A 217,230-nucleotide genomic window follows, 5' to 3' on the forward strand; every position below is an offset into this window, starting at 1 on the left:
AAGGGGCAGCAAGGCCAGCTCTGGCAGAAAGGCTTTTGAAGACAAATACCCTGTTCAGCACGCGAAACAAAAGAACGTGTTTATATAATGCTGTTGTTTAATTAAATCTACGCAGCTGTTCCATCAAGAGGTCTTTGAAGACAAATGTGGAAGGTGATGGGCAGGGGAATCACAATATGATGATGATTATGTTATACCAGATTACACTGTACATTTACCTCACACCTGCCTAATGAAATTATTTCGTAGCACTGCTGATTATAAACTGCAGACAGACACCTGAGTGTAACCCCGGCACTGAGGACATGGAGATGTTGGCTCCAGTGTTTAACTGAGCCCGTACAAAGCTCCGTCTTGGTGGCCCCTGTGTGACAGCCTGGGACAGACATCCCTGTGTACAGACACGGAGCAGATCGGTGACATCCTCGCTATCCTCATGGATTTGTTTTGGCTCCCTGGTGTAAACTGTAGGGGTGAAACATGGGAAGTGTTTGTGCCTTGTTTTGCTCAAATGGCCTTATTTTTCTTTTTGACGTTCCTTCTTTTCCACCTTCTTAACTTTTTGCCACTTTCTCTGCTGAGGTTGTTTGTTTTACCCTGTAGGTACAACTAGGAATTGCTGTGAGCAAGACGTACCCGGGCAGTGGCCTGTGCTGGACATTTCTTCCCCATGAGGGGTGGATTCCTCCTGACAACTGCAGCACTATGGCCAGGGAGCAGCTGGCAGTGAATCCTGGTGGTCCCATAACGCGCTGCAGAAAAGGGATGGGTGGAACCTCCTAAGTGCTGAAAGCTCCAGGGGCTGGAAACCTTTCTGTTCTCCTTCATGCTGAGCCATTCAGGGAGGTTCTTCCTCTCCCCTGCCCTGATCTTGTGCCAAGAGCGAAAACAATATACTGGGGGGGTTGTCCTTAGCTGAGGGCTCAGAAGCTGTGGTTGGCTAGGTAGGAATAAGTAGCCATGGACAGGAGCCGGAAATCTCTTCAGAATTGTAGAAAATTGATAATTACTCATGCATATGACATTTTAAAACACACTTTTAACCTCCACAATGGAAATACAAATGGAAAATTGGGAAACATGACAGTAGTGTACTGGAAAGACTCAAAAACCACAAGGCAGAGAAAAAATATGCCAGACTTTCACCCTTCCTAAGCATCCCGTGACTTTCTCAATTTTTTCTGGATTTGACTCCATTTACTACAGCTGTTTGGGTCCAGCCATCTGGCCAGTTCTTTACCCAGAGAAGACTTGGACATTTGGACTTCCTTCTTTAATTTGTTCAAACTTAAAAGAATATTTCCTCAAAAGCAGATATGAAAGCTTTTTGCTTAAAAATGAGGAATTAATTTCCAAATTTTAATTTTCCACCCAAATGTATTACAAGCAATTCACCTACTGTGAATCATGTAGCCATTTTTTTCTCACAAAACACGTTATGAGAAACTCACACTATCACGGACTCAAAAAGACCTTTGTCATTCAGTCCTGTTTCAGGATTTCTATAGCCCTTACAAGAGCTGCTGAGCGCTGCTAAAGGCAGAGACCACACTGCATCCCAGAAGACACCACAAGTCATTCCCTCGTGAATATCTTCCTTTAATAGGTCAACAATTTTGATCTGTGCTGGATGGCAACAAGACAGGGAAAGGAGCTTACTAGCTTTAAGCGCTATTTAAAGAATGTTCAACACACTGTTGACAAGACACATTTTATCAGAGATCATCAGGTGTCTTTGTGCTGTTAGAACCCAAATCCTATTTCTCTTGCCATACAACAGCACTTCCAGTCTGAGAGAGTATGTGTGAGCCTTAAATTCAATTGCTTTTCCTCAGCGTGTTGGGCTGCAGAACAGCCGGTATCCTGCAGCCTGTGCTGGGCAGCTGCAGGCGTGATCCTGCTGTCCTTTGTGGCAACAAAGGTGAACTTGTCTAGGATCAGGTCTTGTTTGAGTAAAGCACCGTACCATATCGTATTAAACTGGCACCCCTGACTGCTTCTGTGAGCTTGGCCATGTGGAGTTTTCAATAAAACGCGAGTAATTATTTTATCAGGTGTATAAAGAGCTTATTCAAGGTACATGCTGCTTAAGCTCTTTCAGTCATCATTAACCCCTAAAGGACAACAATGGTAATAATGCAAAAACTGTGGCATTTAATAACAGAGCAGAGTGGAGTGATTGAAAAGCACTAAGCCTCTCTCACAGCCTTCTGCTGGGGCCAGGAGAATGAGAATGCTCACAATTAGTTACTGATTCTTATATTACACTTGGACAAATCTGGATGCTTGGTATTCAACTGGAATGAATCTAGCATTCCAGATTGACATTATGGTGATACACGAGAAGGAGCAGTCAATTCCAGATCAAGAAAAGGCAAGGTGGAAGACGCTCGCTGTTTCAAACAGCAGGATAAGGCACCGTGACGCAAGGGGCCTCGGATGACCCCTCAGCTGCAGAGCAGCTCAGCCTGGCGGATCCAGCAGGGAGCTGGGAGGGTGACCACACATGGAGGCGCGATGTGCTCCCGTTGGATCTTCACCGCAGCAAAGAACAGGTCACATTTAACAGGCTGTTCTAAATTTGCGCTGCAGTAACTGAGACCAGACAGTAAAGGTGGGAAGAAACACCTGATTTCCTGCGCTCTGGCAGTGCTAAGAAACCTTTTCACATGACTGAGAGGTTTGATCCACCGGGGGCTGCTGGAGCCCACGTGGAATAGAGGAGTTATTTCCCCAGATGCCTCATCCCACTCCCCAGCCTCAACTCCCAGCAGAGGCTGCGCACAAGAACCACTAATCCAGTTAACTCAGCCTGCGGTGCCGGCAAGAAATATGTAAAGAAGATTAAATTCAGCAATGGGAAGGGACAAGGAATAAGGGTCAGAAGGTGAACTGATGGGTCTCTACCCATTTGGCTGCTCCAGGGTCAGCTTCTCTTTTTTTGTTTCCTCTGGTGTATCTTTAATATTCTCCTGCCTCTCTGATACAAATCATTGATTCCTGCTCGAGTACTTGGCTCCTATAAGATTTCAGAGCAGAGCTGAAGGCTACAAGGTTACTGAACAACAAGCAGAACCTGCTTTATTGCCAAGCATTTAATATCCTATTTCAAACAGGCTTAGAGGAAAAGTATGGTATGATCCTTCTCCCAACATCTACTGTGCCTCCAGCATAAAGAAGGTGAGGAGGTACATTCAGAGCCATCAAATCAGAAGACATCCTTCTCATATTAGTCCCTTTTGCAAACAAATCTGCACCTGAAAAACTATTCACAGCCAAACAAGGCCCAAACTGTTTTCACAGTTATGTCCATCACCCCCAATTTTACTACTTGCTCATTCCTTGTGTATGTGCTCTATTGGATCATAAGTGCAATGGGACAAAGAACCAGCATCAGAGTAGTCCACAAAATGCCTAAAAACTTAAAAAATATTCATAAAGCTTTTGTGTGAAAGAAGGGTGTTTGTTGGTGGGGTTTGTTTCTTTTTTTTGTGGGTTATTTTCTGACAACTAATGCTGGTTTTCTACCCTTAACTTACATTAAGGTCTTTGCTCAAAGATGGATTTTTTTTATTATAGGAATTAGCTTTCAGGAAAGTCTTCTGCTTGGAACTTTCAAAATGGTTTTGTCCAGAAATTAGTTTAATTCTCTTACTTCTAGGATACATGCAGGTTTGTTATACGGAAAGCTGTGTATATTGCATATTCCCCACACCTCACCAGTAGCTTCACACTGAGTACCATCATTACTACTAAATATATCGTGATCAGAGTGTTTTAGGACAGGAGTTTGTAGGGGTCTGAGTGAAAAGCTGCCTTTAGAGAGCACGTAGCTTGAGGAATAAACATTTAAAGACGACTGTGGAGCAGATTTTGTAATACCATGAACGTGCAGCAGGTCGTGGTCCCTCTAGCTCATTCCGTGGTGAGATGCCTCTCAGGATACTCCCGCTCTGCCGCTTGCCGCTGCCAAAGCAGCACAGATGGACCTTCCAGCCCTCAGACGCTGCATTTCCTCGGGTCCCTCCTCCCCACTACGGGGTCCCCGTCCCCAGCAGCCACGTGTCCCGCCTGGCCCTGTCCCCATCCCGCCGGCACACGGCTCCGGGGCACCTCGCTCCTCTGAAGTCTGCAGCCTTGTGCTTGTCATAATCATTCCCCAAGTTATATCCCCATGCACAGGGATCGGATATGGCTCTGGTTCAACAAGGTATTTAACCATCTGCTGAACTAATCAGCTCCTTCAGCTGGAAGCTGCAGACTGTGATGCAGAGAAAACAGCCTGAGCACTCAGCACACCCCACAACTAACGTCAAACCTTTCCCACGCAGAGAACTCACCGAGTCCAAAGCGAATTTGGTGAGCACTGCCGACCCTGCAGCGCGGCTCCCAGCAGCACCGCCGCTCTCTGGATGGGGCTGGAGGCTGTGCCCTTAGCTCTGGAAAGCTGCAGCTATAGTTCCAGCTAAGATGGTTGTCACTGCACCTGAATCACGACCACCAGATCACAACTTCTCTGCGGACTCCTCTCCAGCCAACTTCTGCTCCATTGGGACTTGTTTCTATACAGCTGAAAAAAAAAAAAAAGGAAGGGTTTATTCTGAGTAGCATCTCAATTGACATTCAAAACAAAGATAAGCATGTAGTTTGTTCTAGATAAAGGCTAAATACTTTCATTATTAAAAATATTTCCAGCTTACCATTTTCCATTCTCAAGGTGCTCATTTATGGGCAGGCCATTATGTGCTATATTTAGCAGTAAAAGTGAATTTGGAAAAAAATTACATTTTAAAGTAAAATGTGGTGAAATTTATTTACATAGAGAAACATTTATGTAGCTATAAATCAACAGGCAAGGGAGATCATAACATCTCGGGGTGCACTTGTGTGTGCGAAAAGGTGTGCACGAGTAAAAAAGATGGTGCTGAATAATATAAATATATATATACACATAGAAATCCAAGGAACAAAGACGTTCAGGCTGAAACCAATACATATATTTTTCTTATATTTAGTTTTTATTTGAAAAAGAACAACAACAAAAAAAAGAGACAACTCGAGAGACACAGGTAAACGTGTACATGCACGCCTGCATGCAGGACTGATGGCAAAATGTCATCAATTGACTTTAGCACTAAAGAAAAATCCTCACATATTTAACGCTGAGTGGTTTTCATTGCCCTTTGTTGAAGGCATCTTTTTCTGGTTATAAAACTACTTCAGCCATCTCAGTCCCTAACAAGTGTCTATAAAATGGGGACAGTGGTTCTCCTGTTAACGCTTTGAAACCCATAAGGGCAGCTGCTGCTGAGAGAGATGTTCTGGAAAAGCTGGATTCAGATGTTGGATATTTTCTTAGATCCTAAGCTCCTCTAAAATCAGAACATAACATATAATAATAAATAAAAACATATAAACCCACACTGACTGCAGAAATATTCATATTTTGCCATACATAAGTGGAACTTAGTCCAGCTGGCCATGGCAGATGAACGGTCCTTAGGGAGCTTTCAGGACTGTTGGGTATTAGAAGGTCAGGTTTCTTTTAGATCTGGACATCCTAATTTAATTCCAGCTAATGCCTGACTTATGAATAATTCCTAGTATTCCTTAGTTTGGAACCAAACTTCTCAGATAATTTAGTAACTGTGAATATTGCTGCAGTAAACATATGCCGATTATTTTTTAGAAGCTAGAAAATGAGGTTACTCCCAAAAAAGTGGGTAAAATAATTAAAATGTAAATTGAAATAAATTATTCACACTACTAAATTTAAATAAATGACTCGAACACCTAAACTCAATTAAGGCATGTTGTTAGTTAGAATACTCAGTATTGTATAGCAGATGTACAAAGCCAAGAACTGGCACCAAAAAAATGTTCAATGTGCATGAATGTTTTATAGGTAACAGAGTGTATACCCTAAGGGCCTTGAATATTACATTAAATTATACATTTCTAATAAAGAAAATATAAATGAATATGGAACAAATGTTGACTTTCAGCTTAAAACACCAAATACTTCTTTCAAGATCAAGCTTTACCATTGCATAACAGTTGCAATATTATCTTGTTTAATGGCTTAAACACTGTTGTCAGCTAAATAGCTGTGTGTATGTACGAGAAGGCATAAGTGCCATTGGCAACTGTTGTGTAGCGTTATGGAAACCATTCTAAAATAAGACCACATTTACTGTCACTTCAAACTCTTTTAAAATTTTAATAGAAATAACATATTCAGCAGAGAAGACTAATTAATTTGCTGTAACTCTTTTTTTTTTTAATGGCTCACTTGCAATCACAAAAGGGAGCTACTGTCAAAACCTAGATATGGGAACGGAGTATTCGCAGCTCTGCAATAGGTGCCTCGTGTCAGCAGCAGGACCAAGGGGGAACAATCTGGCAAACATTCAATAGATTTTCTTTGGCAATGGTTTTATAAAATACGGTACTGCATGTTGAAAGTTTGTGTGTATATATAGTATTCGAGCCTACAGCCTAAGCTCCAAAATAGGAAGAATACTTTGTTTCTTTTCTTTTTTGGACAAAGAGGGGGACGAGCAGCTATGAAGAAGTTTTGCTAACGTATTTGATGTTCGAAAGATTTTTTTCTTCTCTCTAATCAGGTTTGAAGTGAAGATGTAAGCTGGTTTTGGTCCTCTGCAAAGCAACAAACAGATATTGAATTCGCCCTAATTGGATCTGTTAACCACCTAGTGAAGTCGTCGCACATTAACCATTTTCAATTACAGCGGCTGCAAATAAAGATCCAAACACAAGTGCAACCGAGGAAAACAATGTGCAAACATTTCAGTCCAGGGAACCAAACTAGGCAGGGGTATGGTTTTGAGAGTGTAACACTGGGCTTGAAGGAGAGGGAGCAGTGGGGAATATCAGCCCGTCCTCTCCCTCAAACAGCGAACGTGCCGCCTGAACCTGCTCCACGCAGACACAAACACCTGGAGCAGTTTATTCTCTCAGCCAGCAGCTGCGGGAACGGGAGTGCTGCAAAGGAACCTGCAGGATGCAGCGTATGGAGAAGCCGAGCTCTGATCCTTCACCTCCAGCACCAGCACAGGCTCAAAGGAGCTCTGAGCAGAACCCACCGGGCAGAGCCCCGTCTGAACAGCTCCTTCCTCAGCCCTACAGGCCCCATTGGGCAGGGGACAAGAAGAGGGTTAATGCTCTTTGCCTTGGCAGGGAACACCTCACAGCTGCCTGTCCTCATTTCAGACACTGCCGGGGAACCTGACCGGGGCTGAATTTGTGCCCAGGCCCAGCAGGGGTGAGCTGCCATATCCCACAGGGAGCCATAAACCTCCCTGGCCAAGCTGGCATTTCTCCTGGTCTAACTCAGCAGCCAGGTCTTTCCTGCAGGAAAGATGAGGAACCTCTACCAGAAAGGAAGACTCCAGCGGGAGGACTGAATTAATCAGTTTTATGCATTGGTTTTGCTTATCTGTGATGTGCTTTTGAATAAAGAGAAAATACCTACACCAAGGACCAGTCCTGGCTTCATCACTGACATACAAGTGGTAATAATTCAACTAATGTTGCTAAATGCAAGTAAAATGAAGTTTGAACCAGTACAATATACAGTGATGCCTTAAGGAAGTTGGCTTTATAAAGCCAAAAGCCATTGTGAGCAAAATCAACCAGAAGAAGGAAATAAGGCAGAAAATATGAGAGCTTTGTAAGAACCACTTAAGAATATCTTATTTCAACAGAAAAAAGAAGTTTGTATCCATGTAAAAACATACCAAAATAAGTTCAGCATAATCAACCAAAAACTTCCGCAGCAAGTAGGGAGTGAATGCAGGCATACAAGTAAGTCTTACCAATAAAGAGAAAAAAGACAAATTTGACAGTAAAAGAGGAGAGATAATGGACAAGAAAAGCAAAAATATGTCTTTGAGAACATTAATAAGGGCACAGCATTAGTGAAACATTCTGAAGTGGAAAAAAATAAACAAAACCAAACCCTTGAAACAGACCAATAGGTCTGTTCCCAAGGAGAAATAATAGATAATTCTTTTTTATTTAGTAACAATGCAAGAGAATTCAATAAAGATGTCTGTTCTGTACTGGGGAGAGAGGATGATGTATTTGTTATATGATGAGGGTAATATACTTTCTATTCCTGCTGTAACTAAAGAGGATATTAATCAACAGCTACTGTAGTTAGACATACTTAAATCAGAAGTTCTGGGTAATTTGCATCGAGGAATTTTAAAGCAGCTGGCTGAGGAGCTTTTTTGGCAGCTAATGTTGATTTTTCAGTAACCCGTGGTCAGAGGAGAATTCCAGAAAGCTTGAAGAATGCTGGTTCCTTGTTAGTTCACTAAAAGTATGGGCAAGGTGGCTGAGATAACAGAGGTTGTCAGGCTGACATCAGTACGGAAAAACAAAGGAAAAGCTCATATTTAATTCAATTAACAGGGACTGGAAGGTGCGTGCTACTGTTAATGCTGATCAACAAAGTATGGAAAATATATCTTCTCAAAGTAACTTTAATCTTGTTAGAGAGAGCATTAGCCTGGTTGACACTAGGAAAAGTATTTAATAAAAATAGGCTTCAGTAAAACTTTGCTATGCAGCTGACAAAATAAAACTATGAACTTTAAAAAGTTTAAAAGAAAACAAATCAATAGGTATGCTGAAAGGTCAGAATAGAAAGATACACAATAACCTGGCTACTGAGTAAGTAACTTGAAAGGCAGGAGCCATCAGAAAGCAGGAAACTCTGCTGAACAAGGAAATCTATAGCAGAACCCAAACTCCTTCAACTTTAAGCAACTCAAATCGTGGATATTCCAGACATATACTTCGAGTTGCTAACAGCAAAGCTTCCTAAGCAGAGGAAGAATTTAATGAAGGTCACAATAGTTTTCACTACTAGGAATCTTTATATTAAAGGTGGATATTTTTTCCATCTGAGGCTACAGTTCCGCTATCACTACTGGAAGCTAATAAAGCAGATAAAATGTTTCAAGCCCGGCAGGAAACGCAGTTTGCCCCTGTGGCTCTGGATGCTCTGTTGGGCTTCAACATGTATATTATAGTTTGAGATTCTCACCTCTCCTAGATTTCTTTTCTTCTAATTGCTTTTTTTTCCAGCATGTGGCATTGACTCTTGCAACAGCATCCTAAAAAGTTTATTTATAATGTACTAAAAGATGCAATCTTTGTAGCCAAACCAAATTTACAGTAGCAGCATTTTCGGTGATGAAACTGCAGTGCTCCAAGCTTTGTGAGTGATGCTTTACTTGGCTTGGGTTTATTTCGACTTAAATAGAATGATCTTACTTGTTTTACATCGAATAAAGTGGAAGCAGAAGTGACTAATTTGATTGCTCATGCAGAAGCTGCTCACACCAGCTCCTAGAAATTAATATTCTTCAATGTTAGGAGATACAAATTTCAGCCAGGCATTCAAAAATCAAACCTCTTTCCCAGGTGAATTTCGGAGTCTCAATCTGTGGCTCTCAAGTAGTAAACAGATGCTGAGCATGGGAGCTTTAGGGACAAAACAGCTGACCTTCAATGATTCTGTAAGTCCTTCCCTCATTTTCCATCAATAGTATGTTTATTGATCACAGAGCTGGCTGGTACGAAATTCCTCTGGAGAAATTCAGTATCAGAAAGGCTGAGAAAAATCTTTAAAGTGCATAGCTTAATTCTCTTGCTTGTTGTCATCAAAACTGAACCTCTGAAACTGCACTTTACTAACTAAAAAGGAGTCTCTTCCCTTGACTCTAATGCCTTGGAATTGCCACTGTGGCTTTCAAATTAAAATCTTATCTTCTTTTTAAACCTACTTGTAAGCAGGTGACTGAGCGTGACTCCCCCGATGCACATCACTGTTTGGGAGCTAAGGTGCATCAGTTCTTCAGGAAACTTCACTGGAGATTAATCTATGAATTATGTAATCTGAGACGACTTCAGTGAAAATGTCACCTCTGTGATGCCTTACATTTGTATAGGCTTCCTGTGAAGACAGCTGCCAAATGAAATAAGGAATCAGAACAAGGAATGAGAAATATCTTCAGTTTTTCCCTCCAATTACTTGGTTCATCTGCATGCATATCAGGTGTAATATTATACCATTACTGCAGAAGAGTTGGTTGGTACTCACAGAATAGTTTGAGAGCCCTCTGGCAGTAACCACTGCCTTAGAAACAAGCTGGGAAGCAGGCACAAGTTAAACCAAAAGCCTGCTGACCCTGACCTACCAGGCCAAGGCTCTACACGTCATTTTGGTGTGTAAATACTACAAGCAGCAACCACCCAACACACTCACATTGCAACATGGGATGGTGAAAAGCTGGAGAGCTGATTCCCAAGCAGCTCCATCGCTTGATGGTCTGAGGGGTCTTTTCCAACCTAGATGATTCTACGATTCTATTCTATGAGCCTTTGAATAGTCACATACCCTTCAGATTTTAAGTATCCAAATGAGTAAGAAAAACTCATATATGCAGTATACATTGCATATACAGTTATGGCTGAACACACACACACAGTGCATATAGTACATTATGTTGTACACCATGTTCACTGTATGTATATTGAAGTTTGCCTCTTCCACTAATGCTTAAACTCCATTGCCGGATGATGTATGGCAATAGTACATCACTGGAGTGATGACAATCTGATGGTATATTACCATCATTTATTACCAGAATATCATCACTGGCATATTATTGCAATGTATCACCACAGCAGCAGCCAGCAGGAATATAGCTGCAAGAGAGGCATGTTATATGTTTTATTAATTCCTAAGTGATTGTTGTTGAATTAGTATGACACGGAATCAGCATATACCCTGCTTTCCTCTCGCTCACATACTTGCAAAACAAACGCATATATTTTGTTTGATGTGTTCAGCATAGTCTGTTATTTCCCAGGTGTAAATCATTTCCTTGCTGAAATTTCAGGTTGGGACCCTCATTTTGAAAGTTTCGTTAGCAATTATGAAATAACAAGAATCAAAAAAGAAAATGGAAATCTGATCTTAACTGTGTTTTATCATCATATCATCATCTCTATCGTATATTTAAGGAGTATTTTTGTGGCCCTGACCAGCAAATTTTTTCATATTGCACAGGGTATTATACAAAGACTTATAAAATGGACAAGCTGGTATGATACTCATTTACAATGATTTTTTTTGGTTGGTTGGTTTTGTGTCTGCATATGCATTTTAGAATTCAGCATCTCAGTTGTTACCAAAAATAAAGTATAAAACCCAGTATTTCATCCTGCCACTCAACCACTCAAATTGGCAAAACGATATTAGATATTTAAATACCTTCACCAAAACTGAGTGCCCTTTCTCCAATCAATGTTAGTTCTGCCTATCTCACTGCACTTTGCACAAAGTACGAGTTACTTATAGTCTCTGTTCCCCAGTCATTGCCTGAAGGAATTCTGAAAGCTCCTGCCAATGTCCCCTGGACTTATTTCATTGTACCACCAGAAAATAACATTTGCTGCAAGCTTTATATAGAGCAGCTTCTGCAAAGGGATCTCAATATCAGCCTGTCTGATCCAGTCAAGAGGACTCTGGTTTAGTTAGTGATAAGGCTCCTATCTGCATCCCGCTAGGATCAGATGGGGATACTGGATAACTATAGTTAGTTCAAGTTACTCACTGGAGGGTTGCATTAATCATATCTGTGCTACCTCTGGCCATTATCTATTAGTACATCAACATGTTCATCTTTTTTAGCATCATGTATTTTTAGGCTTAAAAGGTCTGATAGACCACTTCAAATATCCATCATTCACCTCTGATATATTGTAGTAGAACTATTAGGAGTGAAATTTAGAGCTGTGACTGCTGTATATTTTTCAAAAATACTGAGCTAGTTTCAAGTTGCTGCACTAGATGAGATACTCAGCTTGCTTGACTGCAATTGTTCCAGACACAGACAGGAACGGGCAGCCTTGGAGAGGAGCCGCTGATATGGTTGATGAGAATAGAATAGAATAGAATAGAATAGAATAGAATAGAATAGAATAGAATAGAATAGAATAGAATAGAATAGAATAGAATAGAATAGAATAGAATAGAATAGAATAGAATAGAATAGAATAGAATAGAATAGAATAGAATAGAATACTAGAGGTAAGCCATAACAGCACAGCACCTTCTCTGGAATTAATTTTTGGCTAAACCTAGCACCATAGTCACACTGGAAGACCCTAAATAGTAGACCAAACTGTGAAAGAAGAGGTGGGAAGATGATTTTTGTGGCCCAGAGGGATCCAGGCTCTCTGGAGAGATGCTGAGAAGCATTGTGGCAGAAATCAGCCCTTGTAGTGGCACTTCTGGCTGTGACCAGCTCTGTAAGAGTACTGCTCAGACTGGCCATCCTCCCTGAGAGCACGGGGCATTCAGTGCTAAAAGTGAAACGTCAAAGGTTATACCAAATCTGTCTGAAAACAATTTCCTAGTGCTGGAGAACTGCCAACATTTTGTTAAAATTTTCCCTTCATCCCTCCCAAGAAATGGATAATGTTCACATAGGAACATGCAGATCAGGAGATTAACCCCAGCACATGCAGTTTATTAGATAGGACAAAAGTGTACAAAACAACAACATCTGTTTCAAATGACTGTTTCTTGTTTAGCTGCACATCCACTGCTGACAAAAATGGACGACACTCAGCAACAACCCTGCCCAAGATGAGTAGTTTGGAAGCCCAAGTCCTCGTGCCTGTTGTCAATGAGCTTGTCCCTTGCTAAACAAAGGGACCTTCCCAGGACCAACTACCATCATAACAGACATTACTCCAATCATGCTGCCTGACATGTTGTAGAGAACTCAGTAAAAACTGGTGAAAGACATACAGAAATAACGGAGATTTAATATCTTGCTTCTTTTTGTATACACTGAATGGAAGTGCTTAAACTCATCCTTAGATGCTGACACCGTTCTCTGACCATCAGTAGCTGCACTCTTCCAAAGCGGTCTGGCTTCTGCCATCGGAAGAAAACACCTGGAGGAGGCACAAATGCTGGCATCCCTCCAGAGGGATGTTCAAAACCTTTTATCTTCCTTCCCCTCAACACCCCAGTACAGGCCTCTGAAAGGATGGGTTGCAAAATGAAGGAATGCGAGTCTGATTAGAATTTTTAAAAAATAAATAAATACATGCGCCACACAGTTTGTACACTGCTACCATCTAGTGAATTAAAAGAAAGCAAAGTTTTTCCTCTGAAGTAAGATGAACCATATCTAAGGGTGTGAACCTCCACCACTGAAATCACTGGGACTTTTGCCATTGACTCAACTTGGAACAGTCCTTAATGGAATAGGCCATATTAAACATGAGGCATTTGAACTTCAAGCACAATTACAGAAAGTATCAAAGACTGTTACATATATTTGTGATCTAGATAATTGCCATAATTTGTCCAGAATAACATTGAACCGAAAGAATCATTAGCAATTACTGCTTTAAGTCAGCGCAAATAGGTTCGACTGAATGAAAAGGCACATTTTAAGACTGCAACAAAGGGAAGCTTTTTCAAGGGTACTGCATCTTCGGTTTTAAATTGACTTAAACCTTGGGAAAGAGGTTTATACAGAAGCTTTGAAAAATCTCGGTTCTGCATTTATGCAAAGAATTTCTCCACAGAGTTCAGCGAACTTGCCTTCTTGCTCTTTTGTGTTTCCCCAAAGCAAGAAGGAATAAGTCACTCCCATTTACTCTTTAACTCTTATTTAGTGGGCATTTTTCTCAATTCAATTGGCACATGCTAACTCATCTCACAAGTCTTTCACACTGAAACATCAGTGTTCATGCCCAGTACAATTAAAATCCACACCAATTTTGACACTTCCTTTTGCAGAGTCAGCACTTTATTTACCCCAAGGCATACATTCACTTGCAATCTGAATTAAGGCACACAGTGTCAGGATCAAATTATCTGTACTAAATTTGCAGCACTTGATCCTTTTTTCCCTATCCTATGCCAGGAGAAATCTCTTCAAAGCTGATTTTTCAGGTTACACATAAAACCAGATGACTTGTGCCACTGCTTGGATGCCCTTGACAATGAGCAACATGTCTGGAGATGCTAAATAGAACCACAGCACACAGTAAAGACTGGTAGAAGAGGGTTTTTGAGCACTTCTGAAAACAAAGGTATCCGTTTCACTGTGATTCCTCTTACCTATCTGTAAGCATAGCTAGGAAGAATGCAAGAACCTTAATTACCTAATATTAGTAATACAAATGCATTTCTGTGCAGTCATGCTTTAATCACTTCCACAATATTTATCATCATTAGTCTCATATCATAGTTCAGTGAAGATCTTAAGTGTATTCATAACTCAAAGCACCAGTATTTTACCCTTTACTTCTCAGCCTTAAAATTAGGGCCATTATTTGAGGCTGAGTCTAAAATCTAATCTCACAACAGCCTTACTTTTTGCTAATTCTGATGTGTTTATCTGGAGCTCAGATACCTTTAGAAGAGAATCTTCTTAACGATGAAGAACACCTGATTAATTTTCTCTTTTTCTGTTTGCAATTTAATTGCTTATATTAAAACTAGTTGTAAAACTGCTCTGCAGGACCTTCTGTCAGTTTTCTGTCACAAAAAATTATTCTTTCAGCAATTAAATCTTCCATAAGTTTGATATTTTAGAAATATTACAATTTATATGTCACCAAAAGTGATGCTTTAGAAGAAAAAATGAACTTCATTTTATCAATGTTAATTTCATTTTGAAAATAGGTTCTTAAATAGCCTATATTAGAGAGCATAATGTCAAAAGCAAAAATCAAACCTTTATTTTTTTTTCTGAATTTTCTGTACTGTAGGTTTTCATAATACAGGGGGTCTCTTCAAAGGATTAATTTTGTAATCTTAAAATATTCTGTGAAATTACAGCGTCTACAGTCCTCCTTGCATTGTCTTCCCAGCTTCCTTAAGAAATCCACCACGTTAATGATCTGTTTTAAACACGTTAAATACAGCCTCACAAGGGCTGATGTAGCATTTCACAGCAGGGCTGGTTACCCCTGAGCCTCCTATTGTGGCTCACCCATATTCACTTTAACTTGTACGTCGTGTTGCTACGTAAAGCATTATTTTTTCTTTCTTCAGGGCAAATGGATGGGATCTGTAAAGCAAGTGATTTTGAAATGCATCTTAACTTCCAGATCAGCCTTTGAGAAATTAATTTCCACTTAGTTTTTGGAGTTGTTCCAACTCATCCTCATGAGTGAAATATGGGCATCAGAAGGTGGAACAGAAAATACAAAGCTAATGATCTGGTTCATGTTAGTTAGTTCTCTCTTAATCCTTTGAAAGATTGCATCCCCTTCTCTGGAATTTCCTCTCACTGACAGTTTTTAGAAGAAACAAGACAATATTTGCCATGCATTATATATTAAGATTAACTCAAGAAGCAAAGATGATCTATTCACCATCCCTATAAGCCTCTCATAATTAGGTGTACCAGCTTTCAAGGACAGGACTCTCTTTGCTTTAAGAATAAGAATTCCCCCTGAAATTTAAACTGTTCCCCAGAGTAAAGTTAGAAAGGACAAAGGGACATAATCCTCAACCCTCATCCACCCCTCATTTCTGCTGGCCTCGGAGTGATGAGTACACGAGTGCCCAGACCTGCGGTCACTCCTCTCCTGACAAAGGGACACTGCTCCTTCCCAGCCAGCCGTGCACCTCAGCTTGCGTCACTTCTGATCTGCCCTACAGCAGGGAACAGTGACATTTCTACGCACATTGAGCTTCCCAAGTGTTGTTGGTTTTTCATCCAGTTTCTTGCAAACCTACATTGCCTTCAGCTGAGCCACCTACAATATTTTTCCTAGAAGGGGGAGGTAGGAGTTTATGCTTGACTCTTCAGCAGTGTCTGGTGGATTTTACATCACAACACTGTGAAAGACAATGAGCTGCTGGATGACCTTGTGCATAGCTGTATCTTGGAAGATCTCTGCATTTCTGTCATCAGCGGTATCAAGAGCAGAAGGTGCAATGTGGTGTGTCTTGGTGGTCCATCAGTTCCATGCAGCCGGCTTCCTGCAGCCAGCGTTTCCCCGGAGAAGACGGGAACAGACCAGTCACTCGGAGAAGCTTGTCCTGACAGGGACCCGAGCTCTTTGTCCCCAGGCTGCTGCCATGGCACAGACAGAGGACAGCAGTCACCCCTGGAAGAGCCAGGGGTCCTGTTGAGGACCTGTAGTCCACCCATACTTGTTGCTCTTTCATCCTCCTGTTTGTGCCAGGCCATGCATGGCCCAGTACGAACCACAGACCCAATTCCTACAGCTGGGAAGTTGGAACCAGCCCTGCAAGCTGGCTGAAGTAGTTTTTGATGGATACCCTGGAAAGATGTTCAATAGAAGTGCAATCTGAATGAGAAATGAGAATTAAAATAGTATCAAGTATGTCTCCTTCTGCTCCCAAATTTCTTCTGTCCAGACAGCTCTCTTGACAGACATACAACAACAATGTACAAATGGAAGTTAATGGCAGTATTACTGATATGCAAAGATAACAAACACTATTTGTTTTATGTTGTGAAATGAACAGCAGATTTACAGAGCTAGCAAGATTTCCTGTTTACTTACAAATACGTATGGGGGGCTGTATTTCCATGAAACTATCCCAGACATTATATTTTTCCTTTCATATTTACAGTCCTGGAGAATGTTTTGAGAGATCCATCCTCTTAAAGAAATAGCATCCTATCACAGTCAGATAAAGAAGGGTAAATTTGAAGAGACAGTCTATTCAATTCTATTTCAATTGAATTGCAAACACTTCACTTTTTTTCTGCTATTATTTCAAACGTTGGGCTGAAAAATTCAGCCCAGCTTCCAGTTCTAGTACTCAGAAGCTGCAAAGAAAATGAATTTGCTCATTTCCAAACAGTACAGAAGTTTTGGGTTTTTAAATGAATGGAAGTTTCTTGGAAAGAGCTAATTTGAGTCTTCATTACTGGAGATCAAGCTTAAACACAGACTTTCATCATTTCTCCTGAAAAAGGTAGCTTGTGTTGAGGTTTTCACGATTCCCCATCTTTCTTCTCCCCTCTCCCCACTCCCCCATTATATTATACAGATGGTGAGGCTCTTAGACTGTAAAATAAGACATTAAATCAGAGAGCCTGTGTTTGTCCTACTTTCTTCACTTTTCTACATTCAATTCCACACTTAATAGCAGGGAAGACAAAAGAAGGAGACATTTTCAATACTCAGACCCTAAGACTATCCCTCTGGGATTACCTGCAGCTCAATACATCATTCAAAAGCAAAGATTAAAAGTAATAGTCACGTTAATATTATTTCACAATCCACAAACAAAAATCCTCATTTGTTATTCATGAGCTTATCACACACACCTCTTAAGGAGCAAAATACTGCAGCATGTGCAGAAAATGGTAACACAAAGTAAACAGTCAAGGAGAGGCAGACAACTTTATAGCTCATTTAAGGCAAAGATATTGCAGGTATGTTTGCTAACAGAGTAGAAGTGTTCCTGCCTGGCTTTGACGATGCAGTATTTATTGTCTGCCTGATCATTACTTAACCAGATCCCAGTCCTCAAGTGCCCACATTCTAAATGTGTTGCTTTTTGTGATGGGCACTCACAGAAATGACTTTTCTGCAAGAAGCTTGAGGTGGTGGAGGGCACCAGCGCCTTGCACCTCCCCTTCACATGAGGTGACAGACCCAAGTATTTACATGCAATGAATGAGCTTCTCAAGGAAGTTCAGAGCTAAACCTAAACTTTTCACCCACCACCTATCAGGATATTTCTGCCTTCTACACAGAAACAAGCTGCTGACCTTGAGCACTGCACGTTTCCTGGGCTTGTAACACGCTGCCTCCGGCACACGAAGCTGTTCACAGAAAGCCTGGAAGCAGAGGAGGCTGCAAGAACCACCTGCAGGCAGGCATGGGCGAGCCCCCACACCCACACACCCCATTTTATTTCACAATTGGGCCCCTGCAGGTGCCAGCTCATCACTGTAACGCCCACTGCCTGACCACTCTGAGCTTGGAGAGCAAACGAGCGGCGCTCAGTAGGTGACACGCACAGGCTGCTCTTGCCCCATGGCTGTGGTTCTGAACCGCAAAGCGCAAACCCAGCTGGAGCGAACACGTGCACAGTCCTCCTGACGGTGGTTACTGTAGAAACAGAAAGGAAACTTTCACCAGTGTTTCTCTCTTATTTCCCAATAAATAGCAGCATCTCCCCTAGAAACTATATCGATCTCTAGTTGTTCAAATAACTACTATTATAGAAGTAGATGAACTCTCCCCTGATAGACCTGTCAGGCTCCCTGCTGATGAGAAGGCTTCCATGCAATCCATACCCACAATTGCTTTGGAAGCAGACAAGCGACGTTCCCTCCCTCTTCCCCCTCCAGCTATATCCCTGTAGCTTTTTTCCATTTCCCCTGTCTATGCTTTTATAAGCTCATACTTGTTTTGAGAAACTGCTCGAATTGTGACAGAAACTTGTGAGCTATCCCAGTAATTGGCCTGCCTACGAGGAACGGAGAGGGTGAGAATGACAGTGTAAGAGAACAGAACCTTGAAAACATCGTGTCTCGGGAAGCTCCTATCATAAATAGGGTCACGTTATGTGAGTTTGCCATGCGTATGCACTGCTCTGTACAACGAGTATTTCCTCTCAGCTCAATGTCTTCTCACGTATTTATAGATACAGGGTTTGATTTTATATATTAATCCTATTATGTCAGTCTTTTATATTTCTATAACTATTGCAAACCATTTTTTCCAGCTCAGAGGAAAAGGCATTAAATACACAACTCATTTAAGTGAAACTGTTGCAAGTTTGCTGATGAAGACTCAAACACTGAAGAGTTAACCCAAGCCATCAGAATCTCATTATTACCTGAAACTACTGAGAAACCTAACATTCATCATGTGCTAGAACATTTTATTGTACAAGCTTTAAGCAAAAATTAGCATAGGCCATATCCTCAGCTGTTAAAAGCCAATAAAGTCACATTGGTATCACTGGAACATCATCACCTTTTGGAGCACAGACTCTGGCCTGCAGTGGAGCTGTCCTAAGCAAAGACAATTTGCATTTCTCCTGAAAATAATTAATTGAAAGCTGCTTGGTAACTTTCTTGACAGATGGGTAACACAGTCTACTGCCCAATTTTCTGATGCATAGGGAGTGACCTGACTGAGCCAGCAAAGTTCTTAATACTTCACCACCTTGGCATCCAGGGAAAGATTCCGGCATCCAGCTTTTAAATGTTGGTTTGTTTTCTTAACTATTTAAGTGAAAGAGAAGGAAAAAAGCACTGCTCACGGCCTGCTTGTGACAAAAGGGATGAAGGAGCACCCTCCTGAGCAGGCGGATGGCACGCAAGCCCAAATGTATTCATTTGTCACCTGTACGTGCAGGTAACAAAACCCAGGGACACTCACCTTGATGCTATTAAGTTTATAGTTGTCCTTAAGAGGTGGAGAAAACTCTGTGAGTGGGGGAAATCTATGTGATTGCAAAGAAGCTGAATACACTGATTATTCAGCTTCAGACTTTATTATGTAGAGCTGGGCAAGGGGGAGGTTATAACCATACTATGACAACAAAGCTTTAAAATTCCTCAGGTGTTAGCCATCTGCTGACAAGCTCCCTACTTAAACTGTCATTTAGCAATGTTTTTGGCATTGGTGTTTTCCTAACTGTATTTCCCTATTCGTCTTCCAGATAAATTCATTATCTGAGTGAGGCTCAAAAAAAGACTTACGGAAAGGTTTCTCATAGATGAACAGATGCCAGTTTGAAGTTCCAGACCTTTCCAGGATTAAAACCAAGTGCTCACTCCCAACCTTTCCTTCTCCCTCAACATAACGGACCTTCCTTTTCCACACTTCTGTTTTCAAATGTAATAAATATTGCTCCTAATCAGATATTGGAGCCTGTCCCCCTCTTAAGAATGCACAATTTCAGTGTAGAAATTAATGCTTGCAGACACCAGTGAGAATCAGCAGATACATCTCCAAGTTTTTTTGGTTTTGTTTAAAGCGACATCTGCTTGAAAATTTTCAGGTGTCTGGAAAACTACAATAGGTCTCTTGGGAATGAATTAATAGGCCACAGACATGTGAGGCAAAGCTTAATGCTAAATAAAATACCTCGCCTAGCACTGCAGTTCATCATGTGGGTTCCCATACCTGCAATAAACCTCTCCCATCTGTCCTTCCTGATACTGCTTTCAACCTTCTCCAAGGAGGGAACACCAGTCACAATAAGGTTGACCCTGGCACAAATACTTTGATATTATAATGCATTCAACCCGTTTAGCAGGAAAATTGCTGATGCTGCCTCTCTAAAGTAAAATGAGCAGGCGAGGATTATTTTTTTTAGTAACTAAATACTCCAGAAAGCCCTCCAAGGCCTGGGGGTGCTAATGCACTCTGGTTTTGCTAAAAGGCTACCAAATTGCCTAGGCTGTAATTTGAAAAATGCTGTCTTAGTATTTGGTACTCAATTACTGTTAAGGGGAGACTGAAAGATATTCTAAGATACTTCTGTAAAGCCTTTGACACAGTCCCCCACAACAACCTTAGAATCATAGAATCATTTCAGTTGGCAGAGACCCTCAGGATCATCGAGTCCAACCATAACCCAACTCAAGCACTAAACCGTGTCCCTAAGAACCTCGCCTAAACACCTTTTAAACCCCTCCAGGGATGGTGACTCCACCACTGCCCTGGGCAGCCTGTTCCAGTGCCTGACAACCCTTCCCATGAATAGCTCTTTTCCTAATATCCAATCTAAACCTCCCTGACGCAACTTGAGGCCATTTCTTCTTGTCTTATCACTTGCTACTCGGGAAAAGAGCCCAACCCCCTCCATGCTCCAACCTCCTTTGAGGCATTTGCAGACAGCAATAAGGTCTCCCCTCAACTTCCTTTTCTCCAGGCTGAACAGCCCCAGTTCCCTCAGCCCCAGTTCCCTCAGCTGCTCCATCACACTTGTGCTCCAGACCCATCTCCATCAGCTTTGTTGCCTGCTCTGCACTCTCTCTAGTATTTCAATGTCCTTCTTATGAAAGAGGGGCCCAAAACTCAACACAGGATTCAAGGTGTGGCCTCACCAGTGCCAAGTACAGTGGCACAATCACTTCTCTAGTCCTGCTGACCACACTGTTCCTGACCCAAGACAGGATGCTGGTGGCCTTCTCACATTTTTTAAACAGGTGGTAAAACACTGGCCCAAGTTGCCCAGAGAGGTGGTGGATGCCCCATCCCTGGAGACATCCCAGGCCAGGCTGGACGGGGCTCTGAGCAACCTGAGCTGGTGAAGATGTGCCTGCTCATGGCAGGGGTGGCACTGGCTGAGCTTTGAAGGTCGCTTCCAAATCAAACCATCCTATAGTTCTATGACATCAGAGTAGCATCCTCCACTGAAAGCACAATGCAGCTGAGCTTAGCCTGCCTCATTCAGACCAAGCCCATAAGCAAATGGAGGGTATTTTTCCTGAAGGATGCTCAGTGCACCTATCCTCAAACCAATAAAATTATTATGCACTGGTTTAACATTAAGTCCAGTGAGCCTATTCACATCCTGAAATTTGAAGTCTGTATATAAGTACTTTTCTAGACTGAGCACAAGAGTGCACATCCCATGTCAAATCAAATCTTTGATACATTATTTGCTGCTCCATTTTGTGCATATTAAAAAAATCCCTTTAACTATCATGTTTAACTATCAACCTGACAGGAAAGTTCTTTACTCAGTCCCTCTCTGCATCAGTGTCTGCCTTAAAAGCCAGCCATTAGCCCACCCTTCTGCTGCATGCATCTAGAGAGTGATGCTACATGGATGCGGCTGTACAGCACCAGTTCACGTGGCAGGAGCCGCCAGCTGACACTGCGAGAAGTCAGCAAGGAGCTCCCTGCCCACTTAATGCTCCAGGAGTTGGTGTGTGGGCAGAATTCAGCAGAGTTGTCCTGTTAAGCCAACCAGCTCTTATAATTTTTCATAGACGCTTGATAATTACAAGGAAAGACATGCTGGCATCTAGGACCACATTTGCCCGATGTTTGATTAGTTCACAGAAGGGTAGCAATTCCAGCTCATGAACAACAGCACTACAATAAAATTTGATTCAATTCACAATTAACACTCCAAGCTTCAAACTTCTTGCACAAAAGCCTGAATGACAGCCAAGCTGGATGCATGAGACCATAAACTCCAGCACTGGGGACCAGCAAGAGCTGGGCTGCTCCAGGGGGGAAGACGAAGCAGCAGACAAGGCACTGCAGTCAGCAACAGAGTCCTGCAGCACTGAGAGCTGATAACAGGGTCCGTGAAGAGTCCCAGAGCAGGGAAGGGCACGAGCCATGGGCAAAGGGTGGAGGCCACGGATGAGGATGCTCAGAGACAATAAGGACCATCAGTGTCCCCAGAGTCCAGACTCCAGGCGGCTGAGGGAGCCACAAATGGTTCTCACTTACCAGGCAGGGTGCCATGAAGCAGAGTTGCTGAGGTGTCAGGAATCAAGGCAGAGATCTATAACTCTAGCCTCTATTTTAGAAAATCAGATTATTTCCATGCCCTGTTTAAATTTTATTGAGTTGGCTAATGGCCACAGAAAACCTCTTTTTCTCTCCAACTAGCTGTATCCATAGTCCAAAGGAAGGGACTGTTAAGAGAATTAAAATTTACTCTCAATACCACCCTCCTTGCAGACATCAGGATGGAGGCTGAATGAGGAGCAGAACCCAAAGTGCCTGCATCCCCCTCAGCCACATCACATTTCCATTTCGCTTGCACCCACATTTCCATAAATAAAAATCATATAACATTACATGCCAGGCACAACTTATCTACTGCTGATTGGCCAATGAAATTACTTCTGGGCTAGAGACATTTTCACAAGATCTGAGGCTATCTATTCAAAGCACCACATCCTTACCTGAACTGAGCTTCTGCTGGCTTAAGACTTGCTCTGTGGTGGGACTGAATGCTGCCTCCTCAGCATCTTCAGAAGTGTGATCTTGGTGAAGGAGCCACAGGCTGAAGAAAAACAGAAAAAGTTCCCTTTTTGTTGTTGTTTTATTTTTCAAATGTTTTTGCTAATTGATTTTTGTTTGAAGCAGATGAAAAAAAATCTTGAATATTATGTGGGAATCTCAGTGCAAAATAAGGGACAGGTAGAGAGAGGGATTTTTAGAAAATCCAGTTTGGAACCCAGCTCTGCAATTTATTTGATGATGGCCATCACATGTTATGCATAACTGAGTGCACTTGTATGTGCATACATATCTTTAGTTTGACAATATTGATTGAGATCCTTTCAGTTTGATGAATGAGTGCATTATGCAGTGAACAGTGAAACCAGCCTTGATGAGTCATTGACAGGATTTTCCCAACTTTCTGAAGGCATCCTGTCCCATGGGCTAGAAGTCAGACGTCCTCCTAGCATGTCTGCTGAGCTCAGTTTTTGACTGTGACAAGACAAGTCCAGGTATTACTTCAAGGCTGTCAGTTCTTCCCACCTCTTCAAATCCCTCTACACATACCCTAATATACACATGGAGGATCAAGGGATGGAAAAATCTCTCAGGGTTCATTTGGACATGCAATGCAGCTCTTTCATGTTAATTTTCTTTTTCCTTTTTCTTCACCTCAATTCACTCTGACGTCTTGCCACAATATTGTCAGTCTCAGAGAAAACAACAAGCCAAAGCAGATGTGCTGAACACATGGTCACCAACAGGAGCAGTTCCCAAGCAAAGTTAGCATGTGAAATCATTCCAAGAGAGGGATGTCTCTTCCAAAACATAATCTGCATCTGCTCCTGTTGTTTGGTGGATTGGAAGAAGAAGAAAAAAAATACCACACCACAAAACACCCACAGAACAAACTTCTACATCTAAGTTTAGAGTTTGAATTTATCCAATTCCCTGAAGTTAGAAGGGTCATGATTTTAGACAGTCCCCTCCAATATCAGTGTAACGAATTTCTCTTTTGTTGAATAACAGACAAAACTTTTCTAGGGTTTTTTTATAAACAGTATAATTTTGCAGAAGGCCCTTATGTTTTAGTGTCTCAGAGATTATGATGGATAACTTCCCATTTCTGCAGGTACTCCAAGAATATGAAATGAAATTGGAAAAGAAAATCTTTCTTTGAAAGAAAGATATGGTTTTCAATTAAAAAGAGAAAAAGGCTACTTTGCTTATCATGTTTCTCTATTCATTTTCTTTGTTCTATAGAATTTAGGTGTCTAATCTTAAACTGGGCTGTTGTCACGGAGGCACCCCGAGGTCAGTTTAAGGGACAACAGAGTCCAAAACAACTTTGATTAAACCGGTGAGAAACAGGGTTTTAGCACTCCAAAAGTGACTTGAATACAGGTTCGGATACCAGTTAAGGAAAATTATTAAGGGGCAGCAACTGATAATTCAGGAGGTCCAGGAGGTGCACATGGCTTCACCAAAACAATGCCGGAGCCGCCTGAGTCTTGGAAGAGTCCACACTTGCCTGAACACGGGGTGGGATTATTTTAAATGGATACACGTACTTGTAGTGAGTACAGAAAGTGTACACTCGCAATTCTGCGAGGGTAAATTTATAATACACTTGCAATCCTGCGAGGAGAAATACACGTGCAAATGTGCACGGAATATTACACGTGCTTATGTGGGAGCACGGGAGGAAAATACACTTGCAATCCTGCGAGGGTTAATTTTACACGTTTGTATTATGCACGGAAAGTACGCATGCAAATCTGCATGGAAAGTTACACGTGCTTATGTAGAAGCACTGGAGGAAAATACAGCCGCGATTACGCAAGGATTAATTTTACACGTGCTCACATGGAGCACGGAAAGTACGCGTGCATATGTGCACAGAAAGTATAAATACACTCGCAAACCTGCGAGGAGCAGTTTTACTCACACGGGTGGCAGCAAGGCAGGCAGAGTCTCAGTCCCGGGGGGGTCTCGGCAGCAGCAACTCGCTCGTGCTCCGAGAGACCCGCAACAATGGCCGGAGTCTCAACAAGAGTCCCATTTTTATTGGCTGATCACATATGACTGTAGGCATTCTAGAAGCTTCTCTGCACCCCCACCCTGGCTGTGGGTGCTCCTGAAGCTTCCAAACATCCCCCACATGGGCACTCCCTTCTCCTAAGGGTCCTGGTGAGGGTGCTCTGGGGCCAAACAAAAGAAGCCGTTAGCCTCAAACAGCAGAGGGAGAGGGAGATGTGTCTACTCCTTCCATATCAAAGGAGGGAGGGGGAGAGAAGGGGGTATGCATTCTGCCACAGTTATGAACTCAAAGGCAATGTATAGAATAGCAAGTATACCTTTTTACTCCTATTTCTGTTCCCTCTGAGATCTGTAGTCACTGAAAATGGGAGAATATGAAGTAAACCCCCTGAAAAGCAAGACACATCTGGCAAGCTCTAAAGATAAGCTCAGCATGCCAAGGAGAGAGCACATAGTGCTGATGTCTGGCTTGGGTCTGAAGAAAGATGAGGAGGCAACTTTCTAGCTGAATCCTGAATTTTTAGCTGGAGTTTTGTACTGGATAAGCCCATTCACTGTTCTCCCTGATAGAGGCTTTCAGTGCCCTGCAATATAAATAGCACAGGTACAGAAAAGCAAACCATAACAGTTCAAGTAATGCAATAGCAAAATCCGTGTCCATGTTCGGGAGAATGAGTGGCCACGAAGCTCCAATACTCAAAACACGCAGCCTCTGAATTTATGAGGACTTGTCCAACTTCAACACAACACCCTGGGAGACTTGCCTATTGCTATGAGTTGATTACCCATACATTCAGATTGAACGTGCACCACCTGTTAACATACAGAACAAAACACTTCCACCAAGAGCATTTGGTGAATAAATGACTTGGAAAATATTATTAAGCTCAAAACCAACATTTTACCGTGTTTGATTTGCCACCAGATGCTGTGGGATCTGGAGATATGGGGGAGGGGGGAAGTCAAACAGTGGCAATGAAAGGCTAAAATACAAGGAAAAGGCAAGTTTGGTTGTGAAATTATAGTCAGAAATGAATGCAAGTTTCTTATTCTACTCTGGACTATGTCACATACAATAAACCCAGCCTGTTCATGGAGAGTAAGCACTCTGGCAGTCTTTGCCACATGCTTTTGAAGAATATTGTGTCTCATTCAAACAGTAAGCACCACATTAACATGATATTATCTTTTGTAGTGCATTGCCCCCCATGCTGGGACAAGTTGATGTACATATTCGTGGCAAAGAGGCAGTCTCTCCTGTTGAAGACAGTTGATAAGCCTTCAAAGACAGTTTCTTGCTGGGAAGATGGATGCCAGCAAGAGCAGCAAGTAATGATGCCAGGTAAACTTTCATCTTTTTACCCTTTTCCTCTTCTCAGGTTGAGGAGGAGGGACTGTTAGTATAAATAAGCAATAACATTCCTCTTAAATACTGTGAGTTTAGCAAACGTGCTCAGCACTTTCAGTCTTCAGGGCTCCTTCCTTTATCTGATAAATATTTGCAGGTTCTCTCTGAGAGTGACAGGTGTGTGTGATTCTTGGAAAATTCAGTTAGAAATGAACATGACAAAGACCACGGTTAGAAATGAGCACTGGCCATTGAAAAGAGACGGTAAGAGCTGTTTGAGCCTTCCCAGATCACTCTGCTTGACACCTGTTATCCCTCAATTGAGTTCACAGTGGGGCCAACAACCTCATCATGGTCCAGACAACACTCCAGGGAAGGCCACCATGCATGGTCCAACTGTCTTGCCACAGCCTGGGAAGAGAGACAGCATTCCCCAACATCTCTACACTTCCAGCAGAATGGCACCCTGCCTGCTCAAGCATGGAAGTGTTTGCATTGGACAGCTTTAGTATCGCTGAGTTCTGTTATTGTTCTTAATCTGGATCCAGGCACCAAATTCAGATATAGCTCTGGACACCTACAGTAGATTGAGCTAAATGTACTAAATGCCTTCAAACTGAAACATGCACGCTTTTCTTTTTTTTAAGCTGCTACGGTTCTCTTACTACTGTGCACAGCGCTATTACATGGTCATACCAGAAGGCAGCAGAGAAGGCTGCCCAGGAGCTCGTGCTTCACAGCCAGCTCAGCTGGCTGCAGAGACAACACCAGCTACCTTGCCAGTTTATTCTCTTCTGATATTTTTTTCCTCTCTTTTTATTATATTTGGACTGAACTTTACTCCAAATCAAACCAACTCCAACACTGACAGGGAGATAAGAGCTCCTGCAAATACAAACTTACGTTACACCAAAACCGAGACCCTCTCTGGAGTCCTTGCTGTTTTCCAGGTCATAGAGTACTGATTTGGTACCTTGGTCCCCAATACAGATGACACCAAAACAAACTATTTCTTCAAGTACCACAGTTTTAAAGATATCTAGCGGCTTGGAGAGAAGAGATTCACCCACTCACACTTTTGCTTTAAAGTGAGTGTGGGATGAGGTTATATGACTAGTTGGCACCAATGCAGGTTCTTAATGACGCATGAAATGAAGTATTGCTGTCCAGTGCACAGTGAATATTCAGTGCTCTGCACGATGATAGATACATCCTGTGCTGATCTGACAGGGGAGAGACACCCCACACAGCAGCTGCAAACTCTGCCCTGCACCCCAGCCCCGCTGTGTGTCAAATGGGTTGCTATCTTCTGCTGCTACACGCTCTTCTCTAGGCTAATACATCTGGCAGCTGACAAAGAGAAAGCATTTTCCACATTATGGTTCCTTCTTTGGGAAAACAAAGAAATCAGGGACCTTATGGAATTTCTAAACAACTACGTTTCTTTATATGGGACCTCTGCAGTCCAGGCCTGGATTATTAGTACATGGTATTCCAGCTTTTTGCCCTTTTAATACTTGTGGAAACATTGCCAGTTGAAGCTGGACCTAGATGGATTAAAGCACTGCTCAGTCAGGACCAGTGTACCTGTAGTTCAAATGCTGACTTTCTGAAAGCTTTCTTACATCAGAGGGGAGAAGCAGCACAGAAAGGGTTGAATTACTGCTTGGAGAAGATGGGAGGAACATAAGTACCTGTAAGAGACATACTAGAGCAAGAATAGGAAAACAGCCTGTGAGTAGAATATAAGCCATCCATAGGCTTTTGTTGTTTTAAAAACTTGTGATGTCCTATTTGAAATAGAGCAAAACACTCACAAACTGCTAAAAGGGTAAACCACTTCAGGGCTTTTTACCCAAGAAAACTGACCACCCAAGATATAGTAAAGTGGAACAGGACTGCAGAGTAATAGTGGCTGCATAGATTCTGAACAACAGTTGTTCTTCCTAAGGGAAAATGTCCTTCTGGATTTGTGTCCACAAGTATTACTCTGAACAGTTTTTTCTGCTTTAATTGTGGTGATTTTCTTATGCAGACAAGTGGCATCATCTTTGTCACTCCTGTGGAGATAAATTTAGTATAAGAGAGAAGAATTAGAGAATAAACAAATGAGAAAAGTGTAGGTTTCCATTCAGTGGAGTCCCATCTCTAGTATAATTTCCTCCTTCTGCTTAAAGAGTGAACACAACTGACCAAGGCAGACAAGCCTTTAAAGACCTAGTACTAAAACCAACCCTCTATCTGATGCAGGCTGCTGTAACATTTTAGATTTGCAACCTGAGCGTGGCCAGATGGCTCTGAAACACCACAGGCAAATCCTGAAATGAGGGGAGTTCAGAGGCAATTTGCATGATTTCAGAAAGAGAAGTGATTGTCCTTTTGCCTGTGGCATAACAAGGCAGACTAGGGCAACTGCAGCAGAGGTCTCTGGCTGCCCAAGGGCCACTCTTTGCTCCGATTTCAGGGGCATCAGCTGGTTCACAGCAGCTGCCAGGCAGGATTGGCTCCGATCGGGAGGAGCACGCGTGGGACAAGCAGTGGCACGGGGCACTGGCAGCTGCTGCCTGCAGCTCCGTCTTGCCCAAATCAGCAGGAGCATTTCATCTGATAAACCCTTTTAATAGTCAATGGTACAGCACTTAATGCAAAAGGAGAGCCTAATTCCTGGTGCGCTTCATATTTAATGGTACACAGAGATTTCCATATTCCTCCTGTTTCTGTTGATAAATAATCTGGATGCTCCTTCTCATCACTCTTATCCAGGTACAAAGGACAGTGCAAGCTACATGCTGTGCCTCATCTTTGCTCCTGATAAGCTCTATTCAAAATGAAAAGCCAGTCAGAGAAAGGACACCAAGGGCTGCTTGTTCAGTACTCCCCCTGTAATTAGATTATTACACCAGGGAAAAGGAGGGACAGCAAAACTAAGTAGTAGGAAGCCAAGACCAAATAATAGGAGAGCAGAAACATTTTTATCCCGCACCTACTGCAGAAAGTCAGACAAGGAGCTGTTACTGAATTGCTGTGTGTCCAGGGAAGACTGTAGTTTTATTGTCTCAGCCTCAAATGGTTCAGCCAGTCTGTGCTAATTCTCCATGCCTTCTTCCCCACCCCCGTCAACTCCTGCTCCTACACACCTGATTTCAGATTTATCTTCATTCTTTAAAGCAGCTTGAATTGCCATTTCAGACCCTCCAGATTTACGGTTAAAATTAAAGTTTTGGCAAGCCTCTGTCACTACATTGCCCATTACTGTGGTACAATATAATGTAATTAATGTTTTTATGTTTAAGGAAGAGGAGGCACATATGTTCCTCAGCTGCTGATGAACAGATTTATAGGTAACACATCTGAGTCAGTGCCCATGTTTAGACATTAGCCTGACAGATCACTAATCATTTTCTAAAAGCTGTGCACCACTGCCCTGCTTCCCTAGATTTGCAAGCAGGACTGTTCTGGGCTACCATAGCGAGATGATAGATTTCAGGTGACACAAGGGGAGGAAGCAAAACATCAGTAAATGTTTCAGCATGTCTAGCTCTTCATAAGCAGATGTTCTTGCTTAACACGTACCATTAAGCTAGAGCACACCACGTGCTTTCTTAAAGAGAAACCCATCCTGCTCAGGGGAGGCACGATGCAAAGGCACCTGAGCACCTCCCGCTGCCTCAGGAAGATGTTCTAGATGTCTCTCAGAGCACTGCCCAATGTCTTTTTTATAAAACAGAAGTGTGCCCGTGTCTAAACACCACTGGGTTTCACAGCATTTCTTCCAACTTGCACTGCTCCAGCCAAGAGCAGGCACAGCCACATGCTCACCAGCCACTCTCACACTCCCCTCCTCAACAGGCCAGGGGGAGAAAACAAGATGGAAAAGACTTCCCTGGGCAGTGATCTAAAACTGCGTATGACAAATGTGTGGTAAATACAGAGATTTAAGTAAGAGAAGTAAACGTTTTGCAACAGAGGAAAATCTGGACCTTCTCCAACAGGCTTCTCCTTTGCAACAGTCAAGTTTTACTTTGTTGTTGTTGCTCTTGGGTTTTGTTTTCATTTTGTTTTCTATGGACTCCAATTAAGGTAACCTGGGAGCTTCCTTTTCTTTTGTTCTCAGTTCTGTCCTTAGGAGAGAGCAGACCGGTAAAAGGAGATTCCAGACCTCAGCCCACTGTCCTGCACACCAGAGAAGGGAACTCCTCTTCTTCCAAAAGGTACAAAACTAAGGTCTCATTGAGGGATTCAATTAGCCTAAAAAATGTGAGTTTTCTCCTGCACTTATAGCTGGGGGCTGCTTATGCATTTCAGTGAGTCATGCCCTACTCTCAAGCACAGGCTCTCTTTCAGAGCCCAGTCTATTCAATCTACTGACTTAATGGCATTAAAAAAAATAACGCAGTTTAAGAAAATCTTTGCACAGAGCAGATTTGTTAACCTATACTAAAGCCCATTCTGGGCACTCTCATTCAGAATTAAAGTGGCTTTAATTCAAGCTAGTGTTTGAGTTAAATCTAAATTAAATTTGAATTTAAATCATTAAATCTGCGCTGGGATTTAGTGCAGTTTACATAATCAATTTTAAGTTCATACCCTTCATTAATTTGGATGACTATCATCCAGTCTTTGCTTACTTAAAAATAGGTCTAATGCATTTATTAATATCATAATACTCAAACTGGGTTATTCGTGAAGAAACAGGGAGTTTGAGCTTGCTTTGAAGTTTCACAAAATGAGAGGATCTTGCTGAAGAAACTCACTTTGTTCTCATGCATTTTAAGGGCAGGAAGGGCTCTTAAAGCCACTTAAAGGTCTCCTCTGTTGTCACAGCCAGGAGGACATGAGGAGCCCAGCTCCTGCGCTAACCTGGCTCCACGTTCACCTCCCCTGGGGACAGGGACCGAACGTGACAGCGTATGGCCAGGCTGGCCAAGAAACATCTCCCACCCCTGCAGCAAACTGCGGGGCTTGGATAAGGGGCTTCTGAGGGCACTGCAGGTCCAGCTCTGCCACAGAGATCCAAGGGCACTTGAAAAACAAAGCCTTCGGCGTAGAGTCCCTGCTTTTTCCCCTTCTCTATGAAACGCCAGCCATTTTTTTATTAAAATCCCACTTGTCACCAGGTTTCAGAGGAATGCAGAGTGGATTCGTTTTACAATATCAGAACCAGCTGCTCAGGAAAATAGCTTTCACTCTCCCAAGGTCTACTAATCATTTCAGGAGACAAGCAGAGAAGAGGATATCTCAGCCGACACTGGAGAGCACAAATGTTGACACAAATATGAATCTGAATTTTCTGACAGTAGCTCATTGTGTTGCTTTAGAAGGTTTAACAGACATGCCACTCAGCCGACAAGACCCTGTTTAATGCTTCACTTTAAGTATTGGTATGATCTTTGGGGCTGTCAGTTCTGGGAATTGCAGTTCTTTGAGAGAAGTTTCGGCAATCTCCCTGTACATTACACCTTGAAGAGCACAGTGCCCGCTTCTTTTTCAGGCTGGCCTGCTGATAACCTGAAATCATGTAATATCTACTTGCAAGAGTGGTTGCTAAATCTTTCTCTTGCTTTCCCTGCTTTATAGCAGCTAGTTGTCATTGGTGTAAAGTGCTCATTATGCCAACCAGCTGTGTGCAAAAGCAGCAGCTGTGTCACAGGAGGATGTGTCCTGGTCATGCTCTCTGGAATGCCACCTCAGATCTCACGTGCTTCAGGCCTCAGACTAGAAATCCAACATTCACCTGGTTTACGTTGCTTCTAATTTTTAGCTGATCAAGAAAATCTAGTTTCAAAGAGTTCAACATTGGAGTGTCTCAATATAGTCTTTTCTCTTTTCTTCAGCCAAAAATATTTGACACGAATTCATAGATAGTCATAAGTCTCCTCAAATTACAGTTTGGGGCAACCAGAATATTCAGATGAAGGCTAACCCATTTCTAGAAGAAGTAAACTGCTGTGTTACACTTGTAAGGCTGCATTTGTATATCGCTTGCTTCTGGGGATCTGAAATTTCATGGGAATGCACTTAAAATGATTAAAAATTAAACTTTGTATCTGCTTTATACGTTCAGCATTAACATTGTCTTTCACTGTTTTCTAATACTGATAATTAGGTGTTGCATTACTCTAGGGTATGCCTTGTAGCACCCCTGGGAAGGCTTTTATGCACAAGATAAATACTATAATACTGTATACATAGAATTACATTTTCTTGAGATAAAGCCTCTGTTGGTTTCATCTTCATAATATTCACTTTCACCTTCTTCCTCCAGACACACAGGATTCTCTTAGAATTTCCCTTTATCAGCTTTTTTAATTCCTTCTACATCTGAGTTGCTGTTTATCTCAGCCGTTTCATTCTGCACCAGCATCATTCTCACCACGTGGGTGGACATAACCAAATGGTTAATGCTATTCCATGTTTGGCTATATGTAATAATAACAATTACGATGATGATAACAATAATGATAAGAAGAATAATAAGAAGGCAGGCCAATAGTGATGGATATCTGCAAGTTTTCAGCAATTTTGGATACCAAAAGATTTTCTTAGCCTAACTTCTGGTTTCCAGTTTAAAATTCCTGGCTGCTACCTGATAATCTGAATTCTTCACATGTCTCTACATGGGCACAGTGTCATTAAATGCTCTGAATGACTATTCAGTTCTTCCCCCCACCCAGACAGAGGGATATAGGCAAGCTAACTAGATCAGTTAACACTTAGTGAAGCTAGCAGAAATGCAGTAAGAATACTGCTGTCATACATGCCTATTTTAGAAATTCTTAGTTATGATTCCTAGATGTTTTAAAGTGGGTCATGTGTTCCTACTTTTAGAGTTTACAAGATTAAAAAAATCACTCTAGACAAAACTTGGTGGAGCAGTCATGTCCAATAAAACAGCACCCTGGAGCTCCAGGAAAGTATCTATCTGATCTGAAGGTCTTGAATACAGGGATACAAATCCTAAATTTCAACAATAGGAAAATGGAGAAAGTGGTGACAAAGCTGCAGGTAATAATTGTCTGAGCATGAATTGTAAAAGTTGATCTTCAGTATTCAAAACCCCCATGAAAAAAACCACATAGATTGCTGAATGTTATTTATTTGGTATTATTACTATAGCTATTATTATGACAATTGGCATGAAAGCCTAGAGAGGAGTGACCACCTGCTGTTTGTGTTGATGCTCAATTTGCAAACAGTCAAGTACCATTTGGTTTGTACCAGCTTGCTGCATTACTTCAGCCATAAAAGATATTGTGTAACCTAACAGCAGCTTTTTAACTAAAAATAGGTGTTCTGCTTATATCCAGTAGGAAACTGGTATTTAATGACTACAATACAATGTATTCTGATTCTTTCAGCTGCTTCAAGCTGAAAGAACAGGTTTTTCAGCTGCAAACAAATGGGGCAAACCTCCTTAGAGAAAAATTTAGTAATGCCGGCAAACTCAGAGACAAGACAATTGGACAAATTTACGGCTGCTATAGCGCAGCAAAGGGCTGCCTGTGTGACCCTGGGCAAGCCTTCAGATGTGGTTTTACACAGGCTGAGCATCCAAAGCTCCTCCTGAAGTTACTGGCAGGCCCAGGGTCTAAGCACCTATGAAAATCAGACCCTTAATCTTCACCATTTGTCATTCTGGTACCACACAAGGGTAAAAGGGATCTTCTGTGTTGACCTCAGAGAGCCAGACCAGGCCCTCACTTACAGGGTCCAGTTTGAATTCAAGGGGTTTTACTTTTCTTATGATGACAGATCACCTGTCCAGAAAGAGGTGAGTTAGTGCAGTTACCTGAGAAAAGAAGCACGATCCTGTGTTTAGAGGGAGAAACTGAGAGTCAGAGCTCTTGCAAGCTGCTGTTATATCACATTGTGGCTTTGGGCGAGATGCTTCACCTCTGTTTTTCAGTTAACCCACCCAAGCATGATGATACTTAATTGTTAGTTATAAAGTGCTTAAGGATTGCTAGAGATGGAATCCTCCAAAAATTTAAACCACAATCATTTGCAGCAAATGTACAGAAGAGGGAATCTGTCTGGCAAGACAGAAGAGCTGTTCTGATCCCCATTCTCACTGATTCTCACTGCTTGGGCAGAGAATGTGTTAAACTGCAGCACGCAAGATGTTTCTTATTCATTAACAGCCTTATTGTGTGATGAAAGGAAAGGCAAACTCTGCGACCATTTTGCTGATGTTAAGGATTTCAAACACATAATAAATTATACGTGAACGTTGTTGCCATGCATCCATCCCAGAACTCAGCCCCTCGGGGACTCAATCACGCTGTTCTCCTGTAGCCTGGAATATCAATGCACTGAAACAACGCGCTAAATCTACGTGTATCTCATCAGCGGATGTTATGAAGATAACATAAAAAGGGAGTGAAGGAATGCGGACCTCGCTCCCTACCCGATCGGGGGAGAAGGTTACTGACCTCATCATCTAATGTAATAAACACCACCCAGGTAGGGAGCTATCACAGAGCCCTGAGCAATATGAAGCCGCACAGAATGAGATACAGCACAGTACATGCAACTTTCATAAAGATTTCCGTGTGGGTAGTTTTTGCTTTTCATAAGAGGAGAGGAGGAGGCTGTGTGCCATGAAATACGGGCCAGCAGCACCGAGCCTTTTCTCACAGCACCCTCGTGTGCTCTCCGCAGAAAACGCTCCGTGTCGCAGGAGGAATGCTGTGTGTTTCAGCAACGCTCTAACTTGCTGAAAGAACTAATTTAAATTAAATAGGACAGCCAGTACATATTAATTAAGTATCAATTGATTCTTAAAAGAGTACTTATTGAGGGTTCTCAAGTTGGGAAGGGATAAATCTGGTTGTCATGTAATTAATTCAGAATGACACAGGCAACAAATGCACATTACATATTTTTCCTCTGAATATTAACTTGTAAAGAATGTTTACATATCCAATTAACATTTAACGAGATAACCTTATACTACGTTAATTAGCTATCTTGCTAATTAAAAATGTACCAAAATTAATATAGACATTAAGCAAGTCAACTGCATAACTGCTTATGCATAAGGGGAAATCATCATGAAATGTTTGGAAAAGCTCTTTGAGGCAAAATATGGGAGGATCTAGACCTATTATGTCCTCTGGAAACCAGCATCTGGCCAAAGTAAACAAGGAGCCGTGGGGTTCACTTTTCCTTACAGATGTGACTAATGAGCTGCTTTCTGGCCACATCTCATCCCACTTTTGCTGGTTTCCATGTTTTGGAAACCTTATGAAACTAGATGGGATGTATCTCTTTGGTTTTGATCTTAAAGTTGATGGATCAGAAAAAAATGGGTGTTTGAGAGCTATATGAAAGACAGATAAATAAATGTGAATAAGAAACTCAATAGTTATTAAACTAAACACTTTGCTTGACCTCTTAAACACATCAATACTGCAAACATGTGAGCAGCCCCTGTGCACACAGTAATGCATCCTCCTGCAGCCCAGCTGCTCGCTGAACAGTGAAAGGAAAATGAGTGGTTGTCCCTGTGTTTTAGAGGATAGAAACAGTTCTCGCCTATTAAAATAAGACATTAGATAATGCTTGTGTGTGTCTATTATTTCACTCATTTTAGTGTTTGAGCACTTGTTTTGGCACCTGTGAAGAATTATACACCTCTGATGGAGGGTGGTTTTCTGAGGCAATCGGCCTTGCCTTTACCAGTATTTGCAGCTAACTGGAACATCAAGCCTGTTTTGATTCTAAAAAGGGCTGTGATATTCTGAAACTTTGTAAATTGGTCCATTTGTGAATGAAGGCATTCTGAAAAGCAAAGCAGAACTAGGAATTCACCAAGGCTTTGTCTCCTCTCTTGCACACAACAGACCTCTTGCTTACCAAGGCCCATGTAGCAGAAGTGCAGCTTCCAGCCAGCGCACGGATGGGAACTCGTCCATGTGGATACTTCAATGGACTGTAAACCCTTGAGAAAGTCCTTTACCCTCATCAGTTTAACAGTTGACTCCGTTATGTCTACTGCATGTGTTTTAATTCATGTATGTACACATACGCACCGCTGAATCTTTTTATGTGACTGCTCTTTCCAAACTGTAGCACTGATTAAAGTACTTTGAGATAACTGATCTTTTTAATACCATTGTCAAGCCATTTACATTCAAACGTTACAATATTCAGTTTTCATCTGAGTTTAATCATAATATGGATATAATTTAATCCCTTTTGTAAGATTTTTAAGACCTATGAAATTCAAAACCTGGCAAGTTATAATAGAAGTGAAGAAGAAGAGCAAATGCAAAGCACAGAGAGAATGAAAATTTTATAAGGAAAAATAAGAACAATTAGATAAACACTGAGATGCAACAGTGAAAGGGAGTGGAGGAAGATGCCACAGAAAGCACAAAGGAAAGCAACTAGGATAGAAACAGGACAGGAGGTGGAAGTTATGTTTCCAAAATAATGGAAAAAGCTGAGAATAGTGATTCTGCAGAAGAGTGAAAGACAAAGAGGACATGGGAGGGAAAGACAGATATCACATTCTTAATGGAACCAACTGTGCTAATACCCTGGCAAAGCCTCTCAGCACACCCCTTGAAAATGAGATGTTTTCAGAAGCCTGAGAAGAATCAGACCAAGTTGACAGCCTGTGTGGTCAGAAAAACACTCTCCGGTTGTCTGTGGCCCCTCTCTGCCTCCTGCTGCTCCCTGAATCTTGCAACAAAGCACCGTCCCCCTCAAAAGCCTCTTCAGCAGACCTAGGTACAGGGACCTGGAAGAAATCTGAAGATTTTCAGTATACATGCACTGCTGAAGAAGGCTGTCAGTCATTCCACTGCCATATTTTCAGCCATGTTAATAAGGCAATGACCAGTTTAATTCCAGCTCAATAAAATTCAAGCAGCAGGGCTAAGCAGCAATGTTGAGCTGCAAAAACTTAACCAGCTGCTAGTAAGGTACAGAAGAGTGCTGAGCCTAGTGAATAAGCAGAGGGTACTAGTCAGTAGCTATAAAAAGACATTATTATTTGCACTTTGAAGTACTTGTCTCCCAGAAGCATCACTCACCACTAAATAGCATGGCCAGGTATGCTTGGCTCATGCTTGTGCAGCACCAACATTTCTTCAGGGTGAAGGAGAAAATCAAGCTGAGCACCAAGCATCATCTAGACTAGATGTTTTCCAACAGTAGAACAAGATTTCTTGGAAGAATGTGAAGAGCTAAAGGACAAGCTGAAATTAGAAACAGACCCCACATGAAAGCACAAGAACACAGTAAGCCATTCGCAACAGGTTAGAGAGAACCGAGTCTGTGGAAAAGAGCCAATGCTGCAGCTGCTGCTGGTGAAGGGCAGAGCGGTTCGAGATGCGGAGTGACAGAGTGGAAGGAAGACCAGGAGTCACAGTGGTGCAGATCGGGAGCCAAAAGCATAGGCTCCGCACGCCACGACAAATACAGAAAGGGGACAGATAGAAAAGGAGTTCTTGGCAGCACTCTGGAATGGAATGATTTTGTGACTGGCTTTTGGCACAAGGTGGATATGCTGGCTGATCACAAGCTCTTAGAAGGTATGATGAAGAAACAAATGCTCGGTGCTTCCCTACAAGCACAGACAAAAGCACTTTCATCAAAAGTAAAGGCTTCATTTGGGAAATCCAGTCCTGGAGGCAATTAGTGGAAAGGATATCCTTTTCAGTGTTCCATGGAGAGGAAGAAGTTATGGTTTATGTGGCTGTCTGATATGAACATGACAGTGGACATGCTAGAATTCTATCCAGAATTAAACCTTTTTTCACTTCACTTATAGAGGAAAGGGAAAAGATACTGCCTAGGCCCTGACCTTTCCACTGAGGAGCTGCTAAATCCTGATTTTAGATATATAAGCATTGCATGTATTATATCAATGAAGTGCACAGCAGTTCTAAGTCCCACACCCCATAGTTTGTGACTTATCTAGGACTGATACATCAGATGTGATTCCAGAGCTCAAGTCTCTAAGAGCAAAAACATTTTATGGAGAAGGAGGATGCAGGTATTTAGCTTAATGTGAGGTGTCTTCAGGCCTTGGAAGGTTTTACCAGCTTCTAGGAGGACCAGCTTTGTCCTTCACCAAACTCATTGCAAAATTCAGCTTTTAACGCTGTGACAGGCTTTTCATGGACCCTTCATACTACACTATAGCTCAGTGATCAGTAATACATACTTTACCAGGAATTAATCTACCAGGTTTTCCCTTTCTGAAAGATTGCTTCAAAACCATGGAAAAGCAGTATGTTCCCATTCAAATTTTAAATCACTGCAACCTTTTGAGGGTTTACACACCTATTTGGAAAATGGCAAGCAGGTAGCAGGTATCTACATTGCCGAATTCTGTTCCCAGATCTAAGAAATAGATCTCTTACATGTGAAAGTAACTGCCAAGTAACTGAGCGTGGGTGTTGCAGTGGGGAAGAATGTTCGCTTTTGGAGAGTTTCTAAATGTTTTATTAGGATTGAACCTGGTCTGAGATTTGTGATCTGCTCAGAAAACCTCTGTGTTCTTTCCAGTTTCTGAACTACTTGTTCTTTGGGGTGTTCTGGTACTGGGTATTTTGGTGCGAAACATGGTCCTGGGGTATTAGTATTCCAATAATTTCAGGCAGTGAACTGAAGTAAGAATATCATTTACTAGTCTATTTTTTTTTTAATCCTGCTAATCTTTTCATGTGTGCTACTTATTTGAGTTTCTTGGTCTCTCTGGATGCCACTTCTCCATCTGAACAAGAGAAATAATGATACTTACCTTACAGATGAGTCATGAAGTACAGTTATGCTCATGTTTGTAAAATACTTTCAAGACACTGAGTGTCTCAGCTTGGCTTATAAAACTCTTTGCTATTAATAGATGTTCTGTTATCCTCTTTTCCAGAAATATACTTCAACATTTTAAAACAAAGAGGACGAGCTGCTACTCACTTTAAAAAGATTATGCGTGTACATAATCTGCTAGATTCCTCACTTCTCAGCTGATCTATCCACTTCCTTATACTCCTAGCAATCACAAAAATGATGCAATGAGGGATTTTCAACTGTATTTCTACTCGGGAGAAAATTTTAAATAAGAATGTCCCTGGAAATAAGGGGTAGAAAGTGGAATGAGAAGACAGACAAATAACATTTTTTGATACTAACGTACAAACATTTCTTACCTATCAGGTGTTTTTAAACCTAAAATAATTGGGAGGAATGGGCTGTTTGGGATTTTTAAAGTGTCAGTATTGCTTTTACACAAAGCTGTGTAAACAGAAGCAATCTAAAATTTCAGGTTAAATTATGTGTGTTTCAGTGTTTTTCCCCAGAACTCACAGTAAATGTATGGTCTCTTACACCTCAACGCAGAGCAGGATGACTCCTATTTGGAAGCACGATAGCTGTAGTCCCAGAGGAGACAATAGTTATTTGCTATTTATTGTTACAGACGGCCGCATTACCAGAGGGACTGAAGGACATTTAGCACAACACATGCACTCTATAACTGAGTGAACATGCCCTTTTGCAAACACATCTTCCCCTCTCAGTGCCGCCTGGAGCACTGAAACTCCCAGGCATTGCCTTATCTGCGATTGCTGACACCTGTTCTGTGGGAACAGATAATTCTGGAGGCCTGTCATTTTCTTCTCCAGCTGCCATCTCACCTTCCAGTCTCCTAAGGGCCCTGTCACCCTTAATCACAGTTTTCTTCGTGATGGAAACCATAGGTGAAGAACCAGACAGGTTCCAGACTTGCCCACAGCAGAATAGTTTTCACTTTATTCCCTGGGAAAAGGATGGGGGAAAAATGGGGAGACAAGGGCAAAAATGCAGATGTACTACAATAGACAGCTACACCAAAAGCAGATGAGCATGAATAACTCCCCTGTTGGATTTTCTTCCTCATTAATTCCTTTCTCCATGCAGAATTCAGGTACACTAATATTCCAGGCAAGCATCATGGTATCATAAGGTTTGGGCTGAATTAAGTACTTGTCTTTGCAAGACTAAGAATGGATTTTCATTCAAAGCTCTCCAAACCTACGTGTGCCAGTTCCACTCAGGTCAACAACCGCAAAACTGATTTACCTTTGTGGAGCTTGAATTACCATTTATTCTTCAGAATTTTTTCAGCCAGATTTTAAGGTGCTCGCCATTCATAAAACCTTGTCTTCCATTTAGGTATCTACATGAAAAGAAAAACAGAAAACAGAAGTGAGTGTTAGGACAGTACTGGCTAGACTCTTCCATATACATTCAATACATTAAATCAATGAAAAATATGGCTATGCTGCTGATGTTAAGGCTTTTGTGAAATCTAGCCCTCAATCATAATAATTCATCGCTTCTAAATTCAGACTTAACGTGATACAGAATTCCTTCAAATTTCACAGAGTGAGGCTTAGACTGGGTAGAAGTTATATTCATCATTTATCGAGTTCACTGTTTTGGCATCACAGGAGAGCTCAAATGTTTCACTCTGATCGGATCCAGCACTCAACGCAGGACTCTGCAGAAACAGCAAACCTCACCCTATCGCTACTCAAAATGATATTCAGTCTGGGTCTGCTCAGCATTCAGCCGTCAGTCACCATGTCCCACACTATGATTTGTGGTGGGAGTTGAATACTCTGCTCATGGTCTAACCCTACATCACAAAGAGCTGTGCAGCTAAGGTAGAAAGTGATACTCCCCTTCGAATGTCACTCTGTGACATTTTTATCTGCTGTCACAATAAAAAAAAAAAAAAGTGAAAGGCATGTTCTGGAGTATAGTACTCCTAATTTAACCAAAACTGTAAGAAAACATACTGTGCTCCTACTGCAGAATTATGTGCATTTGCTGAAACGACACTGTGGTTGTTAACGACTCGGTAAAGACACCTATTGCGTTCAGTGGTCTTTGGATCTGACACTGAGGCAGCATAAATAGATCACGATTTGGAGGAAGGTTTAACTGTGCACCATCAATTTTATAGCACCTTTAAACCAATATTTACAATAGCTAGCATCAAGTGATTCACTATTTAAAACGCTCCCAAACACACTATTGACAAACCTGCAATTTTCCTTCCATCGCCAAACTCTGGATGGGTATTTTTTGCCCTATCTTTTTTTATATATTGACACTTAACTTTTTCAGCGCTGAATGTATATTGACGGAGCCATCAAGACAGCAAACACATTAAGCCTAAAACAACAAGCAAAAGCTCTAAATAATACAAAGCTGGACCTACAAGCATGTATGCTGAAAAGCTTTAAATAACTGGGTCTGCAAATAGATCCTCAAGCTTCCACTTGGGCTCATGTAGCAAACAAAACACAAGCAAATCTTGCAATTATATAGATAATAACAATTTACGGTGTCAGGTCAGAGCCAGATTTAGCTTCTCCAGCTCCAACCATTTGGCAGTATGTTAGTCACACAAAGAACTAGAATCCCTTCAGGGCTGCCTTGCTAAAAACTGCACCAGCAAAGTATCTGCTAAAATTTTTGTCCAGTAAAAAACAGGTATTACTGGTTTAAATGGCAATTCTGAGCTAAGCCAATGGGCAAGGCAAAGCACAGCTCTTAACCCTGCCTGGGGAATGGTCTTGCAGTCAACCAGGCTCCAGAGCCAGCGAGCACCAGGACATTATTACACAGCAGCTGTGACTCCCCAAGGCCCCACTTTCTCTGCCAAGGTTTCTGCTTGAGAGACGACTCTGGCCCATTGTTTTTGTCAGGTTTCTTTCGTCTGTTATCTGTAGGAGAGAAAACAGCCACAGGTCAAGTGTAGTTAGGGCAGTACGGAAGCAGGGATCATCTTGACCAACACATGCTACTGTGAGTGGAGACCAAGACATCTGGAATTACACATCCCTTAGCAGCACAGGAGTGGCAAACAAAATGGAGAACAGAAGTTATAGGCAAAGGTAATGCTATTTTCTCACAAAGTTTGAAGCAGGACAGACATTTTCAGTCTTCTGCTTTCAATTCTAGACTTTGATTCACTTCTGTGTCCCTTCACTTCTTCACTCAGCTCAGCAATCTTGAGGCAATTGTTTTGATCGCAAAGCTGTGTATGTTTTCTCTTTTATAAATCACCCGTCTCAGTAGGATGCAGTATTACAGCCCAGTCATTTGCTTCAGGAAAGGGTTTCCTTCCCTCTGGCAGTATGATCTCTCTCCTCTCATGTTTGTGGATCTGGGCTTATGAAATAAACATTAGTTTTGTAGCCTCAGAAACAAAACTCCTTGTTCTTGTGCTGCATGAAGAATTCTGGACTGATTTTAGGCCCCTCAAAGGATTAAGATCATGGCTGCAGGTTGCAGGATAATTTCTTTCTGGAATTTTCGTCCTTTCTGTGGCCCAGGATCTACAGCAGCGCTCAGGCAGAGGCTCAGCTCCTGCACACAGCCAGAGAGATCCAGGTATTTATTTCTGTGTCTGTGCAAGTTTTCCCGGTGTGGAAAATGCCAGGGCTCAGCCTCACAAAGTTGGCATCTGATTCCTGCTGCCTTTAGCAGGGTACTCGGGAAAAATAGAAGAATGCTTTTCTCAGGTTGAATCTCTTCTGCAGGCTGGAGATGTAGGAAAGCAGATGTGAAATATCTGCAATAATTACAAATCAGGGTAGTATTATCAGGAAAAATGCAGTCACATGGGAGTCATCACGCACCACACAGCCTGGCAGGAACACAGCTGCTCCAGGCTGAAATTTGTCCCTCAGCTTTGTTGCTGAAATTGGACCCAGATGAGTAAACCTGGCTTGAGTATTTGTACATGGCAGCTCAGTGTCACCTGCAGCTGAGGTGTCGCTTCCTCCTGATGATCCCAGCTCCATGGATTGCCAGCCAGGTGATGAATTACTACGCCAACAGCAGCCAAGCTGGGCTGCAACAGTAAGATCTGGTAAGTACGGCTACCATGGATGCATTGCAAGTGCAGCAGGAAAGTCCATGGATGGGGAATTGTTGCTTTCAGTGTGTCAAGTGCTACAGAAGATCCCACAAGGTCCCTACTTGCTAAATCATAAGATATCTCTTATATTGTTAATTCGCCTCAACATCTTCTCATAGTTTTATTTTTTATTTTATCCTTCAGTCTCTTCCTTCATACCCTCTACTAGAATTGTCTTCACTGGCAGTTTCATTCTTCTTGAATTGTTTTGTATGAAATGTTCTCGGAAAAGGAATTAAGCCTCCTCACTGCACTCACATAATGTGAGAATCGCTGAAAACCTGGAAAAAAAGCCATGTGAGGAGCTGGGAATATTTCTATATTTTCAGTGGCAAGTACTGGAAGGAGAAGCTCAGTGCTAGTCAGCTTATGTGACTTGACATAATTGTTGACAAAGCTTTCTTAGGAGTGTTGTGCTTCTAGAAAAACATCATTCAGACCACTGGTTGTACCTGCCTTTTTAGGCTTAACAATCATGCCAAATTCTCAAGCTCTTTATTTCTACAATGACAGCATAATTCTCCAAAATTTCCCCTTCACTTGAAAGGAAAAAATGTTCCACATCTAAGGAGGCATACGTGATGTTGCTCTTACAGCTATATCTGAGTATCTCATATCCTTAATTTCAGCCCTCACAGTAATGCGGTGAGGCAGGGTATGGAGTCAGTGCTGCTGTACTTGAGCATCAAGAGGTTTAGTGATTTGTCACAGTTCACACAGGGCGTGTGAAAAGCAGGCAATTCCCTCCGGATCTTTGTATCCCTGGGTAATGACCATTCTCTTTTTACACCTTTAAAGAGAAAAGACGGATAAAGCCTTTTTGCACAGGCAAATGAAAACCGGGAGTGACAGGTATGACCTCCCTTCAGTCCTGGGGAAAAAAATCCTCCTCGACTTCTGTAAGCTCCGTCCCTTGGTTTGTAGCACATTTTCCTCCCTTGATTGAAAAAGCAGAGAGGCTCTCCAAGTCCTGCTACCTGCTCACACAAATGAGGCTCTTTGGACTCTCCTGTGCGGAACAACAGTGACGTGCAGTGGCTGCTCAGGCAAAGCACAGCAATGTAGAACTGGGAATGCTGTTACCACAGGGACTGCTTCTGTACACTAAAATTGCATCCATATAAATCGCTAACAGTTAGTTGGGTGCTCATGTCATGATAAACATTTATAAATGAGTTTGGTGAGATGGCAAGTTATGATTATGTGTATTGCAAAACCATTTTCAAGCACTAATTTATACTGTATCCCTATTTCACATGTAATAGCACTGTTTAGAGAGTAACAGCATTTTAACCAAATGAGTAGAAAATATTTGTATTGACTTCCAGTGCTTGTATGGGTTTCAACTGATGGTGCCAGCTGAAATCTCCACATATAATGACAGAAAATCTGATGGAAATGATTCAGACTCTAAATGAGCTATTGGGGAGGTTTAGTAAAGTCATTTATTCAACTCGAAGCAATTGAGTAGGAACACTGCCATTAAAGATGATGTGCAGAAACTGATAAAAGTTAGTCCAATGTCACAAAGCTAGTTAGTGGCTAAGTAAGATTCTGGGGATGCATTTGTCCTCTTGGAGGGACATGCTGCTTTCTAAGAGTCTTTCATGTTTTAATGCTTGTCATGTTGTCTAAATTCCAAAGGAATTAGGAGTTACAACGGGATTTGCTATGTGAGCAGTTTGGTCTCTGTGGGATTATTTTCTGAACTCCTTGGGGCCACCGTTCCCACAGGAAAACCCAAGACAATGGAGTTAATCACAGGGTTAGCCGGTCTTTGAAAAGACTAAGGCTTACCTGTATCAAACTCAGTCCTCTTCCCGAATGGGTGAGTATACAGTTCATCAGGCTTGTGAAAATCAAATGGCAGAGAAGCAGCTTTAGAAAGAGTGGGTGTGCGAGTTACTGCTCCAACAAAGAACGTAGAATTGCTCAGGGAAGGATTGATGAGCTCTAGACTGTGTGTAGGAAGAGGCCCTTGAAGTTAGAGAGGGCAGTTTGAATTATAAGACAGATATCCCAGTTGTTATGGTGACAGAGGGTCCTGCTGCACTGCTGTTGCTGCTGAGGAGGAGCACAAGGACTTTCTGGTGAACAGGAGAGCAGGAAAGTGAGCCTGAGACAGACTCTGAAGGGTCGGTCTGGGCATTTTTTTTTATGGATATCTGCATAGAAAGTGGACTTTTTCCTCATTTATGTTGCTGATGTAACAGTCACCTGGCTACCCAAACAGAGAGCCCAAAACCTCCAAGGGAGAATAACAAGTCTCACTTCTGAGAAGCCAACCCAGCAGAGCCCCCTGCACAGAGCTACAGTGACATGTCTCTGCAGCTAATGTGACACACAAGTGACACGCAAGCAGGACAATAAAGACGCCGTACTGTGCCCTTTTGTTAATCAGCCCATTCACCAAAGATGTTGCTATTCAGCTGGATTATTAACACCAACTTTGACTTACAGGTTCATCTGTGGCAAGTCACAAAAGTCAGGCACAACAGTTGTCTTTAAGACACGGTCTTTGGTGGCGATGTCTGACTTGTTTGCACCTGTTATTTCAGTGATGCCTGTAGGACCGTCAGGTCCAGCTGGTTCAAACCCTCCTTGCTGTTGTGTGCTGGGAACTGCAGGACTGACACCAGAGTGTCTGCTTGATGCATACGATCAGGGGGACTGAGTGATTCAAGTAAATGTGGGGTTTTTTGTCACCTGTTCAGCAAAATGAAATTCTCAGTAGTAAGTCCTGTCACTTGGGTTTGCATAAATTATAGCAGCAGTTTAAACAATGAATATCTGAGTATGAGGCGATCTTGTAGGTCTGAATCTAAAAGATATGGTTGTGAGTATCTCTGTTGGCTCAGAAAGCACCCTGTAGCCATTTCTTTCTTCTTTTGTTTTTATTAAATATTGCATTATTCCCAAGTCTTGAGAAAGAAATATTCATACTTTTATGCTGCACACTGTATTGAATAGGTCTCCCATCGGAATGAAACAGGCCCGGTACTCTCAGGTACTTATGCAGAACTTTACCATTTTATCAGAAGTGCCCTGGACCAAATCAAGGTCCTGTCATATGTGACGTTTCCTACAGACAGGAAGGAGATAGAGCTTCCAGGTCTGCTGGCTACAGCTGTTGCCATGCCTGTAATATACTGTTTACAAACAGAAAGGCAGATAACTCCAAAGATGCGTTATTGCAAGTTCTATAAAGTTTGTCCCTTCTATGGATTTTGCCTGACAGTTGAAAAATTCTTTTTATCTGGTTTTTTTTTTTTTGCATAATTAAATGCTTCACTGTATACTACTAGTCAAGCGGGAGCTGTGGCAATAAAAGGTTTATGATGCCAAGGGTTTTCACAGTGCTGATGCAGCCAGTTCCAAAAGGCTGTGGAAACAGACTCCTCCACAGTGCAATTCCGTTCAGCCTCTCTACATGCTGCAGGCACTACAGACAACATTAGCTTATAAATATTTGACAAGGCCAGGTTGGATGGAGAAACGTTCGCTCCTTCAGCAGCCAGATGTGTTGTCCAGAAGCATAAACCATTAGCAAATGTCGTTCAGCTACTGGCAGACAAATTCCTTTCAACACCTGGGGAGCATTATACTGAGAGGGTCTCAGCCTTCCGTGACGAGTGTTTGCTTTGTCCTTGGCAAAAATGAAAACAGGAAAATAATGGGCCAAAAGCTCTGCAGGGAACTTCCTTACATCCCTCCAACCCCAACCAAGGAGTCTTTCAGCCAGCTTTGGCTATCACAAGGACTAAGATGCTACTTTTTAATACTGCACTGTTCATCGGCTCTGGTCTGCTCCAAATGAAATATGAAACCATCATGCGAATGGGACCAGGCTGCAGAGGCAGTGTTCGGAATAAATGCATTTTAATTCTCAAGAGTGGTAGGAGATGACTTGAGGGTATAAATACATTCAGTTGTGAGATCTTGGCTGATAAACTGTAACTCATCAACTGATGGTAATTTGCCTACTTACAGTCTCGTATTCCTCCCTTTCTGACAGTTTTACAAGTAATAACTTTAGTGCCTTGTCCTCAGTGGTGATGGAGTCCGAAAGATCCTGTAAGTTCACAAAGATGGGTTTTCTTAGGTGATAGGCTGAGAAACTAGGTCACACACATGAGATTTCAATCTGTCAGTGCCACTTTAGCTATGGTGGATATAACAGTGCATCCCTCTTCCTTTCCCTCTATTAGCTGACTCCACACACCTGCAGACTGTCAACCAACTACTGCTCAGCTGTTTGGGGACTACAGCAAGTCTAGAAACCTGATCCTACATCACAACTAAAAACATCTTTTTACAGGAGATGTGCTACCCCGGTACTTTGGCTTGGAGGAATTACAGACATGCCTGAGCAGTCTGAGCAGAGGGGTATTTGTAGATCAGGAGCGGGCAGTGCTGCCACAGTTCCCAGGAAAGGAAGATGGAATCTGTTAAACGTGAGAGGTTAGAGCTGGTTTCTTCTACTTTGACAGTTGTTGCATAGTTTCAAAGTCAGCAATGTCTCGGTGAATCTCATACTGTCTTGTTCAGCTCATACTGAGGGCAGAGCTTCCTGACTTTGTTGGAAAAATTATTTTTATTGAGAGAGGGTGAAGAAATTAAGAGACACAGAAATACGTAGCATGCTGTTTCCTGAACAATCCTGAAGTCTGTCCCATTCAATTGTCCAATTCTTAGATACTCTGTCATATTCAGGAAATAATCCATGATATAAAGCATTCTTTTTCTTATTATTTGGATCCTCAGATGCTCCATTTGATTAGTTTCAGCTTAATAGTTTTCACATTTATGCCACAAATGTAAACAAAAAACAATACTAATTGATCTAATCAAAATGTAACTAACAATGGAATGGCTGGAGCATTTATCTCCTAAGAACAGAAGCAGTAAAAACCTTTAAGAAGGTTTTATGATTAATTTCTTAAAAAAAACAGGGAAGGCTAACAGTACATTTCCTATCACCTGCCATTTTAACTTAAGATGGCCAGCAGCTGGGAGATGTTACTGACTGGGATGCAGCGGTTTCTAGATGAGATTCTCTGGGCTATAAAACACAGAGCTAGGGCCTATGACAATATCCTCTGCTTTTCGAACCATACAAAAACTAGTAGGTATGGATCTGAACGCTTTCTTTCCAAATACAGTCAACTGCTTAGTGTAGCCATGAGATGTCAGCAGAGACCATTGTTCCTGTGCAAACCACTGTAAAACAGAAAAGGTCTCTCAAGTCAGAGCATTCAAAATATGATTACTAGCAATACAAACACCAAAATGGGATGTGACTCAGCAGCATATGTTGCTGCTAATGTGCATCCAAAGATTGAATGTAACAGTGATATCACTGCTGAAAGGACTGGGAGAAGTTTGAGGACCAAGTTAGTGTTAAAGCTGACATGTAAAACATAAGAAAAAGCTATTACAGTAGAACAGCAATATAGTGTTTTAGTAAAAGTAGAAAGATCTAATTTTTTGTAACTGAACTAGAATGCAATTCAGTAGTTAAGGTCCTGTAACCTAAGCCAGGGATGGCTAAAATTCTGTGGGTTGAACCTGGCTCCTGGGGTAGTTTTCTCTGGCCTCCCAGAACATCTCACTGAGTTTTTGTGAGCTTGCCATTTCTAGGCCAACAGCTGCGTCTGCTTAGCAAACAAACTGGGAGTACTGAGGCACAGGGGAGTTTCTCTTGAGCATGGTTATGCCAGTTCTGGGAACAGTGTGACCCTACAGTACAAAGCTAGAACATTAATTCTAACCTTTTTTGTCCTGAGCTGGGGCAATGTAGTCTGTCAATATAAAAAAAACAGTCAGGAGGCCAAAGTAGTTGTGTTTCTTGCTGATGTATCTTGGCTGTGAACTGCTTAGTTGTAAGGAATTTACAAAATTAATCACAGAAAAGCATATCTGTATTTATGAAGTAGGCTCAGTTTTCTTCAGATTTTGTTTTTCAGTTCTAAAGAGTTGAGACCATTGGATTTCATTTGCAAAACAATGCCAAAGATGTGATAAAATTGGAAGCCAAGATTGCTTGAGATCCAAGGGGTCAATCAAGCTTGGGAAAATTCTAAGTCTTTGGGATTTAAGTCACGAGCCAGTTCCAGTTTTCCTTACCAGCTTCAGTGGGCAGGCGCTCCATGCCTGCTGCGGTCACCTCAGCGGAGAGGTCCTGGGCAGACTCCGGCTCTCTCGCCCTTGCTGACCAACAGGCATGGACAGAGCATGTCCTGTTTGGTCTCCAACCTGCCGTCCTTTTAAATTTGGAAGGAGGAAACAATTAATCACATGTGTCTGCATAGACTCAATCAGGCCTATTTGCTTTGTATCAGTGATCAACAAATACATGGAGCTACTTTAAATGAAGCTGTGTCTGAATCAATAATGGTCACCAGAGGCAGGTATAGAGACATCCGAGCTGCTCTGCAGCAGCCAGCTCAGGAACAGCACAGACCCAGGCTGAATCATTCTGGTTTCATGTCTATGTTATGTTCACCAGCATCTCTTCTAAATGCCTTGCACATCTGCAGTTTTTTCACCCTCAAGGATTCCTTTGACTCCCTCTATCCCTCTGACATCCCTTGAGGAAGCCTTTCCATTAGTGGCCAGTATTGGCCGGCAGCTCTGTGCACTCTGCCTGCCCAAACAGTGCCACTCTGCTCAGTACATCTGCTTGTCTCCACTTTAAATGTGAGGAATTACCTACAAGTTTGCAATTCACCAGAAAGTAATAGGAAGAGTCATTGTCCTCATCTCAGTAATGCATTTTGGGGAAAATATAGCAAAAAAAAATGGGTATTAAATAAACATTTGTTTCAGTAAAAGGAAGAAGCTGATAAGGTCACTTGTATCAAATTACATCAAGTCCTTTCCAGAATGTTTTCTCTTTCTAGCACAGTTCTCCAAAATGTTCAAGGCTTGTTTGACTGTTTCAAACCATCTTTTTTTCTTTGTATTCAGAAAGAATTTTAGAGAAATTCAGGGGTTCTACAAATATTAAGGAGCAGAAGATACTCTTTATTACCATTGTGCCAGATATTGCAGGAAGCCAGAATGAGAAATTTAGGAAAGACATGGAACTGAGAATTGCTCTAATTCAATAACAGGTTCACTTGCTTGGTCACTTGTGTATTTTCTATTGTAGCTGCGTAAGTACCTTATAAATACCTACCACATGTGACACAGGCACTTCAAAAGCATCATATAAACTGTAGAATAGATCTGCAGAAAAAGTTAAAGAAAAATACACATCTTAGTTCTTCCATGTCTTTATAAATAATTCCCAGCTCTGAGATGTCATTTTATTTGATTTTACAACATTCAAAACCACTGTAAAATAACTTCTGTAATAAATATTCAAAAATAACTCAGATGATATTTTACTGTTACAGCTTACAGTAATGTCTGAGTAACACCACACAAATTGTATTATAAATAGCTTCATGAGCACGAAAACATAGAAATATCACATTTTACATAACTCAATCACATGGAATTTTGGCTACAAAGGACTATTTTCTTATTCTTCTTACAGAGCTTATTTGGTATGCTTTAACTTGTAAAATGACTCAATTACACAGTCCCAATATAAGGCAACACAGAAAATATGTGAAAACCAATGTGGGAGCAAGTGAGAATTACAAAATTGTACTGGCTATTCACAGAATTTCTACAGCTTAGGCTATTCAGGATTTCCAGCCTTACTTCATTCTGATAACAAGCAAGGCTTCACAAGTAATGTCTCAGACTGAGATTCAGAAACTCTGGTTTCATGTGATCTTCGGCATTTTTTCTGCCTCAGTTCTCCATTCACAGCATGGTAGTAATAATATGTTTCCTTATATCTCCAAAGACTGTAAGCTCTGGGAAGCTCCCTGTCACTATTTTTTGTAAAGTAATTGGTACTGTGGGACTGAGATGAGAACTGAGCTCAGTAAACGTGCAATCTCTAACACAAGACACAAAGATAAAAGTGTTTTGCTATTTAACAGAGGTAGGTAGATGATGTCCTTTGTGCTACTGGAGGAAGAACAAGGGACTTGCCCAATGACACAGTGTCCCTGGGTGACACAGCTCCTGAGTCACAGTCTTGAACTGTGATATGCTGAAATCCTCCAGAAATATATGATTTAATAGAAAAGCAGTGGAGCTGTTAACACATTCAAGTCTTTACTCAAAGCCACAGCAACCGGGGGAAAATTTCTTCATTAACCTCAATGGGCACTGAAGAAAAACTTCTCTTAAACCCAGAGGAAAAAGCAATAAACTACACTGCTTGGCACCTAAGAAGAAATTCAGGCATCCTGTGTGTTCAGTTTTACTCAGCGTTTTTTAGCATAAGTTAAACATGTTCTAGCACAAAGTACGTATATAATTTCATGAAAAGGAAGCATCATCAAAATTGCTAAGTAAAAACTGAAAAATGCATCAAATATGTCTTCTGTGTTACAGAACTGAGAAAGCAGCTAGTAACGAGCTGAAAGAGGTAAGTATGTAGCCTGAGCATCTGGTAGATTGCGGCTGGCTATAGTAGTGAGTCAAAGCACTGGAAATGCAGCTGTATCTGTCTCCTGCAGTACGGTCACCATTGCACTGCACTTGAACTTCACCATCATAGTCACTACTGCCTGCCGGATAACTAATATCAAGTCATTCACAGTATCTAGGCCTTATATTCTCTCATTTTATCACAGCATCAAAGCCCATTTTTAGAAAATGACTAATTTATTTGTTTTCACCCTATTGGTAATGATTTTAGGGAAGAGAACTTGACGCTGTGTCTCTCCTTAGACATCACACACCACTGACATGGATTAGGCTTCTGGGGCTCTCTGGTTTCTCAAATCATCCCATTTTTGTGCGTTGTCACAAAGAAATAGTGTGGTTGCAGTACAGGAGAGAAGATAGCCTCCTTGGGGAGACATAAAGGGAAAGAAAGATCCTATAAATATGGAACATGGCCACCAGAGTAAAGATAAATATTCACCTCACCAGATGTCCTGGCCATGCCCTGCTTCTGGAGATTATCACTACAGTTCTCCAAATATTCTGCAGTTCTTTCTATTCTGGAACTTTATTTTCAATTTTACTTTGTGCAACAAACCCGTGTTATGTATGCAATATTAATCGAGGATATTTACATCTCACACTCTCTCCCTGGGTTCCAGTGCATAGATATCATATCCGCCTGTGTGTCCCCAAAGGCGGCGAGAAGGTCACACCACCCACCACCAGGAGGCTGCCAACGTGACCGGAATCCTAGGCACAATTTTTATGAGTCTCGGAGGAGAAACGAAGTGTGAATTAGACTGTGCATGCAAGGTAGTCTGAGGCACTTTGCTGGGACAGCAGGAAGGAAAAAAGAAAGCAAGAAATCTGCCCTGTTCTAAGCAATGAATGGAGATGTCTTGTGAGCTGCCAGATGCAATTATTCTGAAACACTAACACTGCAATGTACTTTCTTCTAAAGTCACAAGGGCTTCCTTATTGACAGCACTTGAAATGTTCTACTGATTTATCAGGATCTTTGTGGTTTACAGCTAACTGTGAGGAAAAGGGTTTACAGCAGCTGACAAGATACTCAGTCACAGCCTTGCCACTTTTATTACTCCCAGTGACCAGACGGACCAAGCAATCTACATTTCTAGGCTCTGCAGGGTTCTGTTGTTGCAATGATACCTGTTGTTCACAACGCCTGCTCACGTCGCCGTTTCAGACCCACAACTCTCGCTGCCAGGAGAAACACAGCCCCAGTGAGCACTTCTGCAACAAAGGAGATCCAGACTAGGGCCAGCGACCAGCCAAACCTGATGTCCACTTCTACCAGGAGATCTTTACTCCTCAGGAGGCAGACAGCTTCTTCAAAGGCAGCAGCTGAATATGCAATATAGACACTGATCCCAGTAAGTGTAACAAGAGCTGGGAAAGAAAAACATATAATTGGATATCTTTTAGGTCTTCTTTGGCACTCCTTCCTATCTACCCAGGACAGCCTCTCTTCACCTTTAAAGTGTAGTTGAGGCTACTTTTAGGGAAGAGTGAGAGCGAAGTAAACAGAGGGTTCTTTCTGTCCATTGAGTTTAATGTGTTCTCATTGTTAAATACTGAATCAAAATGTGTAACAGCAAGCCTCCCACAATCAAAATCTACTCATGCCTTCTACAGATATCTAATGCACGTCCCTCTCTGTTTTCAATACTCTGTTATAATGCATCCTGATTTCTCATTGCTGTCGCCACATACAGTTGTTTACCTCTATGCAAGAAAGCCCACGGAGACGGAGGTTCTTGCATTTCAGGTCAGTGACCTGAGTTCAGGCTGTTTTCTAACTCTGAGTATCATAAGTTTTAAGTGTTCAATGTAAATGTATTGGTCTTTACCATCACCTCTCACCAAGTGTTGTGGAGTCATGAGTATTTGTCACTTCCACATAATTGAGCCAAAGGCATCCTTGGAGCAGACTAAAAATAAATTAATACAGGCACTCAAACAGAATCCAGATGTTTTCAGAATGAAAGGACTGTATAGAAGCCAGCAAATTTAGGGAATGGCACATCTAGCAAGAGCACATGCTACATCCTGGGCGTGGCATCCATGTCACTCAAAAGACATATACTGACCAAAGCCATAACTGTACTGAATCAGTGGCAGGAAAGACATGATAGAAAGGTCCTGGATTAAAGGACAATAGCACAGGGTAAGTAGGTACTGCAACACTTGTAGGACAAGACAGTGTCTCTCTGATTTCTGAGGGAGGAAAATTTTGGCCTGGCTTTCCGATAAATCACAGTTTAAGTCTAGATGAGTCTGCATTTTTGCCAGAGAGACAAATTTGAGTAGAGGCAAACCAAGACAGAAGAGTATTGGGTTATCCAACAGTCAAAATCCATACTCATGAATAATCGTGCTATGACACCTGCGCCTTATTCTAAGTCCTCTGCAAGGGGGAAAAAATGACTTTATACATTTTGTCAGCAGAAATGGAAATGACTGATTTGTTGATATTTTCAACAAGGTACACTGAGTTCTGTGATACCCCATAAATGTGGTGGCATTTCAAAACAACAGGAAGCATATAGGTTGTCCTGGGATGTGGATCATATCAGTTCTGGTGTTTTCCAAAGAACTTCGGTTTCTGGAATTGCATCCAAAAATATTGATATTTTCTGAGACAGAACTGTCTAATCAATACTGAATTTCATGAACCAGAATATCCTATAAAACTATCCATGCCTGTTATATGCATCAAGCCTCAACGCAGCTGAAAGAGCTGACCGATAGCGCCTGAGCAGGAGCAGGGGCTGGTCTCACACCAAAGAACACGCTGCAGCCTGATCCCGCTGTGCTGGGGAACAGAACTAGTTGTATTTTCACAACATATTCCAGCACCCCTCTCCTAATACTGTCCTTGTGTTTCCTTTCCACCTTGGCAAATCCAAGTGTCTTCAAAAGGCACAGTACTCCACTCCTCAGCACGATAATCACCCTTTGTACTTCACGGCTTTTCATCTTTCACCTGCTATTTGGAGTAGTTTTCAAATAGCCTAGGCCTTTTTAGTGAATGCAGCTTTCTGATGTTCTAAGGAAATCGAAGCTTCGTTTGATTTTGTTTTGCTTGTCAGTTTGTTTTCCAAAAGAAAACCGTAATGGGGGATGGTTGGTCTTCGTAAGAGCATTTCAGACTGAAAAGGTCAGTCAAGACTTTGAGACAGCAGCATTTGCTTCCAGCAGTCTCTTAGCTTTCTCTTCTTAGAAACAGGACTGTATGACCAGGTGATGGGGGCCAATAATGAACCCTTTTCTGTTGAGGGAAATTTCTGTTTCAAGTTACACTGTGAAAACAGTACCGAAATCTATTTGGAGAAGAAAACAGAGATGGATTTAAACACAGTTTTACTACTTCAACAGAATGGTTTTAGTTTGAATTCATAAATGATTTTCTAAAACACAGAAGTTTTGGGCACTGTGCTGAGAAAGTATTAAATCTTTTGTGTTAATGGGCACAGCAAACCCGTGTTCAAAGTGTGATTCACTCCACAAGGATGTACGGTTGTGTGTGATTATTTGCCTTTCCTGACTCTAAGTGGCAGTTTTCTATTCCAGAATCTGACCGGGAGCTGAGCAGACACCAAGTGAATAAACACCATCATTATTCTAAAAGAAAACTCTTATTTGTTTTCCCCTGGAAGTCAAAGTGATGTTTCCCAGATACAATCTCTTATTATTTAAAAGAGCTAAGCCAGGAGTTGGATACGATACCTCCAAAAAGAAAAAGCAGTCCCGTCATCAGAAGCAGTAGGTAGGCCCTGGCAAGAATACTGATGAATCCGGTCATTCCTCCAAAAATCATCAATATCAGGCTGAGGGGCATCAGGATGACAAATGTCCCATGCATGTCTGAAGAAAAATGAAGAATGTTAATATTTTAATATTTTATTATAGTGCCATTGGATGTTCTAATAATTATTGAGTGCAGAGTCCCTGATCAGGATCAAAGCCTTATTCTGGGCTGCACAAACAAGGAGCTGGACAATCTCTTGGCTTTTTGGTTTAAGTTGGCAGGACAAAGGTATAGTATGGAGAATAAGGTAACACACAGAGCAAGCCCTTCACAGGATCACAGCCTGTGTTTCAAACAGAGACCACAAATACAAAGGATTTGTCTACATGGATATATTTAAGCAATTAAACTGTTCTCAGATACTAAGCCTAGCTGGATAACAGGTGGTGCGTTGCATATTAGGTAGCCATGACCACCTTAATAAAAAGTAGCCCTGGTTATCCAAATCACACAGATCACAGTGCATGGCAATGCTCCATTCGGTGGTGAGATCCAGCAGGTGCTTTGGTTAAACGCTTGCGTTTCTGTCACATGTGCTCGGCTGAGCTGCTCTGCAAACTGTTGACCTTTTCCTCTGTTGCAGCTGACCACCAACTAGAGGTAAACTTTCCCATCCAGCTCTGAATCTCTGTCTGTCATTGATTTCTACAGTAGCTTCCCTAAGCACATTAACCCATCCTGGTTGCTTCCTCCCATGCTAAATGTTTTACATTAGTCTTTATTGATCCCTGTAACATTTAATAGCTGCGTAAACAGAAGGTTGCTATGTAATTTTTCATATCCACTGTTTGTTCCCCCTTATGCAATCTATCCACAATGTTCAACCCAACCTTTTGTGGAACAATAACAACAACAAAATAAGTAATTCCAGCTTCCAGTATCCATTTATTTCATACCAAAGTGCAGAGTTACTAAGAAAGAAAAACTTAAAATCCACTTTCTGAAGGGCTCAGGGCATAGTGTCTCATTTAATTTCACAAAAGAACAACAATACACCATTAGCTGGTTCCCAAAGAAAAGGAGTCAGCTAAGAGATCCCAGTTTGTGTGTGATTAGATGATCAATTTTTTGAGGGGGGTGGATGTACTCCTCCTGCCCCAGCTAAGGATCCAGCTTATCCCCTTCAGTATCATTACAAAGATAAAACACAATCATGTATGTATCTCTGTTCAGTTCTAGAACCTTGGAAGGTTGGGAAGAGCCTGCATGGGATCAAGGCAGTCACTGTTGATTTGTTTACTTGATTGGAACATGGTTTCAAGACATAATTATTTGTTTTGTGTAGTACAGAACATGCTGACAAATAAAAATGTGGCAAATGACAGAGTTTTAGGAGGTGACCCTATTGTTCTTCCATTTCCATTTATTTACACTGGTATTATATTCTCATATCTAGTCCCACATATTCCCAGATCAGGATCAGTTGATGCTCAGAAGGCACAAATGCAGCGTTCTGCACTGAATGGAGCACCTTCTCTCCTTGCTTCTAAATCTGAGGATACCCCCTGGACTTTCCTTCAGCAAAACTGGCCACAGCTGCTGTTGCTGGCTAAGAAACCCAAACCTACAGCAATTCTCAGATGCTAATGGTCATATCAATCTTCATCTTATTGTGTATAAATCAAAACTGTTCGCATATCTTAGTTGAATACCAAGAGGAGAAACAGCCATGGAACTTGGGTCAAGAGTTTCATACAGTTGAAGTGGCTGTCAGGGATGTGATGTGACAGAGCAGAGACTGGGCACCCTATCTAGTTCTCGTATTCTAGGGAGGCAGGAGGCACAGGCTTGGCTTCTGCCCCATTTGTGCTTCCTGGGGGTATTAGCCCTGATTTTGACTCCCCACCATTCTGACATCCACATGTCCTCTTAGTCTTGCATATAAGAGGTGAAAAGGCCTTGGGGGGGATAAAATCTGATGCAATTAACATTTTTATGCCTTCTTCAGTGAAAATGTAAGTTTTAGGGATAACTCAGCTGAAACCCAAAATCCCACTGTGACAGAGCCTGACTTTTCCTACGCACAGCTGGGATCACATCTCTCATTAATCGCCTGCAGCTTTTTAAAGATCAAATATTTAATGGAATGTATATGGCTAAACAGCACTTCTATGACCTCTAGTGTTTTAGTGAAATACTTATTACCCATTTGTCCTCCTATGAACTCTGCAACTGCCTGGGAAACTTATTCTAAAATGTTGCCATGGAAACCACTCAGGAATCTGAATTCACGCTGTCTGGCATATGATATTATGCCATTATATTCCTGATTAGAGGGACAGAATTAGTTTATAGATGGACATGCCTTAAAATATCTTTACTGTGTTTCTGTCTTCCATAATAATCAGTGAAAGAAGTCAAAACATAAAATTTGCAGTCATTTTAGTGGTTTTAGGTTGTGTTGAAAAACATATTTATTCATTATGTACTGTACATATAACTGTCTTCATTTTGATGAAAGTAATTCGAAAAAAAACCAAACCAACAACCTAAGCATCTTGCACAAGAGGTGTGTGCATTTCCCTGTAAAACAGAATTCAGTTTCCCACATCTGCTTCTCAACGCCAGAGTTCTCTGCAGTCCAACCCGAAAGACTCAATAGTTTAAGCTTGAAAATACTGAAACAAACTGATGAACATTTTTAAAAACTCTTTCTTTTTTTCCTAGCAAAAAATACTTCAATTGCTTGGTGTGAGTTAATGAAGTTTTACATTAGCTAGCCAAAGCTGTTTTACTAGAGGTCTGACCAAACATCTGTAAGAATGACGCCAGCAGTGCGCCCGGCTCTGTGAATTTGGCAGACATTTCTAATTTACCACCCAACACAGTTGTTGCTGAGTTGTTTGTAGGAGAAATCCATGGAATAACCTAGAAAAACTGAATGGCGTCAAAAGTACCAGCTGCAGACCTGGCAGTTTTGTTAATCATCTCCTGCTAACACGCTGGAGCTTCGCTGTTTCAAACTAACTCTGACTTTGTTTGCACAGCTTGTAACAGCGAATAGTCACTAGAAATCTGCTATAGTCACCTCATCAGAAATACTCCAAATGGCAGCAGCTCAGAAGAGCTTAATTAAGGACCTGTTTATCTCCCCCAGCAACAACTAAATAGCCAGTTAGGAAGACCAAAGCTTGTAGCTGAAACAGAATGCTGGCAGCAGCTAAAAGCTGCTGGGAAGACTTGGCAGAGGCAAGAGAAAGCCTGACCTGCTCGCAAGGAAGGAGGGGAAGAAACAACTTAGACCAACAACGAGCAACAGGGAAGACCTGCTATGTGTGGCTAAATGTGAGACTGAAACCCCAGGGACACGAAGACCTGGATTCTCCCCTGTTCAGCAGAGAAAAAATAATGGTGGAGGATCGCTCAGAGGGTGCACATCCTGGCTTTGTGCTCTTCTCATGCAACAAGTGCCTGAGCTAAACTGAAAGACAAACTGCAGAGACTTGATACAAATGGGCACTGATGAACACCTTCAATACCAGGAATGGGTAAAAGGATAAATGTTAAGTGACACACTGTGGTTCACATTCTATTGCTACGATACCAATGAATTTGAAAATGAGAACATTCATCAGAAGTTGTTCATTAGGTCTCAGCTGCAGCGATGCTAAAGTTATTTCAGATTTCTGCATAGATTTATTGCAATATCTGCTCTAAGTACCGAAGTACATGTTCACTGGAACCTCTTTGGAGGACACTGCACTGTTGTCCAGAAACAAAGCAGATCTGTTTAGGTATACAACTACCATAATAAAGTTAGAATGTATAGGTACATCATTTGGGGCTTATTTCCCTCGGCCTCTGAACCGGCTCTTGCCTGGTATTCCAGTTCTAGCTGTTTCTTTCTGGTAATTTAAATCATAAAGGAAAAACTGTGAAGAACTGTAAATCCCCAGGAAAACTGCAATGGCAGCCAAAGAATAAGACATTCTGGGATTAGGAGCAGGAGTATAAACATGCAATTCAGTAAAAATTAAGCAGGCCCATAAAGAGCAGGGAGAAGTGTGAAAAAGCAGCTGGTTAGTGACTGTTACAGGGTCCACATGCTGTGAGGAAATCCCATCTAGCTGAACTGTACTATTAAACTAATTTTGTTGAGGAAGAGACCAAGGCAGCTGTCACATTAAACCGAGGTACCAGTAACTGCTCCTACTGCAAAGATGGTTTCCCTGCAGCAAGCACTGACTTCCCTGCAGGAACCACTAACTTTTCCGCACCTCATGGTTCCTGCTGCAGTGCTGTCTGAAAAAGAAAAACAGAAATACTCTGGGGAGAATAACCCCAGCAGTTGTGCGTGGGCAGCTGCACACTCCACTCTTGGTTTTATAACAAGCTTCATTCTCTAATGAAGGGTTTGTCTCCTGGCAGTGACCTGCACTCCTGTTCCCACTTAGACCCAGCTCTTTGCACTCACGTACAGACTTTGTTCCACCTTTTCGGAACTTGTGTGTAGTTAGGACATGCCAGGAGGAGCATGTGAGCTCTGAAGAACAGTGGATGGGATTACTGATGTTAGTTAAGTGTCTGCACTAGGAGACAGCTCTTCCAAATCTTTTTAGGAATAATGGGCAAGAAACACACTTGATGTTGCCAGAGGTCCTGAAACTGAGTCTGCCAATCAAACAGTGAGAAATATGGGTGTACAGCTACACAGAATGAGATTAATTCCATGTGAATGTGCCTCACACAGACACCGGCACACAGGGAAAAAAATGCAAACTGTGCAATTAGCCTGTGTGCCCCATGCAGCAACACATAAAGACATTACTAATGACACTAGTATCCATCATCCCAGAATTGTCCTCTAAAACTCCAGTTAAATTGTGTTGTAGATGAAGGTTTGCCCTGCTCTGCCTAAACACGATTCAGTGAACACAGTCAGAAAATACTTAAGAAAGAAGTGTAAGGCTGCAGTAGGAGGTAGTATCTCAGAACTTAACAAACCTAGCGTGTCACTTAGATACATCTATATTCCTAGAAGTCAAGAAGAACTGACATGGCATCTCCTATGTTCAGCTGCTATTGCTGTGGGTCTGTAGCCTCACCACACTGGAACAGCAATGAAGCATTGAAGCTCAACATCTAAAATATCAAAAATTTCACTCTGTAGGGCATCCTAATCAAACCTAGTAGGTTCTTTCAATAAAAGTATCTTTGGTTTCTTATCCCATATATTTTAGGCAGACTACATCTGCTTGTAATAAAATCTGCAAGTGTCTTCGCACATCTAACTCTTTGTCCAGGAGCCTAAATATAGTACTTGATATGACAGCAAGAGATAAAAAATTTCCCCGAGGCTCTAAAGAGTCTGTACACATAGGTGTGAATCCAATTTTTACTCATATTCATTAATTTTTACACTTCATGACTATGAAAGAGCTGTCCTTTGTTTACAAGACAGTATCAATTTTACAACAAAAAGAGGTCTGTATAGTGTGTGCTTTTGTTTTTGCAGAATTCAGCTTTCATTGAAGAGCTGTATTCTAAAATCTCCTCACCTGAGAAAAACTACAGCTGTATGTTTCGCAAATGTGAATACAACTTTTGAAATGCTAATAGTTTTGTCCTAAAACTTTGGACTATCCCTAACACAATGGTTGAGGTGCCCACACTTAAAACATGGTCAGTCTGGTTAGGTTCAATTAACTTCGAACTCTTAAAGGATTAAGTGATCCAGCAGACATCGTTTTAACCTATCCTCCCAGCTTTCAACAATACCAGCTAAGGCCTCTGTCTTAAGCAAGGAAGATTAAAGAAATGGCACTTTTCGATTTGAAAGCACAGAAACAACCCGTGCTGTAGTCTCAAACCTGTCGATATGTTTGTACACCTGTTTCAGCGACCCACTGGGACCTTATTCCTTAACTTCCCATTTAGTGGTGCAACATGGCTACGTTAGCATCAATACCTCAGGCTCACTTTGCCATGTTTGCTGCACTTTTAGCCATATCATGAAATGCTGCACCAAGGGACCAAAGACACTCTAAGTCTCCCTGAAGGATCGCTCAGGGAAATGGCTGGTTTTGAGGGAAAGGGTACCATTTTAAGACATTCTTGCCTTTTATTTTTATCAATTCCCGAGCCATTTCAAGCAGATATACCTTGCTCCCATGGAAGAAATTAGCTGAACTTGACATCAACTAGGTGGTGATGTCAACAGTAGTCCCATTTAAAGACCACACGCACCAACAGACATTGTACAGAAGCAGAGTCAAAACACTGTCTCAAAGAGCTCCCCCTCTGAATCAGAAACGAGAGCGTGCAAATGGCAAAGGAGGGAGGGAAGGGTGAATGAGGTATAGAAATAACATAAAAGTTACTCACATAAAAGCTGCCTGTGTGAATCAGTGATGTTTGCATTCTCCTGCCAGAAGGGGTTTATCAAAGGGTAACATTTGCTCCTCACTGATAGAGAAGGGAAAAAACAATGAGAAAATTTAAGCTATAATGTGTTATTGGGATAGATCTTTTTTTTTTTTTTTTTAACATACATATAATTCATAAGAGTATTATCTGCTTTAAAAACAGTCATTTCTAGGCAGGGAAGGAGAGGATTGTCAGTACTCAGGACTGGCCAGTTTTTGCTCCTATGCAGTCCGACCACTGAAGTCAGGAGGGAAACATCTGCTCTTTGCAGCAGGGCTCAGAGTACAGCACAGGGGGCAATTCCTTCAGCCAGCCCCTTCTCCCCTGCCCCACTGCAAGTAACAGCCTCCCTCACCTGTGCTGCACGTTACTTACAACTTGTTTTTAATGGTGGAATCAAGACCAAAGGTAACAGACCTGGCATACAAATTAAACTAAATGGGGAGAATCCCGTATTATCCACATAGGGTTTGTGGGTCTTTCATTAAAATCCATAACAGTGAAACACCAAGTGAGATCGAACGCAGTGCAATTTCTTGGTAAACCTGGTGAGTCTTTAGTCACTTACCTTTAGTTAGCATGGGATTAAGTTAATTTTATTTGTATTTATATTATGTATAGATATACATTTCAGAGTAATCATATGTTTATTTATATTAATATTACTTGTTTATGTATATAAGCTATATATTGTTTAATGTTATTTATATTGTTATTTATCATTTTAATGGCTTGAACCCAAAACATTTTCTCCTTAATTCCCCCGGAGACAATTAAAAGACATCTGTTTCCTTCCAGGTGGTTAATGTTTATTAAATTAGTTTAAATTAAAAGTTGACATATAGTTGGCTTACAGTGGCAGAACACGATTCCTTCAACAAGTAACACACGAGAGATTTGACCAAGAGCTGCCGACGGGTGCGGAGCACCCCAAGGGGCGGGGGAGAGCAGCAGGTGCCGCAGCCGCCGGGGCTGCCCCGCAGCCGGGCCCCCCAGCCCGCTCCCTTCCCCCGGCCACTCACCGCGGCAGGTCCGCCACAGCCCCGAGTGCGAGCTCAGCGCGTCCGTGCCGTTCCGCGACGTCTCCAGCTTGGAGGCATCGATGATGTACCAGAAGTCGGTCGCGATGGCCACCACGAGGAAGACGAAGCTGGAAACTCCCACCAGGGCCAGCAGGAGCGACAGGAGACCCAGGCTCGCCCTCATCTCGCCGGCGCCCCGCCCGAACCCGCCACCGCCCGCGCCCGCCGGCGAGAAGCCCCGGCCCACCGCAGCCCGGCTGCCCCCGCTCCGCCCTGTCAGACAGCGCGGGCAGCTTCGCAACTCCGCGATGGTCCCACCTCAGGGCACAAGCCTCCTTGTTGCAAACCCCGCTGTGATGCGGACGGGAGGGAGCGGTGACAGTGCTGGTGTTCTTACAGCCTTGCTGTTGCTGTCTGTATTCACCAGAGATTTCCCCTTGTTCTTTGCCTTCCAGATGCTGATCTCAAAAGGACGGATTTAACCTAATTTGTGTGAGTGAAGGCAGCAGCGTGGTGGTTGCTGGATGATGCACTGACGTGTGTGCCCTGCCGGGGACCGTCCTCCTGTCCCAGCGCCAGTGACAGCAGGAGCACACGAGCAGCGCACCCCCTGCCAAAAACTTCGGAACCATACGCAGTTCTATAGTTTCCAAGGACACGCATGTTCATGTGTGAGCCCCCACACCACACTTTACCTCCCCTCCTGATTTTCAGCCCAGTGATACTTGTTGGGTAACAAGGTAAGTTGCAGTATCACAACCTTATTTTTAAATCTGCAGAGCATTTACTGTGGGGTTTTACTACGTCACTTCACTGGCATATCGACAAAGTGCAGGGTCAATAGGGCATCTTGTTTACTTATTCAAAATTGTCTTCAGGCCTTCCAGGGAATTGCTAAGTAACTACTAGTCATTTAAAAAAAAAAAATCTCATTTATTTTCTAGCATGGACACAGGGTAGAATGTGTGACATCATTACCCATCCATGGCAACAACCTATTGTAAACCAGTAGGGTCTCAGCGGTAGGGTCAGTTAAAAGGAAAATACTCCTTGAGAGAGAGTGTTTATTTAAACACAGTAATCATCAGCACTGCAGACCACATGTTGCTTTGCAAAAGTACTGAAAGGTGTGTATTGCTGGGATTATAACAGTCTTTCCATTCCGGAATACACTGTTGAGCAGCTAGAGCATTATTATGAGCTTTTGCCACCTCTCTCCAAGTTCTATTTGTGATATGCGAAAGTGCCTGTGTAGTTCTACAAACTAAGCAGCTGTTACCTTGTTGTATTAATAATTGTGATGGTCGGGTGATAGAAGCCATACAAGGTTTACGAAGCAACGTGAAATGTTTTGTTGAACTCACTGATGCAGTTAAGAAAAAACCAGCGAGCTTTAGGGCACATGAGCCTTAACTGGGACCATAGGCTTCTCTGCTTTTTCCAACTATATTTGCAGAGTTACTTTAAAGTTTCACTTAACCTCACGAACACCATGTATTAAGCAGATGTTTTATCATCTCTCTTCTCGTAAATCTTGAACCAGAGGCATTCATAGATCTAAACCATCACACCACTGCAATGACCAGCCATTCTCATCTACCAGTTAAAACCAAGGGAAAGCAAAGGGCGTAAAACTGCGGGAACATTTAACCCAGTTGGGTCCAAGCTATTAAGCAGGTATCATACAAAATGCTTACCACCAACGATCTGTGTCCTGGAGAGTTCCTGTCCTAATGTAGGGGCCCACAAAGTTCTGGACGTGTGCTTATTTTTAGAAACATTATTAAATAAGTTGGTTTAGCCATCAAGGTATGTGGAGGTCCTTGTAGAATCTGTCTAGATTAATTTAACAGTAAACAGAATTTAGAGCCTGCTAGTCCCTGGTCCTTTTATAACCGGACTGTGATGACAGAAAAATTATGTCAAGAATAAATCAACTCCACATGGAGGTTTAATGTCCCCATAAGCATAATCTATTTAGGCATTCATTCTCATACTGAGGAAAAAATAATTCCTACAAAGTTAGAAAACTAAAAAAGTAGAGTTCATCAAAACATCTTAATGCATTCATTAGAAAAGTTTCATAATTAAAGGAAAAGCCAGTAGTACAGATTAGCTTTTCCAGAGATTTAATTTCCTATTTACTGAGGTCTCTAAAAAGAACAAAAGACTCCAAAAGTTAAACCACGATTTAAAGCATAAAAGCTTTAAAATGTTAATCTAGATATATCTTTGTGAAGAATGGGAAATTCACTTGGCACAGACAGACTAGGTGTTGATTAAATCTGCTGCCCAGAATATCAGATAATTCACAAAATGCTTCTAAAGTTGCAGTCAATTATTAGTCCACAGAGTGGGACGCAGCACAATTAGCAGTCTTCCCTCTTGAGCAGAGCTTCCCGGGACTCTTAGCGGGCAAATGCATCTGCAGTACAGCTCCTTCTGCAGCAAAGGCCTCAGCCCCGTTATCTTTAGTGATTGAGAGCTAAGTCCAGATGAAATGCTTGAGGTAAAGTTGCTGTGCAAGTATCACACTAATTGTGCTAATGCTGGAAAGGAGGGAGTGAAAGCCAGAGAAAGTGATTTGGCACTTTGTGGTCAGTCATTCAAAAGGGTTTGCTGAATATCAGCGCCCAGAGTGGGAAACATCGTGTCATTAATCCTATTACAAACACGCTATCGGCAAAACGTCCACATTTGCTCTGGACTCAGCTTCTGTCTTGATTTAGAAAAGCAATTCCTCCCATACGTAGGTTCAGTGTTTGTCTTTTCAAACTATGTAAACTATCCACACGAGTTCAGTAAGCACATATACTTTATACAATGTTCATCAAAACCTTTCTTTTTATAAAAGACTCTTATTGCAAGATAAAGTCCTCAGTTTCCACCAATGTTTATTTTATTTAATTTCCCTGCTGTGTTTGCATTTGTGAAAGAGGTGATTGCGTTACTATAAGTAACTTACATGTAAACTGAGGAAAGGAGGGGTTCCCACAATGTTTACTCAGAAAGAATGGGCACCAATGACTGTAATTAATCGCTGCCACAGAAACAAGTACTATCAACACACCTGATGTCATTCACAGTCTTCTCCTGGGAAATATCTCATTTTTTCTCCTTTTCTTCATTGACTGAAGAATTAAACAGAAAACCAGCTTATCATTCAGCATTCCAGTAAAGCTAATTGGATTCTGAAATTTGTTGTCACTTTAAGCTATTAAAAAGTTACCACAATTACTTCCCCTGTGGCTCAAAAAAGAAAAGCAGAAAGTCATTGTGCAATATTACAATTTTCACATTTGCTGCCCTTTGAAATTAGCAGCTTTTGGCTGGTTGATCTGAGGACGGACCATTCCTTCTCAGATTTAATTTTTTCATCACGCAGTTCATGTCCATTTTCTGAACAGCTACAACCTGCAGTGAATTTAAAGGATGACTGACCGGTCACAATTTATCTCTGATGAGAGAATACAGGGCATATATCACAATGTCCTGGCTCTTGCTCCATATTACCTGATCCACCAAAGAAACTCATGGAGTGTAGATATGTCATATAGAATTGAAAGCGGAATTACAGGAGGGACATGCCTGAAGTACCCAGCACAGCCAACTTTTTTTTTTTGTTTATGTCTTGTTGTAAATTGTTTTGATGGAGAACTACTTGTTGAGGTTATAGTAGGAGGGATACCTCCTTTTGAGCCAACTGAAGAGATTATATTCCTTACTGCAACAAATTCTAGCAATTTTATTCCAGCAAATTACAGCAACAAAAAATCTGTAGTAGGATCTATCATTTTGCTCATAATTTACATGATACTATGGTTTATAATAGGTTACTACTGCTGCTGCAAACAATATAGGATTGTGTTTTGCTGCAAAAAAGGAAAAACACACCAGTGAGTCCTGTAAACTCCATAGTGAAACAGCTAAGAACATCACCTACCAGCTTATGGTGTGCCCCATGGGGTCTCAGGCAGTTGATCAGACTATGCGTACCAAAACTTAGTATTTTGTTGTCTTTAGAGGGTTTGGCTTTCAAACAAGCTATAAGCAATATATAACGAAGGTTCAAGATATGCTGAATAAGCTCCCTTGGCATTCTTTCTTCATGTATTTGTGTGTTTCTGTATTTTGTCACCCAGGCTTCCTCCTTTGGACTGGGGTGAACTGTAAGTCCCAGGTATCGCTATTTTCACAGTGTCAGAATACTGCAAAACTGGTCTGAAGAAAGATCCAGTTAATCCAGTGCTCTGAATGTACAAAGTGTTAGTTCAAGGATGTGAAAGAAAAGCTCCTGGTTTAGGCACTCTACTTCTAATCCTACCTAATGACATCTGAAAATGACCTAGTTGTTGTATTGAATGTAAGATTTCCTAACATTTTCTTCTGGCCTTCATCGCCATCACTGTAAAACACCCAAAGATCAAGGCAGTTCTGATATGTCACTTTTATCAGTAATAAGGCCTTTAAGTCAGCCACTTGGCAATCCCCAGTGATAATGGCACTGTGTTTCACCATAGGGCATCCCAGCTCAAATATTTTATTTAAATATACCCCCCCTAAAAGTAGCATTAGCCTCACATCCCTCAGATACACAAGAAAGATGCCATACAAAAAAAAAAGAAGCAAGTGTTGAAAGTAAAAAGGAACAGCTGGTCTCATTTCTCTTCTCTCGCAAGTTGTGTGCTCTGGAAGTTGATTTATGGAGCACTGGTTTGAATTCTGACATGGCTACATACAAAGAACTGAATAAAACTGAGAAGCATAATCTGATTTACTGGAAATTGCTGTAGGAAACACAAAGTGAAAAAAGGAAGTTTGTGTTATTAAATCTTAGTCAAGCAAGTATTTATGTAGTGTGTCAAGCAGAAGAAGACGTATAGCTGATCAGAGGGTACTGAGCAGGTAGAACAGAGGCTGATAAGCTCAAACGCTGAAAGTGACAGGCCTGACAAGGAGAAATACTGTTCAGGAAGACTAAGGAAAAGAGGGCACAGCACAAAGGCAGTGCAGGAAAAATGGCGAGGAACCAATCCACCCAGAACAGAAAGATTTTCCACTGTTGAAGAAGCATGTGGAAAAAAAAGAGCTCAAAAAAATTGCCTCTTGTGTCTCAGCACCCTGACTTGCAGGATGCGTTAACTTTGGTCTCTAAGACATATCAAGAAAAAGAAAAAGGAGCAAGGCGGCTTTCAAAATAAAGAAAACATGTTAAAATATGGGACTTATTTTCCACTGAGACTTTCCCAGGGTGGGCCTTCTCACTTTGCCTTGCCATGCTGTCTCGAAGTGGTCTCCTGCATTGCAACAGCTTTTCCTAGGTCCTCAGCCATATCTCCCCATCAGCTCTGACACCCAGCCAGCCTCTGTTCTCCATCCATACCCAGACAGGGTCTGTCTTTCCGTTGCGGTTTGTCCAGCCCGTGTAATTCCCAGCTGAGCACGTCTGTTTCGTCTCTGAAAGGCTGTGGTCTCTTGCTTCTTTCACAGGATCTAGTGGTGCAGATGTGGTGGGGGAAAAAAAGAGACAGATAATGTCACAACACAGAAACGTCCCTTCTTGGGTGCTACCCAGACACTATTTATCCAGGTATTTTTGTTAAGAAAATAAAGCCCCAAGCGCTCAGTCTATGGATGAGAATTCTAGGAGTCTTAGAGCATACCCTGGTCTGAATCCTCAAACGGTGAACAAAGGTGATATTAACAGCCTGCCTCTAAAACAGATTGGAGAAGAGATTAATGAGGTGGATGTGATGCAAAAAAAAGTTCATCGTATCAAGGTCAATGGTGATGCTAAAGTGCTTGGTTTAATAAAAGTGTCCCGTTTCCATTGCAGTTATGATTTGTTACAGAGCAAGTGAAATACTGCCCACCTGAGGCAGATGATGAAGGTGACCTCGTGTGTATGATGCTGCTTCAAGGGGATTACGGGACACTCTTACAGCCTTAACACCAGTAGACAAGAAGGTGGATGGCATTAAGCGACAGGAACAGCAGCATTTTTTGGCTAGCCCAGCTGGCTCAAAAGAGGGTGTCTGCCGTGGCGTGTGCTGGGAAATGCACTGGATGCAATGCGAGGGGGTGAGCAGGGCAGGATGGCTGAGAGGAGCAAGTCTAATGAGAATCTAAATTGAGATTAAATGATCCCTGATGATGATGTGAACAGCTTGCAATAAACTGCTGCATTATCTAATTATTACTCTGTCTTCAATAGGCCCTGTTTATCTCTAGCATAGACTTCTTGGGACTCAGTCAATGGATGAAATTGGCCCAATTGATCATTTAAAACACGCAGTTTAACCTCTGTAGAGCTGTCTGGTTTGTGAGGTAAAGTCTTTACCTTCCTCTTTTTCATACACCGCAGGTCTAAGGCTGAGAAATGCCTGAGGCTGATTCACTGCCTTGTTAGGCTGACATGCTTGAAAAAACAATGAAAAGTAGTGCTGAGCAGAATGGATGGATGGCACTTGGTTTTACTTTCTGGAGCACTGATCAATGTTAAAGTCTTTGCTAAAATTTTAAGAAAGCATTTAGTATAGAGTGCATAATTATAAAATACTTTTCTGCAGTTCTTTGCTGTAATCTAGTTTTGAGATACTGATTTAAAAGACGATTCATGATCCCTGATTGCTGCTGAAGAATCAGCGTGGCTTTTGTATTTTGTGCATTTGATGTGCTTGGGATTGAAACAGAGCTTTGCATTTACATTAATTTTGCTTCTTTTCCCCCCAACTGAAGATTTTGTGTTTGCAATCATAGTCACTTGATTGACATTGTTCTAAGAATCACCTGAGACATTACATACATGCCTCTCTCAGTAAACATTCTGTGCAAATCAGCTTGTGTTGGGCGTGAGAAGTCATGATGGGCTGATGTCAAAGGCATGCAAATTATTGTTCTGAATAAGCTCATGGAGAAAAATGCTGTAGTCGAAGAGTGTCAATGTATCTGATAAACCACCACAAAATAGTTAATGAAAAAAGAAATCACTGTGGATTTTAGCTTTGTGCTGCTAATTTTAGTGCTTAGTAATTCAGTTTTCTTGCTGGTGAGGCAGTATGATTCTTAGTTTCCCCTGGGAAGGAGCAACGGATACTCAGGAAGTGAGAGAGACAAAAAGGCTGACAGCTGCAGTTGCCCTTTTTATTTTTCAGTTAATCCTCTCATGCACTTTTCAACTTCAAGCAGTTATTTAGGAATTTTCAACCTGGTGACCAACACTGAGGTGCCATACATGCTTAGAGAGCAGAGCAAAATTCTTCACTGTTTTATCATCTAAACCAACAGTCCTTCTATTTGCTGTGTGACCTGACATTTCTCCATCCTGCCTGATGGCTCAAGGAACTTGTCTCAAATACTTTGGATACCAGTAAACAAGATGAAGTGAAAACTAGTTCAGCATATGCCCTTTCAACAGCCCCAGTACAGTAGGTTGAAATTATGAGGGTTGATACATTTATTCTTCCTGTCAGCCTTCAGGGTGTTTTTTTTGTTTTGTTTTGTTTTTACAAAATGTGCTTCTGTCTGATAGACATTTAATGAAAGAGACAGTACAATACATACTGGAAAGGCATAGTGAGCTGTCAGGGGTATACTACTGCACAGTTAAAGACCAAATATGTGGTGGTGTATTAATTCATCTGGTTATTCCTGTTTTCTTACAATCAGCTCTGTTCTCTTACCTGTTCCTAAGGAATTAGATTTTCCCTGTGATCCATATTTTTCAGGGATGTCTGTATCGTTTTCTTCCCCTCTGAGACTCCTGCAGCAGTGCTGGAATTTTAGAAGGCACACTGTAAGGAATTGTCCTAGCAATATCCTTTGGGCCTTAAAAGGATTGGGCAAAAATCATATGGGAAGAAGTCTTTTAAGTCCCCTAATTCATGGTGTGACATGACTGTGGGATACTCTTGGGTTGCTTGCTTTGAGTGAATTCCTAGCTCATATGGCTGTAAGGAAGACAGGGAATGTAACTGAGGTGCATACTAAAGTCTTTAAAAAAGAGGCAGATCTCAGGAATTTGCTGCCAAAGCCGTCTTGTGTATCATATGGAAACCACATCTCCAGAGCTAGATTGTGCCTAAACATGTCATGAAGTTATCACCCCAATTATGACGTCTGCAGCCACACGGGCTCCTGTAAGACCTAACTGCATTTTTCATAAAAGAAATGGTAGCAGCTCCATTTTTTATATAATATACCCTTGTGTATAAAGATGCCATGTAGTGTGGTGAAACACTTCACTTTTTAGCTACTCCTTCAGTAATACTCAGTCTGCATACCAGTAAGTGTCTCTTGTTGCAAACTGGTAAGATTTTGTGACAAATACAATCTGCTTTGTCTGCATGTTGTTAGCACTTTATAGCAGTGGGGAATATGCCAGCAGAGGGACTGCAGTAATGATTTATGTGGCAGCTTTTCACCACAGGAAGTAAAATAATATTCTGCTCTTTCACGGGAGCCAGATAAAGGAAAACAAATCTCCAAAGCATTTTTGTCAGATGTTCACCCAATAGAATTCCCCACAGAAACTCCAATACGAGATCTGAATGACTCACTGTGTTTTCCATTTCATTACCGCTCAACATTCCAGAGTGTGAAAATAGGGAAAGATTAGTTCATTCTTTTAATAATTCTTAGGTTTTACAGAAAGATGCAGATGATGAGAAACAGATATCTAGAAATAAATACAGACTATGCATTACATTCCAAGGTTTTTTACCAGCACTAATTCTTTATTTTTTCCTCCCCCACAAGCATCCACTCAAGAAAAATATAAACGTCATCTGTAGCACTTGATGTTAGTTTCATGCAAAAAGTAATTAATATGTAAATGCCGCTTTTGAACCGGATCCTCCTGCTGAAAGATACCAACAACTCCAATAGCCCCTGCGGATGAACTTAACTAGAACATAATGGGAGTTTGGAGCGTATCTGTGTCGATGATTTTGCACGCAGACAGGGCTGCAGAGCCATGGTCGGCTGCAGCGGGGCCGGATGCAGGGCGTGCTGTGCCCACACACCCGGAAATTTATACGATTAAAGTTTCCCACAGCCCTCTGCTATGGTGTTCGAGCTTAGCACCTAGCTCAGTCTTCTGTTTATTTCACCTGGGTCACAATACCTAGTTAAAAACTCCGCAGAAGTAAGCAGCTAAAGCCCCTATCCCCAAAGTGAGCAGGTCCTGCTATTGCTTCATCTCATCTCACGGTGGTAGCAGAGTCCTGACTTTATTTGGGCTGAGGAAGAAATGCCCACTTGCCTCCATGGTGTTTCAGTTTTTGTTTTGAAGCTTGGAGGGTTTGCGTGGAATTACACACGAACTGAGGCAGGGTGAGTCACGCTGAACCCGCGGAATGTCAGAACGGCGGTGAGAACCGTGGGCTCAAGCTCTGGGCAGCTGCCGGGGGTATTTACTGACCAGACTGAACTTGGCTGCTGGGGTTTCCTTTTACTGACTCCCCAGATTTATACCCAGGTTTAATGCTGGGTAATCCTAAAATAAAGAAGGGCCTCCACGAGCACAGGGGGAAACCCCACGGCACCATTTGCAGCGTAAGAGCACGATCGTTGTGCCGGCTCTGCCCGAGCGAGCGGCGGCTCACGGCGGCTCACGGCGGCTCACGGCGGCTCACGGCGGCTGGCAGGAACCAGCGCAAGCAGCGCTCCGGAGCCCGGAGGATCCCCGGACTGCCCCGTCTGCCAGGGTGAGCACCGCGATCCGCCCACGCCAAACTCCGCTCCGCTCCGCCCCGCCCCGCCCTGCCCCACCCCACCCCGCCCCGTCCCGCCCCACCCCACCCCGCCCCGCCCCGCCCCGTCCCGCCCCGAACCCGCGGGCAGCGCCGGGGGCCGGCAGGCGCTGCCGGGGCGGGGGCGCTGCGTCAGCTGCGCGCCGGAAGGAGCCGTCGGCTCCCGAATGGCGGCGTGTGGCGGCAGGTGGGGGCAATGGGGGAGGTGCGGTCGCTCCGCCGCGTCGTCTTCGTGCTCCGCGCCCGCAGCCATTCCGTGCCCCGCGGAGCCGCCTGTCCCACCGCCGGCCCCGGGCAAGGGGAGAGGGGCTCCGTTTGGGAACCGCCGGTGCCAGCGCTGGCCGGGCAGAGGCGGTGGCTCCTGGGCGCAGGGGCTGTGGCGGCGGGCGCTGCGCCGGGTGGCCGAGACTCGGGGCTTCGGGCTGTGCCCGGGCCGCGGAGCCGTGCCCGGCGCTTCCCGGTAGCGCTGCCCGGGCTGGTCTGCTCCGCAGGCGGCGGAGAAGCCGCGTTTGGGCTTGGCGTCAACTCCGGGCGCGCATTGTGCTCGGATTTCTGACACAGGGAGCGTTCGGAGGCCGGGTTGGGTTTTGCAAAAGTTGCCCAGAGAGGTGGTGGATGAACCATCCCTGGAGACATCCCAGGCCGGGCTGGACGGGGCTCTGAGCACCCTGAGCTGGTGAAGATGTCCCTGCTCATGGCAGGGTGAGCTTTGGAGAGCCCTTCAATCCAAACTATTCTGTGGTTCTGTGAACGAAAGTTGTGAAGGCTGCCTGTATGACATGAAGCATTTTAAGCCTATATATTCAAGCCCAAGCAGGTAATACAATAATTAGCATAATCTTCCAATATGTTAATGCCAACACAGGAAACGCCAACAGTTTTTACATAAGGGGCACTAGGGTGCTCGTAGCTGGTGAGAGCTGGGTGTCTTTGTTAACATCATTCATATAACACCTGGTGGTTGTGTGTGTGATCTAAGCTCGTCATTTCAGTTTTTAAAGACATAAATTTTGTTTTCAGGTACATGGTTCACCAGTGTTTCACATACCCATCACAAAACATTCCGTTTTGTGGAGCGTAGGAAAATAAATGTCCTCTTTATTTTTCTGTTCACAAAATATTATTAATTTATTTATACCTTAAGGCAGAGATAAAACTCAGCCTTGGACACCAGGCAGTGAGGATGATTTCAGGTGGTGTTTTTTTTTTTTCTGGGGAAAAATAAAGAGCACCAAAGGCAGGAGGCATTAACTGCCCAATTAGTGCAGGCATATAAAAGTAGCTGAATTTTCTCCAGAAAGGGCAGATACTGCTTTTGCAAAACTTCGGGGACTAACCTATGATAATTCATTCAGTAATTGTGTCCAGTTCTGAGAGATTTCTGTGAAGAACAAGATCCCTTAAAGTGGTGAAGTTACACACACAAGGCCTTCTGTTCCTTTGGAGACCTTGACTTAGCATTGTATGTCTGTGCATTCATGACAACACCTTTTTTTCAGGGGGATTGTTTTTGACACAAGCTAATCAGTAGCTCTTCCGAACATACGCGTTGTCTGTAAGCTACTAACAGTTATATATTTGATTATTCTTTGGAGCATTGTAAAGAGCATTGGAGCATTGCAGCCCTATTGGACATTGTAAACTGATTTTTGTCTTGTAAAATATCAGTGAAGCAATGTTAAAACTGTGTCAGGATGTCACTATTTGCGTTTGGTTTTAGGTTGGATATCCTGATGCACAACTGGCTGTCCTATTGGAGCGTGGTGGAACTCGTATGATCACATCTTGCCTGAGGTCTCAGAAACGATGTCATGAGGGTATCTTGCTGAGCAAAACTGTAACTTGATGCCTGCTCATAGAAGAGTTATCATATCACTGTGACAGCACTTTGGGGGGGACTGTTTGGGTACCATAGATGTTCCTCTCAGCACACCGTGGTAGGTGTACCAGAGGAGGACATGGATAACGCCACATTTAGAAGCAACACTGTACTGTCTGATGTTCACTTACACTGTCCAAATAAAAGACATCTCATGGTGCGATTGAACACAGTTGGACAACCAGGTAATGTATGTTTAGACTGATGGAGCTATACCTTCAGCGTCTTCATATATTTGCAATATATGAATCCTGCTTTGAATGGTTAATATGAATGATTACATTTTATTCCAGTGAGAATCACTTCCTACTCAGTCTTTAAGAAGAGATTGCGATTGAGTAGGTGCCGAGTCAGCCAGTAAACTGAAAGTGCTTCATTTATTTCTACTGACAGAACTTAATAACAGAAATATTTCTTCATAGCAAATTTAATTATATTTCAAGTTACCTGTATGATTTTTAATCCTCTAGATTATTGATAGGTGATATGCATACCAAAATTTCATGCAAGCGGAAGCTGCACATAGGCTCTGTCCTTACCTGCTGTTTAACTTCTCTCCCCACTCTGTGTTCTTACAGTATTCCTGTCGTATTTCAAACTCCTTTGGAACACGGAAGATTCGTCATCTGAGAAAGATGTGAGAGAAGCTACAACAGAAAGGGAACACCCGTATGGAGGTGGAGATGTACTGTGTGACAAGGACGGCAATAATCTAAAAAACGAGAGAGAGACAAATATTGAAGGAGTAGAAGCTCTGCTGGATGATGATGGAGACTTGGAAGTGGTCAGAAGACCTCGAAGTGCCTCTGATTTAGAAGCAGAGGATCTTTTGAGGGATAGAGTGTATCCTGTAATTCTGATGAAAGGGGGAGAAGATGCTTTTGAAGAAGAACAAGGCGGCACTTGCAGTGATGTTGTTAAAATAGGTAAACAGTAGGCTTACAGTCCAGGAGAAATGGAATAAATGTGTTTGTGGAAAACAAAAGAAAGCTAGATTTTCTTTAGAAATGTAATAGCAGTTGTTAAGTGGAAGGAGATAACAAACCAAACATAATACTGTGATATTGTAATTATTTTTAAAATTTACCATTTTTCTCCAGAAGTTATTTGAGCAGTAGTATACCATGGGAGACTGAGTGTTCCTTAGTTAGAGTGTGGGTTTTGGCATTATCTAGCGTTATTATATAGAATGAAGAGTGCTTAGTTCTGTATTTGAAAAGGAAGCATGACTTGATGTTCAAATTTGCCACTATGGAACCTGATTTGAACAACATTTGGAGATAACTATTCTATTTTCATTTTCACAGAACATACTATGGCGACCCCCTTAGAAGATGTTGGTAAACAAGTATGTATTCTGCTTTGTAGCATCCTGCTGTAGATTGTACATCTGAATTTGCTCGGTTTTAACTGTTTCCCTTATCCACAGGTGTGGCGTGCAGCCTTTCTTCTTGCCGATTACATTCTGTTTCAACGGGACACGTTCAGGTGCTGCTCGGTGCTAGAGCTCGGAGGCGGCACTGGAATTACAAGCATTATCATGGGAATGGTTGCCAAGAGAGTTTATTGCACAGGTAAGGCAGCTGTTTTCAGTTAAATATTTTAATGAAACTTCATGAAACAGTGCTTTCATCCTGGGATTTTGATCCCCATCCATTCAGTTTTAGTTAATGATCTTTATTAATGTGTATAAAGTTGTGTTGTTTATTGGAAAATAAGAAGTTTCTGAACAGATTGAAAAAGCAGTACTATATTTAAGCTGTGAACTTAAGATGGATTGCCTAGCTCAAAATAGGTAGTAAAGGGATCTAACTTCTTTCTTCAAGGGTGACTCAGAGCTTAGTACGGAAAGACAAAAGCAAGAAGGGTACTAGGGAAGCAATCATCAGCGGATAGAGCTGCTCTGAATTTCCCTTGATCTCAGCTTAAGAGAAATTTCAGTTATTAATCTGAGGGGTCAGTTGCATGCACGACCCATGCAAAATATTATTTTTAATATCATTATGACTTTTTTTTCAGATGTTGGTGAAGATCTCCTGGCCATGTGTGAGCAAAATGTTGCATTAAACAAACACCTGATGGAGCCAGGAAGTAAGTGCTATACAGTCATTGTTGGTCCAATTGCCTGTAAATATATAAATATATTAACTACTGAGGGATTAAGCAGCACAGTCATTGACTACCTGGCATATTCACAAGTAAAATTAAATTTTTGTCTTGGTTTAAAGCAACTAATTTAAAAAGAAAGATGCAAGAGATCTCTCTGTGGTCCATAATGGGACAGCTTTTGAGAAAGTCAGCAGTTAAGACCAGCTGTAGTTCCTATGCAGTTGCTGTGTGAGTTTCACGGAGGTACTTGGGAGGATCACAGATATCCAGGTGCTAGGGGTCACATAATAAGAGTGTAAATTACAGAGATAGAACTCTGGAAAGGAGAAGTGTTTTGCAGGTGGGACATGTAAAAGAGAACGTAGGTTGTTTTTCTGACCCTTAAGTTCATCCTGTTCTCTTGTGAGTAACTGGTTTTGTATAGTAAACAAGTTGATGTTCAACTTTACTTGTTTCTTACATCATCATAATTAATATATCTTCATCACTTGTCTCAGTACAGATTTGGACTCTTTACTTTTGCTTAGGTACTGCCTGGAAGGCTGCTTGTGACTGATGTGATCTTTCTTCACCCACAGGAGGGGAAGTTAAAGTAAAGGAACTGGACTGGCTGAAAGATGAATTCTGCACTGGTAGGTGGCTGTAATGGGTCCTTTCAAATAGGACTTGCTGTTTTGTTTCGTTTTGTTTTTTTTTTCCCTTCAGAGCCATCAAGAAATGCCTATTCCATTGTTTATGAATAAAGCCTTGCAGCACACACGCCTCTGGAAAAAGAGTTGAAAGTACACAATTGTCTGCGGGTGGATCACTGCCCTGTGAATGAGTACAGAAGGGTTCACTGACAGGTTGGGAATAGTCAAGTGGTGGCTGTACTTTACTGAGCTCAAAGTCCAGAGATGCGAACAAAATAGGTCTGTTATGTGGTGATTGTGGAATCCAGGCCCAGTGACGTGGATTTGAGCTGCTGTAATCCAGATGTTGATGTGATGGTATTCTGTGGCGTATGGCTGCACAAATACAAAGCTATAAAAGATGGTGGGGAGGGCAGGTGATGATTTGAAGATGTATAAATACTTGTTCCAAGTGGAATGGTGAATGTGTTACATTTTAAATATTCTTCTGCTTTTTGCAAAATAAAGGCAACTAGCCTGAGTAACATTTAAAGTGCAATTAATGATAATAAAGCAGATCACTAAAATTTCAGTGGTTACAAGGTCAGCACAAAATTGTAGCACTTGGAGCCTACTTTATAGATTTTTATATAATCAGTTGGATTTGTCGTAATGCTTCTAAAAAAACAGAACAGCTGTTCAAGCAAGTGGAAACATCCTTTTTGCATTCCAAAGCCTCTCTTGGACCTAAAAAAATCTGATTAATGAAAATATTTGATACCGCCAGTTGAAGAGGCTTTATGTTTTTTAGACTTTCAGATAAAGTTTCTGTATTTTAACAGTCTAAATTTTTAAAAGCATGATGAAGTAGGAAGCTTAATCAAAACTCTCACAAAGATGCATTAGCTTTTTTACAGAAAGCAGTATTTGTTTTCGTCTAGTTAAATCTGTGGTCTTGCTACAGGATAGTAGTTTTTTGTAAATTCTAAAGTCAAACTTACTTACATACCTACAGCCATGCTTAATATTGCAACTCAGCCTTGGGAGAATTGGAGATAACAGAGAAAGCGAAGGACTGCAGGAACTCCAGAGGATGAATAGAGGGCGGTTTTGATTTCCCTGGGTGGGATGCTCCATCCATGGAGGAGCAGCTGACCCCAGGAGTTAAGGAGGAGTTACTTTTTTCCATGTATCAATCATTTGGGACATTTAATCATGTACAGCAGAGCCATATTCTTTGTTACAGATCCTGAAGCTCCTTATAGCTGGTCTGAAGAGGAGATTGCTGATTTGCATGACCACTGTACTGTGATAATGGCAGCTGATGGTAGGTAAATATAAACAGTAAGCTTTTAAATCAAACACTTAAGCATTATGAGTAATACTTTAAACGTACCTAGTTTGCGTTTGAAATCTAATCGGTCAGATTCTTACCTAATTTGTCAAAGCGTTCCTGTCAAAGTGTCCCTGTTTGTTTGGTTTTTTTTTTAAAAACAATTGTATTTACATTCTAAATTAGCAATAGGAGAACAGATGGTGAAAACTACTAGCTTTTTCTTTCATTTGGTGTGGTAATCATTTGTGGCTAAATAAATTACTCAAAGAATATAACCACAAGCAAGTGATGAATTTGACTTTCAGAAGAGAGTTTTGTGTCCTTCCTTTGTCTTGCATCAGATAAACTCTGAGCAAATAATGAAAAATAGGTGGTTAGACTAATGTATGTTACAATGTGAAAGTGATTCCCATTGATGAGAAATTTTAAAGAAAGCCTGACATAAATAGCAGCCCTGGATTCCGTTACAGGGTCAGTTGTTGCCCTTAAAAATATACTTCAGGATTTAGTTAAAATAGTGACTTGTTTGATTAGAATAATCGAACTAAGGCCTGTTGTTGTTTCATAACCAACACTTAAGTAGATCATACAGTCAAACATATGTATTTTATGTTCTTAATCTTGCTGTTTTCAGTGTTCTATGACGATGACCTGACAGATGCCTTGTTCAGAACACTGTATAGGATCACACACAACTTGAGAAATTCTTGCACAGTTTACATAGCATTAGAAAAAAGGTAAGTGTTACCAAGAACTTAAAATCAAAAGCACCAAAACCTTACACGCTCTATTTATTTGGAAGAGACATCTGATTTGATTGAAGGTCGACTTCTGACTTTCATTGTATTAGTTGACTGCAGGCTGCAGCATATGCTCAGGACAAACAGTTCCACAAGAGTTCAGCTTTTGTTGTCCTACCTTTTGTCTTGGAGCAGATGACTTCTATAAATAGATGGCTATATTGATGTATTCTATAATACCTGGCAACATTTGCCATTTATTTCTGCGATCACAGAATGGAAGAAAGAGGCATAGAATTAGGGTATACAGGAAGCCAAAACAAGATTCTGTTGTGGCAGAGGGCCTTAAAAATCAATGGAAACTTGTATCCCAGAATTATTGGGTATTGACGCTAACATAAGTCACGTCTGCGTTTCAGGAATAGTGGGAGAGTTACTTTTTTTGGTTATCACAGTTAGCTAATTACATTGAGAAGACCCACATTTTCCCTTAGCTGAGGAAGGTTATGTAGCTATTTAAGATGCCAGTATAGGAGAGACATCTTCAATTAAATCTTCTCTTGCCAGGCTGAACTTCACTTTAAGACATATGGATGTTACATGTGAAGCCTACAGTCATTTTAGAAACACTCTAAATGATTTGGAGAACCTCCAAGATGGAAAAATGAAATATACTGTGGAGCCCATCAAGCTTGATTTCTGCCAGTTTCTCGTTTATGAACGAATTGAGCAGTTGGTAAGTGGCATTCATTAAAATAAGTGTAATGTGTTGGGTTAATCATCTCATATCAGTTTTCAGCTGTTTGCTGAACAGGAGAATAAACATGAACTTTTCATGTATTGCCATTTAGCTTTTTGTTGTTTTAAAATGATTTTTGTTTGTGCTTACTGAATCTAGCCTAGATTGACGTAACACACCCTTTTCTGTCACCAGCAGCGTGGTGGCTCAGGCTGTGTCATTTCCTTCAAGGTTAAGAAGCAATCTCCACTACTTTGAAACATACAATTTTTGTGATTGACTAGAAGATGGGACCAATATCTCTTCTCATTTATTTGCATGTAAAAGAGCTTTCATTTCATAGTTTTAGTAATTACTTTCCCAGTTCAGAGTTCAGGAAATAATGCTCTAATATCTGTGAACAAGTCAATTAGCTGTAAACTTCTGTTATTCAGAAATATGTCAGATATAATTTTTGTGGTTATTATCTCCCAAGCACTTATGGTTCTCTTTTATTTTTGTTTTTCAGTTGTCTGCTCTTACGAATGTTGCTCAGGGTGGCTAATAGCTTGCTAGCTTCTAGAACAATACAATCTAACAGAGAACGTGGAAATTTTGTACTGCATTGCAAATCTCTTACTAAGAAAAGATGTTCCTGTAGTCGACAAACTATTACTGGGGCTTCTGCAGTACATACGTGTAGTGATGTTATGAGGGCCACAGTTACTTCATGAGATTGATTTATTCTACTTAATGCTGATACTTTGAGATGTAAAAAATGCAAAATTTTAAAATAAGTTTTGCAAATATTTAAATGTAACCTGGGTTATACCTAAATGTGTAAACTCATTCCCTAACCTTTTCGTGGAAGGCTACTGGTCTTGGAAATACATTCATTTTAAAAACTCCTAGGTTTTTTGTTTATCGTGAAATGTGTTGCCACAATTCAAGATGTCATGGTGAAGAGTATGTGATAGTCTGCTTACTGATCTTTTGTATAGCAAACAAAGCCTATGCTAATTTATTCTACAAAAATAAAGTCTGGTTTTCATCTCCATTGTCCAATGGATAGAGAAGCGTGTGTGTTTGTGTAACACAGGTTTGTGAGACCTTGATTCCTCAGTAAATTGAGTATTTTTTAAGTTATATTTTTACTAGCATTATTGAAAGCTTCCTTAACACAGGTGAAGAAAAAGAGTGAGATTATCAGTCACAATACTGGAGAAGGTCATGCAGTCCAATGAAATTATGTTAAAACAAATTATTTGAATGATACTGATTTTTATTTTTAATTTTAAAAAATCATGCTAGAAGAATGCAAAAGTCAATTCTATTCCTCTGTATCAAAGATAATTTGATGATTGTTCTAGGAGATTACACAGATGGATTTAGTATCCATCCACAGATGGACACTATCTGTAGATGGTGGCATAGGATGTGTCTTAAAACTTATCTTCAAGGGGGCACGTTGAACTTCTTCATAATTGCAATCTACTGATGTGAGAAAGGACCTGTATGTGTTTGTTTCCACTCCTACAGGAATTGTGGAGGATCGTTGCTGAACAACTCACATGACAGCGACATGAGAAAACAGAAGATTTTGTTAAAAATGGATTTTCATCCCAAGAAAAGCATTTTCCTGGTGGAACTGTGTTCTCACAGAGTATCACTGTGCGGATTTGCTTTACTTCAGTAGGTTTTGGTTTGGGTGCTTGAGACATAGTTTCTTTGATGTTTCTTTTACAAAACTGTTTAATATTGGTGTTTGCTGTACGTGCTGGATGCCAAACGGTGGCAGTGACACAGTGACTTGTTCTTTGGGATTGATGGCTTAGGTTTTGGAGTCTGACAAGGAGCTATTTTAACCTTTTCTGTGTGGCTGATCTGCAGATGTCATGCATTTTCCTTTTCATTTTCTGAACATGGACAATATTCTTGGTCTCATCCTAGTTCCACATTATTTATGTTTATGACCATTTGTGAAAGAGTGTTCGGGGCAAGATCTATTTGCCTTTCATGGACTCTTCTTTAAGCAATCTGTTTATGAAACTTAGTCCTTAATTTTCAGTTTGTCCTATCTAAATTGTACTAGTTTAGGGCTACTGTCTGAGCTGAAAGAAGATGAGATACATTTTGCTTGAGCCTCTAAAAATACTCCACAGAGGTCCTGGAGCTATATTGTCCTGCTGAAATTTTAAGTTATTCTGTCCTTACCAGCTTAAGGGTGGAAGACACCATGTGAAGTGATGGATATGCTACTACTCTTGAAATGTTTGGGATCCCACCCTCAATGTGTATATGTGAGACTGGGGAGAAGGAGATGACCGAGAATGTCTTGCCCATGCAAATGGTGCCTTCACTATCTTTGACTTCAGATTAAAGTGCAACATATTGATCAAATCTCTCCTGTGTTATTAATGAAAGCAAAAACGTGTCTATACGTTTTATGAATTTTGTGTGTGCTGGGACGTTTATATCACTTGCCGTATGTACGCTGCCACAGACATTCGTGTGCCTGCTGGATTCTTTAGCATTATGAGGTTTGGGTGATGAAGCTGCTGTGTCCTGGGACTTGTGGGACTGTGCAGATGCTACATTAGAAGCATCTGTCTGACTTTTCAAAAGTCTGTTGTACGTGCGGTTTAGTTCAGTTGTCTTAGGTCAGTTATTTCATAACCTGCACATGTGTACAGAGACATATTTTTTGTGCTCTTTAATGACATGAAAGGTTGTTAGATGATGATGGCCTTTTCCTGTGAGCATAGTCAAAGTAAATATTACATTATGTTAGCATCTGTCTGCCTAGATGAATACAGAACTTCAAAGATACAAAGCTGTATTTTAATCCAAAGATTCCCAAGCTAGTGTTCTTTTGTTTGTTTTGTAATGTTATGAATTTCGGTAGAGTAACTGAAAACAATTGAGTCTGAGTCTATTTAAGTAGTTTATTTAAGTAGTAATTTTTTGAGGGCTTTAGCAAGAATTAATCCGAAGTGGAGTGAAATAGCGTGTGCAGTTGAAGATGATGTTTACTTAGACAGGACTTCTGAGAGTCTGAGGAATTATCAGCAGAAACTTATCCAGATAGAAAGATGCTGTAGATATGTAGATAGAAAGATGCTTTTAAATAGAGAATTTGGCCATTTACTGCAGCTGGCTTAAAGTAATATCTGGGAAAGTTTTTTAAACTTTGAATAAATGCAAACATCATGGCTGCCTGGGGAGCAAGCTGAAGTAGAATTTCCTGCTAAAGAAACAAAGTTAATCTTTCTGCTAAAGGGAAACAACAGCTTTGGGGGTTCCATGACTGAGATCCAGTGTTTTTGGTAGAGGAGTTTCACCGATTTGTTGGGAAGTGTGGTCATGGATGGACACATGATATTCCCAGAGGCATCTTGTTTGAAACAAACTGATTTTCACTTTTGTCGCTGGTGTATGCTGAAATAACACCTGTCCTTTCTCAGTGCCCACACTTCAGATGAAGATGGCAGGCATCCCTGTCCTGCTTTTGTCTTAAGAGGAACATGGATGACATAACTGTAGATATTGGTCAAAAGAACAACTTGAACTTTGTGACATTTGAACGAGCACTGCAAGCTGATCACATTAGTTCTTTTCAGTCTTTGTTGATGTCAGACTTGGAGAGCTGCTTTGTTGTGAACTTCTGTGTGCTATTTTGCAGTAGAAAGAAAAGTTGTTTAAGGTAATAACTTGATGGGATGCATTATGTATATTTATTACCTCTATGTGTTCTCATGTGTAGGTGGCTATTCATAGGCCATGTGTGTGGCTCCATCTGCTGTACAACATTTTGAGTCAAAACATTTTACAGTTTGTTACACGCCCTGTGCCTTTCTGTTTTAACAATATTGTATTTTGGAGTAACAGTTTAGGTTGAATACGTAGTTCTGCATTTCTCAGCTAGACTTGCAGATGTGTGTATTAGAGATAAGGTTACTGTGGAGATCATCTTAAAAAAAAAAAAAAAGTGATGTTGAATTACCTACTTTTTAACGGTAGCTTTGGGAGGCTGCCTCCAGCAGGTCTGGATTTTGAAGAAACATTCTAAGAAGAAGTGGACATAACTTTTTCTGTGTGGTAAGGATCAGGACTTAAATTGGGTCTCAAAGTTTTATAGCAGATAAATCTCAGGAGATTGCCTATTCATTGGCTCGACTGTTCTCATGAACTCGTACATACATCACTAGCTCCTGTCATTGTTTGTTTTCACCAGATAATTAAGGGAGGGTCTAGTCCTAAATGAGGCCTGGCCTAGCTGCTGGAAATAAGCTGTTTCTTTTCAGATTCTTCTGTGTCTAGTTACAAATCCTGTCCCTTCTTCACTTTCCTCTACCCTCTGAAGAGAAGACTCTGCAGTGGCTTTCATAGGACAAAGTATAAATTATTGCTTAATGTGCTCTTACCCAGAGAGTTACACCAGACTGACCCAGCAACCACGGTGTGACGTGTGCAGTTAAACTAAACAATGGAAGAAGACAAAAGAACCCTTTGGAGGTTCAAATCAAGCAGTAGGATTTGAAAATGAGCTGCTTTTGCTGCCAGGCTGTCATACGCCCTGGCACATGACTCGAGTCCAGAGGCTTATATTTTATTACAGACTTCATCCTGCTCTTGTTTCACTCATCCTGACCCTGATTTTCTGTGTGTCTGTGCTGAAGGTTGGTGCATTAACCAAGGGCAAAGGTTCATCTTGAAAAACAATGCCTCTGGAGCAGTCAGGTGTGTTTGGACAGCAGATTTCTTCCAGCAGGTGGCATGTGCAGTTTTCTAACAATGCCAGCACCCAAGTGAAGTTCCATGTATCTGCATATCTGTGTGTGTGTTCACAAACTGCTGGCCTGAGCCACCCAGGAGTGTCAGGAAGAGGAGACGCGAAGGAACATCTTGAGCTCCTTGGGCAAGGTGAGTGTATTCTCTAAGCTTCTGCTTCCTTTGTATGAGGGATTTTCTTTTGTAATAGGGATAGTGACAGCAAATTGTAAAAATTGGTTTTATTCCATTGATTTTGTTCTCTGCAGTTTCTTATAGCTAATAACATCTCTGGAAGAACAAGAATCTCATTTTATGTTTATACTGCTAGGACCTGAGCTTGTCAGGCAATGAAAATAATACACTAGCACAAACTATAGAGAAAATAAGTTATTTGGAAAAGGAAGAAGAGAGTTTATTGTGGGAATATATGATCCAAAAACATCTTTCCAGTCTTTGAGTGCAGTTTGGTGCAGGCACAAGTGACTGTACCGCATAATCCCTTGGGAACGTGTCCAGCCAACCATCTCTCCTTTCCTCAGGAAATGCTGCTTTTCCCTTTGAATGCTGGGTATATTTGATAATGAATCAGATAGTGACAAGCAAGAGGCAAATCGATAATAATTAAAAAGTAACTAACTCCTGCCGCAAAGATGAGGAGAAATATATATAACGAGTTAGGCAAGAAAGTCAGCAGTGAGCTGGACAGCAGATACCATGAGAAAAGGAGAGTTTACTGCTCTGTAATGGCCCAGCTCAGTTCCTGCGATGAGATATCGGTAGTAGGTTTACATTATAGGTTGATCAGAAGGGACACCAAGAAATTATCTCCTCTGTTTTCCTCTCCAAGTAGAATCATACTCATCTGAGAATCCTGATGAGTGTTTGTCTTGGTTCCTATTAAAGCCTCTCATGATGGAGATCTTGTGTTACTCCCAGTCATCTGTTCCAGTGCTTCATTGTCCTTCCTGCTGCAGAGGTTTTCTTTGTGGCTGAACTGCTGCCTTTCTTGTAATATCGGACCATTAAGTTTTTCTTATTGTAATAAACTGTGACCGATTTAAGAGTTCTACCCAGGATGAGAAGATGTCTTCAGAGAGGATTGAATCCTAGCTATAAACTTACTGATACATCAGCTGTGCCACTGACTTCATCTCTGGACTCTGGCAGTGTCAGTGGTGGAGACATGTGCTGCTGGACAGGATTCCTGTGCCATCTGCATGTCACTACCATGTGCATCGCAGCTACCTTCTTCAGTCCACTGCTGCCTGCAATTTTGTTCTAGGCTGGACTTAAATATTAGTGAAGACTTGGATTTTAAATTTGGAGTTTGACATCAAGTTAAAACTAGCATTAAGTTTCTAATCTGAGTTATATGTCCAAATGACTTCCCCTGATACTGTGTTTGCTAAATTAAGTCTGTCCCAAGTGACTGCAGGTAAATATTAGGAATTAATGGAAGGACAGTGGGTCTTTGTGAAGCTGTAGCAGTGGAGACCCAGCTCCCTGCCATGATTAGCAAATGGGATCCCCGGCCTCAGCTGCACCATGGCCTACAGAGCTGACCGGAGCAGAGCAGCCCAGAGAGGGACTGGCAGCTCCTTTTTCAAGAGGAAATTATGTGCCAGCAACAGGATTTTGGTTTCTCTTCCCTGTTCTCTCTGCCAGGTGCGGTGGGCAGCCAGCCCGGTGGGTGCTGTGAGGGAGCGCGCTGTGCAGCGCTCACAGCTCGGTTCCGGCAGCAAGGTTTGGAAAGGTCCGTCCTTAACAAACCGTGCTCGGAGAGACCGCGTGTCCCGCGGCTCCTGCAGCGCAGCCGGTCCGTGGTGCCGGTCCCTGCTCCGGGCCCCGAGCCCGCTCCCCCGCGCACGCACCTCGCGGCCCCGCGCTAGGCCCGCCCCGCCCCTCCCCGCGCCGCCGGGGGCGAGCCCGAGCCGCGAGTCCCCATTGGCCGGGCCGGGCGCGGGGCTGCGGGCGGCGGCGCGGATTGGCTGCGGTGCGCGGAGCCGGCGGAGAGCGGCGGCGGGGCCGCGCGGGCAGCGAGCGCGGGGCCTGTGGTGGCGCCTGCCCAGCCCAGCCCGGCGCCACGGAGCGCGGCGGCCGCAGGAGACGCAGCCCCGCACGTCGGGCTGAGCGGCGGAACCGCAGCCCCGCAACTCCCGGTGAGTGGCGGAACCGCGCGGCGCCGCGGCCGGTCGGGGCGAGGGGCCTGCGTGAGCCCCCCGGCGCTCCCCCTCATCCGCTCCTGCCCGGTGAGCCAGGCTCCCCGCTGGGCCCGGAGCCCGCAGGTTGCCTCTCTGTCCCAGCCTCCGTCCCTGCAGGCGGCGGTGCCCTCCTGCTGGGGTGGCCCCGCGTCGCGCTGCCGCTCGGTGCGGTGGGGAGGGAGCGCGGGCTGCCCTGGCCCCCGCTCCGATGCCCTGGCCCCCGCTCCGATGCCCTTCCCGCGGCGGGGCTGCCTTCCTCCATGGCCGCCCCCCGCATGAGTTGGCGGCGCTGGGGCTGCCTGGGGGACCGGCCGTGGCCGCTCTCCGCTCGACTCCCGCGGGGCTGTCGCGTACGTGGGGGCTGCGTGTGCCGCAGGGGGGGTGTTCGTGTTCCTCTGGGCTTTGGGGGTGTTGGCATCCTCGGGGAACCCTTTTTTGTTTTTTTAGTCAGACCTGAGCGTGGTTCTGGGCCTTGCAGTTGCCAGGCAGGGCGCAGCCGTTCCCGGTGGATTCGGGGGACGATGCTGAGGAGCAGAATTTGTTGTTATCCGGGAGTTTCGCCGCATTAGGGGCGGCGGGTGCGATGCTCTGTGCCCCTTGCAGCTGCGCTGCCCGTGGGGTTCGTGTCCCGCACAGCAGGTGTACCCTGAAGCACATCTGGGGAAAGGCAGTAATGCAAGGGCACAAAACCCCTGAGAAAACATATGCATACCGTGGGGAAAACACGTCTGACTTTGCATATAGGGTCTCCTTTTCTTAATACGTTGCAGGCAGCTGAGTGGAAATCTTCAGTACTGGTGTTTATGGAGGCCGGCTGCTGCACTCCAGCTGAGATTCACTGGTTCTTTTCAGTTTCCTGTTCTCCAGCTAATGGTTATGCTACAAAACCCAGGGCTTTGCCTTGGGACCTCCTTGTCTTCATTTACCTTCATTTGTGCTTTAAAGTAGCGTATGTCTGTTTAACCAGAGCTTTGCTTTTGCCTCTGATTCTCCTTCTATGTTTATAAAATATAGCAAAGGGAATGATATGCCAAGAAACTGAACTAAAGTAGGAGACTTCCAAGTAATTTTGTAATCAGTAATGAATGTTCAGGCCTACAAAAATTGGATTTTGCCCTGCAGTTCAAAGGCATGGCTCACAGGCGCGGGCTCTTAAAAGGGTCTTTACTTCTATAATTTGGGCAAGGAATTCAGTAAAAGCTGAAAACCAATTGGTACAAAAGGAGGGCACTAATGGGGTTACCTTCAGGAAGCTCTGCAGTAAGGAAATTCCCTATTAAATATTCTTATATTCTGATTATTGTACTATGAATTGAATTGAGGACATTTTTTGCAGCTCCTATTGCATTGTTGGTTTGTTGGGTTTTTTTTACTGTAATTAATCTTTCTATGTGTTTGAGTAATGTGAATGTTGGGCAAATTGTGTCTGCTGTCCGTTTGTCTTTTCTGGTTGGAGTTACATATCCAGACTTGGAAGACAATAATTCAAACGCTGGATCATAGCTCACAGTATTAAACCACAGCATCTGCAAAGAAGGTTAATGTCTGGATGTCATAGTGTTTCTCATCCTTAGCATTTAAACCACTTCGCAAACGAGATAAACATCACTGGTGTGGCTGTACAGGTGGGGAAACTGGGATCGATCCAGGGAAAGCAAATTGTTGCTGCAGGTAGCCACTGGGTAGACTCTTGGGCTCAGGATCAATGTTCAGGTCTTCTATATCTGCAGTCAGCCAGTGCTCTGCCATTACACAGTGTTATACCTCTTGGACAAAGTGCAAAAGACTGTGGACACGCCCAGGTAATGGAGACCTGAGTCTATAAGCGCCCGGTGTTATTAGACAAGCTGACTACCCGTAAAATGCATGGGGAAATAATGCACCAGAACTGCTTTCTCCAAAGCAAAGCCCTTCAGTCTTCTGGGGAGTAACAGGCTTGGAGGCACACGGTACAGTGGGCGTCTTGTGTATTCAGATACAAGGAAAACTGAAATAAGTGGATAAGATTGGATATTTATGCCCAAGAGGCAGTAAGCAAGCACAACGTGCAAATGAACGCCAAGCAATCAGTAGGTGTCCTGCTGGCAGCTGTGCTATCTTTCCAAAAGGAAAATGTCCTGATCTGGATTCTTTCAGAAACAGAGAGAAATTAAGATGCTTGCAGGCCACATATATATACACATCCAAACTAGTTCGTGCTGCACCTGTCAGCAGCTTAGAGCTCTCCAGGTGATTCCCCTTGCCCCATGTTGTTTGTGTGGTGTTTTAACAGTGCAGCTTCAGGACAGTTTGTGCAAAGCTGTGTATCTATTTGTCAGCAGTCCAGCAATAGCCGCTGGTGTGTGTCTAGGTGCAGCCGCACAGATCTCAGCCCTGACGGGTGTGTGACAGGTGCCTCCTGCCCTCCGAGGTGTCACTTTGGCTGCGGAATTCCTCCTGGTTTGTGCTCTGAGCACGGGGCCCGAATTAAAGCAGCTTAAGTTACCTTGTGACATATATTAAAACGTCTGCTACTGCTTAACTTTGTACTTAGAATGATTATAACGCCACGGTTCACAGAGTTAGGAAGGTGTCACAGCAGATCTAAGACAACTTGGATCTGGTTCTTGGCTTCGCAGCCCTGTTTTATGACTTCTAGGTTTGAGGTTCCATTCCAGAAACACTTTTAAAAATTTTTAGCTGTTTCAAGTACAAATAAAGATTTGCTTCCTTTCATATCCGAATGGAAACAGCTTGTGGAAATGTCTCAGAAAAAAGGTCTGTTTAGCGGTGGTACGTGTGCATACTGAATGGACAGTAGAACACTTGTTTTCTTTTAAAGAAACAAACAATCCTGTTGTACCTTAAAATCTTGCCGTATTGACTGTATTCCAGAAACTTTAGCTCAAATGATGACTCTCTGAACTTGGATGAATCTCCTTTGCTTTTGGCTTTGCAAGAGGGAGCAGGGAGAAGAAGGGAACAAGTCTCAGATTTCATGTAAGACGTTTCTCTTCTTCATTGTTTTCAAAGACCATTTGATTCCGCCTTGTATGTTGCAAATTGTTGATCTGTGTGCACCATTTTTGTTCAAGTGGGCTTTTCCAGTAGCACCTACTCTTATTTTACAGTTCTTTATAAGCTCTTAAGAGTTTTTTCAGACATAATGGTAAGCCTGAATCAAATAGTGAGGTATCTGAACCCATTTGAAAGAGTGACTAATAGAAAATAGCTGGATTCCATCAGGAGAGCAGCTAGTACTGATGCGTAGGAAGCTCTGAAAGTGGAGGTAAGTAACACAAAATGACACATCAGGAGCCCTGCAGATAATTATTGATATGGAAGGATGGATATACTTTAAACCTTACATAACAGATTTATCTTACAGGAGGCTGGAAACACTCTTTTCATTGTTCCAGACTGATCTGCTTTCAAATTCCTTTTCTTTATGAACAGAAGAGGTTGCCTCAGGGGTCGGAGCTGCTACCAACTTGAAGTAGATAATTCTACCAGCCACTGCCCTGTGACTTGGAAGCCGTACATCCCTGTCCCCTCCGTTCTGAATGTTGTGGTCTGCTGTATCAGACCACAGGCCTGTTTCCTGAAATGACGGCTATGGGCCAGGAAAACAGAGGAAGTGGAATTTTCTTAGCCATATGCTGTCTGTGCAAAATTAGCACTATTCTGGGGCTTTTCCAAAATGTGCAAAGTGTATAAACCAGAGAATATTGTCCTGAACTGTTTCTGTGGCTTTCATACTCTCTTCTAATCTGTGATAGTAGGGTTCTGTACTGTGTCCTTGTATTAAATTGTCTTTCCTTTTGCAAAATATTTTACTGTTCATTTCCCAGCTCTTAGTTGGCCAGATACTAGACAGTCATCAAAAGAATCAGGTGGGAATCTTGAGTATGTGTTGCATTTTTTGTTGTATGGAAAAAGTAGGTTGTCTCTTCTGCTGTCCAGTAGAGGTACAGCAGAAAGAACATTTTCAAAGAGTATGATTTTCTTTTGAGAAGAAATCCCACTTTTTGCAGCATGAATCTCGTTTTCTTCCATCCTAGCTTGCGGATTTGGAGTGTTTTTTGTTTTGTGCGACACAAATTCTACAGTTATACAGGTGTTTCAGAAAGGTGTGTATTTCATGATGGCAACATGTTACAATTACACACACACAAAAAGGCATCTAACAGCCATCATTTGAATATCTATGCCCTGCCCTTTCAAATGGTAGGAGTTTCATTTGTGGGTGGTAGAGATACAGTGATTTCCAATTGGGTCCATCTTTTTGGAACACCCTGTAAATTCTCTTGAGAAAACAAGCATGTTCTAGCTCAGTCTGGATGGTCATTTAATTATGATCAGGTAGTGGCTGGTCTTGCTGGCTGCCTCTGTCAAGGTGCGTGGCAGCCACTTACGGAGCAACTAAAAGTACTACCTTTTGTAAGTGAACACTGCCAGCTTGAAGAAAAGGGCCAGGAATGTGAACTTGGTTATTCAGACTTAAATGGTAACCCTTTATGTTGTGTACTGCAATTATTTTTGTAAATCTCTCTCGGTTTTAATGCAGAAAAAAAGCATTTGTGTAGATGAGTGCTTATACTGTACCGTACCAAACTCTTATTTTGACCCTTGGCTGTATAACTCTTTCTGCGGCCAGGCAGAAGGCACCTTGAAAGCAATCAAGGTTCAGACTTGGTGAGTTTCCCATTTAGATTTTATTATTTCACTGAAATACAACTTGGCATTGGTGGGGAACGGAGCTCTCTAAGAAGTGTTTGTCTTCTTGTGACTCTTGTGAAACTCAGTAGTTTAAAAATTAAAATCTAATTCTGATGGTGTTGCTGGGGACAGTTTAGAGTAATGCAGCTTGCTGAAGGTTTAATGTAAAAAGTCAGTATGTCTTAAGTACATTCTGGGTGATAAGATGTAGGGCCAAACTACTGTTTCAGCTGTACAGCTGTAATTCTGACAGTAAAACAACTTCTAAACCTGTCTCCAGTTTCCCTCATCTCGAACACTTAAAAATATCCCTTCTTCTGGATGGAATTTTCCTTGCCATCCCCAAGCAAAGTTCAGTTTTAATTTTACAAGTGAAAATATGTTGCTTTGCAACTGTTGTACCCATATATAATTCTATTTTACGTAGGAATTTTTTAGCAATGTCCTCAAAATCAAAATGCCTTGAGTTTGAAACCTGGCATAGTTCAAGTACTTTTGGTTTGGGTGGTTTTTTTAATAAGTTCCTAGCTAGATCTGGAGCAGGAAATTGGCTGGATAAAGCAAAAATGGAGTAATCACTCTCTGAGAAATTCTTACCTGGCACTTGCTAAAATACACTAGTAGTCTCTAATTTAGCCTCAGCCTGTTTGGGATACAACAAACTGAGGAAAGAGTGTTACCAAAGTGTGTGGATTTTCAGCACAAGGTTTTCTTTCTGGTTGGCTGGTTGGTTTTTATGGTTCGTTGGTTTTTTTGGTGGTTTTTGTTGGGCTTTGTTTTGTTATTTGGGGGGCTTTGTTGTTGTTTGGTTTTGTTTTTAGTGAAGGTGGTTTTTTTTTCCCTCCCCTTCTAACCTCTCACAGAACAAAACAGTGGGTGTTGGGAGAAGACATAAATTAGTGATGATGTTTCCTGATGTCCTATTTTTGATGTTTGGCTCCATTTTAAAGCATCCAGCTTCCATCTGTGAGCCTCATACCAGGCAAAGCACAGGGCAGCAAGCTCTCTGTGGAAATCTGTACCCTAGTGCTGGATGATTTAGCGCTAGCTTTCCTACCTGCAATCTGGTATTAATCAGCCCTTCCTCTTCCTCCTTCCTACCCAGCAAATGAACAACCGTTTTTTTTCACGAGAGATGTCACCTCTTGCCTGTCCAGCGCTTTTCCTTTCTGAACAAAGTAATGACAGAATATAGGCTTGCAGAAGGAAAACAAGAGGAAAAAAATAGCAGTTTGCAGGGAAAGGAAAGAATAATTTCCCTCATTTGTATTTGTATAACATCAAGCTCAATCGTGATTAAAGACTTGGAACATCACAGCAGCGTGCCAATTTTGTCTTCCTATTTTAGCAAAGGATGGAGCATGTGGAGGTTCTTGGCAGCATCCCTTGACAGTAAACACAAGTGAAATCAACTTGTATGTTTTTAATTGATCTGGAAATAATACAAACATGTGAACAAGTAATGTAAATAACATAAAAATTAAGTATTTTAAATAAGCTTGATGTAACTCATTAGCAGTCATATTTTCTGTTTGTATTATGTTTCCTCCAAATCTGCCTGTCAGGCTTGCTTCATGTTAGACACCACATGATGGGAACCAGCCATCCTGTTCTGCTCTGTCACCTCTCTTTCTGCATCCAGCATGAGTGACACATTTTTTGCCAGGTGCTTGCGTAATACTACTCTTGCCATATGCATAAAAAATATTAGGACACAGGGAGCAGGATGCAGGGGTAAGTTTGTATTGAAGCATTTTTAACAGCTCACTGTACGAATCTGATGATATAAATTATTGCCTCAGTGGGAATTAGAGAATATGGCAGGTTAAAAAGCTGTTTAAAAACCAAAACAAACTGCTGTGGCACAACAGGACAGATTTCAGGCACAAGACACCTGGCAGCACGGCAGAGCAGAACCGGTGCTGGGGCTGCCCAATCCTCAGTGATTCCAGCGGTTCAGGCGAAGCTCGTTGCTGAGTGTGCTGACAGTGACAGTCCCCAACAGCAGGAACGAGGGGTGTTTTGCCTTGATGGACACACCACCATCCACCTCAGTGTTCTCTCATCCTGGCTCTAGTCTAAAGCAAACCTTGTATTTTACTCCACGGCCATCACTGCAATGCAGCTTCTTGGAGAGGGAAATAGGATTTTGCAGTCTGTGCTGGTGGAGGGAGAAGAGCGGAGGATGAGCTCGGCTCAGGTGAACTCGCTCCTTGTTTGCGGTGCGGTTTTACCAGGTAACGGAGTTATGGGGTGAAAATCTTCAGTTTGTTCCATGGTTTGGGCAGTGAGTTTTGTAAGGAGCTGGTGCAAGGTGATGCTTCTGCCTTGGCTGTTCTAAACAGCAGCTGAAGAAAAACATTAAAAGAGCCAGCTTGTGTTATTGAAGATGGGAGTAGAGGCAAATGGAGATAATGACAAGCAGTGCTGGGGCTGGATTCATGGTGTTTTGGGGCCTTTGATGGGGAAGAACTTTTGTGATCCCAGCAACTGTCTGTGCATTGCAGTAACTATAGCTAGCAAATCTTGTGCTTTTTTTCCTCCAATTATGAAATCCAAAATACCCCTTGTTTTTGAAGTGCCTTTTAGCAGCAGCAGGAGATCAGTGTCTACTTGCTTAAATTCTCATCAGGAATCTTTATTTTTACTTGACCAAGAAGGTAATTGGAAAATACCTCTTCTGATGCAACCTGTAAGATTTCTGGTGTTAATTAATTCATAGAAGTTGGACCATTGCATGATCATAAATTAGTTCAGAGTTTGTGCTTTTCCTTATCTGTGGATTTTGGTGTAGTTTGGACTTACTTTGGTCAAAATGATAGGACTGATGATTGAACATGGGTTCATGGGTAGGTGATATTTCAACAATCAGTCAAATGTGGTGGCTGCTCTGGTTGGACCCTTTGTTCCTCACATTGCTCAGTTGTTTCTTTTCCCTGGTGTACCTCGGTTTCTTTGAGCTGAAGTTGTGACTACACTGGATGCTGTGAAGGGTTTAGTGATGTCTCTTCTCCAAACCGGGAGTCTCTTTGGTGTGAGTGGGAGATGGAGCCATGCAGGTACAGGAGAGCTAGTGAAAAGGGAGTTCTACAGAAAAGATGCTGAGAAGATGCTGCTACCTTCGTCAAGCCCAGGGTTGGTTGTCTGACACCACACATCATCATTTCTGCTTGCAGCGCTTGCATAAAGCCTATTTTCTGTGCAGAAAATTTGCAGAGAAAATAATGTGATCAGAGTGATCTGATAAACTATGGGAAGCAGCTCCCGGGTCATTGTTCTGAATGGAAAAGGGAGGAGAAAGGAACTGTTTGTTACATCTGGTCAAAATCCATATGCAGCCTTGCATAACTGATCTCTGCTCTGGCTGCTGAGCAAGCTTGGCAGGCTTGAGCCACATTCCTCTCACCTGCTGTGAAACTTCAAGCTCTGGTTATCTCTTTCTGCCACTGTCACAAGTTAACAGCAAAATGGGAAAAGGGGCTGCTTGGGATAAAGCTGATACAGTGCTTCTAAAGGCTAACAAAGATTTAGTAATTTCTATAAGGAATTATTCAATTACTAATGAATCCTACAGTTGCATCCATTCGGTGAAACTCAGATTTTATGAAGGAGAAGAAAAAAATGCCTTTTTCTTTTTTTTCTGAGCTGTGACAGGGCTCTGCCGGGGGCTCCTGACAGGGCAAGATCAAGCACCCCAAAGGAGGATGGAGGGCAGCGCTCTGCAGGGAAGTGCTCGCTGTCCCATTGTGCCAGCGCTGCTTGCTTTCCCGAGCCAGCCTTAGAAAGATAAATATTTCCCTCAACAGATTTTTGTTAAATAAATAAATAAGCGGTTTAACCTAACTACTAGCTCCTTATTCCATGCTGACTGCATTCATCCTGGAGTACCTTTGTGGAGCTGCCGAAGATTTGCTCAGTTCTACCAGCCTTCCCAAAACTGGCCAACACTTTTTAATTACCTAAATGTGCCGCACAGAATCTTCACATTCATTTGATTTGTAGCTTGTATGTACTAGACTGAAAAAAACAAACAGTGCTCAGTCTCTCGTGTGTTACTATGAGAGTAGAGGGTGCAGTATAAATGTACCTTGACAAGACTTTACCAGTGAGCTTAGCCATTAACACACTTAGTAAGGTCAAATTTACCTTCTCAAATTTGTGTTCAGTACTTGTGTGAAATGTTGTAATGCAGCAGCTTCATTGTTTTTGTCAAATAGACAATATATAAGGAGTAAATAAGAACAGTTTATGCAGTAGCCATGTGTTGGTTTTTTTCCCCAGTGGGTAACTTTCAGATTTTGATAACCTTCAGTGAGTCCTGCAGTTGCCAGTTTTTCTACCTTGTTTTTAATTCAACAGTGTGCTTTGGCTCATTCACAACTTCAGTTCTGTGAATGGGCCCCGTGAAGTCAGAGGGACCGTTTGAGAAATGTGTCATGCTGAATCAGATTGGCACTGGTTTCTTGTCCATCTGGAGCCCAAAAATAATTTTCAAAACATACAAGGGAATTTAGCTACAGAGTCTATTGATTAACACTCTGTACATATCTGTGTTCGCTAAACTGTTTTGAAAACTGCCCAACTGCTGTTCTTTAACCTATTGTGTTAATAAACAGGCAGTAATAGGAGTTTTGAATAGTAGAAATACCTGGATGTTAGTGATGATGTTTGCGGTGAATTCCACTCAATTCATGAGGCTTTTTATTTCTTTCAAAGGAGAAAAACTACCTCTGTATGCTTAGTAACGTTATGGAATGCACTAGGGTAGGAAGCAGTCTTCTGACTGGGCACAGGTTGCAAAAGCTGCAGAGTGCTGGGTTTCCTGCAAAGCTAAGCAATCCCAGCTTTTCCCTGTATTTTCTGGTTTATGTTTGATGCAAGGGTTGACAAAAAATATCAGTCTACTGCTGAGTTACTTTCTCTCTGGAGGATGAGTTTCCAAGCAGTTGGACATGACCTGGCATAGCACGATGGGCCTGAGTCTCCAGGTGATTGACCGGAGTCTCCAAGTGATGTTGTCATATAAGTTGTTAGTGCCTGTGTTGGCACTTCACAATAAAGAAGTACTTTTCATCCAAGATAATTTGAATTTAGCCTCACGTCATGTAAGGTACCACTCAGCAGGGGCACAAGGATTCCTGTTCCATACTTCAGTTTCCCCGACTGCACCCTTAGAATCTGTGATCCTGATAATTCACTGAATAATTGTAGTAATATATTGCTTATACAAATCATTGCCTTTGAATCCGATGTTTAATATGTGGTGAGTGTAAATACCTACAACTTTTCTCACTCCTTGCCGATCTACTTTGTGATGTATCCCTGCACTAACCATCTGTCTGAAGAGGCTTATTGCACTTTCTGTGGTAGATTAGCGAGTTCACAAGTCCAGTTTAGAGCCAGCAGTTGTTTTACTCTCTGGCAACCAGTACAGGCCCATTTAAATATGTCATTTACAGTCTGTGTATGTAATTAATAATGGATTTTAAATTATGACGGTGAAGGATCAGCCTCAGTCTTTAATTTGGATCAAATCAGCAGCTTGCTACTTAAGAGTAATACAGGATCTCTCTTAAAAACAACTGCAGTTTGGGCTCCTTCCTTGGCAGCTGTGAGTACTCACATGGGAGCCCAGGACACAGCCTTGGGCGAAGAAGGGAACCGAAACAAGGTTAGCACGTCTGGTTCCTTTCCCTTCCTGGCATTAACGACGTTTTCATTAGCAATTTGTCTGGATGGTGATCAGTTGTCCACTGTGTGTAGAAGAGTTCTGGAGAGCAACGTGGTGACTTTACGCCCCGATATAAAAGGGCTGTGTGGATGCAGTCATTGCCTCTGTTGGTGTGTAAATTATCCGTGCCAGGATAACGTTACAGTGGGGAGAGACTGCAGAGTGTGCTCTGTCTACTGGAACAACTTTCTGTCCCTCATCATTCCTGTATTAGCACAGTAATCATCACAACATCCACCCCAAGCCAATAAATACTGCTGAGAGAAGGTGGAAGAAAGAAACGCAGTGCTGTAACAGCAGCACAAGCTGGAGTCACTAAATTGCCGGGGACCTTAGCTTCTTTCTATAAGCATTGCATCTTCTATCTTTGTCACTTGTTTCCATGTCTGTCCTTCCCTCTGTCCTAGGCCCTTCCTTACGCCGCACTGTGCCTTGTGCCAAGCCGCTGGTTCCCCAAGGACCAGGCTGCTCCCTCCTCTCCCTCCTTGCAGCACATGGGTTGCAGCCCCCCAGCCGGCCTCAAACCCTGTGCTCAAGACAGTATCCTGCCCAAATGTCACACCCCACAGCTAGAGCCTGTGGGAGACAGGGCTAACACAGGTCCCACAGCTGGGATCCGGCCCTGGGCTCCCTGCCGCAGGGCAGCCCTGCCTGTTGTGGGGCATGGAGCCTCCCCTCCTCTGCTCGAGTCATTTTAATGCCCTGATTACCAAAGTGGGTAACTCACCATCTTGCTTGTAATTACAGATTTTTCTCTGTGATTTTTTTTCACTCGCCGGTTGCCACAGCAACTGTGCAGTGGCTCGGCCGAAATGCTGTCACAGGGTTTTAAATCTGAAGCGACTCAGCCTTTTCCTGTGTTCTGGTGCATCTTCACTCTTGCCCTCCAGCACCATGGCTACCTGGTGATGGCATCTCTGCCTTGGCGGTGGTGTCCCTGCCTCGGCGATGGCACCTCACGTTCGCTTTCCCTGCATCCGCAGGTCTGAAGGGTGCTGTGGCCGAGCCACTGCTGTTATTCCCTGTGTACATCCAAGTCTCTCCCGTTCCCGTCTCAAACCGTGTGCAGGGGCAGGTGGTGTTGGGCTCTGTTGTGCTGCCTGTGCACAACTAGGAGTAACTGAAGCGAACCAAGGTTGTTTTGTGACAGCTGTGTGCCTGGGTGTCACCCTCAGGATATAGAATCATATGTGCAAACCAGAGTAAAATGAAGGGGTTTAAGGACAAAACCTGTTTTTCAGCTTCTATGATTCTTGAAAACTAAGAGGTTGTTTCAAACATTAACAGAGCCTGGCTCAGCATTTCAGAAGTTTTTCAGAAACACGCCGAGAAGGCATTAGGTGAACTGGGACTCCCTGGGGTCCAGCTGACGGGCTGCACCACGTGCCAGAGGTGCCGGAGCAGCAACGCGCAGAGCTATGATCTGGGTTTGAGGCGAATTGGGTGTTACCCTGCGCTGGGTGCAGCTCACGGGAGCTGGTTCCGTTAACTGGGGCATCCTCCGGCTGAGCTGGTTCCTTTAACCGGGGCATCCTCCGGCTGAGCTGGTTCCGTTAACCGGGGCATCCTCCGGCTGAGCTGGTTCCATTAACTGGGGCATCCTCCGGCTGAGCTGGTTCCTTTAACCGGGGCATCCTCCGGCTGAGCTGGTTCCGTTAACCGGGGCATCCTCCGGCTGAGCTGGTTCCATTAACTGGGGCATCCTCCGGCTGAGCTGGTTCCGTTAACCGGGGCATCCTCCGGCTGAGCTGCAGGGGGACAGCGGGGGTTCCCGCAGGCGCTCCTGTCCCTGGCTGCAGGAGCTGGCAGCGATGGCATTTCTCAGCGAGGCAGCCGGCAGCGGTCTGCTCTGAAGCGGAGGAGACAGCAGCACTTCCAACCAGCACCAGGCAGCAAACAGCCGAGCCCTGTAAGTGCCTTTGCCGTGTGCGACCGGGATCAGCGCAGACCTGGCCCCGTGTGCGCTGCGCTCGCCGTTCTGCTCAGACCAGCGCACGTCTCCATGTGTTTGCAGGCGTGTGTGGTGTTAAAACGTCCCTGTCATGCAGATTAACTGTTAGCTGTTCCCCGGGTTGTTTGCTGGATCCTTTACAAAAGAAATCTCCCGCATGCATCTGCTTTTCTGTGTTTTCAGCTGAAATGGGGGTCACCTTGAGAAACCAGAGTGCTCCCGTTTAAGATGTTTCCCTTGGTTTGGTGCAGGCTGCCTCCAAGTGAGCTATTTTGTGACTTCAGGAAGCAGAAGAATAAATTGTGCCTTTACAGTACATTTTATTTGATCCTATTTGTCTGTTTTCATGACCTCTGAGGAGGCAGTAGCAGGATGCTGAGGAACAAAATCTCACAAGGAATAGAACTAAATTTCCTTGGAGGAAGCTCCACTGGAGGGTATTTTGTAATACTGTGATTCTTCCAAAGCTACAGAATGATTGTGGAGCAACTAATGTGAAAAGCACAGCAGTGTCATCATTTCAGCTGTTTAACCCATTGAGAGCCAGGCTGGTTTGGTTTGGTAAATGTGTGGAAATTAACAGTTATGAATTGGATATGTTGTTGCCATTTGCATTTAAAATAATGGATTTGAAATATACAGGCTTGAAGAGGGATTCTTGTGGATAGCTCACTAGTAAAGTTCACTGAAATATCAAAGAGCAATTTTTTTGACTGGGAGCTGTTAAGGAATGACAAACTAAAAAAATATAATTTTTTTCAACTAACATTAGTTTAGTTGTGCTTGTTTTTTACTAACATTTATGTACAGTTATGCTGTTTATGTAGGTATTTTTAGCTGTGCATCTGGAGCTTGCCCTATTTCTAACAGATGCTTTTTAGACCCCATTTTTTCTTTTGCCGAGACGATGTGTTTCTTTCACCGGGAAGCTGTAGGCACATCTCATCCCAGCTTAGCTGTTTCAATAGTTCTTGAATCAAAAATGAGCTGCTCAAAAGTTCCATGTATCACCTGAATCCTAGGGTGCCATAATCGCAACATTCCCACCTGTTCTTATCCATTGGATTATGGACCAGGAGACTTTTCTTGGTCCAATATTTGTTGGAGGGAGGGAAAACTGCGACGAGGGCAGGAAGAATACAAAAATAGGTGTATTCATATCCAACCACGAAACCGTGCTGAGATGACATCTAAGGAGAACGTGGACACATGGGTGTAGTGACACTTCTGACTGGAGATGAGTTTTGAAACTTGGTGGAAGGACTGAAGGTTTCTGTTCTGGCTTCACTGCTGATTCAGCTCTGATTGTTGGTCTCCTTGGGCTGGTGGGTATTGCTGTGTTGTGGTGGACACTGAACAGCCCTTCTAAGCTACAGATGTTTGGGTTTTCCTCATGCATTTCATCTTCTTTTGGTCTCTTGTGCAGTTTTCAAGCAGCCTGACCTGAATGCCCGATTAATGTGGAGTGAGGTCAGGGAGCTGGGCAAAGAGCTGGTTTGTTAGGGACAGCTTATACTGTCCTGTGTGATATTTACTGTTTTGTCAGGACCTGAAACAAAACCAGTCTCCCCATTTCTGTTCTTCTGAACAATAGTGGGGACTGTTTGGTCCTGTTGGTGTTAATAAATAAATAAGCAACCATGAATAACAGACACTTGAGCTTTCCTTGTAACTATGACAACTGTGTCCTTGACAACTTACGTAGAATTATGGAGTTTCCAATTACATCCTGTTCTACGCAAAGTTGTTAAGGTTATTAGAGGCATAAATGGCAAAAGCAACTGTCAGCTTGTGGAGGGATTTCTGGCAAACCCCATTTTGATGGCAGATAGACGTTTCCATGTGCAGATGGCTGTTGCTCATTTTGCTGTTGGCATTTGGTGGGAAGTGCCTTGGTGGGCTCCTCTCCAAGGACAAGCTCGTGTTGTAGGTGACAGCCGCTCTCTTTCCCAGCTGCTGCCCGGTGCAGGTGCCTGTGACCACCCTGGCTTTTGGAGTGCGGGGCTGTGGCCTTTGCTTGAGCAGCTTGAGGAGCAGCTGGATTCTCTTTTCTGTGCCGGCTCACGAGGATGCTGCTCGGTACTGTTTTTCTGGAAGCTGAGGGTTTCAGCTCTGTTTTGTGCTGCGTTTGTGTAGATGCCGGATGGAAAATCTAATGCCGACCTAATATGAAAACTAGATGTAAATTTTCTTGCAGCTGCCTCTTAACAGGACTTTCCTATTCCTGTGATGATTTGAGATAGCCCTAGTCTAGCTATCAGTAGAAATTCTTGATGTTATGCTAACAAACTTCTCTTGCAAATACTGTTGTAAGCTAATTCAAATTGTTTTCAGAAATACACCTTTGGAAAAACAAATGAACAAACAAACACAACAAAAAACCAAGCCTGTTGAACTAGAAGCACCTGTTGTATTCCAGTGTGTGCACTCAGGCTTTCATAACTGCATAGTCTGTATTGAACTCTTAACTCTGCTTCTGGGACCAAGTGAATTGCAGTTAAATAAGTCAACATCCTGGCAGGTTTATTTATTTATTTACTTTGTTGTTTACTGCATTTAAGTGGCTAAAGCGGTAAGTGGGATTTCTGATGTCACCCTGCACCAGGTCAGTAACAACTGGTGAAGTCATTCTTTATTTTCCTGCTTTGCTGTGTTGGGTGTGGACAGTCCCTGTCTCCCCAGGGGAGAGTGGGCTGGTACTGAGTGATCACAGGGCATTTCCAAACAGCAAATGCTGTATACATTGAATATTTTTATGTAGATATTGCAATGCCATTAGGTTGCCCCATTCTTCCTCAAATGCAGATTAATGAAGGACATGATTGTGTTTAATGGATAAAGAGATTCAACTGTCTTTTACCTCACCCATACTTGTTGGTGAAATTTTGGGGATATTCCAAGCCCTGGGATCTCTTTGAGTTGTTTTTAGAAGTAAAATATTTGAGCTGCATCACTGAAGTTCTGAAAGATGCCTGTTCATGAACACTGGAAACCAGGAGGCTTGCCCCCCGTTAATAAACTACTTTGGGTTTTTATTATGTTTTTTTAGACAGGGTCCTTCAACTCTCTTTTGCAGGCCCCAGTTGCAGAATATATTATCTGCCAGAAGTTGGTGAAAACGATTAAAAGTGAGTAATGAGGGATTTTCAGGAGTTTATGGCGTGCAGAATACAGAAGGACTGGTTAAGATTTTTCCTTCCAACTTGTCACGCTGTTGCAGAGTAAAAGGTGCTTGGGATGCAGGAACGAGGCTGGAACGCTTGTCCCTGTCCCGCTCGAAGCCACAGTCCCATCCAGCTCTGGTTTTCGCTGCCTTTCTGTCTTTCCCCTCTTTCAGGACTGCTCATCTCATCTGGTTTACCACACGGCAGTCACTGCTTATGTTACAGGGTCTGTGCCTTCTTCTTCTCACTGCCCATGTCCTGTCCGCATTGTCCAAACTCTTTCCAGCTTGCCTGTCATATATTCAGCCTTGATTCTCTTCCAGAAAAGCTGCTTGAAGAGCACTGATGTGCAGCTGCAGGAGCGTTGTGGAGGTTAGAAAAGGAGAAACAAGAGCTCATGGAAGATAAACAACACAAAAAATAGGACCACTAATGCTTTATCACATTGATGGTCTTTGTAACTGTAGTTGGATTCACTCTTTGGTGAAGCCAAGGAAATTAACTTTTAATTCCAAGGGAAGATCAGCATTGCGCTATTTTCCCGCTTCCAGCACAGCAACCCGAGTGCTGCCAGGCTTTTCAACACTGTTCTTTTGTTTTAGTCTCAGAAACCATAGCTGACTTGATCTCTGAGTTTGCAGTTTCCTCCACTGTTAAAAAAACAGGTGCAGAAAATGCAGCGTCAAAGCGCGATGAGCTCTGAACTGCAGAGACTTCTCAGCTCTTCAGAAAACACCCTCCTTGCAAACCAGCCCCACCAGCTCACCTGCAGGATGCAGGGCGGGCTGTGGTGTGGAAAGCGGGGTTTTGCTTTTAGGCATAATGCTGGTGCTGCCTGTGGGCCCCTGACTGAGAGGATAGCTTGAGATATTTTAAATTTCACGGCAATTAACACATAGCACCACAGTACCCTCCCTGCTGTGCATCATAGAAAAGGAAAACAGCAAAAAGAAAAAGAATGAATTTGCCTTTTCCTCCCTGCTCCCCAAATACAGGTCATGAAGACTGGTGGAATAATTGCAGTGTGCAGCTAGCCCTGCTGTTTCTAAACCACTCAATTGTTCCTGGTTAAATGGGTTTTGGAGCAGCTGAGGGACAGATGGATGTGCCCCCGTGAATTTCAAACAGGCTTCTGTGTCTTTGGCGTGAGTTGGAAGAAGGAGATGCAAATCTGCAGCGCTGACTTCTCCTCCTGACTTGCAGAGTCTCTTCCCTGTGCATCTCCCGAGGATGCTGTCGGGGCAGATTTGGAAGCTGCAGTCTGGAGCACGGACGTCATGCTGCATTAGCTTCTCTGCTAGCAAGCAAGCATGTTACACAAACTCCTAGCTCGTATATTTTCGCTCTTTTATCTGGATCAAACTCCCCTGAATGCTGGGGTCCCTCTCTAATTTTTTTATTTTTCTAGGTGTTGCCCCTTAGAAACATTATCTTGTTAGCTCACAGAAACAGTGTGTGTTTATTTGTTCACAATAGGCTACTGCTGCTGAATGATTGTTTTTATTTCTAGTGACTAATTTTGCCTGTCAGAAATAACCACTCAGTACAGAATTAGAAGATCTGCTGTTAAAAAAAATACATCCAATTTCACATTGTGTGCATTTAAAAAAATCCACGTATCCTTATGTTTCATGTGCTCAATAAACTGTACTAAGCTTCCCCTTTTAAAGTAATTTTTCTTACTAGGAAAATGTGACTTGAGCTGTGTTTGCCACTGCATGTGTTTATGTAATGCAAAGTTACGAACAAAATATGTCCATATATATATTTACAAAAATATCTGCGGTATTAATGTATTGAAAATTCACTTCAGAATATCTGTTTTATACAGTCATCTGTAACAATGGCCTTCTCTGGCCCAGCTCCCATTAGAGGAAAAATATTTAAAGAAGACTTTTTTGAATCTGTTTTTTCTGTAAGGGTCTCACTTCTGTGAGGTGTAAGGTAGTGAGCATTTAATCACAGATCTAATCCAGACGTTGTCCTTCACATCCCCTGTACGGTCTGAGATCTGAAGTCAGTGGATGTTTTTTGTGCTGTGGGTGCACCAGGGTGATTTCTGCCGGCCGGCAAACTGTGCTGCTGCTGCTCACCGGGCTGGGGAGATGGTCCAGACAGGGGTTATGGAGGCAAAATTCAGCTGGTTATGATGATAACCAAGTAACACATGCTTAAACACACATACTCATCACATCAGTTGATCTCCTGTGAGAATCTATGTGCGTAATGGAGATGGAAAAGAAGTTGGGTTTAGTTATACTCAAATGGGATGATTAATTCTGACTCTGGACTAGAAAATGGTTAAACTTTTTATATAACAACTGTCAAGGAAAATTAGGGCTAAGCTACTTTATTTTTAAGCTTCTTGCTGTACTTTTTTTCTACGAGTATTTCAGAAAGCCAATACCATTTCCAAATATATTTTTGAGCCTCTTATGAATATTTTATTTTAACCATTAAAGGACTTAGGATAAACAGTAAAAGGTAGAAGGTAAAATAACATTTTCTGGGAACAAAGACAAGAGTGGTTTGCCTAGGGAAGGAAGAGGAGGTACCAGTGGATGCTGGTGATGTGGCTGGAGGGTTTATTTGATTTGTATGTGAAAAGGCATCTCATCATTCTGGGGAAGGTAGATTATTCAGTTTGTAGCAAAACATCCCTGGGAAATGACTGAAGGAGACTAGAACAACAAAGAGAACCTCGGTGGGTTGTTTGTTGTTTTAGCCTTCTGACATAGGTATGTTTGCGCTGCTCCATTTGTAAGTTCACGTTAGCTTTAACAGGCTCCTTGAGACATTTAAAAGGTGGCACTTTGCAAAACAAAGTTAAGGAGGGAATTGTAGGTTGCAGAAGTACAGACCAGATAAATAGCTCTGAGCAGAGGACATCAGTCAAGGTGCTGAATCCTTGTGAGAGGTACTGGGCTGGTTCACCCTCAACAGCTCTTCCCACAGTGGCATCTCACTGACCTACACTTGCATTTGGGTTTTCCTAGAGGATGGTCATGAGATGAGAAATTTTTTGGTATTGCAATATTTCTTTACGCATTGATTCTGCAAAAGTTAACACAACTGGAGAAAGAAACTGAGAGTGAAAAATTAATACATGAATTAAATGAATATTATAAGTGAAGTTACTCTTGTCTGAAAAAAGTAACTAGTTCCCTCTAGGCTTCTGGCCCAGAACTTTACAAAGCTAATCCAGCTTATTCCATCATGCACACAAGTGTTGTGCAAGTGTTTGCTCTCCTTGGCAGGTTTCAAAATACCTCGAATATTAAATTAAACTCAGAGCAAACTAAATGAAACCAGATACTCTGTTGATTGTCTGAGAAGGCGCAGGAATTTCCTTCGTACCTGAGTATTACTAAGTCTGTGACTTAATAGATCTCCATAGGCAAGAAGTTTTTTGTTTTCTGTTGCCAATTTTGAAAAAGTTCAAGCGTGAAGGAAAGCAAATGGTATCTTGGCTAAAGACAATACGAAAATTAAATTTCTGAAACATTAGTGTCTTTTGTATTAGATGAGATTTTTCTCATGAACTTAGATCTAATCAAAATAACAGATTGGCTTGAGGGATGGACTGGAAACAATTTTTTAAAGGTTCAACATAGTCCACATACATAGAGAAAGCAGAGAAGAAAAACAAGGGAAAATAGATAATGATCTTTAGTCCCTGGCCCTGCTGAGGCTGGGAGGTTCAGATTTAGCGTAAAATCTTGCCTCAACAAGACCTAACATCAGACTTAGGTCTCAATCCTGAGACTGCTCTGAACATCAGCAGTAATCCAGCAAAGTGCTTTCCATTTCTTTGGGTTGAAATTAGTGATGGGGAAATGGAAATGAATGGCACAGTAGTATTGGTTGAAACCACAGGGACATGAACAAGTGTTTGCTTTTCTTTTTTTTTTTTTCAGAACATCAGCCAGAAAGACGTCTCTCAAGATTGAGTATTTCTGAGTAAAGATAAAATGGCATCGATGTTGCTTAGTCGACAACTGACCTGTTGCCTGCAGCAAAACTCCAGGCTGCTTCTATTTGGTAAGGTGTTTTTTTTAAATATTTTCTTGGTTTGTGTTTGATAAGCATTCACTTTATGCTCGTGGAGCAAATTCCAGTGTGAACACTGCTGGGATTTGTCTGATGGTGTTGAATGTTGCAAAACTTGAAGAATATATTCTGCATCTTAGATAATGACTCAGTCGTAGTCCAGAAGTGGCCCACAATGGTGCTGGGTTTTTTTTGTTGTGTGTTTTTTATTCTGCAAACAACAACTTATTTAGTTAATAATTTGTGCTGTGAACATGCTGACTGAAACAAAGCTTGTCAGCCCTTGGAACTCTGCTCTTCCAGAGCTGCTTTCTGATGTTGTGTGGTGCAGAGATGGAACAACCATCCAGCAAAATCAGCCTTTTTTGTCTTTGTGCTGTGTAATGTGACCCTGCCTGTCCTCTCTCAGGGGGGGGTTTTGTGTGACTGACACGAAGAGGAGGATCTTGCTGGGGTGTGTTTCTGCCTGTAGTTGGCTCTGGTTTGAAATAACTTACCACACAGCATCAAGCTACTTTCTCCTACATGTATAATGACAAGTTCTTGCTTGGCCCTAGCTTGTAATTTAGCATGTGTGTGTATGTTAAGCTTGCAATCTTTGTGAAATAGGTAGAAAAACTAAATTTTTATTGGACAAAGCACTGTAGAATGTAAGATCTAGCATCCATTTCATGTGCTCTTACACTGAATGCAGTATGGCTGGATGGCCACCTATGTGTCAATATTAATGTTTCTTCTCTTCCCCAGCCCTTCTTCTGCAGTGCCACTGTGCTCCTTCTGCCACGGCCAGGCAAACACAGGACCCTTCCCTTTGCTCAGAAACTTAAACGTAATTGATTTCCTTTTAAATAATGCACTTTGGAGGGCAACTGACCTTTGGGTAAAGAACACAAAACCTGGTCTTGTAACTATTGGGCAAGTATTAGGTCAGTGTTTCAGTACAGAATGCGCTTCTATTGATGGGAGCGACGCACTGGTTCCCTGCACAAGAGAGGGATCGTTTGGTCGATCGCAGACAACAGAAAGCCCTTGCAGCAGCCAGGCCTTCGTTAGTTGTCAGTCCTGTGGGCTAATGTGTTACCTTGGTATCACTTGGTGCTCCCTGTCACTCCATGCGTCTTGCACACTGTGCTGCTCTCAAACACAAATACATTGCAGTTGTGCGAGAGACTTGAGGGCAGACGTGCTCTAACTCCCTCTTCCTTTCTCACCAGTGCAGTGCAGGTGTAGATCTTCAGTAAGAAAGGAGAGCAACCCTGGGCTCCATTAATGCATTTTTGCTTTCAAGAAAAACCTGCTAAAATATTGAAGCAAAGCGTAGAGGGCCTTGGCTGTGGGTTGCCTGACAGACCAGTGGTCTTTGGGACTGAACACTTTGTGTGTGTGTCCAGGGATGAGAGCAGTTGGAGCAGGAGGAGAACCCCTCACCAGAAGGAGCTGTATCACAGCAGATTTTTAGCGTGTGACATTCCTGGCTGGCAGATGTTGTGCTGCAAATTATGGAAGATGTTATGATTTATTCGGCTCACAAGATCGACATGAAAATTAGTAGTTGGGTGCTTCTGTAACAGCTGAAGAGATGATGTGGGATAAAGCTATAGTGGGGAGGGGAAACTGTTCTTACTCTTTTTTATGGGAGTTTCCACTTCTGTACGACCCGTTCAGTTTTGGATTTTGTCTTTGGAGAATCCTGTTCCGAGAAAATCTCCAGTGTGTATGTGGGAGTACTGAAACACAGACAGTCTCATGTGGAAGAGCTGCTGATCTTACAGCGTAAGCACTGTAAAATAGCAATCTCAGTTTTCACAATATTATGCGATAGCTGTGTTCGTTTTCCAAACATCTCTCGCTAGCCTGGCCTTTTGCCATTCCCTTTGAGGATCTGCTAGTAACAGATTCTACTTGCAACACCTAAAAGAGGACTTGGGGAAATCGCAGTCCTCCTACTTTTGGCTGTCAGGGCCTCCACAATTCTGTCTGGAGGGTGGTTTGGCAGGCGCTGTGGAGTGGAGGCAGCAGGTGAGCACAGACACTGCGGTTCTGCACGGCACGGGGCAGCGGTGCGGTGGCACGTGGGGAGCGCTCACTGCACTGCCGGAGCAAAACACTCAGGAGATCTGGTGTGCCAGCCTTTGTTTTTACTTATCTTCTTTTAGTTTGTTTGTTTGTTCTTCTTGAGGTAGTTCCTTCTCTTAATTACACTGATGTAAGTTCAGTGCCTCTGCTGGAGTTTCTCCCGGGTGATATTCAGTTGTTGTATGCTCAGGAACTGTGATTATATGAGTGTTACTTTTGGTCAAACATATCAGGGGTTTCTCCGGAGGCCTGTGTTGAACCTGGCTCTCCCTGGCAGAGATCACAGCATAGCACACAGACCTGATAGCAGTGGTGCTCTCCGTGACTGCCAACATCACAGCATGGTACAAGGGTGCACTTGTATTAATTGTGTTGCTGTAGCAATTTGGTACTGTGTTAAAAATCGCTGAGTGAGACACCTGCTGAATTATGACAGGAGCACAGAAAAGAGAGGTTGGAAAACGAGCTCTTCTGTCCGCTGGCAAATGATGGCATCCTGTTAGATGAAAAGGAAGGGTGTGATAATTTGCTGATGTTACTCAAGTGTTAGAGAGATGGTGTGTTACACAGAGCTTTGAGAAGTCTGCATGAAGCCAGAAAAGTAGCATTTAACTTACTGCACCCACTCTGTTTAAACAGGATGGGTAGAAAATTCTCTGCAAATAGTGCAGCCAATGTGCTCTCTGGTAATTAGGTTCATTAATAGTACATGTGTTTGATTTTTTGACTTTTGCCATGATGTGAAGAAAGAGCTTTGTTTACCAGGGGAAAGAGCGTGCTGTTCTCTGTCATATTAGCTAAATGTGATTTAAGAGCTTTCCTAATGCTTCAGACAAACACTCTGCTGTAGCCCATTAACTCTACACACTGAGGCCACATTATTTGGTCCTGATCTTAAGCTAATATAGCATAAGAAACCGTTTTTCTATTGCAGTTTGATCATAGACCTCAACAGCGGATTGACTTGGTCCATTGGCTCAAAAGCATAACTTTAATTAAACATCTCGGTACTGATTTACATACCAGTTATAGTGTAATATGAATTTAAGAATAGCAACCTAAAATTATATTTAAAAAAAAATAGGTGAGAATATTTAGGCCCATAATATATTTTTGTTGAGTTTCCACCTTTCGTTTTGAATAAATTTTAAAATGGAAAAGGCCCATGACCATTGGCTGTTTACATGGAGGAGCTAGAGCAGTACAGGTACATCAGGATCAAGTGGCGGGTTATCGTGTGCATATGCTGTCAGTCCATCACTGACAAAGTCATAATAACTGTGCACACTGTGGAGATCTCCTGGAGACTTTTAGCTCCCCGATTTGGGGAAATACGGGTCTCACTTGACCTTTGTGGCATTTTCTGTATTCCAGATCTTTTCTTACAAAGGCAATGCTGTTGGTTCACTGGAGGACCAGCCACCAGGGATTTTTAATTCTTGAAAATACTTTGCTTGGACATAGGACGAATGCCAATTTTTATCTGTCCCATCTCTGCTGTGTTTTGGAGAGGCAAAGTTCAAAACCAGACCTGAACGTCTTAAACTTGTTAACTATCAAATTGGAGTAGCCCGCGTTACAGGGTGACTTCAGGGTTACTATTGCAGGGGAAGCTGATATTAAAAAGTCAAATGGGAGTAATTTGGGCTAGGTTGTAAAGTACGTTGAGTACCTTCAAGACAGAAAAGCCAACTGAGCTGAGCATTCTGCAGTTCACTGTGGATGAAACAAGGCAGTGAGTGATCTGATTTACTTGTATTTGCACCATTAAGGGGATGTGATACTGACACCGAGAGGGGGGAGCAAGAGGCAGAGCGGTGTCTCAGGTCTGAAATCCTCCTCAAGGCAGAACAGCCTGGGTACTGATGCAGGTGTCTGGGTGTCCGTCACACGGTGTCCCAGTGCTCGGAAAAGCCTTTTCCGGAGGGCAAGCCCCTCCAGAGCTGTGCCCTCTGTGCGGGGCCTCGGGAGCAAGGGCAGCACCACGCATTTGTCTTCTTAAAATCTGAGTTGTTTTATTTATTATTAACCAACCCTGTGAACAAATATGCATCTCAGATGGGCGGTGGAGTGGACTATTTGGAATAAATCTGTTGACCTTGCTAGAAACTGTGTGAGTTTGTGCCGATCATTTATATTATACTCTCAAAGGGAGAAGAGCTACATTAAAAAAAGAAAAAGTTTGAGGATTAACTCTATTTTTGCTGTCAAAGGCTCTGTTTGAATGTTGAGGTTTTGATTTTTTGAAGGTTTTATTCTAGCCCGTATTCTTCAGTCTCTAACTAAGAGGAAGAAAAAAAAAGCACTTTTCAGAATTTTTGATCTGGCAACACAGGGCATTTTCATTTTATTTATGGCAAGCTGTTACTTCAAATTCAAACCATAGCGTTTGCCTGAGCTGCGAGATCGAATGACTCCTTGGCAAGTGTAACTACCAATAAATCAGTATAGCTGCCATTGTACTGGTGTTAATAAAATGAGATACTCTGTGGGCTCCTGAGAACAGATATATGAAATTAAATTTGTATCAGTGAATCAACCTAGAAATCGTTTGCTTGTAGAGCCTGATGATGTGTAGCATGCTTTAGGAGATAACAAGCAAATGAAGGGAAACCAGTCACTTGTGTTGCTTGGTTTTTAGATGGCTGTGGTTCACAGACTTACTGAAGACGATGGTGATTTGGGTAATCTGCTCCTGAGGCTGTTGCCGAAAAACATAATGCCTCATAAATTGACCAACATTACTAACTTGATTAAAATGATCTTTAAAGCAGCTCTCCTTTGGCAAGAGCTGTATGTCTTAGTTTCACTTGACCAGTCTGTGCTGTATATGAAACCGTGTTGATAGACACAAGCTGTGCCAGTGCAAGTTACTGCAGCACCCACAGCAAAGTGCCGGTTGTTGATGGCTCCTGTGTGCCCTTAGCAAATATCTGGTTCAACATACCTGTGCAGAAGAGGCTGAGGCATAAACAGGAGCAAAAAGATGCTGATGATCTTTGTTACACAGCCTGGCTGATGGAAGCAACCTCCTCTTGACTTGTCATGTTAAACAAGTTAGGAAAACAGTAGAATGTTCTCCAAATGAATTCCCTGTCGTACAGCTGCATAAATAAGTGTTTTTGTAGGGAGACTGTGCCCTTTACAATATCCACAACAGAACTTTCTTAGAGCACTAATTAAACTCGTATTTGATTTAGAATCCTCATCTGTTAAAATATTTCACGGGTTGTCCTTTGGGGAGATGGGAGAGGGAAATGTTCTGCAGGTCTCACAGGTGATGCCCAGGTGACGGCGCGTCTGGGTTTTAGTGCTGACGATCAGACATCTGGCATGTTTGCAGGGCTGGCTTGGTTGTTAGCAGGAGAGGAAATCTTTAATCGCTGTCCAAGCGAGTGCATTTTTATGGGAACTCGGGCAAAAAGTCAAGGCCAGCGGTGTCCCTGTGCAAGCTGCTGCTGGGGATTGCTGCGACTTCCTTGGGGAAGGAGCAGGGTGCACAACAGGGTTCTTTTGGTCTCTTTTCCCCTTTTAGACTTCACAGTGCATCTACTAAATCTGCATCTTTATTGGCTACAAATTGTGTAGCTTGTGATCTTTTATATGCAGTAGCTTTTTTTTTTTTCCAGCGGAGCAGTTGTCACGCGGTCCCCAATTTACATGAACGACACAAAAATGAAGCGGCATTGCTGTAACGAAACCTATTAATAGCTTTGCGGAGGGCACTGACGCATCTCAGATAGAATACATGGAATTAAAACTGAGGAGAATAATCACCTTCGCAGACGACGTTTTCCCCAAATGAGCAGTGACTCTAAGTGCTCAGATAGAGATGCTTTCACAGGGCTGTGATTTTTCAGATAAAATTTCAGCTCGGTGTCTCACTGATGAGAAAGGGAGTGAAGGATCTTCAGTTTGGGTTTTCCAGATTGCACCAACTTAAAATGCCTGTCGCAGACTAAAGTTCTGCCCTCGTCTTTCAGGTGTTGATATGGTACAAGTGTGATGCTCCTAAATTAAGCTTATGAAGGTTAATTTGTGGATGCTGTCACGCTGGGTAAAGGTTTGCAGGTGCTTCATGACAAAAAATAATTGTTAAGAACGTTAGTTGAGGTCAACACTTACCCACGGTGTACAGAGCAAGCTCTTGCTGGTCACCTTGGCAGAGCTCTTCAATCCGTACTTGCTTTGTTGCCAATGTACAATTCCCATATTACCCTGTAATCCCCTCATGGAATATCCACATATTTGGAATATATATCCTTCCCAGAACTGTCTCAGTTGTATCAACTGTGCCTAAACCCTGTGTTTTCAAACAGTTACTTCAGAAATAGGAGCAGAGCCTGTTACTGATGAAGCGCAGGAGATTTTTGCCTTTTAACTAAGATGTTGAGTTTACTATGATTCCTCAGTTATACAGATGGATGAAGAACAGCAAGGTCAGAGGCAGAATCAGAGGAAAAACCCTCGCTATATTTGACCCACACGACAGAGCTGCAGTGCAAGACACTGATTCACTTCAGATTTTGAATTTGTTTTGAACACAGCCTTTACCTTTGGGACACAGATCTTTCTCAAACGGTATCCTGTGAGCTATCACAGAACGTCATGGTGTTTTTTACCTGTGGGGTCCATCAGGCTCTTGGATTATTGCTGACAGTGAATGAAGCCAGCTCTGCTTAGGAGGGGGGAATTCACAACAAAGGCTTGTTCAGGGTGTAATGGGCAGAGCAACAACAACAATGGAAACGGGTCTGCTCTTAGTCCTCCTGTCCTTCACAGGATCTGCCTCTGTTTCTCTAGGGCTGCCTTGTCATTTCACTCGATTTTTTTTTTAAAGCCACCTCACTAGTATTATATTTTAACACTTGTCAAAGATGAGGCATTCGGTCACTTCAGACAGTGCAATGTAATCGGTCTTATCTGTCAAGTGTTCTCAGTCAGGTAAGGTATGTATATTTATTCTGAGAGGAGAGCACAGAGAATATGTCCTGCACTCAGGTTTTCATTATTTCTTACAGGACACAGATACATCAGTCAAGCTGCAGCTAAAATTGATGTGGATTTTGATTATGATGGACCTCTAATGAAGACAGAAGTTCCAGGACCACGATCTAGAGTAAGTTCCCAAAGTCTAATGGCTTGTATTTTTTTTCTTTAGCTGTGTTTAACTTGCTAGAACACAAAATTCATTCCAAACCTTAAATCTGATATGAATAAACATCAGTTCACAACAGCGTAGGCCCACTTTTATCAAGATGCCGAGAATTAAAAGCTCACGAATGAAATGCCCCACAGAGAGATCTGAATCTCAGCTACCAACTTCCTGTACGAAGTAGCTGAAAGAAAAAAAGCATCAGTTTGATTAAACATCTCATCAGACTTGATTACTTGTGCTCCTGCTGAAAACAGATACTTAGTTGGCTTTTTATGATGTGAAATAATGCTTTGGTTTTGAAAGGAAGCAAGATTTTCAATTTGCTGGACATGGCTTTACTCTGGCAGAGCCAGTATTTATGTGTGGTGGGCTTGGTTTGGTTTGGTTTGGTTTTGTGTGTGTTATTGTGGGGTTTTTGTGGTTTTGTTTGTTGTTTTTCTTTATTTTATTAAAAAAAAAAAAAAGTCTTTCTAGAACCAGTGTGCCAGAATCCTTTCTGTGTACCTCTGGCTTCTCTTATTTTCAGATTTCTCTCTTGTTTTCTTAGTTCAGTTGATGAATATAGAAGAGGCAGCTTTCCCATTTTGGGGTTTCACAATGACATTGTGTATGCAGCCCCTGTAGCTCTGCGTGCCACAGTTCATAGTTTTGACTGTCATGGTTGCAAGACGCACTGTGAGAGTTCATGTTGCCTGGTGAGCACACAGGGCTCCAAGCTTTGCACATGGTTTATGTGATCATACAAAGAAACATACGTTCTTCTTCAGTATTTGGTAATTACGTTCCTGAGACTCTTTGATGTTTGCTTTTTCTACAGGAATTAATGAAGCAGCTGAATGGAATTCAGGTAATGGTCAAGTTTTCTGACTTTCAGGAGTGTTAATACTGTGATTTCAGACCTTGTTTTAAAATCTTGTTTTGTATGTTTATTTTCATACAAAAAAAAAGGTGAAACACTGACTCTAGGTTTGCATGCTGAGTGTATTATGTATGGGATATATGTGCATTTGAATAAAATCTTTTGTAGTGTATTTTGGATACCTTAGTTATACCTTCCCACACACTGCTACTTTGTAAAGTATCACTTGTTTTTTCCTTTAAGAACGCAGAAGCTGTACACTTTTTTTGCAATTACGAAGAGAGCCGAGGGAACTACCTGGTAGATGTAGATGGCAATCGCATGCTGGATCTCTATTCTCAGATTTCCTCCATCCCAATAGGTAGGAGACAGTCGTACCAAATTTTTTTGCTTTGTCCTCGATCTATTGTTTTCTTGTCTCAGCCACTGCCAGAGAAATTGGTTGATTAACTGAAAAACCCCAAGGCTGACATAACATATGCCTCATTGCAATCAGGGTGCACCTCACTCCTGCATATTATGGACTGGTGGGTTCCAATAGCTGAAGAAACTACAAATGCAATACTTGCAGCTCACTTGAAGAACATCGTGGTACCTGGAAGAAGCTCTAGTGTTAATCTTAGTTTGAATATGAATATGAACAAGTTCCACAGTTTAGGTGGTCTTTGTTCGCTTGGATTTGTGCACTTTCTGATTCTGTAACAGTACGTTACTGTTTCAGATGTCAACAAACATGACTTAAACACTTTAACATAAAATGATGTGCTTTAGTTAACATTTCTATCTCAAAATAACTGAAAAAATTAGTGAGCCATGAGGGCTCCAGTAGGATGAAACAAGACCAAACACTGAACACTGGTGCTGAGTGAAAGCAAAGGTGGCAGCTCAGCTGGGCTGAGGGACCAAACAATTGCCCTGTCAAATACTCAGGAAGGTCAATTGATGACTTTTATTTTTTTTTCAAGAAGGAAAAGAGGCGAGGCAGAGATGCAGGCCCCGGTGACAAGGAATGTTGGTTTCAGTAGGTGTTCAGTTTTTGTTCCACATCCATAGTTCTTCTCTGTTGCTTAAAAATACATTTCTGCAGAAGCAAAAAGAGCAAAAGTGCTGGTATAATTTAAAAGGTAGAAGTTGTGCTATGTATAGAAACAGTGATGACTCAAAATCATCCCTGCGGGCCTCCTTATTGGGAAACAGAATTTAGTGATGTTCAGGTCATTGCCAAATTTTTGGTATCTTAAGACCTTGTGACTGCAATGGGTTTTCAGATATCCCAATCTTCTTTGCAGACAGGTAATATTTTTGCTCTTGTGTAGCACCTCAATACATGTGTAATTATTCCAGAACTCTTCAGCATTTGTTGAAGAGAGGAGACTGAGGGGTGACCTCATTAATGTTTATAAATATGTAAAGGGTGAGTGCCAGGAGGATGGAGCCAGGCTCTTCTCAGTGACAACCAGTGATAGGACAAGGGGTAATGGGTACAAACTGGAACACAGGAGGTTCCACTGAAATATGAGAAGAAACTTGTTCCTAGTGAGGGTGGCAGAGCCTGGCCCAGGCTGCCCAGGGAGGTTGTGGAGTCTCCTTCTGTGCAGACATTCAAACCCGCCTGGACACCTTCCTGTGGAACCTCAGCTGGGTGTTCCTGCTCCGGCGGGGGGATTGCACTGGATGAGCTTTACAGGTCCCTTCCAACCCCTGACATTCTGGGATTCTGTGATTTTAGAGGCTGCCCTGAGATAACTTTGTCACCACTGACATGGAAATGGGTGAGACAAAAGAGCACAGTGCTTGTGTGCCGATGCTCATCTAATTGAAACAGGACTGGATTTTAGCTTTCTAGGAGAGGATGTGCACTCAGTGTTCAAGACCTCCCATTCTTCACACAAGAGCTGCTATTTGGAGAAACTAGTGTGTGATCATGTAGTTAAAGGAAAGTCAGTACATATTCCAAATGAGTGAAATTAAGGTTGTGCAGACAATGCACTGAGGCTTTCTGACCTTCTAGTGCTTGATGGTGCGAGTGTACCTCTTTTAATATAGTTTTTGTGTATAAAATATTTAATTATTACTGGGGAAATAGTTTCTTATTGGAGAGAATTTTTTGTTCAGCTATTTATTAACAGCTGAACAAATGCAGTGTTTATGCATCCAAAAAGCCACATAACTTTTTCTGACTTTTCTTATCATAATGGTAAGTTAAAGGAGTTTATGGCTCATCTTGTGGGGGTTTTTTCTGCATTTTTCTCCTGTTGTCTAAATGACAGTTAACATATGCTGCAGCTGTCTGATAACAGGATCTGTTATGACCAGAATCCAAGTAAGATACTGGTTCTTGGATGGCCACCTGTTTCATTTGGCCTTTCTCATTTCTTCTCCAGCTCCTCTTGACGGCCACCTGTGTGCCAAAGGTTTGCTTCTCTTTGTAGGTTTGGGGACAGCATCTCCTGTTGGGGTTTGGACATATTTGTTAGCTCCTTGTAGCTTTCTAATGACGGAAAACCTGTAAAAGGAGGTTGCCTGAATGGATGCCAACCACAAATAGGAACTGTAGCCAACTCTTCCTTACAGTCTTGGCTGGAAAATACAATGAGATTACATAATCTGTTACTTCAAACCAAAGGTGAAGCTGCTTGCTACATTCACTCTGACATCCTATCACATATTAAGGCAGCGGTGAGTTTCAGGGTTTGAAAGGAGAGAAAAATTAAGTAAACAAAGTCCATAGTTCACATCTTTGACCTAATTTTTCCAGGCTATTTAGCTTGTTACATGAATTTATTTTTCTTAAATCCTGTGATTTAAAATAGGATTTTGATGCTTTTAGCTCAATTCCTTCCCTCCCAGTGATAACTAAACTTTTATCGAAGCAAATATTCAGGAAATAAAGTGCAATCTGGAGTGGGAAAGCTACTTGAAATGAACATTCTGGATGCTGACAGGTAATTCTCAGGAATGCAATACACATTCTTCTTGTCAGCTCCTGCTGATAATATAATGGAACTTATATGTGAATTAAGTATAGGAGAAAAGGTGCTTTATGCTGCTTTATGCGAGGTGTTGAGAGACTTGAAACCTCTGCTTGCAACCCAAGTGCAGCACAGGCAACAAAACTGCGCTACCTGCTAACACTGTGCTGTCTGTGGACGTTTGTTCGCAGACTGCTCCTCCCAAGCCCTGGAAATGAGAAGGCAGCTCATAGCTGCTCAACTCCATGAGAGTGAATTTCAAATGCATATGAATAAATTGCCTGCAAGATGGTTAGCATAACCCTTAAACATTTCACTTGAACCTGCAATCAGTTCCAGTTGGTCTAAGAGATCACTTAGTTTTTTGGAACCATCTGTAATAATGCCTGGTTTGGTTAAAATTGTCTAAAACCCTGATTCTTCCTATCTGTAGCACTGTTATTAATAGATATACTCATAATGTCATATGTGACCATAACTGAACTGAGATGTATGCACTCTCTTGAGATACATACACTAGTCGTGGGGTGTAATAGCACTGGCTTCTGCAGTTTGCTTCTCTGCTTGACTGAAACTGTTGACGTAGACATACGACTCCGGTTCCTATAGCTGATCCTCAGCTAAGCCATCTGGTTCCTCCCTCGTGTGGAAATGTCTTTGTGAGAATAAGCTGGTTTTTTTGTCCTAGAGGCCATGTTGTTCAGTCACAAAGGAACTGTAGTGCAGTGCTCCATACAGCTGCTCAGAGAATGGCTCTGTTTTGTGTAGCAACAAGAAGTAAAAGGCAATTTAACACTTACAGGCTGACCTGAATCTAACTGAACACACACCATTAATTTATTTTTTTTAAGTTGTGCTGAATGACAAGACCGAGTATCTGAAGCTGCAGAGGTTGCTAATAATGTCCCTTTTGGTGACAGGGTTAGGTTCTAGACTGGGACACCAAAATAAGATCACAAGCTGCTTGCTAGTCATCTGTGCTTATCTCTCTGCAAGTAAATCTAATAAAACCTTTTATGAATCTGTCAGGACTCCCCAAGATTTAATAATGATCTGCTACACTGGAATATATTTATCAGCAGTGGTTGAGAGGTAATAAGTGCTTGTGTGGAAAGATAAGAATTAAATTATAGAAAACCTCTAGGTACAGATGTTCTGGGCTGCTTCTTGCTGAAAAATACAAATTAAAGCAGATTTTTAGCACATGGATTTTGGGAAGCTGTAACAAAACAAACTTGCATCCGATCTGCTTAATGGTTAGAAACCCCATGGAGCCAAATGCAAGAGGAGATTCTATCGATGTGTTTACGAGCAAACACTCTGGAACAGCAAGCGGAACAATCTGTTTTTCAGTGCTGGGAAGGTCTGTGTTTGTTTGGGAGACACGGAGAGGTGTACTTTGGCATTAGTGGCAGCTGCCTGCTGCTCAGTTCAAATGGGTTCCTTCGGCTTTCTCCATCTCGTTATTTTAGCAGCTTCAGTTTTTGTTCCTTTGCAGACAGGCGCATTCCTGAGCCCGGAGGACATGTACTTTCTGTCGCATCGATCTAGACACACAGCAGGAGTGATGAAGAGGGTGCCCTCTCTGAAGAGCCAGCTCTGGCACTTCTTAAAGGAATGTATTTGATTTGTAAAGCTACAAACTCTTGCATTGGTCATGTCAGTGAAACAAGTTGCTGTCTGTCTGCCTTCTCAGCCTGGACCTTTTTGACTTTGTCTACCATGGTTATTTAACCATTTAGTTCTTGCCGGCGTTAGTTCTGTGACTGTGAACCCACATAGCAGTTCAGCATCTTCCTGCACGCAGACCTGCTCTTTCGGGAGGAACTGGGCTTTCAGGGCTCACTCTCATTCCACCGGATCCTGTTTGAGGATTCGCCAGCAGAACAGGAGCGTTGCGGGGAAGAGCAGGGACTCGGCCTGAGGAATAAGGGAGAGACATCTTGAGCAGGTGGGAAGGGATAAGTTATGGGTAATGGAAACCTTGAATCCGTTACACAAGAGAAGATGCAAAGATCTCTGTGTTCTCCACACATCTTAACACCAACAACAGAATTACACATTTTTACAAGCAATACCAGAGCCAATGGTTCAGGTTCCTATGCAATGGTGGCTCTTTATAACAAACTTCTGTCTGAAACAATAGATATCCCCCCAAAAGTGCTCCAGCTCCCCATGGCACAGCTTCCAGCTCATAGTCCCTCTCGCCTGACAGTTCTTCCCGTGACAGCAGACACAATGCAGATTTAGTTGTCTGTGTCCCAACTAACCACTTGTATTATCTTCGTAATAATTTTAACAGATTCTTTGCAGCATGACATGCAGTTAAAACAGTCTGCCTATTTCCTTGTTTTGAACTAAAATGTCCAAAACTGAATTTATAATTGATTTGTTAATGCAGTAGCCTAATGCTTCATCGCTCAGACAGGATAATCAGGGCTATTGTAATTCAGCGAGAATGAGGAGTTGAGAGGCATGATAAGCTTTTGTAATAAAATTAGAGTGGTCTGACTTCTTGAGCAGTAGGGAAGATGAGGTTTCCAACTGTTTCTACAAGGGAATATAAAAGATGATGTTAATCTCTGGCTTTGGCATTTCATACTTTAGTAATCAGGCTTAAAATGAAATTTTCTGGGCTCCTTTGATGAAGGTTGTTTTTTCTTTACATCAAATACATTGTTTTACCTGTAAGCAAGCAAGTTATTCCATAATGTCAATAGGTATAAAATAAGCCCCTTTGTTGTGTTAAACCTGAAGCATCCTTAGTATCTTGATGTTTCTGAGTAAAGAGGACAAATTGTTGCATCTTTTTCCAACTAAAAGTTTGTCTAAGGAAAATGGGAAGGAAAAAAATAACTGGTCATGAGAGAAGGTGAAAAGTGCAGACTCTCCTTTAATACGAGACACAAGTTTATCAAACAGGTGTTTTTAGGGTGATGCACAGCTGAGGTATGTTAATCTATGACTGAAAAGGAGAGGTTTTCTGACAAATGTCTTGGAATAGCTAAGGGGTTGTGGCAGGTTAGAGATTTGGGTGCTTATTAGTCCCTCAGTTCCAAGTGTACGGCTGTTTCTGTGACAGCCTCTTCCTTCTGGTAGGCCTGTTAATGATCATGCAGGAGTGGAATATACATCTTCACACATGCAAATAAACGTGGGTGTATCTATAAGTGAGAGCCTGAATAATGTGGAGGCCAGGGTATGCACAACTCAAATCTGGCAGTATCTTGTGCAGAGAGGGTGCAGCGGTGACAAACGCCGCATTCGGCTGGCATTGCAGAGGCAGTGGTGCTGAATGCCGTCCAGCTGTGACAGATGTCAAGGAGCACTCACAAGCCATTGCCAACATTCTGCTGGGGTCCCAGGGCTTAATCCTGCTGGGTCTGCTCTAACGTGTGCCCATCGCGCACGTCAGCAGCGAGAACCCACGGCTGCTGTGCTGGCCAGGTTACCCTGTGTCTGCTGAGCTACAAAAAGCCCATGCTGATGTTTTGTTGCTACATTATAATGCACTGAAATCACAATTGCCAAATTAGCTTTCTTTGAGAAATCTGTAAAGATGTGTATTTTTGCTTGTCTGTTTCTTATAGTCAGCTGCCAAAGAAGAATATGTGTTTCTAAGTTGATTTTACAATGAGGAAAAATCTCATCAGCTAAAAAAAAAGTGCAGTGGGGGGAGAAAAGTTTTGTTATCGTGCTGGGGATAATCATTCTGATGTTGAAGGTGTGTAAAACTCGCTGTGAGATTCGCAGTGCAGCAGCAGCCGCTGTGAATGGCAAGGGGTTCCTGCTCTGCATTGAGGGAGAGGAGAGGTTTGCTCATTGTGCTGCAGAGAAACCAAATATACGTGGGAAACCCAGAAAGGAGAGCAAGTAAACGTTTAATAATGTCAGGCCCACAGTACTTGGTAGAAACTATAATACTGCAATCAGGCTGTATCAGGCAAAAGACCCATTTGTGTTCATTTCTCTTTTGTGTCCAATTTTTACCTTTCAGTACTAAAATACATTTTGCTATTGCCTGACAGAACATTTGTTCCAAAGTTCCAGATAGGAATGTTTTGTAAAAGGAGAGGTTTGCCCTACTTTGAAAGAAGTTCTATTATAAATAGTTAAACAGGTTGCAGAAACAGTTAAGCATCAGAATAAGGTCATTCTCTAGGTTACTCTTTACACTAGTTTATTGAAATCAGATAGAAATAACTGTTTGCTTTCTTTGTTCTTTTTAATTAGGTTACAGCCATCCGTCTCTGATAAAGCTTCTACAGCAGCCACAGAACTTGGTAAGTGAATTGAAACATTAAGTACTTGAAAGAGTCTTCTCCTTCCTTGTGGCATTCTGTCTATTTTTTTCTTAAGCTGATAATGAATGCTTAATGACTCATACTTAAAGCACGGTGGATCTGCTTCCTTTATTTCTCACTAGATGAAAAGAGCTCGATAGTGTTTAAGAAGACACCAAAACTTCTGTGAAGCTTTTTTTTACAAGAAGTAAACATTTGGGTGATGCCAGCACTTGAGATGTTTGCGACCAGTTTTAAATCGTAATTCAAGCATAGTGTTTGCAATTAATCATTTTAGGAATGTTCTTGAGTGAAGATTTTTGAGCCTGAAAGCAAGCACAAGTTCTTGAGAGATTGTATAGTATTTTAAATATGAAAATAGTGCCCTGAATCTGGAAGGCTGTGGGTGGGCTTGGGTTGGGGTTTTTTTTTGAGGGTGGGGGTGGGTAGTGGCTGGTTCCCACCTCATAAGTACCAAGTTGACTAAACCACTGTTTTTTCTAAATACTTAAATTTACTCATAAAAATTATTTCTGAGATAACAACGCCCTCATTATAATGCAGCAGTAGGCAAAGCCAGATTAAAACAACAGCAAAAAAACCACACCACCAACAAAAAAACCAAAACAAAACACCAAAAAACCCCTATTGTCTGGTGGTAGGTGCTAATTTGTCCCCTGGAAAAGGGCAGTTAGGAGTCTGTAAAAGGAACTGCCTCCAAAGTCCAGCATGAATGGTGCAACCAGGAAACATCTTTCCCGCGTGTGCGTATAAAAGGTGCTGTTGGTGCCCTGTTCTGATTTCTGACACCTGCACTAATGCAGTGGGTGGCACTGAACCTGTTTGTCTGCACCCAACTGTGTGCTCGGGATTGATAGCCAGCTATAAAGAACAGAATGTGCATCTGTTCATTTGAGACCACAGCAGCTTGATGTCAATCTTCTGGTTTTCTCAGTACTGAGCATCTCATTAAAAACAAAAGAAAAATACACTTTTCTCCTTAATGGCATACATTGTCAATGGACTGTGACAGCCCGTTATCAAATTCACAACAAATCTATGGTCTTGTACCTCTAACTTTATCTGAAAATTTACTTCTAACCTGAGATTAAAACTCAAGTAAGATTTCTCATATGTACTAAACAAAAACTTTGTGTTAATCTGTCAGTAACATACTTGCTTAGGTTTTTTTTAAACTTGGGTCTCTTGAAACAAGCATTATACTGGAAGTAACACACTTATACAAGTTATGAAGTCCCAGCCTGTACTCTGTGATATCTAGTGTGATATTGGGTTTTCCCTAAGAATTCAGATGGCGTGTTCTTACAGGTGCAGTGTGACAACTTGCACCTCTTGCTGTGCTCTGCACATCTGAATGAATGAGTGCCTGTGTTGGGAAAAAAATTGAAGGTTGCTGATAAATGTGTAAGCTTTGGTTGCACTGAAAATATGAATGTTTAGGGGGGAGGCAGCCTGTCCTGTCTGGAGACCAGTAAAAACTCAAGTCATTGAAGCTCAGCCTTTAATTTCAATGGTGGCCTGTTACAACAGAAACAACAAACAAAACCAAAGGCAAATAATGCTGCTTTGAAGCTGACAAACTTTGAGCTTGTCATTTTCTGAACAAATTTAATTTAAAATAAAAAAGTAGCACATTGTGAATTGAATAAGATTACCTACAAAGACTGAGAGCAATGGTGAATCCATTTTAATCCATGACGCTTAATTTAAAGTAATTGCACAAAGATGACAAATTCATCTCCATTAGGGGACTGGGGAGACTGAGAGGTTTTTTTTCTAGAGGTTTTTTTCTTTAGAAGCAGCCGTGTGGGCAGTGGGCTCAGCTGCTCCTCACTGACACTGAGGTTACCTCTCACAGAGGTGAACCCCAGTGGGGCAGGTTGGTAGGACCAGTAGGACAGCTGACGTTGGAAGGGACCTCAGGTGGTCTCCTGTTCCACGAGGGTCGGCTGTGAGATCTGACCAGGCTCAGGGCTTTATCTGGAGTCTTGAAAACCTCCAAGGAGAGAGTCTGCACAACCTCTTTGGGCAACCTGTTAGCTGCTTCACTGTTCCCTCAGTGAAAAAGCTGTTCTTTATGCCTGAATCAGTACCTCTTGTGTTAGGAGAGATGACATTGCATCCATGGAGACTGTTTCAGCATGGTGGCTCCTGGTCCATGTCAGACCTCAATCAGGAAATGTAGGGATCTGGGAAGCCAGAAACCTGCTGTTGTGATGCACAATCAAGAGTGTACATGTAATTAAAGCTGAGGCACTGAGAAGGGTGACTGTGCAAAGTGAAGGCGCTGGGACAGGAAATATTTACCTGCGAATCAGCAAACTTCATGAAAACAGTACATGTTGGAAAAGGAGTTTCACCAGCGTGTCTGGATGTATCACAAGCCATGGTTTTGAGTTGATGAAACAAGCGTTGCTGAGCAGTGGGCTGATAACAATCCGGGCAGCTGCAGCCGTTGTCCTCCCCATGCTGCTCAGTGCTGTCCGTAGCAGAAGAGTCCAGAACAGACAGATGCCCATGTGCACACGTGTTGTCAGGAATCTGTTTTATTGTTGTGTTGTGTTGCTGATCCTTCCATGTGTCTTTTCTTTCTCAGATGTCGCCCCTGTCCTTCAGACTTTGCCTTGTTCCCCCAGATCCCATTGCAATAGTAACTGGAGGATGTTTAGAACCACAGCATTCCAAAATGGTCTGTCTTGAAGCTCAGTAAGGAAGAAAGTGCCACTATCCTAATTGAATTTAGATTTAGCTGCTCAAATTGGAGGCAAGTAATTAGGATTTTAAAGTGCATTTCCTATGCATAAGGAAAATGGAGATTGAGCAACTAAAATGTCAGTATTGAAGAGGAAATGTCACTGTCAGTTAGCATGCACCTTTTCTAAGGTATCCCGCAAAGATTAGACAGAGAATCATATTCTAAGACATTAATATTATCCCCGGTTTTAAAACTCCTTGTGCAATGACTACAAATTTCTGGCTGGTATTTGTAACTAGAATGAAATATAACCACCTTGATATCAACATAATATTTTTAATATGACAGTAAAACGTAATAATTTCTCTTCCTTTGTCTTTGTAGAGCACTTTTATCAACAGACCTGCCCTAGGGATTTTACCTCCAGAGAACTTTGCAGAAAGACTGAAGGAATCTTTGTTATCAGTAAGTCTGAGATAGCAGTGATGAGTTGCCATGTTCTGTGTTGAGGGACACAGGCATATCCAGGGATCTTGTGGATTTTAATAGGGAACATGACAGGTTGGCTGTTTGTCCGCCTGCCTTCTCACTGCGAGCGATGAGGTGGAACCTTTGTCCCTGACTTGACAGCTGGATGTCAGCGGGTGACACGGCTGCTCTGCGCAGACGCTGCCTCTTGCATTCTGGATTCAATAGCTACTGAGAAAACACATTTTCTCTAACTTCTGTTCACCCCACGGTCATAAGAGAGAAGGGGAATAAGTGATTTCTGTTTGTCTTGATTTCAATTTGAAGATCCTTGGGACTGAAACTGAGTGGAGCCCTCTCAGCCGCAGTTGAAACTGGTGCTTTCCCCATCACAGGCACGGTTGGTCTCCCACTAACTGACGCTCCTGATGTTAAGGACTGATCAGTAGTATTATCACTTTGCACTATGTTTCTGCTTAATATTTAGGAGTGATTTTCTCTCTTCATTGGCAGGTGGCTCCGAAGGGCTTGCCACAGGTGATGACCATGGCTTGTGGATCCTGCTCTAATGAAAATGCCTTTAAAGCAATATTTATGTGGTACAGAGTGAGTAAAACATTAAATGGGGTTTTTTTTGTAGGTTTAGATGTAGAAACAAACATTTATTCATCATCAGAACAGTTACTGTAAAGAAAAGTAAGGCTTGGAGGTTGTCTTGTTCATGATGTTATTTGTATTCAACTTAGTATAAAATCTTTATTAAAAAGTCTTCATCTAAGCTTTCACTTTATACTGACACAACTTTAAATTATGAAGAAAGGGAAATAAAGAAAATGCAGATTGCAATCAGTATCCAAGAGCCACAGTCAGTGTCTTTGTTAGCTCTAGTTTGGAATACCAGCATTACTCACTTGTGGTTACAACTAGAGGAAAACTATCTGTTGATTTTTGTAGTTTATTTTTGATTTTTTGTTTGTTTGTTTTCAGAAGAAGGAAAGGGGCCATAATAATGTCACTAAAGAGGAACTGGAATCTTGCATGATTAACCAGGTAACAATTGTTCTTTACCACACGTGCAGATGTACCACTGCCTTGGGTTTATGAGGGAAGATTGGTAGCATTGCATGGGGCTGCATCCACCAGAGGGTGGAGATTCTCCTTAGCCCTCCTTTTGTTGCTGTTATATTTACAGAAGCATTTTTTGTTCCCTTTTACAGTTCAGTATAAATTGCCAAGTATTCATTAGTATTAGTGATGCATTTTGGGAGATCAGGCAGTTTTTAGGGGACAACAAATGTATTTGTTTAAATGGGTCAATATAGCCATTTGCGGTGCCTGATGGTTGAAGAGGGATCGGATCAGCATGCTGTGAGGGGCAGCTGCTTGGATCCCGCCGTGGGTCTGTCTGGGGGGGGTGGCAGGATCGGGCCCCACTGACCCCCCGTCTGCTCTGCTTGCAGCCCCCCGGCTGCCCTGACTACGCCATGCTCTCCTTCATGGGCAGCTTCCACGGACGGACCTTTGGTAAGCGAAGCACCGCGGCAGCTCCCCCGTCCTTCCCTCCGCCATGCACTGAGCTGTCATCGCACTGTACCTTCCGAAAAGTGCCTTTTTCCGTAGACCAGTGCAGAAGCTGTAGGTTTATTGAAGGTTTGCCTTGGAAGCCCCACCGCTACTGAAACAGAGTATTTGAGTGACAGTGGGAATTAGTTTTATATTTTTTGAATATTTGTTTTCAGAAGGTTCCTTATTTTCATTCTGAATGCAAGGTTTCCTGTCTATACTAGAAAAAGTCCAACTCCTGGGGTGAAATTACCACAAAATACAAATGAGATGTCACTGATTTTAACAATTCTACATCAGCTCAGTCCCTGTTCTAAACATGTTACCCAAGAGTGCTGTCATTCTGAGCTTTGCAACCAGTTGTCTTAGGACAGGTGAAACCCACCTTGTCTGAGCAACCTGTCCAGATTCCAGAGGTTCTCCTGTTCTTCTGGAACAGTCTGTGTGGAAACTCAGGCTTAAAAGCTAGAACGATCCACTTGAGCTTGGCTAAATCCAATTACCCAGTATTTCAGAAAATGAAGTAAAAATGTAGAGCAATTAAGAGAATTCTACAGTCTTGGTGTCAGGCAGTTTTTCACCTCTTGGTAGCTTTTTTCCTGTATTGTTCCTTGTGTCAGGTATTATTCTGATGTTTGGTTTTCTGGGTTTAGGTTGCTTAGCTACAACCCACTCTAAAGCAATTCACAAACTGGACATTCCCTCGCTGGACTGGCCTATTGCTCCATTTCCGAGGCTGAAGTATCCTCTGGAAGACTTTGTGAAAGAGAATCAACAGGAAGAAGCCCGTTGTTTAGAGGAGGTAAAAAATTCATTGGCAGCTTTCTGTTGTTTTTGATTTGAAATAATGAATAGTGTTGGTAGGATTAGCCACTTTTCACTAGAAGAATGTTTTCAGGGATTGGAACAGCATGTGATTAAAACAGCATTCATGGTTGTTTATGGTCAGAAGTTTGTCCCTGCCCTCCAGAGCAGCCGGTTGCTGTGAGTTACAGAATCACACCAGAGTGAGATTTCATATACGGACACTGGTTGTATCACAGTGAACTTGTCTGACAGATCTTGCAAAGGGACGTGGACTGAGAGGAGCACAGCGTGTTTAATCCTCTGCAGAGACAACCTGTAAAAATAGTTTAGGTCTTTGTTTTTCTGCGGTGGCCGTGTGGCACAAAGCTCTGAAAGCTGCAAGAGATATTTCAAGACCAAATGACACGACTAACGGCAGCAACTGGCACTACAAGGTTAATTGAAACTTCTCTGTAAGCTCCTTATCAGCAGCAGGATTTCTGCACTATTTCATCTGATTTATTTTAAAGTAACTGAAGTGGGTAATTAGAAAAAGTAAACTTACCAGATTACCTCATTTAATGCATGAGCATTAAATGAAATCTGTATTTGTTAGGTGGAATGACAGCAGTGGCATAGCAGGCGACAGTGGTTTCCACCATATTTTCAACTGAAATTTGCTGCAGCTTTCACACCATTGTAGATAGATGTGCAACTACGTACAGTGTATTTAGGATCTGATTTAAACTTCAGCATTATTCAGGAACAAGAGGGCAGTGTTAAATCCTGGAGGAACTATTTGTTAATTCCTTACGCTTCCTAACACCTTTGTAGCCAGGTACGTCAATGAAAAGTTGAAGTCCTCTTGTTGAGATGTAGTCTTTCTGGGAGGAAATTTGCAAATGTCCTGAAAAGAGAATGTACCATCAATGTTTGATTTACAGGTGGAAGATCTGATTGTGAAGTATAGGAAGAAGAAGAAGATTGTGGCTGGAATAATTGTAGAACCAATACAGTCAGAGGGCGGGGACAATCATGCTTCGGATGACTTCTTCAGAAAGCTACGAGACATTGCCAGAAAGGTACTCAAATATTTCACTGTTTACTCCGTGTTGACCATGTCAATACTTGCTGGTGTCTCCAGAGGCCCCTCCCTGCCCTGGCACTGCGAGAGCTGCATGGGGGCAGTTACAGACACGTATTCAGATACCAGCAACCCTTGTCTGAACAGCATCGACTCCTCCATTTGATGCACACCTGGTGGTTTCCTCAGTCCGGTGAGAGAGAAGTTACTCTGATTCATTAACCAGGGATTACACAGTAGTGTTCTTTTAAAGATAATGCCAATTTGTTCAGGGGGTTCAAACAATATCAGAAGGGGCGAGTTTGGTAAAAGATCATTTTTTTGTTGACATACTTGTCTTTAAGTGCAAAAAAAGCTGAAAAACAAATTGAGTCCAATCGTAAGTGCTGATGTTCCAATGAAACAATGAGAAGGACATATGTCATGATAATTTGAATGTGAAGTTACCAGTTTCGAAGTGACAACCCTCAATAAGACCTACTCTGTGCTTTTTTCACCCTCAAAACATTTGTGTGCTTATAGAGCATAGGTGACATTTGGAAAATTCTGTTCTGCCATGAGAAAAAACAGCTTTTCCCATCGTTAACCGCTGCTCAAGCAAGGGTGAGAGAGTAAATAAGGTGAAATTAAAAGGTTTGCCTTGTCTAAAACAAGACACTGCTAGAAGTGCTTACCAATTGTTTTAATTACAATATCATGATATAGCTTGAGCTCCGTGTCCCAAAGTTTCAACAATAGTCCTTTGCATAAAAAACCCCCATGTCACCAGCTAAGAGGAGTAGCTCTACCAGCAGGCTCCTCTGAAAAGGCAGCTCTTCCAAGGATTGTTTTAGGCCCTTAGATGGAACAGATCATGCTGCTGGCATTGCCTTTGTGCCACAAAAGCCCAACTCAGATTAGAGGCAGAGACTTCTTACTTAAACAAAACTAGAAACGATGTTATCCTTCCCTCAGAGGCTCTGAAAATGCCACCCAGACTCCTCCCAGCTGCTTTCAGGTATCCTCTAAAAAAGCTCAACACTACATTAAAAAAAAAGCACAGATTATATAAAAACATTTACTTCGTGAATTTAGGTGGAAAGTATGTTTCTAGTGCCTTTCTGAAAAATATAGCTGAATTTTTAATTCTGAAATCCAGTGCCCAGTGAGTGGCAGTGGTGTGGGGTTGAGGAGGGGAGATGGGGAGCGGGAGGATGGATGTAACTGGCTTGTATTTGTCTGCGCACCGAGGGAGGAGTTTTTGGTTTGGAAATGCGGACTCCCATTCCCTGCTCCTTGCATCTCTCGGCAGCACGGCTGTGCGTTCCTGGTGGATGAGGTGCAGACGGGAGGTGGCTGCACTGGAAAATTCTGGGCACACGAACACTGGGGCCTGGACGACCCAGCTGATGTGTTAACCTTCAGTAAGAAGATGATGACAGGAGGATTTTTCCACAAAGAGGAGTTCAGGCCAAATGCAGTAAGATTTCCAATGAAACTTGGACTCTGTGCTAGGTGGTGGCCCATCCACGGAAGAGACAAACTTTCAGTAACGCATGCCCAGCAAGATGGAGCTGCACGTTCACAGATACTTGGTTGTGCTTACACAAAAGTTGTCGTCACTTCTTCCCATTTATTCCAGTTGCTGTCAGTTATATGACAAAGGTCATAAAGGTGGTGAGAGGGAGTGGAGAACTGGGTTTGGTCTCATGAACTGACCATTCTTTGGTACAAAACCCAATCACAAACTGATACTCTTTTCCATGGGGCCCTGTGGTATCTTTAGAGCTTGTATGTCAGCATTACAGATTTTCAGCAAGATTTCTTCTTTGCATTAATGGCATTTTAGACATAATAAATTTTTTTAAAATGAGGGGAGAGAACATAAAGCTTGAATTTAAAACCCATGTAGATGATGGTGATTTCCATGTCATCTGTAACTGTTTCAAGGAGGTGTCAGAGCAGCAAGACAGAATGCACTGAATTTGTAGCATCAAGTAATTGTCCTTTGTCTGTGCTCAGCGGGGCAGCTGTAGTTTGTTCTTACAACAACAAAAAAGGGGGGTCGGTGAGATTAGTGCATGCTTTTTCATACACCAGCTGTTTGCACTACCAGTTTGATGCCCTGCTTTGCTTTATTATAGTGATTTGCCTGTTAACCTGTTCCACAACTCTCTCTCCACCCTTTCCCAAGCCCTATCGGATTTTTAATACCTGGCTTGGAGATCCATCTAAGAACCTTATGCTTGCTGAAGTCATTAAGGTTATTAAAAGAGAAGACCTTCTAAACAATGCAACCCATGCCGGGAAAGCACTGCTGACTGGGCTGCTGGATTTACAGGTAAGCACCTGGAGGGATTAAAGGAGAAATTTGCTGATCGGTTAGGACCTGACCTAATCCAGTTTAAACACTTGGACTGAGGAACTCCAGCTGGGAACTAGACCATAATCATAACTTGCTGGTTTAGGTACTTTGATGCAAGCTTGAATAACTGTGTCCCATTTTGAACTGAAGTAAACTTTCTTTTAGTGACATAAGGATGCTTGTTTTATATAGCTTACTCCAAAATGAAGCATTACCCCCAAAGTATCTGAAGGTATGAACTGCAGCTAGTTAAATTATTTTTCTAGAAGCCTCTGCTACCACAAGCAGCTACCATTTCATTGTCCCAAAAGTTCTTTTTAAAGGAAAGTGCCTTTATATTTTATTACAATTCTGTTGGGCTGTTGACACAATTGTAGCTGTCCCTGCCTTGACTAAGGGCAGTTCCTTTACAGCTTCAACTGTGGAGCCCCACACAGGATGGAAAATCGGCCAGACAGTTAAGGGCAGACTTGCAGATGCTCACCTCTCAAACAGCACTTTGTGCGCTGGTACCGGAAAATAAGCCCAAATACCATCTCTGCTCTCTCCACAGCATAGCAGGCAGGGGAACACAAAAAATTAGAGTCTTCATACTTGGGACGGCCAGAATACAACTAGTGCTATCCAAAAAAGGTTACTCTTATAAAAGATGAGGGTTGCAACTGATAGTAAGTGAAGCAAATCATACTAGCATCTTAGTGCAGCATAAGAAATGAGCAGGTTTCTAGCCCCGTTCCAGATTATTTCTGCTCAGGCTTTCCTGGAGCAATTTTATGTGCAAGGTGTTACACATTCACTTCAGGAAGCTTCAAGTAAGATTCTACTTGACCCAGCTCAGGGTGCAGGTTCGTTCTCACTTCACGCTCGGGGAGAGGACCTGCCTGCTGCCGGGCTCTGCGCACTGCGGCTCTTCAGCCTCTTCAGAAAGGGCTGAAGAGGACACGAGGTTGTGACGGGCACGGAGCAGGCAGAAGGGTCTGTGTGTGGCAGAGCCTGGCACAGCAGCGCTCCTGAGCAGCCGCCCTCGGTCACAGCAGCTCCCTCCCCTCTCCTTGCAGGCTCGGTACCCCCACCTTATCAGCAGAGTCAGAGGAAGAGGAACGTTCTGTTCGTTTGACACTCCGAATGATGCAACTAGAAACAAGTTAATTACAATAGCCAGAAACAAAGGTAAGAAAGTTTGAGTGCATTAGCCTCAAATGACAAACAGCACAGCTGGAGGCACCCGCAGTGTTCCCGTGTTCTGGGAAGCTCAAGGTCCCTTTTGCTGCTCTGTGCTGTGTCACTGGGCGGTCAGCAGCAATTTGGGCACTCCACAGTGAGGTGAACCTCATCCCGAGACCTGTGTTTTCTGGGTGTTTGGTGAGTAAGGGAACGACTAGAGCAACTCCTCTATTCTTGTGCAGGTGTTGTGCTGGGAGGCTGTGGTGACAGATCGATTCGTTTCCGTCCAACACTGATCTTCAAGGACCATCACGCACACCTCTTTCTGAACATTTTCAGTGACATCTTGGCAAACTTCAAGTAAAAAAGCAGTTCCCTCGCACTGAACAGCTGATTATGAAATTAGTTTGCATTAATTCATGTCTTCTCTACTTACAGGATAAGTGTAATGTCATCACCTAAGGTTTGTGTTCTGTCTGTAATCCACGCAAGCTGGCCCCAGGCAGAGCATAGGTACTGGTCACCAGCAGGCACATGCAGCTGTCCCACACTGTGGCCCTCTGGCTTCTGGCTTGGGTCGTACTGGTTGCAGAGTCCTCTCTACATTCATGGCCCTGACCATTCGGTTGTCTAAGTGTGACCCATGAAGTCTCTTTTCACAGGTGATCCCAGTAGCAGAAGCATCAAAACGTATGGCATAACGCTTCAAGCCGCATGCGGGCCATACCAAAGGTGCCATTCTCTGATGGTGGCTGGAATAAAATAGGTGTTCCAGGGAAAGCTCTGCTTTCCACCACTGCCAAGTACAGGATTTTACAGAATAATTCCCAGCTTTATTTCCCTGAATAGACATCTGCCACACCACCAGCCTGCACACACAGCACCACACTCAGCCTTGTGCAGCGCTCTGAGTGGAACTGAAATACTCTGCTTTTACCCTCATCCTGGATTTTAAAACTTTTGACTTCTCTTACAGTCAGACTTGTACAGAGAAAAGCTGTACCATGAAGTATGTAATATGACAAAGCTTAGAGAATGGTGTGAAGCACATTATTTCCACCTCTGCCAGCAATCTAGAATGATGCGAGGTTATTTTACCGTTTGCCCATAACACACAGTAGCCATTAATTTATCTATTACAAGTTCCACCTGAATACTTGAGGTATTTTGTAAAACTACAGTAGAATTGCTTGACCTTAGCCATAACCTGACATCAGAGCCACTACAGTGAAGGCCTAGTCCTGATTGCACATTTATAATGCAAATTCTATTTTTGTTCTGATAGTGACTTCTAAGTCATTGGTACTTCAGAGATCTAGAAAGCCACAGGACCAAAAAGTGTCAGTTTGTTAATTTGTTTCTCTTCAGAGAATTGTTTTGGATGTCTCTTTACTGTGTTTTCTCTTTGCTTAATGCTGACTTGAACTAGGTCTGGTGCCTCTATTTTTTTTCTTTTTGTTGGCTAGCAAGCATCTGGATTTTGCTAAATTTAACTTCCTGTTGTGCACCAAAAACTAGGGACCACAATGGGCTTTACAGTTACCCTATCAGGACCTGAGCACAATACTAAAACACATAATAAGAAACAGAGCAGTTAAAAGATTTACAGGGTTAATACAGCTACCAACATGTGAAACGTTTCTTACCTGCTTTGAGAAGTGTTAATCCATGGTTTTCCCTTTTTTTTTGAGTGCTGCTTAAGTACCCTCACTTCTGCTAGATTAAAAATTATGGGATTTCTGGAAACCTCTCTGCAGAAACCAGAATTCTGGTACCAGCTGGTCAAGAACCCGAGCAGGTTTTTGAACAGAGGTTGTAGAAATCTGGGGGAGGGACTGGTGAACTGGTGTTCAACAAAACCTCATTGTCATCGCTGTCCTTGTAAGCATCTTATCAGCCAGAGGAAACTCAAACCGAGAGCTGTATTTGGCAGCGTTTTGGGAATTAGTTTGTTCAACATATCAGTGCAGTAGTGGTAGTGTCTCTAGCAAGTCTCGTACACTTCTACAGAAGCAAAGGTCCAGTAATTTGAAGTCTTACCACATCTTCACTTTTATTATGAATACTCTAGGTGTTTTTATAATTTTTACTGACACTCAGTAACTGTATAATTGTGTACAACATGTTGATGAAGTCATGTTAGAGAATACATAGACAGCACTGCAGCTGAAGCATATAAAGTTAATATTGTTTACAGCATACTGTGGACAGTGCCAAATAAATGTTGAAACAAATACTTAACTACACTTCGTGGTGTAACTAGTAACTGTACACAGATTCATAAAAAATGACATCTCATGTGTAATCAATATTCTTAAATAAAATATTTATAATTGAACTTCCTTGGATTTCTTACTTTACACCTAATACAGACCTAGACGGAATCATTAGTGCATATTAAATACATTCTTAGGAAGACAAGCCTACAGAAAACATGCTCTATGCATACAGTCCACTGTATCTTGCTGCCTTGGCATTTAAGCCAAGGAACATTTCTCTTTTCCTTCTGATATTGCTGTATCACACACTATCAACCAAAATTTAAAGTAAGGGAGCCCCCATTAGGAAAAGTTCAACATGAATGAACAGTAAATCAGGGTTACTCCATGCACTTAAATGGCAATTTTCCTTACCTACATCTGCTGATCCACCAAGAGACAGAGGTTTCGATATGCACGAGGAAGAAATAGGGAAAAGAACACGCCAAGTTTCTCTGTTCATTTGCCATTGTTTGAAACGAAATAACAGCTAGAAGAGCAGTGCAAAGAGTTAAGTTGCTTCTGACAATTCAAAAAAGTTTCACCTGTTACAAGTGATCAGGTTTGATTCTTCCTCGGGTTTAAATCCTGCACCTCAGCCTGCTGAGGTTTTGGGGTTGGAAAAAGAGGAATCGAACTAAACTCACAAAACAAGCATGTCCCTCCCACACACAGGTGCTGAGGTGATCGACCCTCCAAGCTCAACAGAATACAAAGTACACATTTTCAGCCCTAATTCACCATAGCTTTTAGGTGTCTTACCTTTTTTCATTTTAGGTAAACCCAGATGGAGGGAGTAGGGAGTGGAAAGAGTATTTGGCAACAGAGCTTTTGATGTTAGAATATGCCCAAATTAGTAAACACATCAAGGGACAGAGATGACTTCTTTCCCAGGCTATAAGGTAATCTTCACAGAAGGCAGTTAATTCACACAGTTTAAGAGAATTTTGGTAACATTTACTGGAGTTTTTGCAATTCAAATGTTACAGCAGTGATTAAATGGCATTCATACATACAAAACAAATACTAACATATGCAAAGAAGGACAAGTAGTTCCAAACTGATGAGCAGTAAGATCCAAACTGAACAAAGGTTCACAGGCTGTCCCTGTCATTCACAGCACTGTAGTTGAGGCAATTTCTAGGAGAGGCTCCTGAAATGCTGGCCCAGTCTCTGACTTACAGCTGAACTCTGAGTGTGTCTTGCAACGTGCACCCTTGTTTTGCCCAGTTCTGTTCACATCCTGGAGGACCAGGAGAGCACCCACACCTTACACAGCACTACAGACCACTCTTCCCAGTTACCTCCATTCCATGAATGCACAAGCGTGATCTCTGACATCCAGCATTACTGGCCATATGTATGCATGAAACAAGTTCTAACATCAAGAGTCAGCTTCCTGACCAACCTAAAATTTGCCAAAAAAACCAATGAATTTAAAGTGAGGATGCGCTGGCAGAGTTACTGCATTTCACTTCCAGAGTTTCTCCTGTTCCAAAACCACCCAGCTGACGTTCTGAGTAGCGCAGTTTAGACCCAGAACTGCTGGTGACAACGCACCGTGCACATCACTGCATCCGACATGGACAAGAGGCTGCTCACACCTTCAACAAGCTGCAAAGACACTGAATCCAGATCCAGCTGATCGTTCTTTACCATTTCTACTTAAAAACTGCATGCACCCACCAGCAGGCTTTGTGCAGGGAAGTGGCAGAAGTATGTAGTATGTCAGTTTGGTAAATGAATTAAACTTCACTAAAGAATAAACACAATGAACTAGCAACACGGAAAATCACTGGAAGTTAGGTGCTGCGTCACTCAAGTTCTCCAAATATTTGAGTAAACTTCTGTCGGTCTAGAATCTGGCCAAACTTGATTGTAAAATATAAAATTTCTTTACTATTATACCGCTTGAACTGGTGAAGGAGCTCGCCCTTGCTATCTCCAGTTTCATCCAAAGTCATCACTGTCTCTATGGGACAGTAAATGTCATTCCGTCTTCCCCAAAACGTCAAGTGGGCCACTTTGACAGTACGGCCGGTCTCACTTAAGTAGATTAATCCAATAATACGTCTGAAAAAGTAGCTCATACCGTACAACATTGCACCAGCAAAGAGCGCAAGGCCAGTCGTATACAAGAGGATATTCTGAGAAACCTGGTCCTGCAGGTAGAGGTAGCAGACGGGCGGCAGCGTGAGGGCGGTGGTGGCGGTCTGCAACAGCTTCAGCCTGGAGACCACCCTGCAGTACTTGATCCCCGGGAACCTGTACACCAGTTTGAAGTCTTCCGTCTTCCCATCCACAGCCTGTGGTTGGACCGCAGCAGCAGGGGCCGAATGGCACAGACACGCACACAGCACTCGCCGTCTCCCAAGATAATTATTGACACTGTTAACTCGGCAGTTTTGTGACAGCAAACGCTCCCATGTACCAAAAAAACAGGGTGGGCGAGCATCGTCCTTTTTCCATGACCTTGTCCAGAGCTTGTTTTGTGGACATCTCCCAAAAGATGGTGCTGTGCAGACTTTAGTCCTAATCCTGCAGAGCCTGGCCTACGAGGAAATATTCCCACAGGTCATCATTTGAGTCTTCACAACTGAATCGCATTCAGCTCAGTGCCTGCTCCTCAGGCACTTGAAGAGAAGCCTGCCCACCCACCCCAGCTCGCTGTAACCTTATACTTAAAACTAGTTCTATGTTAGAGGACTGGTGTTCGTGCTTGCAGCCCTCCCTACAAATTATATGAGGAAATACTTCTATTAACACGGCGATGCCAGTCAGCTGTGTAACCCCACGGCATCCCATGCCACCCTCTTTTTCTGAGCAACATCCAGGTGAACACACCAGCTCTACAGGCTGCTTTAAGCAGGGGGGTAAGAGAACGTGGGCCTGCCAGACGGTCAAATAGTGAAACTTTAAACAACCACTTAAAAAACTATTTCAGGGAAACAAAAAAGCCGACTGAGCACTCTGACAGGGAGGAGAGCCAAACACCGAGAGGGACTGGGCACCAGGAACGTGCAGAGCCCGGGAAAGGAGAAAGGGAAGGGCTGTGCTGCCCCACGCCCGCGCTGCCGGCCGTGCCGTACGGGGCCGCGCAGCCCAGCGGGCGGCGGCACCACCGGCTGGGGCCCGGGGACGCCAACACTGCAGCGGCAGCCGTGCCGGCAGAGGAACGAACACGCCGCTTCCTCCGGCGCCCTCCCAGCCCCGAGCGCGGCCCCGGCTCCCGCAGGAGCGGCCTGACCCCCCGGGGCCGTTACCGGCCGTCAGGCGCCGCCGCGGACGGCCCCTTTCCGCGCTGAGGCGCTGCCGGCGTCCCTGGGCGGCACCGCTCACCGCGGAACGGACAGCCCGTCCCTCCCGCGGCACAGCCCGCTTACCGCCGCCATGGCTCCGCCGGCCGGGAGCGCGGCTGCGCCGTCAAGTCCAACCGCCGCGCGGCGGGCGGGGCCGGCACGTCCCGCTTCCCGGCGTGCCCGGCGTGGCCATGGCGGCGCGGGCCGGCGCGATTTGCCTCTTCGACGTGGACGGCACCCTCACCGCGCCGCGACAGGCCAGTCCCGGGGCGTGTGCTGTGCGCGGCATTGCCCGCCCGGAGCGCCGGGCCCCGGCTCTCGGCCGCTGGGCTCCCTGGAGCGGTCGGTTCGTGCGGCAGCCGGGGCTCGGGCGCGGAGAGCGTTTCGGCGCTGAACGGGCGCGGTTTGGCTTGCGGGCCGCTGGATGTGTTACAGGATGTGTAGGCACAGCGGGGGCTGCTCCGCGTGCGACTTGGCTTTGCCGTTAAAGGCAAAAAAAATCCTCCCTTTTTTTACATCTCCGCACGATACGGCGGTTTTTAAAATATTATCGCGAAATAGAGGTGCTGGTCTCCTGGTAAGGATGCTGACGGGTCTGATCGTTTTCTTTCGGATCGCAGAAGATCACAGCGGAGATGTCCGCGTTCCTGCAGCGGCTGCGGCAGAAGGTGAAGGTTGGAGTCGTGGGCGGGTCCGATTTTGAGAAGATCAAGGAGCAGCTGGGCGAGGACGGTAAGGACAGCGGGACAGCGGCCGGGCGGCCGCTCACGAGGAAGTTGCAACAGTTACGCGTTGGCTAAGCCCTCCGTGTTCATTCTTCCCCGCTGTTAATCTGTTTCCTGGTTTGGTTGCGTTGCACTCAATCTATGAAAAGCTGCTTACAGGCATTGAGAAACTGCAGCCTGTGTTTGCATTATACAGATATCTCGGTGTCTTGTTAAGGGGTGGTTCCTAGTTACTACTAATCCTGACTGTACCTTAGGAAGGCATTTTAACGTCTTTTTAAAATGGAGTTATGTAGGTAACATGCACATGCTGGCTGCTCAGTTGTTGAGTTCATCCCTGAAGGGTCTGATTTCGTTAAGTGGGGGGTTATGATGCAGAGATGAACTCTTGCTTTAGTCCTTTGAGAGGCATTTCCTTTTCTGTACAAAAGACTCTTTAATGGTCTTTACGTAGTTGAAGCCTTTGGCAATGCTGAGATAATTCAGAATTGGCATGGCTTACAAGTGCTGTCCAGAGCGCTGTATCATCTTGCATTGTAGTAGGATTCTCACAACGCCTGGACATTTGCTGTGGATTGGCGACACTGATAAAACAAACCTGTAATAGTATTTGATTTGCTCTCTAGCCAGGCCATGTGCCAGGTTTTTGTAATATTTAAGGTGCTCAGTCCCTTCCTTACATTTAATGTACTTGCAGGAGAGGAAGAGCCTTTAAGCAAAAATACAGGTAACTTAACTGAAAGACTTCTGTGTGATTTGAGGTGTGTGTTAATATCTTGGAGAGGAATGGGAGTGCTTTTAATCCTGTGCTTGATGTTATGGTGCTGAATCTTTCGTGCTTTGTGATCTAATGTTTGCTGTATGTTAACTTATACATAAGACAATTCTGCATTAAACATACAGGGGAAATTATAAGTCACTGTCTTTTTGTTTGGTTATAGTGGTTGAAAAATTTGACTACGTTTTTCCAGAAAATGGTCTTGTAGCATACAAAGATGGGAAATTCTTGAGCAAGCAGGTAAGTGTGAAATTTCCAGTGAAGAGACATTTTCTAAGCAAGGTTTAGCTTTGTTGCCACAGTGCAGCCCTCTATAAATCACCTTTCTAAGGCCAGAATTGCTGCTATTTTCATATGTTACATCTGTAAGAGATCATCACGTGGTGCTCTGATTCATGTAATGACAATCTTCACCTTAAGCTTTATTGTTTGGAGCGTTCTCAAAACCAAAAGCTATTGGAGCGCCTGATCGAGTAAGAGCAGTGAAGATCCTGGAACAGCCTTTCCCTCAGCTTATCCATAGCAAACGTGGCCAAGCCCTCTCCTCCTGGAGGTCCTATGGGATACGGTGTCTCATACCTGATGGCAGCTGGGCCTTAGGGTTCAGGAAGAGTCTCATAGATCTCTGGTAGCTGCTTTTTAGTATTAATTCAGAGTGCACATTCTGGTATGTTGCATATGCTAGAAGATAAATAACATAAATGTACAACTGATTCTAGATACCCTTCATCGGTTCAACCTAAGTAATGGAGATTAAAAAGTTGAATTTTTTAATTGTAATTTAAATTCTCTTTTAAAGAGGACCTGGCTGAAATTGCTGACTTGAGTAGTGGTTTCCAGCTTACTTCAGTAAGCATCTCCATTTCTTGGCTACAGTAAATGTTAACTGCAACTTTTTTGTTTAGGTCTGCTCTGTTGGGCCCACACCGTTTCCTTCTAAAGCAGGTACTAGTAGGGAGCATATTAAATGGCAGTTTGCTATTACAGTTAAAAATAAGAGAAATGAGAGCTGTTAGTTGGTACCGTGTGTGCACTGAGAGTTAGTTACTGAAGGCACGCGTCTCCGTGGTGTTGACCATGCCTGAGTATGCATTATCTGTGTTTTCCGCCTGACTCGTTTTTAGAACCTCAAGTTCTGGACCCTTGGTTGAATGGTGTTTATTTTGTTAGAACATTCAGGGTCACCTGGGTGAGGACGTACTTCAAGATCTAATCAACTACTGCCTGAGTTATATTGCAAAGATTAAACTGCCAAAGAAAAGGTATGTGCATACACATGTCTCAGTGTCACTATATTCTTTGTGCTAGAGTTCAGTATCAATATGTAAAGCAGGCTGCTCAGCGCAAAATGAATAATTTCTGTTTTAGGAACAGTGCGTACATGAAACAGAGCTCAATGCATGCGTACAAAGACAAGGTCCCAACCAGAGCACAGCATTTGAAATACTGATTGAGCATTTTTATTTAAAAGCGAAGGCAGTTCCTTTTTGAAGCAGGAGTATTTCCTTGACACGTTTGGAATTCGGCAGCATAATGTTTTCCAGAGTTGAGAAGCGTGCAGGAAGATCAGTGCTGTGTGGCGTGTGAGGCTGCAGCTGCTCAAGACGTTAATACGTACCACATGTGAGCCTGGCTGGAAACACGGCCGAGACTGCTGTAAATGTTGCTGCTTCACCCCAAACCTGACACATTAGCCTGTTGGGATCTGAGAACTGGGTTGACAGGATACTCCAGTCACACTTTTTAAACCAAACATACTTGGACAAGTCAGTAAGGATGATGATGTTGCCGGATTCAAATAGAAGTCCAAAAGACTCCTTGATGCCAGAGGTATTGGTTCCTGCACATTGTTCTTCATGTGTACAGTGAGAGGCTCAAGGAGACATCTGGTTCCCATAGTCTTCAGAATTAAATGAAAGTTCTTTGTGATATTCAGCATTTTGAGCAATTTTTCATCTATTTTGTGTCTCATTCATCAATTATTTTTCAGGGGCACTTTTATTGAGTTCCGAAACGGGATGTTAAATGTGTCCCCCATTGGAAGAAGCTGCAGCCAGGAAGAACGAATTGAGTTCTATGAACTTGATAAAGTGAGTTTCAACTCTTGAAACATATCCAGCTCTTCTGGAGGAGGCAATTATGGCCAGGTTATGATTTTTAAAAAGCTTTTATACTTTGTGCAATTTTTTTCATTTTAATCCTTTCCGTGTGGTATAACTAACTTCTTAGTTCAGACTTAGGAACTAGACAATAGTTTTTCTGTGGCAATAGTTAACAAGTACTCGCAGAAGGGGTGGATTTGGGTCATGTTTCTTTTAACCATGTATCCAGAGTACCAAACATCATCTCTCTACACAAAGGGTTCCTGACAAACCCTGGCACAGATAAAACCATACATATCTGGGGTCATCCTTGGTCTACCAGCCTATATCCATCCAAATCAAGAAAAATACTGCTTTTCTTGTCCACTCTTCAAAGCCTTTTAAAGCGGAATTTAAAAGCTGAGGTCAAACTATTCACCATGTATTTTCCTTTGTGCACAGCTACATGTGCAGGCTGAAAGGAATCTGAGCCATGGTCTCACAGGGCGGTTCCCGTCTACACCGTAACAACAGTTTCTGACCTGACACAAAACCCGAAATCTTATTCCTCAAAAAAGTCTTTGCCTGGGTCTCAGTTCACAGATGCTGAAGGATATCTAAGCCCAAGGCTTTCTGAAAATACCCGTTCTTGGAGTATATGGCATCAGATTAGTACCACTTTTGAGACTTTTTTCCTATGCCTCAGTCTCCCCATTTGTAAAACTGAATTTTATCAGGAGTTGAAGCATTCTTCCTTAGTATTCTAAGATTTTCAGATAGAAAAGCAAATATCACAGCATGTTTGTGAAGATTTGCTCTCATTTTCTACAAGCAGGTAGCAGATTGAAGTTGAAATATTCTCAGTATGCTTTCAGTAATAAAATATAGCTATATCCCACTAGTCCTGGTACTCGTACCTTTGGATATTTTGGGTGGTTTTGGGGGTTATAATCTTTTTATTCATGAATTAACAGTGTGTAACTGATGTTTGGTTTTGGTTTGTTTGTTGGTTTGTTTTTGTTTTGTTTTTAAACAGAAGGAACATATAAGAGAGAAATTTGTAGCTGATTTACGAAGAGAATTTGCAGGAAAAGGCCTCACATTTTCTATAGGTATCATATTTTTAAAATTCCATTTAAAAATAATTTCATTTAAATTTAAATCATATCCTCTTATGGGTATGACATACCCTGTCTGGTTTATGTGACAGTTGTTTCTCTGGGGGTGGTTGCAGGCACTGCATGTAAGACTAAGCCTCTTTTTCCTCTTAGGCTTTCATTTGGTACATTTTAATTGAAATCCATCAACGAAGAGAACTTCATGGCTTGTCATCAGTTCATTGTGTTTTAATGTCAGTTGTGTGACTGATTCTGCTCATTTTGAAACATATTATATGCTTCTGATCAGTCAGAGTTGTTGCCGCGAATCAGTTTTGATCAGAAATGCCACATCAGTGCTGTTCCAGTAGCCCTTGGATCGGTTGTGTAGCTGCATTGTTTGGGAGGAAGGAAAGAAAAATCCAACAGCAAGCGCAAGCTTAAAAAGTGATAATAAGGAGGAATTAATTTTCCATGCCTTTTTTCTCCTCCCTCCCAATATATTACCACATTATTATTTTTCCGAATTATAAGAAAGTGTGGTTGCCATTAGCGCTGTGGTATTGAAACACTAAGGCAGAAATGAACTTCAATACAGCTGAAGTATGTTCTGAGTACCTTTTTGACACCCGCTTCAGCTGGGAATCGCACTGTTATGTACTGGTAAAGTCCAAGGACTTGGAACTGGAACAGCAGTCGTCCTGTTAGGCTGTGTTAAAAAGGTTGATTTCCTCATTTTTCTGTTCTGAAAGCTTTAGAAAATCTTGTGAATAAGACTTCATGGCTGTACGTACACCAACAGCTGTATTCATTTATGTAATTTCTTTCTAAAAGGAAAAAGATTAAATGTAATTTCTTAAAAAAAGGTTGAGTTTGTTTAGAGAGCAGTCAGCGTTTGGGAATACACAAAGCCTTTTATATTTGTTTAATGGGTAAATAATAATCTGTAAACCACAACTGTAATAACTAATACCCCATAAACCACTTCCTGTATTCGTAAGACAACTCCAGGGTCTCGTAACATTTCTGTGACTTCTCCAAAGCTCCCTTGACCAAAAGTCTTACCCAGTTTAGTTTTTACACGCTTATTTTCCCCTCAGAAATGTGTTGTTACACTAAAACAAAGTTTGCTTGGTTCCTGTCTTTCCTAGGAGGCCAGATAAGCTTCGATGTGTTCCCAGACGGCTGGGATAAGAGGTACTGCTTAGGGATCGTTGCCAACGATGGGTACAAGACTATTTATTTCTTTGGAGATAAGACTATGCCAGTGAGTATATTGGTTTGTATATACATTTCAGAGCTGCTGTTTTAAACCACGAGCACTGTGGGTTCTAACCAATTGCCTTGTGCCTGACAAGAACTGAAGTCAGAATGTAAATGTGAATGTGTGTCAGTGTTTACCTGGCTGTGCAATACTGGTCAGCGTAATGCAGGGAGATCGCCCTGAGCACAGATTCTTCCTCTGTTCCCTGAAGTGAACACAGTCTTCTTGACAGACTTAATATTGGAATATATTTATAAATTGAACTTCTGTAATTATGTTAAAAACATAGGTGACATGGCTATATAGAACACATTATTCTGTTTGGTTATTGTAGACAGATGCTCATTTTTGGCTGGTGATTATTAAATGTATTTATTTTCCATTGAATTTAATACTGTTCCTTTGCTAAGCCCTCTGTCTTCACATTGAGAAACTGAAATTATATAGAATCCCTGTCCCTAGTCATTGGAGAGAGCGAAACAGCTCTGGAGGGCGATTCAGAGCCTTCTGAAAATACTGTAAGTTACAAAGAACTTTATAGTTTTATAAACCTAAAACTGCCAAGTTTTATATGAAAAATACAAGCTTTACATTTAAAAAAGTCAATACTGGGTTGCTATACCGCACGGAAGACATGGCTAAGCCTATGCTGAGAGCTCCGCTCTCTCATTCCCAGCACTGACATGCAGGTCAAGACGTCTCCCACCAGTGTTTGTGGTGTTGAGCAGCAGCTGCAGCACAGGTGTGCTACAAACACATGATGCAAAACCTCAGAATGGTAGTTTGCAAGTTTTTAGCCTACTGGAAGACATCCGAGACATGACTATGTTATCTCCCTTCTCTTTAGGATTTCCTTTGTGTGCCCCTTTTCCACCCCAAGACTGTGACTCTAGGTTAAGCTAAATAACATTAAATCCTCTTCTGCTTTTTTCCTCTCCGTTTTCAGGGAGGGAATGACTATGAAATTTTCACAGACTCCAGGACAGAAGGCCACAGCGTCACATCGCCCCAGGATACAAGAAGAATCTGTGAAGAGCTGTTTTTTTAAATAAAATACTTAGGGAATTCATACTTAAGAAACGGTTAAGACACCTTAATAACTCAAACCATCTTCCTTCATTCTGTATTGTTTTCCATAATTGACCAGTCATTACAGAAGGGAAGCTGCTATTGAAGAGATGAACATTTTAGAGTTGGTTGTTTTTTTTTTTTTAAATACTACCCTATGCTATAGAGACATGAATTGTAAGACAGTTGGACTTTTATTGTTTAAAACTGGAAGATGAGTAAAAGAGGCAGGTTTTATTTCTTTCTGAGGGTGGGAAGGTAGAACTGAGCCAGCAGTCCCTGACCTCACGCATGTTCCAGGAGGTGCATTGAGTCCAGCACCCCTGGGAAGGCTGGATCAACAGCTGCTCGAGTGACCTCAGCACCACTGTAATGCCAACGCACAGCACGGTTCGTGGCACCTACACTTTTTGCATACTGTTTCTAAATCTAAAAAATAATTGGAAAAAATCTATTAACTTGAGCATAGTAGCAAAATTACATTTCTGATTTTCCTGTTAAGGCATTAAGGGTAGATGAGATTTTTAGTACTAAAAAAAATGTTTTGATTAAAATTCAAGTTGAAGCACAATAATCAGTGTAACACTTAATATTACTTTTCTTATCTGGCATTAGGAAAGTAATCATGTGTATGAACAGCTTATTTTAGAAAAGGAGAATAAAATCTCATTTTATCTTGAAAAATTACTATTTCAATTTGTCATTTTGGAAAATAAAATCCGTAAAGCAGATCTGTTACATGCTCCCTGTCTTTACAAAAAAAATTATTGACTTGAATCTTTCCAATTCCAACTTTGTGATACTTATGCAGTAAAAAAGGGGAGAATGCAACCTTTGTGTACAAACCAAAATCCCCAAAAGGGCTGAGAAAAAACGGCAGGGTGGTAGCTGTGATGCATCGGAACTATCTTGTCTTGTAACACCCTCCTCATGTGCCAACTCCCACGGAGTAATTCAGCCTCAACCACTGTAACGGGAGCAAAGTGGAGCAGCACAGGAAGGCTCTGTAAAGATGGACAGATTTTAATAGCTGCTGCTTTGGCTGCACGTGTGTGTGAAATATCTGATTATTTGGTTACTTGATGCACGGTCGTTTCCTGTATTTGCAGAAAGTTACCTGTGCAAAACATCCTGTGCAGGACCAAACCCTGGTGTGTTTTCAGCCTCAAATACAACCAGCGCTGTATACATACCTGGGTATGTTCAGCTGTTAAAAGCTTTCTAGTCCTGCACAGCCATTGCCAACAGCTGAGTTTTGTCCTCTGCCTCTCATACCTAATTGTTCTGGTAATGCCAGTGAGTTGATATTAAAATGCTTTAAAAAAAAAAAACAAAAAACACAACTTCAAAATGCCATCATACAGGTGTGCATCTTCAGGCAGCTGCATTCTCCTCCATGATTAATGCTAATCATCACCAACACCAGAGTTCAGACTGAAAACAAATATTAAGGCATTATAATGGTCACACATCTCGCAAGGGAAGCAGCATGTGATACTCCAACAAGCTGGAGTGTGGTAAATCTGCCACTACTAAGCCTTATGGTTAATAAAAAAAACCAAAACCTGGCTACAGGCTGGTCAGTGTCATGCAGTACAGTGTAATACAGGTAAAACAAATAATGGCAGCCGGTACTGACCTCCACCCACCTGTGCTTTCCCAGTGTCTTAAGACGTCATGACAGTGAGTGCCTCTTGTTAAATCTGCAAATAGGCAACTGAAGTTCTACTGTTTCACACAATTAACAGAAGAATATCATGCCTTATTTTTTTTTATTTGCAAAGTCAATAAAAATCCACTGTTAGGAACATAACTGAGAAAAAAAAAAAAGCTTCATTAAAAAAAAAAAAAATGAAAGGCAAATAGGTACAGAACTAATTCAGTTGCACTACAGTTACAAGAAATCTTGCAGAGGCAGGGCACGGGTGACCATATCACATGCTACCAAGCAAGTTGTCTAGGGAAACAGCTGCAGAATCAGGCAGCTGAGCCTATTAAGTAACTCACACAGTCATTTACACACGCTCACCTGAACAGCACATAACGTGCATTTTGGAAGTACAGGTATTCTGCCTGCCCAGTGAAACACCACAGCAGACATTCAGCTATATGCAATCAAGAAGGCAATCTTCAGCTTTGTCTAAATTCAGACATGATCAGAGGCTATGAAATATCTACTACTTTACAGCTTTACACCACTTACCTTGAGGCTTTTTTTTTTTTTTAATTTTGGGTTGTTTTCCTTTTTTTCTTATTTTAATACTGGCCTATAAAATCTGTTGCTAATCAACCGTCAAGGCACCTAAGTAAATTCACAAACAACCTTTAAAACCACAAGGCTCCACCCGTATGCAGACACGCCGTTAGCAAACGGTGCACACGGAGGGCACCCAGCCGTGGCCATCGGAGCGTGAGCACCAGATGGAGATTCTCCTCCCGGCAGCAGCTGCTCCGTTTGCAAACTTCCTTCCACGAGGAAAACGAATGGCAGCACCGCGCTCCTCTCCCTCGCAAGCCGCGGCATCAGGCGCTGTTATCGGCAATAAGGTGCTGCAGCCCTTGCAGAGAGCAGCTCCAGGAACAGCTCCGGGGCTGGGCGCCGTGCGGCTGTCTGCGCTGGAACAGCTCGCTCTCCCCCTCCAACCTCGTCCCAGCTCCCCTGGGCATCTACTGGAATCAGTTCACAAGATAAAAGACAAACCAAACCTTCCCCCCCTTCACCAAGCACACAAACAAGGTCTCTTTAAAACATGGTTTTGGTAAAGACGTTACGCTAGAGTTTTTTTCATTAGCATTTGAATTGCTTTTTTTTTCCTTTCAGGCCAGCTGTAAAAATAGTAATTTCGGCCTGCTTCTGCTTTATTGACAATGCAGTATTTCCTCCCGCACAACACATAAAATACTCTTAGGACAGGTCCCTGCAGGCGGTTGTTGAGCCGTGACGGCGCAGGTGGCACCGCGGGGACACCTCAGGAACTGACCACGTGCCCCGACCAGGTCTCGTGCTTGGTCCCCGGAGCCAGGTGGGTGATCACCACCTCCACCGCCTGCAGCTTCTCGTTCTTCGGAGGGATGGTGCACATCTTGTAGGTGACCTCATCGCCTGCCACAGGAACGTACTCGCCTTCGATACTGCAGAGGGGAAGCTGCAGTTAATCATAAATTACATAAAAACTCTTACCTTTTTGCAGCTTGTTTACATTTTTATCATCATGATTATCTTGGCTGCTCAAGACACTTCAGGTTCATTTTATAGAGCCCATCATCCACCAAAGATTGAGGCTGATTTTTGTTGTCTTGCAGAAAAATCCTACGAAAACATTATAAACACCCCCAGCCCCCTAAAAAAACAAACTAACACACAAAAACAAACACAAAACCCCCACACTCTAATATGCATTAAAAAAGACCCAGTTGAGCCCGGTCTTGGGCAACACTCGCTGGCAGCACTAGAGGGCAGGGCTGACACTCTCCAGTGCTTCCTTTGGGGTTGCGTTTTAAAACTATAGAAAGTGGATTTTTTTTCCCCCTCCTCTCAAGCTTCTGAAGCTTTTTTCCCCCGCCTTTTTAATTTTTTTTCTTTTTTCTTCTTTTTTTTTGTTTTTTTTTTTTTTTTTTAAAGAAGGATTGTACCACGTCAGTCATTGATTCTACCTTTAGGTTACGCCACCATAACATAGTTTACCTAAGGTATGGAAAAAAAAGAGCCCAAGTATGACACAGCGTTGAACACTTCAAAAATTACTTGCTGTGAAAAGAGAGAGTTCTGTGACCCTGACACTTTACACCACAGACACCATCAGGAGATTTCCAAGAGCCGCTCGCTCCTGCCCAGGAGTTTGTTACTGCCTGCGAGTCCTCACCTGGAAACAGTGGGAAATGGCAAAAGCGCCATCACCTTCTGTCCACAACTAGGTACGGATGAAACAGAGAACAGCAAAGGGTAACAGCCATCCCTGCTTCTACCGCTGCGTTCAGGAGGAGAGATTTTTAATAAAAATACCAGCATGTGCCACAAAAACAGGCAGAGATGCCTTCCAACTTGCGTTGCCGTGACTGCCTGGCAGCAGAAGGGATGCTAGTTTGCCTTTCTTTAAATACACCTACCCAACCCCATGCTCAAGTTCCCCTTCTCTGACAACCTATGCTCTAGATTTCTTGTTGTTTCGGGGTTTTTTCAGTGTTTCTCAGCAGCATTCATATTTGTGAACAGATAAAGAGCATTGGGTTTGTTACTTAGCTTCACTGAGAACATACTGGGACCACACTCACACCACCCAGGAATTTTACCCCACAAATGTTTCTGTTATTGCAGGGACCTAAGATTTCAGCAGTGCCCTTCGTATCCCCTCTTGTCTTGTGACCCATCATTGTTACAGCTTTTCTATTGCAGGAAAGACTGGCAGGACCGATAGGAGTTAAACACACTGGTCCTTATTGCCAGTTGCAACTTCATATCAGATTTTGCCTCTCCTCCCTGTTCTGCAAAATTGCTTCAGCTTCATCTCCTGCACAGCCTCGCCCCCCTCTAAGGGCTGTCCCAGCGGCTGCTGCCCCTGCCCCAGGAGCGGGTGCATGGGGCTGTGGCTGGGCAGGAGCAGCCTGGGCTCAGGGATAAGAACGAGGTGAGCAGGCGTGTACAAGGGAAGCTAAAACTAACTCAGAAATTATAACTTCTCCCATGGGAAATCTGGAAGAAAAGTCCATTGTTTGCTAACTGATTGTATCAACATGATATTGAAAACGCTCCTGTATCTAAATATGGATCTAAAATCTTCTACGAGGAGTTATAGGCATTTCCAAATCCTGTGACTTCAAACATAGGTCCTTCAGACCTTATTTCCCTGGGCCAAACCCCACTGAACAGCTGCCTCCAACCGCGGCACTCCGACCCAAGAAGGCGCGTCCTAAGCTGAACTCCTCAGAGCAGCGTCTGGGCAAAGGGCAGTAAACTGAAGGTAGGAAAAACATTACAGAAAAGTCAAGACAAAGCCTCCTTCATCAGACCCGACAGCCCTTTCCACCCCACGCAGGCTGATCTGACTGACCTTTATTTACCTCCAAAGTCCCCAGGCCAACCTGCCAGCCCAGCCCTGCACCACACCAGACAGAGTATTCAGGCTTCCACATCTAGACTCTGGCTGTGACTGTCCCCTTCATTTACACCCCACCTTCCCCATTTCTAACAGGTTTAAGATTTCTTTAGGTGTGAAGGGGCTGCACACCCAAAACTTGCTGTCCTTTCAGGAACAGAGATTAATTTACCTTTTTTACTGCCAAAGGAATTTGCCAGCAAATTCTCTGCAGCTTACTCTGGCTTTGAAACAGGATTTCAAGCAAGGGTGCGAAGATGCTACTTGTGCTGTCTCAGCACCTGACAAGTGGACATGAAGCCCAAGAACAGACATGAGAAGGTCAAACCATGAGTGAAAACAGGAATGTCATGTAAAAAAGTGACATAGTCATTCTCACTCAAACCCCTTGTTGCTAAAAAAATGTTGCTATTGAGCTAAAACCACGTTGCCATGAGCAGTAACTCACAACACAACCCACGCGGGATGTCAGTCCCACCTGAGCAAGGTAGTGTCTTTCAGTGGAAGGCAATACAGCACAGACACTCCATCTGTGCAAAAGAATACGGGACTAGCAAAACACAGTGAGCAGAAGCATTTCCCAGCTCAGACGTAATGAACATGGACAGTACGAGCCGAACCGGAAAGTGTCCAGGTACAGCTGAGCCCCTGGAACAAGTCATAATGAAACGCTTCTTCATGTGGCCTTGAGCGCTGGGACCAGCTGTGGACAGTGTTTCAGCAGCTGGAACTAAAGCAGCATCTCCTCTTGCCATCCCAGCCGCCCCCTCCAGCGCCCAGGTATCGCCTGTGGTTCTGCACAGCAGAGGAACACGCACAGCGAGCGGTGAGCTCAGGCTCCGCTTTGCAGGCATGAAACGAAACGGATGCCCTGCCCAGGAAGGGATCTCATGCTTGCCTGATAGGTTTTGCTAACGAACAGGAACCCTACATGTTCTTTAAAAAGCTCCTGTAAAACAGGATGAGATGCCGTTAGCAAAACAAACATTTGAAATCTGCAAAAGATATCAGTAGGTATGGTTAATGTATAAGGAAAGTGGCTTCACACCATCTCCTGAAGCACCAGAGACATGTCAATACACCAAGGCAGTGTTTTAAGTTCCTGAAAAACAGAGATTAAGTAGTTATCACTTGAATACTCAAATTCAAGTGAGGAAGGACAGCTTGAGTGCTAAAAAAGATGGGGGTTTTGTTGGGGTCAGTTTGGTTTGAATTCAAATATTAGTATATACCAGGATGTGTTCTGGTAAGAAAGGAGTTGTAGGTGTACTGGTGACCAAAGTGGTCCTGGTTTTTCAAGAAATTAAGAACAAGCGAATCATTGTACAGGCAGACAAGATATGACTAACAAATGGCAGGCTGCAGTCAAGGACTGAAAATGCAAAGGGTCTGCCCCAGGCTAGAGGACACTCTCAGCTGTCACCAAGAGCCACTGCAGCACCCGTCAGACAGCTGGTTGGAGTACTTACTGTCTACAGCTCCTGCTCTGCACAGGAAAAAAAGCAAAACAAAACATTTACTAGTGTAAATTTCTTATACTTGAATCATGAGGTTAATTACTCCTGTTCTTCTTCTACACAGATCACATCGGTCCCCAAATGTGCACACCCAGAAAGGCACTTTTCTCCCCCAGAAAGCACTTCTTACAGAACTGAGCACTATGCTGACAGTATCACATCCCTTCTTGGTTTCTTTCCTTATCCAAACTAACACTACAAGAGACTGAAGCTCACGATAAAAACCTCATTCAACCCCAACACGGCTTCTTCTCATCCCTAGTTTGTCTTATTTCTTCCCTTGATGGTTCAGGTGACCTTAGTTCATCAAGACCAGGCCTGTCCTTTGCACAGCTGTCTGAAAAGGTGGTGACCGCACAAACAGGTCAAATTCCTTTTTCTGCTTCTGGCCTTTCAATGTTTCTGCCACAGATCAAATATTCTTTTATATCCTGCAGCTTTCTGACTACCAGTTACTCTTGGTGCCTACTGACTATGAGATTATTAACCCATTGCCCCCAGTGCACGTGAAAAGCAAAAGGACAAAGGTCTTCGTTTGCAGCCGGAGCAGACCTGTTTGTGAACAGTGTTCCCAGCACGGTGTTTGCTGCTCTGGTACAGATGCAGACTTACGCCAGCACTGTTATCGCTACGTGATGCTTAGAAGCAGGAACAAACATCCAGATTGTGCGGTACTGCTGGTGGTAAGAAAGAACAATATAACGGCATTGGAATGGTGATGAGATGGTGTGGCACTGGGGGCAGAGCCTGACACAAAGCTGCAGGAAGATCCTCCAGCAGGAAACAATTGCCTAAGGAGGGGAATGAACTCAGAGAGATCAGAGCAAGGAAGGGAGATCTTGGAACAGACTCAGTCTACAACACCCACTCCATACACAAGTTACCTGGATAATTTGGTAGAGGAAGTTAAACACGGGCTTTTTGATGTAATATATTGATTAAATATTTTTAGATCTGTATTCTTTACTTTTACCCTAACTATATCTTAAATGTTGATCCAGAGGAAGGTGGAGATTTTCACTGCTATTTAAGACATTGGCACGCATGTTCTTTTCAGTATCATGGGTATCTATATATCCAGGAACTTTAAGACACTTAAATTCAGCTAAAAATAAGAAATGCTCTCCTGATGTTTGTGTCAGAGACACAACAGAGTGAGCTTTAGGACTACCCAGCAACTCCCATTTCCCAGCTCAGCGCCAGTCTGGTACGGTGGAGTATTTTATCCTGCACTATTTTTAGGGAACTGGGAGGTTATTAGGAAATTACCTAAATAAGGAATGTTGTAGTTCTTCCTTCTCAAAGCTGCTATTCATATTCCAGAACTCTCGTTAAACCCCGTGGGACACAGATTAAGTCACATGGAAACATTTTTGAACAAGAGTTTGCAGCGAAGTTGGAGCTTTGCCAATCAACAAGACTGCCATGGATCAAGAGGCTGCAGTATCTTGCGGGCTCCTTAGAGCTCATTTAACACCTCGACACATCTCCCAGGAACCAGCAGAACATGACAGAGTAATGAACCCTATGGCTTGCTCTCTATTTTCAGCAGCTAGTTCAACATCAGGCAGCACACCACGCACCATGAGGAAGACACCAGTGGTCACCAGAGCGACACTTCCCAAGGATGCCTATGTGGACTCAGTCTGAGGTACAGAAGATGCGTGTTCATGCAAGAATCCAGTCTGGATCCCATCACAATAACACCTACTGTTTGCATCTGGAAACTGAAGCCCAGGGCAGTTGTGTCCTGTGCTCACAAACCACAAAGAACCTCCACCCTCAGGTGGCCACAGTCATCTTCAATGCCCACTGCCTGATATGCAGGTAGAGTGCAAGTCTTGGCTTTACCCTATTACAGTTTATATGATTTAGGTGAAGATTCTGGGCAGATTTGCTACAATACAACCATGACTGCAGCAACCTGGCTCTCATGTGCGCACCAGTGTGATACGTGAGCCTTCTGAGCCAACTGGGGCTTGTGAGGAGCCCCCAGAAAAAGGCTATTCGTGTTCTATTCATTTCCAACCCCCCCCTCAAGTAAGATCTGGTGTTCTGCTGCCTCTCTTCCCCACCCCAGATAATCTACTTATTTCAGACACTTAACAGATGCAGCAAGGCACCAGAAAGAGAGCACATCAGGAAGGAAGTGTGCAGCCCAAAGCAGGTAACTCATCAAGTGTTTGAAGTATTTTGAAGGAAATCAGAATGCTCAGATTTGGCTTCCCAGCAGCCTCAGAGCAGTCAGCTGCAGACAGCACAAACTCTTCCGCTGCTGGTTCACAGAAAAGGCAGAGAGGCCAGAAAGGTTCTTTCTCTCAGCTCAGATTCAGCTCAGTTTGTTTAGAATTCTGAACTAATTTCCAACCATATTGTTACAGTCCACCAGAAGAACAGCATCACAGAAGAGCCAGAAGAAGAGATGTGGCATTAATGCTTTGCAGTAAACTTAGTGATCTGGCAGAAAATCAGGGGAAAGAAAGGAGTGCGAAAAGATGATCTCTCCATGGACATGAAAAGCTCAGAGCCCGCTCCTCAGCCCAGCAGGATGCAGCTGAGTTCCTCCCTGCGGGAAGATGTGGCTGACAGCACATCTCCAGCAGTGCCAGAAACTGAGATGCAACAGCAGAATGAGATCGTATCCCACCCAGGGGTCCACTGAGAGACCACTTCTGTTCTGCTCAGCACCCCCGAGGCACCGGCACTACAAGCATCCTCTCCCAAGATTGCAACACAACGCACAAGCAAAGCACAGCAAACTCGGGATCTCTGCGGGGACACAGGGGTGCTGCGTGTCAACAACCAGGGGGAGCACAGCATCAGTTCTCCAAAGCCACCACTGAGCACAGGGTCAGGAACCAGCCTGACGGACAGCCCAGGGGCCTCTGCAATGCAGCATTTTCCCCTTCAGAGCCAAGTACAAGCAAACTGCAGAAAACCCACAAGCACTGCACACGTTCTTTCTGTTCCATTAAATTAGCTGCTTTTGCAAAATCAAATCTTTAAAAAAAGAAGAGTGCGGTCATTCATTCGTCACTGCTCTCCGGCAAACGACCTCCTTGCCTTGCCCTTGCAGCTATGCAGGCTTCGGGCCAAATCCTGATCAGACGTAAAAGCTCAGAGAGTTTCCCTCATGTGCCCGCTCCCAAACACACAGGGAAAGCAGAAGAGTGGGTTTCTTACACAGTGCTCTAAAGCATAGCGTTTGCTTTGCCGCTACAGGTACCTACAGCTCACCACCCCCCGGGACACTTTTGCAAGGCGAGCTGATGGGAACACCCCCAGCACAAGGTGGGGGACCTCACCCTCCGGGATCCCCCATCTGCCCCCCAGAAACCTGCCAGCTCTGCAGGAAGAGTGGCAGGAGAGTGAAACCAATCCCACCAGAGCCATCACATCTCAGTAACTCCAAACCAGCTCCTATTTGTAAGAGCTGACTTACTCCCACTATGAACATCATCGAAGGAGGTAAGATATCAAGGACACAGCTCCCAGCGCTGATGCTACACTAACACCATCAATTTGGTGAGAGTGGATCATGATACAGGCTGCTGGAAATGAAAGCATTAACAGTACATGTCACTATTAAAAAAAGTAATTAGGGGCTTTTTAAAAATTTCACTCGAGGCAAATGAATTTGCCTTTGCTTCCAGCTTTCCAGAGCAATTATCTGGAATTAGCATCTCAGCAACTCCTCCATCTCCATGCTTGTCAGCTAGGGTTTGCACTCACTACTAGCAAGTTTTCTGTTTGGGAGAAGGGTGAAGTATTAAACTGAGAAAAACAAAATCTCACCACATTCAATGAGCTATATAACACAACTGTTCACACCCACTTGAGAAGAAGCATTTGCAGTAAAGACGAGGAGGCAGGACTCACTGTGCAGAACACAGCGGTGAGTCCGTGGCTGTCACCTTGGGCTGCTGGCAGGGGTGTGACAATGTCCTTGCCCTGCTGGGCTCGTGTCTCCCGGCAGGAGCGTCCGCTTGGTCGGTGCGTGAGAGGGCTCCGATCTGCCCATCTCCAGTGGCAACGCTGTCGTGGTTCAGGGCTTCAGCCACAGATGCTTCACCCACAGACCGACCCAAGAAGGCACTGCCACCACCCACGGTGACTGTCACCAGAGCTGCCACCACGGCTCTACCTGCCGTGCCAGGACAGCTCAAAAGGAGATGAGACCACCCACCAGTGTCAGCGTTTCCAGAGAACTCCGAGCTGCCCTGGTTAACCGTACCTTTTTGTACATTTGTACCTAATCAGTTAGAAAGGAGAACTGGCTCCACACAAGTGTTAGCAAAACCCAAACCAAATCACTTGTCCTGTGCAGGGACAGGAGTTGGACTCCGTGACCCTTGTGGGTCCCTTCCAACTCAGGACATTCTATGATTCTAAGAAATCTTCTCTGCGGTCTTCAGAGCCACTCATTGAAACAGACAAAAACACCTTTAAAATGTGCATTTCAAACTGGTATTTCTTATACTGTATCACTACCCACACCTGACAAATCCAGCTCCACAGTAACGCAGTTTCACTGCAAGTTCCACTCATAAAACATGTCCCCATGCACACATTCACCTTCAACTCTTACACAGATACTGAAATTCAAAATTTTGCAGATGCCAAATGAAGAAGTTTTTGAATGCCACATATATTTGACCTTATTTTTAGGTTAATGCTCACTTATGGAAACAGAAATACATGCTAAGTTTATCATCTTACCAAAATAAACAGAAAGCTATGGGAAACAGACATCCCATTCTACAGAAGACATTTTCATTGAAGTGTAACCTTACAGCTCCCAAAAGCTTAGGGAAGAAAAAAATTAATTCCTCAAATTAATTTTTTATGTTTAAAATCATATTAATCTGCAAGATAGGCAGCTGGTCCCAATGCTTAAAACCTTCACAGATCCTCACAGCTCAATGATGAACAGGGAGGGAACAATCTATCTCATTGAATCCAAACTGGGGAACCATTTCATCCGTGCTCCTGCAATTCAAGCCTTGAGGCAAAACTGATTCAGGAGAAACAACCCCCTTCATTTCACAAACAGATCCCTATACAGCACCAAGACAATGAACAGATTGATGTCTCTCTCAGGTTTAACTGAGTAAAATAGATAGAAAAGAACTGCATGATAAACACAAGCAACATCTCAAACTCACACTACACAAACCAGAGTCACTGGAGTCCCCTGAGCCACAGTGATGGTTACAGAATACTGCTGCAATAAGCAATTCCCATTAATAAAAAGGAATGTTTCAAATTCGCTGTGAAATAAACTGAAACGATAGGCATTATTAATTTGTCTTTCCAGTGCTGCCTTGCAGCAGAATTAAGACAGCAATACCATCATCCTCTAGCAGCAAAAGCTGTGTTCAACAATTCAAATACACACGGAGTAATTAAAGAACACAATGTGCCAAAACCTTCAGCACTTCAATAATAGCACATTTTACTAACAGGCTGAGGGAGAAGCATCAGCTATCTTTTAATTTAAGTTCTGAGATAGTACCTACACAAGAAACACTCAAAACAGTGGCCCGGTCCTGGTTCAATAGAAAAAAAATCCCATTGGCTTCAGAGGAGCAGAATTGCATCTAAAAAAGTTGCATAAAGCACATCCTTCAGTCCTACAAAATGAATATGAACTAAGCTTGCTAAAACGTTTCTGAAGGAGAAAGGAAAACAGTCTTTGAACACATACATGACAGGCTTTAAGAGGAAAGGCATCATTTACCTGCTGTGGAGGTGGAAGGAGGAGTGAAGTGCTATACTGAAAGCAAGGGAGATGTCAGTTAAACATCAGAAATAATTAAGAGCCAGGTCTGTTAATTACAGGAAGAGATCACCCAGGGAAGCAGTGGATCCCCAGCACTCAAATTGCTACGAGTGCATTGGATAAAGGATCTGTCAGAAAGGCACAGGTGCCTTCCAGCAGAGGAGGTCATCTCTAGGGTTTTAAAAGGGTTAATTGGGCATAACTGAAGAAAACATTACTGAACTAATTGTAAGAGAAAACATAGAAAAAAAAAGAGGGCTGAAAACAGACAGTTCTTTAGAAATAATTCATTAGAAGGCTGAGAATTCACGTTTCTGTGAGAGGGCTGTTTTAACTAAACCCTTGTTGATCAGTAACTGTATAGGTCAGACTAGATGTTCACAGTTACATTTTTTAATTGTGATATAAGAAATGTTATTTTTAAGTTATTCAGGAAATAGGGAGAAATTGTGCATAGGTATTAGATAAAAGAAAAAGAAGATATTAAGTAACATTTCCTTGGGCTGAACACATAAACAGACCACTCAGCCCATTTGCACCCACAACTCCTACAAAGCTTTGACTTGCCAACACCCATCATGCAGTAACATTTCAGAAAACTGGAAGACGACCAGTATGCGTTCTCCAAGGACACGTGCTATATACACACAAGCAGGAAAGACAGCTGGGGCAACATGAATAATTCTGGTAAGGCTTGTGTTGACTTATCACTGGATAACCACTCCAAACAACAAATAAGGATTATACAGCTTCAACACTGTAAACAACAGGCGGACTAAAAGCCAGTGATAGATCTAAAAGAGATTATTGGAGAATAAACATTGAGCAATCTTAATACACACCCTCAGAGACCAGTTTCAGCCCCCAGGCTGGTCAACATCTCAAATCCATAACTGTGTGTTAAACCCTGCAGATTGGCCAAGCAATAAATCACCAAGACAGCGCAGTACGGAGCGTGAGCTGGATCCCGCGGCAGGCGGGACCTACTGCAACCAGATGTGCTGCGCTGCAAACAAGGCTGAAGTCACACAGCAAGGAACAAAAACCGTGCTGGGCTGGGTCTGGGACTGCACCCAACGCTGACCCTGCAGAGGACGCAGAGGGCAGAGCAGATAAGCAACTCAGCAAAAGACCAGGGACAAGATGGCTAATGCGATTATGTGACGTACAGAAAGGGAAACAGAGTGGGAATCTGGATGAGATTTTACCTCCATATACTGAAAGTATGTGTACTGTGTATTGTTTGAAAATGATATTCAAATTCTACAGCACACTTAGAAAAGAGACTGGAAAGACTTTTAGACTGGAGAAAAAACTCTCAGTGCAAGACTTGAAAAAAGCTTAATCTGTTTGGTTTATCAAGAGGTAGATTCAGAGGTGATGGTTCTCAGTGTGTTCAAGGCAAAAAGCAGAGGTACTAACAAACCCTTTAACAGAGAAAGCTTTAGCTATAAAGTGCTCAAAACTGAAGCTACATAAATTCAAGGAAGTAATAAAGTATGACTTTTCTTAACAGTAAAGGTAATTAACCTTTAGTTTAAAAATGGTACAAGCGGAGCAAAGTAAAAGTAGTGAATTTTCACTGTAATAAATCTTTAAAAATGAATACTGCATAGATGACTGGCTCCAGGTAAATGCAAGTTTCTGGGTCTGGGTGAAATGGCACAGCTTATTCTGAGAGATTTGACAGGATCGTTGCGTTTTTAACTCAACAGATTTATAGTAATGCAGGAAAGGAACAGCATGATCTACCGCTGCCAGTAACATCTGCATAACTCCTCTTTGCTGAGGTAAGGGTGGCAGATTATAAACTATCCTTGCATGTGAAATGTCAAAAGCATTCAGTAATGAAGGCAAACCAAAGTTCCGGCCTTCCTTGGCCACCCAGATGACTTACTCAGATATGTGCACGAAGATGTCGGCCCCCCCATCCGCAGGGGTAATGAAGCCGTGGCCTTTGGAGCGACAGAAGCATTTACAGACGCCTTTGTAGATCGGACCCTCCGATGCTCTCACAGTTCTGCAAAAGAGTGCACAAGAAGAACGTTCATTGCTGAGCACGGATGCAACCAGGTGTGTCAGAGCACACGCAGCAAACGGGCACAATGGTCCAAATGCTTACTCCCAGTGAGCAACTGCTTACTACTCAGTTTCATACACTGCACGTGTTTTGCCTGTAGCCCTTTCAAGGGAGGTAAAGATAATGAAGGTGTCCACTAGCATTATAATCCATCAGTTGTCATCTCAAATCCATCTGCTGTATCACCCTGCCAAATTTTCTGTTAGACACTCTACTAAACATAAGCATACCTTTTGTGAGTTCAGGAGTGCACCGAGGTGTTGTATGCACTTTCAGAAATTTAACAGTAAATATCTGTATGTAGTATTAAGAGAATGTAGTGCATAGACAGGTATAAATGTGTACGCGGGTATGTATACACACACACACCTATAGTTATCTGCCAGACTAGGATCCAGTGAAGCCAATATTTCATCTCCCACTGACCCAGCAGGTTTTCAACATCTGAAAGGGTTTTACACAGAGGCATTACCAGATCAGGACCTTTCAATGCCATGGCTATTCAGTAGGTTGCTTCTGTACTAGAGGAGGATTTTGGAGCAATTCCTCAAACTCAGTAAGTGATTGTGTTGCCATTTGATTACATACATCACGGTAACTCTGACATCACTTTCCCAAATGTTAAAAGTTTACTGAAGTCCAAATAAAATCACTAAAAAATGTGGTAATAGCTCTGCTCCTTGAGTCAAACTAACACTAAAGAAAGACAGCTGAAAGTGCTAAAGGAAGAAGAAATCTTCATTAAATCCCCTTTTTTCCAGCTCTATAAAGCTGTCGACACACCTGACCCACAAGCGCTTGTTACACAGAAATGTACTCACTGCCCTAAATAAGCCATTAAAGTTCAGCTGCATCTTTCAAGAAGATAAAACCCCACACTTGCAATGAACCAAAATTAAATAATCCTACTGAGTAATAAGCCACAGCCTGTCACGTTCATCTTTTCGATACAACGGTGGGCCCAGAACTCACCTAGAGCTCCCCTTGTTTGAAGAGGACACCAAAAAAATGACAAAAATTTAGAGCTGTTTTGATTTTCAGGGCAAACAAATACAGCAGAAAGATCCCCAAATTAATTAATGAGTAATGAACTATGGAAGCCAAATAACAAATTCTTCAGTTTTGTAAGAACCACGCTAGGACTAACAGCCAAGAAGAATTACAAAAGTTCATTATTAGCACTGCTCTGAGGAAAGCTGGCCTGGAATTCCTTTTCAAGGGCAATCCAAATTATCAAGTCAGTTCATAGAATCATTTTGGTTGGAAGAGAGCCTCAATGTCATCGAGTCCAATCACTAACCCAACACTGGCACTAAACCATGTCCCTAGGAACCTCATCTCCACGTCTTTTAAACCCCTCCAGGGATGGTGACTCCAACACTGCCCTGGGCAGCCTGTTCCAATGCCTGACAGCCCTTCCCAGGAAGAACTTTTTGCTAATATTCAATCTAAACCTCCTCTGGTGAAACTTGAGGCCATTTCCTTTCATCCTATCTCTTGTTACTTGGGAGAAGAGACCAAACCCCTCCATGCTACAACCTCCTTTCAGGTAGCTGTAGACAGCGAGAAGGTCTCCCCTCAGCCTCCTTTTCTCCAGGCTGAACAGCCCCAGCAATGGATTGACCGCAGCTTCATGACATACCCTCAGATTCTCATTCAAAGGCCACGGAGATTAACACAGTACCCCACCTTGCCTTCTGCAGGTCAGCACCTCACTGGGAGACCCATCACAGGCACCAAGAAGTTTTTGCAATGGCCAAACCTTGCAACACCATCCTCTGCTGCTGCTCTGCGAGGAGTACCCATTGGGCAGGGGACTTCCAGGAGCCTGCACGGCACCATGGGGTCACAGGAAAGCCAGCTCTGCTGCAGGACCGCTACCTCAAATAACTACCAACAGCAACAAACCTCGTCTCATATTACGGAAAACCTCTCATAATCTTACAAAAACAGAGAGATCAGGGTTCATACCCTGAAAAACAACATATTCTTTTACAGGTCTACTGAGGCAATCCTAAAATGGAGATATGAAGGCTGAATAGGAAAAGGGAACGAACCTTCTGAAAAGTGGCAGGGTCATGAGCCATCCCTAAAACATAACCTGGCTGATGGTAAAACTAAACCCCACAGTGAGATCTGCTCCAGTGCTTGAGGAGCGGTGAGAAAAGAGATCACACCGAAGGAGGATGTGGAGCTGATGAAGAAACACGAACAGGAATCGGTCCTGAGAGCCATAACCCGGTGTCTGAAGCGAAGCAAAGCTTCAGACATTGAACTCTGTTTTGAAACATCTCAGTGTATTTTCTCCTGCCTGTAAAACCTGGGTCTTAAAGGGTGGAAAATACTTTGATCATCCTTTACACAAACGGAGCATTGAAAAACTACAGTCAATTTGGACTAAAAGTCCAGTGGCATCAAAATTTATTAGAGAAGACATAACAGTAAAACACCAAAGCCTCTTCCAGATACAGCTGTCCCCCTGACTCTCTGCACCTCGGCAGAGGGCCGACCATTCTGCCCAAAGGCAGCCGCTTGGTTGTGTCTGTGAAATGCAGGTTTCCCAGTACTCACGCTGAGAACGTCCTGGTCCGCCGGGTGGGCAGCGGGCTGGGGATGAGGTACCCTCTCATGGGCGACGGGGAGCGGTCTCTGGCCCTGCGGTTCTCAGGCAGATGGAGAGAACCGGGTGAGGGTGGAGAGGCGGAGGACTGCTGTGAGGCGGAGGGCTCAGAAGACATTCCTGACGCCTGAGAAAAACCTAGAGAGAGGAAGAGATCAGACGTAGTCCAAAATGAGAATTGCCATAAAAGCCACAAATTCTTCAGCTGATGATTTTGTAAGAATATGACTCATTTCCTGCAGACGTACACATGGACACAGTTGCACCAAAAGCTCCCGCGAGTTCATTTTTAAGTTTATTTTTAAATCTCACGGCTTTTGTAAGTTGTACTAGGAAGCTCCACTGAAAACAAGTCACTCCGTGACTAACACGGTTTTGCTGCTCCTGCCTCACTGGCAGGCAGCAGCTCCTGAAGCAGAGTTCAGCACCAGATACTGAGTGCCCCACACAGATCCCAGACAGATGGGGTCTGGCCACAGACAGCACAGAGGAGCCTCCTGCATCTGCACATGAACACATGCAACGAGACAGAAACACTGAAAGAAGAAATGCTGAAATGAAGGCTGCACCTCCACAGCTGGAGGTTAGTTCTGCTGTGCAACCACTGATGATAACTTCGTTGCTACTGCTCAGCTATTAGCACAGTTCTGTCAGAGCTCCTAACACCTTCAGCTTCACTGCAAAAAGAAAATCATACAAGTGCTCTTTTATTTTCTCTGCCAAGGACAGGAACACAAAGCTGGGAGGCAGTGGCTGACCACGAGGAGATGACCCTTCCAGCCCCCCGGCAGACCCAGCAGTTCCCTTTGGCAGCTCCAGTTCTGCCACAACCTTCCAGCAACTTGGAAGCCAATGGTTACATTTGCATTCAGGCCCCCAGCCCACCTCAGGTTTGCTCTTATTCATGTCCTACAGCAGAGGAGGAAGAAGGCCCCTTTTGTAGCACAACAACAGCAATACGTGCCTCATCACACAACAAGCAAAACTCACAGAATCCATGGAAAGAGGACTGATAAGAAACAGCAGAACTTCTTTGTACACAAATGCACAGCTCACATGTGCAGCAGTAAGAGAAAGAAGATAAACCAACCAGCGCTGGGTATTACAGCGTCAGTCCGCATCTGCAGTGGAGGGAGAAAAAGCTGCATCAAAATAACCAATAACCCACCCCACTCGTACTTAAGGAAATCTAAAATTATCTAGATGAGTTAGCAAAAAGGCTGGCGATCTAGGTCAAGAAAATATCATGAAGGCAAGAAAAGCTGCCTTTAAGGCCAATAGTTTAATTAAACTGAAATATCTCGTATCTGTTATGCTCTCTCCTTTGTACACCCACACTACCCAGTCCATGAATTATGGAGTGGATTTTTCACATGACATTTGAGAGATGAAGCCTTCTTGTCAATGACAAATTCCCATTATTTCTTCTTGAAACTAAGGACTAAAATTAAAAAGCCCTCTCAAGAATGAAGTCACCAGGGAACAAAGGCTTTTGTGTTTAATTGCTCAGGGTGCCATGAAGGTAGAAGTGGATAGTCATATTCCCTCATGTACCACTTTGAACTTTCCACACTGCTCTCAAGAGCAACAACTCAGCTGAAAACAAAACCACAGCTTTATGGATGGCATTTGCCACCTACAGGCTAATGCCCTGCCCAGTGTCACTGCACAGCGTTCAGCTGGGACCGAGATGATAACACCAAAGGGATGGGATTTTCCGAATATCCTCCTCCAAGAGACCCACCATGCTGGCTGGTCTCCTCAGATTTCAAAAGACCTCTCCTTTGGGCACCTTGCTTTCAAGGAATGTATGTTTGACATAGCAGTACTGTAACAAGTCACAGGAAAATATAAGAGCAAACAATTAAAACATCATTGTGATAACTCAGCATATATGGTCTGGCCTTTGCACAAGTGAAAATGCAGCTTTCAGAATCGGATGCTTTCTCTCTAAATATAAACCAGCTTGTCAGGTGATGGGCAAAATGCAGAGCTATTCATCCATCCACAGCAACACAGTGGAGCCAGCCACAAAGCACTGCCCATCCCCTTGCTCAAACATGGGTAAAGAGGTAGGAGAATTTTCCTTCCTATCTTTAACACACAGGTGAACCACAAAAGTCTTTACAAAGAAGGCTAAATGGAGTTCTAAGTGTGCTAACGTAGGTTTTGTTCCCATTTATGTTATTTTTGTGCCCTCTGCTCTGTAAACATAAAATAGTGATATAGAGCGCTCAATGCCATCTTTCTGCACAAACGCTATTTTGTTCTCTGCCCACGACCCACAAATGGCCTCAACTCTCACAATTTCTATTACACTAGTCCTAAACTGTGATCAGAGCTCAGTGAGAGCTGATACACAAACACAGGCAGCTGGAGGCCACCAGGAGCGGCTCCTTCAACTTCACACCCGCTGCAGCGAGTGCAGCTCAGAAGAGGAGGGGATGCACAGGAGCAGCAATAGGAAGCTGTGGCTACACTACAGCCCAGCAACATTCTATATTGGCACGTACATTGTATCACTGCATGTGCAAGTGCACCAGCACATCCACTTGCCTCTTGGGCTTCCCTGACAATGGTAAAAATCGCTGGAAAAGGATTAGACGCTGAATTAACAGATTTTACCGTGTGCTCTGCATACAGTGGGATGGCAGCAGCTCCTGCACACCTCTGCTCAGCTTGCTCAGGGCAGAGGATCACTTCATCCAAACCTTCTGAAACACAAAGGTGGAGTTCACCTGCTTTGGTTTGTTCTGGTGTGGCCAGTTGACACTGTTCATACAGGGATTTTAACTCATCTCCACCGGCAGCACTCGTGATGGAGCACACCAGGGCTGGGCAAGGTTCAGCATGAAGCCCACAGCAAACACCCAAATCCCATGCCCCAGCCCTCCCAGCCTTCCTCTTCACACAAGCTTTGCCTTCCAAAGGCAGTTACTGGCAGCGTTCAAGACACTTTTCATATGCTGTCCTGGGTTCTGAACTCTGCAAATCTAGAATCACCCCTGGGACTCAGACAGCTGCCTACCAGCCGCGAATATCTTCCCCTCTGTGCGACCGGCTGAACAAACCTGCTTGCTTAAGTCTCACCAGCTCACCACCCCTGTTTCCATCAGTTTTCCCCTGTCTCTCCAGCCCAGCCACCACTATCCACGATCTCAGAACAAGGAGAATGTCCCACAGACCCCAGCCAGGGTTAAGGGACATCCTGCCCGAGCTGCCCCCAGCATCCCACCTGCTGTGCCTCCGACTCCACCGCAGCAAATCACCACCACAAAATACCAGCAGCACGAGATTCCAGCGACGAGCGACAGCACAGACAGTATCTCCCTTCTGCTTGAGCCAGCAAAATATTTGCCTTTGAGTATTTACAGGACGAAGGTAACATGATGCAAGGTGGTGATATTACCAGGCTCTTTAGGAAACTCCAGCCACGTGCCAACCTTACCCTGAAACCTGTCCACATTTCAACATGCATCATTTATCTTTCACCGACACGATTTTTTCATATTTTTTTTTAGACTGCAGGCACACACCAAACTAAAATGTAAGTAAAATAAATCTCAGAAGCATCATGGAAACAACAGACTAATTTAACATTTCAAAGCAAATATATGTATATATGTTTTTACTACATTTTTTGAGAATAATTGGCCAACATGTACACCAAAGAGACCCCAAAATATCACCTCTATCAGGTGACCTACAAAGCACAGAGCGCAATACATGCTGGAGAAATTTCTGAAAATCTCCATAAAATGCTACGAAGAAAATCACTGGAACTAAATAAGGTTGGGAGTATGTAAGTGTCACTATCATTTCTCTGTATATCTATACACTCTTTTTCTATTCTTCTCTATTTTTTTTTCTATTTTTCTATTTTCTATTTTCTATTCTATTCTTCTTTTTCTTTTCTTCTTTAAGTCTACCCCATACCTCTAAAAATACCCTAAAAATAGCAGTTTGGGCGAAGTTATCCATTCTGACCAGCACAACACTACCACGGAAATCTAGTCTCGCTTTTAATTAAAGGAAATGCCTGGCAAAACGTCAAACCGGATAGGGCAGGGTGACAGACTCCAGGAAACATGGCCGTCTATGAACAGTTTCTTTTTCACACAAGGGACACTGCAGCCGCCCCAGCAGGCACAGAGCTCACCCAGGACACGTTGCTCTGCGTGCTCCGGCACCGAGAAAAAGTCCTTTGCAGGCTCCTTGGCCTGGACACGACACTGTCTGGAGGAGCCGCTTTCAGAAGGTATCACAATGGTTTGTGAAGAGGACAGCACTGGCTGCATGTGCCTGGAAAACCTGGCTTTTCCTCAAAGAATGAGAGGTTTCCGTACCCCAAAAGCAGCTGCTTTCAGCTGGGTTTTGCTGGAAGTCAGCTCTTTCATTTCAGTCTCTAATAGGAATGTGGATGTCTGAAAACGCATTTGTTTTCTGGTCTTTCCTTGGATTTAGAAATGTCAAGAGCTCTTTTTTAAGTGACTCGCTCTTAAATGTCCTGGTTTCCAAATTTATTCTACAGAGCTGCATTTCTTTCCTTCTCTAAGGAAGCCATGCAGATAAATCCCTGAGCATCGCCTGCTCTTCTGCTGACAGCTGCAAGCTCTTCTCAGCAAGAGAAAAACTGCAGCTCGATGGCACACGGTGAGCACTGCAGAGACCGACTGTTCAGAGCGCCCTTTACCAACACCTCCTGCCATCTCCTGAGCAAGTGACGGCACCGGGACCCTCTGCTCCTCGCATACTTTGCCCTGTGGAAGGAGAAGAACTGGGGGTGATTGGCCTCGGCTCCCAAGGGTGCCCCCAGTTCTTCTAAAGCAGCTCCCAGCTCCTCTCTGAGACACCTGCGCACCCCCCAGCACCAGCCCCCAGTGCTGCTCCCACCTGCAGCTTCTGCCCAAAGCACCTTCTAGCACTTGGACCCCAATGCACGCCAGGAGCCTCCTGCGTCACAGAATTAAGCACTTACAAAACACAAGCAATTACGAAACAGCTGGTTCAAAAAGCTTCCTCTTCCAGCTTAGTTTGCATGACTAACTTTCCACAATTAATAGTGGTATTTCAATTAACACTGAAACTCAGAGGAGTTGCAACATGCATGTGACGTGCCAACAGACAGGATTACAGTATAAACGTTAGACTGTTAGAGTCTGCAGAGAAGTGCCCACGGACTGTAGTGATTTGGCAGTTAAAGGAGACCAGGACGTTGCCCAACCATCCCCATGTCCAAGAAAAACCTAATTACAAGGAAAGCAAAATAAAACAAGGAAAATTCCTGTCACTTGTCTGTGCATACAAATTAATTTGGATTTAAACAGGGCTAAGTTTAAGCAACAACAGGTATTTCCAAGCAGTCTCAGAGGTGGGCCTTTTAGGCAAACACTGTCTGCCCGCCTGCTCCTCTCGCGATCAGTGTGCTGTGTGACGGTCATGCTGCCTGAGCAGCAAAAACCAGCCCTGCACAGCAGAGACAACCGAAAGGGATGGGAGGGGAACAAAGCCATCGGCAGCCTATGCAGTACAGTGACAAAGACAAGGACTTCTAACAGTCCAGTATTCTCCACTGTTCATGTAAGCTGCCACATGCACTTAAAAATGCATTTAGGTTAAGGAGCAGAGTGGAGACTTATATTAGATACATTTTGCAACAGGTTTATGGCTATACTGAAGGACATGCAGTGATACCCTATGACTCATTTGATCACAAATAAAGAGGAATCAAGATCCTTTCTTGCTACAAATCAAGTATTTGCTATGATTGATGCTGCATAAACTTCTTGCTGCCAACTGCCCTGAACAGAGTGGCCAGGATCCTTCACTTGCAAGCCCAGGAGGTTTTACCCAGCTGCCACAGGGTGGCTGCCACAGGTGACAGCACTGACCAGGGTTGGCCTAAAGGGCGAGTGTGCACAGTAATGTGAGGAGGACAATATTTCATCCTACAGCCTGTCAAAAAGTATTTCAGTGAGAGCAGAAGACAACAGCACCCAACAGGAAGGTAACTCTCGGGATGATGCTGGGCAGCAGTCCTAAAGCTGGCACAGAGCGGTCCCAGGACCAGCACACGGCCCCTCACACTCTCATACAGCACAAGCCATCAGCCTGCTTTCAACACCTCATTTATCTAATTATTTTTGTTTAACGAACAGTTTAAAACAAATGACAAACTGTCCCCAGCTCACAGACAACCAACAACAGGTCCCAGGCAAATATCCTCCTCTAGGAGCTCTTCCCAAGCAGGGATGAAGATGATGGGTGAAGATGATGGTGATAATTAGTTCATGCTAACCAGGGGCAAGTGTTACCCAGTAACTTAAGTTTCTGTACGCATGTATTATTGGCACATACATTTAATGTCATCAAGTATTTAAATGACTGTAACCAAAGTAAAGTGGACAGCATTGCAGGTGATCTCCAGTACAAACCAAAAAGTCCACAACAAGGCAGAGACGGCAGGAAGAAGAGCTTCTCACCAACCAGACATGGTGGGAGCCACCATGGTGGGGATGAGCTGTTACACCCACCCATGTGCTGCTGGGGCAGCTAACGGCTGGTCCAGGGCTGCAGACAGGCCGTGAATCAGCCCTCCTGGGCTGGAAGGACCACAATGCTGAGCCGGCACAAGTCTAGGCTGTAACACCCAGCATCGTGCTTTGCTTTCCATCTGCCAACTGCTTTCTGCACGGGCTGCCGGTCTACAAACCCGGGTGTTTCTGTAGCAGCACAGTGACTCTGTGTCGCAGCACTGCCCAGCTGCTTGCAAAACCACTGCCAGCAACACCCACGCTGCAGAAGCAGGAGCAGAAGCACTTACGCCAACTCCCATAGCCCTGCTTCAAGCGCTCTTCCCTGGAGCCAAGTTCATGGCACGGCACCTCCCATAGCAAGTCTTGGTTTCTCCAGGTATAGGCTAGACTTCACATGTCCCAGAATGGCTGTAATCAAAGGACAGGGAAGTGTGAAGGGAGACCAGAAAAGGACTTTTGCAGTGAAAGGGGGGGGAAAATAAAAAATCAAGATGACTTTACTCAGTCTGATGCTGGCAGCCAGATGTGGCTGCCTAGGTCAGAGATAAGTGTGAGTACACAGTGGTGCTCACCCTTAACATCTTTCCAGCATCCTGGATGTACAGCTAAAACAAAAGCCAAACTAAAGGTTGCATAGTTGTATTTGATAACCTCCTATGACCTTTTTTCAGGCCCCTCCTGAGCTCATACAATCCTTTAGCACCTATAGTATCCTGTAGCAGAGTCCCACAGCTTAACCGTCATGTGAAAAAAAAAATCTCCTTTTAGTGGACAGTGAGGACTAGTCATTTTTACAGAGAAATTAAGAAAGTGCAGAGAGATCAAAAGACAGAACATAGCAAATAAGGCAAACAAAGGAAAGGGAAGGGCATAATATGCAAGAGACCGAATGGGAAAGAAGCATTAGCTCAGAGGAGCACACACGGGAGGGTGCAGGTTTATTTGTAAATCAAACCTTAAATTTTCCACCAGAAGTGCCATAAATGGGATAGAGAGCAAGAGGAACTACAAGCTTCTTTCTGGTGTTTAGCCCTCCCCTTTTAAATTTCTAAGTACAAAAGAAAAAACGCATCGTGGTATTTCTAAATCACTCCCCTGTCACTTGAATGGCTGTCATTACTCTTTCTTTCACAATAAACCCTACTAGTATCAAATATTTCTAAAGATTTGGCTTGTCACAAGCTAGCTGGTTTTGGCCAGAAACCAGGTATTATCTATTCAATGTTTTATGGTCTCCAGCACAGAACCACTGCACTGATCACTCCAGACTCCTGCTCCTGTATCACATCTCCACTAGCCAAGGCTGGAACTCTGTTCTTGGATAGCAGAGGCAGCAATAAATACATCTCATCCTATTCTTTCTAAACAGACTCAATTGCAGTAAGCTTACGTATTTCCCAGATGAAGTACGATGTATGTCTGAACCGGGAACAAGCTGTCTCTTCCAACACTTGCTCTGCAACTCAGTTCTTCCTTCCCTCAGTGCTTTTGCAAGTCAGAATCTCTCCCTCTGCCATTACTTCCATGCTGGCACATCCCATGTGAATTCATTCCAAGATTTATTTCATTTTGGCAGAAAACATTTATACCAAAACATGAGAAAAATCTCCTGTATCTTGTGCCTAAGCATCTTAGGGCTCATCTACAAGGCAAATGGACTTCCACAGTGTTACACTATTATAAAGAATAGTTATACATATGTAAATCCCTAGGCACTTATGGAAAGTTCTCCCTTTTTCAGCTTCCTCTCACATCACAAAACTCCAGCCATGATTATGGGTAAGTTTGTTCATGTGCAACTTTGAGCCTTTTAAGGCTACTGAAATCCCCTGAAATATTTATGTGGCTCAAGTGTTACTCAGAACAATTAGTTCACTGTTTCCTCCCTAATCAACATTTTCAATAGGGGAAAACAGTTCACATTACAAAGATCTATAACCATGGAAATTTATGAGGCATACAAGTGTTGGCAAAGTAAAAAAAGCAATCCTCTGAGGCCACTCCATCTGCAGCATTACAGCAAGAGGCAGATGCAGAGTCAGGAACCACTCAGAAATAACTTGATCCTCACACCGGTACCGTGAGGCACCCACAGACCCAGACTCCTTTTTGCCAGGTCTGGCTCTATTTTCTGGCTGTCCCAATGCTCAGGCCATCTCCCAGTCTCATTGCCTGACACCTACATTTCCTTTAAAGCATCCTAGTCTAATAACCTGAGTATATTTCCATTAGATTTCACAGAAATCAATTAGACAAAAGGTTTGCGATTGAGATGCCATTAGGAATCCACATCAATATCAATTAATGACCAACAGATACACGATTTACTGAAATACTTTAGGAAACAAAAAGTCCTCTGTATCTGACACAAGAGCGGTTTCTGTTGAGCAACAAAGAGATGCTCTTACTTTCCATTAAAGCCTCCTCCTGTCCTGTCCCACAGCGTCCACCTGCATCCCACTGCCCAGGCTCTAGCGGCACAAACGCTCCCTTCACAAGCGGCTGCACCTACAATAAGTATTTCTACCACAGCAAAATTTAAAAACTACATTCCACCTGCATGAGAGGTCAGCGACTGGCTTCATCGCTCCAGGCTGGTGAAACACATATTCAGCCTATGCTGACAGAGAACTCGGAGGTGTAGAAATGCACATTCCATTAAAATCAAACAAAAGAAACATCTTTTACGCACACACACACTTAATACAGGAGATGGGATGACAGACATAAATTTTAATGGAGGAAATTCAGATATATATATGCTTATAGATCACTGGCCCATTTAACAATCGCATTTCTGTTTTTCTTCTTCCCTCCACCACATATCTCAACTCGATTTACAGTACCTCTCCCCATGCTGTACTCACGCTTGTGACCCTGAGACCCCCCCGCAATGTCCACAGCTCTAAAGATAACAGCCTCCTTAGTAGCAGCGTGGTGAGCATGAGCCATGTCCGTACCTTTAGATACAAAACCCCAACCAAGTCCTGACAGTCACCCTTGGTTCCCTGCTCAAATCCAGAGCCAGTTGCACGCCAATCTGGATCATAGCCCTGGAGAGGAACAAGACCCGAAAGCAGACTGCTCCAAATAGTCCCGATGGGCTGCTCTGACAAACAGATAGTCCCGATGTGGTGCAATCAAATCTGCAACTGCGTGAACAGCAACGCAGCCCAAGCACACACCCCACACCTCCACAGCTCACCCTCCAGCGCCACTGCAACAAACACCCTGAACCCGCTGGAAACTACAGGTGATACAAACACTCCATCACGTCCCCTTGGCCTGTTTTCCAGTTTGGAAAATATAATTGATAATACACTGTAGACATCTAGGAAAAAATTCTTTTTAGTCACAGAAATGGCTTACAATACCAATACATAGTCCAGCAAGTCTACTGTAGGGAATGCACCGTTCTTAGCCAACTATCGAGAAAGTGGACCTGCGGGGAGTTTGATTGCTTTCCCCAATGACTGTGTGCGCACAAACTCGTCTTTCTGGCTCAGCACATCCACCCTCTGTGTTCAGAGCCAGTTAAATGGCAAAAGCAGTTGTATTGTGTTTTACTGCCTGCAAAACTGCAGCGCCAGCACAGGCATGTGTGCGAGGCTGGATTTCGTGCCCACTTACACATCAACAAAACTATTTACCATGCTGTAATTTCGAGAGCCGTGGCTCCAGTGATGTGCTGGAAGGGCACGGAACTGGACAGAGCTGTCCAGAACCACAGATGCTGTCACTATTATTTATGTCTACTGTGTTAATGCTCAAAAGCATTAACACACCAAAGCAAGGGAACAGGCAACGTAAGCTTTCCAGGGAAGGTAAAAATCAACTGTAAAGTTGGAAAAAAAAGCAGACAAATCTTGAGGCACGTATATTCTTCAGGTACAAAACTAAAAATCAATAGAGAAGCACATGTTTAATAGAAAATTGTACTTAGCATTGTATTAGAGCAGTCACTACCCCAAAGAGCTGTATCTACCTAAACTGCAAACAGAGGGAATGGGACACACAAGCAGAGCAAACACTACACAGCAATGGTAGTGAGTATCTTTATGTAATATTATTTTGATTCATAGAATCATAGAATCATTTCAGTTGGAAGAGACCCTCAGGATCATCAAGTCCAACCATAAACCAACTCTAGCAATAAGCCATGTCCATAAGAACCTCGTCTAAATGCCTTTTAAACCCCTCCAGGGATGCTGACTCCACCACTGCCCTGGGCAGCCTGTTCCAACACCTGACAACCCTTTCCATGAAGAATTTTTTCCTAACATCCAATCCAAACCTCCCCTGGCACAACGTGAGGCCATTTCCTCTTGTCCTATCACTTGCTACTTGGGAGAATTTACCTGTTTGGCCACATGCTAACAGTTACGTGACCTTAAGAATTTTTTTTGCTTGAAACCTGGTGCTACACATCTAAGAAACCTCAGGTAAGCTTCCACATCTGTCTGCCTCATGAGCAAGCCCTGCATCCAGAACAAGTCATGTCACTGCACTGGGAAACCAGGTGTGTGCGCATCTGGTGGGTTCACCCTGGTCTTGGTGGGCAGCAGATCCCAGGCTGTGCAGCTCCACATCGGTGAGGTACCAGAAGGAGTGTTCATCCTCAGGATCTGTGCCAGGGAAGAGGCAGCACTGCAGCACAGCCATACTATAATGTTTAACAAATTTGATTAAGATCCCAATTATACCAGCCTAGCAAGTGTCCAGCAAAAATACTTTTCTCCCTGTGGGGCTGTGATAAATGCCAAGACAGCTCTGCACTACCTTTGTTTCTCATTCGATTCCTCTGTGAGGATTTTCAAGAGAGGTTTGTCTACATGCAAAGCCCGAGGGTTGGAAGGATGGGAAAGGTCAGCATGTGAAAAACTGAGAGTGCAGCAGCGGTACGATGACACCGTGACCCTGGGATGCTGCCGGCAGTGCCCGTGCAGCAGTTCTGCCAGGTGCAGCCTGGCCTGGCTCCAGCACAGACTCCTTCCTCAAGTCCCCACTATGGTGAGTAAAAGACACTGCAGTGCATCTCATGTCCCCAAGGAGAGAGACCTTTCTCGCTTAAACCTGGTACTGGGGAAAAGTACAACTAAAATTTAAAAAAAAAAAAAGTATCAGAAGACAGTAGAGCTGCACAGATGTATATACAGATACATCTTTTCCTCTACAACCTGTGTTTTCAACATCGGTGAGAAGAATTTTTAGGACTCTGACGGAGTTCCTGGGACAGGGAAAAGCAGCCTTTCTGCACGGAGACAAACCGCATGTTTATTCAGAGACTGAGCCTTGTGTAAGATCACTTTTCAGACACACTTTTCATAAGACCATAAAGCAGAAAGCAAATACAAATGTTCACTCTATTTACTCTCTCCCCTAGCAGTAAAAGGAAACACTCACCATGCGAAATACTTAGAAATACTTTGGGAACTCCTCCTACCAGTCTCCATCACAAAGAGGCTCTATGAACAGGCTATCACCGCGTTTCATAATCCCCACTGATAGATTTTCTCCAAATACTAGAGGAAATAGATTCACAGCCCACACAGCTGGGTAAATTCTGCCTTTCCCGGCTGTTGCCAGCAGAGCTGCAGGTCTGGACATGCCACCGCACCTACAGGCACTGCCCTGCTCCGCTGGGTGAAAAAATCCAAATCATTTATTTACACCCCAGCAGCAGGTCTAAGTTTTGTAAACAGGAAATTCTTTTAAGTTGCTGTTTGTCAGTTTTATTTACCCTTTAAAGTAATTGTCAAGAAGTTGCAACCATGACTGTGGTTTACTTGAATCTGACTTAACTGAAAACAAGCAGTGTCTTTGACCAGCCTTCTGAAATCATCTCACCAAGAGAACACCATTAAATGATAATCACTGAGAACACGGAGCTCATAAAACAATATAGTCTGCATCGCTAGTGTGCCTTGGTCAACCTGACTGGCTGTGCAATGTAAACAAACCAAACATTAAACAAGTATTAACGTAAAAAGAAAATTCCTCCCCAACTGGACAGGCGAGATTAGTTTATTTCCTGGACACAGAGTACGCTTTGTCTGGACAGTCTCTTAAACAGCAAGTGGCCAAGAATTTGAAAGCTTGGGAAAAGGAGCATTCCTGGAAAAGCTGTTAAGATGCAGAGCAGTCTGAAGGAAAGCTGCCCATGGCAGAGCTGTCACCACAGAACACGCCATCCCTGCCCGGACCAGCCCCGGCAGGCAAGGTGAACATCAGATGTTGGGTTGGCCACAAACCTCCCTGCTCACGGTCAGCTGTGCAAACACCCTTTTGGAAGCAGAGGCTCACACTTCGATTCTCAGAAATATAAATATATATATATATATATATTTTTTTTTTTTTTTTTTTTTACTGTTAGTCATCCGAAAGCTGCAATCACAGCTGTGTCTCCACACCCACCGTCAGCCTGTCCTCACCACGGGACACACACACACCATTGCTGTGACATGCAGCACGCGACATGCGGCTGAGCAAGGGGGAGACCCGCTACCCCAGGGCACAAAAGGCAGCGCCCATCATGCTGCCCACACCCCACTGTGTCTCGCAGCCACAGCTCCACCAGCGCTGGACGCAGCCTGGCCTCCCACCCCCGTGCCCAGTGTGTCACCTCACCAGCTCCCACTCCAAGCAGTACCAACACGGACTTTGCTTTTCGTCCTGGAGTCAGCCTTAGCTCTTAATGCTCTGCCGCTTCCACAGTTACATGTCACTCAGGAGGCATGGCAGAAGACCAGCATCGTCTAATATTCAAAAGAAACTGTTAGGTCAAGGTTCTCCGTTTCCCTCCGTCCCGCACAAAGCAGCCTGTGATCAGATCAGGCACAGAGCCATCAGGGTGAGGGACACGGTGCACATGCTTTTTCCAGAAAACTGTAACAGAGCCTGCTCTCGGTGGAAAGCCATCCAGGTTTTAGCTACAGTTTATTTTGTTTTCTCTGTGCTTTTATCACTCTGCTATCTGATCACCTTCCAAAAGGGAGGCTGCAGGTCAACCCCAAGTTTCCCTCCCCAGGCCCCGTTGCTAGGTGAAACATGTGGTCACAGGCCACCAAACAGAATTATTACCCCAACAGCCCAGCAAGAATCCAAAGGCCAAATTCACATGTGCTGCCCTTAAAACGCCTTAGTGTTTAAACATCTCTCGAGACCTTCACCCTACCTCCAGCTCTTCCCTGGAGAAACACAGAACTCAAGACAAGTGTCAGATTAGCCAGCAGAGCATAACACTCACATCATAGATAATGGGTCAAAAATTTAATGTTCATTTCCTTTAGATTACTATTCAGTTTCCAAATTGTATTAATAATGCAGCAACCTCTTAATGCAAGTGTCATTAGCCCCAAGATACTCAATCGTTATTTTAAAAGGACTTCTTAGGTTCCTTCATTATTTACCTATATTTTAAATCGACCTAGTGAAAAAAGTAGCTGTGCAACAGCCTCAAACCAATGGCAAAGAAAGAATCTGCATGTCTCTGAAACCAGAGGGTGAGAGTGCAGCAGAGGAACCACTCAAAGCAAATGCGATTTAAGGGAGGCGGGAGGGGTTTTCAGGGTGTACAAGCTCTGTCCATTAGCACAGGTCAGGCTCCCAGGGCAGAGCCCACGCCACATTTATCCCTAAGCCCTACGGCCAAGCCTGAGAAGACACAATGTGACTCGCGTGGTATTTTACAGCTTCCCTGGGGGAGAGCAAACGACAGAAGCGCCACTTTAATGCACTCCACATGCACCCAAAAATGACAGAAATGAAAGCTAAGTGTCTTCCTGCACCACACAGAGACAAAGAGCAGTTCCTGTCCCTGCATCTTCCTTAATGTAATTTTTTCTTAGTAACTACCTGAGGGGAAAAAGGCAAAGTCTTCCTCCAAAGTGATCTCGCTTGTGCCTGTTTACAAAAACCAAAAGGCAGCTGTTTATTCTCAGAAAGGAGAGACTGTGCAAGAAGCAGCGCGGCAACAGGGAGAGTTCAATGCCATGTATGCAGCACTATCTTTGTTAGCTGCACAAACACCATTCACTGCCTCATTCAGTGCTCTTCCTGAGAACGTGGGCTATATCACACAAGCTATATCCACACACACGTCATGGAAAAGGAGAACAGACACAAAGAAAAGCCCTCAAACCGCTACCTAGCTAGTAGAGGCCGGCTGAGCGGAACAAAATTACAGAACTGAAAGAGCAGCGCGAGGCTCCAGCTGCTTCCCTGGGTGCTGAGTTTCCCCCCGTGAGACCCAGAGACCGACCGACCCGCAGCGATGGATGGAAGGAGCAGACACCAGCAGAAATGGAGATGGCTGATCCGGCCAGGGGGCTGCCGTGGTGTGAGGAACACACAATAGACTGAGACAGAAGGAAGCAAAACAACCATCTCTCCCCTGCCCTGAGAGAAAAGAGAAAGCAGTCAGTCCGATGAATGCTTTCGATTTTTCATTTTATTTGAACTGCAGTGGCGAGTGACAGAAGCAAAACACAAATCATTGCTCTGCATCGCTCGTTTCTCAACAGTGCTTCAGCTGTTTCTTTGTTCGGTTCTCTACATCAACCTGTTGCAAAGAGCAAGATTATTTGTTTGCTTGTTTTTGAAAAAATATAGTGAGAAAAACAAAACCAAACCATGCTATTTCATTCCTTTGCTCCTCTTCAAAGCCTGCTGCTCCTCTGCTGTGCAGAGCGCTGTTCCCAGCGCCCAGCCCCAGGGAAGGGGCTCCCACCAACTTGCTGCCCTCCCCTGCTCCAAGGCAGAAGTTGATGCGTTTTGCACTTTTCAAACTCAGTTCATCTCTGTAGTTTCTGTCAGAAACCTTCCAGATGAAGGACAGATTAACCATCAACTCTGGCCACCAGCACCCAAAATATTTATCAACGCAGACTTGAACAGTTACAAGCTCATTCAGTTTTGCTAACGATGATCCTCAGCTTTCCTCCAAGTTTCAGGCGATTTCTATCAATCCCTGCTGAGTCTACCCCACCAGCAGAGATCCAAAAATTGTTCCAGATGGAAACTTGAGACAAATACAGATTAAAAGGTGAAATCAGTAACAGCTTTCACCCTGAAGCCCCCCAGCCACAACCAGCAGGTCCCATCTGCTTCTGCACCCCACAGATCGCTCATGGTGAAATGGAAAGGGTGAGGGATTTCTTCTGCCACTTCCAGGATTAGCACCGAGAACATCCCTGGCGATTATCTGCTGGTCCTGTCACCTAGAAATAACCTCCCACACCACATTTCATCCAAAAAAATACATTTCATGTAGTGTAACATCAACACGGTCTGGCAGTTTGCTGTAAGGGCGCTCTTCTAGCAGTGGATACATTCATATTCACGGTGCAAGTGTATATGAACACTGGATTCACCCACAGTGCACCACTACGCGAATAGTTCTGTGCATACGTGCGTGCAGATAAAGGCGAGGATGATGTTGGTCAAAGCGTTTAGAACCACGGGCAAAGCACAGCGACAGAAGCTCAGGGCAGCAGAGAGGGCACCTGCGGCCAGGTGCACAGGACATGGAGGGGACAGACGGGTGGCACAACCGTGGATGGTGACATCACACATGGGTGTCACGATGCACACGGGGCTGTGGGGTAAGCACCAGCTTCAGTTCTGCCCCTGCAAAGGGCCACTCATAAGAGATGTGATTTCTCTCCTTTTACACCCCCACGTAGCACGTGAGAATATACCCATTGCCAGAGAACAGTCACATCTTCCCCATGGTTCCTTTGGCACACACATTTTTTTCTGTAAACACAGAAAGTCTTCATATATGCATACGTTTAAAAAATATTACCCGTACTACGTTAGTTAAATCTCTTTAGATTTAACAAGATTTTAAGCTGCATTTGTGAAATTGCAAGCCCTCTGCAGCTACATCCGTAGGACTTGCTATCTTCCATTAATAATCAACAGAAGGAAACAATATGTTTGCCAAGCATAATATAATAATCAGAAGGTGAAGGTAAAGAAAAGCAGTCAAAAAACCCTTCTCAATCTCACACTAGAACAGCCTTAAAATTTTCTCAGGCTCTCCAAGAATGAAATCTGGCACCACAGAAGGTTTTGCAAACATTTCTCAGAAGTAGCTCTGCAGTTCCAGAAAAAAACAGTGACAGAGAAGAACTTAAAATCCCCTCCCTAAAAGCCAAATGGAGGCACAGATCCAAAGATTAATCTCAGAGGCTTCTCTACAAAGGCAAGAAGTGACATGCATACACATCCAACATGCAAAGAGAAAACAAAATAAGGGTTGTTTTCCCCAGATTTAAGAAACAGAGGTGCTGACTGTAAGAGCGAGCTGTTCGTGCCTCGGCAACAGACTCTCTAGCAAGACTAAGAAGTTTTGAAGTATCCCTTTAAGCAACCAGTGCTGTTTGACTTCTTCCTTCCTGGTGGGAGAAAGCTCTTATCTAGCATGTTTTGTCTTTCTCACGGTTTGTACAATAAGCAATTCTGAGTGTAACAATGACACATCCCAAGATCCTAAGTGTGAAAAAAGGCACAAATAAGTGTTTAAAAAAAAAAAAAAAAAACAACGGAGGGAGCAAATTAGTCCCAATATCGTAAGTGAAATGAATGCAGCGAAAGAAAAGCGGAGCCGCGCACGCCGCAGGTCCCAGCGGGCGCACCCGCCCCGGGTTCACCCTCAGGCGGCGTTTCAGCCCCGGCCGCTCCGCACTCCGGGCGCTGAGCGACCGGGACCCTCCTGACATCGCCCCCGTCCCGCTCCTCACTCGGGAAAACCCACGACCAGCCGCAAAAGCAGCCCAGGGCCCCCCCACCCCGGCGCTCCCCGCTCACCTCGGGCAGGGCAGGACGGGCGCAGCAGCCGCTGCGGGCAGGGCCGGGTTCGGGGCGGTGCTGCCGCCCAGCGCCCCGCGCTATAACGCGGGTGGGCCGGGCTGGCGGCCCCGCTCCGCCCCGGCCACTGCCCCCCCCGCAGCCCGCTCCGCCCCGGTCACCCTTGCCTGCCGGCCGCCCCCACGGGCAGCGGGGCTGCTCGGGGACACCCGCCTCGGGACACAAAGCCGCGAGTTGGCGTCTGCAGGTGCGTTTTGACTACATCGACTTTGCTTTTCTACGTGTAATTTTATTCCCCCTGCGATTCCCACAGTGACAAACTCAATTCTACATGCTCTTCTACAATTCCATGTATTTTTAACAGAATCATAGGAAAGAGGGCTGAAAGGAACCTTTAGACGTCATCTAGTTCAGCCCCTTACCCCAAGGCAAGATCAACTATACCAAAATCGTTCCTAACAGATGTTTGTATAACCTGTTCTTATAAATCTCCAGTCATGGAGATTCCAAAACATCCCTAGGCAATCTATCCTGGTGTTTAACTATAGTTGCTGTTTGAAAGTTTCTCCTAATGTTTAAGTCTGAACCACCATTACTCGGATTTAATCTTGCTTTTTTTGTTCTATTGACAACATGGAGAAAAGCTTATTCCTTTTTTTTTCCTCTCCACAGAAAGCACACACGCAGAGCACCTCATCCCACACACGGGCTTTTCTCCCCATAACAGCCTCCAAGGCCATCACAATCAGCCATAGCGAAGTGAAAATGCTGTTAAAACCAGGATGATACAGCCAGAGAGCTCAGTAAAACCAAACGAAGTTACAGAAGAATAATCCTGGTATATTTTCCTGGATTTTGCAAGGAGGAGAGATGAGGAGCTGAGCTGTACACAAGCCCATGAGCAAGCCCCAACACGTGCTCTGTAGTAGCATCATTCACATGTGTTTGGCATCTTCTGCATGAACCAAAGCTGCCACAAGAGAGGCTGAAGTCGAAGCTGCAGCAGGACTGCTGGTGAGACAGCACAGGACAGTGATGAGCAGGAACTCTCAGTTAATTGTCATGCATTTACTAGGAACACAAGAATCACTGAAAGATGTCAGAGCAGAGAGAGTTGTCTGCATCCAGTACCCGGTCAGCAGAGTTTTCACAATGCTTTCATCTGTGCACAATTTTCCTAGTGATAATAAAACCTAGTATTTTAGAACATGGTTTGGAAAAGGTAGCTTAGGCACTAAATTGTTTCTGGTTCTTTTCCATATACAGGTACCAGACAAAGCATGTCTTCATATCACCACAAAAGTACGATTTATAGGAGATACAAGTATACAAACCTTTAGCCAACCATAATCACAGAAGAAACAGCAGTTTGCCACTTCTGGTAAAACTGCACAACTGGGTTTTAGCAGGGCTTTTTTCACAAGGAAAACCAAACGCAAGTCCTATAACATGATCTGAGACAGGGGATCTAGAAGAGATCACACAAAATGAAGTAACCAGGTTCCTACATCAACCACACAGTCATCTTCCAAAGTTATCTTGCCTCTTCGTCCGCTTCTATTCCACACAAGATCTTACCCTTCGTAATATATACAGCAATGCACTGATGACTCCTCTTGCTTAAAACATCAATTTTCTTCCTGGAAATCTTTTATCTTTTGCTTTATGTGGCAAAACTGACTGATTTTTTGAGGTGGAGGAGGATGAAGGGAAAAGCACAGCATAAGTAAGCACTGTTCAGAGCAATCTCCCTGATCTGGGATAACAGCTGTGCTTTCCTCAAAAGATCAGCACTTGTGAATCATCCCACTTCCTTTCCCAAGCAGAAATGCATGACCTATGGGAGATATATGACAACGTATGCCCACAGTCACCAGGTTTGTTTTCGCTACACCGTCAAGGGCTTGGGGGACCCTCCATGTGCTTGTGCGTGTCCCCAGCTACCACAGTTAGGAAATGGGATTTTGCTTGAGGCTTTTTTCACCAGCTGCTGGAGATGAGAGGTTCCAGCTTCCTGCTGAGCTCCAGCTTGTGTTTCTCCCCTTCTCCGTTCCCTCAGTACAATTACTAATGACCAGTTAATCATTTTCAGCATGTGTGCCTACCTTGTTCTCTTTGTCCCTGGTGTGGCCAGCAGCAGGGTGGTGTTGGCTCCTTCCCAGGACGCAGGCAGGGCTGGGAACCCTCCCCAAGGCCACAGCTGTTGGGTTGGGCCAGCAAAGGGCACTTCACCGTCAGAAGGAGGAAAGGAGATGGCCCAGAGCCGTGGGGTTCTCCTGCCTCTCTGCTTGCCTGCTGGCTGCTCCCCTGCTTACTCAGCTCTGGGCTCTTGCAGGGACTGAACGCTCCCCTCAGCAGTCCTGACAGACAAAAAAATAGGATTTCTTGATAACACAGCACCATGATATCGCTCTTCATTCATTTAAAGTATTCGAAGTGCACTTACTTATACAATTTGAGTCAAGGAAATGAGTGTGAAGGGGGAAAATGTAGCAGCTAAAGTGATTCATTAGTAAAGACAGGTAATATACATCCCTGTGCAGCAGTAAGTCTGAGGTGTATTGAACAGCTCAAATAATTAGACGGGTCCTGGTACTTGACATAGGGCAAATATTGTCCACCTATATTAGAAAGGCATGAATTAGCCTAGGACAGCTCCACACATTGCAAAAGCAATCCTGAATTCCAGTTCCTGCTTCTGGACTGTTTTTTGGAGCTATTTAATCTAAAATACGTGGTTGGCACAAGCACAAAGAGTGTAGGCTGGACATGAATGAACCATGCCTGGGAATTAGCAGCAGGCTCTTAGAGCAATCAGGTTGCAGCAGAGAATAATAGGAGGAAAAATACCCTTAGCTCGTTGAATACGTGACATACTAAGTTTGCTTCAGTCCAGAGTGCTCCATTGCACTTTATGTTCTCAGGTCCAGTCACAATGCTGACTGGAAACCGAGCAATGAAACACCAATGTGCCAAACCAAAAGCACGTGATCCGGCTTTCACTTAAAGCTGTTTACTACACAACAGGATACAGTCATTCTCTTTTACAAGATCAATTTTTTCATACCAGGTGTCTGACAAGTTATTGTGTGCTCTCACTATCTTAATCATCTGTAATTTTGAATCATGCTTCGGATGAGTTCTGTTCAGTTTGCAAAGCGTAGGAATTGAGGACATCTTTGCTGTTCTCAGATGAATCAAAGCACCAAGCCCAGGGGAATAAAAATGGTCACAAATAAACAAATCTCCCTCTGTGGTTCAGTTTTAGAATTCGGTTAATGCTAACTACAGATACAAATAACTTTGCAAATACTTTACAGATATTTGAAACAATGAAAACAAAGTCTCAAATTGTCATGTAGTCATCAATAACACAGTGTAGTAAAAGTAGCACTAACACAACCTTCTCAACAAGACCTTAGTCAAACATCTTTCCACCTTTCCCTCAAAGGGAGGATTTAGCCCCCAAACCTACTTATGAAAATCAGAGCATTCTTAATAACATGGTGAAAAACAAGTTCCAGACCCTCACAGCCAAGCGTGAGACACATATCATGGACAAGGAGTAAGTCAGCTTCAGGTTGCACTCACCTCCCATTCTGTACTGCTGGAAGCTGTACCAAAACCCTACTGAACACGTATTGCTTAACTCTTCATTTGGCCAGTTGGCTGTTTTACTTGGCTAGTGAAATAGTGAGAGCTGGCACAAGCTGACCTTTAGCAGGCTCACTTTCTTATGTTAATTCTTCTTTTTCTTATACTAAAACAGTTCCAGGCTCTTCCTCCCATGATTTGCATATAGATGAAATAAAGTTGTCTTTATTAGGAAGCAAGGGACTTCATACCAGTGCAGGAGTCACCAGTGAAGAGCTTGGCAGGAGGCACAGTCCATCTCATCACTGCAGAACATTTTTTCTCTTGGCTACCATGTCTCCAGGTTCTGCTCCTTCTAAAGAAAGACAATGTTTGTCATGAGCAAAGGAACAGTTTTAATGAAATCGGACAGCAGCTACACAGCTACCAAACATTTTAGGGTCAGTCAGGTTGTCTGTCCATTGGTACTGATGCAGTCACCTAATATTCAGCTCTTGAACCTGTTCTTTCAGATCACTTGTTTTCACTGTCATAAGGACACAGAATTTTCACTTCAGGAAAAAATAATGTATGTGGATTGTGCTGAAACAGAAACACCGAGATCTGAGTTTTTCAGGAAGGTGAGCTCCAAGGAAACTGTGGTATTTTAAGACCAATATGTCTTGTCTTCTCTGTGTTTTTACTCTGTGTGCAACAGGCATCCGCATTTTAGCAGCAAAACAAAGCCTTAAAGAAGAACTGTTTATTCTGCTGTTGACTTCTTATTTAGTAAATACTGACTACTTGTCAGAAATAAAATATTCTCTCCTGCTTCCCCTTCAGTTAGCATCTTCCCTTACTCCTGTTGTTTATGTGTACTCTCGATCATTAGCACAAGTTGCCTCACGGGCCTCTCTGCTTGCCCGACTGCTCCATGGAGACTCGCATCCTCAAGCCGCCTCAGTCTCTGCCCTCCCGGAAAGCCTCACCTGTATTTTCAGTCGATGCCCCAGCAGACTCAGCACTGCAGCCACAACCAGGTCTGTTTGCTATGCACTGCCATCAGAAGCCAAGAAGCCAGCTTGATTTCTGTCCTTGACAAGGATCCACATGAGCCGGTGCCAAGTTTTGCATTACACATGCTGGAGGGTCAGGCCTGGAATGGAGAGACAACGGGCATTAACATTTGAAGACAAGATGCAGCTTCCCAGCTGAACTTTCCTTTCTAAGGTACAGCGTATTAAGGAGAAATTAATCTACAAGAGCAATGCAGGGCACAAAGCTATCATTAAGACAGCTGACAGTGGTTATCCTTATGAGTATACAAACTACTGTACGTCACGAGAGACACTAACACACTACATCTCACTAGTATACAGCAGTGAATTAGGAAGGTACTTTTTGGAATACAAAATATAAAAGCAGCTGCTCAGCAAACATTACTATGGCCTTTATACAGATTTCCAATTTAAAACAGAAACAGAGTTCAAACTGACTCATATTTTACTAATTCTGAGAGATGTCATGATCAAAAGGTCTGCTAGTTAACCAGACTACTGAGTCAGTCTTTTACAAACATAGCATATATATCACGTTGCATTACCTGTAGTTATCAAAGTACATTTGTTTTATCACACACTGGATAATAATATTCATAATTCATAATAATGAATAATTATGATAATGATTACATAATTCATAATGATGACATCCTGATAATTAATTATAGCAAAACACCCAAAATGGAAGCTGTGCTCTGTCCAAATGAACACACAGCAAAATATCTGTCATGACAAAGAGCCTACAGAACAATCCTATCGCACGGGTGGGTTGGGTTGTTTATAATGATCTACCCTGATTGATGGCAACTGCCTGGAAGAAAACCACAAACACCGCATGAGTGGATAGCAGCATCCCTTGAATATGTGAGAGCTGCAGCTGTTAGGAGCTGAAATACAAAGGCTTATGATTTTTATGGACAGGTTAAGATGTTTCCTATTCCCTCACTATCTGGACATCTTCAGAGTATGCACCATTCTCCTCTTTTCCCAGTTCGTCCATTCCGTTTAGATCCCAAACTGCACACAGAGGTCATGTCTGTGCTTAAACTTTACATCCTGCAAAGAGCTCTGTTCATTATCAGTTGATTCTTTGTGATAGCTGTGATTAAAGTAATATAAATATCTTCACATCCCTAGGGCTGAGATTATTATCTCTTTTGGAAAAAGACTGGCTCTTCCTAGCACTAAGAATTGACTGGGCAGCTACATTGTTCCAAAATGCTTGTAAATGCAACATCCTGCACAGCAAGAAAAAACTGTCAACAAATAGATCGAAAAAAACAAAAACAAAACAAACCAAAACAAACTACTGAGTGAAAGAAAACAGAGATGGAAGATGATGAAGAGCAATCAGTACAAGACTCCAATGTTCTAGCATCTAGAGGATTCACTGTACTTCTGTATCCAGAAGTTTGCCACAGAAACTTATTCACAGTCCATACAACAAGATGCTATTTCCTGTGTTTGTGATCAGTGTGATATATGGGTTAGAGTATTTGTGTTTGTTTCATTTTGGCATTGATCCCAGTAGCCTTTCCACTCGCACACCAGGGAGAGAAAAATGCATTCTCCCAGCTACATTTCTTAATGCATGATTACTTGTTCCAATTTATAAGGCACGATTAAAGCCACAGTCCCTGTCTGCATCTCTGTCTTCATTTTCTCTTAAAAACCACTGGTTATAAAATCTCATGTACACATTACCTCAAGTCTTCTGAACACTAATAATGGCGAGTTAGATCTGGCAAAACAAGGGTGTTTTCATAAGCTAGCAAGCCTACCACTCCTGAAAGCCTGCCAGGTTTAAATATTTAATGATCAGACATGGCATTCATCCTCCTTATCAATGCTTTTTTTAGATACAAGTCTGGAGAGTCTCAGAAAGCACAATCAGGCAGTGCTGGAGACCTGCAAAGGCTTTTCACACCAAACAGTAAGTAGCTACACTCGCTAGGAAATGAACTGGGGAGGCAGAATTCTCTTCCCTGTTCCATTAGAGGCACATTGAAGCAATAAAAGGGGTAGATTGCCTTGAAATAAACTGGCTTTTATAAAGCCTTCTCTTTATATCCTTCATGTTGGTGGCATTTTTTTACTTAGAATTAAATGAAATGGAAACTTTTACAAAGTTGAAATAGGCAAAATTCTTTCTGGGAAGGCAGTGGACAGGTATAAACTCTGTTGGTGCAGAAGAACATTTAGGAGTTGTTTGCTTACAGAGCTGGCATGTACGAATCATGCAGTGAGTGCATGTAAAAGTGGGCACAGGTTTTAGGTTTGGCCAGACAATGAGTTACACCGTTTGTTTTATAACCACATGGGGTATGCATGGGCTGATGTAATATAAGAAATAAAAGTGACAGAAAGTCAGAAAAGGTGTGTCTGAAGTCACCTTTGGAAAAGAACTTAGGTACTTTCAGCCAAATGCCCCGCCTTCTCTGACTGGGATCCCTAACCCTCCCTTCAGGAGCCAAATATTTAACCCACTGCTTTCTGCAAAACAATAGCCTGAGGAGGGTTGGTATTTTTTCCACTGTTTAATAGCTGAAGGGACAGGACACTCAAGCTGAACGTGGGAACCTCCAACTACAGTGATTCCCAGGAGAGAAAAGACTGTTCTTCGGTGCCTGTCTCTCAGCTGGTCTCTGTTGGCCCAAATAGACTGTACAAGCCATCTGAAGAGGGTCTTGAGTACTGGACTCTCCTCATCCAGCAGATTCCCCTCATCAACAGATAGTGCTGTAATTCCTTCACAACTGGATTCATAAAAATTGGATTGTACTTAAAAAAAGGAACTGCATCAACAAAGAGCTCCAAGACTGAAGATCTCAGATACACAAGAACTACACATTCCAGATGTAGACTCCAATCAATTCAGACAGAAGAATGCCCCCATGTCTTTGGTGAAGTGCTGAGTTGTATGACACCTTTTGCTACAGAGAATAATTCCTAGGAAATTATTTTGCTCTAACTGAAGCCAATAATAAAATTTGTTTTTTCTCCCAATGCAATCCAAGCAAGGCTCATAAAGCATTCAGCAGCAAGAGAAAAAATTTGTTGAGGATGGCAATGTTAACAGACAATAGTGCTCTCTACCCTTTTGTTTCCCTTATGGGCCCCATGGATGTAAGTTTAACTGTGATAGTTCATTAGCACAGCTTTCCTTTGGGCCCAGGGTTTTATACTCTGCATTTGACACTTAGAGCATGATGCAAATACTTGCGTCGAAACAATAGAAGGGATTTATTTTGTGATGACTCAAAGGGCATCAAAAATTGGTTTGAAAGAGATTCAGTGAGAATTCTGGTTTGCAGAAAGAGGGGAATGATGTATACAAGGATAAAAAGTTCTCCTTACAGAGCAACATAATTGATTTGGTTTATTATGCGCACCCACCCAACAGTGGTGCTGTTGTTTTTTCAGCTGCAGCTTGTCCTTATGCAAGCAGCTTGGTTATGCTTTCCACAATATTCACAGGTACTTTTTATGGCACTTCATGTTTCTCTACTGCACAACAGAATAGGGACTAGGAAAAAATGTAGCTGTGCTGTATTTCAAAGTGCTGTGCAATAAAAACTATTGTCCAGTCCTTTCGGTTATGTCCAGGACAGTGACAGCTGATGTCAGCTTCTTGCAAGAAGATGAAAAGGATGAGCTGATAAAGGTGGACATGCTTAAATATGATCGTACAGTTCTCAGAGAGTGCTTTTATGGATCAGGTGCCTGATAAGAAAGTAGATATTAGTTTACTGGGATGGAAAATGCATGGGGACATCAGCGGTCATGTTCCTGTATAACTGCATGCTTCTCCATTTAAATTGCCGCTGTATCCACCTGGGAGGAAATCCTTCCAATCATTGCAGAATGAGGGTCCCAATACAACAAACCATTTCAGCTTGTAAGTCAATATTCAGCTGAATATGTACTGGGAGCAGTACACTGAGTGGGAACAGATGTGCTCCCTTTCTGTATTTTACATCAGCAGAAACATTCATGTAAGGTACAGGAAATGTAAACAATCCTTGATGCACATAATTCAATGTACTTTCTGCAAATCTGTGTACAAGGTAAGACCAAATGCTGACAAAGAACTTGACAATCAGAAAACTGAATAAAAAGTGTTAATCTAATTTTGAATCTTCATCAGGAGATCAAATATTGGAAAAACTGCTCAGGGAGCAGGGGGTCAAAATCAAGTCAAAATCTGCTGTACAAATTTGAAGTAGAAAGGAGTGAATGTTGCATTAAGTAAACAAGCAAATGAGAAGTAAAATGTTCAGGCAGTGCCATCTCCTTTAGATGAATGTCTATGGAGACTGACCCATAGTCACTGCTGGGGGAAGGATCCAGCACAACTGTGAGGGTGATACAGCTCAGCCAGAAAACTCATCAGTTACTGGAGTTGCCTTGCTGAGGTCAGTACTCACACCAAGTTCCACCGTGTTCGTGTGACCTCGTTTCTGCAGAAGCTGTTGTAGCACCAGCGAGCTACTAGACTATTTTGCAGCAGAGCGGGCTGGTTACCATTATTCTCGGCTCTGATTAGCCAGAAAGGCGTTTGTGATGACGTTAAACGTACTGCATTTCCCAACAACGACCATGATCTCAGCAGCAAGAGGAAATGCTTCCCAACCCCTTTGTTTTGACCAGATAAAGCAAACAGGAAACATTTAGCTACCTGGTTCCCGATCTGCTGCCATCCATTTCACTGCTTCCTGCCCATGTGAGAGAAAACTGTTTAAGAAAACTGCATCTTTAAAAGTTCGGGTTTCACTTACACAGGCAGCTTGAGCCTTCAGTATCTCCCCAGCTTCTCCCTCCTCCTACCCCCGTGGTGGGGGAAAGGGCAGGAGGAAAAGGAGGATTAGAAAAGGAGTGTTTACAACATCTGCTTCTTTTAGTTATCGCCTTTCCTTCCTTTTAACTAATGGCTGTTTTTCACAGCATAGAGAAATGGTTCATGAGTATTCTCTCTGTAGTGACAGTCTGGGACCCTTTGACAATGGGAACTGGGCATACAGAACCAGGCGTCACAGTATTTTTTTTTACTCTTTAAACTGTCAATTCCAGGTGTCTGATTCCATTAGTTATTTGAGGGGAGTTAAGCCCTGGCTCTGTATTTTATTTTATATATATATATATATATATATATATATATATATATATATATATACACATACACACACACACACATATATATATATAAAATCATGCAGTCCAACAATTTTCTGTTGTTTTCAGAAAATTTGGAGGCACTAATGCAACATTTATTTAAAAAAAAGAGGAATTCCTGTTTGTATGATAAATGTAAGGAGAGAAGGATTTTGTGTTTGTATGACACTAGTGTATGAACCAGGAAAAGAATGGAAGCATAAAAAAGATCTTTGCACAGAGATGGCAGCCTAAAAATGGTTGTGGTTTTTGCTTATGATGAACTTCAGGGAGCTGGAAACCGGGGTGCAGAAATGTCAGATCTTTGCTATTTTCTTAGGGAATATTGCATTTTTTTTATGCCACCATCATGACAGCTGATAAGGAAAAGGTCAAGATAAGGGTGCTCTGATCAGGGAATTTCCTATACTTACTCTCTTTCCACCAGTGCGAAAGTATGAGAAATTCCCAGGTGCTTTGTTTGAATTACATTATATTTTTAGAAGGAAATCAGCTGAACACTTTCTACTAGTTCATCAGGTCAGTTTCCAGCTCATCCAGCTCTCTGCTTTTACAGCCACATAGCTGTCTTAAGGTGTTTAATTCCTCTCTGTTAATCTCTAAATATCTTTTGACACTCTGAAAAAGATTTCACAGTAAGTCTATAGATAGCCACCCCTATACAATAATGTTTAGGAACAATAACCCCATAGGCATACACACAGTTTTTTATGTATTAATGAGGAAGACAGCTTCAAGAGGTGTTTTACATCCTTAAGCCTCTTGAAAACAGACAAAATATGCATGAAGCACTTACCAGCTCCGATTTTTTCAGAATGACACCGTTTTCAGTTCAATTACGGATTGAGATGATCGCAGGACTTACTCCAGTTTCAGCTGAAGCAAATAGGAGTGTTCTCACCCAGAGAATCAATGTCATACAAAAGCACCAAAGAAGGAAGGTGACTCCTGTTCTTCTCTGGGTTTTCTCCATGTATCAGAGGTATATCCAGGTGACAACAGTAATGTAGTGCTCCTCTTTGCCTCTTTTTAAAATTTCCTCCTGTTAAGGACAGTAACCATTAATCCTCCACCTGCAGGCTCAAATTCCAGGCTGACAGACTAGAACTTGCTGTAAGAAGGATGCTTTTATTTATCATATAAATATTTGTATGTGCTGGAATAGTTAGCCCCGACACATAAATGTTTCATTAGACGACAGAAATAAGATCTTAAGGCTGACACAGGAAGAAGTGCTCACTGAAGTCATTAATGTGAGTGATGAGGTGATTCCCCACTCTGATATTAAATCTGCTGCAATTCCACCAATGTTATCATTCGACAGCCTCTGGCAACATCGCCTCAGTAACAGGTTTAGACAGCTTAGTTGTTTTTGTTGTTATTACTAACAACATTATTATTAATAATTTGTGAATGTCTTCAATTTTGCATCATGGCAAAGATGCTTTATGCCAAATACGGTATTTCATTTGGTGCAACCTATATTTTTCAATTCCATTCGTGTTTTGTTTTGAGCTGATTCAGAGTGATTTTTTTTTAATTTTTCACTTCGGCCAAGCAATTGAAAAAGCAGCCCTTCAGCCGTACGACTCTGTTGCCAGGTACCGAATTGTTCAGTGATGACTTACAGATTCATTTGTTCTTGAGAAGAAATTGGCCAGTCTCAGATCTCACTCCTGTTTGAAGTTATTCACAATCTATTCATGTCAAAAGGAAAAAAACAGAGATTAATTACATTTTCAAGTTCACAACGATTTACTTAGGTGCTTTTGTAACAAAAGAAAATGTGCTAACAAAGCTAACTTGCAAATAAAGATATTTAAACTTGTCAGTGTTTGGACACCCTAGCAACATCTGTTCCCTAAAACTGGAAATCAACAGAAACATTGCATGGTCATGTGTTACAGCATCCACTCACCTAATCTTCCTTAATTTGGTAAAGATACTCAGTCTGTATCTGTATCCATCAGGCTGTCACATCAAAGAACTCGGAAGGAGGATCTTTCAGTGTAAATAGCAAAAGGGTTTGCACCAGCCAGCTCGCAGCTCATTACCTGAGGAACAGCTGTGCTGAACATACAGAACTCCCTGTCCTTGTGCCCCAGGCCAAAGCTAATTCGGGATATTGGAATATGGAATTTTTGGGATACTCTGGACTATTTCTTAAGGTAACACAGAAAATTAAGGTATTGTCAGTTCATGCAAATTCACTGTCCCAAGGCCAAGAGCTCAGTGATCTCACAGTTGCAAGCTCTGGGAAGCTGCTGGGCCAGGATGTCTCCATTTCTGCCGATGCTGTGCCCTATTGTCAGCCATTTGTGGTCAGCATCACCCTCACGGGTAAACATTTACCCTGCAACTACCACAACACCATGCTCCTGCCTTCTAAAAGATTTAAAAGCTCACTAGAAGGCCATGAATTTTGTTTAAACAACACACCTACCTCGTGGCTCCATTCTTGACTGAGAAACCGCTTACACTGGTCTTCCCTCAAGGGCTCCACTTCCAGCAAACACAATTAAGGCTAAACGCATTATCTACTGTACATCATCATTAGAAATTGCCTTTTGCTTTTAGTTTTGTCTTTTGGTGTGGTCTGTTCTAGACACAAACCATCCCTCAGTGACTAGGATGCTGCGCCTTAAAACCCTTTTTAAGTTTAAGCAGTGGACTCTAAATCATAGTACAATGACATTACCCAAAAAATACTCCAAAAGATTTAAAAATCCTGTTCTAAATTTAAGCCAGAAAGGCTGTACTACTACCAGCTGGCACACCAGGCTGGCTCAGAGGGGGACAGGATGGTGGTAGCAGGTTCCCAGCAATGTAGAAATCTATCTTTGCATTTTCCTTCTGCCTCAGTCTTGTTTTTATGGTCATGGAAACTTTGGCAGGAGTATGTGTAAAAGGCCTAAATCAACACTTCCTGGCTTTGTCCTAAAAGTGGCTTTTGCTCTCAGAGGATGCCAGTAGGATGGGGTACTGATAAACTAGATTATCCTTACAGATTAACTGGGAAGGATATAATTTTTCACACTTGTGTGTGTATGTGCTGGTTTAGTTTCACTACTTCCTCTGCAAAAGGCGTGTTGCAGAAATGCATATTTGCTAGGAACACACCTCCTTCCAACAGAGCTTGTTACGGTCTGTCCTTGTGAGAGAATGGGAGGGAAGGTCCAAATCTGAACTCTCCATCCCTGGATCACTCAGGCGCATCCTCCCTCACAGAACTATGGAGATACCCAGAGGCACCTTCCTAAACTGTAAAAAGGGAGAGCTGACGGTAGGTTGTTTGGATCTGTAAAGCTGCTCTTCTTTTTCTCTGCCTGTCTTTCTCTCCTCCTGCCCTCCGCACTCCCAGCACAGCCCCACACTGTGCCCCACGGTAAGAACTCTGTTTAAGAGCGGAGCAGCAAGCTGAGCGGACCAGGCAGAACGTGGCTGATCAGCCCCTGCAAAGGCAGTGCTGAGGTAACATCTGGGGCTTTCTCTGCTGTCAGTCACGTCATTTGGTTTTTGTGGATTCTGCTGGTTAACGCCGTTACAACAATCCAGAGACAGGTTGCAAGGGCAGATGGGAAAGTGTCACAGCTGACAGATCTACAGGAAAAATAAAGGAAAAAAGAAAAAACATAGTTCTGAGCATCTCAACACACTGGTCTGTCTGACTGCTACAGGAAACTGTTAGCTGTTTTACCATGAGCCATAGAGAGCAGAACTCAAGCAACGGCAGAGCAAGAGAAATATTCTAGCTACAGAAAAACACTTTGTATTTCACAACAATGAATGCCAGGGACAAATGGGTCAGGGGAAAAAAAACTATGTTCACCAACAAAAGGTTTTATTATTGAAAGATTGATAATTGATAGAGGCGCCTGAAAACAGATGCGTTATAATATATTGCTCTGACCAGTATTTTTGCAGGAGTTAATGAGAGAGCAGTGCAAAGCATTTCCAGAGGTACGTCTGGTTTCCACTTGACCATAGTGATCACAACTATCAACCTCTCCAGGGTACATGACTGCTTTTTCATGTCACAGTGCCTGCAGAATAAGAACTGTATTTAAAAGAGTAGAATTTCAGTAGCTAAAAGGGATTGAAACCCAAAATAGCAGAAAATTGCTTTAAACTACTCCAGTGAGCACAAATGACTTGTAAATTCGGAAGGGACATACATCAAGGTAAGGATGTATTTTCGTGGCCTGACAGGAGAGCGTTAACAGCAAGTACCTTAACAACCATCCTACTTACAGCTGATTCCAGGATAATTCCCTCTCTGATCTCCTGTACTACTTCTGCACACCTTTAACTCCTGCAAGTCCCTCTTGGCGTAGTTCCAGGTACAGACTGATAAACATCTGAATGTTGCTGGACAACAGTTTCAGGAAATTGTTTCAGGCAGAGGATTCCAACTTCTCTACAGTGACCTAAGGTGTCTTCTGTTTCCATCAAGAAAAGCACTGCATGTAAAGCAGATGGGATCATATTAATTAGGCAGGACTTAATACCTCAGCTGCCGCTCAGTGCTCAGCAATAGGGTCATTCAGATGTGAGAGGGCTCTGGGAGCAAGTCCAAAAATAATATATGGAGCAGGATTATGGAGAACTGTAGGTTCTGGCCCCAACTTCAGCTATAGGAAAAAAAAACCCTCATCCTGTCGTTACACCGATCTTTGGCCTATTTTGAACTCAGTGATGGAAAGGATGCATAACTTTTCAATAGTCGCCTTCATGTAACACATAGTGAGATGACTTGCTGGGTTAAAGACAATTTGTGAGTGACCATTAATAGGCAATACTGTTTCTTCTTATATTTTTGATGGAATGGATCGTAAAAGATCTAAGTGGATGGGTCTGTGTTTTTGGGGGGGGGGGGGGGGGTTGAGTTTTGGTTGGTTGGTTCTGTAATTCTGCAGTTTTGCTAATTATTCTGTAAAATCACAGAGTCACAGAATGGTTGAGGTTGGAACGGACCTCTGGAGATCATCTAGTCAAACCCAAAACTTAGAAGCATATATTTCAGGATAGCAAATACAAATATATTTAAACCCGAGGCTTCTAAAAGTGAGAAAGAGACGGGCCAGATTTGTTTTGTCAGTCGCTGGAGCAGTGCAGACTGCAGGTGGCAGCACCCAGCTGCAGGGCACAATACCGGCTTTAATGGCTCTGAATCCATTACCTAAACTGCAAATGCTTTGATACCTGTACAATTTCAGTCTGATTTTTCCAAAATTAACGTATCATTAATCTGTATTTTATTTTTTTATCTTTATGACTTTGTTTTCTACATATTATTGTCACATTCTCGTACAACTGTAGTTGCATATTTTGCACGTAACTTGCATAAGTTACTCATTGATCAACACCATCTTCATCAACACAGCAGCCACACAGAAAAGCTGTTTTGTCCTTCCTGCCAGGTACAGAGGTACAGGGAACGTTGTTGTCTCTAAGTGGAACCTCTTTTCTGGCAGATTTCTGTTAAGTGCTTTGGAAGCTCAATCAAGGGAAAGGGCTAAAAAGAGAAGCGATCATCTACTGAATATGTTCTCTTGTACAATGTCATTCTTTACTTACCAAGCAGTTGAAGTAAACTTCCAAGAAGATCTCAGCATAGGAATTTCAAGAATGCTTAGCATTTCCATGAGTTAACTGATCAGGTTTTGTATCTTCTACAATGTTAGTAGTTCAGCCATAAACCAGCCACAACTAACAGCAACTGTGCTGAGCTCTCTCCATCTTTTCTGATTTTGATACAATGCTCTATCATAGCGCTTCTTTCAAGTGAAGAAATTGAAGGAAGATCCAGGAATTCAAGATTTAAAGTTATAGTCTTCTATTGGAAAGAAAAAAAAACAGAAAAAAAAAAAAATCAGATAATTTTGTTTGTTTCCTCTTCCCTTGAGGTACCAGTAGATGTTCGTTGACATTTTCGTGCATGGCAGAGTCCCCTGGGCGGGGAAGCAACTTGCAAAATATTTTCATTGCACTTGCAACTGGTTTTTGCAAAGCCTGTGCAAAGCCAGCACACTCTTTGCAAATGAACAGGTATTTTTAGCCTATTTAAACTATGTTCAATCTCCTTTCCACTTGGTGCACTTTAATAATTAAAACAAAGAGTTCTAAGGACAACTGAAATACTGAGATACTTACTCTTCCGACTACATCAAAGTATGTAATTAGACAATAATTCAGCCATCTGACCACAAATTCTTTCTTACATCAGAACCATCTCTGGCGTGCAAGTCAGCTCTAGCATCACTTCTTTCCAACGCCTCAGCCCTTATCACTGAGGTTAATTACTTGGCTGTGGATAACAAACTTCCCAAAATGACCCTGAGGGCTAATGGTCCAGCCCTCTTCCTTCTGAGGTCAGTATGATGATCTACAAGTTGGTTTTGTCATATGCGTCACATAGGTGTTGATTCCCATTGTCTAGAAAAGTCAGAAAGCCAATTAATTGAAGCAGAAAATTTTACAACTCTTGGACATGTCAAACAGATCCCAATTGTATAATCACCGGTGTCAGCACCACAGTCATGCCAGCAGAACAGGCTTTGTTCTCTCTGCGTGAAATTTCTCAATTCTGTACTTTTTCCAGTCGGTGAGTCTATTCCTTCACAGTGCTGGCTCTAGCAGTTGTTAAGGTGCGATAATAACCAGCAGGTGCGATTTCATTCTTGTAGGAGGATTTCCCTGTTGCAGTGTTTCCTGCTGTGGTCCATTACTCCAAGGAAAGGGCTCGGGGATAATCTCGCAGCTCCCAGCTGGGTGCCTGGAGCCTCGGCTGCCTCGGCCACACCAAACTGTGGTGCCAGGTTGGAAGCACAAATATTACTCTTGGTGTCAGGGGTGTATTAGCATGAAAGTAGGACTTGTTGGGAATGTGAGGACTTGACTTCTCATCTAACAGGGCAGAGTCTCCCCTTGAAAACCATTAACAGCCAAAGCTGGTCAAAAAAGCCAAAGTTAGCAACATACTTTGAATAGCTTCTCCATCAATTTTGAAATGTTCTCACTTTTTCCATGTACTGTTTCAAAAATATGATTTTCAAATACCAGATTAGGATTATGGATATTTTTCAACATCCAAAATAAAAAAAAATAAATAATTAAAACATTTTTCATAAAGGTATTCCTTGCAAACCAAAGCAAATGTTCACTAACGTTCCTATGAATCGACTATTAACTTTGAATTAAACTGTTCAGCTTTATCTGCCGCACATTGTCGATGAGTAAGACTGTGTGAATGCTACAACTGTCATTCTGACACCAGGCTGAGAGCTTTTAGAGCTGTTGTATTAGCAGGAAAAAAATAAAAATAAATAAATGAAAAATCATTACTTTTGTACTCCTAACAAAACTAAGCAATGGTCCCCGCTGTGGCTGAGCACACAATCCAATTATAGCAGCTGGAGTTTCAGACCAGATTAGTTGCAGAACGCAGAGTGATTTTTCTGATTCCTGCATGGCATGTGGCTGGTTCTCTTTTCTACATCTTAGTTTAGTAGGCAAATTACTATAAGAAGGCTATGTAAAATTTTTCATATTGGAGACAATTTTTCATCTGGAAACCACTGCATATCAGTGGTTTCTGCTTTGTTTGGAGCTATGTACCACATGCCACTCAAATATCTTCTTTGCATATTAAACCAAATCACCTCCAGATCTTATCTGAAAAGAATGATGTTTCATATTTGAGTGACTCTCATCCTTCTTGTGTAGTCTGTTCTAAGAAATATCTTGCATTCAGATACCAAACAGAACAGGCAAGTCCCCAGCCAATAGGATGCATGCTCAGCAATAGCAACTGGTATTTTAACTGGGAGAGGGATTTCATTTCTAAAAAAACGTATTTTTATATAAGGCATTATAGGTATGTTAGATGACAGCACAGATATTCACAGACATTGAGAATTCTCAAATTACAAAACACTTCAAGTTCCAGATACTGCTGACCGCAAACAAATACCTGCTGGTGTAAACAGGAGGGGAATTGTGTGCACAAGGTTGCTGGGTTTTCTATACTGGAAATACAGCTCAGATTTTTCTCTAAGTTTTATTAGGAAAGGGCCTTTATTCATTGGTCGTTTTCCCAGAGCCCCCACTGGGGCAGCTTTCCCATGACACTGCCCTACACAGGGGCTCAGCAGCCAGAAGTGCTCTGGTTCCACCAGCACCACTGCAGGAATCCCTGGGTGAGGTTTTACAGCCCAGATCACACACAGCGGTCCTTCTGATCTTAACACTGTGGTTACAACATCCACAGTCAGAATTAGGGCAAGCAACTGCACACAGGAAAAAAAACCCTCAAATCCAGTTGTCCCATCATATGAGATGACAGGAGAGAAGCCCCCAGATAATTGTCCATGTAGCTCTTTTGTGACCATAGGAAAAGCCATCAGCTCTGGTGGACTCTTTTATAATGATAATTATACCCTTGTTTGTCTCTGATAGCATACGTGATATTCAGGGGATTGATATAATTATTCAAGGGGACTATATAATCTTTGTCTTTGCTACGTATCACACTGCTCCTCATGGAGCAAACAGTGTAATTAAGATTGCAAAAGAAAGCCAGTGATATGCATTGTAAACAAGTTTAAAATCACTCACTTCCCCCACAGGCTGAAGCATTGGTGGGTTGGTGGGTGACCATGGCAGGGAGGGAAGTGTGTGTGGCAGCATACAAAGATCTTTGCATCCTCTCATCTCACCTGTAATAAAGGCTGGAGATGCCAGAACACATGCCTGCCTCTCAGGTAAACAGCCCTAGAGCTTAAACAGCTTCAGGTTCTTTCATGAGCATTGACTTGGCGCCATGTTAAGCATATTAAAGCTGTTCTAAATATTTAAGCACTTAAGCCACCCTACAACAGAGTAAGATTTTTTTTCTGCATGAGCACTTTTGGATGCACTCCTGGGCTTCATCACATTTTTAACTCTGCTCTTCAGGGGAAAAAGAAAGACGCCCCTCCCCAAAGAAATGGGCCCTTAATGTCCAGCTTAATGATAATATCTCCGATTGCAATGTTATAGTCACTGAAGAGCAAGGAGTGAAAGATTTCAGGGCTAGTGATGACCATCTTCACAGCATCAACAAGAAGAATATACATAATTACTAAATTAACATTTTTATATGTCAACATAGAAGAGGGAAACTGTGGCTAAGTCTAAACTCCATGCCCTCCAGAACACCCAGTATATGTTCAGAGAAAAAATATTTAATAAAAAACCATATAGTCTCACAATAGCCTGCCACTAATAAATATAAATTTAATATGCAACCACGGCCATCCTAAAACCCCTCTTTAACCTAACTGTCAAATGTTTTCGTGAACAGAAAATCCAGTCTGTGCCGAGTGTCCAGCTGGTTCCCCACTGAGCGGGGCAGGGGCAGGATGGGGAGGGGGCGATCCTGCGCACACAGCCCCTGCACCACATCTTGGTGGCCGTTCCTCTGCCCCAGCCTCGCACACCGTGGACACTTCACTTGGAAACAGAGAGGAATACAGATGCTTTTTGGTATCCATGGCTTTCTTCCCCAGATGCAAATACACGTTCAGAAACCTATTGCTGAGGTTCAGATGGCAGGGGACCATCTTGCAAGCATCATTTCACAGATACTTAGCTACCACGTATATAAATAAACAATAGAAATATAAAGGGACTATCCTTGATTCCATTTTGTTTTACAGGTGGTACTGTTTTGACACGTCTCTCTTTTCTTTCCTCAATACAGAATGTTTTCAGTAGACCCTAAAACACCTTGTCATGGAATGGTATGTTGGAATATGAACGTGCAACAACTAAACCTGATCCAGCTGTTGTCTATACCTACAGGTAAGTTCTACTGTTAAGGCACATTATGTGCTCCTCTAGTGCCAGTGGGACATTTACCAGCACCCAGAGATGTATTCTGACACACGTTCTCTATTTTCTGTAAAGTTTTGTGTTTTCCTCTGAGATCCAGATGTACTCACAGTACATCTGTTAGAGTCTCAGCAGGCACACTACCATTTCTATTTTCATTTGTTTTGCTATTCTGTTCATCAACATCAGTACTTTGTTCTTGATTTTCACCACTGCAAAGCATGTCATGAATGAACACAGATTAGATGTTTCCAAGAAAAACTTACAAACGCCTCTGAAGTGCTAGCAGAGGGTCAGATTTTTATGGGTCGATTTGTTGTTGAAGAATTTGAAGCAACTGCTGACTGAAAAGCTTAGGCCAAGCAAACAGCACATTTTGGACCGGCAATGCGAGTCCCCCAAGCAAACTTGATGCATCATGGTCTCTCCTTGTTGGGAGGGCAGTGGATGGGCTCCTGTTGTGGAGAACGGCCTTTGCACAAAACAGCTTTGCAGTGGGTTTTGACAATGATCCTTCCTAAAAAGTTCATATGGCCACCATTATACTTGGAGATGCCAAATCTGTTGTATCTGGGGAAGGTGTTTTTTGTTTGTTTCTCACCATCCAAATATATCTTAATTAGCAATAAATTAAATTAATTTTCCTCAAGTTAAGTCTGTTTTGCCTGGATGGTAATTGGTACATGATCTCAACTGAAGAACATTTCCATCTTCTTTTCCCCCCTTGGCCTGTTGATGAGGAGAGTAAGAGCACCTAGGTGGGCACCTGGCAGCTGGACGAGGTCAACCCACCACAGAAACAAAGCATCTATTTAACAAAAAGTCCAGTTCAGCCACAAGCCTTGTTACCAAGAAGATCCCAGCTCTAATATCAACAGTTACCACTCTGCACAGATATCTTTGCTGATCTAAGCACAAATACTTAATTGGTCAGAAAATGATCATTGATTTCAATAATAAATATCAGATCCCCATATACAACTGTACCTGTGGCCCATCATCATTCTCTGTGATGGTTTGTATAGAAGCACTGTGGGTTACAACACACTTTTCTCTCCCTTGTCCTCAAGCTCCCGTGCTGCTCCTATTTGTCTTCATCTACCTGTCAGGTTTGCACAAAGTAAAATTTCTGGGATATTAAAAAACTATCCATGAAAAAACCCAGGTGCAAGCCTGTCACACAACATTCCTTTTGCTGCAGAGCAGGTGTGAGCAGTAGGCTGGGACTGTGGGCAAACTGGGGTAATTATACACTGTCAACCAACCTGCCTCGCTCACATCTCCAACTGGATACGCTACCAAGGCATGACAACACGTCATGTCACTGGTCAGGTGTGCTGCTTGCTTTCCTAGACACAGCCGCATTGTCAACACAGGGATGAAGTGATCAACTTCTGAAGGGTTTTTGCTCCTCAGATTTGCCAGAACTACCAAAAGGTAAGAGCTTTCAAATTATTATACTTGGGATCAACACTATGTTTACTCCTTTGGAAGCAAGGAAAGGGCGGGGGCAAGGACTAAATGAGACAGTGAGCTTGAGGAGTGTGACAGCCGTGGCTCTCAGTTTTAAGTGTTAACTCTTTAGGATTAAATTATCAAGCTTTCAAAATGTGCAAGCTCTCTCTCAAGTTCCTAAAATCTGGAGGCGAAGATTTTTCTCAGTATATTTTAACTTTAGAACAGGTCAGAGGTGGAAAACAGGTAAACTAGCTTTTTGATAAGGTGAAGCTGAGAACAAATGGGAAGTCAAACTAACGCAGCACAGGAAAGGGTTCAGCTCGCACACAGAAGCAGAGCACACACCTGCTTTCTTCAAATGAATGTTTATTCGTAACAACTTAGTAAGAGTTGCTAAACTAGGACCAGCTGCTACAAGACATACTGCTTGAGCTGCTCTATCAGTGTCCAATTGAAGGACAAGTTATGGACATTATTTTCGCATGGGTATAAATGAAATACTGGCTACCCACGACTCAATGCTGTGCATAATGGAATGTTAATCTGTAAAATAATTAAATGAAAATACGGCAAACATCAAATTTTAAGGTAATGATGAACTGCTGGAAAAAAATCTGTAAGGTTGCCCTCAATTCTGACAGCTAGAAGGGAACGTGAAAGACAAAATTGTGTCAATAGAGGACAAAGGCTGAATCTAAAATTGGCATTTCCTATCTTCTGTTGTTTGCTCAAGTTTGAAGACAAGGCATAACCACATGTGGACCATGGTTGCAGTGTCTCCCTCATACAGTGTTTCCATATACAACAGAGCTGAGTAAAACCAAGACTAATTAATTTGTTCCTCACCACTGTTGCAGAACAGGAACTGAACCCACGTTTCTCACCCCCCAGTCCTGGTTAATGGGCAACCCAGTGGCCAATACTTCCTTTTAGTGGTTAGTACACTATTTTTAGAATGGTAATTAGGGATGGACGCGTTCTAACGCAATCCCGGGGCCCAGTTGTGTTCATCCTTCAGAATGAGAACCCTCTAAATGGGAGTGAAGTTGGTCATCTGAAGGAAGTAAGGGACCATACTGCAAACAGTAAATTAAGGAATAAGATTCAAGACATATATCTGTTTTGCACCAAAGGTTAATGCAGGAATCAATTATGGAGCTTATTCAGTATTTTCATTAATAACCTTGACAGATATATAGGAGTGCCTAATAAAATGTATGAATGAAGAAACAAATTATGAAAGCAGAAAATATTACTTGGATTGAGAAAACCTAGAGAACTGCTGTGACGGAATTCCTATGTATTATAATGCTACAAAGCCGTGCATTCAAAAAATTATATTAGGAATTTCACCTACAAGCTGGGAGCTCATTAGTACAAAATGACATTGGAGGAGAAACACCTGCTGGTTAATGACAGCACAAATACAAATTATGAGCACGGTGCGGCTGTAGAAGAGGAAAAAGTGCTACTGGGTTACTCTAACAACAGCATTTCCATTAAATATAAGATGATATTCTTACCACTATATGGGCTGAGGACAGAACTCATTGGTCCCTCACAGCCAAGAGGAATGGATTCACTGTACAGAAATGAGAAGGACTCACCAAGCTTGCTCAGCCCTGTGAAGAAAACGCTGCAGAGACACAGGAGCGGTCTCTGGGCTGTCTTGAGAGAAGAAGGATTTTTTATAAAAGTATGATGCTGGCACAATAACTAACAGGGCTAAACTACCATGAATCATTTTAAGCTAGAAGTTTTACAGTATTTTGAACTGCTTTAGAAGCGAGAGCAACAAGAGCAGTAAATGCACTAAATTATACACGAGGGAATAATCTGACATAAACACCTTACCCGGGACAGGACTGGAAATTCCAGGGAGACCCTGCTCGTTCAGCAGCCTCATGAGCCCTGGCGGGCAGGGCCAGGCTGCGGCTCCGCACGCACAGCGCTGCAGCTCCTTCGCACGCCCCGCGACCAGCCCTGCGGACACACATCGCAGCAAACCAACGCTCCTTGTGCCTTTGAATAGCAAACAAACAAAGCAAAAACAAACCACAAAGCCTTCCAGATTTCCTCGCATCTGCGTCACTGTTTACAAGACCATAAAGGAGGTTCTCTCCAAAAGGGAAAGAGCATAGAGCTCTTTCTTTCTCAGTAGAGCTCAGTTCACCAGCATTTTATTCTTTGGTATTTGCTTCCTCCTGATTTTGTGAACAATGGTTACGCTCGTTTTACTCTGTACTTCCATGTAAGCCATGAGGACTTGGGTTATACATAAATATCTCCCTTTCCACATGAAAGGAGGAGAAGCAGTATCTACACAGTGACTTTCTGGGTTCTACCCAGCTCCTTGGCTCAATGATAAAAACATCCTGATGGCTTTAAACAGATAAACAACCAAATTATTCCACTGACCACTTCAAGCAGCGATCTCATATATTGGCTGGTGAGTCAATGCAGTTGACAAGCCAATGCAGCCAGGTGAAGAGTTCGCAACTTGAAATACAATTCATATTCAGTCGGATCTCCCATAGCTACATCTTCTCCATTTGAGACAGGAAGCTGGTAGCCTGATACAGACTTAAAAGCCAGAATAACTCCAGGATTAAAAACTAAATTCAGGAGTAAAGAATGGGGAATTGGCAGAGCATCCTTCACCTCACTGAATAGTTTGTCTACTCCTGAATACTTTTTAATGTCCAGCTTCTGATTTGCTGTTGGCAGTCATCTCTTTTAGATTCTATTTTAGGAATAAGAACAAACAAACACCTGAATGTTGCTCCCCAACTCTTTGTTTATCTTTATTAAAGCAGGAACTTTTCCTTCCTGAGCATCTGAAAAGCCTCAGCACATTGTGAATGTTACCATAAACGAGCAGCTCAGGGCTAAGGGAAAACATCTCTCCACCGAGGAATTCAGCGTTCCATTGCTAGCTGAAAACTAGAATTAACTGCTTCAATAAAGTAAAACAGAGGCACTTGGTATTGTTAAAGCCATAGATGCAATTGCATGCCAGCAATGGCATTTTATGGTCACACTTTGAAATAGCAGAAATTGAAATTGTCTCATAAATGCAGCTGGGAGGGCTAAATGACTAATAAAACATTAAACTAGTGGCAACAGGAGAACAAGAACACATTACAGCAAACTGAAAGCCTTTGGACCACTATCCTACAAGCCACTAGGAAAAACTGCTGTATCTTCCCATTTCCATGAAATCTGAATATCACTTAGTATAACGTTTTCATATTAATCTTCCAAAATACAAAACTTTTGAATGCATGACCCTATATTCTTAAAATACCCAAATCACTCAATGCCTCCTCCCAAATTCCATGTTCCCTCTTTTCCATCTCTGACCCCATTCTTACTGAAGTCAATGGCGAATCCCACACCAATATCAGCTGGAGCTGGAATGGAGATTTGACATTTTTCTTACAAATCCACTGCTTCCTGCCCTGCCTCAGACCCAGTACCTGATGTGGCAGCCAAGTCTGACAACCTCCTGCCAGCTGACATGATCCCGAGCCAGCCGCTCTCGCCAGCTGTAGTACAGACAGAGCACAGAGACAGCCCTTTGCAATTTTAGTCCCTCTCTCACACACTATCCCAGTTGTCCGCACGTTTTCTCCCCCGCTGCCAGAACTGCTAGGAATTTTGTGCTGTTACATCCGCATCTGGGTCCCTGGAGCAGCTCCACTGCTTCAACTGGAATAGAGATAGGCCAGTGCCAAGCACTTTTGAAAACATTTTAGCAACTTAATTTGGAGTCTGCAGTACAAGATCAACAATTAACCTTCTTGATAAAACAAGGCCTAGTTGAATTTTTAAAAAATTGGTAAATTTTGATCAGCTTTCAGAGAAGTACTACATCATTTTTTTAACCATGACGACCTACATCTGAGGAAGAACTGCAACAGAACAGAATACCGAGGTAATGGAAGTGTAACCTGGACTCTGATACACACGCACCTGCCAAATCCTATCTGCCTCCTCTCCTTTCCAGACTATAATTTCTGAATCTGAACAGAGAAGAATTAGTACTGCAGTGAACTTCAATTTGCAAATGAAATCGTAAATACTTCATTGGCACAGGCTCATGAGACTAAAACAAAGATGCAACAGAACTCAAGTAATGAGATTTCTGAAATAACTGTTGAGGAGCTCCTGGATTGTGTTCTGCTGGGCTGCAACCCGGTCCAGACAGACATGAATCTAATCCCATGGGGCTCTCCAGGCTCATGGATGATTCCACTTCAAATACGGCCATTTCACCTTTGATGGAGTGTTTGTGGGAAAAGCATATTTCCAACAACCTTGAAATCAAAATACTAATTTTCACAGGACTTGAAGTGAGCTTTATTTCCCAGTGCAAACTGATTATACCCACATGTAGAAGAGACTGAGACTTCAGGGAAGGCACAGACTTGTTTTGGTGACCCTGGCACTGTACATTTCTGCCTGTAAATCACACCGTTTGCAGTTCCTTGAGTCAATCTTGAGTGCTTCACATAAACCAAGCCCCCAATTCAGGAGTGCACAAGGGTCAGCTCTGCCCTCGCAGAGCTCCCTTTACTTGGTGTGACAGCTGAGAAGACAACATGCATTACCTGCCTAGCTATTCAGTGGGGGCCTCTGAGATGTACAGATGTTTCTGGAAAGGAGTTTATAGGACATTTTCTTGCTCTTCAGAAATTGTTGCCTGATAGTTCTCCTTGCCACTTTTTCCTACAGGGTTGCTTGCACCATCTGTTCTCTCCCATACCTTCCTCTCCAAGCAGATGATCACATCTGAGGGAGGAGAGCAAAATCTCCAGCTCCAGTCTTTGGCGGTAACACAGGTTTGGGACAGGCACTGTTCCAACCAAGAACTGAGAGTAACCACTCACATGCCAAATTAAAGGGTCTGTTGAGTTGCATAAAACACCCCAGCAAATGCCTTTCCTGGACCTCTGGACTTGCAGCATTGATGCCCAGAGGGTTTTTGATCCCTGGTACTTTCTCCTGAAGCTGAAGAAGGCCCTGCAGAAGCTGGGTCCCAGCTGCCCAGCTGCCCAGCTCTGGGCCAGGTGATCATCACAACACACAGAGTCACTGGCAGCACAATCAGAAGCGCATAACAAGACACTGAAAATGCAGCAAATTGAGGGCACCAGCTCTACCAACAGCCCACAGCTGCTGTGCTTGACGGCTCTATTAGAGCAAAGACAAACCTGGCACCCAGCGGGGCTCCCACACCGCTCCTGGCCTTGCTGCTGATTCACTTCTGCATTTCTTGTCCTATACATTTAACTGAGGCTATTGTACTAATACTTCACTGGGTGGAGCAAGGATTAGTCAGTGTTTGCTCACATTTGGCTGTTAACTTGCAACGCTCTCACTATGTTAACCACTGATTCCCTCCTACGCTCTGCCTCATGACAGGGCTTTGGCCTGGGCCTGCAGCCATGGGATGGCACTCAAAAGCCCTTTCCTCTTCTTCCTGTTTCACAGCGAGATGAATTCAGCAGAAATGTCACCAGAACTGACACCACCCAGTATTTAGTGTATGGTGTTTAAGTACCAAGATAGCGATAAGCCAAAATTTGAAGAGACTCCCTGTAATTTTGCCCACTGATCTTTGTCCCGAGGAAACAGCCCTTGGCCATCAACATAGGATAATACAGTATTTGTCTGTCACCACACTCCTGAATCTGCATTTACTACTGATGCACTTTCTTCTCTATAGATCATTGCTTTTCCTTGGCTCTCATAGATTCATCTTACCACGTTTTCTTGAGTCTCAACTGTTTTTTTCTTCTCAGTAGGATCCTCATGGAGTTTCAACAATGGCTTATTAATAACTCTAATATTGCCAATCACCTGTTTCCATGTCTTTATACCAAGAAGCACCTTTCCCCACCCTTCCTCTTTAATCCATATACTAGCAATTTACTCCAATGTCTTTGGCCTTAATATGGCCAATGCTCTATTTTTGATTTTTTCTCAAGACCATCCCACCTATTCCCTTTATTATTCATTCTGCTGCCATTTTCCACAGTACCTCCCGTTCATCCAGCTCGGTGAAAATCACATCACTTCTTCCCTAGCGATATTTTCAAATTTCTCCTTCTCTTCCTCTCTAACAGGTCTGATGCTTTATCTCAGCACTACTAGTCCCCCTGCTTTTGGCCTCCCGCATACCCTCCAACACACCTTGAAAACAAACCTGTTGAGATCATCTTGCCTTGTTCAGCAATTTCTATCCTCCATTTTGACCTCACATATTCAGGCAGCTTGTGCCGAATTGCCAAATGTTACGTATCTCAGTCTCTATCTGCTTATCCAAGTGTCTCTTAAAATATAAGCCCTCACTTCCGCATCACCAGTGAGCAGGTGAGACGGGCACAGCCCTGGTCCGAACCGGGGAAGGTGTCTGTGCATGTGCAGTGACACAGGACACACAGCTGGACTGCAAGGAGCTACATGGAGCCACCTGAGCAGCCAGCAAACCTGCACCAGGCTCTTCCAGCAGCTCCTACAAACTCCTTCGCTCCTTTTCCCCCCAAAACTACCCCTCCTTGCTGACCTGCGCCAAGGGCTGTAAACTTATTTTGTGACAGACACCTATAGGTTAGTAGAAAATTAACCAGTTAATCCTGGTTCAAGGGACAGCTAGGAATAATCAACAGCATTCCATTTAAAGCAACACAAACATACATGTCCAGCTGCATCCTCTTCCTCCCACTCTCCTGTGTTGCAAAGAACAGCTCCTGCTAAAACACGCAAAACACAAATACTTCGTGGCCTGATCTTGTTCAGGGCCTCGGGCAGCGCAGTCATGTTTAATAATGATCTTGCCCAACAAAAGTCTGTCACACTAGTGGTGAGACAATAGTTTCACAGTACAAAACTAGTCACAGTAATGATGATGATAGGGTTGCACAATAACCCGATGAAAAGACAGATCCGAATTGTCACTGGTTGCATGGTTGCAGGCTCTGACTTAATGACACATGAAGGTTTTTCACAGGTGCTCCAAAGTGTGCTCTTCCCTTCCTTGATTATTTTGACAATACATAGGGGAAAAAAAAAAGGTTAACTTTTCTGCAAAAGTAACACCTTCAGTCACAAATTTACACACTTTGAATAGTGTGTTTTCTGGGGCAAAATTTTTAGCTTTCCAGCACAAATAAATACATAAAGATGGTATTTTCTGCTCCCCTTTCCCATCTTCCTCATCGTGAAGCGTAACAGGAACTGACTGCACTTCAGTCTACAAAAAAAACAGAAGACGAGAACTGTGAATTTTCCTCTAAGTAAAATCTGAATGTGAGAACTAGGAATTACAGAAACAGGCACTGAAAGTCAATCAGCAGATTTTATTTTGCGCTACTTTTTGCAGGTGAACTGTGGAGATGGCTAGTGAGAAGGGACCTGGGGAAATCACCATGATTATGTATGAACCACGTCGTGACCCCTGCACTCAAGAACCCTCAGCACCACCGTTCTGCAGCCAAGATGGTAAGCGGGCTTCGCCAGAGGGGTTTAAACAAGCACCCTCTCGGTGTGTGGCAAACACTGGGAGCTGGTTTCCAGAGCACAGCTGAGCCAGCTCATAAGGGGCCCATCTTTGCCAGGACACGATGGGTTTAGAAAACGTCTGTGCTAGCAAACAAACCCCAGCGTTGAGGTAAGCAAGCTGGTGGGATAGACAAATGAAAACATCACTTAAAATGGAAAAGAAAATATTTTTGTTGGTTTAGTTAATAATTTTTCTAAAACACACGCTTTATTGCAAAAGGAGCTGCAGTTGTATCTCTACAATAATTTCACATTCCTAACAAGCAAATGTTCAGACAGTGAACTTTGTGCATGGATGGGCTCTGTCTTGCTTAAACTGTAATCTGGTTTTCCAGAGAACTGGACTCCTGCTGCCCAGAGCCACCCTCCCTAGATAAGTCAGTGCTGCAGCCGATTCCGTGGGGATGAACAACCCTTCCCCGTTGCCGTCTCATTGCTGGGTTGACTTTTCATAGAATCATTTCAGTTAGAAGAGACCCTCAGGATCATCAAGTCCAACCATAACGTAACCTAACTCTTGCTCTAAACTATGTCCCTAAGAATGTCGTCTAAACACCTTTTAAACCCCTTCAGGGATGGTGACTCCACCACTGCCCTGGGCAGCCATAAGCAGAACCTAACTTTTTTCTCTCTGAAACAAGGCACTGCTCTCCCACTTGCGTAAGTATCTCACAACACTCCTTTGTCTTCTGCCTGTTCAAGCCTACACTTGTTGAAAGACACACTGAGACATCAGTAACCTTCGTTACCTTCCTGCTATCGAGGAAATTGCCACTGACCAGACAGGACTGGAGCAGAAACCGGAATGGGAAGTCAGAGGATGACTAACAAGGCTAGATGTGCCTGTATTGGCTCTCTGAACTGAACTAATTTTCAGAGCATTTTATCCTCATTAGCTCTCTCTGTAAACATTTTTGTCTTCAAAGACCTCTCTGGATTCTTTCTAAACTCAGAAGAACTTGCAAGAGGTTGGGGAGAAAAAGTCTCGCTCCTTGGGAGCTACTGAACCAGCCAAGGGACAGGCACTCCACACATCTAAAGCGGAGTCGCAGCATCTTGTCCTTGCTCAGGAAGCAGATCCTTCACAAGAACATCTCGAGTGAAAACTCACTTGTGCTGAGCACGCTCCTCTTCTGGATTGGAAGGAAAATCCTTACTTTTTAATTTTTTACAAGTTGGGTTTTCCACAAATATTAATAACGTCTCCCCCTCAAAAAAAAGGAACAAAAACTCAAAAGAAACTAAACACACCCCAAGGACCACTAAACCCAAATGCCATTTCAAATGTCTCCCACTTCTGGCAAATCATTCAAGGACGCATCCCTAACAGCTTTTCCAGGGCTTCTCGTGGGGCTTTCCTGCTGCAGACCAGGCTGGTGGTTTCAAACCACACCCATGCTAACTGGTTGTAAAGTTTTACACGTTGATTCATTCTGAATGTGCTTACAAATGTATTTTTAATACATTTATTTATTTCACACTAAAAAAGCATGAGGTGTCTTAGTCACAAGCTTCCCTTCCCTTTTCTTTTATCCAGACTAAAAGGAAAAATATCTTTAATATTTTTCTACAGCACAGGGTATGATGAAATTCCTCGGCTGTGATCTGAAGGCAGATAAAATTCAAACTAGAAAAATGGTCTCTAAATATTAATAGTAAGGGTAATGATCACTGAAACTAGTTAGAGGAATTGTGGGTCCTTTATCAATGGAGTCCTTAAATTAAGACCAAGTGTCATTCCAGATGCAGTTATTGCCTTTGTGTTGGAAAAACGACTTGATTTCTCAGATTGTGCCACACAGAAAGTGAGTCTAGCCAGTCACCAAGGGCTCTTTTGGCTTTAGAAATCCATTAATCAGTTGTGTTTTTTCCCCCCGTGCTGCACTCCACGGAGTCATTTCAGGCCTCCCCTGTGCAGCCTCGTCAGACTCCAAACAGGGATTTCAGGAGGCACGGACTGTACGCATTTTTACATTTTGCCCTGTTTTCCTTTGCGTAGGGGGTTATGAGTATCCTGCTCCCCCACCGTACTCCTGTCGAGAAACAGTCACTGTTGAACAACCAGGTAAGTGCCAGGGGACTGTGTTTCTCACAATGCTTGTGGTTCTACATGCTCGTACAAGTGAAATGTTTAAAAAGTCAACAGAGAAGATGGTGTTTTCTGACCCAATCATGACTTAAGAGGCTGAAAACTTCCCTAGAAATGTTGAAAGATAAACCAAGAGACTCAGTCTAATTTTTCCAGCATTAGCCTATCTACAGAAACATTGTTTTCTGAAACCTGCTAGGACCTAACACTTTCAGAACAAATAATTTTAAGTCCAGTTTATTTTGTTGTTCCTGTTCTAGTCACCCTTATGAAAGTGCAGGAGCTCAAAGGAAAGGCTTCAAAAAGAACAGTCAAATAACATCTCTTACAGCAAGGAAGGAGACACATAAATTTTTAAAAATCCCTTAGACCAGCAGGCAATTAAACTCAGATATGCTACACCCCATCTATCTAACTGACAAGACCTTTCCACTCCTGAAATTTTGCTTCAGGTTACAGTGTGAATGTACCCTAAACTTGGTTTAGGATGCTTAACACGGGAATGTTCTCTGAAAACGTTTGTGAAAAAATACCCTCCTTGCACCTACAAGGGGTGCACCCCTCAAGGAGCCTGACACTGTCAGGTCCGGACTGAAAAAACACGAGGAAGCTACAGACTCGGTAACTGGGGACAGCACCAGCATCTGAGCAACTCAGCTGTTTGGATTGATTTCTTGTAACTACTGAAAAGTTCATCTAGAAAGCTCCTCTATACCCTTCAAATCTCTTCTTCATGGAGAATACGCATTTTCATATTTAAGTATCAGTTCTCAATGTCAGAGCACCTCCACCAGTGGGTGGTGGACAGTGCCTGACGATGGGAATCATCCCAAAGGCAGTTCCCTGTATATGTCCTGATCCCAGTAAACACTGGCTGCTGGTAGAATTGGGATCTTGGGACACATGGAAAAAGTAGTACAGTGGTTCTTATGAATATATTTGAAATCAATAATAGTAATGTAGGTGCCTCTCGATCAGCCACATTAAGAACCTACATTCTCCAGTTAAGACTTTATAACTTGGAAAACTTTTCCTGTGCTTCTAATTTCGCTGCTTCTCATTTCCTCTTAAACCCAGTTTACATGGTGTCTCAGCCTCCAGTCATCCTAGCAGGAATATTCTCATGCCATCCGACATCCACAATATGCCCTTCCTGCCGCCAGCACATCACCACACGGGTCACCTACAGACTGGGCAAGCTGTCTTACCTGCTGTGCACCAGCTTGTGTATGGTTGGGTAAGATTTCATGTATACTTTGAAGACTTTTCATAGCAGAAGGTTTAAAAAGACTCATTTTAAAAAGCAGAAGTTCTACTTAGTATTCACATAGACAGTTTGCCCTTCTCTAGCTGATAAGGAGCCATTCTGTCCATTCTAGATACAGTTATCATGGCTACAGTGGATGCCAACTTGTTAAATTTAACCAAATACATTATTACTTTTCATAAGATGAGCAAAAACTAGTATAATGTTGTCTGCTTCCCTACTGTACTTAAGAATAAGGCTCAGAATCAGACTAATACATGAGGCATCAGCAGTGAAGATGATTAATTATTTAGAAGATACTTTAACCATTAAAACACTTGAGAAGGGGGATTAATGCAGTGAAAAGGCAGACAGAATACGGCAGAGAAACAGCACAAATGTAGCCAGTGGAAAGAAAAGTCAGTAACTCATTCCATGCCTGTCCATCTCCTCTCCGGCTGTAGGTGCTGCTTTGGATGCTGCTTCATACCTTTGTTCATAAGGTGCTTCAAGGACGCAGACCATTACTGCCCATACTGCGAATTTCATATTTATAGATACAAAAGACTATAGAAAGAAAGTTCATACAACCAGATGACGTCAAGTCTCTGTTTCCTAATGGCGTAAGATTCTACATGTAAAACTACTGTTAGGAAACACATAGGGGTAGGCTTAGGTCGTGCAGCTCCCTTGCTGGTGAACCGTCTGGAGTTACCATCACACGGTTGGACTGACTTAAAAAGCCTTGAAGACTAATTTACAAAGCATCACTCAAATTTACACTCTGTTTGAATTGCTGTCCTGAGCTGTGAAGTGACCGGCTAGTGAGTACTGCAGTGCTGCTGCTCTCCAATCTCCAACCCAGCTGGGACACAGACTCTTCTGGACTTTCCAACCCACCAGTAACGGAGAGGTGTGGACACGCACGTTTTAGAGAAGCACTTACCTTCTATGCACTGGAACTGACTGGTCAGGACTTCATTTCTCTCTGATCTTCTTCATATGGGACCTACCCCTGCAGGGCTGTGGGTGGTACAGTGTAGCTCATTATTTATTAATGAAACACTAACTTATAAGACTGTCTTTACTGTATTGTACATGAGGCAAAAAAATAAACTTGCTATTGTTAACAATGCTGGCAAAACATCTCCTGTCTGCATTGCTTCCACGACCCGTTGCATCCAGAGTGCAGATGCAGGTCAGACTGGGACACCCTGGTTACTTTCACAAACCAAGAACCAAAAGGCAAACATAAAAAGAAGAAAAATCAGCAAGCACGGCTTGAAAAAAGTCACCAAAACAAGGTCCTCATTTTACCTCTCTGCCTTCCCACTGCGGGGCATCATCTCCCAAAGCAGGACCCACTGGGCTTTACACTTCACAGAGAACCTTTGTGGTTCTCATCCAAAGTCACTTATCTTATAAAATGGAGTCTCTGCAATTGCTTGCCCAGAGGGTGCCCAGACTCTGCTCAACACTGACAGGAGCATCTCCTGCTGCTGTTTATTGCTGGCTGGAAAGGTAAATGGAAAAATAGAACAAACCCGTTTTTCCATGTTAGTGGCGTAGCTGTTGCAGGCAAGCGGGATGTGTGGCACACACCACGGCATTTTGTTGTGACTGAGACCTGCCCACACTCTGAAGAACCTGCAGATACTATGTACCCTGTTTCCCCAAAATAAGACAGGGTTTTATAGTAATTTTTGCTCCAAAAGACGCGTACTTTTTTACATGTCTAGCTGCCTGGACACTATTTAAATTGACTTTTTAAAATGGACTGTAACTAGGGTTTATTTTTGAAGTAGGGCTTATATTTCGAGCATCTTCAAAAATCCTGAAAAAAATCACACTAGGACTTATTTTCGGGGTAGGTCTTATTTTTGGCGAGTCAGGGTAGTTAAAATAACTTTAAAACTCGCCGCTTAGCCTGGCATTACGTTTGATCAAACCCTTCGCTTTAGCTACTTGGTGAATTAAAGCCATAACAAGACAGTTGAGTCCCTAAATTGCCACCGGTAATAGCGGTTCCCGAGCCCCGCGCATCCTCTAAGGGTGGATTTTCGGTCGGGCGGGCTGGCCGCTCCGCGCACCCGGGGACGCTGCTCACAGAGAGGCGGGAAACGTCCCGCCAGCAGCGCACAGCGCCGGCCCGGGCTGCTTTACTGCTGGAGCGACACACAGCCCACCTCTGCCCTGCCTCATTTACACGAAATCGCGTCCGAGCGAAACTTTCAGTGGGAAAACGGACCGAACGGCGCCAGCGCCTCAGGGAGCGCGGCCGCGCCGCCCGCCCCCTGGCGGGAACAGCCCGCGCTCCACAAACCGCCCCGCGCCGTGCGGGGACAGCGCGGGGACAGCCGCAGCCCGGGCCGTGCGGGGACAGCGCGGGGACAGCCGCAGCCCGGGCCGTGCGGGGACAGCGCGGGGACAGCCGCAGCCCGGGCCGTGCGGGGACAGCGCGGGGACAGCCGCAGCCCGGGCCGTGCGGGGACAGCGCGGGGACAGCCGCAGCCCGGACCGTGCGGGGACAGCGCGGGGACAGCCGCAGCCCGGACCGTGCGGGGACAGCCGCAGCCCGGACCGTGCGGGGACAGCGCGGGGACAGCCGCAGCCCGGACCGTGCGGGGACAGCGCGGGGACAGCCGCACCCCGGGCCGTGCGGGGACAGCCTAGGTTTTTGCTTCAAATACACGAACTGCCGTCTTCAGACTACAGAAACTCCCGTCTTTAGATTCTAAAACAAGTGAAAAAAGTACAAGTGGATTAGCAGAAGTAAAAGCTGTTTAACAACTGTTTTCCAGGCCAATCAAAGCACTGCACGGAGCCAGCTCACACCTGTGCCGGAGCGGCAGCCTGACCTCCCAGCCTGGCAGGCACAACTGAAATAAAGCCCCACTGCCCTGCTGAGGGAGAGCAGCAAAACCACAGGATCCTGCTGAAGAAAACTCGTAGCAACCAAGCACAAACACTTCAGACTGTTCCACACAGCTCCACGGAGCCTGAAATGGGACTGGGTGCCAGAGGGACATCCTGTGACAAACCACCGACCACCCCCAGCACCTGAGCACAGCGGGTGCCAAAAGCACATCACCTGGAAACAAACCGACTATTACCTGTTGGAATTGTTTTTATATTTTATCCATTTAGACACAGGCGTGGCGGTGCTATTTCCTGAGTGAGGTTCTCTCACACACTGACTCCGTGGTTATGCGCGAAACCCAGAGCCACCATCTCTGGGCACCCTGCACCCAGCACTGCCACCAAGGCAGGTCCCACAGCAGCCATCACTGGGGACCAGGGCCACTGACCCGCCTCAGACTTCAATCTGATAGGAAATAACATCACAGTGATTCAATATACAAGCAGCCAAGCAGGCATCAGCTCAACAAGTTCTGCAGCGTTTCGCACATTTTTAAAACAAATGTTACCGTTTTTCTCCATTTTAAAATCTGGTTGTGAAACAGCAAGCTGTGAAGTAGTGGTGAATAACACATCAAGCCGGATAACATTTAGGAGGAAAGGTGCACAAGCAAAACCACATGAACGTATACCTAACAAAGAAATCATATGTAATTTAAGACATGCAGAAGACATTTAAGAGAAGCAGAACATTTTTACACCAATATTTGGAGGCACAGTAGTTCGCACAAGCATTTAATAAAAAATAAAGGCTTCCAGTTACAGCCTTGTGGTTCACAAATACCATTTCCTGCCCTGCTTGATACACAGCTAATTTCATCATCACCTGGCACACAAGTTGAGCACAATTTAGAAGCGAGATTCAGGCATACCACACCTGAACATTTTCCCCTTTTTCTGACCCTAAGGACCAGGCAGGTTTAAAAGCCAACACTGAGAGCACACCACTCACACCCAACACTGATGCTCTTCACCTCAAAATCCAAATGCTTGTTCAGCTCCTCTGAGAAAAAACAGAGAGAGTTGAAAATCTGGAAATTATACAGAAGTCAGGATTTACCTTCTGGTCCAGCTCTCCCTGCACGATGAATGTCATTCTTCACACAGTTTGGCTGAGTTCTGCAAAATTTATCTCCTTGATCTAACCCAAAGCACCCTGACTTCTGAGCAGCCCACTAGCTTTTGCTCCCAATCTTTCCTAAAATGAACAAAAGACACCTAACGCAGTGTTTATCCTGGGCCGCTTTATTTACACTACATACACAGTTGCTACAGAAAATGATTTCTCACAAAGGATGTTTAAATAGCAAAAACACGGCGTAGCTGAGCTCTGGGCCTGCAGCAGGTGCAGTTTGTGGCTGGTCCAGGCTGCAGGGGTGCCCAGCTGTGGGGGGGTGCTGGGGGCGCCTTGGGGTGCCAGCCCCCGGGTAGATCTGCTCTGCACCTCCTGCGCTCAGGCACAGCCCTGTTCCCTCCAACGTGTCCTGCCGCAGCACTCGTGTCCTGGTGTCACCGAGCCTTCTGCTACAAAGGGTGCTGTCGTTGGCTGGCACTCTCTAGTCGGCAACAATTCCCCTGGTGTGACTTGCCTGGATTTCACAGAACGCTTTGGGCTCCTTTAGGATAAAAGGCACTAGGTGAAGCTACAGGAACAACGCTTGCAGTTTTTGTAGGGAGAATTCAGATGGGCCATTAACAACATGTTGCTCTGATCCTGCGTTCTGTGACATTACATCCTTATTGCTGAACACTTATCTATCATTAACTTAATAATTCATTATTATCCAGATAATTGCAAAAACCAGAACAAGGAATGGAAAGCGCAGTAGTTCTGAAGACCATATTCTTGTAAATTTTTAGAATGAACTAAATGAGAACACCTCTTATTGTCCTCTTCATAGGTGTGTGTGTTTCCCCATTTGAATATCAAGTTACTTCTGCCCTCCCAAAAAATTCCATTAAAAACTTCAGTTATTGAAAATAATGCATACAGAACGCTTTAAAGTATCGTCTTTTCAAAACTAGCGTGGGAATACACAAATACTGAAGCATGTAAAGACTAGTAATCTAAAAATCAAAAGTCACCCCAAATTTACTTTGTTAGCAGTATTTTCTTCCGAAATAGGAAGTACCGTGATTTCTTAAGATACTCCCTACAAGCTGCCAAACACCCCATAAATTAACGTGAAGACACAGTGGCGTTCAGATACAAGCTCAGTTTTGGATCAGTCTCCCATAACATTAAATTCACAAAATATACTCAGGGCTTACTACTGCGGAGCAGAGCCTCCAATTTTACAGAAATATTTTGAGTACAAACCCTGACATTTATTGAAAGCCTGTAGAGACAAACCAAGTGCTGGTAAAACCACCGCGTGGATGGTGGTGTAATTGACACGTTTGATGCAAATACAAATAGAAGAAAAACTTTATCCACTTAGGGTATGTCATTTAAGCACTTCCCTCTATCTGTAACCTGTGCACTCAGATGAAAACAAAATAACCAAGCAAACCAAAACACACCCAAGTTTGCCTTGACTGGAAATAAGACACAGTTAAAAGCACTGCAAGATATAAATTGAAAAGAAATGCAAACATACCTAAGACTCGAGCGATTAATACTAAACGCAAAGGAATGGAACAGATCTTAAAATTTAATTTTAAAATAGTTGCTGGTGTTTTAAGTAATCACCAAAATCCGCCTCAGACAGAAGCGTAAAGGCCGTCATGTGTACACAACCCTTGCTACGTGTTTAATGACAGGTCTGGGAAGCTCCTGAGCACTTTCTCGTTTGTTATGAACACATTAGAGTGAAAATCTATTCCCCTGTTGACAGCGCTTACCTTTAGAGACTCCAGATTTCACTTTGCGTCATTTATAATATTAGACTCGAGAATGTGGACCACAAAATTTCATACGGGCAGAGCCAGGTCCACCACAATGACAACTTAATTGTACATGGCTCCTTCCTAGAAAACCTTTTATTCACTAAGCTCAAATGTGATGAGCTAGGACGTAAAAAGAACAAC

General features: G+C 43.0%; 7 protein-coding genes across 16 annotated transcripts; 4 read left to right on the forward strand and 3 right to left on the reverse strand.

The window, feature by feature from the left end:
• Positions 1-53,004: 53,004 nt before the first annotated feature.
• On the reverse strand, positions 53,005-63,231 carry TMEM114 (transmembrane protein 114). The gene is made up of 4 exons (XM_065851044.2): positions 63,048-63,231; positions 61,984-62,064; positions 55,578-55,715; positions 53,005-53,237 (listed from the first exon to the last, which is right to left on the reverse strand). Exons 1-4 carry the CDS (start codon positions 63,229-63,231, stop codon positions 53,005-53,007), a joined length of 636 nt encoding a protein of 211 aa, XP_065707116.2.
• A 9,125-nt stretch (positions 63,232-72,356) lies between these two features.
• METTL22 (methyltransferase 22, Kin17 lysine) lies at positions 72,357-82,592 on the forward strand. Of its 5 annotated transcripts, none has more exons than XM_071815328.1 (11): positions 72,357-72,380; positions 74,520-74,863; positions 75,257-75,604; positions 75,986-76,026; positions 76,108-76,252; positions 76,698-76,769; positions 77,366-77,419; positions 78,645-78,725; positions 79,369-79,471; positions 80,042-80,210; positions 80,409-80,695. In XM_071815328.1, exons 2-11 carry the CDS (start codon positions 74,758-74,760, stop codon positions 80,469-80,471), a joined length of 1,182 nt encoding a protein of 393 aa, XP_071671429.1. In that variant the 5' UTR covers positions 72,357-72,380; positions 74,520-74,757; the 3' UTR covers positions 80,472-80,695. The 5 variants fall into 5 exon arrangements, with proteins under 5 accessions (XP_071671429.1, XP_065707227.2, XP_065707229.2 ...); XM_065851155.2 differs by lacking the exons at positions 72,357-72,380; positions 80,409-80,695 and adding exons at positions 72,882-72,986; positions 81,732-82,592; XM_065851157.2 differs by lacking the exons at positions 72,357-72,380; positions 80,409-80,695 and adding exons at positions 72,882-72,986; positions 80,722-81,717.
• Positions 82,593-85,093: 2,501 nt separating this feature from the next.
• Positions 85,094-134,571, forward strand: ABAT (4-aminobutyrate aminotransferase). Of its 3 annotated transcripts, XM_065850282.2 has the most exons (17): positions 86,992-87,124; positions 90,041-90,145; positions 106,628-106,751; positions 113,858-113,955; positions 114,812-114,841; positions 115,097-115,214; positions 122,059-122,108; positions 125,209-125,289; positions 125,806-125,898; positions 126,280-126,342; positions 126,753-126,816; positions 127,509-127,657; positions 128,586-128,723; positions 130,017-130,184; positions 130,899-131,045; positions 132,128-132,239; positions 132,476-134,571. In XM_065850282.2, exons 3-17 carry the CDS (start codon positions 106,682-106,684, stop codon positions 132,595-132,597), a joined length of 1,503 nt encoding a protein of 500 aa, XP_065706354.1. In that variant the 5' UTR covers positions 86,992-87,124; positions 90,041-90,145; positions 106,628-106,681; the 3' UTR covers positions 132,598-134,571. The 3 variants fall into 3 exon arrangements, with proteins under 3 accessions (XP_071671308.1, XP_065706353.1, XP_065706354.1); XM_071815207.1 differs by lacking the exons at positions 86,992-87,124; positions 90,041-90,145 and adding an exon at positions 85,094-85,115; XM_065850281.2 differs by lacking the exon at positions 90,041-90,145 and having other exon boundaries at positions 86,972-87,124.
• An 855-nt stretch (positions 134,572-135,426) lies between these two features.
• Positions 135,427-137,944, reverse strand: TMEM186 (transmembrane protein 186). The gene is made up of 2 exons (XM_065850284.2): positions 137,875-137,944; positions 135,427-137,043 (listed from the first exon to the last, which is right to left on the reverse strand). Exons 1-2 carry the CDS (start codon positions 137,881-137,883, stop codon positions 136,306-136,308), a joined length of 747 nt encoding a protein of 248 aa, XP_065706356.2. The 5' UTR covers positions 137,884-137,944; the 3' UTR covers positions 135,427-136,305.
• On the forward strand, positions 137,938-145,534 carry PMM2 (phosphomannomutase 2). The gene is made up of 8 exons (XM_065850285.2): positions 137,938-138,047; positions 138,411-138,522; positions 139,457-139,533; positions 140,464-140,555; positions 141,284-141,383; positions 142,411-142,486; positions 143,623-143,738; positions 144,682-145,534. The coding sequence occupies exons 1-8, from the start codon at positions 137,982-137,984 to the stop codon at positions 144,781-144,783; spliced, it is 741 nt and encodes a 246-aa protein (XP_065706357.1). The 5' UTR covers positions 137,938-137,981; the 3' UTR covers positions 144,784-145,534.
• Positions 145,535-147,571: 2,037 nt separating this feature from the next.
• On the reverse strand, positions 147,572-179,320 carry CARHSP1 (calcium regulated heat stable protein 1). 3 transcript variants are annotated; one of them, XM_065851168.2, is made up of 5 exons: positions 165,131-165,228; positions 164,521-164,609; positions 161,847-162,033; positions 159,093-159,215; positions 147,572-147,935 (listed from the first exon to the last, which is right to left on the reverse strand). In XM_065851168.2, exons 3-5 carry the CDS (start codon positions 162,011-162,013, stop codon positions 147,773-147,775), a joined length of 453 nt encoding a protein of 150 aa, XP_065707240.1. In that variant the 5' UTR covers positions 162,014-162,033; positions 164,521-164,609; positions 165,131-165,228; the 3' UTR covers positions 147,572-147,772. The 3 variants fall into 3 exon arrangements, with proteins under 3 accessions (XP_065707240.1, XP_065707239.1, XP_065707241.1); XM_065851167.2 differs by lacking the exons at positions 164,521-164,609; positions 165,131-165,228 and adding an exon at positions 179,244-179,320; XM_065851169.2 differs by lacking the exon at positions 164,521-164,609 and having other exon boundaries at positions 165,131-165,238.
• A 20,952-nt stretch (positions 179,321-200,272) lies between these two features.
• Positions 200,273-212,340, forward strand: LOC136108520 (cell death-inducing p53-target protein 1-like). 2 transcript variants are annotated; one of them, XM_071815305.1, is made up of 5 exons: positions 200,273-200,359; positions 207,768-207,886; positions 209,946-210,011; positions 211,113-211,272; positions 211,746-212,340. In XM_071815305.1, the coding sequence occupies exons 2-5, from the start codon at positions 207,781-207,783 to the stop codon at positions 211,852-211,854; spliced, it is 441 nt and encodes a 146-aa protein (XP_071671406.1). In that variant the 5' UTR covers positions 200,273-200,359; positions 207,768-207,780; the 3' UTR covers positions 211,855-212,340. The 2 variants fall into 2 exon arrangements, with proteins under 2 accessions (XP_071671406.1, XP_065706421.1); XM_065850349.2 differs by lacking the exon at positions 200,273-200,359 and having other exon boundaries at positions 207,576-207,886.
• The last annotated feature ends 4,890 nt before the right edge of the window (positions 212,341-217,230 follow it).

This window comes from Patagioenas fasciata, chromosome 15, assembly GCF_037038585.1.
Source record: "Patagioenas fasciata isolate bPatFas1 chromosome 15, bPatFas1.hap1, whole genome shotgun sequence".
In the NCBI taxonomy this organism is placed as follows: Eukaryota; Metazoa; Chordata; class Aves; order Columbiformes; family Columbidae; genus Patagioenas; species Patagioenas fasciata.

Coding starts and splice junctions, on each gene's coding strand:
- TMEM114 (XM_065851044.2), bottom strand. CDS start 63,231: ATGAGGGCGAGCCTGGGTCTCCTGTCGCTCCTGCTGGCCCTGGTGGGA. Junction 55,716..61,983: donor TTCACACAGGCAGCTTTTAT/GTGAGTAACTTT, acceptor ATTTTTCTTCAG/ACATGCATGGGACATTTGTC. Junction 53,238..55,577: donor ACTGCTTTTTCTTTTTGGAG/GTATCGTATCCA, acceptor TTTCTTTCCCAG/CTCTTGTTACACTTACTGGG.
- METTL22 (XM_071815328.1), top strand. CDS start 74,758: ATGGATAACGCCACATTTAGAAGCAACACTGTACTGTCTGATGTTCAC. Junction 75,605..75,985: donor CAGTGATGTTGTTAAAATAG/GTAAACAGTAGG, acceptor TCATTTTCACAG/AACATACTATGGCGACCCCC. Junction 76,770..77,365: donor ACACCTGATGGAGCCAGGAA/GTAAGTGCTATA, acceptor CTTCACCCACAG/GAGGGGAAGTTAAAGTAAAG.
- ABAT (XM_071815207.1), top strand. CDS start 106,682: ATGGCATCGATGTTGCTTAGTCGACAACTGACCTGTTGCCTGCAGCAA. Junction 114,842..115,096: donor AGCAGCTGAATGGAATTCAG/GTAATGGTCAAG, acceptor TTTTCCTTTAAG/AACGCAGAAGCTGTACACTT. Junction 128,724..130,016: donor TACGAGACATTGCCAGAAAG/GTACTCAAATAT, acceptor ATCTCTCGGCAG/CACGGCTGTGCGTTCCTGGT.
- PMM2 (XM_065850285.2), top strand. CDS start 137,982: ATGGCGGCGCGGGCCGGCGCGATTTGCCTCTTCGACGTGGACGGCACC. Junction 141,384..142,410: donor AGTTCTATGAACTTGATAAA/GTGAGTTTCAAC, acceptor GTTTTTAAACAG/AAGGAACATATAAGAGAGAA. Junction 142,487..143,622: donor AGGCCTCACATTTTCTATAG/GTATCATATTTT, acceptor TGTCTTTCCTAG/GAGGCCAGATAAGCTTCGAT.
- CARHSP1 (XM_065851167.2), bottom strand. CDS start 162,013: ATGTCTTCTGAGCCCTCCGCCTCACAGCAGTCCTCCGCCTCTCCACCC. Junction 159,216..161,846: donor CGGACCAGGACGTTCTCAGC/GTGAGTACTGGG, acceptor ACTCTTTTGCAG/AACTGTGAGAGCATCGGAGG. Junction 147,936..159,092: donor ATCTTCGTGCACATATCTGA/GTAAGTCATCTG, acceptor TCCCCTCTGCAG/TATCGAAGGCGAGTACGTTC.
- LOC136108520 (XM_071815305.1), top strand. CDS start 207,781: ATGGCTAGTGAGAAGGGACCTGGGGAAATCACCATGATTATGTATGAA. Junction 207,887..209,945: donor ACCGTTCTGCAGCCAAGATG/GTAAGCGGGCTT, acceptor TCCTTTGCGTAG/GGGGTTATGAGTATCCTGCT. Junction 210,012..211,112: donor AGTCACTGTTGAACAACCAG/GTAAGTGCCAGG, acceptor TCTTAAACCCAG/TTTACATGGTGTCTCAGCCT.